The following is a 288,358-nucleotide window of genomic DNA, read 5'->3' as shown; positions in this document are numbered from 1 at the left end:
AACTCGCTCAACTCTGACACATGGACAGCCAATAACTGAGCTCAGCGGCTTTGCCCAACTCAACTGCTCAGTCGCTGAGTTTACGGATTGCCTGCAGTGCTGTTGACGTGACGCCAGCGCTGCAGACAATTAGAGGCCGGGCGCAGCGGCTCCTCACTTGACCAGAGAATGGAGATTAAAGCGTGGTGGGGTTGTTTGCGGCCCTGCACTTAGTAACCCGATGTTTACCCTGGTTACCCGGGGACTTCGGCATCGTTGGTCGCTGGAGAGCGGTCTGTGTGACAGCTCTCCAGCGACGCTGCAGCGATCGGCATCGTTGTCTAGATCGCTGCAGCGTCGCTTAATGTGACGGTACCTTATGTTCTGTGCCCGGGATGTGATATCTCTGCATTTGTCTGCTGGCTTCATTTAACCCTCTGCCGTCTGTTTACTTAGGAATTAAAGCTCCTGTCCTACAAAGGCCAGTCCCCCCAGCTGAACCTAAGACGATACTTTGCGGATCTGATAGCTATCGTCAGTAATCGATTCAAGCTGTGTCCTACTGCCCGCCATCTCGCCGTCTACCTGCTGGACCTCTTCATGGACCGATATGATATCTCCATCCAGCAGCTGCACATCGTGGCACTGTCCTGTCTGCTGTTAGCAAGTAAGTGAACCATTTATTTCTCCAGATTCTTGTCTGTGCTGCCATTTATCTATTTCTTTGTCCGTCTCTGCTCAGACATCTACCATAGATAAACTGTATGTGATCGCAGCTCCAGTCTATGGGAACTCAGTGATATACAGTGGCTTGCAAAAGTATTTACACCCTTTGCATTTTTCATGTCTTGCTACCCCACGACTTGGAATGTCACCCTTTTTTTTTTTTTTCTCTATGGTTATCAGTTCGTTTAAAGAACATGCTTCCAACTGTGAACATTTTAGGTTTCTTTTTATTATGAAGCAAACCGTAAATAGGTCAATGTAACTGAAAACGTCAGTGTGCATAACTATTCACCGCCTAAAGTCAGTACTTTGTAGAGCCTCCTTTTACGGCAATTACAGCTCCAAGTCACTTTTGGTTAAGTTGCTATAAGCTTTCCCCTGGGATTTTTGTCCATTCCTCAAGGTAAAACTGCTTCGGCTCTGTCAAGTTAGATGGTTTCCTCTGGTGAACAGCAATCTTCAAGTCTGACCACAGATTCTCAATCTCATTAAGGTCTGGGCTTTTGACTGGGGTGGAACACCTGTCAAACCGTAATGCAGGTGAGCTTAGGGAGGCCAGAAACATCATGTGAAGCAGTGACACGCTTCCCCTTAAACCACTCAAGTGTTGCTTTAGCAGTGTGCTTTGGGTCATTGTCTTGTTGGAAGGTGAACCGTCCCAGTCTCAAATCAATTACAAACTGAAGCAGGTTTTGTTCATTAATATCCCTGTGTTTGGCACCATCAAGTTTTCCCTGTTCCTCCCACCGAAAAAAAAACATGCTCACACCATGATGCTGCCACCAACATGTTTCACTGTGGGGATGGTGTTCTTGGAGTGATAAGCTATGTTGGTTTGGTGCCAGACATAGCATTTACCTTGGTGGGCAAAAAATTTAATTTTGGTCTCATATGACTACACCACCTTCCTCCATACATTTGGGGAGTCTCCCACCATGTCTTACAATTTTTGTGTGTAATTATAGGCTGTTTTCTACCCACTCTTCCATAAAGACCACCTCTATAGAGTGTACGGCTTATTGTGGTCGTATGGACAGATACTCCAATCTCTGCTTGGCATTTCTGTTGCTCCTTCAGGGTTACCTTTGGCCTCTGTGCTGTGCTGCCTCTCTGATTATTGCCCGAGCTGAGCGTTTTGTTGGCCGGCCCTCTCTTGGCCGGTTTGCTGTGGTACCATGTTATTTCCATTTGATGATAATGGATTTCATGGTGCTTCGGGGGATTAGAGATTAAAATTTATTTATTTTTTTGTTAACCCAACCCTGACTTGTACTTCTCAACAACTTTGTCCCTGACTTGTTTGGAGATCTTTTTTGTCTTCAGGGTGTTTGTAAAAATGTTGCTATTTTAACGCTATTAAAAATACGCTCCATTCACAAGATAGGAAGGATTTTGGTTTCGTACTCATTGTATAGGTGACATGCCACCAATGCAGATTAGCAGTGGTGGCCGAGCATGTGCAGTGGGCACTTACTGGCCCTTTCCAATAACGAATAGATCTAAAGTGGGACAGAGGGCACAATTTGGCCAGTTTTCATGTCCCTGTGCTCCTCTGTTGTCGCTGGTTCTAATCAATCGTCAGGATCACGCCTCAATAAAAAAAATGATAAGAACGTCATTTATGCTCCGAATAGACATGTCTGCTCACTATGAAAAGTACTCGCCCAACTCCAGGGACAAAAAATATATATAGGTTCATTTTCTAATTTGCCTTTTTTTTTGTTCACCAATTTGGAGAAAAAGAAAAACTATACAAGTTTGTTTTTTGCATTAGATTGATCTATGTGGAAATCGCTTTGTTGGAATGAAGTTGGTGTTACTGCTGATTAGGAAGTGAATAACTATAAATTTAATGATTAAATACTCCCTGTTTAGTTCCTGCTGTGCTCTAGTAATGACGAGCTGATTCTCCCATGTTCGCCCCTTTTTACCCATCATCAGCATAAGGGCAACAAGTGTAACTCGAGACATTACAAAGCAACTGGGGACTCTCGGTAGATCGCCAACCTTTCACATGACCATTGACTGCTGTGAAGACTTACACATGTGATTCATTCTCCAGGCGGCGTGGACATCTGATCAGTTGTCGGGGGATGACCACCTATTTTCGTCTTTCCTTTTTTTTTTTTTTTTCTTTTTTGTATTTTTTTTTTCTTCTTCTGTTGGTTGTGTTTTCTCCATCGTCTTCTGCGCTGTGGCCACAGATAATGGCATCCAAGCACATCTCGCACCCATTTTTACATGGCTTTGGTGACAGTGGGGTCACTGTGTGCGCAGAATGGAGGAGGATGTGTGCTCCGGCTGTAAATGCTTTCCATGTTGCGGCTGGATAATGTGATTTTATGTATGAAGTGGATGCATTGTAAGACCCTCCGATCTGTATCATTGATGGAGTGCTGGCTCAGGAATTCGGCCTCATTGACTCTCATTTAGTCTTGTGTTTTTAATGGGTCACTTTGTCGCAGTGGCATTTCAGGCATTCATTAATTCTAGTCTGCCGTCAGCGCCTGTGCTCCATCATAGCAATGAATGAAGGAATGCCCGGGGCTAAAAATGAACCAGAAGGGTGCAGAAGCCCGGACCTGCAGCCATTCCGTGTGCTGTACTTTGCTATATCCAGGTTTGACTGATCCATTCAGATGGGATCCCAGCGCTTAGAGGTTTGTCCATGACTTGTACCGTTGATGGCCTATCCTTAGTCATCAGTGTCTGGTTGGGTTCCGACACCTGGCACCCCCGCCAATCAGCTGTTCTCGGTGCCTGCCGAAACTGCACAGCTCCATCAACAGAATCTTGGCCACGGCCAATCAAATCAATAGGTGAATGTGCAGTACCCGACCGTGGCCACTATACAGTGGATGGAGCTGTGCATTTCCATAACTCATCAGTTCCCGCTGACGCCAATGCCAAGAACGGCTGATCGGTGTGGAGTGCCGGATGTTGCACCTCCACTGATAAGACATTGATGACTTAAGTCTTGGCCTTCAGTGTTAAAGTAGTGGACAACCTCTTTAAGATTTCCATATGTAATATTGCACATATACACTAGAAAAATATGAGATTTGCTTAAAAGGCCACCAATTGTCACGTGAATGTTTGCACTCATTTTCAGCCACACGTCATCGGTCTGATAGGCCGATCTTATCGTATGATGCTGTTATTTCTCATCAATTGACCAGTTACTGCCTGGTACCAGAATACAGGTCCAAATACACCTTTTTGTGAAACTGGCCTTATAGTCAAATCCTAAATGAAGGCTTTCTTGAAGGAGGAATATTCAGCGATGGGTCTTTTGCGCTCCACTATCACTGTCCTGTATAATTGGGGGTAGCGTTTAGAGTTCTGGAGGAACTGGCCCATTTTACAGTCCCTATACAGACCGCAATGGCTGGACTGACTGCAGGTCTCCTAACCCAAACTTGCAGCCTCCTCTCATGTATCTGGAGAATTGCGGTCACTATAGGGCTAAGCGTTCCGTATATGACCCTGAAATTCACCCGTGCGATTAATGTGATATTTTAAGAGGATAACAATTTGACGGAAGGAGGAAGAGGTCTTCTTTTAACGTGTCAATGAGCAATTTGGGAATGGCATATATCGGCACCAATTCTCCTCTAAGAAGTTGTACATTGTCTCATGTTGTTTTTTTGGCGTACAAGAAACTGTCCTATAAAACTTTTTAGCTAATTTGTTTATTTCTTCCACTTTTTAAGGTAAATTTGAAGATAAGGAGGACCGAGTGCCGAAGCTGGACCAGCTGAATAGTCTAGGATGCATGACCAACATGAGCCTGGTACTAACCAAACAGAACCTGCTGCACATGGAGCTTCTGCTGCTGGAAACCTTTGAGTGGAACTTGTGCCTCCCAACTCCTGCCCACTTTATAGAATACTACTTGTCCATTGCTGTCCACGACACTGACCTCCATGACGGCTGGCCCATGGTCTGCCTAGAGAAGACCAAAATCTACATGGCTAAATATGCAGACTACTTCTTAGAAGTGTCTCTACAAGGTGAGACTGGGTTTTTCCTTTCCTTGTCATTTGGACCAATGTTAACATCAAATCTTGGAAGCGAGTCTTAACGTTGCAATTCTTACTTTTTTTTTTTTTATTCCAGATCACGTGTTTTTAAATTACATTCCATCGCTCGTGGCGGCGGCGTGTGTTGCAGCCTCACGCATTATCTTACGTCTTACACCCTCCTGGCCTACAAGGCTTCACCGTCTCGCTGTGTACTCCTGGGAGATCCTTGTGCCTTGCATTGAGAGATTACTGATGTAAGTAGCCTGATCGAGAACTGACGCCTAACGGAGCAGGAAAGATATGAATATGGCAATATCCATTCACAGCCGACTCTGAATAGTAACAAATCTGGTAGATGCTTATTTCTCTTGAAAGCAAAAGGATTGAGCATGTTGAACTTCCACATGCCCAATCCTCCATTATTTATTTATTTTTTCCCCTAACAAATCATGGCCAAAAATTCAATTAACATTAGATAGTTGCAGGGCCGGAACAATGATCTGTCCATATTATGATTTAAATAAGCCTCCTATGGTACCTAACCTCTGCATTGTCTGCCTTAATGATCTACACCCACCACAGTGTCTGACATTATCGGATATAACCACCACACAGTCCGCACTTATGAACCCCGGTCTATACCATGGCTTTCAACTCTAGTTTTCCCTCACACTCAATCTCCACACTGTCCCTCCGCCATGCTAAATTTTTTCATACTTTGCCCACATTTCACGCTGCCCCCTCTTCATATCCATGCTTTGCACTTTTTTTCTCTGCCCTCATACTGCCCACCACGTTGTCATCTCCAACTTGTATCACCTCCCAACAGTTCTACACAGTATGATGGACACCACAGCCGTCCATACAGTATGCTGTCCACAACATCCCCCCCCCCCCAATATACAGTATGATGTCTCCCCACTGCCCCCCAATAATACCATATGATGTCCCCCACATATTCTATATACTATGTTGTCCCCACAGCCCACGTATAATGTTCCCTAGTGTCGGATATAATATGATGTTCCCCACTGCTCCCAGTATAATGTACCCCACGGTCTCGGATATATAATTATGTCCCCCACAACCCCTCTTGTGATGGCTTCCATGGCCTCCGTATACATGTCCCTCATTCATTGGTAAAATATTAAAAAAAGCTTACACTAGCCTAATCCCGGCTCCCTCTACAGCAGTGGACTCTGGATGGCACGATGATGTCAGCATATCATGCTTTCCTACGATGGGTCAAGGGTCAGTGCACCTGACGACAAATTCATCATCATTTACACCACAAATTAGGATGTACGCCAGCCAATGGTTGGAGATGACGCACGGCACTTAAAATATGCATCAAATGCATTAAAAAGGCGCTTCTTGATGAATTGGGCACATCTTACTCCAGCTCGCCCTTCAGTAAGACTGGCATGAAAAACGCCAGTCTCACTGAATCGGGGGCCCATATGATTAAATTATACAATTTTGTCTACGAGGTGTCTGCAGTTTCTAAACTTTGCATTTTCCATCCTTCTAGTGCGCACGACAGCGACGTGAAAGAAGCCAACAAGCACAAATCTCAGCTGAGCCACGCATCGACTCCATGTCTATTTCCGCGGTCACCGACCCCGCCTCAAGCCCACGTCCAGTCGCACGTGCCCCACTTTCTTCATTCCCAACACCAACTGCAGTTTCATCATCCGGTGACTCCTCAGCAGCCCAGCTGTCAGCAGGTTGTGAATACTGCCCATACGTCGACCTTTCCTCTTCAGACCTGCTCCTCTGGCCTGACCGCCAGCGTCCAGCCCCGGGCACACATACAGACTGCTGCCAGCGTCTCTATAGCCGCTGTACCCATAGAGGTGAAACCCTGCTTAGGGGTAGCTTATAACAGAAACTTTCCAGTGAACGGACACTACTCTTGTATCACTCAGTGCTTTGACAGGTGATTAAAGGCTTTTATAACCTTCCTGCCCTACCGGAGCATTACATACTGTGAAATCTGCAGTGCATACTTTAGTTTTTGGGGGGTCCTGCCTCCTCCCCGAGAGATGTAAGACTAAGAGGAAATGTCTGTTACTTGAGAGAGTCTGAAGTTAATTTCAATGGGAGACTCCTTGGCCAAACCACTCAACGGTGCTAGTGAACTGACTGACTGCCTTGGACACCCAGCACTATCTTCAGGGAATCTTCCTTAATTTTTTTTTCTTTTGTTTTTCTCCCGATGGCATTACTACTAATATGTTAAGAAGGAGATGTACAGTATTAATTTGTAGAAATATTGCCTCTACGTGAAGATGCGGCAAACTTGCCTTCACGTGTCGCCGGCATTATGCCCTCTGAAGACTGGTGCTAGTTTATCTTATGAATGGTTACCCTGCTGGTAAACCTTGATGCGTTGCTCTAATATTTCTACTATACCTCAATTTTAATTTTGAAGGCAATCTTTCACACTAACTCAGGGAAATAATACCTAGAACTTACTCTTCTTCATGCTGCTGGTGTTTTAGTAACATAGGGTTAGACCTTGTGTCCTGATGAAGCTGCTCTTCAGCTCCTATGGGATTTGTCTTGGACCGAATCCCCTTCCGGAAGCAGCGTAGTGTAATGTGTACCCACCTATATACTGTGTGCTGTTACAAGAACAAATGTGGAGCTTAGTAGTAAAACCTCTTGTTACTTTTAGATAAGGATTTGACATCGTAGATAGGATTAGATATATTTTTTTGTGTGTAATGTCTTTTACAAGCCAAATGATGACCAAAACTGGTGCCCATTACAGTACCTTTAAGTTAGAAAGAGAATTTTCTCCCAAAATGAGATAAATCTGTCATAATAGTCGCACCCCAGTAGGGGTTTGAAAAAGCCCTATTGACCACCAAAAGAAGTGACCATACATGAATAGTCATTAGTTTACTGTAAACCGATCCAGGGCTCATTTAGTCAAGACTTCAATAGTGCTCCCAATATCTGGACCCTAAAACATGTGACTCGAATTGACATACCACCAAAAAGCCCATGTGGCTCTAATGGCCACACTTTCTGGAATCCATGTTCAGGAGGTTGCTGGTTTTTGGCAAGCAACTTTTTTTTTTCGTGACCATACTCCTGAATGTTAATTTGGACACCGGTTCAGTCTTGATAGAGCTACTTGGTGTCACGTAGAAGAATCAATCCAAATCCAAGAGACTTTCCAATGTTTTTGGGAGTCTAGGAGCTCTCTTCATTTTTCTGGAGCTTCACGGATGTTTCTGATGGATCTCAAGCATCCATCTTGACTTGTCTGACATCCGATCGAAAAGTAACTTTCTTTATCGCCTCTCATTGGGGGACACAGGAACCATGGGTGTATGCTGCTGCCACTAGGAGCAGCATACACCCATGGTTCCTGTGTCCCCCAATGGAGGCTTCAAGAAACAGATTTTACGGTAAGCAACCAAAAATCCTGTTTTGTTGCTAGACATAGTGAAATACTGCCATTGAGCCTTGGGGAAAATTAGGCAAAAATTTAACCATGTTACAAGTAAGACATTACCGCCTCGAGTGATATTTTGAAACTTTTTGCTGTCAGTTTGTCCAAATATTGTAGAGTTATGTGATACTTCTATTTTATTACTGTTATATTTTTCTTAGTGTAGGTAGAAAATCCCATTCAACTTCTTTAATCCTAGTTACGTAGCATTTGTCTCAGAAAACGTGGGCCACGTGTAGAGAAAGCACTGGAGATTTAAGGGGAAAAAAAGGCTTTTTCCATAAAGGCCAAATGGTTTGTTTTTTTGTTTTGCAGGTTGGAAAATGAATGGGTTGACCAGATTAGTCTATAGTAGCATCTGGACCACTTTTCATCCTGGCTCTTTACATTAGGCCCATAATTGTGTTTAATCAATAAGTGCCCAAATACTAAGAAATCCTCATTTTATGAATATAGCATTCCAGCTTGAGGACTTCAAAAGTGTCTTTATTTAACTACCTCATTCTTACAAAGCTCTGCCCTAACTTGAATAACAGCTAACTTGTGAGCCCGACTTTTAGGAAATTTAAATTGTTTTTTTTTTGTTTTTTTCCTTTTTTTACTTTAGAATTTTTTTTTCACCCTCCACTACTATAGAATGTACTAGATAATTACTAACACTGGAGCTGTTCTTTTGGTAAGAAAGGGAACAATTTTTTTTTGAAGGAAAAAAAATAGAATTGAATTGATATCCATTTGTAGATAGTTCATTTTGACTTTTTATTTTAGAGAGCAGCGAGTTTTGATTAAAAAATAATAAAAATATCACTACCTGTTTTTTGTTTTTTTTGTTTTTTTTTCTTCTTTTATTTATTATGTGGTAAAATAGGTTTGTTGTGCAAAAACAAAAAGACAGCCAAAGCTATGCTCACAAAGAGCTGTTCAGTGAGAAGGGACTTGACCACATGTTACATGTTTGAATGCAGAAGCCAAATTGTTGTGGGTTTTTGTTGTTTCATTTTTTTTTAGATTTTTTATTTTTTTTGTGGGAAATGTAGAAATTGTTGGAGTATTAAACCACAACAAAGAATTCTGGGTGAGTGCTATGCACTTTGGATTTTTTAATAAACCTTTTCTTTTGCCTAAACGTTTGTTGGGTTTCATTTAAAATTGCATAGTTAACTGTGTACACTAATGTGTCTGTGTAAGGCCGGCGTCACACACAGCGTAAAACAATACGGTCCGTATATTACGGCCGTAATACGCTGAAAAGTCCCGAAAAAAGTGGTCCGTAGCTCCTCTGTAGGCAGGGTGTGTCAGCGTTTTTTGCGCATGGCATCCTCCGTATGTAATCCGTATGGCATCCGTACTGCGTGGTTTTCTCGCAGGCTAGCAAAACCAACATACCGCTATAGAAGTGATCCATGTGTCCCAAAAAGAAAAGAAAATATATATATACTGTCTATATATATATATATATATATATATATGTATATATATATGTGTCAGTAGACACATATATTAGAGAGAAAAGCCGGTAATTCAGTGCGGTGTACAGTAAAATCACACTGACAGCTTACAGTAGAATAGGTAGAATAAATGTGTACACATAGAATAGGTATATATATATATATATATGTCAGTGAGACACATATATGTATATATATTAATATTTATTCCAGCGCTAGACAGCTTGAAAGCCGGTAATTCAATTACCGGCTTTTTCCTTCTCCTTCCTAAAACCCGACATGATTTGAGACATGGTTTACATACAGTAAACCATGTCTTCTCTCCATTTTTTTTGCAGATTCCACACTACTAATGTCAGTAGTGTGTATCTGCAAAATTTGGCCGTTCTAGCTCTTAAAATAAAGGGTTAAATGGCGGAAAAAATTGGCGTGGGCTCCCGCGCAATTTTCTCCGCCAGAGTAGTAAAGCCAGTGACTGAGGGCAGATATTAATAGCCTGGAGAGGGTCCACGGTTATTGGCCCCCCCCTGGCTAAAAATATCTGCCCCCAGCCACCCCAGAAAAGGCACATCTGGAAGATGCGCCTATTCTGGCACTTGGCCACTCTCTTCCCATTCCCGTGTAGCGGTGGGATATGGGGTAATGAAGGGTTAATGCCACCTTGCTATTGTAAGGTGACATTAAGCCTAATTAATAATGGAGAGGCGTCAATTATGACACCTATCCATTATTAATCCAATACTAGTAAAGGGTTAAATAAAACACAAACACATTTTTTAAAATTATTTTAATGAAATAAAAACAATGGTTGTTGCAGTATTTTATTCAACGCCCAATCCAGTCACTGAAGACCCTCGTTCTGTGAGTAAAAAAACATAATAAACCAACAATATACTTACCCTCCGCAGATCTGTAACGTCCAACGATGTAAATCCTTCTGAAGGGGTTAAAACATTTTGCAGCAAGGAGCTGTGCTAATGCAGGCTGCTCCTCGCTGCAAAACCCCAGGGAATGAGGCTAAAAATAGATCAATGATCTATATTTAGCTTCATTTGCGGTGAGGCGCCCTCTGCTGGCTGTTCATAGATCGTGGGAAATTACCTAGAAAGCCAGGGAGCTTTCTAGGTAATTTCCCACGATCTATGAACAGCCAGCAGAGGGCGCCTCACCGCAAATGAAGCTAAATATAGATCATTGATCTATTTTTAGCCTCATTCCCTGGGGTTTTGCAGCGAGGAGCAGCCTGCATTAGCACAGCTCCTTGCTGCAAAATGTTTTAACCCCTTCAGAAGGATTTACATCGTTGGACGTTACAGATCTGCGGAGGGTAAGTATATTGTTGGTTTATTATGTTTTTTTACTCACAGAACGAGGGTCTTCAGTGACTGGATTGGGCGTTGAATAAAATACTGCAACAACCATTGTTTTTATTTCATTAAAATAATTTTAAAAAATGTTTGTGTTTTATTTAACCCTTTACTAGTATTGGATTAATAATGGATAGGTGTCATAATTGACGCCTCTCCATTATTAATTAGGCTTAATGTCACCTTACAATAGCAAGGTGGCATTAACCCTTCATTACCCCATATCCCACCGCTACACGGGAATGGGAAGAGAGTGGCCAAGTGCCAGAATAGGCGCATCTTCCAGATGTGCCTTTTCTGTGGTGGCTGGGGGCAGATATTTTTAGCCAGGGGGGGGCCAATAACCGTGGACCCTCTCCAGGCTATTAATATCTGCCCTCAGTCACTGGCTTTACTACTCTGGCGGAGAAAATTGCGCGGGAGCCCACGCCAATTTTTTCCGCCATTTAACCCTTTATTTTAAGAGCTAGAACGGCCAAATTTTGCAGATACACACTACTGACATTAGTAGTGTGGAATCTGCAAAAAAAATGGAGAGAAGACATGGTTTACTGTATGTAAACCATGTCTCAAATCATGTCGGGTTTTAGGAAGGAGAAGGAAAAAGCCGGTAATTGAATTACCGGCTTTCAAGCTGTCTAGCGCTGGAATAAATATTAATATATATACATATATGTGTCTCACTGACATATATATATATATATATATATATATATATATATATACCATGTGTACACATTTATTCTACCTATTCTACGGTAAGCTGTCAGTGTGATTTTTACTGTACACCGCACTGAATTACCGGCTTTTCTCTCTAACAGCGCTGCGTATTTCTCGCAAGTCACACTGCTTGTCCGTGTGTAATCCGTATTTTTCACGCTTCCATAGACTTTCATTGGCGTATTTCTTGCGCAGTACGGTGACAAACGCAGCATGCTGCGATTTTGTACGGCCGTAGAAAGCCGTATAATACTGATCAGTAAAATACGGCAAATAGGAGCAGGGGCATAGAGAATAATTGTGCTGTATTTTTTGCGAGTTTTACGGACGTAGATTCTGCGCTCTTACGTCCGTAAAACTCGCATGTGTGACGGCGGCCTAATCATCAGCCTTGAGATCAAATGAAGATTGCCTCCTCCCTTCCTTTCACATTTCATCTTGCTAATAATCATCAAACATCCCGATTGAATAACATCCTCTGCAGAATTTACTTTTTTTTTTTTTTTTTTTTTTTAAGCTCTTTTTCTCAGTCCCCCATGACAGCACCACAGAGAGAGGGGATCCGCCCTTCAGGGACAGGAAACCCATAGGATAAAAGGGTGGTACCTCTCTCCTGCATCAGTTTGGTTTCCTGTCCCTGACGGGGAACCTACTAGGATCGGTACCTTATGAAGAACCCGAAGCCGGCCAGTCGGGTTATGGCAGCGGGGAGGCCCCTGTCACGGCTGGTGCGGTGTCCGATGCTGCCACTGCTGGGACCGATAGGTCTGCAGCGTGCGGGGGAGAAGTGCAGCCGCCACTCCGGATAGGAGGTAGGGGCTTCTGGGACCCGGTGCGCCAGGAGGAATAACGCGCCAGAACAGGCACTTCCGGATTCGGGGCGGGCGCATGCATGCAGTGTGCTTGGGGTGCACCAAGATGGCCGCCACCCCAGATCTAGTGGCTATCCATTTCCGGGTCCCGGGCAGCGCGCGCATACACATAAGGAAAAAGGGGGGAAAAAAATGAAGGAATCTGTGCTTTCCCTGTGACGCAGCCATGCAGGAGGGGGCTTGTATTGGCACCAGGGTTTTTAAACGAGGTGGAAAGCGCAGTTCATTGCTGCACGCAGTCCAAGCCATGGAGGACAGCGACCAGCAGATACAGCCGCAGCAGCAGCACCACCACCAGCGCAAGCCAGATGCACAAAGGAAGAGATCCTCTGCCGACAACCGCAATACTCGGTCCAGCAGCCATTCCACACAGCATAGCAAAGGCTCCAGTGTTGTAAACCAGCAAACACCACTGCCTACGGATCTCATACAGGATCCTACACCTCCAGAACCGGTACCTGTGGCTGCGCAAGAGATCTTCGTGAAAGTTCACTAGTATAATTGGGGTCCCCTCTTCTCCATTTGTTTTAGGCAAGGAAAAGAACGGGGAAAACTAAAAGCTTTACAGCAGTCCTGGGATAAGAAGTTGTGTGATTCCTGTATAGGACAAGTCCTCTGTGAGGAAACCCCAAACTTCGCCTCTGAATTACGATCTGTAATAAAATCAGAGGTAGAGACAGTGTTTAAATCCCGGAAAGGGTTAAGGAGAAAACACCTATACCCTATTCCCACTCCGATTCCTCTAGTTCTGACATTGGAGACTCAGATAGGTAGACGGGATTCCTCCTCCTCTTCCTCGGATAACGAGAGCGGAGGTCACCACTGCTTTCCTCTAGATGAAGTCGATGCAGTTGTGAAGGCAATAAGATCGACCATGGGGGTGCTGGATCCCCGTACTGACAAGACGGTACAGGACGTAATGTTCGGAGGATTAGGTCAAAAAAAGCGCAGTCATCCCTCTTAATGAAAACATCCAAGCTTTAATTAAAAGGGAGTGGGAAAAACCAGAGAGGAAAAACTCGTCGGTACCCTCCCTTAAATGGAAGTATCCCTTCAAGGAAGAGGCTTCTACATCATGGGATAAAGCCCCTAAACTTGACGTAGCAGTAGCTATGGCCTCAAAAAAATTTGCATTGCCCTTTGAGGACATGGGAACTCTGAAGGATCCCCTTGACAAAAGGGCACATAACTTCGTTAAAACATCCTTCTGCCGATTCCCAGCCCCCTTTAAGGCCAGCAATAGCAGCCACATTCACTTCTAGATCCCTAATGATTTGGGTTGATAATTTAGAGAAACAACTAAGGGAGGCTTCCTCAAACCAAAAAGAACTCTGGGCGGTGGGTCACTCTCTATTATCCTTCCTTCACAGCCTACATGGGCATCATGTCCGGGTATTTTCGGACAATGAGGTAGTGATAGCCTACCTGAATCACCACGAGGGGACCAGATCTCAAGATCTAATGAAGGACACTTCCGAAATCTTCAGTTTAGCAGAGAACAACTTCCTATCCCTCTCTGCACTACATATAAGAGGAGTAGAGGATCAGAAAGCAGACTTCTTTAGCCGTACCCATTTAAAACAGGGGGAATGGACACTAACTCAAAGCATCTTCAATCAGATCACAAAGCTTTGGGGGGTCCCTGTAATAGACCTTTTTGCCAATGTAGAAAACAGAAAAGTAAAAGAATTTTGTTCTCTAAACCCCAGGGGGGCCCTCGGGCACTGGATGCATTCGCGATTCCCTGGTCTCAGGGTCTCGCATATGCCTTTCCCCCTCCTTTACTTATCCCGGCAGTTCTGCTGAAAATCAGACAGGGCGAGGCTCATTCTAATAGCCCCCTTCTGGCCCAAAAGGACCTGGTTTTCCTGGCTGAGGATGCTATCGGTCACCGATTCCTGGGTTCTTCCGGACCTTCTATCACAGGGACCGGTGCTCCACCCCCAGTCAGAGAGTCTCCCCTTGACAGCGTGGAAATTGAGAGGTCACTACTAAAGGGAAAGGGCTTTTCAGATAAATTAGTTTCCACACTATTGAAAAGTAGGAAAGCGGTAACCACTAAAATCTACGGCAAAACTTGGAAAAAGTTTGTCCACCTCCGGGGTAAAATTACAAGATGAGGTCCCACTTGCTAAGGTGTTAGAATTTCTACAAAAAGGTTTAGATCTGGGCCTCTCAGTAAACACCATAAAAGTACAAATAGCGGCTTTAGGGACATTGTACAGTGAGAATATAGCTGCTAATCCATGGGTAACATGTTTTATTAAAGCTGCTATAAGATCTAAACCCATAAACATAAAGACTACCAACTTGGGACTTAAACCTAGTCTTGTCAGCTCTAACAGAACCCCCGTTTGAGCCTATAGATTCAATACCCCTTACAACTTTATCACTTAAAACGGCACTTCTCACAGCCTTAACATCTGCCCGTAGAATAAGTGATCTCCAGGCCCTATCTGCGAGGCCTCCCTTTACACAAATCCTGGATGATAGGCAGGGTCTGTTCTTAGGATAACCCTATCTACCCAAGGTTGCGTCCAATTTTCACAGGTCCCAGGAGATAATCCTTCCTTCCTTATGCCCAGACCCTAAAAATAAAAGAAGAAAAATTCCACACATTAGATGTGAGAAGGTGTCTAGCTCAATACTTAGAATCCACCCAGCGGCATAGGAAGGAAGGGTCTCTATCTGTTTTCAGGGACCCAGAAAAGAACTCAAAGCCTCCAAGGGCACTATAGCACACTGGATAACAGATGCTATAGCCTTGGCGTACTGGTCCACAGGAAACACAGTTCCCGAGGGGCTGAAAGCGCATTCTACAAGAGCTATGGCGACCTCCTGGGCCGAAAGGTCGGAGGTATCAATAGACCAAATTTGTTTGGCGGCCACTTGGTCATCACCTTCAACCTTTTTTAGACACTACCGTTTAGACCTAGCCTCTTCATCTGACTTAACCTTCGGAAGAATGGTTCTGCAGGCTGTGGTCCCTCCCTAACCAATAATCTCTGCAATTCTCTCTGTGGTGCTGTCATGGGGGACTGAGAAAAGCGTAGTTACTTACCGATAACGGTATTACTCAGAGCCCATGACAGCACCTGCTTATTCCCTCCCTTATCACGTGTGCGGTGAGCACTTTATTTAAACTAAGTGTGTTTTACTAATATAGACACGGTGTATACCTGATAAGCAATATATTAAAAGTGTATTTTTTTTTTTTTGCTGTCTCTAACCTGGAGGACCTCCAATGCTCTGTAAACCAAACTGATGCAGGAGAGAGGTACCGCCCTTTTATCCTATAGGTTTCCTGTCCCTGAAGGGCGGATCCCCTCTCTCTGTGGTGCTGTCATGGGCTCCGAGAAACACCGTCATGGGTAAGTAATTATGCTTTTTACTTCTGACCTGCTGCTGCTTTTGCATGTGTTGTTGGTTTTTCCCATGTCTGATGCCTTTATTTGCAATACCTGGAAATACATGCTTGCCAAACAGATGCCATCAATAACAGCCAAGCAATGGCTACAGATCAAGGCAGAAATCAATTGTCCATGATTGTTTTTTGTTTTTTTTTGTTTGCTTTTTTTTTTTATGTGTGGGGGGGGCGTTTTTTTTTATGGTGTTCACTGAAGGGGTTAACTAGTGATATAGTTTTATAGGTGGGGTCGTTACAGACGCGACGATACTAAATGTGTGTACTTTTATTTTTTTTTTATTTAGATAAATGTATTTATAGGAACAATATTTTTTTTGGGGGGGGGGGGATTTTTAAAAAAAAAAATTTTTACACATTGGAATATATATTTTTTTTTTTACACTATAACATTGCCCCAGGGGAGGCATCATGTTATAGTGTGAGATCGCTGATCTGACACTTTGCTGTGCACTGTGTCAGACTCAGCGATCTGACATGATCTTTTCTTATGCTTCCCGGCGCCTGTTCTGAGCAGGCGCAGTGAAGCCACCTCCCTCCAGGACCCGGATGCTACGGCCATCTTGGATCCGGGCCTGCAAGGAGGAGGAGGTAAGAGACCCTCGCAGCAACGCGATCACATCGTGTTGCTGCGGGGGTCTCAGGGAAGCCCGCAGGGAGCCCCCTCCCTGCGCGATGCTTCCCTATACCGCCGGCACGCCGCAATCATGTTTAATCGCGGTGTGCCGGGGGCGGTCCGTGACCTCTCCTGGCACATAGTGCCAGATGTCAGCTGCGATAGGCCGTGAGCGCGGCCGATCGCTATGACGTACTATTCTGTCCTTGGGAATTAGGGCCCACCCCACTTGGACGGAATAGTACGTCCAATGTCAGAAATGGGTTAAACTTTTGGTGTTAAGCTGCCTGTACAAGGAGATGGCTATTAGTCAAGCATTCGTTCAGAAAGCTATCCTGACCCCCCTCCTCCGCCTCCATACACTCGAGCGCTTGGCTCAGACCTCAATGGGGAGAGAGGAAAAAGCCGCTTTGAGACTCCTTGCAGCAGCTGAACTCCCCTGTCTGATTTTTTGTCTTTATTTTAAAAACTGATCAGCTGTTGAAATTTCATCAGCTAGATATATATATATATGTATGTATGTATGTGTATATATATATATATATATATATATATATATATATATATACTAGATTGTGGCCCGATTCTAATGCATCGGGTATTCTAGAATATTCGTCGCCATGGCAACCATTATGACATCTACGTCGATACTGTGCCCGTCGCTGAATCAGAAACGTGAGATTTCTACGTCCTTTATGACATCATCGTCGCTGTGCTCGTCGCTGATTGGTCGAGGCATGGCGGCCTCGACCAATCAGAGACGCGGGATTTCTACGTCGATGCTGTGCCCGTCGCTGATTGGTCGAGGCCTGGCGGCCTCGACCAATCAGAGAGGTGGGATTTCCAGGACAGACAGACAGACGGAAAAACCCTTAGACAATTATATATATAGATGTATGTATGTGTGTATATATATATTCACTTGACATGATTGACATCCCCACACTATGGGGGTTCAGGACAGATATCGCACAAACTGAGGCTGCCTGTGTCGTTTTCTGGTCTTTGGTGCCTATTTCTGTATGTGTCCATTTGTGAAGTTTTGTGAGAAAAGTTGAGACTAGGAACTTTATAGGATGAACTTATGATCACTTTAAAGGGTCCTGATCGAGTACATGGTTACAACCATTGCATGGAAGATGTAATAGAATCCATTATTGATGAATATGGAGGAAACATCACAGAAGACAAAGGTGTAGACCACTCCAGAAGATGACCAACTGCAGCACCAGGCAGGAGAAGGACTCAGAAGGAACCTGATGATGACTAGTCCAAGAGTTCTCCCCACCTGCTCTGCTAGTTTGACAGGTCTCTTCTATACGGACACATAAGGAAGACCTGTCATGGAAGGCATGTCAAGGAGACGCTGCCAAGGACTGGTCTTGGGCTTGACAAATGAGGCCAAATTCATTAATGCATTTTTGCCTGTTTATGTAATTTCCTCTAATGGCTGTGTCTGACCGTGTAGGAATGTGGTCTGATCATACCACATCTCCAGGGTAAGTGAGAAAGCACAAAAGTATACAGACATTACAGCACGGGATCACGGATGATTCTTTTTGTGAGGTAAAATAATTCCCTGCCTGTTTGAAACAATATTTTACCTCAAAGAAAGAATAATTTGTGATCCCGTTCTGCCTGAATACTTTCTTTGGCTTCCTCACCTGCCCAGGAGATGTGGTATGATCAGACCATGTCCCTGTACGGTCAGACACAGCCATTACACAGTACACAGCAGGGGCACATTTATAGGATTATCTCAGCACAGGAACATTTTATTTTATCACATCCAATTGTGGAAATTATTATTCCAAGATCTACTGATTAAAATGTACTTTGTGGGAAAACCCACTTAAGGAAAATTACAATTGTCTCTGAAGGTATCCATATCTTTTAAAAAGGATTCTTTTTTTTTGCAAAGTTGTAGTTTTTCTATTTGTTTTTATTTTTAGATGCATAGGGTTAGTAAAATTAATGATAAAATTGTATATAAAGGTATTCAATTAAGGCACGTTATCTTCATACAGCACCTTCTGTAATGTTGAGGATCAGCTGTAGACCTGAGCCCAAGTCCCCTCTAATCTATGACATCCAAATGTCCTAATAAGATATAGGGATGGGGGCGTTGGACCAATGCTTTGACGACTGTCATCAATGGACTAAATCACATGGACACATATTTTCGGTCACTCTATATATTGAGTGCCTGGTTCAGTGTATGGATATTGATTGTAAACTGTATAGGAAATCCTGCCACCTGGAACAACATCTTTATTCATGTGTCCACAGACTCTCGGTGTCACAGTTATGTCTCTGGATTGTTTGCAGCTGAGATCACAGCACAGGAAATCCTATGGGATATACAGTCCGTCACCAGCCTTTTCTTCCTTTTACTGTATAATCGTCCATTTGATTTAAAGGAATGTGGAAAGATTGAAAGTGATGCAGTCATTTCTCTTTAGGTAGAATTCAGAAGACCTTGAAACATGGACTGTGCTTTGACCGCAATACACCGCCCGATCGCCTGGTCTGCTGACGTGGAATTTGAGCCCAGTGCAGCAAAGCAGCAGTGCTAACCACTGAGCCACTCATCTGCCCCCTGAATTGAAATATTAAGCATGTCCTGCTAAAGTATTGGTAGCATTAATGCTGATAACTGGCTAAAGTCTATGGCAGTTTTCAGACTGCAGTAACACAGGAGCATTTTACCGTACATCCTACGGACGCAATATCCCATTATCCCTTGGGGTTCTGTGGTTGAAGGTGTTTGCGCAGACCGGGGTTACAGTAAATGAATTGTGTGTGAGGCACCAGCAAAAAAATGCATATAAGAAAGTAAAACCTCTCCAAAAGATCCCTCGTATCAAGACCAGATTTTCAGTTCTACTGGCCATCTTCTTTGAGAAGAACACTCTTGTAGATCACCACTTTTCATTACAGCTTTGTTTGATCTTCTCGAAGAGAATTCCCTGTAATTTATTTGATGATATGTTTCCCATTTCAGCAGATAAGGCTGTGTTCATGTAAAGAGATGGACATTTAGCCCACGTTCTCCCCTCAAGAACAAATATAATGTTATGTTGTGCAATGTGAATTATAATTTGTGTTAAAGCTGTTAGGATTGTGAATTGCTTGCCAGCAAGGATAGAAACATTTAAAAGTGTTAATAAAGTTTGTTTGAAAAAGAGTTAATGGTTGGGACTAACCCAAAGTGGGAGGGGCTAAGCTTAAGGAAAGGAACAGTTTCCTGTTGAGATATCAGAGAGAGTCCGGAGTGCATAGAGAAGAGACTTAAGGTCTGGTGTCAGCAGTGCCACATTTCTTGTGTGTCTCTAGGAGTGAGAGGAGACCGGTAGAAAGAGCTGGCACGATCCAGACCAGAAACAAAGAAGAGTGACTGAGTGACAGAGTGATATACTAGAGACGGGTCCTGGGAGAGGACGCCTAGCAGTATGGCCCAGAGTTCATAACTCCTAAAGGTAACGGGCCTACTGTAGACAGGACAAAGTGCGTGAGACCAAGAGAGTGCCTTGGGCAGGAGTCGCAGAGCATCAATAAAAGAAAAGTACCGGCCACACTGGCATCATAGTTCCTCATAAGGGAAAGAGGACGCTGAACTGCGGGTTGAGTAAAAACCTCTTGCTAACTAAACTTCAGTGTCCAGCTGGGTTGTGAAGTAGTGAGGAACAGTGAAGATAGAAAACAAGTAAAGAGAGAAAGAGATTGATTTTGTATGTGGATAATGTTGCGCATTATCAAGGAAACATTTGGGAAGATATGTGCACACTATCTACTGTATATAACCCTCCCCAAGTTAATGTTCAGTAAAAAGTTTATTTTTAACTGGTGGTCTCCCTCTTTGAACTGTCAAACATCTGGTCCTGGCCAACCAGCAACATCGGTTACATCCAGCTTGCATGTCGTAGCACCCTCAGATCACAAGTCCACACAACCAGCCAGGACCCCTACCTTCATGTAACGTTCAAGGGGGCAAGAGACAAGTACTTCACCCACGGCTACCACCCCCGTGCCACGTTAGAGTCACATACATTGCACAAAATGTTAAAAATAGGACAGCATATTGCGTTTTTTTGCTCAAGAACCTCACAGCCACCATGATAGACCCTATTATGGCCAATGGGGTTTAATGGGTACCATCGTTTTCCATCATGTGTAGGGTTCCAGCACTGCAATAATATAACAGAATTATGGAATAAAGTAGCACAGATGTGATCGAAGCCTTAAACAGATGTCTAACCTCCTGCTTCAAGTGCTACAGAAACCATCCTTATGCATTAGCTTCCCTTTGGTCACAGAGCAAGATGAGACAGTGTGTGGCAGCCAGCCAGGCTAAGCATGTCCTCCATCATTAGTAACACCTGAACATTGGGAAAAAAAATGGCAAACAGTAAAAATCTTAAAAAAGAAAAGTAGAAACTGCATTTGTGAGGGAACTAACTTGCATAATTCTGCTAAGAAAAATGGCCAACATGACTCCATATGTGGCTGGTCTCCTTAAAGATAGCCAGTCCCTTCCCCCCCAAAGCTGCAACTCCTCTACCAAACATTGTGTTACATTTAGGTACCAGTTGGACCACCCATATTTGTTTGCTTGTCAATCAAATTATGTAAAATATATAAAAAGAGCAGCTAATACCATTCATTTGTAAGTAAATGTCTCAGAATTTTCACAGGATGCAACATATGTCAGATAAAGTGGTGCTCCTGGAGGCAAGGACTTTTTTTAAGACTTCCTGTCAATAACTTCAGAGTCTTTCTAGTCTGAATAGCAGATAAAAGAGAACAATCCATTGTATTCAGTGACACAGCATAGACATACGGCTGGCCGGTCATAAATGGGAACATTTGGCTATGATCCAAACAAGTTTGCAATGCTTTTTTGTTTTTTTTTACAGCCATGATGTTTCCAATGATGGGAAATGGAAATTGGGTAGGTTAAAATTTTCATCTTAAATAATATTCAGGAATAAAACAAATACTATTTAGAAGTGATTTATTGATCTGTACTTTTAGCATTGGCACGGTGTCATTTGTCATATGGTGTCTCCATTCTCCAGTTGCTCCATGTAATGGACATTGCCAGTATTTGTACAGAATATTTCCAGATGACACCCTATATCATCAGATACGCACAGTGTCCATATACACTGAGTGCAAGCTATAGACACCATATTACAGATTATAGACACCACATGGATTTGTAAACTGTCTTTTGTGCTTATGCCTGGGTTCAGATTTACACATAGGGCATCCCACCTGACAACAGCTCTGTATCTGTCATACTTGGCAATATTTCCAGGGGAATATACCATTTACATGAACCCTTATCAGCAGACCATGTCCCATACCTTCCTCATTCCCGCCACTTAAATTTACCTCTAAACACTTTTTTTCCAGGAGATTTTTCAGGCATTATGCACACAGATGAGATTTGCCACCTTCTACAGTAGTTTGAGAGGTCTCCTTAAAGTATCAGGACCTTCTCAGACATTCCCCCAGTCAGTTGGCAAGTAGTATATACACAGTAAAACCTTTTCAAAAGAAAACCTCTTTAAGAAGACCATCTGTATTTTTTGTGAGGGGGGTTTCAGACCAGATTTCATAAGACAGATTTTTAGTTTCATCATATAGTTTGCATACCAGCCATCTTTTTTTGAGAAGTCCATCCTAGATGAAGATTTCTTTCATTCAATTTTGGGTTGTCTCAACGAGAACATTTTTCGATTGTATGGCTTGTGAAAAAATACTTTCAGTTTGCCCATTTGAACCCTTTATTTGCCCATGTACATGTCGTTGTCGGACTACATGGCGACATATTAAATGCACAATCTGGGCTTTCGCATCAAGACCTATGATTTGACTTTAATGGAGTGATGACAATGTGTTGCCCAAGGGTCCATATTCTGTTCTTGCACAGGGCTCCTCCGTTTTCTCTGTCTGTCCCTGTCAGACTGTCTTACACGTTGAGATGAATACCTTATCTATTATTTACGGTGATTGTGTAAGCTACGGCAGAAACGTAATACAATCATGCTCTTCGTGCATTTCACTGGAAAACGACCCTGTCTTCTGTGTGTACAGATGAAGCAGATGTCGTTCCCCTACAGCAAAATAATTTTGGCTGTTGTCCCCATTTCTCAGCACTTAAGTGTCGGCAATATGCGACCAGGCCCATGCATCAGGCTTGAGTGACTTTTCTGTTGACTGATTGGAGTTAATGTTTGTTCTATAGGGTAACAGGGGGGACAAGTGGACAATGGCAGTGGAACAAAAGACTTGGGGGTGTAAGGGTCAGCATTTTAATGGATAGGTAGTCACAGCTATGCCAGAGGGATCAGATAAGAGACAAGGAAGAGGAGGCGTCTATCAAGGTGGCTTTCATCTTCCATTAACTCATTCTGCAGTGAGGAAACTGTATCTCAGTTAATGCCGATTTTGACATTTTCATGCAAAGAATAAGAAACTGGCAATGACTGGGAGACACATTTACATTAGCAGACAGGCCAGACAATGAGTCCAGTGTGAATCGATAAAGTAAAGCTTTTCTTGTAGAAAAACACCCAACTTTAAGAGATCTCGCTGTCGTCATAGCTAAAGTCACCAGCCACTACCCACTCCAAAATAGCTGAGGCTTAAGAAATGGTAATGTATGTTCAGAATATATAGATTATAGTGGATCCTGCAGAAAGAATTCACTTCACAGATAATGTAGTTAAGGCTCCATGTACGATAGAGAAATATTGTCCAAACCCGCCAAGTACGGCAGGATTGTTCGACTCTCTAATGACTCTCGAAAAGTGATGATCTCAGAGCAAGAAAGATCAACAGGAGCATAACTATATTAGCTGCAAGGGTCACAGTCGCAGCCTGGCCCTGAAGCCCAGGTGGGCCCATTGGTCCATATGAGAAGACTAATGTTGGCCAAACCTGTAGATATTGGCAGGCTCGGCCAACAGTCTAATGTGTCTGGGGTCTAAGGGTTTGCCTCTAGAGGAGTCTGACAGCGGCTCTTTCAGCAGAACATGGGTTCTTGTACATGGGACAGCCAGAAGAGCCATCGACTGACAGCTATTTATTGTGTGCCCCTAATTCTATTAAAGACCCGTGATAGTTGTGGGCCCTGTTGGAGATTTTGCATTAGGACCCACTAGCTGTATTTTTCACCTCTATTAGGCATGGTAAATTTCAACTCTTAATCCTTTTGATCTCAGATTGTTCGGCTGGCAGCTATAATTCTTGACTCCTCCATATACAGGAGTGCTCGGCCAAGCATTTCTGTGTTCTCTATGAAAGAGTCATTGCCAGACTCCTCTGACAACGTCTTATCTCCTCACCGAACAAAAGGAGCAGGTGAATTCTTCTCTCCCCCAACTTCATCTGTCTGGGGAGAGTCGGGAGGCCCTTTTACACATGTGGTGGTCCAATTCTGCCAAAATTGGCAGGTTCACCTAATTTTTATCACTTGTATATCTGGGCCTTACCTTTCCCCATTTAGAACACATGCACGCTCAGCCAAACAGAGCATACATGTGTATGGGAACCCTGAGAAATAGGTGAAGAAGCTTGTTTGACTCTGTAATGTTTAAGGGCACAATTATTAGATCATCCAGTGGATGTTGTTTAGTTGGAGCTACGGAGAACAGAGGGATTTTCAATTCTAAAGTTTACAGTTGTTGGAAAAATTACTGGTCACCTCGAAGGTAAAGCTAAACTGTTAAAGGGGTTGTCTGGGAAAAATAAAATTTTGCCCAGGTGGCTGTATATTTACAGTCTTAACCTCTCACTTAGCCAAATCAGAGCTCATACTTTGCACTGATGAGGGGCAACACCCCGAAACACTTTGTCTGCTAATTGGGTTTCCGATCTGGCATTTATCCTAAGTCATATTGCAAGGCTTGTTAAAGGGTTGATATTAACTTGTAGGATCGCTGCTTCCAAAGGGTGGTTGGGTTAGAGGTCAAGTCATCTTCCTCCCTAAAGATACAATTTGCATGTATCTGTAAAAAATAACAAAAGATACATAATAGGGTAAGTGATTTATTTTGTTTATTGAGGCTAACTGCAAAATTGCTTAATTTTTCCTTTTAGATATCTTTGAACAATGAAACAATTTGCTTTCAGTGGTGGACATTGCCTTTAAAGAGTTTGTTCAGGGTAAAATGAAACTTTGCCCAGGGGACTGGACTTGTAATACTCAGTTGTGCCTTGATACATGTATCCAACTATGCCATACGTCAAATGAAAAATATAGAAGAAAAATCAATTAAATAGAATGTCAGAAAATTATCTTTTGTTTAAATTGGGTATTGTGTATTACAAGCATACAATAACCTTTGCACATGCTCATGAGATGCTTCAATACAAAATATATGGTCAGAGTCTGTTCATTGTTAGCCGATTACTTTGGTCCTTTAGATCAGGGGTCCCCAACTCCAGTCCTCAAGGCCCACCAACAGGTCATGTTTTCAGGATTTCCTTTGCATTGCACAGGTGATGCAATTATTACCTGGGCAAGACAAAGGAAATCCTGAAAACATGACATGTTGGTGGGCCTTGAGGACTGGAGTTGGGGACCCCTGCTTTAGATCTAGTATCATATTATACTGTTTAATATAGACTTATTGGTACACTATCTATTATTACTAGTCGATACTTTATTTATGGTGCCAGCTTTTTGGTGTTCATTGCTACTAATGTTCATGTGAGTTACCTGAAAAAGGAAATTAGACTAAAAAAGTCTCCAGTGGCCAAATGGAAAAATGCAAGATTTCTATTTTTTAATAAAGATTGTGATATGTAAAAGATAAAGTTACCAAAAAATAACAGTAAAGTCTTATTTAAATAATGTTTTTTTTTCTGATGATACATCAATATTGGACATTTAGGATTTAGAGATTTTCCCCTCCTCCTACCGTGAGTACATGCATGCTCTGTTGAGCTGAGAGCGCATGTTTATAGAGAGGGGGGAATAGTTGTACAAGCCAACAACCATGGGCAATATCATCTTCCCTCATTATTAATTTATTTTATTGCTTATAACAGAGAGTTGTAAACCTGTTACCGTGGTGAAAATAATTTAAGAACAATATGATGTAACGGAAGCGACTAATAATATTTAGTATATTCTGGTTTAGTACATTGCACAAAGGATTTCACTTCCTCTTTGTGATACAGTTACATGATGCATTTAATGTGTGTTGTACATCCTAATACCACGTTATATAGAAGGCCAGGAAATGAACTTAAAAAATAAATAAAAAAAATGTCTGCACCACAGGAGGTTCTGCAAAGTAGATCGACATAGAGGAAATTGTGAAAGATTTCTGTGCTGAACGCCATTATGTTCACCGCAAGGAGATTAGAAATTGGACAAATAAAAGAACATTTGCAGCTCTTTGTCGTCTACAACCAATGAATCAAAGATGTTTAGGCAGTTCATAAAAGAACACAAATAATAGTTATGCTAACTATAACGGTAAGTTCACACTAGGCGTTTTTCAGCGTTTTCATAAGCAAATTTTCAGCTGCATTTTACAGTACTAGATACAGTTGTGCTCAAAAGTTTACATACCCTGGCAGAATGTTTGCTTTCTTGGCGTTTTTTCAGAGAATATGAATGATAACACCAAAACTTTTTCTCCACTCATGGTTAGTGGTTGGGTGAAGCCATTTATTGTCAAACTACTGTGTTTTCTCTTTTTAAATCATAATGACAACCCAAAACATCCAAATGACCCTGATCAAAAGTTCACATACCCCATTCCTTAATACCGTGTATTGCCCCCTCTAACATCAATGGCAGCTTAAAGTCTTTCGTGGTAGTTGTGGATAAGGTTCTTTAGTTTCTCAGATGGTAAAGCTGCCCACTCTTCTTGGCAAAAAGCCTCCAGTTCCTGTAAATTCCTGGGCTGTCTAGCATGAACTTCACACTTGAGATCTCCCCAGAGTGGCTCAATGATATTGAGGTCAGGAGAATGAGATGGCCACTCTAGAACCTTCACTTTGTTCTGCTGTAGCCAATGACAGGTTGACTCAGCCTTGTGTTTTGGATCGTTTAATGTTGGAACGTCCATGTACGTCCCATGTGCAGCTTCCGGGCTGATGAGTGCAAATTTGCCTCCAGTATTTGCTGATAACGTGCTGCGTTCATCTTTCCTTCAACTTTGACCAAGTTTCCTGTGCCTTTGTAGCTCACACATCCCCAAAACATCAGCGATCCACCTCTGTGCTTTACAGTAGGAATGGTGTTCCTTTCATCCCCAAAACATCAGCGATCCACCTCTGTGCTTTACAGTAGGAATGGTGTTCCTTTCATCATAGGCCGTGTTGACCTCTCTCCAAATGTAACGTTTATGGTTGTGGACAAAAAGTTCAATTTTGGTCTCATCACTCCAAATGACCTTGTTCCAGAAGTTTTGAGGCTTGTCTCTGCGCTGTTTTGCGTATTGTAGGTGAGATACTTTGTGGCATTTGTGCTGTAATGGCTTTCTTCTGGCAACTCGACCATGCAGCCCATTTTTCTTTAAGAGCCTTTTTATTGTGCGTCTTGAAACAGCCACAGTTTTCAGAGAGTCCAGTATTTCATCTGATGTTATTTGTGTGTTTTTCTTTGCATCCCGAACAATTTTCTTTGCAGTTGTGGACAACATTTTTGTTGGTCTAACTGACCATGGTTTTGTTTTTACAGAGCCCCTGATTTTCCATTTGTTAATCACAGTTTGAACGCTTCAAAAAATGTGTAACATGCCTAGGCAAGGCAGCTTTAAACAATAAATGCATCAAAAAAACCAAAACAAAGCTATCGCCATAAAATACAAAATATTTTATTATGATTGATTTAAAATGTAAAAATTTACAGAAAACATACAAAAAAGGTAAAGGAAGGAAAAAATGTGGGGGCACAATGCACAGATAATAAACGGCCCATCCGGTATAAATAATATGCCAAGAGGTACAAAGAAAAAATAACAATAATTGAGAAAATAATCACATAAATAAGGAAGGTGCTTTTGTTATCATTCAAGGGTTAATGTCCAGGTATAACAGAGTAAGAAAGTCTCAAAAACCAATCAAAAAAGGATAACCCAAGGATGCAGATTCAAAATGATAAGTAAATTGCTAATGTAAGTATATACAGGCACAATGCTCTAGGTAGAAACAACTAGTAAAGTGTCTGGTGCTAGTGCAACAAGGCTACATAGCCAAAGTAACTGCAAGGAATTATAAAGCTATAAAGTGACCTCAATCGTGTGGAGCGCCATTGGCGCTGACATATTACCTGTCTGAGCCGGACCGGACCGTCTCCCCGACGCGCGTTTCGCGTGTGGCTTTATCGAGGGGTAGATAGGTCTGTGTGAAATAGGGGGAGCTTTTATATCATGAATGCTAATAGGCATTGGTGGCAGCGGCTGTCTAACGGCGCAGCGATCGGGTACTTCCGCCGACGTCATCAGGGCTCGGCGTCACGTGATCCCGGCGCCCCGCCCAGCTCGACGCGTCAGAGCTGGGAGGTGTACCCGGGCCACTACAGACGCGTCGTCCCGGCAACGCACAGGCAGGAAGCCCGAACGGAGCGCACACCGCTGGAAGTACGCTGCGATTCAGAGTGTGGCTTAAAAAAATAATTAAATAGAATGGCAGTGGGTATGATGGTGAGGAAAAACTAAGCAACAAGAGTGTAATGGAAATGCGTATTGGGAGTGCGGGAGTGTTTGAGAAAAAATGGGGTCAAGTGTCATTGAAAAATTATACAAAGTGCTAAATTAGGCAATTATAAATTATGAATGAAGAAGTGTAAAGGAAGACCAAGGGAGGGATAAGTAAGAACAATGATAAGGGGGATCCACCATGCAGTGGGTTACAATATGGCATCATACATTTGTCTAGCATAGACTGTAATTATAATATTATGAAAAGCAGCAGTACCCCATGAGTTATAGAAACATACAATTGTTGCACTAGCACCAGACACTTTACTAGTTGTTTCTACCTAGAGCATTGTGCCTGTATATACTTACATTAGCAATTTACTTATCATTTTGAATCTGCATCCTTGGGTTATCCTTTTTTGATTGGTTTTTGAGACTTTCTTACTCTGTTATACCTGGACATTAACCCTTGAATGATAACAAAAGCACCTTCCTTATTTATGTGATTATTTTCTCAATTATTGTTATTTTTTCTTTGTACCTCTTGGCATATTATTTATACCGGATGGGCCGTTTATTATCTGTGCATTGTGCCCCCATATTTTTTCCTTCCTTTACCTTTTTTTTATGTTTTCTGTAAATTTTTACATTTTAAATCAATCATAATAAAATATTTTGTATTTTATGGCGATAGCTTTGTTTTGTTTTTTTTGATGCACAGTTTGAACGCTGCTGACTGGCATCAATTCCTTGGATATCTTTTTGCATCCCTTTCCTGTTTTATACAGTTCAACTACCTTTTCCCGTAGATCCGTGGACAATTCTTTTGCTTTCCCAATGACAATTCAGAAACATCAGTGGCTGGATGAAAGATGCAAGAGTCTGTCTGGATCCCAGAAACTCACTCAGCTTTTATGCACACACACTGATTACAAGCAAACAGTTCACAGGCAAACAGGTGAGGATGTTACATTTAGTAGCCATTAAAACCCATTTGTGTCAAGTTCTGTGCAAGTTATCAGGTCAAAATCACCAGGGTATGTGAACTTTTGATCAGGGTCACTTGGATGTTATGGGTTGTCATTATGATTTAAAAAGAGAAAACACAGTAGTTTGACAATAAATTGCTTCACCCAACCACTAACCATGATTGGAGAAAAAGTTTTGGGGTTATAATTCAGGTTTGCTGCGTTTCTTTTGTCAAAACCTGATTCTGCAGAATATGACTTTCTTTTGTCACTAAACTTTATCAGCATGCACAAGAGACAAATCTAGCACGCGAAAAACACAGCTAAAAACGCACAAAAAAGGAAGAAAAAAACGCAAAAAAAATCAAGCAAAAACTGATTTTCTCTGCAGCTTCTTTCCTGCCAAGAGATCAGGTTTTGCTGCAGAAAAAAAAACGCTGAAAAACGTCTAGTGTGAGCTTACCCTAATAAAGAATTGTTTATCACATAATGGCGATATTTATTACAATTCTATATATTTTGAACACAGTATGCTTATAAGAAAAAAGTATACTTCTAACATAGCTACCAGTCCAGCATTTTCCCTCCGAGGCCAGTGTCCTGTGGCGATTTTCTGACACTGTTTATCTTATGTGAGCGCTGCAGCCTATCAGTGAACGCTGATGGGCTGCAGCATTTAAAGGAACTGTTCCATATGGTAAGATCTGTGAAGGCTGCAGCCGCCGCTCATAGGTTGCAGCACTCACGTGACATATACAATGCCATGAGATCGCTTGGAGCAGTGCCAGGTGAAATATACTGGGGTGTTCAAAAGTGGGTGTCAAGTAGTGGACTAAACCTTTAATGCACCAGTATATGGTTTTGGCTACACCATGTACACTATAAATAATAATAATAATAATAATAATAATAATAGAATGTAGATGGCTGTATTGCAGTATTATACTATGTATACATGTCTCTCATATTCAGGTGACATCCTGTAGGCACATTGAAATATGGGTATTTGTACACTATATGATAGGACCCCAAATGAAGTGGGGTACTATAAGAAGGGCACCATCCAATGTAAAGTGAGGCTGTGTAGGCAAATTATGTTAAGAAGTAAGCAAATTTCCATGTGGTGCAGTTTTTCCTGAGAACAAATTCCAAAATCCAGTGAGCTATTTTTCAAGAAAACAATCTTTGAATTAATATGCTAATTAGGTACTCAGGAAATAGCGGGTGGTCCGGAGCACTATCCCTCAGTCAATCTGGCCGCTCCTCCCCCTGCCTCATTGATTGGTATCAGTGGTGTTTTCCCAATTCAGCCATTCATTTTCTATGGGACTGCTAGAAAAAAATCTAATTATCACAAGTTAGCACCTATCCTTAGTGATGGGAGTAACCTTTTAATCCTTTCCTGACATCAGCCAACTGTGCCCAAATAATACAGAAAACCATTGTGCAAAGCATAGAATTGCTGTAAATAACTCTGCCAGACATTTGCCTGGATAGTACTGCCTAATCAATGTTTGTATCCTGTTCTGTTACATTTCCATAGGATCAAGAACTTAGTATGAGAGTAGGGTTACAAACTTCTGGGTGTCCAGGCCAGCAGGGGAATTGGTGACTTCTTTAATAGCAATTATGCAAATTGTCTCTTCAGAGAAAAAGAGGACTTGAACTCTATAGCGCCACCTGTTGGAAGCAGCGATCCTACAAGTCACAATCAACCCTTTAACGAGTCGTTCAATATGACTTAGGATAAAAGCCAAATCAGTATCTCAATTCGCAGAGTGTTTCGGGCTGTTGGCCCTCGTCAGTGCGAAGCATGAGAACTAATTTGGCTAGGTGAGAAGCTCCGGACTGAGGTCTAATAGCAATTAGTGATCCACCCTCCACTTCTGTAGCCAGTGTCAGACTGGCTTGGTAAAGGCCCACAGGAACATCGACTTTTGGGGCCCACTGTTCACCTACATGCAAAAATAAATAACCTGACCCTAGTACACAAATTTATTTTGTTTCTATAAAATATTAATTTTGCTAGCTTGTTTAATGAATGATTAGATACCTTTTTTGTGAATCAAGTGTAATAACACTACTTATTAGCAGTTCTGCACAGGGGCCCACCGGAGGTTTCTCCTCTTCTCTGGTCGGCCAGTCCTAGCTTGTCTGTAGTGATCGCTTGCCCGTAAGGTTAGCCCTAGAAACTGCCACCAGTTTTTTAGACATGAGGGACTATGGGATTGTGTATTGTGCTTGGTTAAAGAGTGAATTAACGTTTAACATTTTTTAGACATTTCATAGAGACAAGTCAGATGTTTTGCTGGTGGGCTGTGTGCTGAGACCCCCACGATAGCTAACATGAAGAGACAAAAGCACTCAGCAAAGTGTTGCTCTCCCTGAAGATTGAAAACAGTCACCATAGAAAGTGTCCATCTTCAGTATTGGAGGAGAGCAGCATTCATCAGAGCACTTCTGCTCTTAAGTTTGACCGATCAGATCTGGTCTTAGTACAATCAAAACTTATGAAAAAAGCTTTCTATAATAACAGTTATGGCGGGTATACACGGCACATACTAGACCATTAAAGGACTGCCAAATTTCGTTTGTTTAGACAGACTAACAGATGTATCATTAATACAATTGTTCAATGTCCATAAACTGTCATGTGATCTTAAAAAATATTTGCACCTCATGAATTAGTGCTCGTTGTGTGCTTCCTGGCCAGTTTTGATGGTCCGCTAGCTGAAGAGATCACTACAGTAGCCTCCAATCGCAACTATTTAGCACCTCCTTCACAAATGCCCCTAAAACTAATTCACAAACTGAACTGAATGCTTTTAATCTATGCCAAATTGATCAACAGGGCATGGTAACTATTTGTATGCGGATCCCTTTAAGGAAATCGAGGACCTCTGAAGCTACAGGGGGTAAAGTCAACAGCTGAACCTGTGCCAGGACAGACTTAAGGTACCGTCACACATAACGATATCGTTAACGACATTGTTGCTTTTTGTGACGTAGCAACGATATCGTTAAGGAAATCGTTATGTGTGACAGCGACCAACGATCAGGCCCCTGCTGGGAGATCGTTGGTCGCTGAGGAAAGTCCAGAACTTTATTTCGTCGCTGGACTCCTTGCTGACATCGCTGGATCGGCGTGTGTGACGCCGATCCAGCGATGTCTTCACTGGTAACCAGGGTAAACATCGGGTAACTAAGCACAGGGCCGCGCTTAGTAACCCGTTGTTTAACCTGGTTACCAGCGTAAACGTTAAAAAAACAAACACTACATACTTACCTTCAGCTGTCTGTCCCCGGCGCTGTGCTTCTCCGCACTCATCCTGCATCCTGTGTCAGCGCCGGCCAGCCGGTAAGCAGAGCGGTGACGTCACCGCTCTGCTTTCCGGCTGACCGGCGCTGACAGTGCAGAGGAAAGCAGAGCGCCGGAGGACAAACAGCTGAAGGTAAGTATGTAGTGTTTGTTTTTTTAACGTTTACGCTGGTAACCAGGGTAAACATCGGGTTACTAAGCGCGGCCCTGCGCTTAGTAACCCGATGTTTACCCTGGTTACCGGGGACCTCTGTTGTGAGTTCTGTTTTTGGGCTCCCTCTGGTGGTTACTGATGGTACTGGGTGATTTGTGTTCTGCTGTCTCTGGTGTCCACCTGTTCTATTAGCATTTGGGAGTTTCCTATTTAACCGGGCTTTCTTGTCATTTCCCCGCCGGCTATCAAGGTTATCTGAGTGTTTTGTTTCCTCAGCTTCGGGCTTCAGTAATCTTCAGGACAAGCTAAGTTTTTGATTTTCTTGTTCCACGTTTTGCTTTATTTTTGTCTTGTCCAGCTTGCATATAATTGTTTCTTTGCTGCTGGTTGCTCTAGTGGGCTGTAATTGCTCCTCATGTTCCATGAGTTGGAACATGAGTTCAAGTAATTACAGGATGGTTTTTTGAAGGGTTTTTTGCTGACCGCGCAGTTTACTTTTGTATCCTCTGCTATCTAGTTTTAGCGGGCCTCATTTTGCTGAATCTGTTTTCATACTGTGTATGTGCCTTCCTCTCATTTCACCGTCATTATATGTGGGGGGCTGCTATTTTTGTGGGGTATTTCTCTGGAGGCAAGAAAGGTCTGTGTTTTTTCTAATAGGGGAAGTTAGATCTTCGGCTGGTGCGAGACGTCTAGGATCAACGTAGGCACGTTCCCCGGCTATTGTTATTTGTGTGTTCAGGTTTAGGGTCGCGGTCAGCTCAGGTTCCATCACCCTAGAGCTCGTTGGTGCTTGTCCTTTTGTGATTCCCTGCCATTGGAATCATGACAGTATAGCCGGACAGAATGTTTGGGCTGAAGTAGGAGGAAAAGTAGTCTGAGGAAGTTTTTTTTTTTTTCTCTCCTCTGAGGTTGCTGCCTAGCCTTAATTGCAGCCTGGCTGATTTTTTTTTTTTCCTCCTCTTAATCCTTGAATGGCTCTGACCTTAGCTGTTTATCATGGACGTCCAGAGTTTAGCTTCCAGCTTGAATAATCTTGCTGCTAAGGTTCAAAATGTACAAGATTTTGTTGTACATGCTCCTATGTCTGAACCTAGAATTCCTATTCCAGAGTTCTTTGCTGGAGATAGATCTCGTTTTCTGAATTTTAGGAACAATTGCAAGCTGTTCCTTTCTTTGAAATCTCGCTCTTCTGGAGACCCTGCTCAGCAGGTTAAGATTATTATATCTTTCCTGCGGGGTGACCCTCAAAATTGGGCATTTGCATTGGCACCAGGGGATCCTGCGTTGCTTAATGTGGATGCGTTTTTTCTGGCATTGGGTTTGCTCTATGAGGAACCTAACCAGGAGATTCAGGCTGAAAAAGCTTTATTAGCTCTCTCTCAGGGGCAAGATGAAGCAGAAATATATTGTCAAAAATTTCGGAAATGGTCAGTGCTTACTCAGTGGAATGAGTGCGCCCTGGCTGCAAAGTTCAGAGATGGCCTTTCTGAGGCCATTAAAGATGTTATGGTGGGGTTCCCTGCGCCTGCGGGTCTGAATGAGTCTATGACTATGGCTATTCAGATTGATCGGCGTTTACGGGAGCGCAAACCTGTGCACCATTTGGCGGTGTCTTCTGAACAGGCACTTGAGACAATGCAATGTGATAGAGTTCAGTCTAGAAGTGAACGGCAAAACTATAGGCGGAAAAATGGGTTGTGCTTTTATTGTGGTGATTCAGCTCATGTTATATCAGCATGCTCTAAACGCACAAAAAAGGTTGATAAGTCTGTTGCCATTAGTACGTTACAGTCTAAGTTCATTCTGTCTGTGACTCTGATTTGCTCATTATCATCCATTTCCGTCGATGCCTATGTAGATTCAGGCGCTGCCCTGAGTCTTATGGATTGGTCATTTGCCAAGCGATGTGGGTTTAGTCTTGAGCCTCTGGAAGTCCCTATTCCTTTGAAAGGAATTGACTCTACACCTTTGGCTATGAATAAACCTCAGTACTGGACACAAGTGACCATGCGTATGACTCCTGTTCATCAGGAGGTGATTCGCTTCCTGGTATTGTATAATTTACATGATGTTCTAGTACTTGGTCTGCCATGGTTACAAACTCATAATCCAGTCCTTGACTGGAAAACAATGTCTGTGTTAAGCTGGGGATGTCAGGGGGTTCATGATGATGCACCTCCGATTTCTATCGCTTCATCTACTCCTTCTGAGGTTCCTGTATTTTTGTCTGATTATCGGGATGTTTTTGAGGAGCCTAAGCTCAGTTCGCTTCCTCCTCACAGGAATTGCGATTGTGCTATAGATTTAATTCCTGGTAGTAAATTTCCTAAAGGTCGTTTGTTCAATCTGTCAGTGCCAGAGCATACTGCTATGCGGGATTATGTTAAGGAGTCCTTGGAAAAGGGACATATCCGTCCATCTTCGTCCCCTTTGGGAGCAGGTTTTTTTTTCGTGGCCAAAAAAGATGGGTCCTTGAGGCCTTGTATAGATTATCGTCTTTTGAATAAGATTACCGTAAAATATCAGTATCCTTTGCCTTTGTTGACTGATTTGTTTGCTCGCATTAAGGGGGCTAAATGGTTCACTAAGATTGATCTTCGGGGTGCGTATAATCTTATACGAATAAAACAAGGTGATGAATGGAAAACCGCATTTAATACGCCTGAGGGCCATTTTGAGTATTTGGTAATGCCTTTCGGACTTTCTAATGCTCCTTCAGTCTTCCAGTCCTTTATGCACGATATTTTCCGTGAATATCTGGATAAATTTATGATTGTGTATTTGGATGATATTTTGTTTTTTTCTGATGACTGGGAGTCTCATGTTCAGCAGGTCAGGAAGGTGTTTCAGGTCCTGCGGGCTAATTCCTTGTTTGTAAAGGGCTCAAAGTGTCTCTTTGGAGTCCAGAAGATTTCTTTCTTGGGGTATATTTTTTCCCCTTCTACTATTGAGATGGATCCCGTCAAGGTTCGGGCTATTTGTGACTGGACGCAGCCTGCATCTCTTAAGAGTCTGCAGAAGTTCTTGGGCTTTGCTAATTTCTATCGTCGTTTTATAACTAATTTTTCTAGTGTTGTTAAGCCTTTGACGGATTTGACTAAGAAGGGTGCTGATGTTGCTGATTGGTCTCCTGCGGCTGTGGAGGCCTTTCAGGAACTTAAACGCCGGTTTTCTTCTGCTCCTGTGTTGCGTCAGCCTGATGTTTCGCTTCCTTTCCAGGTTGAGGTTGATGCTTCCGAGATTGGAGCAGGGGCGGTTTTGTCGCAGAGAGGCTCCGATTGCTCGGTGATGAAGCCATGTGCGTTCTTTTCTAGGAAGTTTTCGCCCGCTGAACGGAATTATGATGTGGGTAATCGGGAACTTTTGGCCATGAAGTGGGCATTTGAGGAGTGGCGTCATTGGCTGGAGGGTGCTAGACATCGTGTGGTGGTCTTAACTGATCACAAAAATCTGATTTACCTTGAGTCTGCCAGGCGTCTGAATCCTAGACAGGCTCGTTGGTCACTGTTTTTCTCTCGTTTCAATTTTGTGGTTTCATACCTGCCAGGTTCAAAGAATGTGAAGGCGGATGCTCTTTCTTGGAGTTTTGTGCCTGACTCCCCTGGAAATTCTGAGCCCACTGGTATCCTTAGGGATGGGGTGATTTTGTCGGCCGTCTTCCCAGACTTGCAACGTGCTTTGCAGGAGTTTCAGGCGGGTAAACCTGATCGTTGTCCGCCTGAGAGACTGTTTGTTCCGGATAGTTGGACCAGTAGAGTCATCTCCGAGGTCCATTCTTCTGCGTTGGCAGGACATCCTGGAATATTTGGTACTAGAGACTTGGTGGCCAGGTCTTTTTGGTGGCCTTCCTTGTCGAGGGATGTGCGTTCTTTTGTGCAGTCTTGCGAGGTTTGTGCTCGGGCTAAGCCTTGCTGTTCTCGAGCCAGTGGATTGTTGTCACCTTTGCCTATCCCGAAGAGGCCTTGGACGCACATTTCCATGGACTTTATTTCGGATCTCCCTGTCTCTCAAAAAATGTCCGTCATCTGGGTTGTGTGTGACCGCTTTTCTAAAATGGTTCATCTTGTACCCTTGCCTAAGTTGCCTTCCTCCTCTGAGTTGGTCCCTCTGTTTTTCCAGAACGTGGTTCGTTTGCATGGGATTCCGGAGAACATTGTTTCTGACAGGGGATCCCAGTTTGTGTCTAGATTTTGGCGGACGTTCTGTGCTAAGATGGGCATTGATTTGTCCTTTTCGTCTGCATTCCACCCTCAGATGAATGGCCAGACGGAGCGAACTAATCAGACCTTGGAAACTTATTTGAGGTGTTTTGTTTCTGCTGATCAGGATGACTGGGTTACCTTTTTGCCACTGGCCGAGTTTGCCCTTAATAATCGGGCTAGTTCTGCTACCTTGGTTTCTCCTTTCTTTTGTAATTCGGGGTTTCATCCTCGTTTTTCCTCTGGTCAGGTGGAGCCTTCTGATTGTCCTGGAGTGGACATGGTGGTGGATAGGTTGCATCAGATTTGGAGTCATGTGGTGGACAATTTGAAGTTGTCCCAGGAGAGGGCTCAGCAGTTTGCTAATCGCCGTCGCCGCGTGGGTCCTCGACTTCGTGTTGGGGACTTGGTGTGGTTGTCTTCTCGTTTTGTTCCTATGAAGGTCTCTTCTCCTAAGTTCAAGCCTCGGTTCATCGGTCCTTATAGGATCTTGGAAATTCTTAACCCTGTGTCGTTTCGTTTGGATCTCCTGGCATCGTTTGCTATTCATAATGTGTTCCATCGGTCGTTGCGGAGGTATGAGGTACCTGTTGTTCCTTCGCTTGAGCCTCCTGCTCCGGTGCTGGTGGAGGGAGAATTGGAGTATGTTGTGGAGAAGATCTTGGATTCTCGTGTTTCCAGACGGAAACTCCAATATTTGGTCAAGTGGAAGGGTTATGGTCAGGAGGATAATTCTTGGGTGGTTGCCTCTGATGTTCATGCTGATGATTTGGTCCGCGCTTTTCATAGGGCTCATCCTGGTCGCCCTGGTGGTTCTCGTGAGGGTTCGGTGACCCCTCCTCAAGGGGGGGTACTGTTGTGAGTTCTGTTTTTGGGCTCCCTCTGGTGGTTACTGATGGTACTGGGTGATTTGTGTTCTGCTGTCTCTGGTGTCCACCTGTTCTATTAGCATTTGGGAGTTTCCTATTTAACCGGGCTTTCTTGTCATTTCCCCGCCGGCTATCAAGGTTATCTGAGTGTTTTGTTTCCTCAGCTTCGGGCTTCAGTAATCTTCAGGACAAGCTAAGTTTTTGATTTTCTTGTTCCACGTTTTGCTTTATTTTTGTCTTGTCCAGCTTGCATATAATTGTTTCTTTGCTGCTGGTTGCTCTAGTGGGCTGTAATTGCTCCTCATGTTCCATGAGTTGGAACATGAGTTCAAGTAATTACAGGATGGTTTTTTGAAGGGTTTTTTGCTGACCGCGCAGTTTACTTTTGTATCCTCTGCTATCTAGTTTTAGCGGGCCTCATTTTGCTGAATCTGTTTTCATACTGTGTATGTGCCTTCCTCTCATTTCACCGTCATTATATGTGGGGGGCTGCTATTTCTGTGGGGTATTTCTCTGGAGGCAAGAAAGGTCTGTGTTTCTTCTAATAGGGGAAGTTAGATCTTCGGCTGGTGCGAGACGTCTAGGATCAACGTAGGCACGTTCCCCGGCTATTGTTATTTGTGTGTTCAGGTTTAGGGTCGCGGTCAGCTCAGGTTCCATCACCCTAGAGCTCGTTGGTGCTTGTCCTTTTGTGATTCCCTGCCATTGGAATCATGACAGACCTCGGGATCGTTGGTCACTGGAGAGCGGTCTGTGTGACTGCTCTCCAGCGACCAAACAGCGACGCTGCAGCGATCGACATCGTTGTCGGTATCGCTGCAGCGTCGCTTAGTGTGAAGGTACCTTTATGAAGCATCTGAGCTGATTTATAGCCACAGGCACCAGGGTGAGAGAAACCAATGTAGTGTGGCCTCAGTCTGGAGTGAGTAAGAGCAGAGCCAGGTCCATGTGAACAGAGGCAGATCGGTGCGAACAGAGGTAGATCCAAGTGAGCAGAGCCAGATCCAAGTGAACAGAGCCGAATCCATGTGAACAGAGCTAGATCCAAGAGAGCAGAGCCAGAACAGTGTGAGTAGACAGACGGGACCCAGACAATCGTGACACCAGATGGAGAAATTAGGACAATAGACTGAATTGTGACCTGAGGTGCACAATACGGTACAGAGGGGACCAGGACCTTGCTACTGATGGGGATGGAGGCGGCCAGCATAATGGATTGCGGATGTCACTCAAAAACAAAAGACTTGCGGCCTAACGGAGCTGCCTCATTGTCTTCCGATATGGCCTGATTTGTGCATATTACTGTAGGCATAGTGACTATGTGGCGACGGTAGGGACCGCAGGTCAGACTCTGATGCATCACAGACCGAGGTGTTAGATCAAGATATTAATACTTATAGCAATTGTAAATCTATTCTCACAGCAGAGTTAAATTGTTAGAAGTTTTAGAAGAATCTCTTTACTCAGAGTTGATCTGTCCATACTGTAAATATTTATTGTATTCTGATCCCTCTGCTAACCCTTTAATATTGGACCCTTTTGGTTCAAATTAGCACCGTGCCTTCATGTTCTGCACCATTGCATCCAGTCACCTGTTTATATGCCGTCCACCTCTAAACTGAAAGAAGCATACAGTGGAGCTCTGTTCTCAAGATAGATGGAGATCCCATCACGGTGCCCCAATATCTACTATACCTTTATGGCATATCCAGTCAATATTCCATACAGTAAGAGATAGAAACATGTTTTTTAATCTTCTCTTGTAATGAAAACCAAACTTGCAAGAAAACATGAAATGAAAGCAGAGCCCAAGTTTCACTTCCATCAAGATTGTGTTCATCATGGATAAAAGTGGTGACATCTCATATATGTTGCCTGCTCACACCTTTGATTTGCAGTTGCATCTGCTACAGACACATGCAGCCAGGACATTCCTCACATTGCTAATATCAAATATTTCTCAAATCTGTTGTCATGGGGAAATCATGACAGAGAGGGGCCAGAAGATCGCGGCTTCTGGTTTAACAAACTCCTGCACTGATTAGAACTGCTTCACCATCTTATTAGATAGTGCAGTTTTTTTCCTTGTTGGAAGTGCAAGGGTTAACAAGTTCAGTTGATCTCCTGGAGCTCTCCAACCTGGATTGTCTCAGCTATTCAGTGTTGGCCACTCCCTTCTGCTATATATGCTCACCACTGGCACTTCGGAATTGATAGTGATAGTTCTTACTGCCTGGTTAGAAGTTGGAGGTGAAGTTCATGTTTGGAGAGTTGTTTAGAATATTGTTGAATGGAGTTTGTGTGTTCATCCTCATCCTTTCCCATTTGGTTTCACCTTCTTATACCTCCCCTGTGTTCCAATTTGTTTGGTGCTTGTATTTTGTGTGATTGTAGTTTTCATTTATCCCTGTTTGTTTTTTCCTGTGGGCAGCATGGTGGCTCAGTGGATAGCTTTGCAGCCTTGCAGTGCTGGAGTCCTGGGTTTTAATCCCACCAAGGACAACATCTGCAAGGAGTTTGTATTTTCTCCCTGTGTTTGCGTGGGTTTCCTCCCAGTACTCTAATGTCCTCCCACATTCCAAAGACATACTGATAGGAAATTTAGATTGGGAGCTCGATTGGGGACAGCAATGATAATGTGTGCAAAAAAAAAACTGTAAAGCGTTGCGGAATATGTTAGCGCTATACAAAAATAATGATTATTATAATAAAGATTCTTGTTTGTCTGGTTAGTGTTATCCTACACAATCTGGCCTCACACCTCCCTTTGTGGGGAAAGGAACAGATAAATGTTTATATAGCAGCATAGCAAGGCACGTGACCCCGGCATCTCCACTTTAAGGAGTAATCCGGGGGACAGGGATGAACTATGGCACCCCTAATTTGAGGGATTGTGTAGGCGCCCACAGTCCCTAGACAATACGTAACACCTGTCATCTGTTTGATTTAACAACCAGCTATTTTGTAGTAATATGCCCTCTACTGGTTACCATATTACTTTCTATCAACACATCTGTAGAACTACCCATTAACACTAATGTATGAGATGCATATCCCTCCTGACTAATTTATGCGATTACTCTTCTTACAGATTGTAGCACATGACAATGCTTTCCCCACTGTAACTGCAGCTGCTAGGCAAAGCATAAAATAGTTTTTTTGCACTAAGGGCAAGTAAGGCCTTCCTTTTTTTGAGCTGGGCATTACAGGTATATAGCTTCTTATTGCTGGGTGTCCACAGTTAGGCCTTAGTCCTGCTCGGCCCTTATTCACATTGAGGTAATTTTTGACACATGGCAAGGTTTTAATACTAGAGGTTAGGAACCTCCCAATTTGGGAACACCTTGACGCTGGTGGGAGTTTCTATGTTCTCCATGTGTTTGCTGGGTTTCCGCCAGGTTTCCTTTCACACTCCAAAGAAATACTGATAGGGAATTTACATTGTGAGCCCCAATGGGGATAGTGCTGATAATGTCTGTAATGAACTATGGAATTAATGGTGCCAAATAGGAAAGCATAATAAACAATACATTCTTCACCCTTGAACTCCAAATAATCCAAGTGCTAGTGTGTAATCATAATAATGGGAGCAGGGGCGTAACTACAACAGATGCAGGGGTTGCAATCGCACCCGGGCGCTGGTGCCCAGGGGGTCCTAAAATTCCCTCTGGCCTATAAAAAAAAGACTATTGCTATTAAAGATTTAAAATATTTGGGGGCCCTGTTGGAGCTTTCGCATCGGGGCCCATGAATTTCAAATTAAGCCACTGAACGGGAGCCATAATCATAAAACAGTAGCAGATTTGTAATCAATGTTGTTTGCAAATTTGCTCTTTTTTAATTACATTTTAGATGAAGAAATGTTTGCAAAGTTGCACATAGCCTGTATGTTCAATCTGATGTTATTTAATTTTAACAGAACAGTTAGCACTTTAACAGGAGAAACAAAAATTTTGAGAAGAAAACTAAATTTAAGAGGTACACAATAAGCCACCAGACATCTGCAGGTCCAGAGTATCTGAAAACCAAAAAGAGAAATTATGCCTCAGCTAGGAATTACCTGGGTACAGCTCAAACCTGGCGGTGTTGAAAAAATTGGGGAGCACAAACAACAGCAACCAGACTATAAGAAATTATGCTTCAATGAATAGTGTACATAGTCTGACGATTGAATGGATATATCATGTTAAGAGGAAAAGTAAAGCGGAGGGAAAGTAAAGCGGAGGGGAAAAAGGGAGAGGGAAGAAAAAAGGCAGGAATGCAAAAGGAAAGATGAAGGAGAAAGAAGCAGAGAAATGCTGGGTAAGGAAGTACCCTGAGCAATGGGCATCAGTTTATTATTTATTGCTGAACAGAAGAAGGTCACATTACAAGGTCAACTCAAAGCAGCTTATATATATCACATCATGTTATAGTCTGCAGAGCTTCATGGTTGGATTTCAGAGATTCTGAGCTGTTTGATTTATTAGAACATATATAACAATATATAATAATTTATTATATATTTATACTATGCAATACATGGTATATTTATTATTGTAAAAAGCAAATAGATTATAAGACATATATTAAAAAACATCATTACATAATTACCGTACAATTTTCTATTAGAACATTAGTGTTGCCCTAATATATATATATATGTATGTAGAAATATATTTATATATTTTCAGGTATATATGCAGGTGCTTCTCACAAAATTAGAATATCATCAAAAAGTTAATTCAAATCAGTTCTTCTATACGAAAAGTGAAACTCATATATTACATAAAGTCTTTACAGAGTGATCTATTTCAAGTGTTTATTTCTGTTAATGTTGATGATTATGGCTTACAGCCAATGAAAACCCAGAAGTCATTTTCTCAGTAAATTAGAATAAATAACAAAAACAAACAAAAAACACCTGCAAAGGCTTCCTAAGTGTTTAAAAAGGTCCCTTAGTCTGTTTCAGTAGGCTCCACAATCACAAATCATCGGAAAACTGCTGACTTGACAGATGTCCAAAAGTCAGTCATTGACACACTCCATAAGGAAAGTAAATTTTGCATTTCATTTGGAAATCAAGGTCCCAGAGTCTGGAGGAAGAGTGGAGACGCCACAATCCAAGCTGCTTGAGGTCTAGTGTGAAGTTTCCACAATCAGTGATGGTTTGGGGAGCCGTGTCATCTGCTGGTGTAGGTCCACTGTCTTTTATCAAGACCAAAGTCAGTGCAGCCGTCTACCAGGAAATTTTAGAGCACTTCATGCTTCCCTCTGCCGACAAGCTTTTTAGAGATGGAAATTTCATTATCCAGTAGGACTTGGCACCTGTTCACACTGCCAAAAGTACCAATACCTGGTTTAAAAGCAACAGTATCACTGTGGTTGATTGGCCAACAAACACGCCTGACGTTAACCTCGTAGAGAATCTATGGATATTGTCAAGAGGAAGATGAGAGACACGAGACCCAACAATGCAGTCGAACTGAAGGCTGCTATCAAAGCAACCTGGGCTTCCATAACACCTCAGCAGTGCCACAGGCTGATTGCCGCCATGCCACGCCACATTGCTGCAGTAATTGATGCCAAAGGAGCCCCGACCAAGTATTGAGTGCATTTACTGAACATACATTTCAGTAGGCCAACATTTCGGATTTTAAAATCATTTTTAAAGCTGGTGTTATAAAATATTCTAATTTACTGAGATAATGACTTTTGGGTTTTCATTGGCTGTAAGCCATAATCATCAACATTAACAAAAATAAACACTTGAAATAGATCACTCTGTTTGTAATGACTCTATATAAGAGTTCCACTTTTTGTATTGAAGAACTGAAATAAATTAACTTTTGAATGATATTCGAATTTTGTGAGAAGCACCTGTATATATATTTATATACATATATATTGGGTGTGTTGCCTCCATTTTTGCTGTATATAGCTATATATATACAGTGTGGGCCATTTATATGGATATACCTAACTAAAGTGGGAATGGTTGGTGATATCAACTTTCTGTTTGTGGCACATTAGTATATGGGAGAGGGAAAACTTTTCAAGATGGGTGGTGACCATTTTGAAGGTGGCCATTTTGGAGCCACACAAAAATAATTATATTTGAAATTAATACTGTTATTAATATTGATATATCATTTATATATATTTATAAACTTAGACATGGACATAAATGGTTTAGAATCTAATTTAATGCACTTTTGTAACAAAATGTTCACAAGATTAAGTATAAAAGTAAATAAAATATCTAGACCCAAAATATTTTAACTAATATTTACTCTTTACCTATTATTATAATAATAATAATAATTATTATTATTATTATTATTATTATTATTATTTCTTTTTCCATGTACATAACTTTTAGTCTGTAAGGAGAAAAACATTATTATTTCATATTACTGTTGATAATAATAACATTATTAATTATTATTATTATTATTACATTATATTGCTGCTGTTCCCAAATTAGGCAATATTTAGCCAAACCCATCTGCTTAAATATTCATTCTGTGGGTGAATAGCATCACCCCCTGTCACACAGGGCAATGATGTCCCAGAAGGAAAGGCGTAGATTCGGTGGGGGCTTACATGGTGCCTCCTCAGAAGAGGCCAGCTGATACCCAGGTTATGTGACTCTCACATTTGCTTGCCATTGATTTTTTTTGCTTAGGCCATCGGGTGTTTACATTTCGACCCTGAGCCATTGTTGCTATAGTAACCGTCTGGGAATTCTGCCAACCTCACTCCCACTTACTGAATGTTTTCTAACAATTCACTGATGCCATGATGCGCGATAGCGAGATCATTTACTGAATTCAGGCAGAGGAAATTTTCATTTGTACCAATTAATAATTTAGATTAATTAAAACAATATTGATACAAAATCCTAAAAATACAAACAATAAACCTATTATAGTTAAGCACCGCAGACGTATATTCATAAAGATGCTGGTCACGTTCACACATTCAGTATTTGCTCATTTTTTTACCTCAGTATCTGTAAGCCAAAATCAGGAGTGGGTGATAAATCCAGAAGTGGTGACGTGTTTCTATTCTACTTTTCTTCTGAGTGTTCCACTCCTGGTTTTGAGTTACAAATACTGAGGTAAAATACCGACCAAATACTCAGTGTGCGCACGTGGCTTTAGGGTACAACAGTCAAATTTTATTTTTTACCTCAAAAATACACTTTGCCTTGCTGCTATTTGTAGAGTACAGAGCACATGTGGGCTATCGTGTCGATGTTCCTACCCGAGTGTAGGGGTATGTGCACACGGCGCCTGAAATCACCCTGAAAAAGCACTTAAAAGAATGTCAAATAGAATTACCATATGCAAAGCAATATCAAAATGACTCGGTTAAAAAAAGTGACCTGACCATTCTTGAGGCTATTTCTGTTTGCTTCTGCGGGTGGCAAAGCCAGTGAGAAAGCGACCAAGACGTTGCCAGAGAAGACACTTCAGGAGCAACACCACCAGCATTTTCACGTGGCAAAAGTCAGCGAGTAAGAGTTTCTATAACCATGAGCACATACAAAACACTGACTGATTTTTGAGGCCAAAACAGAGAAAAAGCTCTCTAAAACCGCGTTCACATGTTGAGTATTTGGTCAGTACTTTACAAGTGAGTAAAAAACACAGAAGTGGTGACGTGCTTCTATTATACTTTCCCTCTGATTTTTCCGCTCCTGATTTTGGCTTCAAAATATTGATGTAATATACTGACCAAATACTGAACGTGTGAACGTGGCCTAAGACCTCCTTACAAACTCCAAACTGCAAATTTTGAGGAGTTTTGACTTTTGAAAATTTGCTGAGTTTCTGTTACGTAAATTACTCAAAAATTAATTGTGAACATACCCTAAGGGTTTGTGCATTCAACAACTTTTTGAAGTAAGAAAATGCCTGAAGAAAGGTCAGGTCACTTTTAACGGCATGGTGTTTTTAGAAACCTGAAGAGGTTAAAAGATGCTCAAACTAATGAACAAGAACATTGCTATGTAAAAAAACGTCTTTCTGTGCACACGTTCCGGCTTTTGAACTTTTTTTAACCACTTCAGGCTTCTAAAAATGACAAAGGTTTAATAGACGTGACCTGGCCATTCTTCAGGCATTTTCCGCTAGCTAGGAAAGATGATCTGTACAAGTCAGTGGGAAAGCTCAAGAGTTTCCAGGAAGATGACTGGATGTGTTTTGGAGCATTAAGTTTTATCTTAAAAAAAACTGAAAGAGGGTTCTTCATTATTCAAGGAAGTGAAGAAAATGACAGTAAAAAAGATGTCACAAAAAAAACCAAGAGAAAATACTCAAAGAAAAAAAAAAGCTGGTAGCCAAACCCTTCAGGAAAATGCTCAGGAAATTAAAAAAAACACAAAAGTCCCTTCAGAAAAGAAAAACAAAGTTTCCTGAAACATTTTCTACACTAAAAACTCATTTAATCAGCGCGCAAAGTTTGTCAAAGCCAAATACAGGGTGGAGCGCGGTAATTTGCTGATTTGGGAATGAAATAAAAAAATTATGATCATTAGAAAAATTTATTTTATATTTTAATTATACTGAACAGTAATGGAATTTTTAAATTACATGGTTTTAAATAGTGTATCTGGCAAATGTCGACCTTCGCTATCCACACACTGCTGCATACGTTTTCTGAAGTTTTCATGAGCTCTAACAAGCATGTCCACTGGTATTCTGCCAATTTCAGCTTCAATATTGTTCCTTAGGTCTTCCAAGGTGTTGGGACAGTTGATATACACCTTAGACTTCAGGTAACCCCAAAGGAAAAAATCGCATGGGGCTAAATCTGGTGAGCGTGCTGGCCAGTTCACATCTCCCCTCAAAGAGATAAGCCGTCCAGGAAACATTTGCCTCAAACAATTCATGGTAACCCTCGCTGTGTGTGCAGTGGCACCATCCTGTTGGAACCATGTATCCTCTAGTTCCATTGCCTCAAGAGCCGGCTGAAAATAATCCTGTATCATAGACAAGTACCGTTCGGAGTTCACAGTTATGGCACGACCATTATCCTGAAAAAAGTAAGGACCAATGATGCCTACTCGTGATATGGCGCACCACACAGTGACGCGGTCCGAATGCAGAGGTCTCTCGTGAACTTCTCTGGGGTTTCACTCCAGTAACGCATATTTTGTTTGTTTACACACCCACTGAGGTGAAAATGTGCCTCATCAGAAAAAAACACAATTGCGTCACGGGGTATCGTTGCTAACATGTCTTCACAAGAGGTCCGCCGTGTCAAATAGTCCCATGCTGACAAATGTTGGACCACGCACATTTTATACGGGTGAAAATTCAGTTCATCATGAAGAATCCGGTGGAGAGCACGTCTTGAAATGCCAAGAGCAAATGATTGCTTCCGAGCAGAGCGTTTCGGAGATTGCAGTACTGCTGCTCTAACTCTCTCGATGTTTTGTGGTGTTGTAATCCTTCTCTCAGGTCCCCTTCGTACACATGACACATTCTCTGCTGTTCTGAATGCATTCACCCAATTTACAATTGATTGCCGTCCAGGAACACGTCCGCGTGGAGGAACAGCGAATTGTAAACGAAAAGCACGCTGCACTGCAATGATCGAGTGGGCATTTGAAAAATACGCTTCAACACAAAATGACCTCTCCTCACGTGTCCACTGCATGATGGCAACTGAAAGGCAGAGGAATACAAATCTCCCATCAGCCACTGTAAGCCACACCCACTCTCCCCTCTCTTCGACCGACAGTGCCGCCACAGCATGCAGTGCAAAAAAGCAAATTACCGCGCTCCACCCTGTATAAGGAAGAATCAAAAACAAAGCAATTTTATTTAAATCACGACACACCAAAAAGGATAAAAAATGCAATGTCAAACACGCGATAAAAACACATAAAAAACCGCAAGTAGCCTAAGTTATTTAATAGGTGCAGAAATACTGCAGAAAATTTTCAACATGAAAAACTCACCAAAAGTTAATTGTGACAACGTAGTCTTACAAGCCCTACATTTGGGCAAAGAAGAAAATTAGGATAAGAAACGTCCAAAATAATAACACACACTGACACTGACAGACACTAACATATAAAACCCAGGAAAGGATGGTTTTGTGGCTCATTTATGGGTTTCCTCCGATTAGACCAATATGTTGTCTTTAGCATATGAGTGACATTTAGATCCTCCATTGTAATGTGGGTGGTCTTGATAAATATGCAGCACTCATTGTTTAAAAAAAGGTTTCCATAGCAGTGGGCCTAATGTTCTGTGGACGCATTTATCACTGAAATCAATGTAAAATGCCCTATCATTGCAGTAGTAGGACATCACTATTGAATATTTTTGAGAGTGGCATTTCCACTTATTGCTGCAGGTTCAGCTGCAGATAGCATTTCTTTCCCCTTCAAGCTACTTATTCTGACTTGTTGTTTAGCTCTGATCTGCGAAACCAGATTATGTGGGATTACTGGGGAGAAACATGGGACGACGGGCACAATCTGAAATTATTAAAACAAAAAAAATCTGAACTTGTAGGCCACGTTCACACGTTAGTGTCCAAATCAAAGGGAAGTTATATCACTAATTCATAGCACAAAATACAGCAACAATCAGCTATGACTGCATAATATGCACAAACAAAAGAATACAGTAGCGTCTGTAAGATGTATGCAAACATTGTATATGACATTCGGACAGTATCTTACATTACGGTTCTCTGAATCCGCCCCCCAGATATACTTATAATGCCCTCTCATTCCCCCTATAAATAGTAATATCTTCTATGGAGTATCCCCATGTATAGTAAAATTGTTGTCCCAGAGATGTGCATATATGATAATAATGCCTCCTAATCTCCACATATACAGTGGGTATGGAAAGTATTCAGACCCCTTTACATTTTCACTCTTTGTTTCATTGCAGCCATTTGGTAAATTCCAAAAAGTTCATTTTTTTCTCATTAATGTACACTCCGCACCACATCTTGACTGAAAAAACCCCTGAAATGTTGAAATTTTTGCATATATAAGAAAAACTGAAATATCACATGGTCATAAATATTCAGCCCCTTTGATCAGTATTGAGTAGAAGCACCTTTTGATCTAGTACAGCCGTGAGTCTTCTTGGGAATGATGCAACAAGTTTTTCACACCTGGATTTGCGGATCCTCTGCCATTCTTCCTTGCAGTTACTCTCCAGTTCCGTCAGGGTGGATGGTGAATACTGGTGGACGGCCATTTTAACCCCTTAATCCCATATGACGTACTATCCCGTCCAGGTGACCTGGGACTTAATTCCCAGTGACGGGATAGTACGTCATATGCGATCGGCCGCGCTCACGGGGGGAGCGCGGCCGATCGCGGCCGGGTGTCAGCTGCCTATCGCAGCTGACATCCGGCACTATGTGCCAGGAGCGGTCACGGACCGCTCCCGGCACATTAACCCCCGGCACACCGCGATCAAAGATGATCGCGGTGTGCCGGCGGTGCAGGGAAGCATCGCGCAGGGAGGGGGCTCCCTGCGGGCTTCCCTGAGACGATCGGTACACGGTGATGTACTCACCGTGTACCGAGCATCTTCTCCCTGCAGTCCCAGGATCCAAAATGGCCGCCGGGCTGCATCCGGGTCCTGCAGGGAGCACTCCCGGGTCAGAATCAGGCTGCAGCTGCAGCTCTAATCCTGCCCGGCTGTATGTCAGATCACCGATCTAACAGAGTGCTGTGCACACTGTCAGATCGGTGATCTGTGATGTCTTCCCCTGGGACAAAGTGAAAAAGTAAAAAAAAAAATTTCCACACTTGTAAAAAAAAAAAAAAAAAAATCCTAAATAAAGCAGAAAAAAAAAAATATTATTCCCATAAATACATTTCTTTACCTAAAAAAAAAACAAAAAAACAATAAAAGTACACATATTTAGTATCGCCGCATCCGTAGCGACCCGACCTATAAAACTGGCCCACTAGTTAACCCCTTCAGTGAACACCGTAAGAAAAAAAAAAAAAACGAGCCAAAAAACAACGCTTTATTATCATAACGCTGAACAAAAAGTGGAATAACACGCGATCAAAAAAACGGATATAAATAACCATGGTACCTCTGAAAACGTCATCTTGTCCCGCAAAAAACGAGCTGCCATATAGCATCATAACCAAAAAAATAAAAAAGTTATAGTCCTCAGAATAAAGCGATGCCAAAATAATTATTTTTTCTATAAAATAGCTTTTATCGTATAAAAGCGCCAAAACATAAAAAAAATGATATAAATGAGGTATCGCTGTAATCGTACTGACCCGAAGAATAAAACTGCTTCATCAATTTTACCAAACGTGGAACGGTATAAACGCCTCCCCCAAAAGAAATTCATGAATAGCTGGTTTTTGGTCATTCTGCCTCACAAAAAATCGGAATAAAAAGCGATCAAAAACTGTCACGTGTCCGAAAATGTAACCGATAAAAACGTCAACTCGTCCCGCAAAAAACAAGACCTCACATGACTCTGTGGACCAAAATATGGAAAAATTATAGGTCTCAAAATGTGGAGACGCAAAAACTTTTTTGCTATAAAAAGCGTCTTTTAGTGTGTGACGGCTGCCAATCATAAAAATCCGATATAAAAAACGCTATAAAAGTAAATCAAACCCCCCTTCATCACCCCCTTAGTTAGGCTAGGTTCACATTGCGTTAATGGGTTAACGCTAACGGACAGCGTTGCACGGCGAAAATGTCACAATTAACGCCGTGCAATGGGTCCGTTAGCACAACCATTGACAGCAATGTGATTTTCAGGTGTAGCGCATCGCTAGAGCGTGCCATTTTCGGCTCGCGCTAGCAAGGTGCCATTCTTTTGTGGCGCGCCTCAGACGCTGCTTGCAGCGTCCGCGGCGCGCCCGAGGTCCGATCCCCGATCTTCCAGAGCGGGGACGTTAACGCGACCACTAAACACGACACCTAAAAAGACATTGCGTTAGCGCAATCCGCTAGTGCTAAACGGATTTCCCTAACGCAATGTGAACCTAGCCTTAGGGAAAAATAATAAAATTAAAAAAAATGTATTTATTTCCATTTTCCCATTAGGGTTAGGGCTAGGGTTAGGGCTAGGGTTAGGGTTTGGCTTACATTTACGGTTGGGATTAGGGTTGGGATTAGAATTAGGGGTGTGTCAGGGTTAGGTGTGTGGTTAGGGTTACAGTTGGGATTAGGGTTAGGGGTGCGTTTGGATTAGGGTTTCATTTATAATTGGGGGGTTTCCACTGTTTAGGCACATCAGGGGCTCTCCAAACGCGACATGGCGTCCGATCTCAATTCCAGCCAATTCTGCATTGAAAAAGTAAAACAGTGCTCCTTCACTTCCGAGCTCTCCCGTGCGCCCAAACAGGGGTTTACCCCAACATATGGGGTATCATCGTACTCGAGACAAATTGGACAACAACTTTTTGGGTCCAAGTTCTCTTGTTATCCTTGGGAAAATAAAAATTTGGGGGGCTAAAAATCATTTTTGTGGGAAAAAAAAGGATTTTTTATTTTCACGGCTCTGCGTTGTAAACTGTAGTGAAACACTTGGGGGTTCAAAGTTTTCACAACACATCTAGATAAGTTCCGTGGGAGGTCTAGTTTCCAATATGAGGTCACTTGTGGGTGGTTTCTACTGTTTGGGTACATCAGGGGCTCTGCAAATGCAACGTGACGCCTGCAGACCAATCCATCTAAGTCTGCATTCCAAATGGCGCTCCTTCCCTTCCGAGCTCTGCCATGCGCCCAAACAGTGGTTCCCCCCCACATATGGGGTATCAGCGTACTCAGGACAAATTGGACAACAACTTTTGGGGTCCAATTTATTCTGTTACCCTTGTAAAAATACAAAGCTGGGGGCTAAAAAATCATTTTTGTGAAAAAAAAAAAGAATTTTTATTTTCACGGCTCTGCGTTATAAACTGTAGTGAAACACTTAGGGGTTCAAAGTTCTCACAACACATCTAGATAAGTTCCTTGGGAGGTCTAGTTTCTAATATGGGGTCACTTGTGGGGGGTTTGTACTGTTTGGGTACATCAGGGGCTCTGCAAATGCAACGTGACTCCTGCAGACCAATCCATCTAAGTCTGCATTCCAAATGGCGCTCCTTCCCTTCCGAGCTCTGCCATGCGCCCAAACAGTGGTTCCCCCCCACATATGGGGTATCAGCGTACTCAGGACAAATTGAACAACAACTTTTGGGGTCCAATTTATTCTGTTACCCTTGTAAAAATACAAAGCTGGGGGCTAAAAAATCATTTTTGTGAAAAAAAAAATAATTTTTATTTTCACGGCTCTGCGTTATAAACTGTAGTGAAACACTTAGGGGTTCAAAGTTCTCACAACACATCTAGATAAGTTCCTTGGGAGGTCTAGTTTCTAATATGGGGTCACTTGTGGGGGGTTTGTACTGTTTGGGTACATCAAGGGCTCTGCAAATGCAACGTGACTCCTGCAGACCAATCCATCTAAGTCTGCATTCCAAATGGCGCTCCTTCCCTTCCGAGCTCTGCCATGCGCCCAAACAGTGGTTCCCCCCCCACACATGGGGTATCAGCGTACTCAGGACAAATTGGACAACAACTTTTGGGGTCCAATTTATTCTGTTACCCTTGTGAAAATACAAAACTGGGGGCTAAAAAATAATTTTTGCGAAAAAAAAAAAAAATATTTTAACGGCTCTGCGTTATAAACTGTAGTGAAACACTTGGGGGTTCAAAGCTCTCAAAACACATCTAGATAAGTTCCTTAGGGGGTCTAGTTTCCAAAATGGTGTCACTTGTGGGGGGTTTCAATGTTTAGGCACATGAGGGGCTCTCCAAACGCAACATGGCGTCCCATCTCAATTCCTGTCAATTTTGCATTGAAAAGTCAAATGGCGCTCCTTTCCTTCCGAGCTCTGCCATGCGCCCAAACTGTGGTTTACCCCCACATATGGGGTATCAGTACAGATTGTACAACAATGTTTGGCATCCATTTTATCCTGTTACCCTTGGTAAAATAAAACAAATTGGAGCTGAAATAAATTTTGTGTGAAAAAAAGTTAAATATTCATTCTTATTTAAACATTCCAAAAATTCCTGTGAAACCCCTGAAGGGTTAATAAATTTCTTGAATGTGGTTTTGAGAACCTTGAGAGGTGCAGTTTTTAGAATGGTGTCACACTTGGGTATTTTCTATCATATAGACCCCTCAAAATGACATCAAATGAGATGTGGTCCCTAAAAAAAAATGGTGTTGTAAAAATGAGAAATTGCTGGTCAACTTTTAACCCTTATAACTCCCTAACAAAAAAAAATTTTGGTTCCAAAATTGTGCTGATGTAAAGTAGACATGTGGGAAATGTTACTTATTAAGTATTTTGCGTGACATATCTCTGTGATTTAAGGGCATAAAAATTTAAAGCTGGAAAATTGCGAAATTTTCTAAATTTTCGCCAAATTTCCGTTTTTTTCACAAATAAACGCAAGTTATATCGAATAAATGTTACCACTAAAATGAAGTACAATATGTCACGAGAAAACAATGTCAGAATCGCCAAGATCCGTTGAAGCGTTCCAGAGTTATAACCTCATAAAGGGACAGTGGTCAGAATTGTAAAAATTGGCCCGGTCATTAACGTGCAAACCACCCTCGGGGCTTAAGGGGTTAAGGTCTCTCCAGAGATGCTCAATTGGGTTTAGATCAGGGCAAAGTTGAGCCTTAAAAATAAAAAAAAGCACATTTTTCCCACAAAAAACAAGGGTAACAGGAGAAAATGGAACCCAAAATTTGTTGTGCAATTTCTCCTGAGTTCTTCAATACCTCATATGTGGTTGAAAACCATTTTTGATGCACAGTGTAAATGGAGGGAAGAAGCGCCATATTACATTGCATATTTTGCTGCTCTGGTTTGAGGGTGACATGTCACATTGGCAGAGCCCCTGACGTTCCCAAACAGCAGAACCCCCCATAATTGACCCCATTTTACAAACCACACTTCTCAATTCATCTAGCGGGCTGTGATCATATTGACACAACATGTATCTCACAGAATTTTATACCATTGTCAGTGAAGAAAAAATAATTAGCATTTTTACCACCAAGATTGTGTGTTAGCTCCAAATTTTACATTTCATTCTGGGAAATGGGTAAAAATAGTACCAAAATTTGTCCCACAATTTCTACTGAATGTAGAAATACCCCATATATGGCTGTACAGTACTACTTAGCCACACAGCGAGACTCGAGAGGAATGGAGCAATATTTGCCTCCTGGAGTGTAGATTCTCCTAGAATAGTTTGCAGACTCCATATACAGAGCCCCTAAGCGCTAGAAAAGCAGAATTCTTCCTCAAGTGGTGACCCCATTTTGTAAATTATACCCCTTTGGAAATTTATCTACAGGTGTAGTGATGATTTTGAATCCATGAGTGTTTTCCAGAAACAGGCAGTAGTGGATGTTGCTGAGTAAAAATTGAAACTGCCGTTGTAGTGACCAGTGCGCTGTAGTGACCAAGCGTTGCAGTGATCAGCACATTATGCCCAGCTCATACTTCTGAAGACACGCACCCATAAATTAGGTGGGCCCTCCTCACTACAGAAATGCCAAAAATGTGGGTGCTAAATGTGGATTAGGCACACTGTGGGACTCAGAAGGGAGGGGGCATTTAGGTTTGGGAGCAGAGAATTTGCTGAACTACTTTTGAGAGGGCGAGTCGCTATAGCGCTTTAGCAGAGCCTTTGTGCTACGAGTAAAGTGGAAACCCCTATATTTCCGTTAGCAGATAACAGACCTGAGTGGGGACTTTTTTTGTGGATTGAGTTGAAGTTTTTATTGGGAACATTTTACGTAACATTTAGGATCACAGTTATCCGGTGCTCTACGCTGAGCACTTACTTTGGGGTTTCCATTTAAATCTCAGAATGATGTGACAGATGAAACCCCTGAGGGATTCATTCACTATAATGAGGCAGCAGAGTTACTCTGGAATCCGTCTGGCCTCTGTTCAGCGTTGTCCTTTTTAGAAGTGCACAAAAATGTGGCCGACTGCACTTTTATGATCACTTAAAAAGACGGACACCGCCGGGTCACAGGTCCTATGACATTTACAGTTCCTGCATCTGCCTCATTATAGGGAATCTTCCGTCGGGGATTCTGTCTGAATCACATACTTCAAAGATTTACACAGAAACCCCGGTGTAAGTAATCAGCGTAGAGTGCAGGATAAATGTGAGCCCAACCTCACTACAAATGAATGAACAAATCAACAGCAGGTGAAGAATTGTTTTTTATTTTTTACGGTGTTCCTCGTGTGGCATAAGTGATTAGGCGACTTTATTCTTTGGGTTGTTGCGATTACAGCGATACCAGATTTATATTGTTTTTTATGTTTGGCTGCTGTCACACTCAAAAACATTTTTTATTGCAAAAACGAGCTTTTGCATCGCCATATTTAGACAGCTATAATTTTTCCATATTTCTGCCGACAGAGTCATGTGAGGGCTTGTGTTTTGAGGGACGAGTTAACAATTTTATTGCTGCCATTTTCGGGCACATGACATTTTTTGATCGCTTTCTATTCCGATTTTTGGGAGGTAGAATTAAAAAAAATATGCAGTTCAGGAATTTATTTGTTATGTTTTATTATACTGCTCTGACTGTGGTAAAATTGATAAAGCAGCCTGATTCTTCGGGTCAGTACGATTACAGCGATAACTCATTATATAATAACTAGATGGTGGCCTGATTCTAACGCATCGGGTATTCTAGAATATGCATGTCCACGTAGTATATTGCCCAGCCACGTAGTATATTGCCCAGCCAAATAGTATATTGCCCAGCCACATAGTATATTGCCCAGCGACGTAGTATATTGCCCAGCCACGTAGTATATTGCCCAGCCACGTAGTATATTGCCCAGCCACGTAGTATATTGCCCAGTCACGTAGTATATTGCCCAGTCACGTAGTATATTGCCCAGCGACGTAGTATATTGCCCAGTCACGTAGTATATTGCCCAGTCACGTAGTATATTGCCCAGCGACGTAGTATATTGCCCAGTCACGTAGTATATTGCCCAGCCACGTAGTATATTGCCCAGCCACGTAGTATATTGCCCAGTGACGTAGTATATTGCCCAGCCACATAGTATATTGCCCAGTCACGTAGTATATTGCCCAGTCACGTAGTATATTACCCAGTCACGTAGTATATTGCCCAGCCACGTAGTATATTGCCCAGTCACGTAGTATATTGCCCAGTCACGTAGTATATTGCCCAGCTACGTAGTATATTGCCCAGTGACGTAGTATATTGCCCAGCCACGTAGTATATTGCCCAGCCACGTAATATATTGCACAGTCATGTAGTATACAGCACAGAGCCACGTAGTATATTGCCCAGCCACGTAGTATATTGCCCAGTCATGTATTGCCCAGCCACATAGTATATAGCACAGCCCACGTAGTACGGTATATTGCCCAGTCACGTAGTATATAGCAGAGCCACTTAGTATATTGCCCAGTCACGTAGTATATTGGCCAGCACAGAGCCACGTAGTATAGAGACTTAAAGAAAAATATAAACATATACTCACCTATAGCCCGTTGGAAGTCCTGCTATACTTACCATCCGCTGCCTTTGCCGCTCCTCGCCACGTTCCTGGGATCGCTCCATTGCAAGCGGCAGCTTGCAGTCCCAGGGCTGGTGTGAGCAGGACCTATCATGACGTCGTGGTCACATGACCGTGACGTCACGGCAGGTCCTTGCCGCACACCAGCCCTGGGACGGGACCGGAAGCTGCCGCTTGCAATGGAGCGGTCCCGGGAGCGTGGAGAGGAGCGAGAAAGGCGGCGGAGGGTGAGTATAGCAGGTTTTTTTTATTATTATTATTTTTAACATGACCTATTTTTACTATTGATGCTGCATAGGCAGCATCAATAGTAAATAGTTGGGGACACACAGGGTTAATAGCAGCGGTAAGGGAGCGCGTTATACCGCGGGCCGTTACCGCTGCCACTAACACTGTGTGTGCGGTGGGGATTATGGAGCGGGCGCCGGGCAGTGAATGCAGGGGAGTAGGGGGGGACTAATCGGACTGTGCCCATCGCTGATTAATAATAATAATCTTTATTTTTATATAGCGCTAACATATTCCGCAGCGCTTTACAGTTTTTGCACACATTATCATCACTGTCCCCGATGGGGCTCACAATCTAGATTCCCTATCAGTATGTCTTTGGAATGTGGGAGGAAACCGGAGTACCCGGAGGAAACCCACGCAAACACGGAGAGAACATACAAACTCTTTGCAGATGTTGTCCTGGGCTGATTGGTCGAGGCAGCCATGACAGGCAGCTGCCGAGACCAATCAGCGAACGAATAACCGTGACAGAAGGACAGACAGACAGACGGAAGTACTCCTTAGACAATTATGTATATAGATATAATAATAATTTTTTTATGTTTTGAGCATTTACACAATAAAAACTATTTTATAGAAAAAATAATTATGTTTGCATCGCTTTATTCCGAGGGCAACAATTTTTTTATTTTTCCGCTGACGGAGCTTTATGGAGGCTTCTTTTTGCTGAACAAGATGACGTTTTCATCTATACCATTTTTATTTACATTGTCTTTCTGATCGCTTTTTTTGCACTTTTTGTTCGGCGGTATGATGATAAAGCATAGTTTTTGGTCTGTTTTTTTTTTTTTTCATGGTGTTCCCTGAAGGGGTTAACTAGTGGGACAGTTTTTATAGGTTGGGTCATTCCGGAAGCCGCGATACTAAATCAAATATGTGTACTCTTTTTTTGCATGAATAAAAGTATATATTAGAATAATATTTTTCTTTTTTGTTCTTTATTTGAGGATTTTTTTTGTATTTTTACACTTTGTAATAACTTTTTAAAAAAAACTTTTTACATTGTCCCAGGATGAGACATCACTGTATAGTAACAAATCGCTGATCTGATACTCTGCAATGCTTCACCACTGCACAGCATCAGATCAGCATCTGACAGGCAGGGGAAGATGAGTGTTAGCACCTGCTCATAGCAGGCAATAACAAGCCACCTTCCCTGAAGGACACCACGGCCATCTTGGAGCTGGGAGTCACCATTGAGACCATCAGCACAACGAGATGGCATTGTGTTTTGTTGATGGGAGCAGACAGAGAGCCCACTCCCTGTGCGATGCTCCTTGATGTCACTGTCACTATAGACAGCGACATCAGAGGGGTTAAACCCCCATGATGGGTGCTAGCACCGATCGTGGGTGTTGCTGCAGGGTATCTAACATAGAGCTGGCACCTAACATGGTTATGCAATTAAACAAACTGACAGAGAGCCTGCCTAAAAATTGGGACTGGAGCTTGTAGCTAAAGATTGTGGCTAAAACACCCTCTATGAGAACAACCCCTTTAATCTGTATCTTCTTTTCGCAGGAAGGTTTGCTCTATAACTTGCCATTAATATGTGTTTCCTATCATGAGCAGCTGGAATCCTTTAAAGTTTTTCATAAGTATCAAAGTCAAATTCTTCCTGCAGCTGCTGCAGTCTAAAAAGACTTTTGGATACGGCTTGTTCCTTGTCCCTTACATACAGCACACAAAACAGACAGCAGATTGCAATCGCTAGCTTCCTGACTGCAATCAGCACGTTAAATAATGACCCTTGGGTCCCAGCAGGGTACAAGCGAGAGGCGCATAAGCTTTTATGGGGAAAGTTTACTGGTCTCCTTGGGGCCATTAGCAATGAAGTCAATCTTCTTCTCTTGATATCATTATTATAAGTATCTGGCTGACATGGAAGAGTAATTATGCTGAACTTTCCAATTAGTTTTTTTGTTGCCAGCAGCTGAATTCTTGAGGATATATATATATGATGAACTTCTTGAGAAATATACACCTCCCATAAGTGCCTATAAGTTCTGACCTCTATTTGTTTTATGCTAAATTACAGAACATGAGGACTTTTGTGGCCGTATACTATACAATTAAAATTTGCCCTTGAACATTTGGTGATAATACGAAATGTTATTCACTGATAAAAGTTACAGGCTTGAAATGTGGGATAGCGGCATCGGACAAGTCAATGGACATGAAAGCATGGCTTGCATTTATAGAAAATAAAAAGTTCAGAGGTCCGAAATATCACACAATGGGGTATATTTCTCAAATTCTGTCTGGAAAGTTAGACTAGACAGTCTTAAAATACTCCAAATTTATCAAAGTAGTTCAATCTGTTTGATAAATCTAAAATTTAAAGACTATCTTGTCTAGGAGATTGATGAATCATTTAAAGGTTTCGGAAGTCACTTTTCTTGTTTTATTGTCTTGTGGTATTGGATAATTTGGTAACTCTTCAAAATGGTACACGTAATTCATGAATTTTGAGCAAAATTGAAAAAGCTCTGTGTTTTAACTTTATCCTTTTTAATACTTTTAGAGCAAAAAGTTGCATATCCCATGAAAATATAATAAAAATTATGTACAATTTTCAAGCATGTATAAAATAACTGTGTGAATGAGAAATGGGGGACTGGAGTACATTTGCCCATACATTTTGCACATTTTTTAAAAAGTTTGAATTGATGAATCAATCGCAAACATCTGGAAAATCCAAACCGCACCCACAATGATGAACATAAAAATATAAAATAGACTTTATAAAATGTGCAAATGAAAAGAAGAATTTGGTGCAAAGCTACAACAAGCTAAAAACACCAAAACCTAGAGAGAAAAAAAGCACAAATACAATAATGAGTTGTGCCCTAAGGTTACTATGTAGTTGCCTTATTTTTTTTTGCCAGAAATGTGAGCCAAAATTTTGGTACATAATGTTGCCTGTGAGGTCATGCCCCTTTTCCTTTAAGAAAGATCACACCCCTAATTTAATATATCATAAAAAGTGTAAGACATAATACATTTTGTTCAAGTCATAAAAGACAGTTTTTTGGTGCAAATCATGGCAGAAATTTAGCTGTATAAGTATGCCCCACTGTATTTTAGCTTTAACTATGCCATGGAGCTTTACTAAAACTCACGTAACCTGGCCTGTATGAAGGCCGGATCATGAGTGCTGCCACCATTCTACTCTTATTAGTGTAGGGACAGGATGTAGCTGGTGTGAGGGACAGAATCTGACTGCGCACTCTGCAAATAGTGTCTGCGTGTACTCTGCAATCTCCCCTGTGGGAGTACTGTGCCAAAAGCCGCTGTGTACTCTGCATCCCATATCTGTGGGAGTACTGTGCCAAAAGCTGCTGTGTGTACTCTGCAACCCATATCTGTGGGAGTACTGTGCCAAAAGCTGCTGTGTGTACTCTGCAACCCATAACAGCAGGAGAGCTGTGCCAAAAGCTGCTGTGTGTACTCTGCAACCCATAACAGCAGGAGAGCTGTCCCAAAAGCTGCTGTGTGTACTCTGCATCCCATATCTGTGGAAGTACTGTGCCAAAAGCTGCTGTGTGTACTCTGCATCCCATATCTGTGGAAGTACTGTGCCAAAAGCTGCTGTGTGTACTCTGAAACCCATATCTGTGGAAGTACTGTGCCAAAAGCTGCTGTCTGTACTCTGCAACCCATAACAGAAGGAGAGCTGTGCCAAAAGCTGCTGTGTGTACTCTGCAACCCATATCTGTGGAAGTACTGTGCCAAAAGCTGCTGTGTGTACTCTGCAACCCATATCTGTGGAAGTACTGTGCCAAAAGCTGCTGTCTGTACTCTGCAACCCATAACAGCAGGAGAGCTGTGCCAAAAGCTGCTGTGTCTACTCTGCAACCCATATCTGTGGAAGTACTGTGCCAAAAGCTGCTGTCTGTACTCTGCAACCCATAACAGCAGGAGAGCTGTGCCAAAAGCTGCTGTGTGTACTCTGAAACCCATATCTGTGGAAGTACTGTGCCAAAAGCTGCTGTGTACACTCTGCAACCCATAACTGCAAGAGTACTGTGTCAAAAGTCGCTGTATGTGCTTGGCAACCCATAACTGCAGGAGTGCTGTGCCAAAAGCAACTGTGTGTGCTGGGCCCTATTACTGATTTTATATATTGTAGACTGATGTCTAAACCATGCAGAAGATCCTTATGCTTCAGAGTTTACTAGCAATTTTAGATATTGTTAGAATATACATGTACAGTCATGGCCAAAAGTGCTGGCACTATTGAAATTGTTCGAGAAAATGAAGTATTTCTCCCAGAAAATAATTGCAATTACATATGTTTTGTTATTCACATGTTTATTTCCTTTGTGTGTATAGGAAAAACACAAAATAAAACAGAAAAAAAGGCAAATAGGGCATAATTTCACACAAAGCTCCAAACACAGGCAGGACAAAATTGTTGGACAACTTAATATTTAGTTGCACGCCCTTTGGGGTAAATAATTGCAAACAATCGCTTCCTATAACCATCAGCCACCTTCAGTTCTTACACCTCTCACTTGGAATTTTGGTCCACTTTTCTTTTGCGAACTGCTCCAGGTCTCTCATATTTGAAGGCGCCTTCTCCCAACAGCAATTTTAAGATCTCTCCACAGGTGTTCAATGGGATTTAGATATGGACTCATTGCTGGCCACTTCAGGACTCTCCAGCGCTTTGTTTCCATCCTTTCTGGGTGCTTCTTGAAGCATGTTTGGGGTCATTGCCCTGCTGGAAGTAACCTTTCTGACACTGGGCACTACATTGTGACCTAAACTCCTTTGGCAATCTTCAGATTTCATTATGCATTGTACACATTTAAAGCACCCAGGCCAGAGGCATCAAAACAATCCCAAAACGTCTTCGAACCTCCACCATATTTGACTGTAGGTATTGTTTTCTTATCTTTGTGGGCCTCATTCCATTTTTTATAAACAGTAGAATGATGTGGTTTACCAAAAAGCTCAATCTTTGTCTCATCTGTGCATAAGACGCTTTCCCAGAAGGAGTTTGGCATACTCACATACATTTTGTCAAATTGCAGTCCAGCTTTTTTATGTCTGTGTCAGCAGTGGGGTCCTCCTGGGACTCCTGCTATAGTGTTTAATTTCATTCAAATGTGGACGGATAGTTTACACTGACACTGATGCACCCTGAACCTGCAGGACAGCTTGAATTTCTTTCGAACATGATTGGGGCTGCTTATCCACCATCCAGACTATCCTGCTTTGCAACTTTTTATTAATTTTTCTCTGCCATCCACGTCCAGGGAGATTGGCTACAGTGCCATAGGTTGTAAACTTCTTGATTATTTTGCACACTGTGGACAAAGGAACAACAAGATCTCTGGAGATGGACTTGTAACCTTGAGATTGTTGATATTTTTCAACAATTCTCTTCTCCTCTTTCTGTTCTCCGTGCTTAGTGTGGCACACACAGACCCAGAATGCAAAGATTGAGTTAACTTCTCCCGTTTTTAGCTGGTTTCAGGTGTGATTTACATATTGCCCACACCTGTTACTTGCGACAGGTGAGTCTGAACGAGCATCAAGTGCTTGAAACAAAGTTGTATACCAACAATTTTGTCTAGCCCATTGTTGAGGTTTTGTGTGAAATTTTGTCCACTTTGTCTTTTTTTCTTAGTTTTTTTTTTGTGTTGCTCCAATACACAAAAAGGAAATAATCATGTGTATAACAAAACATGTGTAACTGCAATCATTTTCTGGGGGAAATACTTAATTTTCTGGAACAATTTTAAGGGTGCCAACACTTTTGGACATGATTGTAGATGATGGGTATGATGGCATCTGTCAGTCACAGTGACTGTCACAATGGCGGCAAGATGCAGGGAAACTTGTCTAAGTATAGGGTGTAAGCGATACCGTCTATTAGTCACATCACAATGGGATACAGCACACCAACAGTTAATTATTTATTAGGATGTAAGAGACCCCATGCAGGATACTTCAGTTACAATTATCTGGCAAATTAGGGTGCTGCTTAGGTAGTCACTATGGACTGATGCACTAGGCCAGTTATTTCATTTTCACAACTTTGTTTTTTTGTTGTAATGCCAAGTATACAATGAATGGACACTTTATTGGAGACATCTGATCTTGAATGGAATTTAGACAAGTGACCCCAGAGTGCAACAGAGAATAAAGAATTTACCAAAATAAAACATATGGTGTCTACTAAAGTCTCATAAAATCATAACTTTTATTGAAATGATACAATTAAAAAAACATACTATAAATACAGTAAGAGAGCAGAGTAACACAGAGTAACAAGCCTCTTAGTGCTTACGTGCACTAAAGAAAATACTCTGGATTACATCACTGAGAGCCGACATCTCTGTGAAACATACCTCCAATTGATTACGTGGCCATTAGCCTCCTTACAAGAGGTAAAGCACTTACATGTTATAATGGGAAAGACTGTTGTAACATGTGGTCCTGGCGCCCCTACGAAGCTAGCACGAAACATGCGTATATTAGACATTAGATATTTTATTGACTTTTATACATGTGGTCCACCATTGTGTTACTCTGCTCTTTTATTTAGAGTATGTTATTTTTATTTTATTATTTCAATAAAAAGGCCTGGTGTCAAGAATCCACTTCACTCCATGAAAAACATCAAAGACAAATTGACTTTCTGCAGGAAGTACAGCAATTGGACTGCAGATGATGGGGCAAAGTTATTTTCACTGATGAAGCTCCTTTAGACTGTTTGAGACAATTGGAAGAATAATTGTCATGCCAACAGTAAAGACCCTGAGACCATTCATATTAGTATACCAAAAAGAGAAAAATTGAGTATTGCAAACAGATCTATTAAAAAATTAAATTTTAATACACAAAATACATCACAAGATAAATCACCAAATTGATAAGTTAAAAAGGACAACCGAAATTCAAATACGTAAATAGGGAAAAGGGCCCTGCTCCGTCTGTAGGGCTGGGACCCTAACTATCCCATCCTTGCTCCCAAAGGTGCCACTAAAGGTGAGGAGGTTTTTGTCACCAACCTTACTGTTCTCCTGTTATACCCTAAGCTGTCCCCTCCCCTTCCCGAGGAGGCGTGGGACAGAAATGCTAGTGTACAGACAAGACAAGTAAGAAAAACAGGGATAGCAAAAAGTAACTAACATACAGAACACTCACCACAGGTAAAGAGGTATAAAGGGGAGGATAGAGATGTACAAACCAAATGGGAAAGCAAACACCCAAAAACAGCATGCAACAATCTCCAGGAGAAACAACAGGAATTAAAAACTTTCACTGGCGAGAAAGAGAAGGTCTAGCCAGATTATTGTCACGAAGTGTCTGTCCTAGCGTGACCCGACCCGACAAATGGACAGTCACCAAACAGCAAAACACACAAGGGTACGCCAGGGAGACAATTGCAACGATGGGCCCTGCGATAGGGAAGGGGGGAATGGACACCTCCTGCACTCTCCTAAGGATGTGCCTTGATCTCCCTGACGTTCCTATACAGTTTTCTTCAATCTGTCGCCGAGCAGGATACCTAAGCCCTCACTTGCCCTGCTCCTATCCCTAAGTAGGGAACTGGCAGGTGAGAGCACTGGTCCCACCGCTGCACTAATACAACGCAGGGGAAGATGCAGACAAAAAAGGGACAAAGAAACAATAACACCACACTTAGCTTTCTATGTTGCAATGCACTGCACGGCAGAGTAAGGCACCAGATAAGAATTCAGCTGAAGAACAACAGTACAGCAAGCTCCTTCTACAGCCAGGTTGGTCTCCAAAAGGACCTGTATCACCAACAGTCAGCTGATGCATCAGGAGACCTTTTAAAGGATGGTGGGAGTGGTCACCACCCGCATCAGCAGACTAGGCAGCAATGCAATTACACTAGCGGCCACCAGGGGGGAAACTGCATTAACCCCTTTTGACCTGAAAGGAAAAGAGGTTTTAATCTGAGGGAAACCGGATCTGCCATAGATCCAAGCATGGATCGTGACAATTATATATAGAGAGGAAATGACCAGATCAAGAACAGCTGTGAGATGGAGCTCTGCAAGTTTCTAACCAGCATAGAAAGGGTTGATAACCTCTTCAGCACCAAAGGAAATGAAATCCTTTTAATGCAATTCACAATACATAGTGATTTTCTAACCCCAGATCTCCCAGGAGGACGTGACACACCCGTGACAACATGGTATGGTGCATACCACAAATAATCACATGGAGGAACAGGATTCATATAGAGAGAGGAAGGGTTAAAGGATATGTCACTTCATATCAAAATTACAGCTCCTAACCCAATTAGCCTATAGTGTTCCAACTTAAAAAATGGTGATAATGAGTTTAGTTACAATGCTTACCCATACTGAGCAGTGTATACTGCCAGGACCCGGCGTCGTCTCTAGAGTGGAACCAATGTTACTTTCTGACACTACTAAACAAATTTTTTTAAAAAATATTAATTGATTGATCTTATATATAATACCTACTATACTGATATACCTTGGGTTCCATTGAGATGATCGGTCATGGTGTTTCGCAAATAATGGATGTTTACCATTTATTGTCCATTGTGACTTTCTACATTTAATTTTTGCATAGTACCGGATGAATTTCGGTTGTCCTTTTTAATTTATCAATTTTGTGATTTAACTTGTGATGTATTTTGTATATTAAAGTTTAATTTTTTAATAAAATTGTTTGTATAGTACTCAGTTTTTCTCTTTTCGGTATACATGTCATAGGAGTTTACCATTATTAATAGTGCATATTTCAGAATAATTATGATTATATGAGGCACCACATGTTTTTGAGAAAAATAAGATCACTGCCATACAGTGTCGGACTAGGGTGCCGAGGGCCCACCAGTAACACTGACTTTGGGGGCTGACTTGCATGCAAATAATACAATACAATTGTTCACAAATGTATCTATATCTCTATATAATAATACATTGGGTAGTTTGATTGATGAACGATAATTATGCCAGGTACTGCCCATACAGTGGGGTTGGGGGCCCAGATCTGCACAGGGGCCCACCGGGGGATTGCCCTGTTACCCTATGGGCCGGTCCGAGCCTGCCTACAGCTGTTTTTCATTACTTTTCCAGCCATTTGTTAACCCCGTTCCCAACTTTTGGCACATACGTTACTGCCCATCATTGTGTTCAACTGAAATGGAAAAATGTCTAATTTTTCACCTTCTGACCTGTGATCTATGTTCTCATAGTCATAGTGACCTGGAGAATCATTTTGCCCGGTCATTTGTTACCACCCAATGGACGTCGTAAACATAAAATCCCCCCAACACAATGTCAGCATTACGGGGGGAGAGGGGGTTTCACCATTTACTGCAGTTGGATTTTTTTTCCTGTTTTTCAGCGCACTATACGGTAAAGTAAATGTAGGTAATGTCAAAACTACAACTCGTCCTGGAGAGAAAGAAAAAGAGTCGTTATACTGCTGTGGGGGATGGAAAAATAAAAAGTTATCATGGGCCCTGGAAAAAGCGGGGGGGGGGGGGGGAAATCGAACGAGCATAAATGGAAAAATGGTCTGGGGGTGGGGTCAGAACAGTTAATAATTTAAGAAATAGAAGTACAGAGAGGAACATAAAGTGCATGTATACTAATGCCAGAAGCCTCGCCAACAAAATGGACGAATTAGAACTAATGTTGTTGGAGCATAATTATGACATGGTGGGGATATCTGAGACATGGCTGGACGAGAGCCATGACTGGGCTGTTAACTTGCAGGGCTATAGCCTGTTCAGAAATGACCGTACAGATAAGCGAGGGGGAGGGGTGTGTCTATATGTAAAATCATCCTTAAAACCCATCCTGCGCGATAATATAGGTGAATTTAATGAAAATGTAGAATCCCTGTGGGTGGAGATAAGGGGAGGGGGAAAAAATAATAAATTACTGATAGGGGTTTGTTATAAATCTCCAAAAATAATGGAAGCAATGGAGAATATCCTCGTAAAGCAAATAGATGAAGCTGCGACTCAAGGAGAAGTCATTATTATGGGGGACTTCAACTACCCTGAAATAGATTGGGGAACAGAAACCTGCAGTTCCAGCAAAGGTAATCGGTTTTTGACAATTATGAGAGACAATTACCTTTCACAACTGGTTCAGGACCCAACAAGAAGGGGGGCACTGCTAGACCTAATATTAACCAACAGGCCAGACCGCATATCAAATATAAGGGTCGGGGGTTACTTGGGAAATAGCGATCACAAAATAATAAGTTTTCATGTATCCTTTAAAAAGATGTGTAGTAGAGGGGTTACAAGGACACTAAACTTCAGGAGGGCAAATTTCCAACGGATGAGAGAGGATCTTGGTGCAATTAACTGGGACGATATCCTGAGACACAAAAATACACAGAGAAAATGGGATACGTTTATTAGCATCCTGGATAGGACCTGTGCACAGTATATACCGTATGGGAATAAACATATTAGAAATAGGAGGAAACCAATATGGCTAAATAGAGCTGTAAGGGACGCAATAAGGGACAAAAAGAAAGCATTTAGAGAATTAAAGGAAGTAGGTAGTGAGGAGGCATTAAATAAATACAGAAAATTAAATAAATTCTGTAAAAAGCAAATCAAGGCAGCAAAGATTGAGACAGAGAGACTCATTGCCAGAGAGAGTAAAAATAATCCTAAAATATTATTTAACTACATAAATAGTAAGAAACTAAAAAATGATAGTGTTGGCCCCCTTAAAAATAGTCTGGGTGAGATGGTGGATGAGGATGAGGAAAAAGCCAATATGCTAAATGACTTTTTTTCATCAGTATTTACACAAGAAAATCCCATGGCAGACAAAATGTCTAGTGATAAAAATTCCCAATTAAATGTCACCTGCTTAACCCAGCAGGAAGTGCGGCGGCGGCTAAAAATCACTAAAATTGACAAATCTCCGGGCCCGGATGGGATACACCCTCGAATACTGCAGGAATTAAGTACAGTCATTGATAGACCATTATTTTTAATCTTTAAAGACTCCATAATAACAGGGTCTGTGCCACAGGACTGGCGTATAGCAAATGTGGTGCCAATATTCAAAAAGGGAACAAAAACTGAACTCGGAAACTATAGGCCAGTAAGCTTAACCTCTACTGTGGGTAAAATCCTGGAGGGCATTCTAAGGGATGTTATACTGGAGTATCTGAAGAGGAATAACCTCATGACCCAGTATCAGCACGGGTTTACTAGGGACCGTTCATGTCAGACTAATTTGATCAGTTTCTATGAAGAGGTAAGTTCCGGATTGGACCAAGGGAACCCAGTGGATGTAGTGTATATGGACTTTTCAAAAGCTTTTGATACGGTGCCACACAAAAGGTTGATACATAAAATGAGAATAATGGGGATAGGGGAAAATATGTGCAAGTGGGTTGAGAGCTGGCTCAGGGATAGGAAACAAAGGGTGGTTATTAATGGAACACACTCGGACTGGGTCGCGGTTAGCAGTGGGGTACCACAGGGGTCAGTATTGGGCCCTCTTCTTTTTAACATATTTATTAATGACCTTGTAGGGGGCATTCAGAGTAGAATTTCAATATTTGCAGATGACACTAAACTCTGCAGGGTAATCAATACAGAGGAGGACAATTTTATATTACAGGATGATTTATGTAAACTAGAAGCTTGGGCTGATAAATGGCAAATGAGCTTTAATGGGGATAAATGTAAGGTCATGCACTTGGGTAGAAGTAATAAGATGTATAATTATGTGCTTAATTCTAAAACTCTGGGCAAAACCGTCAATGAAAAAGACCTGGGTGTATGGGTGGATGACAAACTTAAATTCAGTGGCCAGTGTCAGGCAGCTGCTACAAAGGCAAATAAAATAATGGGATGCATTAAAAGAGGCATAGATGCTCATGAGGAGAATATAATTTTACCTCTATACAAGTCACTAGTTCGACCACACTTAGAATACTGTGCACAGTTCTGGTCTCCGGTGTATAAGAAAGACATAGCTGAACTGGAGCGGGTGCAGAGAAGAGCGACCAAGGTTATTAGAGGACTGGGGGGTCTGGAATACCAAGATAGGTTATTACACTTGGGGCTATTTAGTTTGGAAAAACGAAGACTAAGGGGTGATCTCATTTTAATGTATAAATATATGAGGGGACAGTACAATGACCTTTCTGATGATCTTTTTAATCATAGACCTGAAACAGGGACAAGGGGGCATCCTCTGCGGTTGGAGGAAAAAAGGTTTAAGCATAATAACAGACACGGATTCTTTACTGTAAGAGCAGTGAGACTATGGAACTCTCTGCCGTATGATGTTGTAATGAGTGATTCATTACTTAAATTTAAGAGGGGACTGGATACCTTTCTTGTAAAGTATAATGTTACAGGGTATATACACTAGATTCCTTGATAGGGCGTTGATCCAGGGAACTAGTCTGATTGCCGTATGTGGAGTCGGGAAGGAATTTTTTTCCCCAATGTGGAGCTTACTCTTTGCACATGGGGTTTTTTTGCCTTCCTCTGGATCAACATGTTAGGGCATGTTAGGTTAGGCTATGGGTTGAACTAGATGGACATATAGTCTTCCTTCAACCTTAATAACTATGTAACTATGTAACTATGTAACTATGATGCTGACGGGGTTAACAGAGCGCGTGAACACGATTAATGCAATACTGAACATTAATATTTGTGGCGTCGCTTTTTCTTGACAGTCGCTAATGAACTCCACACCTTCGATATTCATGTTACGTGGTTGAACACTAATATCATCATAAAAATCAGTAAAAGGTCATTTTTTTTTCACAGAACAGCACAATTGCATTGATAAATCTCCTGCAGAAAACACTACGCAATGGGAAAACCAGAGGCGCTTGTTCACTTACGCATGCGCAGTTGATACTCATAAAACAGTAAAACAGCGCAGTGGATTGCTTAAGCTAAACACGTACAATATTTACGTACGCATGCGCAGTTGATACTCGTATTACTTCAGCGCGGTGGTTTGCTGACGATAAACACGTACACTATTTATGTACGCATGCGCAGTTTATACTCGTACGGAGCGCAGTTGTTTACTTACGCTAAACACGTACTATATTTATATACGCATGCGTAGTTTATACTCGCACTATCCCTGCGCAGTGGTTCCCTTACGCTAAACACGCATGTGCGCATGCGTAGATGTAGCTCTTGACGTCACCGGAAGGCCTAGTTCTCTTTCCCCCCGTGCAGCGGCAGGTTGTGGCCGGTCAGTTCGCTCTCGCAGCTGTCGGTCGCCTGTGTTATTTCTATCTAGCACCGGTTTTTCCCCGTGTGACTGACAGCAGGAGGACAATTACCTCTCCCTTATAGCAGAGCCCGAGGAGTCCTGTGTGTGTCGTTAGGGAGCACTTCGCAGTATCGGCGCTGGTTTATGCGCCTTGGCAGGACGTAACTATCGTCCATTGTCGCATCCGATATAAATCGGGAGAGAGGTTGAGTCGCGATCTTTTGTTACCATGGTGAAGAAGAACAGCATCCCGGATAGGTGAGTATGGCCGGTCCGCCATGACGTTACACATTGATCTGCTGGCTCGGCCCCAGGGCTCTCTGCTTTGGGTTGCTGGCTATGTCTTAATGTAAGTGGCCGATCTAGGAGCCTGTAGAACTACAGGTCTCAGCATGCGCTCCACCTGATAAAGGGCAGAGCCATGACATAGGCCCCCACCTGTAAGGTAGGTATCTGTGTGTGGAGGTAAGTATGGCCACGTGCACACGTGACGGCGATGTGGTCAGTATGGAGGATGAGCGCTCGGCTGACGGTCTGTGCGCCCCGGTGATCAGTGGCATCTAACCTCATCCAGGGCTCCCGGCTGCTACCTCTCAGGTTATGGAGGTGCTTGAAGGGGTATTCCTGGCATTAAAGGGTCTGTCCACGCATGGCTTGTGCATTTGGCTTCTCTCAGTTGAGGAAGAGAACCTAATTGTCACGTGACCATAAGTATTGGGTGACGTGACCGTCCACTCACATAATAATAATAATAATAATTTTTATTTATATAGCGCCAACAAATTCCGCAGCACTTTACAATTAAGCGGGGACATGTACAGACAATAAATTCAATACAAGTTAAGACAATTTAAACAGTGACATTAGGGGTGAGGTTCCTGCTCGCAAGCTTACAATCTACATTCTCACATCTGTAACACTGAAATCTCGTGCTTATACCTATCCGCTCTAATGACCAGTCCATGCGTCCCGTAATCATCCGCTTAAAACAGATCCAGTAAGCAAAAAAAAAATAGCGCTTTCCATAGACGTAAATGTTTTAAAACAAAAATAAAAGATCCAGTTTCAATCAATTTTTTGTCCTGCTGAAATAACTTATTTCTACAGGATTTGTTTGAAACAAATGATTACTTCCCATGTGAATTTAGCCTAAATTATCCCTATATAAAGGATCCGTGGTGGTCCCAAAGGCCAGACCTCTACTGACCCGGAAATTGTCATCTATTCTTTGGATTGATAACTTTTAATAGTGGAAACATCCCTTTTATTTAAAAAAAAAAAAAAAAAATTTTTTTGTTCTGACCATAATGAAGAAATGTAAGACATCATGCATTGCAAGTCTAGATTGCATCCCCTTTACTATGGAAGAGCAGGCTTTCCCCTTAAATTGAAGCAAAATCACCAGAAAGTACAAAAACTTTTTCAGCAGGTCATGCACACAGGATAACTCTCGGCTGACTGTTTGTTTGGCTTTTAGCTGTCTTCCGATTTCCCATGAGATCTCCACTGAGCTTTCATTTGTTTTCAATGAGGGGGAAAAAAATTGTCTAGCCGGCCATACACGTTAGATGGTTGTCTGAGGAGCGATGCTTTGCTAATCGTTCAGTGACTGCCATCTCAGGCGACTCTCCCTTACACAGAAGTGCTCATATGGCCAAGTATGTACTGAGAGCCACCAGCAAACTTCGTCCGGCGACAAATATATCCGACATTGGAATTCCAACTGTCCGATACTTCTCATACCTGATGAGACCCCCCTCCCATATACATTAGTGGGTGCAGGCAGCTGACTCTCATCTTGGACAGCTGCTTAACTCTTATGGAAACCAGAGATTTGGCATGATGAAGTCCAACATTACACAGGGGGCTGTAAGTTCGGGTTCAGGAGACCTTCGTTCACTCTGGACCTTACACATAAGACAGTCGTGTGAAACCGGCCTAAAGCACATTTGTCATGAAGCCCATTTAGATTGGCAAACAAGCATTCTCGCATGATCAAACAGCCCAGTGAATGAGAAAAATGCTCGTTAGTACGGTTAATTAAATGATATTCTATGGGCAGGGAACGTTCGATCTAAACAGTCCAGTAAATCGCTCATCAGCTTGTTATAGTCTGTTAGCGGCCAGTTAATGAGCTACATGAGCCTGAGGAAAAGAGCCATTAGCCTATGGTGGTGGAGAAAGCACCCGACACTTTGCCCTGATTCTTGATTCCCAAACAGTGGGCAATATGAATTAGAGCCTGGCTGTACAGGTATGGTAATATAGCCAGAAGATCCGTCTGTGAACCATAGCCGTAGACTTGTCCAGCACCGTCCCCGGGTAGCTATAGGCGATTGATGGGTCTCTTTATTGAAAAGACGTATCGATCATCTGTAGCGGCACTGGGAAGAAGTGGCGCCGGTCTAGTCTATGGTCCCCGGATGGATCTATCTATTTCCTGCAGTCGTGCCAGGCTCTGAGACATGTCGCCCTTGGTTTGAGCAGCGTGAATCATCAGTTTCTCTTTAAGTTCCGAGTTCTCTGATCACCGTGGCCACAGATTATCAGAACAGCTATTAGTTATCGTCCATATTGACCAAATCATCGCAGCATCTCTGGCAAGCTTGCCGTACAGGTTAGTATGGACTGAAACCCTATTCCCCAGCTTTGATTACTTGATGCTCTGCAGATCCATGTGTAACCATGTAGACTGTGTCACATTTTATGGATTTTAAGCCAGTGATATCCCCATAAGTTGAGCTATGGTAAGTGTCTGATCATTGCAGACACTTGCAGTATAGCGATACCTATCGGGGAGGAAGCGGATACCAACTGTATATTACTTACTGAATGTTGACAACTCTCGTGAAGGTATGTAAATCATGCGTGGAAATGGGTTTTAGGTAAGTTTATATATTTTGTAGGGCTCATGTTTAAAGCCAATGGCTTTCGTTGTCCTAACATGGCAGGCATCATCTATGGCCTCTAGGTATATTTCCACAGTTAAAGGGGTGGCTCTGGACTAAACTTTGATCATGTATTTATAGGATAGGTCACAATATGAGTTTGGTGAGGGATTTGCACCGAGACACCTCCATCGATCAGCTGATATCTGCTCCAGCATAGCCAGATGTAAGCAAACTACGGAGCAGTACACAGCAGCCCGGTAAACTGTATAGTGGCCGCTTCCAGGTAGATGGCAATGTACGGGGCCGCTGCGGTCTGCTCGGTGTTGTGCTTACATACGTCTGCTGATGGAGCATTTGTCTACTGATCCTAGGGGGTGTTGTTGAGCTTCAGATCCTCACTAATCTCTGTTGATGACCTTGTTCATCTTAGTTTACAACTCCTTTATCTTTTGGGGGGGGGGAGGGTTTCTTTTCCACACATGGTGTATACTATCACTCTTAGTCCACTACTTCTGCTTCTTATGTTACTGTTGGCCGGTTGGCTTACTGTTACATTACATTTTTAGAACCTTTTTGTTACCATTTGTCCTCTAAGAATAAATCACTGCATTGTCGCAGTGAAGGCCAATCCCGGTTGGCAAGTTTGGATTGAGATATTGTCATGGTTTTCGGCTTATAAATAGTGTAGTGTAGGATGATTTAGTGTACTTGTTGCCTTGATGAGCTTTTAATCTTGCGGCCTTCTTAATATTCTTTAACATCTCGCGTTCATTGCATCTATCGAACAACAGACAGAGCGCCGTCAATTGTAACTTGAAGCCTTTCTTTGTAATGGGCTGTCTGGTGCCTTTGCATACTAGACATTGCTATCTGGATATTTGAAGTGATGGAGTCAAGCGGTCACCTTGGAGAGGACCCCATCTCTGTGCCGAAACAAGAGAGCTGCTCCACTGAACCTACCACGTACATTCGTTGGATAGCTGGTCATTTTTTTTTGGAAAGAATGCCAGGTAACACCACATCAGTAATAGCCGATCATGGAGGGGAGAAGCAGACTCCACTTTTTAAGGATCCAATGAACCTGTGATAGCTGTTAGGCAAATTAGCGGTCGGCCGACAGCTACATCATCCGACTCCACCGTACGACGCATCGATGCTCAGCTTGGCTGAGAATATGGCTTATCTAGCGGGAAAACTAAAGGTTCAGGCACCTCAATTCAAACATTCTGATCCTTCCGTCCCCTAACTGATGATGTCCATACAAGAGACGAGTGATAAATTCGCAGCTAGCAGGTTGATATTCTGTGGCCTCTAGACAGGAGCCCTGCAAACTGTTTCCCACCTGTTGAAATCTCCATCTTTCCTTTTGATTGGCTGGTCTGGCATGACGACATGTGTGCGTCACGATGCAACGGTGACGTTTCGACAGGCTGTCTAATCATGAGGAGCTGGAGGTTCCAGCAGAAAAAAAGGCGGATTGCAAATTTCTTGTCTAGAGATCTTAGAATACTGACCTGACTTCACTCATGTCTTCTCCATACACATTGTTCACCTTCCATCTCATCTGTATGGAGGAGGGCTTCACTCTTAAAGGGAATCTGTCACCCCCCAGGACGTATATGACCTATTAATATGGGCATACAGGTAATAGAAATGTTACACTGGTCCTACCTGTATGACTCATATTAATGGTCTTTTTGCTGAGAAATGTTATATTCTGTCTTTATATTAATGATTTCTTCTGGGGTGTGCGTTGTGTGGAAGAAATCCCTGCCTCCTGTCTTCATTGTAATACTTACCCCCCTCCCATCGGCATCAGCTACGGCCGTGAAATCCTGCTCCCTGCACATCAGTAATACATACATCATCTTCCGTTTTATGGGCTCTGCATTCAGGGATCTTCTGCGCAGGCATCAGCGACTTCCACTCCGGTGTGCGCACTGTAGTGCAGCGGTAGCACCCTATGCAGTGATGAGGCAGTGAACCAGCAAAGTTCAAAGAAAACGTCCCTTTAATGTTCAACTCGCAGCACTACGCAGTACTCTATATTCTTCAGACTGCAGCTAATAAACACGCCAGTCCACCTCCAAGACCAGTTTTTGTGGGCTGCTGTGTTTGTCAGGCCTCTCTGCTCCCTTGGCTGTTTGGCTCCGCTTGCCTGTGTTGCCTCACACAGGTGGAGCTCTGCATAGCCTCTTGCTCTGCACTCCAGCAAACACCAGACAGACAATGAACCTGACACACCCAAACCCTATACTGCAGGGTTTTAACTGGAATCTGTGGCTTTCAGCCACATGGAAAACCCAGGCTGGGAATGAAACTGACTGCACCACTACCATCCTGTAGTCTGTTTCAAAGCACAAAAGCAGAGCAGGTTTTCCCCAAATCTAGCTCGGACAAATAGCTTGTCCAAGACTCATACTCACTTTTATTCTGCGTTGCAATCACAGCTACGCCTGTGACTGCAATTCACTCCCATGGCCTAAATACGCCTCCGTGCGCATCCTCAGCGACCCCCTACATATAACACCGGCCACTGCCTCACAGCACTGATAAGGTGCTCGTCCCACTTCTTCCCTGCATAGTCATCGCCATGTACACATGGTTCCTATCGATGACTGTGCAGGGAGGGCATATTATCAGTGCGCACACCGGAGGTCACAGTGACTCGCCGGTGTCTTTGCAGAAGATCCATGAATGCAGAGCCCACAGAAAGGAGGATGAGGTCTGTATATCTGAGGGAGTGCAGGGCGCAGGATTCCGGGGCCATAGCTGACATACATGGGAGGAGGGTAACTATTACAATGAAGACGGGGCAGGGATTTCTCCCACGCACCGCACGCCCTGTAGCCTGGAAGAAATCATTAGCATAAGGAAAGAATATAACACTTCTCAGAATCAAGACCATTAATATGAGGCATACCGGTAGGACTAGTGTAACATTTCTATTACCTGTATGCCCATATTAATAGGTCATATATGTCCTGGAGGGTGACAGTCCTTTTAAGTTACTTTATAGTAAAGCCATAGACGGCAATCTGTATCTTATACCATAGGAAATATTGTTCTTCTCATAAGGCTGGGTTCACATTGCGTCCCCCCAGTCCGTCAGACAGACTACGTTACACCGCGGTGTAACGTGGTCCGGTAACGCCGCCATTGAATGCAATGTCGGATGCATCACTAGTGCACGCCCACAGTGGGCGTGCACTAGCCATGTGCCGTCATTGAGTGATGGCTGGTCATTTGTCCCAACGCGCTCTGCAGCTTCAGATAACTTTTAGTCTTGCATAGGTGGAATAAGGGCTAGATTCTCATATAATCTGGGCTTTTGGATGGTTACACAAACGTATGTAACCAGTAATCAAAAAAGGAAAAGAACCACCAGAAAATACTTGTCTATTACGTTCAAAGGAATTTAATTGCCGTTTTGTATTTTAGGTCAAATCACAAACATCTCCCCCCTGTACATGTGACCTTTCCTTTCTGAAAGTTAAGGTACCGTCACACTGAACGATATCGCTAGCGATCCGTGACGTTGCAGCGTCCTGGCTAGCGATATCGTTCAGTTTGACAGGCAGCAGCGATCAGGATCCTGCTGTGATGTCGTTGGTCGCTGCAGAAAGTCCAGCACTTTATTTCGTCGCTGGACCTCCTGCAGACATCGCTGAATCGGCGTGTGTGACGCCGATTCAGCGAAGTCTTCACTGGTAACCAGGGTAAACATCGGGTTACTAAGCGCAGGGCCGCGCTTAGTAACCCGATGTTTACCCTGATTACCAGCGTTAAAGTAAAAAACAAACACTACATACTTACCTTCTGCTGTCTGTCCTCGGCGCTGTGCTTCTCTGCACTGGCTGTGAGCGCCGGCCAGCCGTAAAGCACAGCGGTGACATCACCGCTCTGCTTTCCGGCCGCTGTGCTCACAGTCAGTGCAGGAAAGCACAGCGCCGAGGACAGACAGCGAAAGGTAAGTATGTAGTGTTTTTTTTTTTTTTTTTTACTTTTATGCTGGTAACCAGGGTAAACATCGGGTTACTAAGCGCGGCCCTGCGCTTAGTAACCCGATGTTTACCCTGGTTACCGGCATCGTTGGTCGCTGGAGAGCTGTCTGTGTGACAGCTCTCCAGCGACCAAACAGCGACGCTGCAGCGATCGACATCGTTGTCGGTATCGCTGCAGCGTTGCTGAGTGTGAAGGTACCTTTACAGTATGTGCAAGATTTCTGTTGTGGAAGCAAATTCCTCACCTTTTCTGGCTTAAAAAAAAAGTTTGCAACTTTTTGCTCCTTCACAAGTTGTGGCACGTGCACACGATCCGGACTTGCTGCGGGTTGGACACTGCGTCCTTGTGCAGCGTCAAACTCGCAGCGTTCAGATGTTGCACCCGGCCTTAAGGGTGACAGCCAACAGGATCCCTATGACGCGAGAAAGTGGCACAGTTATATCAGAAATCTACTGCAGCTCGTAAGTGTTGTATTAGGAGACATGCATTTTTCTTCAAGACTTCTTTGATAAAATGGTCCCCAGATCTCATTCACATTGCACTATGAATTTTTGTTTGGTGAGCTGTGGAATGCTGCCGAGCTGTCCTCTTGCTTTAGGCATCCAGTGACCCCATGTCATTTGGAGGAATCGGCGCTGCCCTACCTTTTTTTTTTTCTTCTGGTTTTCAGTTAAGCATTTCATAAAGAAAAGTAAACCACACTGTATTTTTTTTTTTCTACTTAAGTTTATATTGGGTGCAGATGTTGGGAGATCTTGACCTATGTTCCCTACATAAGGCGGAATCATTGTGTAAATTTGGCTTAAATGACCCATCCCCGGCTCTCTTGCCTACTTGGCCGCTGTTTTTGGTACTCCGAACTAGTTCATCTGAGCTCAGTATAGGCCTCAGGTCAGTGTATTTTACTGGCTTTGATGGTTTCCGGCATTTTTGCTATTTGGTTTTGTGCAAGTGTCATTATGTTTCATTTTCATTTTTTTCTTGTGTCCTTTTTGTATTTTTCTTTGGCCCCTAGTCGTTTTATAATCTGTAGTTTTCTGTAAAATTAGGCTATGTTCATATGTTGCATTTTTGCAGGGTTTTTTAATGCAAAACTTCAGCTGCGTTTCACAGTACCAGCAAAGTCTGAGATTTCAGAAATCTAATGCACACAGCTTTTTATTTCCTGCATTGTCAGAAAGCTGTGTTTTTGCAAAATGCAGCATGTCACTGTTCAGCGTTTTTGCAGTTTCATTTGTTTTTCATTGAAAGCAATGGGTATTACAAAAATGCAGGTATCGGGGTTTGCTGTGTTTTTGGTACCAAACCTGATGACCTACAATCACATCATTTTTTTTTTTTTATGCACTAAAATTTATCAGCATGCACAAGAGACAAATGTACCAACAAAAATTAAGCAAAACCTGCTTTTTTTGTATGCAGCTTAAACCTTGCATTAAAAAATGCAGCAAAAATGCAATATGTGAACATAGCCTTACGGTGGAGTTTTTCCTTCCCCTTTTCACTGTTCCTTGCAGCAACACGCTATATATACATTTACGGTGTCAAACCTGTTCTACAGCCAGCCCTGCATCTTCTATATTTATTTTTTTCCCGTAAATATTTCTAGCCCTTACAGGAGAGATTTCCACATAAAGTTACAAATGCGTGTTCACCCCTCCATTTGGTCTGCAAAGCAAAAACTCTTGGCTCTCTAGTTAGGAAGGGTATGTCCTACGGCTGTCGGATAGGGATGTTGACAGATGGACATGTCGCGTGTAGGATATGCGCGGCCCTCGACCCGCCTCATTTCCCACAATTTCCCCAATACATTCGTGTCTTAGCAGTGATCTTACAAACCATGTTACAAAAATCTATATAGTTTTGTTAATAAAATACTTAGAAACTTCACTTGTGTGTTTTTGTTCTTGTATGGGACCTGTAAATCTGTCTTGGGGTGCAGTCGGAAAGCCGCATAAAACCGAACACAGTGCTCGGACTGGCTGGCAGCTCTCCTGACCCATGTGTGACAGCTTTGTGTATTTCTATGCAGCTGTCACGCTCAGGTCAGAGAAACACAAACGGACGTATCACTTATGCTCTGCTGAGATGGAATATCCTTAGTATAAAAACATTTATTGGAACAGGTTAAAAGTCTACGCGTTTCGAGGTCACGCAGGACCTCTTCATCAGGACAAACCTGATCTCCCCTTTTTCTTGACATCCCATTGTCATTGGATAAGACCCTATTGTGCTTTTTCTTTCCCAGTTTTTTCACGCTCAGGTCAGGAGAGCCACCGGCCAGTCTGAGCATTGAGTTCCGATTTTGGTCCAATAAATACTTCCTTCTGACTGCGCCTTTAAGGGTATGTGCACACGTCAGGATTTTTTCCTGACAAAATCCTGAGAATTCTGCCAGAAATCCGCGTCCTTTTTTCGCGTGGAATTTGCGCAGATTTTTTTGCGGATTTTTAGCTTTTTTTTTTTTTCTGGAATGACCTTTTTGATAGGAAATCCGCAAAAAATCCGGAAAAAGATAGAGCATGTCCGGATTTTTTGCGGAATGCGTTTTTTTTTGCGGAAAAAAACGCTAACATCCGCACAAAATGCGGAATGCATTCTAAATGATAGGATGCATAATGTTAGCGTTTTTTTTACCGGATTTATAGCGTTTTTATAGCGAAATTCCGCAAAAAAAAACGCTAAAAATCCTGACGTGTGCACATACCCTAAGGGGTGTTTCCAACTGAACAAACCTATATAGCAAGTAAAATGACTTACTACTACTTATCAGTTCTATTAGGCACGGTTCCTGTTTCTCGGCTAGATGTCCCACTGCCAGTTATGGCTAAAGGCCCCGTCACACATAGCGACGCTAAAGCGATCCCGACAACGATACGACCTGTCAGGGAACGTTGCTGCGTCGCTATGTGGTCGCTGGTGAGATGTCAAACTGTGAGATCTCCCCAACGACGCAGCGGCGACCTGTAGCGACCTGTACAACGATATTTCATGACGATTAACAGACCTCAATGAGGGACGTCCTGTCATGAGGTCGTTGGAAAGGTGTCAAAGACACCCAGCGGGACCTCAACGACCAAAAAAAGGTCCAGGCCATTCCGACACGACCAGTGATCTCACAGCAGGGGCCTGGTTGCTGCTACGTGTCACACATAGCGAGATCGCTACTGAGGTCGCTGTTGCGTCACAAAACTTGTGACTCAGCAGCGATCTCGCTAGCGATCTCGCTTTGTGTGACGGGGGCTTAAAGGAGTGTGTGAAGTCTGCTGATTGCGTATTTCAGTAGCTAAGCCAGTCCCCTTCTCTACTATTTCCGAAGAGGGTGCTCATCAGAAAAAAAACTAATACCACTAAAAAAAAATTCTTTATTAGAATTTATTAAAAAAGCGTCAAAAAACAAAACTCGAAAAAAAACAAAAAACTAGGCAGCTTTTTCTAACCTGCAAAGCACCATATATTGGGTAGGCCTAGTAGCCCCTGCCAGAGCCCTGCCTGTCGGTCCTGTCCCACCCTATCCTTATTCCTGGGACTGCTCAGCTGATACAATAACCTTTGTTACTATCAGTAGGCGCTTGGACCATCCGGGCTAATGTAGCCCAATTGGTGTTTTATATAGCCTGTGACCTAATTGGTGTGTGTTACGTGTTTGAGTAGGGATTTCCAGGGATATTAGGGGGAGCCGCCGTAGAGCGGGGGCGCCATTTGCATCTGAGATAGGGGGCCAACCTCCGCTGACAGGCAGGGCTCTGGCAGGGGCTACTAGGGTTTACTAGGCCTTCCCAATATATGGTGCTTTGCAGGTCAGTTAGAAATAGCTGCCCGGTTCTTGTTTATTTTCATGTGGTTGTTTTTGTTTGTTTTTTAACTAATTCTAATAAAGAATAATTTTTTACTGTTATTAGTTTTTTCTGATTAGCACTTGCTATAACTAATCCTGTTTATTTGAGTCAATAATTGATATGTGTGAAGATAGTTAGCTATTGAAATATGCCCACAGCTCCGGTCACATGTCAGCACTGTAGCGGCTGTCCTATGAGCACAGGACTGAAAGCGAGCTGACCAAAACCCATTTAAGAGTGAGGGTCCTAACTTAATAAACCTGTTGGTAAGTTCAAAAACTTACTAATTAAATATTTAGAGGTCTTGAGACCCCCACTGATTCTGAAAGCTAAAAGTCCATAGTGTGAAAGAGCAGTGGTCACACATGCTCACTAACTCAATTAAAGGGCTCGTCTAGGACTTTACTATTGATGGCCTATCGGTGCCCCAGACACCTCACATCCGTCACTCATGGCCTCTGCGCGCCAGGTGCCGCCTCCTCTCCTTCAGTAGCGTCCCTGGCGCCTGCGCTGTGATTTCGACTGCACATGCCCGAAAAAAAAACTGCGCTGGGAACGCTAATGAAGGAAGAGGAGGCGGCGCCCGGTGCGCAGAGGCCATGAGTGACGGATGTGAGGCGTCTTGATTAGGGGGAAAGACCTGCCCCCTGGGACGATTTCACAGGTATGAGGGACAAATTTCAAAAGCGATTATCGCAGCAGTGCCAGGGACCCAAACTAAGAGAGCCACCTTGTCAGAATGCAGCATTAGTGCTGCACAAGGTGGCTCTTTTAGTTACAAACGCCTGGGGGGTGACAGGTTCCCTTTAAACTCTCGGGCAGCCCCTTTAGCTGTGCACAAGTCTTATAGAGCGGTAATGGAGCAGTATTGGCATATACTATTGCTAAATTTGCACATTGCACCCTAGCTCTCATATTTGGAAGGGATCCTGGTGGTTAAATACTTATCGATCGGACATTAATCTCCAATTATGTGTATACAGTGGGTACGGAAAGTATTCAGACACTTTGAATTTTTCACTTTGTTTCATTGCAGCCATTTGGTAAATTCACAAAAGTTTATTTTTTTTCTCTAATGTACACAGCACACCATCTTGACGTAAAAAATCAGAAATGTAGAAATTTTTGCAAATTTAAAAAAGAAAAAAACTGGAATATCACATGGTCATAAGTATTCAGACCCTTTGCTCAGTATTGAGTAGAAGTCTCTTTTGAGCTAGTACAGCCATGAGTCTTCTTGGGAATGATGCAACAAGTTTTACACACCTGGATTTGGGGATCTTCTGCCATTCTTCCAACCAGTCGTCCTGTCCCTGCAGCTGAAAAACACCCCCATAGCATGATTCACTGTTGGGATGGAATTGGGCAGGTGATGACCAGGGCGTGGTTTTCTCCACACATTCCACTTAGAATTATCACCAAAAAGGTCTATCTTCATCTCATCAGACCAGAGAATCTTATTTCTCATAGTCTGGGAGTCCTTCATGTGTTTTTAGCACAGGCCCGACTGGAGGGCTGCAGTGATAGTTGACTTTGTAGAACTTTCTCCCATCTCCCTACAGCATCTCTGGAGCTCAGCCTCCGTGATCTTGGGGTTCTTCTTTACCTCTCTCACCAAGGCTCTTCTCCCACGATTGCTCAGTTTGGCTGGACGGCCAGGTCTAGGAAGACTTCTGGTGGTCCCAAACTTCTTCCATTTAATGATTATTGATGCCACTGTGCTCTTAGGGACCTTGAGTACTGCAGAAATTATTTTGTAACCTTGGCCAGATCTGTGCCTTGCCACAATTCTGCCTCTGAACTCATTGTCCAGTTCCTTTGACCTCATGATTCTCATTTGGTCTGACATGCGCTGTGAGGTCTTATATAGACAGGTGTGTGCCTTTCCTAATCAAGTCCTATCAGTTTAATTAAACACAGCTGGATTCCAATGAAGGAGTAGAACCATCTCAAGGAGGATCACAATGAAATGGACAGGATGTGACTTAAAGGGAACCTGTCACCCCCAAAATCGAGGGTGAGCTAAGCCCACCAGCATCAGGGGCTTATCTACAGCATTCTGTAATGCTGTAGATAAGCCCCCAATGTATCCTAAAAGATAAGAAAAAGAGGTTAGATTATACTCACCCAGGGGCGGTCACGGTCCGATCGACGTCCACAGTCAGGTCTGGCGCCTCCCATCTTCATCAGATGGCGTCCTCTTCTGGTCTTCACGCTCCGGCGCAGGCGTACTTTGTCTGCCCTGTTGAGGACAGAGCAAAGTACTGCAGTGCGCAGGTTCCGGGCCTCTCTGACCTTTCCCGGCGTCTGTACACTGCAGTACTTTGCTCTGCCCTCAACAGGGCAGACAAAGTACGCCGGAGCCGGAGCTTGAAGACCAGAAGAGGAGGTCATTCTATGAAGATGGGAGGCGCCGGACCGCGACGCCCACCAGATCGTACCATGGCACCCACCGGATCAGACCGCCCGCCCAGGTGAGTATAATCTAACCTCTTTTTCTCATCTTTTAGGATACATCGGGGGCTTATCTACAGCATTACAGAATTCTGTAGATAAGCCCCTGATGTCGGTGGGCTTAGCTCACCCTCGATTTTGGGGATGACAGGTTCCTTTTGGGGATGACAGGTTCCTTCTGAGCAAAGGGTCTGAATACTTTCCTTACCCACTATAGGTGATATTTGTTTATAGGACAACCCCTGTGTTATATAACTTGTATGATTTGTGTAGGTGCCCTGATCCTGCTCCATCCCAGGTCCCGGCCACCTCATGTCCAGTCCAGTGCATCTTCTCCTTTTGCGGCCTATGCCCAAAACTGTGTGTGAATGTGATGGGCTGAGTACATATTTCATTATCTAACCCAGCCTGCTTCCCCAATGAAGGGGCCTGGCTTAGAAATACAAATAATCAGCTGTCCCCCGTCACGCACCTTCTCTAGCCAGAGGACCAGTAATGTATGGTTTGAAGACAATTAGCAGGCTTTTTTTGTTTTGTTCAGCTGGAGAATTACTTGCAATGTAAAGCCGGTCTTGTTGCCCCCCCCCCCCCACAAAGAGGCTTTAGTTTCACAAGCTACCGGTGGAAATAAAAAGTTCTGTCCTAGGTTACTAGATTGAGATTCACGTGCTGAGATCGCCATCACCACCAGTTGTTTCAGTAAAGGGTGCAATTTTGTGCTCCTTGGGCTCTTGTCTGACTGGGGCAATGGATAGTATATTTAGTATTTAGCATTTTTAGGTTATGTTCACACGTTGCATTTTTGCTGCTTTTTTATGCAAATTAAAAGCTGTTTTTTTACAGTACCAGCAAAAGCGATGAGATTTCAGAAATCTCATGCATGCTTTTTTTTTTCCCGACTGAATTAGAAAATTCATTTTTGCAAGCTGTCGCGTTTTTGCAGCGTTGTTTCGCACATAGCAATTAGTAAGTGCAAACAAAGCTTTCAACAGATTTTTGCTGGAAAAAAAAGCTACGCAGGTACAGCAGCATGTGAAAACTTTATTTTGTTTAAAGTTTAAACCGTAATGTCATGGTCTCCTCACCTGAATATGGCTGTTAGTATTAGTACAAGTTAAATTAAATAACTGTTAGGCTACGTTCACATTTGCGTTGTTGTGTGTTGCGTCGGCGACGCAACGCACAACGCATGCAAAAACGCATTGTTTTTTGATGCATGCATCCATTTTTGGCTTGATTTTGGACGCCAAAAATTGCAACTTGCTGTGTCCTCTGCGCCCTGACGCTTGCGCCAAAAATGCCGCATGCGTCATAAAACGCAAGACAACGCATGTCCATGCGCCCCCATGTTAAATATAGGGGCGCATGACGCATGCGTCGCCGCGGCTGCGCCTGACGCAACGCTAATGTGAACCTTAAGTGAGCAATGCCTGATCAACTGGATGACCAAGCAATGTGTTAAGTGAACAGTGCCTGACCAACTCAATGCCTGACCAGTGTGTTAAGTAAACCGTGCCCGACCAACTTGTGTATTTTTTTTTCATGAATCCTATAACCTTATTTCAGATACAAAAAAATACTTTTAGAGTATTTGCACACGTTTAGGATTTTCCGCGATAGGATGCATATGTATGCGTTTTTATCATTTAGAATGCATTCTGCAATTTTTGTGCACATGATGCGTTTTTTTCCACGAAAAAATGCATCGTGGTAAAAAAAGCATGTTCAATAATTTTGCGGGTTTTTTTCCGCGTTTTTCACGCTATTTAATGCATTGGGAAGCTCCGGAAAAAAACGAGCAAAAAACGCATACGGATTTCTGGCAGAAATGTCCACTTTTTTTCAGGAAATTTCTGCAGGAAATCCTGAACGTATGCACATACCCTTACCGCTAAATAATTTGATCGAATTGCCCTTTTTTTTTTCTTCCAAAAAATGTTTTATGGTCTTGCATATGTCTTTGCATTGGTGGCCTAACACCTTGTATCGTTTATGCTTGCAAGGTGGAAGCAAAGTTCTTGAAAAATTCTGCAAAACCTGTGTTTTGTCTGTATCTATTTTACTGCCAGAGATCAGGCTTATGCTGCAGCAAAAAAACAGCCTGTTAACATGGCCTAAGAGTAGATAAGCGGAAATGCTGCTGGGGTAGGCCTATTTTGCTTATTTGACCTGCACTGTTGGGTTCTATATTTGGAGTAGATGCCTTATGAAAGGAAAATTGCAGTTCTGCAAGTTCTAAGGAGTACGGAGAAAGTGTGAGAAGTAGGGTTGATCGAATAGCTTATCCGAATAGCTAAAGAACTTACCGAATAGCTGCATCGGCAACCTGGATACCTGGAGCGCTCCCAATAATCAGCTGTTCGGTGCCGCAGCTGCATGTGCATTCAGCTGCCAGGATGAAAACTAAATCTCCGAGCAGTCCTAAATACTCGGAGGTCACCTAAGCGTGCTCGGGAAAACCCAAGCAATGAGTACACTCGCTCATCACTAATGTTTATTTCTGTTAATGTTGATGATTATGGATTGATGTTGATGATTATGGATTGCAGCCAATGAAAACCCAGAAGTGATTATCTCAGTAAATTAGAATACTTTATATTACCAGCTTGAAAAATGATTTTAAAATCCAAAATGTTGGCCTACAGAAATGTTTGTTCAGTAAATGCACTCAATTCTTGGTCGTGGCTCCTTTTTGCATCAATTACCACATCAATGAGGCGTGCCATGGAGGCGATCAGCCTGTGGCACTGCTGAGATGTTATGGAAGCCCAGGTTGCTTTGATAGAAGTCTTCAGCTCATCTGCATTGTTGGGTCTGGTGTCTCTCATCTTCCTCTTAACAATACCCCATAGATTCTCTATGGGGTTAATGTCAGGCGAGTTTTCTGGCCAATCAAGCACATTGATATTGTTGTATTTAAACCAGGTATTGGTATTTTTGGCAGTGTGGACGGGTGCCAAGTCTTGCTTGGAGAAGGATTGTGAGCCTTCGCGGGCAGGGTCCTCACTCCTCCTGTACCAGTTATGACTTGTATTGTTTAAAATTATTGTACTTGTTTTTATTATGTATACCCCTCCTCACATGTAAAGCGCCATGGAATAAATGGCACTCAAACAGTAAATAATAATAATAATCTCCAAAAAGCTTGTCGGCAGAGGGAAGCATGAAGTGCTCTAAAATTTCCTGGTAGATGGCTGCACTGACTTTGGTCTTGATAAAACACAGTGGACCTACACCAGCAGTTGACATGGCTCCCCAAACCATCACTGATTGTGGAAACTTCACACTAGACCTCCAGCAGCTTGGATTGTGGCCTCTACTCTTCCTCCATACTCTGGGTCCTTGATTTCCAAATTAAATGCAAAATTTACTTTCATCTGAAAACACCTTGGACCACTGAGCAACAGTCCAGTTCTTTTTCTCCTTGGCCAGGTAAGGCTACTTTCACACTAGCGTTGTTTTCAATACGTCGCAATGTGGGGAAAAACGCATCCTGCAAAGTTGCCCCATAGAATAACATTAGCGACGCATTGACACACGTTGCAACGGTCGTGCGACGGTTGCACCGTGTTGTGGCGGATCGCCGGGAGCAAAAAAAGTTACATGTAACGTTTTTTGCTGCCGATGGACCGCCTTTCCGACGGCGCATGCGCGGCCGGAACTCCGCCATCACCTCCCCGCACCTCACAATGGGGCAGTGGATGCGATGAAAATCTGCATCCGCTGCACCCGTTGTGCGGCGCTAACAACGCTAGCATCATTGCGTCTGCACGTCGCATCGCGACATGCAGCACACGACGCTAGTGTGAAAGTAGCCTAAGAAGCCTCTAGCGTTGTTTATTGGTCATGAATGGCTTGACACAAGGAATGCGACACTTGTAGCCCATGTCCTGGATACGTCCATGTGTGATGGCTCTTGAAGCAATGACTCCAGCAGCAGTCCACTCCTTGTAAGTCTCCCCCAAATTTTTGAATGGCCTTTTCTTAATCTTTTCAAGGCTGCGGTTATCCCAGTTGCTTGTGCTCCTTATCTACCACACTTTTTCTTTCCACTCAACTTTCCATTAATATGCTTGGATACAACACTCTGTGAACAGCCAGCTTCTTTAGCAATGACCTTTTGTGGCTTACCCTCCTTGTGGAGTGTGTCAATGACTACCTTCTGGATATCTGACAAGTCAGCAGTCTTCCCCATGATTGTGGACCCTACTGAAACAGACTAAGGGACCTTTTTAAATGCTTAGGAAGTCTTTACTGAGATAATCACTTTTGGGTTTTCATTAGCTGTAAGCCATAACCATCAACATTAACAGAAATAAACACTTGAAATAGATCACTCTGTTTGTAATGAGTTTCACTTTTTGTATTGAAGAACTGAAATAAATTACCTTTTTGATATTCTAATTTTGTGAGGTGTAATAAATAATATACACTGCTCAAGAAAATAAAGGGAACACTTAAACAAAATGTAACTCCAAGAAAATCAAAATTCTGTGAAATCAAACTGTCCAATTAGGAAGCAACACTGACAATCAATTTCACATGCTGTTGTGCAAATGGAATAGACAACAGATGGAAATTATTGCCAATTATAAAGACACTCAATAAAGGAGTGATTCTGCAGGTGAGGGAACCACAGACCACATCTCAGTACCAATGCTTTCTGGCTGATGTTTTGGTCACTTTTGAATGTTGGTTGTGCTTTCACAATCGTGGTAGCATGAGATGGACTCTACAACCCACACAAGTAGTTCAGCTCATCCAGTATGGCACATCTATGCGAGCTGTGGCAAGAAGGTTTGCTGTGTCTGTCAGCGTAGTGTCCAGAGGCTGGAGGCGCTACCAGGAGACGTGGAGGGGGCCGTAGGAGGGCAACAACCCAGCAGCAGGACCGCTACCTCAGCCTTTGTGCAAGGAGGAGCACTGCCAGAGCCCAGCAAAATGACCTCCAGCAGGCCACATTGTGCATGTGTCTGCACAAACGGTTACAACCCGACTCCATGAGGATGGTATGAGTGCCCGATGTCCACAGATGGGGGTTGTGCTCACAGCCCAACACCTTGCAGGATGCTTGGCATTTGCCACAGAACACTAGGATTGGCAGATTCACCACTGGCACACTGTGCTCTTCACAGATGAAAGCAGGTTCACACTGTGCACATGTGACAGACGTGACAGTCTGGAGATGCCGTGGAGAGCGATCTGCTGCCTGCAGTATCCTTCAGCATGAGAGGTTTGACAGTGGGTCAGTAATGGTGTGCGGTTGCATTTCTTTGGAGGGCCGCACAGCCCTCCATGTGCTCACCAGAGGTAGTCTGATTGCCATTAGGTACCGAGATGAAATGCCAGACCTCATGTGGCTGGAGTGTGTCAGCAGTTCCTGCAAGATGAAGGCATTGAAGCTATGGACTGGCCCGCCCGTTTCCCAGACCTGAATCCGATTGAACACATCTGGGACGTCATTTCTCGCACCAACGTCACGTTGCACCACAGACTGTGCAGGAGTTGGCGGATGCTTCAGTCCAGGTCTGGGAGGAGATTCCTCAGGATTCCATGCGCCCACCTCATCAGGAGCATGCCCAGGCGTTGTACAGCAGGGAGGTCATACAGGCACGTGGAGGCCACACACACTGCTGAGCATCATTTCCTTGTCTTGAGGCATTTTCACTGAAGTTGGATCAGCCTGTAACTTCATTTTCCACTTTGATCTTGAGCATCATTCTATCTCCAGACCTCCGTGGGATTTTAGTTGTGATTTTCGTTGATCATTTTTAGGTTTTATTGTTCTAAACACATTCCACTATGTAATGAATAAAGATTTACAACTGGAATATTTCATTCGGTGATATCTAGGATGTGGGATTTTAAACAAAGTTTTAGAATCTGGTGATGTCCATAATTAGAGGAGCCATCTTCATTCTTTCATTCTCCTATGTGTATAGACTGGTCAGTAACCTGGAGCAGAGCAGGGGGATATCTAGTTAGTAGTGATGAGCGAGTATGCTCTTTGCTCTGGTTTTCCCGAGCACAGTTGGGTGATCTCCGAGTATTTGTAAGTGCTCAGAGATTAAGTTTACATCACTTCAGCTGAATGATTTACGGCTGCTAGACAGGCTGAACACGTGGAAATTCCCTAGCAACCAGGCAACCCCTACATGTGCTCAGCCTGGCTAGTAGCTGTGAATCATTCAGCTGAGGTGACGAAAACTTAATCTTCGAGCACTTACAAATACTCGGAGATCACACGAGCGTGCTCGGGAAAACCAGAGCAAAGAGTATACTCGCTCATCACTACTAGTCAGTTCTCCTATGCTCCCCGGTCATCTTTGCAAGCTATATTTTTCTCTGAAATGTCGCAGCTTTTTAGAGAAAGACATAGTTTCATGTAAAAGTTTGGACACCCCTGGTAAAAATTACTGTTATTGTGAACAGTTATGCAAGTTGAAGATGATCTGACTCTAAAAGGCCTAAAGTTAAAGATGACACATTTTCTTTTGTTTTTAGGGGGCAAAAAAATAAAATATACAAAAATGATTTCCATCTTTTACATTTTAAAAGTTACAAAACGTAAAACTGGTCAATACAATAGTTTAGGCACCCTTGGAGGTTTGTGTTCTCAGATAACTTTGACCAAGGTTTCAGATATTAATTAACCTGGTTGGGTTATGGCTTCTTCACTATCGTCAAGAAATTCCAGGTGATGCAAATTTCCTAGCTTTCTGAAAATCCAGCCTCCTCTAACCTTGTGCCAAAAATCATCAGCCATGGGTTCTTCTGAGCAGCCGCCTAGCACTCTGAAAATGGTGGAAGACCACAAAGCAGAAGGCTATAAGAAGATGGCAAAGCGGTTTCAAGTTTCCCTTTCATCAGTTCCAAATGTTATAAAGTTAAGGCTACGTTCACATTAGCGTCTTGCGTGTTTGCGTCGGGCGACGCAGCAGCGACGCATGCGTCATGCGCCCCTATATTTAACATGGGGGACGCATGGACATGCGTTGTGCGACGCATGCGTTTTTTTTGCCGCAAGCGTCGGGCGCAGAAAACGCAACAAGTTGCATTTTTCTTGCGTCCAAATTTCGGCAAAAAACGACGCATGCGTCGCAAAACGCAGCGTTTTTGCGTGCGTTTTGGTGCGTTTTTATTTGTCTTGTGCGTTGCGTCGCAAAATGTGAACGTAGCCTAACAGGAACAGTGGAGGTCAAGATAAGGTCTAGAAGACCAAGCAAAATTTCAATGAGATCTCTTGGGAGGATTGCTAAATCAGAAACCCTGCTTGACTACAAAAGACCTTGAGAAAGATTTAGCAGACTCTTGACACCTGCACAAATATGGCATTCATGGAAGAGTAATCAGAAGAAAACCTCCTGCATCCTCACCGTAACCTTCAGTGTCAGAAGTATGTAAAAGAACATCTAAACAAGCTTGATGCATTTTGGAAACCAGTCCTGTGGACCGATGAGGTTAAAATACAACTCTTTGGCCACAATGATCAAAGATATGTGTGGAGAAAAAAGGGCACAGAATTTCAGGAAAAGAACATCTCGTCAACCATTAATCATAGAGGTAGATCAATCCTGCTTTGGGGTTGTGTTGCATCCAAAAATGCTGTTTAGTGGTAATAGCTTTGGCCCTTTAAGAAAGTGGACATTAAGCCAGGGTCTCTGCGGCTTCATTGTGTTGACAGCTGTGAGAAATCCGGTCTCTAAATTGGGAGATACATATGTGTGTGTGGGAGACTAGGGGTTTGCAAGATGTAAGTAGGGGTAATGTTTTTTGTAGTGGAAAGTTTAGAAGCCAAGCCTGGCATGTCGGAGTGAAGAAAACTAAGCCATGTATTTCTCTGCTAAAATAGATTTGGAAATTGTCCCTTCAGGAAGGAAGAGGACTAGAACTCTAGTGCCACCTATTGGAAGCAGCGATTCTAAGAGTCAAGCCTTGCAGCTTTACTGTTAGCTGGAAAATTGGGGCAGTTACTGCTGACAGCACCATTTTCCTACCCTTTTGGGTGGTCTAGTATTCCTGTGGCAGAATGAAGAGTAGCATCACAGGGCAGCGCCATTTTGTGTGTGACTGCCCTGTGATCTGCTATCACCAGCAGTTACTGTCTCTCTCTCTCATCAGTCTCTCTCACCCAGAGTACATGATTCTCTCATCCCCCTCCACAATGTCTGGCCATTCACTGCATTCCTGCAGCTCCTTATCTTATGAAGGGATAAATCACAGCTCCTGCTGACAGCTCCTGTTCCAATAATGCCAATGGTACACTGTTCCTCTTGATGTCTCTGCTATTCTGCACCTACTTTTCTTCTGCATTTTACTCCTCTCAGCATTCAATCTAGGATATGTTCTGCTGGAAGCAGTACTGATTATGTTAGAAGCAGATCCGAGGGCTCCATGAATATGGCAGAACACTCCCACTACTGTGGATTGTGCAGCCCACAGAGGCATGCCCAGTTCACAGCAGTGAGGGTTCTATTACAATAGATAGGGTCGGAGTCCATCTGTTATCTCCTATGACCATGGGGTGCCGTAATATGACACAAAGTGTCGTGCTGCTACTGTGAAAGCAAGATGTCAGCCTCCAGTGCCTTCTTTAAGCTCATAACACACAAAATGTTTCAAATGCAATCAAAACTTGGCTGTAACAGCATGTTATGCTACATTACATTGATTTATTAGTTATCTACAAACGCAGTATCTTCCCTTTAAGTACAAAACCACTACAGGCAGATGTTACATACAACACTACATATATAACATTTCAGTTAAGGTCAGTGGCTTTTATTCTCCCCCAAACACTGCACTAAGTAAGGCATGAGACTTAGGGTACCGTCACACAGTGCCATTTTGATCGCTACGACGGTACGATTCGTGACGTTCCAGCGATATCCATACGATATCGCTGTGTCTGACACGCAGCAGCGATCAGGGATCCTGCTGAGAATCGTACGTCGTAGCAGATCGTTTGGAACATTCTTTCGTCGCTGGATCTCCCGCTGTCATCACTAGATCGGTGTGTGTGACACCGATCTAGCGATGCGTTCGCTTGTAACCAGGGTAAACATCGCAGGGCCGCGCTTAGTAACCCGATGTTTATCCTGGTTACCAGCGTAAATGTAAAAAACAAACAAACAGTACATACTTACATTCCGGTGTCCGTCAGGTCCCTTGCCGTCTGCTTCCCGCACTCACTGACTGCCGACGTCACCGCTGTGCTCTGCTTTCACTTTACGGCCGGCAGTCAGTGAGTGCGGGAAGCAGACGGCAAGGGACAGACACCGGAATGTAAGTATGTACTGTTTTTTTTTTTTTACGCTGGTAACCAGGGTAAACATCGGGTTACTAAGCGCGGTCCTGCGCTTAGTAACCCGATGTTTACCCTGGTTACCCGGGGACTTCGGCATCGTTGGTCGCTGGAGAGCTGTCTGTGACAGCTCTCCAGCGACCACACTACGACTTACCAACGATCACGGCCAGGTCGTATCGCTGGTCATGATAGTTGGTAAATCGTATAGTGTGACGGTACCCTTAGACATGTGAAGTTGGCCATACTTTAATTTAATCAGAGTGAGCACAATAATTTTGAAGTCGATTCACAATTTTCTTAATTAATACTATTGAATTATGCAGCATAGATAAAAGGAGGAAGATGCAGCTGTTTCTAAAAGGCTTATTCTGCATGAGGACAATACTGCTTGTAAAGGCTCAATGTGGAAGAAAATGAATCGGCTGCCTAAAACGTAAGATCCATTTAGGCTACTCTAATGGTCTGACGAGGTCTAATAGCCTTTTCACATAGGCAGATGATGCACACTGAATGATCTCTAATACATAGTTCAGTGCACGTAGGCTGCCTTGTTCTCGGCAGCACAATCATTTCTCCAGACAGACGAGTGTCTTGCTTAGGCTAGGTTCTCATTGCGTTAGGGCAATCCGTTTAGCGCTAAGCGCTAGCAGATTGCGCTAACGCAGTGTCTTTTTAGGGGTCGCGTTAAACGTCCCCGCTAGCACAGATCCCCGATCTGCGAGAGCGGGGAAGGACCTCGGGCGTCCGAGGCGCGCCACAAAAGAACGGCACATTGCTACCGCGTGCCGAAAATGGCATGCGCTAGCGATGCGCTTTAACATTGCTGGCAATGGGAGCGCTAAAGGACGCGTTGCACGGCGTTAATTTCGCCGTGCAACGCTGTCCGTTAGTGCTCATCCTAAAACGCAATGAGAACATAGCCTTACTCATTTGGGTGTTTGGCAGCTTGTTTTCACTTTAACATTGTGAAACAAGCGTTCCTACGATCTCATTTACAATAATCACAGTTTACATGCACTTTTAGGTCTGATTCACACGCGTTTCATGTACCTTTTCTAGCTGTATTTTTAAAAATGGATCCTACACAATGGGTCTGTTCATATGTCAAGTGTCTGCAAAAAATAAAATAAAAATGTAAACTATAATTTTTGCCCTGAGTTTATGGGTCTGTGAAATACTTGGAAAGCACATTGATGCCATCCTATAGTGGTCTGTTTTTCACTGATCGTTCCCTAGAAGAAGCTTGAGAAACCTTTTCTATATATATATATATATATATATATATATATATATATATATATATATTTTTTTTTTTTTTTTTTTTTGCATATAACAAAAACCGGGGAAACACTTTACAGTGAAACCTGACACTGATTAAACACTGATAAAAATCTGATCTCAAACACTTACAGAAAGAATTCAAGAAAAATTTCCAACATCTACATAAACCCTTAATCTGAGCCCCTCCTTCATACTGGACAGGATTCACCTCAGTTACAGTTATATCCTCCTCTTCCTGCTGCTTTATAATACACAGGAATCCATCTTACAGTGCCTCTTTATAATGACAATCAGCATTATGGAAGCAATAATTGTATTTATATGCATGGCTCATAAGTCCCCTCACTCTGACATGCCAGGCTTGGCTTGTCACTCTCCACAAGGAGAAATGTTACCCCATAGACCCCAGTCCAGAGACTCTCACTTGGACAAATCAGATCTCATACTTTGCACTGATGAGGGGCAACACCCAAAAACACCATGTGTGCAAATTGAGATTCTGGCTTGGCTTTTATCCCAAGTCCTATTGCTAAGTCTTACTATTGCTGCTTGAGGTCTAAAATGGAAAATGCTCCCCCTAGTGGAAATTATATATATTCGTAAGAAAACATAGAATATTTTTCATATAGAATTGTTTGCAAACATTGCATTAATACATTTTAATGACTATTTTAAGCTTAATTTCACACAAAAAAAAAACTATAAGAAAACTGGGGGCACCTTCCCTTTAAAAACGTATAGGCAAAATGATGAGAAATTCATATTAGAGGGGTTTGTGTACTATTCGGACCACACCTTCAATATTGTAATTCCCAGTGTAAAATAAAAGTAATGGATAACTCCCACACCAGTGCCATCCCAGTGATGTCAGCGCCGAATGTCACGGCACTTGCGTGGCGCTGGGCCACGTGAGAACTGCAGCCAATCAGCAGCCATTAATAGGCTGCTGCACTCACACATCCCTCAGGCAAAACTTGGGATTTGTGAGAACTGCAGCCGCTGATTGGTTGCCGCTTTCACGTGGCCGTGAGCCCAGCCCTGACATTGCAGGTACGGGAGGTGAGCATCTGTGGTTCTTATTTTAAATTTTACAGTAAGGAGTACAGCTTTTAATAAGGTTTATTCCAAATACTGGACAACCTCTTTCAAGCGTACTATAACTCATCTTGGGAGACGGAGAGGTTTTTAGGGCCTTTTCACACTGTCTTTGTATGTGCAGAGAAAGCCCTTGGCGCTTTTTAACCTGTTTGTCGCCTCCCCGGGCAGAGCTGGAGAGGAAGCTTACATAGGAGGGATCCGTTAACAACTAATTGACTCCGATTCTGTATATACAGTGTGTCCGTAAAGTCATGGTGCACTTTTAACCAGTCACTGGAAAGCAACAAAAAACGATAGAAATGTGAAATCTGCTCCAAATAAAAGAAAACCTCTCCCAGTTTCATACCTATTCAGTGCAGTTCGATGTGGGCTCCATTTGTTGCTCTAAACAATAGCATAAGCTTGTGGTTGCATGATGTCACAGACCTGGCAGTGTATTAATCAGAGTTCAGTTTATCAATGGTTAATCTGACTGGGGGCTCAGCAACAGCTTAAATGAGTTTCTGTTTGATTGGTTCTTATCTCTCCTCAAGAACAGGTCTGATATGATTGGGCCAGAGAAAGGGCGCCAAAATGTAAACTATAAAAGTGCACCATGACTTTACGGACACACTGTATTTTAATGGATTCAGGAGGCAAATAAAAAATCATTTGTAATTAAAAGGTGTTTTGGGGGCTATGTATAAAACTAGGGCAGGAGTCCAGCGTGCTGAATCCCACCAACGTATGATGCACTGTTAAAGATTTTGCTCATCATGCGACGGCTCATTTGCACTTATCTGATCATGTGCGACCGCTTTCCTTCCCACGACTTCTAATAGGCTGAATTGTAAGAGAAGCTGTGCCCCCGAGGAGTCTTGCAAAGTGACGTCCAGCAGGATTCTCTGCCCAAATTGTCAGAAACATCCCACCTGTTTGGGAGAAGACAAGTAGAAAAAGGGGAAAGAAAAAGGGGACGATCAGCAGCAAGTTGGATGAAAAGTCAAAAAATCATGTACATACCTGTAAACAGCCTTAAGATTGAAAATGTTGAAGACTAGTGTTGTTCCCACTTCAATTCTTAGGCCAAAAGACTCTTGATTTTACATTTTATCGAGAAATGTAGAGGTTTTGCCTAAATTGGAGACATTTCCGTCAGATTACAAGGGAATGTTAGTGCCCCAGGGAATCGGTTATCAGTTTGAGTAGTAAATCCGAGATATAGAAGATGGTAATGGGCAATTGTTGGGTTTGTCCCAGTGTATGAGTTGTGCGGATGTAGAAATAGACATGGAGATTTTGATGGTGCTTTTTGAGACCAAGCCAGCAGTGGATCCAGCAGGAAGAAAGCTGATCACTTCAATACCTGATCCATCCTTGCTTTGTGCTGAGCTGCATGTCTAAGGCCGGGTTCACATTGCATTAACAGCAGCCCGTTCAACACATACGCTACAGGCTGCTGTTAACGCAAGTGCCGGTATGGCAGCGCGCTAATGCAGATAGAGCATCTGCCAGCTCTACCTGCGCTAGCGGTGACTGACCCGGAAACGCTGCAGCCCGCGTCTCGAGGTCCGTCACTCAATGACGGCACATCGATAGCACACGCCCATTGTGGGCGTGCGCTAGCAATGCGTCCGACATTGGATTCAATGGCGGCGTTAATGGACTAGGTTCACATTGCGTTAGTGGGTGTCCGCTGACGGAATCCGTTACATAGCGCCACTAACGCAATGTAACGGATCCGTTAGCGCACCCATTGACCGCAATGTATGTAACGCATGCCATTTTTGGCATGCGTTAGCGATGTTCCGTTATTTTCTGACGGACCTCGAACGCTGTCTGCAGCGTTTTTGGGTACGTTCTCGCTAGCGCAGATCGGGCATCTGCGCTAGCGCGATCGCTAAACGCGATCCCTTTTTAGACATTGCGTTAACGCAGTCCGTTAACGTATGCGCTAGACGGACTGCTAGCCTACCGTAGTCCGTCTAACGGACAGGTTTAACGCAATGTGAACCCAGCCTAAGCCTATGTTCACACTGCTCTCTTGGCAATAAAAAAAAAAAGAACCCTCCTGTGTTTGAAATGTTTGTTTTGTCTCGTTTTTCACCACGTTTTTTTGGGGTGGAATACATGCGTGATTTGTCTAAAGTACATGTTTAATAAAGTTAGTTTTATTCAGCAGAAACGCTACAAAAAACATTGCAAAATTTATTTTTATTTTTTATTTATTTTTTTTGCACCATGCTTTCTATGGGGGATAAAAAAAAAAAAAAGAGGAATCGACATCCTGCATATTTAAAAAAACAAACGCTGCAGTTCCCTCTCAGTCAGGAAGAAAGTGCATAAGATTTCTGAAACTTTTGCTGGTACTTATTTGCATAAACGCTGCAAAAACCCTGTATGTGAACAGAGCCTAATGGATTTTATACACAAGACCAGTTTGTAGTGGGGGTCTGTAATTAATACATTTCACTTTTTTTGTCATTATCAAAAATTATGGCAATTGGCAAATACCATATTCGAGCAATAATTTCTACCTTATTTTTCTTTGCGGCACTTCTCTAAACAGTAGGCAGATCTGGGTGGAAGCGGTCTGGAGTCCGGACTACGTCCAGTCCAACGATCATGCTATAATATACACTCAGATGGCGTAGATTAGATTTTTATTTTTTTTGTATACTCTTAGGCTACGTTCACACTAGCGTTGTGCGCCGCTGCGTCGGCGATGCAACGCACGCAAAAACGCGGCAAAACGCACGTAAAAACGCTGCGTTTTGCGACGCATGCGTCGGTTTTTGCCGAAAATCGGACGCAAGAAAAATGCAACTTGTTGCGTTTTCTTGGTCCGACGCTTGTGGCAAAAAAGACGCATGCGTCGCACAACGCACCAAACAAAAACGCATGCGTCCCCCATGTTAAGTATAGGGGCGCATGACGCATGCGTCGCCGCTGCGTCGCCGACGCAAACCCGACGCACATTAGCTTAACGCTAATGTGAACGTAGCCTTAACGAGACACTTTTTACTAAATTGGGCACATTTCATGGTAGCGGTCTGTTTGTTCAACACGCTGGATTTATTCCATTTGACTCTATGGGAATCATTTCTGCAGCTCGCTCCTTTTGGGGGTTTCATTGCTTCTGGATCGGCCGAGCTGCTGATCTCTGTAATGGGTTGGTCGGCACTTGCAGATGAACCCAAACCTTGTGGCTAATGGATCACACAGCACATGGTGATGCAACTTGAAGAATGGGGACAACCCTTTTACATTGTTAATAAATTACGGACAGAAATAACATTGAGAAAAGATATCATGTCCTATCTAATTGATTTAAAAAAAAAAGGAAATTAAGTATTTTCACCTGAAAAAGTAGAATAAATATATGGCTGAAATGCTAAATTCAGTGTTTTTCTTCGACAGATGGCGCTCTTTGAAAGCAATTGGACAGCGGGTGCCAGGGTCTCGATTTATTGCCTTCAAAGTACCATTGAAAGGGGTAAGGAGGAGTGTATGAGGAGCGCCAGTGAATGTATGCTATACCGTGTATCCCACAGCAATAGTGCAATGCTAGGGTCCTGGTGCTGCAGCAATTAAAGGGATGCTGTCACCCCCAAAATCGAAGGTGAGCTAAGCCCACCAGCATCAGGGGCTTATCTACAGCATTCTGTAATGCTGTAGATAAGCCCCCGATGTATCCTGAAAGATAAGAAAAAGAGGTTAGATTATACTCACGCAGGCGGTCTGATCCGATGGGCGTCGCGGTCTGGGGCCTCCCATCTTGTTACGATGACGTCCTCTTCTTGTCTTCACGCTGCGGCTCCGGTACAGGCGTACTTTGTCTGCCCTGTTGAGGGCAGAGCAAAGTACTGCAGTGCACAGGTTCCGGGCCTCTCTGACCTTTCCTGGCTCCTGTGCACTGCAGTACTTTGCTCTGACCTCAACAGGGCAGACAAAGTACGCCTGAGCCGGAGCCGCAGCGTGAAGACAAGAAGGGGACGTCATCGTAAGAAGATGGGAGGCCCCGGACCGCGACGCCCATCGGATCGGACCGCCCCTGGGTGAGTATAATCTAACCTCCTTTTCTCATCTTTCAGGATACATCGAGGGCTTATCCAGAGCATTCCAGAATGCTCAGAGACCCGCCCCTGTACTCCACGTTCTATGTAGGAAACCTCTGTGCTCTGTACGGACTGTAGCAGGATGTGAGGAGCGGAGGTCACATCCCCACATGTGGCCGCTCACAAACAGAGCAGAAATTTGACAGCAAGTAAACTCTGAAATTTCTCTAATACATGAATGCATTAATAATCTGTGCGCCTGGGAAGCAACGTTTAAGGGTGTTTTGTACACAACGTCTTTTTCAAGTTGATTCCACCTGAAATCTGCATGAAAAAGTGCTTGCAATGCTAAAGAGTTAAGACCTGTGCTGGAAGGTGCAAATGACTCGCTGTTCACACGTTCAGTCTTTTTGAGCTTCTTTTAATGGGTTCAGGCTTAGAAAGCGGTGAAGCGGCTGAAAGTGATCGGTCTGCTCTTCAGCCGCTAGTTTATACAATTAAAGGCAAATATTCTCAGCGACCAAAAAGACGCCAAAGCAGAATACCGCCGGCGGTGTCCTGAACTGTCTGCTGCTTCAAAAACGTTGCTGATCTGCCGGCGTCTAGAGGACGTGAGCGCATAACCCTAAGCTTGTGTTCTCTGGGATCGCTCCAATCTGACAACGTCACTCTTACACGAGAAAAGGATGTGCACCCCAGAGCAGGTAAAAGGTAACTGGACTGGCTAATGGTTTTCTGGATTGGACAATTAAGTGCATGTGACAGACCCCACTATTTGCCATTGGGGTGACTTGCTTCTTCACGGTCTGGCCGCCGTCACTGTCCATGGCAGCCCTTCTTTCCATCTCCCTTTGATTGACAGCTCATGGCTATCCTTATATGCATGGTAGCCCTCGCCCCTTCCCCTCCGTAGGATATTTTCTGCAGTCGTTATACTTTTACCCATCATGTATTTTTCCTACATATTGGATTTCTTCTATACACGTCATGTGTCTTCCTTGCAGATCAATAATCAGCGTGTAACACAGACCCAGAAGTTTACACCTAAAGATTTACTTACCTCAATCCGTTCACAAAATGAGGAGCTGGGACTGATCATAGACTTAACGAACACTGAGCGTTACTACACCACTAAGGTAAGAGGAACGATTTCTGTATCGGCGAGACAACCCTTAACCCCTTCACGACCTTCGATGTACCTAAACATCATGGTCGGATAGGGATTCCCAACCTTAGACGTGTGGATGAGTCTTGGCGATCGTGCAGGCGCAGAAGCTGTGACCGTTTCCGAGAGCTCAGCTTACGTGACAGCCGAGACCCAATGCCAGGAGCAAGTGCCGCACTTCCCCCAGCTGTTTAACCCCCTATATGCTGATATTAATATAGATCGTAGCATTTGGGAGGCTAAGAGCGTGAGGGGGCTCCCTTTCCCGCCCGATAGGGGTCATCACGAGGGCCCGATCATTGCCATGGCAACCTGAGGTCATCATGATCACCTCTAGGTCAGCGAGCTACAGCAAATCTGGTAGACCATGCCAGGGGCCCATGGTCTAAGAGGCTTTTGTCAGTGCAGCACTGACGAGTATAATGCATTGCATTATACCAGTGATCAGACTGATACAAGTTAAGGTCCCAAAGAGGGATTAAGTACAAAAGTATTAAAAAAAAAAAGAATTGTGTGTATCATAAATAATAAATGAAAATATTTTACCCAGAAATATATGTATATTTATGTAAAAAAAAAAAAAAAAAAAGAATAGACAAAAGTACACATTTGGTGTCGCCGCTTTCGGAAAAACCCGACCTACAAAACTCCCACTAGTTAACCCCTACAGTGAACACCGTCAAAACAAAAAAATTAAAAACGTGGTGAAAGAAAACTGTGCTTTTACATCTTACTTTTCTGTCGAACAAAAAGTGGAATAAAACGCAATCAAAAGTTGAATGGAAATAAAAATGGTATTGCTGAAAACGCCATCTTGTCCCGCAGAACAAAAACGCCATACAGCTCCATCAGCAGAAACCTAAAAAAACCTTAGTTCTCAGAATAAAGCAATGCAAAAATAATTGCAAAAGTAAAACTTGCAAATTGTGAAAGTGCCAATTTTTTTTTTAAAAGGTATACATTTGGTATTGCTGTAGTCGTACAGAACCTAAGAATAAAGCTGCCTTATCAATTTTACTACAGTGAACTGCTATTTTTTTGTTCATTCTGCCTCTCAAAAGTCAGAATAGAAAACGATCAAAAAATGTTTTGTGCCCTAAAATGGTACCAATAAAAATGTCAACTCATCCCGCAAAAAAACAAGCCCCCACATAACTTCGTCAGCCAAAATATAGAAAAATTATAGCTTTCAAAATTTCGGGGTTTCATCTGAATCACATCACTCAGAGATTTAGATGGAAACCCCAAAGTAAGTGCTCAGCGTAGAGCGCCGCATAAATGTGATCCCAAACATCATGTAAAATGTTCTAAACAAAATCTTAAAATCAATCCACAAAAAATGCAAGTCCTCTCTCAGGTCTGTCACCTGTCAATGGAAATATATGGGGCTCCATATTACTGGGTCGCACAAAGGAGGGTTTCCATTTATGATTTATATTATATCCATGAGATGGGTAGTCCTTGTATGATCACAGGGGTCTACCCCGCTCATTAGGATGGGGGTTGGATTTCCTCCTTACTCCTGTTCTAGTCACTCCTTAGGGCCCAAATCCGTCTGACATTTATCACCTGTTCTATGAATAACTAATAAATGCCCATTGCTGGAAACCTGTGTGAAGAATTGTTCAGCGTCATTAATGAATGTTCTTTCTTATAAAGGATTTGCCAAAAAGCGTGCAGTATGTGAAACTCCACACAGTAGGACTTAAAATCCCAGATGATGCCACCATCCACCAGTTCAAGAGGGTCGTATGGAAATTTTTGGCCGCTAATTCCGATAATGGTAAGAATTGTATGGCTGCTAATTTCCTTGTTTATTGTCATCTCCTTTTTAGAACAATTGATCTGTAGCTGCTCTGTACTGAGATGTCAGGAAATATTATAAGGTGAAACCAGAACACATGAGCTGTGCGCACGTGAACAAGCCCGTAGAGACATGTTCACACCACCAAGAGACTTGAAAACACAAAAAAAGCACAGTAAAACCAAAAACACTCTGTTGCAAAAAAAATCACAGTGGACATATGTACAATACCTGTATGAGCAGGATTCAGAAAAGGAATGTTTATGTGCTGTTCTGTCCAGCGTGTCCACATGGATATTCCTTTTCTGAATCCTGCTCATACAGGTATTGTACATATGACCAGGTTTTAAATACATCATATAGGGATTACATACATTAGTTAGGACTGCTCTGATACGGGTATACCTTGATGTTTGGTAGAGCAGCTTATATACATTTTTTGCAAAAAATGTATCAACCAAATACCCTGTTTTTTCCATCTTTTTACTAGCACTTGCTGTCCACTGTGATTTTTTTGCAACAGAGTGTTTTTTGTTTTACTGTGCTTTTTTGTGTTTTCAAATATTATAAGGTGTAGTTACCATTTCTCCAGAAGCAAGTAAAGAAACAAAGATGTTTTTTTTTTTGTCTTACTAGATAAACTCATCGGTGTTCACTGTACAACTGGAATCAACAGGACCGGATATCTTATATGCAGGTAAGATACATGCCCTGCTCTCAGCACATGTCTGGAGCTTTCTGTTAAAAGAGTTGTCCACTTTCAGAAAAGTTTTTTCTATAAGCTCAATTAGTGTTAAAAATAAAACTGCGCCTAATTCCCCTCCCCAGGTCCTGTGTCGAGTCTCCGCTGCTGCTCCCAGTGACTTCAGCACTGCAGACAACAGAGACATTGGAAGCAGCAGCGGAGACTCGGTGCTGGACCTGGGATGGGGACGTAAACCAGTTTTTTTTTTTGTTTTGTTTTTTACTTATAATTTTACAGGAAGAACTCGTCTGAAAGGGGACAACCCCTTTGAAGGTGAATTTGTCCTGTATGACTTGCCAATGTTAAATGACCCTCGGTAGTAGTCATTTATTAGCCTGGTCGAGCGCAGTTTGAGCACAGAAAGGTTGTGAATGTAATCATTTTGTACGCATAGAATGTCATTGTTCTCGGCAGCACCTGTCTAGAATAATGATTCTGATTCAAGCCAATAAATAATTTCACCCGACGAACGAGCGTGTTGCTTGCTGATTGTCAGCCTGATTACACAGGATGATTATCAGGAAACAAGGGCTCCTAGGAACGCTCGTTCCCTATAATCGGCCAGTGTAGATTCACACTTACTCTCATGCACTCTTTTTGCAACTAGGTACCTGATTGATGTTGATGAATGGGTGCCACTGACTGCGCTATCTGGTGAGTCTACAGATATATCTGTATAGGTTTATGTATTTACTTAGAAACCCCAAGAAAATAACTTATTTGTTCCCCAATTCTTCTAAAGCATTTGGTCAGTCTCGAGGCCACCCAATCGAAGGAACAGTCTACATTGAAGACATTGTGAAAGGACCTCCTCGAAGGTATGGAACCACTGATTGGGGCTATGCTCTGACGTGGTGCATTTTGCTAATTGTTACAATTGGGCTGAAGATAAAATCACAGGATCTATTGCTGCCGTTTATATAAAAGCTGCAGGATTTTTGATGTGAGATGTGGAAAGTATTTCTATGTCAGAAAGGCAAAAAACATTTTAGGGGGTCCGTACTTTGCATATCTGGCAGTGGGAGCTGAAGCAAACCTGCAAAACAGACTTGTGTGGAGGACGGTAATGTAGAATTACCAAGGTGTTAATGGGATGTGTCATGGCAGATGTCAGTTTAGTCTCACATTAGTTCACATCTGCACCATTTTCAAACACTTGATCAGTCATATCGGAGGAGCTGGTAGCCCTCCATCACATGACGGGAAGAAACTACAAATCTCGGGGAGCCTATACCTGTTAGATAAAATTCTATTCAAGTGCTTGATATGGACCATAAAGTCTGATCATCAACTGGTTCGGCAAAAAATAGTTCTTTGTCTTACAAAACATCCATTGGGCCGTTGGATTGTTTTTTCTGACCTATAAGAGCTGGTTGCAACATTCGCCCCAAAAAAATCCAAGAGTAGTGATGAGCGAAGGTGCCCAGATAAGGTGTTATCTGAGCATGCTCGAGTACTAACCGAGTGACTTCGGCATGCTCGAAAAATATGTTCGAGTCCCCGCGGCCGCATGTCTCGCTGCTGTTCGACAGTGTATGGGCACTATTATTGTGCCACATGACAACTGGTCATATTGAGGAATTGTAGCATCTTTGACATCAAGAATATATCAGTAGGTGTTCTTACTCGTTGTAAGAAAATCTGTGTAGAAATCTGCCCACTTCACCACCCCTTTAAAGATTATTTTATATTTAACTTTAGCATTTGCTTTGCAGGATTTTACAGCTTTTTGAGTGTTTGTTTTTTTTTATGTTTATTTTGTGTTTTTTTGTTTTTTCGTTTTGTTTATTTATTTTGTTTTTTGTTTGTTTGTTTTTATAGTAATATTGGCATAGACTTGCCTCCTGCCATTGACGAACCAAGAGAAATGGATAATGACTCGTACGGTGACGATATGCCCAGGTAAGTGTCTGTCCTATAAAGGCGCGGTATTGGTAACTAGTAGCAGTAGTTTCTACTACAATGGCCCAGAAGAACTTTTAATATGGAATCAAGTAACCAATTAGAAGGATTTTTGATACCTGTATTAATTGTGTGAACTGAGGCCTTAAACCAAGAACCACTCGTTTGATTTCTGTTCAATGGTGAAAATGTTCCCAGACAAGGGTGGATAAGGAACATGTGGTTTTTCTTTGCAGTTTTTGTATTACCACTAAAAAAAGAGTAAATTTGGATTTTATTTTTGTAGTTTGTATAGTCTGATCATGACTTTAAAGTTAAATGCTTCCCTTTAATTACAGAGTAAGAAAGCATATATAGGACATAAATGCTTGTATTGCAAACATGACCCAAAACCTGTCAAATGACTTTGTGTCTCACAGTAAATATACGATAATAATTTTTTTGTGGGGAGTACATATCCTTTTGTAAGTGTACACAGTGGAGTACCTTAGTAACTAAGAATTGATTTAAAAAATAAAGTAAAATTCAGTATTTTGTTTGCACATAAATTTGTCATTTTACCTAACTAAGGTGTACACATATCCTTCATGTTATCTTCCTACTTTGGGTAAATGCAATTTTTTTTTTCCGTTTTGTTTAATGGGAATCTGTCAGCAGGTTTTTGCTGTGTAGAGTCTGATTCTAGCAATGCGTCACTTAGGCTACGTTCACATTTGCGTTGTGCGGTGCTGCGTCGACGACGCAACGCAAACCAAAACGCATGCCATTGTTTTGTGACGCATGCGTCCTTTTTTGGCATGATTTTGGACGCAAAAAAAATGCAACTTGCTGCGTCCTCTGCGCTCTGACGCGTGCGCCAAAAAAGACGCATGCGTCACAAAACGCAATGCAACGCAGATTAGCTGGACTGCATGGCACGTGACAGCTAGTCCTGCAGTGATAATCTCCTGCCGATAAAACACTGATTGTATTGAAACTACAGCAAGGGACACATACCTGAAGTCAGGCTCTCTCTCTGCCCCTACATCATGCTACTCTCAGATTAAATGTCAAAAACCTGCTGACAGATTTCCTTTAACAGTTCAAGCAAAGTGGATGGGATGTGATTTCATGATAACTCCTGCCCACTGTGTGTCTAAAGGTGCTGCTGAACTGTGTATTTTGGTGCCTTTTTTTCTATGTAGGCTTCTTGCTTCAAGTGTGCACCAAAAATGCAGCAGAAAACACAATAATGAGAGCAGGTTGCTAGGGCGTAATTTGTTGCGGACACCTGCTGGAAAAAATGCAGCTTTTTTGCACCTAAGGTACCGTCACACTTAGCGACGCTGCAGCGATACCGACAACGATCCGGATCGCTGCAGCGTCGCTGTTTGGTCGCTGGAGAGCTGTCACACAGACCGCTCTCCAGCGACCAACGATCCCGAGGTCCCCGGTAACCAGGGTAAACATCGGGTAACTAAGCGCAGGGCCGCGCTTAGTAACCCGATGTTTACCCTGGTTACCAGCGTAAAAAAACAAACAGTACATACTTACATTCAGCTGTCTGTCCCTTGCCGTCTGCTTCCTGCACTGACTGCTGGCCGTAAAGTGAAAGCACAGCACAGCCACAGCGGTGAGTCACCGCTGTGTGACTCACCGCTGTGCTGTGCTTTCACTTTCACTTTACGGCCAGCAGTCAGTGCAGGAAGCAGACGGCAAGGGACAGACAGCTGAATGTAAGTATGTACTGTTTTTTTTTTTTTTACTTTAACGATGGTAACCAGGGTAAACATCGGGTTACTAAGCGCGGCCCTGCGCTTAGTTACCCGATGTTTACCCTGGTTACCAGCGAAGACATCGCTGAATCGGTGTCACACACGCCGATTCAGCGATGTCTCCGGGGAGTCCAGCGACGAAATAAAGTTCTGGACTTTCTTCCCCGACCAGCGACAGCACAGCAGGGGCCTGATCGCTGCTGCCTGTCACACTGGACGATATCGCTAGCGAGGACGCTGCAACGTCACGGATCGCTAGCGATATCGTCTAGTGTGATGGTACCTTTAGGAACATGGCCTTAGATACAGGTCCTTCTCAAAAAATTAGCATATAGTGTTAAATTTCATTATTTACCATAATGTAATGATTACAATTAAACTTTCATATATTATAGATTCATTATCCACCAACTGAAATTTGTCAGGTCTTTTATTGTTTTAATACTGATGCTAATTTATTGAGACAGGTTTTTTGGGTTATTAGGAGTTGTATGCCAAAATCATCAGTATTAAAACAATAAAAGACCTGACAAATTTCATTTGGTGGATAATGAATCTATAATATATGAAAGTTTAATTGTAATCATTACATTATGGTAAATAATGAAATTTAACACTATATGCTAATTTTTTGAGAAGGACCTGTATGTCAGGAGAATGTGGCTTCTGCTGACAGCTTAACTCTCCTAACCCGCCATGCTTATCGGGCTCAGCCATACGTGTATGTGTTTTCAATGGAGAGCAAGGAGAAAACCAAAGGCTTTAGCTCGTCAGCCGGTTAATGACAGCGATTACTCACAAATCCACGATAGCCACAGTTTCCTGAGCTCAGCCCTTTTATTTTAATGGATATGGTAGAAGTTCCCTAGGGCCGGTTTCACAAGTCCAACATTCACTGTCCCAAGGCTGGACTGTTATGTCCTGACCAGCAGCAGGTCTCCTGACCTCGACAGCCACATATTTGCCTGTGAAGGTGTTGATTTCAGGTCAGGAGGCCCGTGTCCTGTCTGAACTTGGACTGAGAATGTTGGACATGTGGTAATGGCTTTACTTTGAGGGATCTTCATTACATGGTATGTCCAGGTCACAGATGCATTTGCCACTAAAAACGCCATTTTTTTATTTTTTTAAACTCAGTCATTGGATTAATGAAACGTACGCTTATAGATATATTTTAATGTTACCCGTCTTGCAGGGGTCGACGGTCACAACAATATTCCATGAGATCGCTACTTGAGCTTATTCCCAGAAATGAATATGCAGATTTTGATGCCAGAGATCCGAGGCCATTACCACTTATGAGAGCTAGGTCAGATGAATATCAGGATGACAGCAGAGACTTATTCAACCCAAGACCTGAATTTAGGAACAGAAGGCCACCATTTGGCGACATGGATGACGATATTGATCTTCGCATGCCATCGGAACGTCGAGGTATTCCGTCCGGTATGCCAGAACTTCTGAACGCCCCTGAAAGGCTTCGAAGACCAGCTGATTTTAATCCAGATGGCAGATTTATTTCCGGACCAGAAAACAGACGAGACATGTATGGATCCGAACCAAGGCCTCTTATGGATCTTCGAGACGGGCCACATATGATACCACACGAACAGGGCGGGTATAATGAAAGAATGAGAGGCCGGCCGAGCCCAGCGCAAGGCTTTGATGAATATGGCGCTCCTCCTTCCAATCGTGTGCCGTCATTTCCACCGGGAAGAATGAACATTGCTGATGTCCAAGAGGCAGCACGTCGGGGGCGTTCATTAATCAACGAATTAGATTATCTAGACAGATTGCGTCGCCAGGAATTACCAAGCGGGGAAAATGAAAATGACGGGTTTGACCCAAGAGATCATGAAATGATGAGCGGCGGTCCTTATAATGAAAGGGTGCAACCACGAAATGTAAGGACACAAGAAGGTCCTATGAATGATAGAATGAATGCCAGGAGTGCACAGCTTCACAATGAGTCGCTGAATGAACCAAGACCCTTAATGGATAGATGGGACATGGAAGACCCAAGAAATCCAAGGTTTATCGAGGGTCCTGTAAACGAAAGATTTCCCCAAAGAGAAGCCCAAGGTTTTAGAAATCCTGCAGATCAGAGGATGCACCTACAGGATGGAAGGTTAATGAATGGACCGATGACTGAAAGGATGCAGTCCAGAGATGCACAGTTCATGGAAGGCCCAATGAATAATAGGATGTATTCCGGGGATCCACGACAAACTGAGGCTTCGGGAAATAATCAGACCCAGACGAAAATTACAAGACTTATGGACCTTCCTATGAATCAAAGGTTGAACCCTAGGAATGGACAGGCTATGGAAAATTCTATGAATAACAGAATACCACCAAGAGATTCAAGACCATTGACTAGGGGAATGGATACACTGATGACCCCAAGAGATTCAAGACCCATGGAGGGACCCCTGAATACAAGAATGCATCCAAGGATTGACCGAGCAGTAATGGAGGGGACCATGAATAATCAAATGTATTCAAGAGAAGCAAATGAACGTATGCCCCTAAGAGACACCCGACCCATGGAGGGGCACATGAGTGAGCGAATGTTCCAGCGGGATGCACCCACCATGATGCAGCGTCCCATGAATGAACAGATGCACCCACAAAATACTCACACTGCGGAGCGCCCTATGACTGAGAGCATGTATCCACAGAATGAAGAATACCCAATAAACAAGCAAAGAGACTTCATGAATGACACAAGGTAAACGGCATTAATCATTATACATTTCAGCTCCTCTTACTTTGCAATGTTTTCCTTTCGTGAAATGCATGTGTCGTGTGCATCCCCCGATGTATATGTATAAGGGAAATCGGTGGTATCCGTCACTAATAGCAGTGCACTTTAGGAAAACGAATATTGTACAGGATCCATCCCCTACACACACTGATGGCGGTTTCTCTAATTTGCACTTCTCAGAATCTATTTACATACAGAAATATTGGTGAAGCCATTTGTAGAGATCCCATATGCATATCAGGCAGGAAGTGCACTATGGGTGTGTAGATGCACTAGGAAGAAGCTAAGTGCACTGACACACCCTCAGTGCACTTCCATCCTGATTTGCATATGGCTACTATATTTGATTTCGCATTAAGAGACAAGTAGCTATACAGACATAGCAAGTTTTCACGTATGGAAGTAGTGGTGACATGCTCCTTTTAAAAGAATGCCCAGATCCCTTTTTTTTTTTTTTTTTTACTAGTATGTGCCTGGACATGGGTGCAGATTTACCGATCTGGCGATGGGTCGCCCCCTTCGTTGCTCTATACGAGGCCTGTGCTTACTTCTGCTCAGACCCACTTAGAGGACGCTATGTATAAACCATGAAGGGGAGGGAGAATCTACTGGAACGCTGTGGCCCCTGAAATCAACTGGTCCGGGCAGGATCCCAGAGTGGAACCATTGTCAATTTAATATTGATGGTCTATCTTAAATGGCCAAAAACATTTCATGAATCAACAGCTGAACATAAGACTCTTTGGAATATGTATTAGATAAATCTTCTTTCCCCACTTATGAGCCACTTCTACTTCCCCCTCCACCCCTTGAATGCATCGTCCACTCTGAAAAACTGCCAGGTTACCACTGCTATCTTACTCGGGGGAGGAGAAGTCTGTAGCAGTCAGCACAGTGTAGCATCAGGCAACTGTTATACATCCGTACAGTGCTGGATTCACAGCCACACATCTCAGTACTGGTGTACAATGTCCTCCATGAGCTGCAGCTTCTGGACATGTGCTACAAAGAGAAAGGAGAGCAGGAATCCCTCTTGTCTGTGTGTGCTGTGCATCGGGGACATCATAGCAGGTAGTTTGCACCCACTAGATCAGAGAGGACTGGGAAATAGAAATAGAGCCTGCAGAGGGACACAAGGTGAAGATGCAGGATATACGTTATGTAATGGCCAGAAATAGTGTTGATAGATTATATATATATATATATATATATATATATATATATATATATATATATATATATATATATACGGTATACATATATATATATATATATATACGGTATACATATATATATATATATATATATATATATACATATATATATGTATGTGTATATATATATATATATATATATAACAACACTATTTCTGGCCATTATATGTGTGTGTGTATGTGTGTGTGTGTGTGTGTGTATGTATATATATATAATGTATGTATATGTACGTGACGGGTACACTAAAAGGCTAGACTATCATTTTCAAAATACTAGAAATATAGAGATACTCTCAAAAAGAATCCGCCTGAATGTACATCTGATGACCATGGATCCCCTAATTGTCCGCTGTCACCTGGGAAAGCTTTGGATGACCAAAGTAGTATTACAAGCGATCGTGTGAAGTCTGACGGGGTGGGAGCTGCTCTTTTTATGGCTCTGTTCTGGCTAATGGTGGAGCTTCCCCTCTGCGATATCTGTATGATGTTATGACTGTATGATGAATAAATAAGCTTTTTTATATTTTCCCTCCCAAGACCCTTTGAAGGAAGAAAGATGAATCCATCTGAAGATGTATTCAGAGGAACTAACAGATTCGCTCCATATCCTACCCTGATGAAACCTGGACAACCTACAGGACCGCCGAGACTTGACAACAGAGACCCCCATGAGATGTTGCCTCCATCCCGGGATCCCAACCATTTCCCACGAAGAACCCGATTTAACTAGAATCTTGAATATTGTTTTTTAATTTCGGGAGTTGGTAGTTGTAAAGACTTCTTGTACTTCTATTTGTAAAATGTTCTAATGTCATAGACCTAGTAGTAAATATGATCCTCTTTAGTTTTTTTACCAATTGTTCTTTTATTTTTGTTTGTTTGTTCTTTTTTAATATTCCGATACCAGGTATTCTTATATTATAACTAAAGAATTTTCGTCTGATTTTCACTCGCTGTAAAAATCTACTAAGATGCTACAATTATAAAATCATTTTGTCAGTTACCCAATACTCCAATGTGGCCCCACGATGCCTCTGATTTGCAACCAACATACAAAAGACACATTTTGTTTGCTACTTTTGTACCATGGTGTGTTAAGGGCATCACAGTACTAGTTAATAGTTTACCAGTAGTTTGGTGCCATCCGAACCCTCCGTATTATTGTATCATATGCTCGCTAGGACTTTTTGCTTTAGATCAGATTGCGGCCGTATTCCAGAATATGCTAATTCGATGCACTCTTTGCTGTATTATGTTATCAGATATTAAACTGTGTGCCGGTGTTGTGTTTAGTATGTCTTTTTAGTGGGTTTTTTGTGTGTGTGATTCAAGTGGTGGCATCAAATCTATAGGTACTGACTGCGGTGATCCTGAAAATATTGTTTTTGAGGGAGGAGTTTTTAAAAGCCTTCCAAAAAAAAACTAAGGGAAAAATATGTAGTTTTCCAACAACAACAAAAAAACTGAAAAAGCCAAAGAAAACTGGAACGAGGCCCAAACAAACTAACGAATGGGCAGAGAAAAGTGAAATGTTTAGGAAGACACAGATGGACATTGAGTTGAGGAGGTTTGGTGATAAAGTGGGGAGGCTACTAGCAAATTGGGCAAAAGGTAGAAAGGAAAAAAAATTATATATTAAGAATAAAGAGGGTCTAGTAGTGGATAATCCCAAAGAAATAAACTCAATCCTGAGGGATTTTTATGCATACTTAAGAGTCACAGGGGGAGGTCAGAGGTGGAGATTTCTTCAGTAAGCTTACTATACCTAATGTCACAGAAACACATTTGACTATGCTAAATGCCCCTGGAGGAAGAAGTGAAGAGCACACTATTGGTGGTCTACCGGCCGGAGAAGCTCCTGGTCCTGATGGGTTCATGGATGATTTCTTTAAAGTCATGACTAGTGTTGAGCATTCCGATACCGCAAGTATCGGGTATCGGCCGATATTTGCGGTATCGGAATTCCGATACCGAATTCCGATACTTCCCGCGTATCGGATACCGGAATCGGAAGTTCCCAGAATTCAAACAGAACGCAGCAGCCAATGAGGAATGATTGGAAGTGTGGGCACATCCTGTTTAGCATGGTGGGCATGTAAGTACTGGCAAGGCTGTGATTGGCTGCTGAAATGATGTCACTCTGCACTATAAAAAACGCTGCCGCCATTTTGCGCTCACTCTGCTGTGATTTCAGTTAGGGACAGGACGCTGTGTTCTAACTGAGGGCCAGTTGAGCTAGCTAATTGCTTTATTTTCCTTTCCAAAGGCTAATTTAGCAAAACGCTGTGTGTTCTTCACTGTTCACCTTGCTCTTGCCTTGCAGCGCTGTTTTAACAGCGTTCTGCAAGGTCTCTGTGTGTGTGTGTGCAGCTCACTCTGTAGTCTGTGTGCAGCCATATACCCGGTTGTATTCAGCTCAGGGGGGGTTCACACTGCCTCACACAGTTGTCCTTTTTTGCTCATAGTGCAGCCTGCTGCACATTTTTTCTCAAATTTCCTATTAGTGTTTTTCCACCCGTCTCCAGCTAAATTGTTGAAAAACACTACATAGGATAACCTAGAGGGGGGTTTTTGGACCTTGCAGCGCCGTTTACGGCTGTCTGCACGGTCTCCGTGTGAGCCCAGCTCGCCCTGTAGTCTGTGTGCAGCCATAGCCGGTTGGATTCAGCTCAGGGTTCGTTACTGGCTCATACCTTGAGAAAAATTTTCCTTTCTTTCAAATAGTGCAGCCTGTTTAAAAATTAAAAAAAAAAATCCCTATTAGTGTTTTTCCACCCGTCTCCAGCTAAATAATGGAAAAACACTACATAGGATAACCTAGAGGGGGTTTTTGGGGCCTTGCAGCGCCGTTTACGGCTGTCTGCACGATCTCCGTGTGAGCCCAGCTCGCCCTGTAGTCTGTGTGCAGCCATAGCCGGTTGGATTCAGCTCAGGGTGCGTTACTGCCTCATACCTTGAAAAACAATTTCCTTTTTTTCAAATAGTGCAGCCTGTTTAAAATTTTTAAAAAAAAAATCCTATTAGTGTCTTTCCACCCGTCTCCAGCTAAATAGTGGAAAAACACTACATAGGATAACCTAGAGGAGGGTTTTTTGGCCTTGCAGCGCCGTTTACGGCTGTCTGCACGGTCTCCGTGTGATTTAAACTAGCTCTGTAGCCCGATCTGCACAAAAAAAAAAGTAAAGTTCACCAAACACAACTTAACACTTGTGTAGGCCACATTTGAAAAATAATAAAGTTTAGTCCACACTTTACAACATTAGTGTTTCTTACACCTGTTAGAAGGAGCATTTCAGGAATAAGCACGCTAAGGCCTTAGTACTTTTCTGCTTATCTTTATCTGTCAACCAAGATGAAGAGGGCAGGGAGTAAGGCACGTGGGCGCGGAGCAGGGAGAGGAGCAGGGAGAGGACGTGGTGATTCTGTGCCTGCTGCGGGCGCCGGTGACTCGTCGTCACTCAGTTTCAGCAGGGAACAGTCCTTCATGCGCAGCTTTGTCGGAGAGCGCCGTGCACTGCTGCTGCGTGAAGACCAAATTGAAGCCGTTGTCGGGTGGATGGCAGCTAACGCCTCGGCATCGACTTCAGTTAGTGCCACATCCTCTCAGGCACAGAGCACTGGAGAGCAGCCATCTGTCTCTTCACCACCTGCCAAATTGGCCAGGCAGTCAGAGAGCCCAGGACAGGAGCCGTCTCTACTTCTGTTCTCTGAATCTCTTGGCTTGGAAACGGGGCCAGCCAAGCAGCATTGGAGAAATGGAAGAAGAGGCAGTGTGCAGTGATGCCCAACAGCTTTTTCTCTCTGACTCTGAAGAGGCAGGTGGGCCAGTGCCTCCGGTGACCACAGCGCAGTACGCATCTGATGATGAAACTCAGGTGCCGCTTTCTGATGCGTACTGTGCTGCCGAGACTACCCAGGAGGAGCAGTTGGTGGCAGAGGGTAGTGGAGATGATGAGGTCCTTGACCCATCATGGCGTGAGGAACAGGAAGGTGGTGGGAGCAGCTCTGAGGAAGAGCTTCCCCTTACGGGCCAAAGAGGGAGAGGGAGGGGGAAGACTGCGGAGCCTGTAGCCTCCACTTTGGCACCCGTTAGGAGCCTGTCTCTTTCCAAAGCCAAAAAGGGCGCTCCCAAGACTTGCAGTGCCTGGTCCTTTTTTGACACAGTTGCAGATGACATTTGTTTTGTCAAATGCAAGCTGTGTCATCAGAAAGTAAAAAGAGGTAAAAGTGTCAGCAACCTCAATACCACAAATATGTGGAAACATGTGCGGACCAGGCACGCGGTGGAGTTACAGAAACACAGTGAAGACGTAGGCCAACCAACAGCGGCAGCTACCACCTCTTCATCTCGTGTTGCCTCTTCCTCCACTGTTGTCCAGAGACCTAGTGTAATTCCACCCACAGCACCACCTTCCCAGTCATCCTCACACTCCCAGTCTACTCTACAGCCATCGGTAGTACAGGCATGGGAGAAAAGGCGGGCATTCTCGGCCAACCACCCCCGAGCACAGGCTCTGAATGCAGGCATTGCCAAACTGTTGTCCCTGGAAATGCTCTCGTTCAGGCTGGTGGAGACTGACAGCTTCCGTGACTTGATGGCATTGGCAGTCCCACAGTACAAGGTGCCCAGCCGCTTTTACTTCAGCAGGCAGGCTGTCCCTGCCCTGCACAGGCATGTTGAGGCAAACATAAAACATGCGCTACTGAACGCCGTCAGTAGCAAGGTCCACCTCACCACCGATGCGTGGACCAGTCAGCATGGACAGGGGCGATATGTTTCCCTCACTGCCCATTGGGTTAATGTTGTTGAGCCAGGTACAGATCGTGCGAGTGGCGCAGGACGTGTCCTGCCCACTCCAAGGATTGCAGGAATCCAGTCTGTACGCATCGACTCCTCCTCTTACACCAGTTCCTCAGATTCCTTTCTGCAGGATCCGTCACAGTCCACCTCCACATGGACCCGTGAACGTTTACCTATGACCGACATGAGCACAGCCGTGGCCAAACGTCAGCAGGCCGTCTTGAAACTAGTTTCATTGGGGCATCGAAGCCACACAGCGCAGGAGCTCTGGAATGCCATCAAGCAGGAGAGCGATGTGTGGTTACTGCCAGCGAATCTCCAGCCAGGCATGGTAGTGTGTGACAATGGCCGAAATCTGGTGGCAGCTTTGGCCCTTGGCAACCTCACTCACATCCCATGTCTGGCACATGTGCTCAATTTGGTTGTGCAGAGTTTTCTGAGGGACTATCCGGATCTTGATGCCCTGCTGCACAAGGTCCGCCTAGAGTGTGCTCACTTGCGGCGTTCCAGCTTGGCCAGATCCCGCATTGCTGCTCTGCAGCGCCGATTCCGCCTTCCGGAACACCGTATCATATGTGACCTACCTACCCGGTGGAATTCCACGTTACATATGTTGGAGCGGTTGTGTGAGCAGCAGCAAGCAGTTATGGAGTACCAGCTGCATCAGGCGCAAAGAAGTCGCAGTCAGCGCCGATCAGACTTCACAACCACAGAGTGGGCCACTATGAAGGACGTCTGCCAGGTTTTGCGTCCTTTTGATTATTCCACGCGGATGGCAAGTGCAGATGATGCACTAGTCAGCATGACTGTCCCCCTTATCTGCCTGCTTCAGCAAACTTTGCAAGGGTTAAGGGATGATGTTGTGGAAGAGGTGGAGGATGAGGAGTCACCTTTTCCATCAGCTTCTGGAGAGTCAGCGCCACGTGGTTCCTCACAAAGGGGTACGCAGGGGCCAATTTGTGAGGAGGATGAGGAGGAGTCAATGGAGGAGGAAGAGCTCCGTCCAGAGGAGGGAGCGACACAATTGTCCAGTGGTCAGTGTGTACAGCGAGGGTGGGGTGATGACGAGCGGGCAGAGATCATGTCTCAAGCAGGGGACAGCGTTTCTGGGCCAGTTGGCACTCTGCAGCACATGGTGGATTTCATGCTGCAGTGCCTGAGAAACGACCGCCGCATCGACCACATTCTCAACATGCCTGATTATTGGGTGTTCACCCTCCTCGATCCTCGCTACCGGGACAACGTCCAAAACCTCATCCCTGCGTTGACCCGGGAGCGTAAATTGCGGGAGTACCACGACACACTGGTGAATTCCATCATCTTCTCCTGTCCAACTGAGAGGAGTGCTGCTAGTGCTTTACAAAGCAGCTCAGTGCGTCGAGGCAGTGGGGGAGGCTCTGCCCAAAGAGGGAGCAGAAGCAGTGCCTCTGCCCAAGGCAAGCCCAGTATGGCACAACTCTGGCACACTTTTGTGTGCCCGCCCCAAATGTCTACACCATCACCGGCGGCTCCAGTCAGCAGGAGGCAACGGTTCCGTCAGATGGTGACAGACTACATGGCTTGCCCTCTTACTGTACTCCCGTTCAAGTTTTGGGTCTCTAAGCTGGATACATGGCCAGAGCTAAGCCAGTATGCATTGGAGGTGCTGGCTTGCCCTGCGGCTAGTGTCTTATCGGAACGTGTCTTTAGTGCCGCAGGTGGTGTACTAACAGACCGTCGCATGCGACTATCCTCCGATAACGTTGACCGGCTTACTTTCCTGAAAATGAACCAGGCCTGGATCTCGCAGGAATTTGCCACTCCTCTGCCTGATTAAGTAATTGGGTGTCATCCAGGTCTCCTGCTGTGTTCATCTTTCTACCACCTGAACTGCTATTCCTGGGCTCCAACACCGCCAGTTGCGGCTCAGAAGTGCAGGCTGCACAGTAAAAACATACGACCCAGTGTTATTGGGTTTCAGTAACGTCAGCTGATCCCCAGCTATGTAGCCGGCTATGTGTCCTGCGACCGCCACGCTGGCACAACAACCTAAATGTAAGGGAACCTGAACCCCCCCCGTCGTTTGTTACTGAAAGAGCCATCTTGTGCAGCAGTAATGCTGCACAAGGAAAAGGTAGCTCTTTTTTTTTTAGCTCCTTGCACACGCAGAACTTAACACTTATAAAATGTGTTCACTGATACCGTTATACTGTCCCGGAGCTGGGACTTTCCTTCGCAATGTGACGCAGCACAGCCGTCATTCCTACCCCCTTGGCGCCATGCGCTGCCTCCTCAGCGTTGTTTTAAGCTGTCACGGAGCCTGCGCTGTTCTGTTATCCCTTGGGCATGCCCTATTTGCGCTGCCTGTCTTCTGACATAATTTGGTGTCAGGCTGGCTGCGCCTGTGCGGCCGCGCTGCCCGAGATCCCGCCTCGCTGTGTCTTCTGATTGAGTCACACTGCGGGCCTGGGATCCATGGCCATGCGCAGTGCATATCTTCCCCTCGGGCTCTCGCTCATTTCCCTCCGCCTTCTTTAGACTGTGCGCCGTCAGCTCATCCCTAATAGCATGCCACGGCCGTGACACCGCACAGTCTGAAGAAGAGGGAAGGAGGGGAGTGAGAGTCGAGGATATGCACTGTGCATGTCCATGGTTCCAAGGCCCGCAGTGGGATTACGTTGGACGAGACTGCGAGGTGGGATCTGGAGCAGCGTGGACGCACAGGCAGTAACAGCCTGACACCAAATTAAGGTTCCCTTTCAACTTGCTCCAATCAGGCTTCGGCCTACACTCTGTTCCTCTGCTCCTCCTGCTGTCCCTGGGCTCTAACACCGCCAGTTGGTGCCTGGAAGTGTTGTGTGCACAGTCAACAGTCGCTCCTCTGTTATTGGGGTTCAGTAACGTCAGCTGATCCCCAGCTGTGTGTGCGGCAATACCTCCAATCTGCTCCTCCTGCTGTCCCTGGGCTCTAACACCGCCAGTTGGTGCCTGGAAGTGCTGTGTGCACAGTCAACAGTCGCTCCTCTGTTATTGGGGTTCAGTAACGTCAGCTGATCCCCAGCTGTGTGTGCGGCAATACCTCCAATCTGCTCCTCCTGCTGTCCCTGGGCTCTAACACCGCCAGTTGGTGCCTGGAAGTGCTGTGTGCACAGTCAACAGTCGCTCCTCTGTTATTGGGGTTCAGTAACGTCAGCTGATCCCCAGCTGTGTATCCGGCAACGTGTCATGCGACCGCCACGCTGGCACAACTAAAATGTAAGGGGACCTGTCCCCCCCCCCTAGGCGTTTGTTACTGAAAGAGCCACCATGTGCAGCACTAATACTGCACAAGGGAAAGGTCGCTCTTGAAATTATGCTCCTTGCAAACGCTGAACTACACACTCATGTAATGTGTCCCCTCACACCGTCCAACCGTCCCGGAGGTGGGACTTTCCTTTGTAATGTGACGCAGCACAGCCGTCATTGCTACCCCCTTGGCACCGTGCGCTGCCTCCTTAGCGTTGTTTGATTCCGTCATGGACCCTGCGCTGTTATGTTATCCCTTGGCCATGCACAGTTTGCGCTGCCCGTCCTCTGACATCATTTGTTGTCGTCCTGGCTGCGCCTGTGCGTCCACGCTGCCCGAAATCACACCTCGCAGTGTCGTCTAATGTGATCCCACAGTGGGCCTGGTATCCATGGCCATGCGCAGTGCATATACTAGCCTCTCACTCCCCTTCTTCACGCTTCTTCAGACTAGGCGGCGTCAGCTGATCCCTAATAGCATGCCACGGCCGTGACGCCGCACAGTCTGAAGAAGCAGGAAGGAGGTGAGTGAGAGGCGATGATATGCACTGCGCATGCCCATGGATCCCTGGCCCGCAGTGGGACTACATTAGATGACACTGCAAGGTTGGATCTAGGGCAGCTTGGACGCACAGGCACTGCCAGCCTGACACCTACATGATGTCAGAAGACGGGCACCGCTAACTGTGCATGGCCAAGGGATAACATTACAGCGCGGGCTCCGTGACAGAACCAAACAACGTTGAGGAGGTGGCGCCCGGCACCAAGGGGGTTGGAATGACGGCTGTGCTGTGTCACATTACAAAGGAAAGTCCCACTTCCGGGATGGTTTGACGGTGTGAGGGGACACATTATATGAGTGTGTACTTCAGCGTTTGCAAGGAGCATAATTTTCGGAGCCACCATTTTCCATGTGCAGTATTACTGCTGTACAAGATGGCTCTTTCAGCAACAAATGCCTGGGGGGGGGGTTAAAGGTTCCCTTTCAACTTGCTCCACTGCAGGCTTCGGCCTACACTCTGCTCCTCTTTGATTCCCTGGGTTTCAACACTGTCAGTTGCCACCTGGAAGTGTTGTCTACACAGAAAAAACACTAGGTGATGTGTCAGTGGGGTTCAGCACCGCCAGCTGTTCCCCTGCTGTGTAGTCGGCAACGTGTCCAGCACAAGCCACGCTGGCACAACAGAACAAAAGCTGCCACCAGTGCAGGCTTCGGCCTACACTCTGCTCCTCTCCTCCTCCTGCTGACCCTGGGCTCAAACACCGCTAGTTTTTGCCCGGAAGTGCTAGCTGCACAGAGAAAAACACCAGCCAATGTGTTAGTGGGGTTCAGCACCGCCAGCTGTTCCCCTGCTGTGTAGCCGGCAACGTGACCTGCAAACGCCACGCAGGCACATGAACTGAATTTAAAGGGAACCTGGCCCCACCCCCCAGGTGTTTCTATGTATAACAGCCACCTAGTACAGCAGTACTGCTGCATTTGTACAAGGTGGCTGACTTTTTCTCCTTGCCCACGTGGAACTCAACACGTACAAAATGTGTCTCATTGAGACCATTCCACTGTCCCTGAGGTGTGACTTTCCTTTCTAATGATACGCAGCACCCCCCTTGGTAGCGTTTCCCGTCTTTTGTCATCATGGTTAGCTGGCTGCGCCTGTGCATCCGCCCTGCTAGAAACAACGCCCCTCGTCATATTTATTTTGTCAGCGAGGGTATGGTTTATGGGCACGAGCAGTGCATATGTTCGCCTGTCTAAACTCATCTCCTTCCGCCTTCTTCAGACTGTGCGGCCTCCTGGCCGTGGTAGGCGATAAGGGATCAGCTGAGGCCGCCCAGTCTGAAGCAGGTGTAAGGACATGTGTGAGCGGCAAACCTATTTACTGCACAAGGCCACGAATCCCAGCCACGCAGTGTGATTTTTTGAAAACACACTGTGGGTCTGGGATTCATGTCCATCGCTAACCGCAACGGCCGACATGAAATGAGGTCAGAAGACAGGAAGCGCTCACAGCGCATGGCCAAGGGATCACAATAGCGCAGACTCCTGTACAGCAAATAACAACGCTCAGGAATCTGCGCCCAGTACCTAGGTGCAAATTTTGACACCTGTGCTGCGTCTCCTTAAAAAGACAAGTCACGCCTCCACAACTGTTTGACAGTATAATGGGCTAAATAGTGTACGTGTTTTATTCAGCGTGTGCAAGGAGCAAACTAAATAGAGCAACCTTTTACTTGTGCAGCATTAATGCTGCACAAGGTGTGGCTCTTGTACCTTGCAACACCTGAGGGGGGGTTAAAGGTAACCTTTGAAATTGGTTCAACTAGGCTTCGGCCTACACTCTGCTCCTCTCCTCCTCCTGCTGACCCTGGGCTCTAACACCGCCAGTTTTTGCCCGGACATGCGATCTGCACAGAGAAAAACACCAGTCAATGTGTCAGTGGGGTTCAGCAACGCCAGCTGTTCCCCTGCTGTGTAGCTTGCATCGTGTCCAGCACAAGCCACGCTGGCACAACCGACCAAAAGCTGCCAACAGTGCAGGCTTCGGCCTACACATTGCTCCTCTCCTCCTCCTGCTGACCCTGGGCTCTAACACCGCCAGTTTTTGCCCGGACATGCGAGCTGCACAGAGAAAAACACCAGTCAATGTGTCAGTGGGGTTCAGCAACGCCAGCTGTTCCCCTGCTGTGTAGCTTGCATCGTGTCCAGCACAAGCCACGCTGGCACAACCGACCAAAAGCTGCCACCAGTGCAGGCTTCGGCCTACACATTGCTCCTCTCCTCCTCCTGCTGACCCTGGGCTCTAACACCGCCAGTTTTTGCCCGGACATGCGAGCTGCACAGAGAAAAACACCAGTCAATGTGTCAGTGGGGTTCAGGAACGCCAGCTGTTCCCCTGCTGTGTAGCTTGCAACGTGACCTGCAAACGCCACGCAGGCACATGAACTGAAATTGAAGGGAGCCTGCCCCCCACCCCCAGGTGTTTCTATGTATAACAGCCACCTTGTACAGCAGTACTGCTGCATTTGTACAAGGTGGCTGACTTTTTCTCCTTGCCCACATGGAACTCAACACGTACAAAATGTGTCTCATTGAGACCATTCCACTGTCCCTGAGGTGTGACTTTCCTTTCTAATGATACGCAGCACCACCCTTGTTAGCGCTGCCCGTCTTTTGACATCATTGGTTAGCTGGCTGCGCCTGTGCGTCTGCCCTGCTCGAAACAACGCCCCTCGGTGTCTTATTTTTTTGGACAGCGAGGGTGTGATTGATGGGCATGTGTAGTGCATATGTTTGCCTGTGTTCACTCATCTCCTTCCGCCTTCTTCAGACTGGGTGTCCTCATGGCCGCGGCAGGCGATAAGGGATCAGATGAGGTCGCCCAGTCTGAAGCAGGTGTAAGGACATGTGTGAGTGTCAAACATATTTACTGCACAAGGCCACGAATCCCAGCCACGCAGTGTGATTTTTTGAAAACACACTGTGGGTCTGGGATTCATGTCCATCGCTAACCGCAACAGCCGACATGAAATGAGGTCAGAAGACAGGAAGCGCTCACAGCGCATGGCCAAGGGATCACAATAGCGCAGACTCCTGTACAGCAAATAACAACGCTCAGGAATCTGCGCCCAGTACCTAGGTGCAAATTTTGACACCTGTGCTGCGTCTCCTTAAAAAGACAAGTCACGCCTCCACAACTGTTTGACAGTATAATGGGCTAAATAGTGTACGTGTTTTATTCAGCGTGTGCAAGGAGCAAACTAAATAGAGCAACCTTTTACTTGTGCAGCATTAATACTGCACAAGGTGTGGCTCTTGTACCTTGCAACACCTGAGGGGGGGTTAAAGGTAACCTTTGAAATTGGTTCAACTAGGCTTCGGCCTACACTCTGCTCCTCTCCTCCTCCTGCTGACCCTGGGCTCTAACACCGCCAGTTTTTGCCCGGACATGCGATCTGCACAGAGAAAAACACCAGTCAATGTGTCAGTGGGGTTCAGCAACGCCAGCTGTTCCCCTGCTGTGTAGCCGACATCGTGTCCAGCACAAGCCACGCTGGCACAACCGACCAAAGGCTGCCACCAGTGCAGGCTTCGGCCTACACTCTGCTCCTCTCCTCCTCCTGCTGACCCTGGGCTCAAACACCGCCAGTTTCTGCCCGGACATGCTAGCTGCACGGAGAAAAACACCAGCCAATGTGTTAGTGGGGTTCAGCACCGCCAGCTGTTCCCCTGCTGTGTAGCCGACATCGTGTCCAGCACAAGCCACGCTGGCACAACCGACCAAAAGCTGCCACCAGTGCAGGCTTCGGCCTACACTCTGCTCCTCTCCTCCTCCTGCTGACCCTGGGCTCAAACACCTCCAGTTTCTGCCCGGAAGTGCTAGCTGCACAGAGAAAAACACCAGCCAATGTGTCAGTGGGGTTCAGCACCGCCAGCTGTTCCCCTGCTGTGTAGCCGGCAACGTGACCTGCAAACGCCACGCAGGCACATGAACTGAAATTAAAGGGAACCTGGCCCCACCCCCCCAGGTGTTTCTATGTATAACAGCCACCTTGTACAGCAGTACTGCTGCATTTGTACAAGGTGGCTGACTTTTTCTCCTTGCCCACGTGGAACTCAACACGTACAAAATGTGTCTCATTAGAGACCATTCCACTGTCCCTGAGGTGTGACTTTCCTTTCTAATGACACGCAGCACCCCCATTGTTAGCGCTGCCCGTCTTCTGACATCATTGGTTGGCTGGCTGTGCCTGTGCGTCCGCCCTGCCCGACACAACGCCCCTCGTCTCATATATTTTGACTGCGAGGGTGTGATTGATGGGCACGAGCAGTGCATATCTTCGCCTGTCTTAACTCATCTCCTTCCGCCTTCTTCAGACTGTGCAGCCTCATGGTCGCGGCATGCGAGAAGGGATCAGCAGAGGCCGCCCAGTCTGAAGCAGGTGTAAGGACGTGTGTGAGCGGCCAAAATATTTACTGCTCAAGGCCACGAATCCCAGCACCGCAGTGTGACTTTAGGAAAAGGCACTGTGGGTCTGGGATTTATGGCCATCGTTAACCGCACCGGCCAACATGAAATGAGGTCATAAGACGGGCAGCTCTAACAGGGCATTGCCAAGGGATAACACAAGAGTGCTGACTCCTGTACAGCAAATAACAACGCTCAGGAAGCTGCGCCAAGCACCAAGGCGTTATTTGGGACACCTGTGCTGCGTCTCCTTAAAAAGCCAAGTCACGCATCCACTACAGTTTGACTGTAGAATGGGCTAAATTGTGTACGTCTTTCATTCAGCGTGTGCAAGTAGACAAATTAATAGAGCAACCTTTCACTTGTGCAGCATTAATACACAAGGTGTGGCTCTTGTAGTTTGTAACACCTGAGGGGGGGTTAAAGGTTTCCTTTGAAATTGGTTCAACTAGGCTTCGGCCTACACTCTGCTCCTCTCCTCCTCCTCCTGCTTCACCACGGGCTCTAACATCGCAAGTTTTTGCCCGCAAGTGCTAGCTGCACAGAGAAAAACACCCGCCATTATGTTAGTGGGGTTCAGCAACGCCAGCTGTTCCCACACTGTGTAGCCGGCAAAGTGTCCTGCAAACGCAACGCTGACACAAAGCTGCCTCCAGTGCAGGCTTCGGCCTACACTATGCTCCCCCTGCTTACCCTTTGCTCCAGCACCGCTAGTTGGGGCTCTAGGAAGACAATCTTTAATAGGCAACGCATCTGGGTTCCAGCACCGCCAGCTGGTTCTCGGCAGTGTTCTTGTCACAGGTACTCCCTCGTGCCAAGCCTGGTTTCAGCACCGTCAGCTGTTTCCGGGTTGTGTCAAGCTCACTGAGACGCCTATGCTTGCCCCGTCGTGTTGCGGTCGGGTTAGCCAACTCCAGGGTGCCTCCAGTTTTGGAGCTTCCTATGTGGGCTGCGTGAACTGGTAGTCAAGGCTGGTTCTGTAGTGCCAGTAGGCCCAGCTCCCCCTGTAGGACTGTTGGGGTTCGGTAACTGCGGCTGCCTCGCAGCCTAGCTGTTCTCTCCTCTCCTGTGGGCCTTGGGGTCCACCACCTGGTTCCAGCACCGTCAGCTGGTTCCGGGCCGAGCCTTTGGCTTAGGTGCCTCCTCCTGGGTATCCGAGTTCCGCCAACGTCAGGCGGTCCTTGGTAGTGCTTTTAAGCGCGGGCACCTACAGCTTAGTAACCGGGTTCCAGCACCGCCAGCTGGTCCTCGGTCGTGCCATTGGCTCTTGCACACTGGGGCAACGCATCTGGGTTCCAGCAACGCCAGCTGGTTCTCGGCAGTGTTCTTGTCACAGGTACTCCCTCGTGCCAAGCCAGGTTTCAGCACCGTCAGCTGTTTCCGGGTTGTGTCAAGCTCACTGAGACGCCTATGCTTGCCCCGTCGTGTTGCGGTCGGGTTAGCCAACTCCAGGGTGCCTCCAGTTTTGGAGCTTCCTATGTGGGCTGCGTGAACTGGTAGTCAAGGCTGGTTCTGTAGTGCCAGTAGGCCCAGCTCCCCCTGTAGGACTGTTGGGGTTCGGTAACTGCGGCTGCCTCGCGGCCTAGCTGTTCTCTCCTGTGGACCTTCGGGTCCACCACCTGGTTCCAGCACCGTCAGCTGGTTCCAGGCCGAGCCTTTGGCTTAGGTGCCTCCTCCTGGGTATCCGAGTTCCGCTAACGTCAGGCGGTCCTTGGTAGTGCTTTTAAGCGCGGGCACCTACAGCTTAGTAACCGGGTTCCAGCACCGCCAGCTGGTCCTCGGTCGTGCCATTGGCTCTTGCACACTGGGGCAACGCATCTGGGTTCCAGCAACGCCAGCTGGTTCTCGGCAGTGTTTTTGACACAGGTACTCCCTCGTGCCAAGCCTGGTTTCAGCACCGTCAGCTGTTTCCGGGTTGTGTCAAGCTCACTGAGACGCCTATGCTTGCCCCGTCGTGGTGCTGTCGGGTTAGCCAACTCCAGGGTGCCTCCAGTTTAGGAGCTTCCTATGTGGGCTGCGTGAACTGGTAGTCAAGGCTGGTTCTGTAGTGCCAGTAGGCCCAGCTCGCCCTGTAGGACTGTTGGGGTTCGGTAACTGCGGCTGCCTCGCGGCCTAGCTGTTCTCTCCTCTCCTGTGGACCGTCGGGTCCACCACCTGGTTCCAGCACCGTCAGCTGGTTCCAGGCCGAGCCTTTGGCTTAGGTGCCTCCTCCTGGGTATCCGAGTTCCGCCAACGTCAGGCGGTCCTTGGTAGTGCTTTTAAGCGCGGGCACCTACAGCTTAGTAACCGGGTTCCAGCACCGCCAGCTGGTCCTCGGTCGTGCCATTGGCTCTTGCACACTGGGGCAACGCATCTGGGTTCCAGCAACGCCAGCTGGTTCTCGGCAGTGTTTTTGACACAGGTACTCCCTCGTGCCAAGCCTGGTTTCAGCACCGTCAGCTGTTTCCGGGTTGTGTCAAGCTCACTGAGACGCCTATGCTTGCCCCGTCGTGGTGCTGTCGGGTTAGCCAACTCCAGGGTGCCTCCAGTTTAGGAGCTTCCTATGTGGGCAGCGTGAACTGGTAGTCAAGGCTGGTTCTGTAGTGCCAGTAGGCCCAGCTCCCCCTGTAGGACTGTTGGGGTTCGGTAACTGCGGCTGCCTCGCGGCCTAGCTGTTCTCTCCTCTCCTGTGGACCTTCGGGTCCACCACCTGGTTCCAGCACCGTCAGCTGGTTCCAGGCCGAGCCTTTGGCTTAGGTGCCTCCTCCTGGGTATCCGAGTTCCGCCAACGTCAGGCGGTCCTTGGTAGTGCTTTTAAGCGCGGGCACCTACAGCTTAGTAACCGGGTTCCAGCACCGCCAGCTGGTCCTCGGTCGTGCCATTGGCTCTTGCACACTGGGGCAACTCATCTGGGTTCCAGCAACGCCAGCTGGTTCTCGGCAGTGTTTTTGACACAGGTACTCCCTCGTGCCAAGCCTGGTTTCAGCACCGTCAGCTGTTTCCGGGTTGTGTCAAGCTCACTGAGACGCCTATGCTTGCCCCGTCGTGGTGCTGTCGGGTTAGCCAACTCCAGGGTGCCTCCAGTTTAGGAGCTTCCTATGTGGGCTGCGTGAACTGGTAGTCAAGGCTGGTTCTGTAGTGCCAGTAGGCCCAGCTCCCCCTGTAGGACTGTTGGGGTTCGGTAACTGCGGCTGCTTCGCGGCCTAGCTGTTCTCTCCTCTCCTGTGGACCTTCGGGTCCACCACCTGGTTCCAGCACCGTCAGCTGGTTCCAGGCCGAGCCTTTGGCTTAGGTGCCTCCTCCTGGGTATCCGAGTTCCGCCAACGTCAGGCGGTCCTTGGTAGTGCTTTTAGGCGCGGGCACCTACAGCTTAGTAACCGGGTTCCAGCACCGCCAGCTGGTCCTCGGTCGTGCCATTGGCTCTTGCACACTGGGGCAACGCATCTGGGTTCCAGCAACGCCAGCTGGTTCTCGGCAGTGTTTTTGACACAGGTACTCCCTCGTGCCAAGCCTGGTTTCAGCACCGTCAGCTGTTTCCGGGTTGTGTCAAACTCACTGAGACGCCTATGCTTGCCCCGTCGTGGTGCTGTCGGGTTAGCCAACTCCAGGGTGCCTCCAGTTTAGGAGCTTCCTATGTGGGCTGCGTGAACTGGTAGTCAAGGCTGGTTCTGTAGTGCCAGTAGGCCCAGCTCCCCCTGTAGGACTGTTGGGGTTCGGTAACTGCGGCTGCCTCGCGGCCTAGCTGTTCTCTCCTCTCCTGTGGACCTTCGGGTCCACCACCTGGTTCCAGCACCGTCAGCTGGTTCCAGGCCGAGCCTTTGGCTTAGGTGCCTCCTCCTGGGTATCCGAGTTCCGCCAACGTCAGGCGGTCCTTGGTAGTGCTTTTAAGCGCGGGCACCTACAGCTTAGTAACCGGGTTCCAGCACCGCCAGCTGGTCCTCGGTCGTGCCATTGGCTCTTGCACACTGGGGCAACGCATCTGGGTTCCAGCAACGCCAGCTGGTTCTCGGCAGTGTTTTTGACACAGGTACTCCCTCGTGCCAAGCCTGGTTTCAGCACCGTCAGCTGTTTCCGGGTTGTGTCAAGCTCACTGAGACGCCTATGCTTGCCCCGTCGTGGTGCTGTCGGGTTAGCCAACTCCAGGGTGCCTCCAGTTTAGGAGCTTCCTATGTGGGCTGCGTGAACTGGTAGTCAAGGCTGGTTCTGTAGTGCCAGTAGGCCCAGCTCCCCCTGTAGGACTGTTGGGGTTCGGTAACTGCGGCTGCCTCGCGGCCTAGCTGTTCTCTCCTCTCCTGTGGACCTTCGGGTCCACCACCTGGTTCCAGCACCGTCAGCTGGTTCCAGGCCGAGCCTTTGGCTTAGGTGCCTCCTCCTGGGTATCCGAGTTCCGCCAACGCCAGGCGGTCCTTGGTAGTGCTTTTAAGCGCGGGCACCTACAGCTTAGTAACCGGGTTCCAGCACCGCCAGCTGGTCCTCGGTGCCATTGGCTCTTGCACACTGGGGCAACGCATCTGGGTTCCAGCACCGCCAGCTGGTTCTCGGCAGTGTTCTTGTCACAGGTACTCCCTCGTGCCAAGCCTGGTTTCAGCACCGTCAGCTGTTTCCGGGTTGTGTCAAGCTCACTGAGACGCCTATGCTTGCCCCGTCGTGGTGCTGTCGGGTTAGCCAACTCCAGGGTGCCTCCAGTTTAGGAGCTTCCTATGTGGGCTGCGTGAACTGGTAGTCAAGGCTGGTTCTGTAGTGCCAGTAGGCCCAGCTCCCCCTGTAGGACTGTTGGGGTTCGGTAACTGCGGCTGCCTCGCGGCCTAGCTGTTCCCTCCTCTCCTGTGGACCTTCGGGTCCACCACCTGGTTCCAGCACCGTCAGCTGGTTCCAGGCCGAGCCTTTGGCTTAGGTGCCTCCTCCTGGGTATCCGAGTTCCGCCAACGCCAGGCGGTCCTTGGTAGTGCTTTTAAGCGCGGGCACCTACAGCTTAGTAACCGGGTTCCAGCACCGCCAGCTGGTCCTCGGTGCCATTGGCTCTTGCACACTGGGGCAACGCATCTGGGTTCCAGCACCGCCAGCTGGTTCTCGGCAGTGTTCTTGTCACAGGTACTCCCTCGTGCCAAGCCTGGTTTCAGCACCGTCAGCTGTTTCTGGGTTGTGTCAAGCTCACTGAGACGCCTATGCTTGCCCCGTCGTGGTGCTGTCGGGTTAGCCAACTCCAGGGTGCCTCCAGTTTAGGAGCTTCCTATGTGGGCTGCGTGAACTGGTAGTAAAGGCTGGTTCTGTAGTGCCAGTAGGCCCAGCTCCCCCTGTAGGACTGTTGGGGTTCGGTAACTGCGGCTGCCTCGCGGCCTAGCTGTTCTCTCCTCTCCTGTGGACCTTCGGGTCCACCACCTGGTTCCAGCACCGTCAGCTGGTTCCAGGCCGAGCCTTTGGCTTAGGTGCCTCCTCCTGGGTATCCGAGTTCCGCCAACGTCAGGTGGTCCTTGGTAGTGCTTTTAAGCGCGGGCACCTACAGCTTAGTAACTGGGTTCCAGCACCGCCAGCTGGTCCTCGGTGCCATTGGCTCTTGCACACTGGGGCAACGCATCTGGGTTCCAGCACCGCCAGCTGGTTCTCGGCAGTGTTCTTGTCACAGGTACTCCCTCGTGCCAAGCCTGGTTTCAGCACCGTCAGCTGTTTCCGGGTTGTGTCAAGCTCACTGAGACGCCTATGCTTGCCCCGTCGTGTTGCGGTCGGGTTAGCCAACTCCAGGGTGCCTCCAGTTTTGGAGCTTCCTATGTGGGCTGCGTGAACTGGTAGTCAAGGCTGGTTCTGTAGTGCCAGTAGGCCCAGCTCCCCCTGTAGGACTGTTGGGGTTCGGTAACTGCGGCTGCCTCGCGGCCTAGCTGTTCTCTCCTCTCCTGTGGACCTTCGGGTCCACCACCTGGTTCCAGCACCGTCAGCTGGTTCCAGGCCGAGCCTTTGGCTTAGGTGCCTCCTCCTGGGTATCCGAGTTCCGCCAACGTCAGGCGGTCCTTGGTAGTGCTTTTAAGCGCGGGCACCTACAGCTTAGTAACCGGGTTCCAGCACCGCCAGCTGGTCCTCGGTCGTGCCATTGGCTCTTGCACACTGGGGCAACGCATCTGGGTTCCAGCAACGCCAGCTGGTTCTCGGCAGTGTTTTTGACACAGGTACTCCCTCGTGCCAAGCCTGGTTTCAGCACCGTCAGCTGTTTCCGGGTTGTGTCAAGCTCACTGAGACGCCTATGCTTGCCCCGTCGTGGTGCTGTCGGGTTAGCCAACTCCAGGGTGCCTCCAGTTTAGGAGCTTCCTATGTGGGCTGCGTGAACTGGTAGTCAAGGCTGGTTCTGTAGTGCCAGTAGGCCCAGCTCCCCCTGTAGGACTGTTGGGGTTCGGTAACTGCGGCTGCCTTGCGGCCTAGCTGTTCTCTCCTCTCCTGTGGGCCTTCAGGTCCACCACCTGGTTCCAGCACCGTCAGCTGGTTCTCGGCAGTGTCTTTTGCTCTTGTACCTTCTGCTCCCCATCCTGGTTCCAGTAACGTCAGCTGGTTCCGGGCAGAGCCTTTGGCTTAGGTGCCTCCTTCTGGGTATCCAAGTTCCACCAACGTCAGGTGGTCCTTGGTAGTGCTTTCGGGCACGGGTACCTCCTGCTTAGTAACCGGGTTCCAGTAACGTCAGCTGGTCCTCGGTAGTTCCATTGGCTCTTGGACCTTCGGCTACCCATCCGGGTTCCAGTACCGTCAGCTGGTTCTCGGCAGTGTCTTTTGCTCTTGTACCTTCTGCTCCCCATCCTGGTTCCAGTACCGTCAGCTGGTTCCGGGCAGAGCCTTTGGCTTAGGTGCCTCCTTCTGGGTATCCGAGTTCCGCCAACGTCAGGCGGTCCTTGGTAGTGCTTTTTAGCACGGGTACCTCCTGCTTAGTAACCGGGTTCCAGTAACGTCAGCTGGTCCTCGGTAGTTCCATAGGCTCTTGAACCTTCGGGTAGCCATCCGAGTTCCAGTTCCATCAGCTGGTTCTTGGCATTTTCTCAGCTTTCTTGTACCTTCTGCTACATTTCCAAGTTGAAGACCCTAAAGTCGACGACCCGGAAGACCACCCCGATGACGACGACGACGACCCGGAAGACCACCCCGATGACGACGACGACGACGGCGGAGACGACGGCGGCGGAGACGACGACGGCGGAGACGACGACGGCTGAGACGACGACGGCGGAGATGATGACACTGGAGACGACGACCCTGGAGACGACGACATGGAAGACCGAGAAGCAGAAGAACAAGAGGCTGCATAACAAAGAGCAGAAGAACATTAAGCATAAGACTTAATATCAGAGCAAAAGATATTATCTAAATTATATGCAGAAGAAGACTAAGCAGTGTATGGGGGTGAGTCCGTTCCTCCTCGTGGTGCCCCTGGATAAAGCCTGATGCTGCAGGCCAAACTGAACGCGGACAAATGTAACTTTTGTGACTGGCAGAACGGAAGGTGTAATCTTCCAACTTTTATAGATAACAACTACGGGAATGCCTGTCACAAATGAGAATATGATAAAGAAGTAGAATAGGAAGAATAATAACAGTGGAATAAAAAGAATATGTAGAATAGGAAGAATAATAATAGTTGAATAAAATGAATATGAAGAATGTAATATAAAAATAAAAAAGGTAAAGGATGAAGAAGAAGATGAATAAGGTGAAGAAGAAGTTGATGTCAAAGATGCTGATGATGATTAAGATGAAAGTGTGGGAAAAGAAAAAAAAAAAGAAAAAAAAGAAGGGGAAGGGCGTGGAATAGTGAAACATCAATATCTGACAAAATAAAAAAAAAAATGTACATAGTCAATATCTTTGTCACTCCGAACGTCTTAAAAAAAAACAAAAAAACATGCTATTCTATTTGATTGGGATAAACCTCTATGACTTTAATGTCTCCGCCACCTCCCCAAATACATCCGGCATTATTCTTAGTTGTTTTCCTTCATGTAGAATGAACCTACAAGGCAAGAAAGGGTTTATTTTAATTCCGATATTTTGGTCCCATTGACTTGCATTGGGATCGGGTATCGGTATCGGCGATATCCGATATTTTTTGAATATCGGCCGATCCTATCCGATACCGATACTTTCCGATATCGGAAGGTATCGCTCAACACTAGTCATGACCTAACAAATGGCTCCTATTCTAATTAAATGGTATAATAAGATACTATGAGGTTGAGACTTGTTGAGGGGCACGAATATGGCTCATGTAAGATAAGCTTGATAACAAGATGGGGAATAACACGATGGATCCAGCATCCTAGAAACCTATCTCTCTCATAAACCAGGATTTCAAAATAATTTCCAAACAGATTGGCAGACATACTCCCAGCTCTATTGTCATCAGCTCAGGAGGGCTTTGGCAAGGGTTGAAGTGCGGTCACAAATGTTAGACAGACATTATCAGCCTTAGGCTACTTTCACACTAGCGTCGGGCCGACGTACCGACGCATCCTGTGACAACGCAGCACAACCGGGGCAGCGGATGCATTATTATAACGCATCCGCTGCCCCATTGTGAGTTGCGGGGAGGAGGGGGTGGAGTTCCGGCCACGCATGCGCGGTCGTAAATGGCGGACACGACGCACACAAAAACGTTGCAAGCAACGTTTTCTTGTTCCGAAGGTCCGCCACAACACGATGCAACCGTCGCACGACGGTTGCGACGTGTGGCAATGCGTCGCTAATGTTAGTCTATGGGGGAAAAACGCATCCTGCAGACAACTTTGCAGGATGCGTTTTTTTCTCCAAAACGACGCATTGCGATGTGCGTCATACGACGCTAGTGTGAAAGTAGCCTTAGACGCAATAAACAGTGGAGAGAATAGGAGTGATAGACCGGCGTTGGTTACATTAGACGCAGAGAAGGCGGATGGTTAGGTAAAGTGGAAATGGGTAAGACTGGCACTAGACAAAGAAAGGATGACGGGTAATTTCAGAAACTTTGTAAAAGTCTTGTATACAAATCCTGCAGCAAAAATTCAAACCCCTGGACATCTCTCATTAAGCTTTCCGCTCGCTAAAGGGACGCACCAGGGGTGTCCTTTGTCACAGCTTATATTTGATTTAGCACCTGAACCTTTGGCATGCTACTTGGAACAACATGAGGTATTTGAAGCGCTAAGAGTAGAGGGCATATGGATCAAAGCCTCATATTTCGCGGAATACATAATACTTTATATGGCAGATGTGGAGAGAGATTTTCCAGAATTATTAGATCTCTTAGAAATTTTTCATACAATTTGAGGCTTCACCTTAAATAAAAGTAAATGTGGAATTCTACAATTGTCAGAAAAAGATAGAAATGATGCAGGGAAAAAAGACATATGTGGCTCTCCGGTAGCTGGAATGCATATCATATATTTGGGTATCAAGTTAGGAAAAACAACGGACTCGATCTATAATTTTAAATTTCCCCCAGTTCTATCTAAAATACATCAGGAACTGGAAATTTGGTAAAATCTTCCTTATTGGGAGGGATACATCTTTTGAAAAATGGTGAGTATTTCAAAATTCAGGATGCATCTTGTAAAATAGTGAGTATTTCAAAACTCGTGTATCCACTACAGATAGTACCGGTTACCTAACACATGTAGATGTGGAGAGGATAAATTATTATTATACATTTTTATAGCGCCATTTATTCCATGGTGCTTTACATGTGAAAAAGTGGGCAAATATAGACAAATACAATTAAACATGAGCAAAAAATAAGGCATACGGGTACATAAGGATGGAGGACCTTGCCCTCGAGGGCTCACAGTCTGCAGGGGATGGGTGAGGATACACTAGGAGAGGGTAGAGCTGGTTGTGCGGCTGTTCAGTAGGTTGAGGATCACTGTACGCTTGTCGGAAGAGGTGGGTCTTCAGGTTCTTTTTGAAGGGTTCCATGGTAGGCGAGAGGCTGATGTGTTGGGGTAGAGAGTTCCTGAGTATGGGGGAAGCACGGGAGAAGTCTTAGATGCGGTTGTGGATAGGAGAGGGGAGTAGAGGAGGAGATCTTGAGAGGATCGGAGATTGCGTGTAGGTAGGTACCGATAGACCATGTCACAGATGTATGGAGGAGACAGGTTGTGGATGGCTTTGTATGTCATTGTGAGGGTTTTCAGCTATCGGGAAATTCATGTGGAAGGGTCGAAAGCCCCATATAAAATTTAAAAACAAAGTTAAAAGGGGGAGAAAATCTACCAGACATGAGATAGAACCTGGCGTGTATCACCCGGCATATAATAGACTGGTTGAAAGATACTAATATTCTCTGACACGGTCCTGGAAAAATCCTATGCAGATCCATGGAATCTAGTTGCAGTATTGCACACACCACAAAATCTAATGCCTAGCAAAATTAAAAGCTCTATAGTATACCGGGACACAATAGCAACATGGAAAGAAATAAAAAAAAGACTAAAGTTATCATGGAGAAATTCAAGAGATTGGCCCTTGCGGGGGGAATCCAGCGTTACAGCAATTAGAGGAGAACAAATTATGAAGAGGATGCTCAAAATAGCAAATTTATTGCACAAAGAAGAGAGTAGGTGGTTGACGACAAAAGAGTTTGTGTCAAAGTTTTAAGTTAAGTAAACAACAATTTCTCCAATTCGAACAAATCAGAGGAATGATTAGGGCACATCTGATAAATGAAAGGGCAGAAACACAATGGATACTATTAGACCGAGAAGGCACACAGTATATCTATGCTATACAGAGGTTTCAAAGAATTTCTGGGGAAATTAGAAATAGTGCAAGTATTTAGGTAATGAGATAGTCAAATATAGGGAGAGGAAATTGGGGAAAAATTCCTCATAGGATGGAAGGTAGTACGGAAGAACATTTTGAGCATAGAGCAATCTTGGCCTTTATTATACCCCCAAAAAATTATTATCCAAAAAATATGAGAAATTGTCTGCCACATTGTCCAAAATGCAAACTTAAAGATTCAGACTTACTCCATGGGTTGTGGAGTTGCCCTAAAGTACAAAAATTCTTGAAAGACAAAATATATATTGGAAAATACCGGTGTTCAGAGTGTTCCCCTATATCCGTTACCATTTCTTTTTCGTTACTGGAGGAGTGAGGAAGGTGTACAACAAGAAGAGAAGGAAAAACATCCCAATATTCCATACAATCTGTTTAATATCCAAAAGAAGCTTGTTAAAACATTGGCTACCTGAATCGATCCCAAATTGGAAAGAGATAATAGACCAAGTGAAGGCCATATTCCATGGTGAAAGGATGGAAGCAGAATGTGATAAGGAAAGATACAGTGAGGGAAATAAGTATTTGATCCCTTGCTGATTTTGTAAGTTTTCCCACTGACAAAGACATGAACAGTCTTATGATTTTAAGGGTAGGTTAATTTTAACGTTGAGAGATAGAATATCAAAAATAAAATCCAGAAAATCACATTGTATAAATTACATTGATCGACATCGATCTGGGGCACCTTGCAAAATCTCACCTTGTAGGGTATCCTTGATCATGAGGAAGGTGAGAGATCAGCCTAGAACTACCCGGGGGAACTTGTTAATGATCTCAAGGCAGCTGGGACCACAGTCACCAAGAAAACCATAGGTAGCACATTACGCCGTAAAGGTTTATAATCCTGCAGTGCTCGCAAGGTCCCCCTACTCAAGAAGGCACATGTACAGGCCCATCTGAAGTTTGCCCATAAACACCTGGATGCGTCTGAGTGATTGGGAGAAGGTGTTGTGGTTAGATGAGACAAAAATGTAGGTCTTTGGCATTAACTCAAGAGAAAAAGAAATGCTGCCTATGACCCAAAGAACACCGTCTCTACTGTCAAGCATGGAGGTGGAAACTTTATGTTTCGAGGTGTTTCTCTGCTAAGGGCACAGGACTACTTCACCGCATCAATGGGAGACTGGATGGAGCCATGTACCATAAAATCCTGAGTGACAACCTCCTTCCCTCCGCAGGACATTAAAAATGGGTTGTGGCTGGGTCTTACAGCGAGACAATGACCCAATACATACAGCCAAGGCAACAAAGGAGTGGCTAAAAAAGAAGCACATTAAGATCATGGAGTGGCCTAGCCAGTCTCCAGACCTTAATCCCATAGAAAACTTATGGAGGGAGTTGAAGCTCCGAGTTGCCAAGCGACAGCCTCAAATCTTAATGATTTAGAGATGATCTGCAAAGAGCAGTGGACCAAAATTCCTCTGACATGTGCGCAAACATCATCATCAACTACAAAAAGCATCTGCTGTGCTTGCCAACAAGGGTTTTGCCACCAAGAATTAAGTCTTGTTTGCCAGAGGGATTAAATACTTATTTTTCACTGCAAATTGCAAATAAAATTCATATAATTTATACAATGTGATTGTCTGCATTTTATTTTTGATAGTTTATTTCTGAGTGTTAAAATTAACCTACCCTTAAAATTATAAACTATTCATGTCTTTGTCAGTGGGCAAACTTACAAAATCAGCAAAGGATCAAATACTTATTTCCCCCACTGTAGCAATTTTCAAACTTTTAATTCTCATGCCCTTAAACCAGAGAGTTATGTCACACAAAATAGTTAATAAATAACATTTGCCACATGTCTACTTTACATCTGCATAATTTTTGAAGCATAATTTTTTTTTGTTATGAAGTTAGAAGGGTTAAAAGTTGACCAGCGATTTCTCATTTTTCCAACAAAATTTACAATTTTTTAGGGACCTCATCAAATTTGAAGTGACTTTGAGGAGCTTATATGACAGAAAATACCCAAGAGTGACACCATTCTAAAAACTGCATTCAAGAAGTTTATTAACCTATCAGATGATTCACAGGAATTAATGCAATGTGGAAGGAAAAAAATAACATTTAACTTTTTTTCACAAAAATTGTACTTAAGCCCCAAATTTTTTATTTTTAGAAGGGTAACAGTAGAAATTGTACAACACATTTTGGGGTCCAATTTCTCCTGAGTACATCAATATCTCATGTGGCGTAAAAATGCTGAATAGACTTATGATAGGGCTCGAAAGTGGAGGAGTGCCATTTGACTATTTGAATGCAAAAATTACTGGAATTGAGAGCGGATGCCATGTCCATTTAGAGAGACCTTGATTTGCTTAAACAGTGGAAACCCCTCACTAGTGACCCCATTTTGGAAACTAGAGCCCTCAATTAATGTATTTAGATGTGTGGTGAACACCTTGAACCCCCAGGTTCTTCACAGAAGTTTATAATGTTGAGCTGTGAAAATAGAAAATAAAATTTTCCCACAAAAATGTTTTTAGCTTCAAGCTTTTTATTTTCACAATGGTAGCAGGAGAAAGTGCACCATAAATTTTGTTGTGTAATTTATCATGGATACCCTGATGCCCCATATGTGGGGGAAAACTACTGGCAAGGGGCTCCATTTGATTTTTTTTAATGCAAAATTGGCTGGAATAGTTAGTGAACACCTTGTCCCATTTGGAGAGCTCCTGAAGTGCCTAAACAGTGGGAACCCCCCATAAGTAATGTCATTTTGGAAACTACACCCCTCAAGGAGTATATCTAGACGTGTGGCGAGCATCTTGAACCTCCAGATGCTTCACAGTAGTTTATTATGTTGAACTGTGAAAATTAAAAAATAAATTTGTCCCACAAAAATGTTGGTTTCGCCCCAAATTTTCATTTTCACAAGGATAACAGGAGCAAAATGAACCATACAATTTGTTGTATAATTTCTCCTGAGTACACTAATACGCCATATGTGGTCGAAAACTGCTTTTGAGGCACAGTGTAAAGCTCAGAAGAAAGGAGGGGACTTGCTATTTTTACATAACATTTGGAATCACATAAATCTGGCTCTTTACGCTGAGTATTTTCTTATTTCGGGGCTTCCATCTAAATCTATGAGTGACATGATTCAGTTGAAACCCCTGAGGGATTTATTGACTATATTGAGGCAGGAAGTTACTCTGGACTCCGCCTGGCCTCTATTCAGCATTGTATTTCTTTCCACAGGTGCACAAAATTGTGCCTGACCACGCTTTTATGCGCGCCTAAAAATTTGTTCACCATCGGATCACAGATCCTATGGTGTCCACAGAGTCTCCATCTGCCTCATTATAGGGAATCTTCAGTCGGAGGTTCCATCTGAATCACATATTTCAGAGATTTACACGGAAACCACAGTGTAAGCACTCAGCGCAGAGCGCAGGGTAAATGTGAGCCTTACTGTGATCTTTGGGAGGCAGAATGAACAAATAATCAGCAGGTGAAAAATTGGTTTTAATTATTTTTTACTTAGTTTCTGGTGGCTGTATAAGTGATTAGATGACTTTATTCTTCAGGTTGGTGTGATTACAGCAATACCGGATTTATATCATTTTTTTTTCTTGCCTCCTTTCACACAGTAAAAGACATTTTTGTTGTTGCAAAAACTGCATCGCCATTGTCCTGCCCTAGTACTGGACAACCCCATTATGCATTTATGGCAAAACCAGTAACCTTAGTTAGGTTAGTGGACAACCTGTTTTAGGCTGAGCTGCAAGCCATGAAAGCAACACTGTCTTTACCTTTTCATCAGATGTGAATCTTCATCCTCGTAGGGCTAATTTTCCAGATAATCCACTGGCACTCATTTAGCCAACAGAATCGGTTCACGTGTCATCATTATCTGATTCATTCTTTATGGCTGACACTTGTATGACCTTCCTTGTATGACCGCAGTGGCAAATGAATTGATTTGACATGTTCAAGCCTGCACTGGGTTGACAGCAACCTCATACGGAAAGCGCTGATAAGTCTGGGCGGCCAACAGAAGTTTTAAAGGGGTTGTCCAATCCTGCACTCTCTTCTTTGAAGCTGTTCGCTATAATTTCCTTCGGCTGAAGCTGGCACCCAGAATAAGTGAGAGCCTCCATTCATTTTTTTTATTATCATCTGAGAAAAAAATATCTGAAAATTCAGACAGGATTTTTGCGTACATGAAAAATAACTGATGTGTGAATGAAGCCTTAGGCTGAATTCATACAGTCTGTGCTGTGTCTCCTGACCTGAGCTGTCTCATGGGCTAATATTAGACAGTTAGCCCCAGTCAGGAGACCCTGCAGTCGGCATCAGATATTCCAATCCCGCACAGACTTTTAGAAACCAGACTTGATTTCCTTTTTTCAGATACACTGGCATTAATTAACCAATGTTCCTTGTTTCGTTTTATCATGAAAACCACATGTAAACTGCACAAAAGGGAAAGGGGAACATATATAAAGTATACAGTTGTGTGAGAAAGTGTTTGCACCTTCCTCATTTCTTATTCTTTTGTATGTTTGTCAAACTTAACTGTTTCAAATTGCCAACAAATGTAAATATTAGAAAAAATAATACAAGTAAACACAAAATGCAGTTTTTAAATGAAGAAATCCAAACCTACAGAGCCCTGTTTTTTTCCATTAAAATTGCTGCTGTAATCCTTATAAAAAAAAAAGCACTTTATATAGTTATATCTTACCTGCTTGTTTAGTCATAGGGGTCTGCTTTATTGCATTCAATCAATCAGGGTTGTTCCCACCCATGCAATTTAAATTATGTTCCCGGGGTTGTGCGTGCCGATGTCACTGTAAATCCCGTGCTTATGCAATGTTTATTGTTTTGCAGCGCTTGTGCAATATGTAACTGTTGACCTGCACTTGCGCAGTCCATCGGTGATCCGCGCATGCGCTGTGATGAACGGCTCCCAGTACGTACTCACTGAAGCTGGTTTTAGTTCCCAGCTTCACTGACTGCGCACATCACAGTCTATCAGTGATTGTGAGAGGTGCATGCAATTATGAGCGTGCACAATAAATTTCACTCCACATTCCACCATCCTTTTCCGGAAACAGTATCTGCTTCTCAGCGCTGCCAGCATTAAAATTAATGGTAAGAGTCCCAGTAAGCCAATGGTCCTACTCTTCCTCCAGTTCTAATAAAATAACCCCATATGAGAATTTGTGTGTGTGAGTTTATGTATGTGTACATATATATATATATATATATATATATACATATACATATATATATATATATATATATATATATATATATATATATACATACAGTGGGGCAAAAAAGTATTTAGTCAGTCAGCAATAGTGCAAGTTCCACCACTTAAAAAGATGAGAGGCGTCTGTAATTTACATCATAGGTAGACCTCAACTATGGGAGACAAACTGAGAAAAAAAAATCCAGAAAATCACATTGTCTGTTTTTTTAACATTTTATTGGAAAATATTATGGTGGAAAATAAGTATTTGGTCAGAAACAAAATTTCATCTCAATACTTTGTAATATATCCTTTGTTGGCAATGACAGAGGTCAAACGTTTTCTGTAAGTCTTCACAAGGTTGCCACACACTGTTGTTGGTATGTTGGCCCATTCCTCCATGCAGATCTCCTCTAGAGCAGTGATGTTTTTGGCTTTTCGCTTGGCAACACGGACTTTCAACTCCCTCCAAAGGTTTTCTATAGGGTTGAGATCTGGAGACTGGCTAGGCCACTCCAGGACCTTGAAATGCTTCTTACGAAGCCACTCCTTCATTGCCCTGGCGGTGTGCTTTGGATCATTGTCATGTTGAAAGACCCAGCCACGTTTCATCTTCAATGCCCTTGCTGATGGAAGGAGGTTTGCACTCAAAATCTCACGATACATGGCCCCATTCATTCTTTCATGTACCTGGATCAGTCGTCCTGGCCCCTTTGCAGAGAAACAGCCCCAAAGCATGATGTTTCCACCACCATGCTTTACAGTAGGTATGGTGTTTGATGGATGCAACTCAGTATTCTTTTTCCTCCAAACACGACAAGTTGTGTTTCTACCAAACAGTTCCAGTTTGGTTTCATCAGACCATAGGACATTCTCCCAAAACTCCTCTGGATCATCCAAATGCTCTCTAGCAAACTTCAGACGGGCCCGGACATGTACTGGCTTAAGCAGTGGGACACGTCTGGCACTGCAGGATCTGAGTCCATGGTGGCGTAGTGTGTTACTTATGGTAGGCCTTGTTACATTGGTCCCAGCTCTCTGCAGTTCATTCACTAGGTCCCCCCGCGTGGTTCTGGGATTTTTGCTCACCGTTCTTGTGATCATTCTGACCCCACGGGGTGGGATTTTTCGTGGAGCCCCAGATCGAGGGAGATTATCAGTGGTCTTGTATGTCTTCCATTTTCTAATTATTGCTTCCACTGTTGATTTCTTCACTCCAAGCTGGTTGGCTATTGCAGATTCAGTCTTCCCAGCCTGGTGCAGGGCTACAATTTTGTTTCTGGTGTCCTTTGACAGCTCTTTGGTCTTCACCATAGTGGAGTTTGGAGTCAGACTGTTTGAGGGTGTGCACAGGTGTCTTTTTATACTGATAACAAGTTTAAACAGGTGCCATTACTACAGGTAATGAGTGGAGGAAAGAGGAGACTCTTAAAGAAGAAGTTACAGGTCTGTGAGAGCCAGAAATCTTGATTGTTTGTTTCTGACCAAATACTTATTTTCCACCATAATATGCAAAAAAATTATAAAAAAAACAGACAATGTGATTTTCTGGATTTTTTTTTCTCAGTTTGTCTCCCATAGTTGAGGTCTACCTATGATGTAAATTACAGACGCCTCTCATCTTTTTAAGTGGTGGAACTTGCACTATTGCTGACTGACTAAATACTTTTTTGCCCCAATGTATATATATACACACACACAAAAATAAAGGGAACACTTAAACAACAGAATCTAACTTCAAGTAAATCAAACTTCTGTGAAATCAAACTGTCCACTTAGGAAGCAACACTGTTTGACAATCCATTTAACATGCTGTTGTGCAAATGGAATAGACAACATATGGAAATTATTGGCAATTATCAAGACACACTCAATAAAGGAGTGGTTCTTCAGGTGGGGACCACAGGCCACATCTCAGTACCAATGCTTTCTGGCTGATGTTTTGGTCACTTTTGAATGTTGGTTGTACTTTCACACTCGTGGTAGCATGAGACGGACTCTACAACCCACACAAGTGGCTCAGGTAGTGCAGCTCATCCAGGATGGCACATCAATGCGAGCTGTGGCAATAAGGTTTGCTGTGTCTGTCAGCCATTTCATTTTCCCAAAGCCGAGTTTGCATCTCGGCTTCAGGAAAATGGCCGCCGCGATCTCCATCTGCGCACGCGCGGCATCCCGTGGCCATTTTCCTGAAGCCCCGTGCAGCAGAGCACTCCATCTGCGCACGCGCGGCCCCAGGAAGATGGCCGCCCCACCGATGACAAGGGTAATAGCGCAGATCGCGCGCTGTTTCTTCACGTGCGCGCAGTGGATTCGGCACTTGGACATGCGCACACCACTACGCCACCAACGGAAAGCTGGGGAAGAAACAGCGATGTCACCACGCCCACCTGACCTGACAAGCCTGATTGACAGGCGAAAACGGCGACTTTGGTAATGTATTTCGCAGCATAGGTGGGGAATCAGGGTACACTACATACACTATTGTAACGCACAGCGCAGGCCCTATTTAACAGTATTTTTATCTCAATCTGAAAAAACGGGGTGACAGGTTCCCTTTAAATGGAAGACTGCGATTAACAGTACCTAATGATCGTGACAAAATATCTTGGAAAAATGGCGCTCATAAATCAAAAGACGCATGTATTCTTGAGTTTTCTTGCTTTTATTTTCATGTGTCTTATTAGATAACAAATGACATACGTTTCTTAAATAACTTGCTGTGATCCAAATTTTTATTTGCTGTGATTTACTTCTGTTGGAAATATGTTTAATAAAAACTAATTAAAAAAAAAGATGAGTGACCAAAATTCCTCCAGAGAGCTGTAAAAGACTCCTTGCCAGTTATAGCAAATGCTTGATTGCAGTTGCTCCTAAGGGTGGATCGACCAGTTATTAGGTTTAGGGGGCAATCACTTTTTCCCACAGCGCCTTGTAGGTTTGGATTTCCAAACATTCAAAAGAATTGTATATACAACTATGAAACCACTTTTGCCAATATTTGATCATTCAGGAATTCTAATAATCCAGCACTTGTAAAATGGTCAGTCTACTGGACTAAACAGGATTGGGTAGAGATAGCCACTTACGAGATTACTTTAAATAACATTGACTGGATTTAGACATAAATCCGGACAAAATCCACAGAGTGTGAACAAGGTCTAGCGAGTACATATGCTTCTGTAACTGTTCAATAATCCAGAGTATCTCCTAAACCAACCCATAACAAGTGTGAATAATGGTGTATTTTTAGGTTTTCTGGCTTCACATTCCCAAGTCATTGTTGGTATGAATAGTAAATGACTAGGATCTTAGAGGTCAGTGTTACACCACGCTATACTTACCTGTCCGGCCGGCGCGCTCCCGATGCTCCTCCTCGCTCCTCTCTCTGGATTTCCTGGTGTTCGTCCCTTCGGCGGCCCGCGCATGCGCAGACGCGCTCCTCTCACTGCCAGGACTTCTGGGAGGTCGTGACCCGCTGGCTCCGCCCCCAATATGGCGGCGCCCATCAGGTATTTCTTCCCTGCACTGCACCGGGTAAGACGCCTTTGCGTCTATTGCGTTTGCTGGTCTGCTGCCAGCATTCCTTTAGGTTCCCTGGCTCTGTTCCCTGCTATCTTTGCTGAGTCTCTTTTCTCCTTTGTTCCTGCCGTGTCCTGCCAGTCCTGTGATCCTGCCGTGTCCCGCCAGTCCTGTGATCCTGCCGTGTCCTGCCTGTCCTGTGATCCTGCCGTGTTCTGCCAGTCCTGTGAGCCTGCCGTGTTCTGCCAGTCCTGTGATCCCTCCGTGTCCTGCCAGTCCTGTGATCCTGCCGTGTCCTGCCAGTCCTGTGATCCCGCCGTGTCTTGCCAGTCCTGTGATCCTGCCGTGTCCTGCCAGTCCTGTGTTCCAGTCATGTCCTGCCAGTTTTATGTTCCTGCATCCCGACTGTGTCCTGCCAGTCCAGCGTTCCTGTCTCCATCGTTCCTGCTGAATCCAGTCGGCTCCGCGTTCCTGTCCTACCTAGCCGCTCCTTTTGGGTCTGCCGTATTCCGCTAGTCCAGAGTCTCCGTGGTCTCCTTCTGTCAAATACTAGCATCCTACCGGTTAGCGCCACTCCTTGCTTTCTCCGTCTGTCCACAGTACCGCCGCCATCCTAGCTTCTTCTGTTCTTCCTCTGTGCTTTCTCAGTCGTCCCTTTGGCTCCGGCTGTCGCGGCTTCACCCTCCTTGGGCCTGTCCCTAACACTCCCTGTACAGGGGGTGGTGCCATCTGGTCCACTCGCCCTCGGGGGCTCTGAAGTCGTGACCCAGAGGGTCCACTTCCTAATCTTAATAGTCAGATACCATAATCAGCACAGAGTGATTTATTCTGCACAGCACGTCAGGTTTCTTCTGCAGAGCTGCGGTCACCTCCAGCCTCGTTTGCATGTGCTTAATTATTACAGTGTGGTGCTTTATCTATTCAACTGACTGCTGCTTCCATAACAATGTGAACTTTTTTTTTATTTTTCATATCCTACAGATTTTTTTAATTTTTTTTCAGAGCCCCATGGAAAAACAAAGACAATTAGCAAATTGGGGACTTCCCTTTTGCTATGCATCGGTTGTAAAATGGATTCGCACTGCACATTTCCTCTGCAGATGGTGAAGCGAAAATGTTGTGGTTAAAGGGGTTGTGCACTACTTGGACAAGGACAACCCCTTCTGAATTCCTATGTTTACCCCAGTGTCAGCGCTGTTCCAGCGATTTTGGCACTGGCTCTCCCAGGGATTGCATGACATTATTATGTCAAGCGATCCCTGTGATCAATTGGCGCTGGCTTCATTCTCTCATCCTTCTGACAAATCAAGACATCTGGAGGAAGCAAGAAAGCAGTCTCAGCTCTAACTTCCTCCAGATGTCAATTACGTCCGTAGAAGAAGAGAATGAAGCCAGTGTTGATTAGCCGCAGGGATCACATGACATAGTCTCACGGGAGCTCCAGGAGAGTCAATGCTAACACTGCTGATACAGCACCAGCACTGGAGGTGAGTATAAGTGTTATTATTTTACTGGGGGAAAACATAGGAATTCAGAAGGTGTTCTGACTTACGTATTGTAGATTTGAAATACATAGGGTGAAATGTGAGGCATAGGGTGCTGTTAGACGGCCATACTAGTCACGTGAGGATTGCATCACAGTGCTCGGACTGGCCGGCAGGTCTCCTGAACTGAGCATGACAGCTGTCACCCTCAGGTTAGGAGAGCCGACAGCCAGTCCGAGGATTGCTACGCAATTTTCAGGCGAGTAATACGGCAGACTGACTGCACCCTAAGCCTCACATTTCACCTTACGGTCAATTTACAATTAAAGGTAACGACTTTACACAAAGTTGATAACACAGGACCCACCATTCACAATAGGCGAAGTCACAGCTCACCTCCTCCCCCTTCCTTAACATTGACTTATGCCCAGATTAAAGCATGCCAAGAAAAAAAACTATAGAAGCCGACTATTTCTTGGGTCGCTGCTCAAAATAACAGAATAGATTACCCTGATTCATCAAGCAGTTTTTTTCTCGAATTCTGGTCAAGATTGTTTGAAAAGTCTCGGAAATTTCGAGACTTTTTTAAGGAAAGTCCGAGCCAGCAACACCAACTTTTTGAAAGGTTGGCAGAGCTCAGACGGAAAGTAGCCAAGCACAATATGTGAACGCCTCTTAATGAATTTGGTGCATCTTACTCCAGTGCTGCCTTCTTTAAGACTGGTGTACAAAATGCCTGTCTAGGCCTATGAGTCTAGTGGGAAAATTGCATTTTTCTTCTATATATAGTGATATAAATTATTTAATACATTTAACAAAGAAACCTGATTTAAACAATCGGTCATTTGCTGATGACACATAAAATGCTTATTTTGCCTCTATTTTATACAACTGAATGTAAACTATTGGAGGGGCTCCAAGGCAGGATATCCTGTACATGTATATCTAAAAAAGAAATCACTTCCCTGCTCTGTTCCCTGTGCAGGTTTCTGTATGACTCTGGACCTCTGATAATATTACATGTTATAGTTTATGAATAATGATATTTTCTTTTGAAACAATAATTCTACTCATAGAGTTAAGAAAAATTGTGACGCTTACAGTATAACCACATACTCAGTCATGAACAGCTTAGCCACCATAACGTGCGTTATGTAGGATGTGCGGGTAGGAAGACGCAGCTCTGGAGACACTAGACACGTGCTGGAGTTGTACTAGCAAAGAGCTGTAAGAAACACCAATGTCCAAAAATGTATCTGCTGCCACTGGTTATGTAGTATGTTTCTCTAAGAGCTTTCCTAATACCCCCATCCCCCCATACAGATTAGACTAACGTTAGCAGACCCGCCAATATTGACAGGTTAGGCCAGTCTAATATGTATGACGGCCTCCAGCAGGTGATGGGGAGATGAAGGTTCGGCATGTCTAATTTAGTACTTCTGATCCTTTTTTTTCCCTAAGACATAAGCCAAATGAGTTTGGAAGAGACTCTCTCATAGAAAACACAGGAGCACTCTGCTGAATGAGTGCTCCTGTGTATGGAAGAGTCAGGCGGGATAGCTGCCAACCGAACAATAGCGCCTGTGTACAGGAGAGTCAGGTGAGATAGCTGCTGACAGAACGAGTGCTCCTATGTACAGGAGAGTCAGGTGAGATAGCTGCTGACTGAAGGAGTGCTCCTGTGTATGGGAGAGTCAGGCGAGCTAGCTGCTGACTGAAGGAGTGCTCCTGTGTATGGGAGAGTCAGGCGAGCTAGCTGCTGACTGAAGGAGTGCTCCTGTGTATGGAAGAGTCAGGCGGGATAGCTGCCAACCGAACAATAGCGCCTGTGTACAGGAGAGTCAGGTGAGATAGCTGCTGACAGAACGAGTGCTCCTATGTACAGGAGAGTCAGGTGAGATAGCTGCTGACTGAAGGAGTGCTCCTGTGTATGGGAGAGTCAGGCGAGCTAGCTGCTGACTGAAGGAGTGCTCCTGTGTATGGGAGAGTCAGGCGAGCTAGCTGCTGACTGAAGGAGTGCTCCTGTGTATGGGAGAGTCAGGCGAGCTAGCTGCCAACCGAAGAAGCGCTCCTGTATATGGGTAAGTCAGCCGAGATAGCTGCTGACCACAGAGCCCTCCTATGTATAGGAAAGCCAGGGGAGATATCTGCCAGCCAAATGAGTGCTCCTGTGTATGGAAGAGTCAGTTGAGATAGTTGCCGGCTAAACAAGTGCTCCTGTGTATGGGAGAGTAAGGGGAGATACCGGAAAAAACGAGTGCTCCTTTATACGGGAGAGTCAGGCCAGATAGCTGCTGACTGAACAAAAACTCCTGTGTATAGGAGATTCAGGCAAGATAACTGCTGTACAAATGAGTGCTTCTGTATATAGGAGAGTCAAGCCAGCTACCTGCTGACTGAATGAGTGCTCCTGTAGAAGAGTCAGACAAGATAGCTGCTGACTACTGGGAACAAGCTCTACTGGGTATGGGAGAGTCAGGTGAGATAGCTACCGGCCAAACGAGTGCTCATGTATATGGGAGAGTCAGTGTCACGAGTGTGTCTCGTCCTCCTGGAAGATCTGGGGTTAGGCAATCTTTACATGCTGGGAATCGCAAGTCTTACATTTAGAATGTGTGTTTTGTTCCTCATTAAATGAACTTTGTTTCCTTTGTTGGTGAAGAGGTTCATGACTCTTTGTATGCTGGTTAGAGACATGCACCTCCATCTCACAGCTACTCCTGACCTGCTCATTTTCTCACTCATTAATACCTGGTCAGACCTTCTCATCCCTGCCTGTGAAAGTTTACTTCCTGGCTTGCTGGAGTTGGTGTGCTAAAGTTGGAGTTCGTAGTTACTGCTGGAGATTGTTGTTTTGTTGTTTCCTGTTTTTGGGTGTATGCTTTCTCCATTATCCTATTCCCATTTCGTTTCTACATTCCTATCCTTCCCTTTATTCCTCTGTACCCTTGGTGAGTATTTTTTTATGTAGATTGCTTTTTGTTATCCCTGTTAGTCTTACGTGTTTACACACTTTACAAATCTGTCCCAGGCCTCCTGGGGGAGGGTAGAGCTTAGGACATTAACAGGAGCATAGTAAGGTCGGAGGCTCAGGCCTCTCTACCTTCAAGAGTACCACCCAGACAGGAATAGTTAGGTCTCCAGTTCCAGGCATTGTTTGAGGTCCCCCTTCATTCCCGAAGACTGTCACAGCATGACAATGACAATCAGGCAAAATAGCGGCCGACTGAGCTAGGGTTCTTGTGTATATGGGAGAGTCTGGCGAGATAGCTGCCAGCTGAACGATCGGCTGAACCATAGTTTGACCAACAGCTGCCTAAAGTGTATGGGGTGCTTCAGGGTGCAAGTCAAGACCTCTATAACAATGCTTTAAATACACTGGACTTTAGAGGAACTTTTAGATTTTAATACCCAATTTAATTACAGTGCTGCAACCTACATCTTCACAAGAACAAACCAGATGTGTAATTCCAAGTTGGACGGATATTTTTTTTACTGGACTTCAGCTAAGATCTATTCTGAATTCTGGAGTACGGGGTACAATAGATCAGGCAACAGTAACCCCAAACACAAGAAGATCTGCTGCCAAAAAGAAGCTCACCTCATGTGACATGCTCCGGCTAGACTCTCTACGGAAATGCCTTACACATCAAAGTAAAAAAATGTAATGAAGAGCTGTGTGATAAATTCCTTGAGTATTCTGTAAGAGTTCAAGAGTTTATCATAACTTCAAAAGGATGTGGTAGAAGTGGCGGCAGCTCAACTATATATAGTTTTAGGACACAAAGCTGCTGGGTCAAAACAGCATGTAAGCCCCCTACATCAACGTACCTGCAACTTTCATCTTCTCGTGAAGATATTACTGTAAGAAAAAAATACACACTAGTCCGTCACTGAATGAGATGGGAGTGACCCTATAGAACCCATTGGAAACAAAGACAGGCTTCCTCAGGGGTTTGGGGATATAATGTTTACGATCAATATAATTAATATGATTATAGCCCAACCCCCTGAGGAAGCCTGTCTAGACAAAGCTTGTTGGTGAGGCTATGAGTTACTTTTCATTAACTTTTGTGACTCTTGTGTATATTACTAACCACACTTACCCTGATAGTGCTATAAAAATCCATGGACTGCAGCCATGGTTTTAGGTAGGACAGCATAGCTCTAACAATGTGTTTAGGATAATTAGCCGAATTAGTAGGGTCCTCTAATTTAGGAATCCTACTTAATATAGAAATAATACAAGTTCATTTTAGTATTTTTAAATAGTGTAGATCACTTTTTAATTAAAATTAAATAAAAATCCTGTTTTTGAAGTTGGACCCCAACTATCAGACATTTATGGCATAGCCGGAGGATAGGCTATTAATAGAGTCAATTAAAGGTAATATGTAAGACATCTATATGAGCATGTAGGTCACGGGAAGCTGAATAAAATTATACTTTAATATCTGAGATCTGATGTCTTATTCTAGAGGAGGCCACATTTTTCTTATATGTAAATGAGCTGTTAAGATCTCTGGGCCAGACATAGATCTCCCTGAGAATCTGCCTCCAGAGATTATTGTAAATGAAAGGGGATGTTACCAATGTGAGACATGTAATGACTGACAGTCTGCTCTCCTGATCCACATGTCTTACACTGGTAAAGCCCCCTTTCATTTAGAATACGCTTTGGAGGCAGATTCTTCGGGAGATCTATATCAGGCAAATAGATCTTAACAGCTCATTTACATATAAAAAAATAGAATTATTCTTACCGTTAATTCGGTTTCTAGAAGCCTTCCACGACAGCCACAGGAGGTTGTCTCCATACCCTAATGGGGGACAGGAAGCACAAGAGGTTAAAAAACCCTCCCACCTCCCATTAACCAGTGACTTTCAACTGAACCCATAGCACCGGTTACCTTTAGGTTCTCAGAACAAATATCCAAGAACATTGGGAGGGAATTAATGCTGTCGTGGAAGGCTTCTAGAAACCGAATTAACGGTAAGAATAATTCTATTTTCTCTAGCAGCCTTCCACGACAGCCACAGGAGGAATGCCAACCAATTCTGTATTTAGGGAGGGACCACAGCCTGAAGAACCTTTCGGCCAAAGGCAAGATCCCGGTTGGACCAGAAGTCCAATCTATAATGCTTAGTAAATGTGTGTAGAGAAGACCATGTTGCAGCCCTGCAAATCTGCTCTGTTGAAGCACCAGCCCTTTCAGCCCAGGAGACGGAAGTAGATCTGGTGGAATGAGCCTTTAGGCCCGCAGGAATCGCAATATTCTGAGCTAGATATGCTTCAGTAATGGCCTTCTTTATCCAGTTGGCAATGGTACTCTTCGCTACCTTCCTGCCCTTGTTTTGGCCAGATAGATGAACGAAGAGATTTTTGTCGATTCTGAAGGATTTAGTTTGTTCCAAGTAGAATAGCACTATACGCCGTACATCCAATGTATGAAATCTGTGTTCTTCCGGATTTGAAGGATTGTGACAGAACGATGGGAGGATTATATCCTGTGATCGATGAATTTCTGACACTACTTTCGGAAGAAAACATGGATCTGGTCGGAACACAATGGAATCATCTCTTATGGTAAGATAAGGTTCTCTAATTGAAAGGGCTTGTATTTCCCCCACTCGTCTTGCAGTAGAAATTGCAACTAAAAAGGCAGTCTTGTAGGACAGAAGCTGAGAGGAACAAGATGATAATGGCTCAAATGGAGGAGCCATAAGACCCTTTAGAACTATGTTTAAGTCCCATGACGGTACAAAGATTTGTTTTCTTGGACAATGTCTTGATGCTGAGACCATAAACCGTTTTATCCAACGGTGACCTGCAAGGTCTTGGTCGAAGACAGAACTCAAAGCTGACACTTGGACCTTTAAGGTACTTGGCTTCAGCCCCAACTCCAATCCTTTTTGTAGAAAATCTAATATTTGTGAGATATTAGGATGGAAAGGGTCAGGATTATGAGGATGACACCACAAGGAGAATCTCTTCCAAATTTTGCTATATATAGCATTGCTGACAGGTTTTCTAGATTTCTGTAAAGTAGAGATTACTGACTCTGAAAGACCTTTAGCTCTTAGTACCTGGGCTTCAATAGCCAGGCTGCCAGCTTGAATTTTTGCGGTTCCGGATGATAAAAGGGACCCTGGCAGAGTAGATCCTCTGATGTTTGAAGAAAGACTGGACCATCCACCTTCAGTTCTCTGATGAGGTGATACCAGCTCCTCTTTGGCCATGCCAGAGCTACTAGAATAGTTGGGACCTGATCGTCTCAGATCTTCCTGAGGGTCTTTGCAAGCAAAGGTATTGGAGGAAACACGTACGCTAGATGGAACCTCCATGTATGAGCAAAGGCGTCTACTCCTTGAGACCTGTCTTTGGGATCTAGAGAGAAGTAGTTCTCGACCTGTGCATTCTGGCTTGACGCTAGAAGATCTATGTCGGGGAGTCCCCATCTGTCTGTCAACATTCTGAAAACGTCTGTCTTCAGGCTCCATTCTCCTGGATGTAAATCGTGACGACTTAGGAGATCCGCATGAATGTTTACTGACCCTTTGAGATGTATTGCTGATAGTGAGAGGAGATGTTTCTCTGCCCAGCAAAAAATTCTGTTTGATATTGCTCTCAAATGGTTGAACTTCGGACTCCCCTGGTGTTTTAGATGCGCTACAGTCGTCATATTGTCTGAGTAGACTCTGACATGTTGACCTATGATGAGACTGCTGGCTGCCAGAAGGGCCTTCTCCACTGCCATCAATTCTCTGAAGTTGGAGGAATTGGAGCTTTCTTTCCGATTCCAGTGACCCTGGAATGGGATTTGCGAAACCACTGCTCCCCAACCTTTTTGACTGGCATCTGTTGTCACTGTTACCAGCGGATCTTGTATCCAGTCCACTCCTTTTAGCAGGTTTGATTGGATCGCCCACCAGGTTAACGAGGCCTTTACCTTCCCTGGAGTGTAGACTCTTCTGTTCAGGAAATTTGGATTTCCGTTCCAATTTACTAGGATGTGTGCCTGCAGAACTCTGGAGTGGCTTTGAGCCCACTAGACTGATTGTATACAGGCCGTCATCGACCCCAGAAGAGACATTGCAGTCCGCAGAGTCGGAGACCGTTGTTTCTTGAAGTCTAGGACCTTGGATATCAGGTTCCTCTGGTGTTCCTCTGGTAGAAAAGATTTTTGATTTTCTGTGTCCAAAAGGACTCCGAGGAATTTTATCACTTTTGATGGTAATAGTTGAGACTTCTTTAGATTGGGTATCCAACCCAAAAGTTGCAAGATATTCAGAGTTTTGGAAATTCTCTGATTGAGAATTTCGGCGGAAGGACCAATTATTAAAAGGTCGTCCAAGTACGGCACTATAGCGACGTCTTGGTTCCTGATATGAGCTACCGCTTCCGCCATGACTCTGGAAAAAACCCTTGGGGCCGAGGAGATCCCGAAGGGGAGAACGTTGTACTGGAAATGTAAGATTTTTTGATTGAATCGGACCGCAAATCTTAGGTATTTCCTGTGGCGAGGATGCATTGGAATATGGAAATAGGCATCCTTGAGGTCTATTGTTGCCATATAGGAATGAGGAGCTATCAGAGGGATGGCTGTTTTTACTGACTCCATTTTGAACTTGCGGTAAGTAATGTGTTTGTTGAGAGCTTTTAGATTTATTATGATCCGAGCCTGCCCGGAAGGCTTTTTTACCATGAAGATACGGGAATAGTGTCCCTTCCCTTGCTCGTTTACCGGGACCACAGAAATAGCTCTCGAGTCTAGTAAGTCCTGTATTCCTGCCATCATCAGTTTTTGAGTCTCCCGAGATGACGGGGAGGTGACTCTTACGATCCTGGGAGGAGGCGCATCGAACTCTATCAGAAGACCCTGATGGATGACACTCACCACCCAAGGGCTGTTGGAGATATTCTGCCAACTGTGAACAAAGTTCGAAAGCCTCCTCCCCACCGGATCGGAGTCGTTGTTTTTCTTGTTGTGTTTGTTGGGGAATAAGGATGTTTTTAGGTTTCCCCTTGGCATAACTCCACCTCCCAGATTTCCCTGTTCCTTTACCCTGGGAGGGCTGGGGCTGGGAGGGTCGAAAAAAACGCTTCCTGGGAGGTCTTTGTTCAGGAAGAGTTTTCTTTCTGTCCGTGGCTTTTTACAGTATGTCATCTAATGAGGGCCCAAACACATAGTCACCCTTAAAAGGAATGGAACAAAGCTTTATCTTTGAAGTGACATCCCCACTCCACACTTTTAGCCAGAGAGCTCTTCTGGCTGAATTTGTCTGGACTAGAGATCTGGCGGCCACACGAATGGATTCTAGTGAGGCGTCTGCAAGGAACCCAGTTGCTCGATGCAAAATAGGCAAGGAGTCCAATACTTCTTCTCTGGGGGTACCCGGAGAGATGTGGTTTTCTAGCTCTTCTATCCAGCGGAAGAGAGAGCGGGCCACACAGGTGGATGCAATGTTGAATCTGAGGGCCGAGGTAGAAGTTTCCCAGGATTTTTTGAGAAGGCTCTCAATCTTCCTATCTAAGGGGTCCTTTAACTGGGAAGAATCCTCGAACGGCAGAGCCGTCTTCTTAGCCACTCTTGCCACCTGAACATCTATTTTGGGGATGCTCCATTTGATTGAATCCTCATCTAGAGGAAACCGATGTTTAAAGTCTGAAGGAGTAGTTAGCCATTTCTCAGGCAGTTCCCACTCATTATTGATCATGTCTATGATGCTTTTATGTACGGGAAACCCAGGTTGTTTTTCGGTATGTATACCGAATAATTCATCTTGTATAGACAGAGGAACTGGTTCCTCTTTTAGCCCCATAGTATTCCTCACTGCAGACACCAATTCCTCAATGTATTCAGAGGAGAAAATATATTTTCTAATTTCCGCAGATTTATGGGGTAACACATCTTCCCATTTGACTGAAGATGACGTACAGTATAAGACTCTTCAGACTCTGACCCGGAATATTCCTGGATTTTCCTCTTTTTGGGAAGTGATGGACCAGGTGAGGACGGTGGTGGTGGTGGAGGGGGGGCGAGTGTGGCTAAAGAGGTTTGGACCTCTTGCCTAACCAGGGAACGAATTTCTTCAATTAAAGAAGGGTGTTCCGCCCGGACTACTTTATCCGTACAAGGTTGGCACAACTTTTTCTCCCAATCAAAGGGCATTTTCACATTACAGGTAGCGCATTTACGTTTAGTAACGGTTCTAGGGCCAGGCTTGACTCCCTGAAATGAGAGAGAAAGCGGTGTAAGAAGATATATTTAAAACTACCTTAAAACGGGACCCATCTCTGCCGCACTTACTGGGGCTTGAGGAGCCCTGGGCTCTGCAGCTGCAAGGCAAGACGAATCCATGCTTTACAGCAGGCTTACCTGAGACGTCTTCGCAGCTTATATAAGACTGCACCAGCGCATGGCACTTAGCTGCCCCTCCCCCTCTGCGGTCCCAGGCAGGCGTGCGAGGGTGCAGCGTGCCTCACACGCCGTTCAGTAGTCCATACGCTGGACAGGATATGCAGGAGCGCCGACCCGGATGTAGAAACACCACGTAACTTCCGGGACGCCGAACAGCGTGCACAGGAGGGGGAGACGCTGGAGAGCTCAGGGAGGCCTCCAGGAAGGGCTCACCGGTCCGCTTTACCCCGCAAGGGGAGCGCAGGAGGACCGGGAATGTGGTCCCGAATCCGGAAGAAACAGAGAGCACAACGGAGGAGGAAGCCCCAGGGCCCGACCACCAATGCCCGGCACAAGAAAAAAAAAATGAAAGGTACACTGCAGAGCCGGCCGCGCAGCGCACCAGGAACCTCTCCATGCCCCATGGGGAACAGGAAAGACACTGGTTAATGGGAGGTAGGAGGGGTTTTTAACCTCTTGTGCTTCCTGTCCCCCATTAGGGTATGGAGACAACCTCCTGTGGCTGTCGTGGAAGGCTGCTAGAGAAATGTACATTTCTCAGTAACTATTCATCAGATCACAGATATCACAGTATAATTTTATACAAGTTCCTATGACTTACATGTCCATATGAACGGCTTAGGAGGGTTCATTCTACTGACAGATTCCCTTTAAAGCTAGCGTGTTGAATGCCAGTCTTAATAAAATGTTGAAGGGTCTATATATATAGGTATATATCTAATTTTTTTTTCTGTTCTGTAAAGTCATTTCGTTGAGTTGCCCTTGTGGCCTCCTTACTTGGGTGGACTTGATTATATTTCTTTTAGTCATAACTAGAATTTTTGGTTATTATAACCTAGAAATTCTTAATAAAGAATTTAAAAAAAATGTTCAGTAAGAGAAAACAATAACAAATATAGAACGTTTTTATTCATTGTCTAAAAACATGGTAGCTTTCTTTTAAAAAAAAAAAACAAAACAAAACAACTACACTGGCTGAACTGCAATACCTGGCACCGCACATGGACAGGTGTGGCGCAATATTTGGGGAAAAAAAAATAGTCATCAAAATCTTTTAATTCTGAATAACGTCTGTAAGGTGGATAGTTCATAGGTCAATGACATTATTTAAATTGGGTTCTTATAAAAAGTATTTAAAAAATAATCATGTTTTCTTTAACCCCTTATTGGCCTCGCCAATTTTGTCCTTAATGACCAAGCCACATTTTGCAATTCTGACCACTGTCACTTTATGTGATTATAGCTCTGGAATGCTTCAACGGATCCCACTGATTCTGAAACTGTTTTTTCATGACATATTGTACTTCATGATGTGATAAAATTTCTTCGATATAATTTGCATTTATTAATAAAAACAATGGAAATTTGTCAAAAATGTAGAAAATTTTGCAATTTTCAAACTTTTAATTTTTATGCCCTTAAATCAGTTAGTTATGTCACACAAAATAGTTAATAAATCACATTTTCCACATGTCTACTTTACATCAGCACAATTTTGGAAACAGTTTCTCATTTTTTCTAACAAAATATTCAAAACCATTTTTTTTAGGGACCACATGACATTTGAAGTCACTTTGAGGGGCCTATAAGTCAGAAAATACCAAAAAGTGACACCATTCTAAAAACTGCACCCCTCAAGGTGCTCAAAACCACATTCATGAAGCTAATTAACCCTTCAGGTGCTTCACAGGAATTAATGGACTATGGAAGGAGAAAATAAACATTGAACTTTTTTTCAAATTTTACTTTAGCTCCAAATTGTTTTATTTTCACAAGGGTAACAGGAGAAAATGGACCCAAAAATTTGTTGTGCAATTTCTCCTGAGTATACAGATACCCCATATGTGGGGGTAAACCACTGTTTGGGTGCACGGCAGGGCTCAGAAGGGAAGGAGCACCGTTTGACTTTTTGAACACAAAATTGGCTGGAATCGAAAGCGGATGCCATGTCATGTTTGTAGAACCCCCGATGTGACTAAGCAGTGGAAACCCCCCACAAGTGACACCATTTTGGAAGCCACACCCCTCAAGGATTTTATCCATGGGTATAGTAAGTATTTTGAACCCACAGTTACTACACAGAGTTTGATAACATTAGGTTGTCATATTGAATATATCGCCATAAGTGTTGAGCACGAGTGCTCGCTAATCCAGTTTGCATCGGGTGCTCGGGTATGCACCGAATATCGCGGGTGCTCGAGTGACATGCTCAAGTCTCAGCCCTGCATATCTTGCAGCCGTTAGACACTCAAAAATACATGCAGGGATCCGCAATACTCTGTGCATACCCCAGCACCCGATGCAAACTCAATTAGCACTTGCACTCAACACTAGTCGTCATATCGTCATCATTTTTTTTTACTTTTGAAAAACACCCAATTCCAACTCCAACCTCAACACAACCCTAACCCTAACATAATCCTACCCCAATCCTAACTGCAAAAAATGGAAAAAAAAAGTATTTTATAATTTTTGTCTAACTAAAAGGGTGACAAAGGGTGCATTTGATTTACTATGTGTTTTTTTTAATCACTGTGATAGGGTCTATCACAGTGATTAAAAGGAACCAATAGGAAAAATTCCATATTATTGCCAGCTACTGACCGGCAGATCTCAGGGTGTCCACTTGCGCCTGCCATTTTTTTCCAGGAAGATGACACAGAGGGCCGGGGGGCTAGAGCAGGAGGACCCGGGGATGGCAGAGGTATCGGGGAGAGCTCGGTGGACCCCATTTCTTAGTGCCGAGGAATGAGTACCCTTAACTGACGCAGTTAAAAGATGTATTGGCATTCGTTAAGGAGTTAATATACTCAATTTTCACACTAGGCAATACTTCTATTTTTCTTTGGAAAGGTAACTTGCTACTGAGATTTCCAAGGGGTTGCTTTAAAGAGAGTCTTTTAGCACAAAACGATTGTTCACACCATGCACAGGCGCTTGGTGCACCTTCCCACCTACTTGTTTCCATCAATTTTTGCCGTTCTCTGGTTCCTGTAAAGCTCAAAATGTCAATCATGGAATAGGAGGTGGAAATGGATGCAGTCAAGTAGGTGGAAAGGTGCACTAAATTTTTTGTGCATGTCAAGGAAACATTGAGCAACTGTGCTAGGTTTGAAAAGTCGTTTTGTGCTAGCAGGTTCCCTTTAAAGGGAACCTGTCAGCAGGATTGTGCTCAGTAAACTACAGACACTGTCAGGTCAGCGCCGTTATACTGATTAAAATGATACCTGGTGATGAAATCCGTCTTGTGGATGTTGTTTAATCTGTATTTGTTGTTTTCAGTTAATGAGATTCTTGCACCCCCTCTAGGGTAACCAAGGCACTACAATGTTTCTACATAGTCGATAAGCAGCCTTTGTAATGGACAGATGTGCCACATTTGCCCACAGAGACTTCCTCTGCAATCACTATTTCCTCTAAATAATAGATGAGTGAAAATTAACTCACAATTATATATCTTTATATGAAAATGGGTTTTCTAAACCAGACAGTCCTGCAAGAAAAACAGTTAATGAGAAATAAATTGTCAATGTAAGCACCCGATAGTGAATTGCTTCTCATGCTTCTCCGTATAATGAGCACTCTGTACTCTAATGCCAGGGAAATTAGGTAATGTCTCTGCAAATTGTCAGCCTTTCTTCTACTCAACAGCCCTCTTGTAAAAAATCTTTCTATAAAAATTATCCTTTCTTAACTTTTCAGTAGCCATATTTATCCAGCTTTTATAGCTGATATATCTACAGCCATGGCCAAATGTTTTGAGACTAACACAATTTTGGGTTTTCGCGCAGTTTTCTGCTTCAGTGTTTTTATGTCCTTTTTGTCAGATGTTTCTCTGGTTACTGTAGTACAATTACAAACATTTCAGATGTTTTTAAAATATTATTGATAAACTAGATGGTGGCCCGATTCTAACGTATCGGGTATTCTACATTATGTAGGTAGTATATAGCACAGGCTACGTACTATATTGCACAGTGACGTAGTATATAACACAACCGACGTAGTATATAGCAGAGCTACGTAGTATATAACACAGCCACGTAGTATATAACATAGCCACGTAGTGTATTGCACAGCTACCTAGTGTATTGCACAGGTACGTAGTATATTGGTCAGCCACGTAGTATATAGCAGAGCAACGTACTGTATATATTGTAGAGCCACGTAGTATATTGGACAGTCACGTTGTATATTGCACAGTCACATAGTCTATAGCACAGAGATGTAGTATATAACAGAGCACACGCAGTGGTTAAAAAAGACTTAAAATAAAAAATAAACATATACTCACCTTCCAAAGGCCTCTTGAAGTCCTGGCGCCTGTGTGCGGTGCACGCGGCAGCTTCCGGTCCCAGGGTTGGTATGAGCGCAGGACCTGTGATGACGTTGCAGTCACATGACCGTGACATCATGGCAGGTCCTTCTCGCATAGCATCCTTGGCACCGGAACCTGCCGCTTGCACTGCCGAGGACAGCGCGCGACCTCGGAGGGTGAGAATAACCTTTTTTTTTAAATTATTATTATTTGTAACATTAGATCTTTTTACTATTGATGCTTCATACGCAGCATCCATAGTAAAAAGTTGGTCACACAGGGTTAAAGCTGCGTTAATGGAGTGCGTTACACCGCGGCATAATGCGGTCCGTTAACACTGCCATTAACCCTGTGTGAGGGCTGACTGGAGGGGAGTATGGAGCGGGCACTGAGTGCGGGAAGGAAGGAGCAGCCATTTTGTCGCTGGACTGTGCCCGTCGCTGATTGGTCGTGGCAATGGTCATGGGCGTTTTGCCACGACCAATCAGCGACTTGGATATCCATGACAGACATAGGCTGCGACCAATGAATATCGGTGACAGACGGACGGAAGTGACCCTTAGACAATTATATAGTAGATACAACAAGTTTAGGCAAAGACTCATTATTTAGAGTGTTGACTCTAATTTTTCAGGACTTCCACCCTTTGCCAGATATCACCTTCTGGGCCAAATCCTGACTGATTACAACTTATTTGCCATAGGTTTACCGCAACAGAAAGGGGTCAGAAGACTGCAGCTTCTAATTTCTCATACTCCTGCACTGATCAGCACTTCTCCTTCATATTAAATGGTGCATGTTTCTATTAGCAGTGCAAAAGTTAATCTGTTTAGATTGGGGCATCCGAAGCCTCCCAACTTGGATGATCTCAGCTGTTCACTACTGAAAACTCCCCTCTCCTATTCACTCATATTCACCTCTGACAATCTGGATTGCCAGTGTTAGGTCTTCTACTGCCTGGTGAGGAGTGGAGGAGTTGGTTGTTGGTAGAGGTGTTTGGAGTGTTTATCGTTAACTGTTGCTAGGTGTTTCAGATGTGTGCAATCCCTCATCTTCTCCTATTTAGTTTCTCTGCCTTTTCTACCCAGTGTTCCCCTCTGTTGTCTGTGAGTGCATATTTGTATGACTGGTTTATTAATTCATACCTGTACGTCCTGCCTTGTTTGTGTATATACATACACTATTACTCTCCACTTCCCTGGGTGGGGGAGGGGGACAGATATAGGTCTGATTCAGGAGTTCATCAAGATACGTGGCCCCGGCATCTTCACCATCAGAAGTAATCTGGGGAGCAGGGATAGCTAGGGCGCCCCTAGCAGTAAGAGCAGGAAAGGAGCCCCTGGCCCTGGTTAATCTGACAACAGAATCGTGACATTATTCTTGCCCAATAAGCGACTGAACTTTATCACAATTTCTGTGTTGTTTGTTCGTCCCACTTTTTGAGGATTGACCACAGGTTCGCAATGAGATTGAGATCTGTGAAGTTTCCTGGCCATAGACCCAAAATTTAAATATCATGTCGACAGTAAAACATCCTGAGATCATTTATGTGTGGGGGTTTTCATCCATGGAGGGGGCCCACTCACTAATTTGCTTAAGAACACTGCCATGAACAAAGAACAGTATCTAAACATCCTCCAAGAGGATCCTTGTGAACCCCACAATGTAATTGAGCTCGGGGTTGCCCTTCCTTACCCCCTCCCCCAACCCCAAGAGTAACTAAGCTACTGGGACCATAGAGTGCTACGTATTGGATAAATCAGTTGTACAGTCATGCAGTGAACAAAAAGTGACACTTAGAGGTCCACTTCCTTGCTGCTCCAGAACTTCAGCAGGCACATGGCCTTATTTTATGAGTGGGCATCATAAAGTAATGTTACAATGCAAGAATTGCTCAAAATACACTAGAGGAATAAGGGGTACCACATTTGCAGAAGTTACTGTATGTGGATGCAAGTTACAGCCTGTAAGTACTGCACGCCGAGATAAAGGAGCTTCCCGTCTATAGTTACAAATGCTATAATAAGAACAAAAATAAAAGGGAAACGGGACTCACTGATTTACTGACACCTTACCCATGAGTTCTTAATAATAGTGCTGGCAGATTAGTGTAGTAATTGAAATGTTGTACAATACAGTATAGGACACAGACTGGAGCATTGGTGACAAAAGGAATTAACCACAGCAAATAATTAGATGATTGTGTGCCAATATGATAAAGGGCTTCACAGAAAACAATGCCTGTCAGCCCGCCGCAAGACCCCCCCCATGCACAATATATAGACGTCCGCCAAATGATGGTTCATACAATCACCCGACAGCTATCTCTCCTTAAGGTACCGTCACACTAGACGATATCGCTAGCGATCCGTGACGTTGCAGCGTCCTCGCTAGCGATATCGTCCAGTGTGACAGGCAGCAGCGATCAGGCCCCTGCTGTGCTGTCGCTGGTCGGGGAAGAAAGTCCAGAACTTTATTTGGTCGCTGGACTCCCCGTAGACATCGCTGAATCGGCGTGTGTGACACCGATTCAGCGATGTCTTCACTGGTAACCAGGGTAAACATCGGGTAACTAAGCGCAGGGCCGCGCTTAGTAACCCGATGTTTACCCTGGTTACCATCCTAAAAGTAAAAAAAAACAAACACTACATACTTACCTACAGCCGTCTGTCCTCCAGCGCTGTGCTCTGCACTCCTCCTGTACTGGCTGTGAGCGCCGGGCAGCCGGAAAGCAGAGCGGTGACGTCACCGCTCTGCTTTCCGGCCGCTGTGCTCACAGCCAGAGCAGAGAAGCAGAGCGCCGGGGACAGATAGCGGTAGGTAAGTATGTAGTGTTTTTTTTTTTTTACTTTAACGATGGTAACCAGGGTAAACATCGGGTTACTAAGCGCGGCCCTGCGCTTAGTTACCCGATGTTTACCCTGGTTACCGGGGACCTCGGGATCGTTGGTCGCTGGAGAGCTGTCTGTGTGACAGCTCTCCAGCGATCAAACAGCGACGCTGCAGCGATCCGGATCGTTGTCGGTATCGCTGCAGCGTCGCTATGTGTGACGGGGCCTTTACTCCTGAACGGATAGGAGTGTTCGGCTCTACAAAGCGCTCCTGTGTTCTCTACAAAAGAAAAAAAGGGTTTGGTATCAGGTTAGCCAGTTGAAAATAGTCACTGCAGCTGTAGATGAATTCACTGAGTGGTGTACTTTCTACAATGGAGTCAGTTTGGGTGTTTTTCTGCTGTTCTGGCACCTTTGGGGCTCCGCAAATGTCGACCGTAAATTACTAGGAAAATCTGTACTCCAAAAGCCAAATAGTGCTCCTTCCCTCTCAGCCCTATCATATTTCCATATTTCAAATTCTTTTATTCCATATTTCATCCACATACGTTAGTCACATATCAGATAGGAATTATTTAAAGGGAGGGAATGTAAATGGTGCTGTCAAGATGTACTCCTGGAAAACCTATTATCGGTAGGGTAGGTCTAATGCCTACTTTCCAGGACGTCCCTCCTGACAGCACCTGGAGGATCTTGCTCCCGAAAGCCATCTTTTGGCCTGCTAAAAAGTCCAGTTTATAATGCCTACAAAAGGTACTGAGATTTGCCCATGTTGCGGCCCTGCAGATTTGGTGTATCGATGCACCGGCTTGCTCTGCCCAGGATGTGGCTACTGCTCTAATTTTAGTAGGAGATTTTCCCTCCTATGCGTAGGTCAGGCTGATTACCGATCTAACCCATCGCGCCAAAGTTGCTTTTGATGTCCATTTTCCTTTGTTTTTCCCCCAGAACTAAATGAACAGATTGGAATCTATTCGCCAGTCTTTTGTGGTGTCTAAATATTGGAGGACTGTTCTCCTAACATCTAGGAAATGAAAGGACCGTTCTAGACTATTTTTGTGGTTCTGACAGAAAGAGGGCAGGATTATCTCTTGACTCATGTGGAAAGGGGTCACTACCTTGGGCAAAAACGCAGGGTCTAATCTAAGTACAATGCAGTCATCTAGAATCCTAAGGTATGGACTTTTATTGGAGAATGCCTGTATTTCCCCCATTCACCTAGCCGTTGTTATGGCCACCAAGAATGCCGCCTTAAAGGAGAGTGACTTAATATCCAAGACTTCAAGCGGTTCGTATAGTTGTTTGCATAGTTTTTTTAAGACCGTGTTGAGGTCCCATGGTGGAATGCAGGGTCTAACTGCAAGTCTTAATCTGCCTGTGGCCTTTATGAAACGTTCAATCCAAGGATGAGACGCCAAAGAATAGTCCATAAAAACACTCAGAGCTGAGATCTGTACTTTGCGAGTACTAGGTCTTAGGCCTTTATCAAACCCAGCTTGTAGGAGCTCTAATATCCTGTGAATGTCCGGTTTAGATCTGACTCCCGTTGTTTCAGGATATTGTGAGCAGAACTTTTTCCATATTTTCATATACAGTGGGGCAAAAAAGTATTTAGTCAGTCAGCAATAGTGCAAGTTCCACCACTTAAAAAGATGAGAGGCGTCTGTAATTTACATCATAGGTAGACCTCAACTATGGGAGACAAACTGAGAAAAAAAAATCCAGAAAATCACATTGTCTGTTTTTTTAACATTTTATTTGCATATTATGGTGGAAAATAAGTATTTGGTCAGAAACAAAATTTCATCTCAATACTTTGTAATATATCCTTTGTTGGCAATGACAGAGGTCAAACGTTTTCTGTAAGTCTTCACAAGGTTGCCACACACTGTTGTTGGTGTGTTGGCCCATTCCTCCATGCAGATCTCCTCTAGAGCAGTGATGTTTTGGGCTTTTCGCTTGGCAACACGGACTTTCAACTCCCTCCAAAGGTTTTCTATAGGGTTGAGATCTGGAGACTGGCTAGGCCACTCCAGGACCTTGAAATGCTTCTTACGAAGCCACTCCTTCGTTGCCCTGGCGGTGTGCTTTGGATCATTGTCATGTTGAAAGACCCAGCCACATTTCATCTTCAATGCCCTTGATGGAAGGAGGTTTGCACTCAAAATCTCACGATACATGGCCCCATTCATTCTTTCATGTACCCGGATCAGTCATCCTGGCCCCTTTGCAGAGAAACAGCCCCAAAGCATGATGTTTCCACCACCATGCTTTACAGTAGGTATGGTGTTTGATGGATGCAACTCAGTATTCTTTTTCCTCCAAACACGACAAGTTGTGTTTCTACCAAACAGTTCCAGTTTGGTTTCATCAGACCATTGGACATTCTCCCCAAACTCCTCTGGATCATCCAAATGCTCTCTAACAAACTTCAGACGGGCCCGGACATGCACTGGCTTAAGCAGTGGGACACGTCTGGCACTGCAGGATCTGAGTCCATGGTGGCGTAGTGTGTTACTTATGGTAGGCCTTGTTACATTGGTCCCAGCTCTCTGCAGTTCATTCATTAGGTCCCCCCGCGTGGTTCTGGGATTTTTGCTCACCGTTCTTGTGATCATTCTGACCCCACGGGGTGGCATTTTGCGTGGAGCCCCAGATCGAGGGAGATTATCAGTGGTCTTGTATGTCTTCCATTTTCTAATTATTGCTCCCACTGTTGATTTCTTCACTCCAAGCTGGTTGGCTATTGCAGATTCAGTCTTCCCAGCCTGGTGCAGGGCTACAATTTTGTTTCTGGTGTCCTTTGACAGCTCTTTGGTCTTCACCATAGTGGAGTTTGGAGTCAGACTGTTTGAGGGTGTGCACAGGTGTCTTTTTATACTGATAACAAGTTTAAACAGGTGCCATTACTACAGGTAATGAGTGGAGGAAAGAGGAGACTCTTAAAGAAGAAGTTACAGGTCTGTGAGAGCCAGAAATCTTGATTGTTTGTTTGTGACCAAATACTTATTTTCCACCATAATATGCAAAAAAATTGTTAAAAAAACAGACAATGTGATTTTCTGGATTTTTATTTCTCAGTTTGTCTCCCATAGTTGAGGTCTACCTATGATGTAAATTAAAGACGCCTCTCATCTTTTTAAGTGGTGGAACTTGCACTATTGCTGACTGACTAAATACTTTTTTGCCCCACTGTATATTGCAGAGGTTACTGGTTTCCTGCTACTCTACATAGTTGTTATGACTGCGTCCGAGAGACCCCTTAATCTCAAAATTTGCCGCTCAGGACCCATGCAGACAACTGTAGGCGTATGATTTGATGGCATACTTCCCAGTTTAGCAGTTCCCATTCGGACTGCTGAATTGTCTCTTGACTTAGAAAATCTGACTTAGAATCTTGACTTAGAAAAAGTGAACTGCGGTCACTGAAAGCACCGTTCTTTCTGCTCAAAGGAAGATCTTTTGTGCTACTGATTGCAAAAGGTGGTGTCTTGGATCCCTTGATGTTTGAGGAAGGCCACCGTAGTAATATTGTCTGATAGTATCTGGATGTGCCTGTTTTTTAGACTTGATCTGGTTTGCTTTAACGTTTCCTAAACCGCTTGAAGTTCTCGAAGGTTGGATATCCTGGGAGGATCCGAATTTTGCCAGGTACCCTGTATATATTGATCCTGAACCTGAGCCCCCAGCCTCTGCCGCTTGCGTCCGTGGTGATCAATGTGAACGGGGATTGTTTCCACATAACCCCCTTTTTCAAGATGTTCCTGGGCGTCCACCAGACTAAGGACTTCTTCGTCGGCATTGACAATCTCTGCTTCTTGTCTAGACCCTCGGTCCTCCTGTTCCAAGTTGACAAGACCTGATGTTGCAGTTGCCTTGAGTGGAATTGGCACCACCGTACTCCTGGGATGGAAGCAGTCATCAGTTCTAAGATTCTCATAGCCTCTCTGACGGACACCTGAGATTTCCCTTTGAAGGCTAAGACCTTGTACCAGAGTGCTTCCTGTTTCTCCTCTGGTAGAGAGGACTTGGTTGTTTGAAATCCAAGAGAATCCCTAGGAAAACCTTCTGTCTTCCCGGTACTATGTGTGACTTTTCCCAATTTATAATCCATCCTAAGATGTGTAGGAGTAGGACGGTTGACGTTAAATTGGCATTTGGCTGCTGGGGGGATTCTGCCATCAACAGGAAGTCATCTAGATACTGGACAATCAATATTGCCTGTTCTCTGAGATAGGCCATTACTTTGGAAAATATGCGTGGTGCCGAGGAAAGACCAAACGGGCTGCATCTGAATTGGTAGTGATGAATTTCCTTTCCCTCCGTCACCGAACCTGAGATATCGCTCGCTGTGGAGGTGAATAGGCACGTGAAAATATGCTTATTTTAAGTCCAATGAGCTCATCACCACGTTTTCCTTGATTAGTGGAGATATGGATCTTATAGACTCCATCTTGAATTTTTTGTACGACACCCATTTGTTCAGTGCTCTCAGATTTATTATAGTGCAACAATCTCCGCCTGGCTTCTTGATCGAGAATAGGCCTGAATAGTAGCTGAGACTTCTTTCTGCCTCTGGAACTGGGATCATTGCTCCTGAGCGTACTAGATTTATTACGTCTGTTTGGAGTCTTTTTGTGACCTGAGGGAATTGAACAGGTGTCAGGTGGAATCTTCCCTGGGGTAACTGTAAGAATTGAATCTTGTAGCCATCTGCTATCGTCGGCAGTATCCCTGGATTTTTGGATACCTTTCCCCATGCTGGAAGAAAATATTGAAGTCTTCCCCCTACTTCCCTGGCGTCATTGTTTCCTAGAACTGCTTCTCTGACCGGAAAAGGAACTTTTTCCCTTACCACCCTTTGAGTAACTCCATCTACCAGTTTTCCCTTTACCTTTGTATTCTGGTTTCTGATGGATATAGGGCTTCCGGGAATCCTTTTTTGTCATCTGACGCCTTTTCCAGCATATCGTCCAGTACTGGGCCAAACATTTGTAGGCCAGACAAGGGGATGGAACGCAATTTATTCTTAGAGTGAGGGTATGTGCACAAGTTGCGGATTCTCTGCGGATCCGCAGCGTTTTTTGCAGTGCAGAAACGCTGCAGATCCGCAATTGATTTACAGTACAATGTAAATCAATGAGAAAAAAAAAAATGCTGTGCACACTTTGCGGAAAATCCGCTGCGGAAACGCTGCGGTTTAAAAGAAGTAGCATGTCACTTTTTTTTTGTGAATCTGCAGCGTTTTTTTGTACCCATTCCATTATAAAAACCGCAGGGGTAAAAAACGCAGCAAATCCGCAAGAAAACCGCAGCAAAACGCACAAAAAACACTACGGAACCGCACAAAAAATGCGACAAATCCGCAGGTGCGTTTTCTGCCAGGAGAGGCAGAATCCGCACCAGAAATTCCTAAGCCTAATCCGCAACGTGTGCACATAGCCTTACTCTCCCTTGACCAAGTCTTTAACCATATTGCTCTTCTTGCCGTGTTTGCAAGAGCCTCATTTCTTGCAGCGAATCTAATGGATTCTGCCGAGGCATCTGTCATAAATGTTGTTGCCATTTTGAGCAGCGGAATAGACTCCAAGATATCCTCTCGGGGTGTTTTATTCCTTAAGTGGGTCTCCAATCATCTAACCATATATTCATAGACAGGGCTGCCACTAGAAATTTCGGGGCCCCATACTGGCAAAATTTTCGGGGCCCCCTTGAAACTCCGCCCAGGCTCCACCCCAGCCCCGCCTCCAGGCTCCACCCCACGAACTGTCCACAGTCCCACCGCTCTCTCTTGGAAAATCTCCACTTCTCACCTATCACACATTAACAGTTCCCATCACCAGATCACACATATAGCCGGCAGCTTTTGTTTTGGCCAAAAGATTTTTTAAGCCGCCACCATAACAAGGTAGACACTTTTGGCCGGGCCCTACTGTACTGTAACCTACTAAATATTTGTTAAAATATGCAATACAATTAAGGTATATTTTTATTTATTTTTCAATTTTTAAAATGACCTATAATACTACATACAAGGAACAAATACCACAGCACTATGACCAGATGACATATTACCACCACAGTGATCGAATAATATAAAATACAAGGAACAAATACCGCTACACCATGACCAGACCGCATATTACCACCAATGACTGAATACTACAATACTGATCAGTAATAAAAAAAAACCCACAATACTATCAACATCAGTCCCATTATGCACAGGAGATCTGTAATTAGTAAGCAGTGTCTGTGTACAGGTAATACAGTGATCACCGGTGACATTACACACAGGAGCTCTGTATATAATGTATAGGTAATACAGTGATCACTGGTGACATTGTACACAGGACCTCTGTATATAGTATACAGTGTATAGTGTCAGTGTATAGGTAACACTGACTCACCAGTGACGTCTCTAGGTGAAGTCCTTCATCTTTCATCCAGCACAGACCGCCATCACTTCATCCAGCCAGGACTCGTCTCTGCAGGAAATAACACAGTTATCTCGAGTTCCGCTTGTAGAACACATTACTTAATTTTCCCAACTTCTACATTACACCACATGAAGAAGGCAACATAGTATCACTCTACACAGTAACAGGACCGCCCCCCCATTTAAAACAGTATACTCAAAAAATAAAATAAATACATCACTGCAATAATAATATCCCTTAATTAGCCCCTATGGTAATATTCGCCATCCTAGCCCCCGTGTGTCTCATTCCAGGCTCCAGCCATATGTTCTCCCATCCTGCCCTCATGAGTATCCATTCTGCCCCATATGATCTCCCCATCCTGCCCCATCTGTCTCCATCGTATCCATCCTGCCCCATCTGTCTCCAATCTTGCCCCATCTGTCTCCATTCTGCCCCATCTGTTTCCAATCCTGCCCCATCTGTGTCCAGCACTCTGCCCCATCTCTGTCCAGCACTCTGCCCCATCTCTGTCCAGCACTCTGCCCCATCTCTGTCCAGCACTCTGCCCCATCTCTGTCCAGCACTCTGCCCCATCTCTTTCCAGCACTCTGCCCCATCTCTGTCCAGCACTCTGCCCCATCTCTGTCCAGCACTCTGCCCCATCTCTGTCCAGCACTCTGCCCCATCTCTGTCCAGCACTCTGCCCCATCTCTGTCCAGCACTCTGCCCCATCTCTGTCCAGCACTCTGCCCCATCTCTGTCCAGCACTCTGCCCCATCTGTGTCCAATCCTGCCCCATCTCTGTCCAGCACTCTGCCCCATCTCTGTCCAGCACTCTGCCCCATCTCTGTCCAGCACTCTGCCCCATCTCTGTCCAGCACTCTGCCCCCCATGTGTCAAGCTTTACTGCCCCCTCTGTGTCCAGCTTTACTGCCCCCTCTGTGTCCAGCTTTACTGCCCCCTCTGTGTCCAGCTTTCTGCCCCCCCCTGTGTCCAGCTTTCTGCCCCCCCTGTGTCCAGCTTTCTGCCCCCCCTGTGTCCAGCTTTCTGCCCCCCACGTGTCCAGCTTTACTGCCCCCTCTGTGTCCAGCTTTCTGCCCCCTGTGTCCAGCTTTCTGCCCCCTCTGTGTCCAGCTTTACTGCCCACTCTGTGTCCAGCTTTCTGCCCCCCCGTGTCCAGCTTTACTGCCCCCTCTGTGTCCAGCTTTCTGCCCCCTCTGTGTCCAGCTTTACTGCCCCCCTGTGTCCAGCTTTCTGCCCCCTCTGTGTCCAGCTTTCTGCCCCCTGTGTCCAGCTTTCTGCCCCCCCGTGTCCAGCTTTCTGCCCCCTCTGTGTCCAGCTTTCTGCCCCCTCTGTGTCCAGCTTTACTGCCCCCCCTGTGTCCAGCTTTCTGCCCCCTCTGTGTCCAGCTTTACTGCCCCCCCTGTGTCCAGCTTTCTGCCCCCTCTGTGTTCAGCTTTCTGCCCCCTCTGTGTCCAGCTTTACTGCCCCCTCTGTGTCCAGCTTTCTGCCCCCTCTGTGTCCAACTTTACTGCCCCCTCTGTGTCCAGCTTTACTGCCCTGGGCCCCCCCCCAACCCCCCTCCCCCCCTTCCCCGCTATCAATAAAAAAAAAAAAAAAAAAGTTCTGCTTACCTGCCGCGCTCCTGATCTCTCCACGCAGCTGCACCGTGTACTCGCCGGCGACTGACAATGATGTCAGACGCCGGCGACCTGCACGCTGCGGCTGGCGGCTGTTAACTATTGACGTGCGGGCGCGGGCCTGCATGTCAATAGCGTACAGCTGTAGCGCCGGCCGCCGCTAAGGGCCCGGTTCAGCCTGCGGCTGCCAGTAGGGGCCCGGTGAGCAGGTAAGAGGGGGCCCGATGCTCACCGGGCCCCATACGCCAGTCACGGCTGTAATGCCCTGATGGCGGCCCAGTTCATAGACCTGGCTACTGAGGTAGAAGCGATATTTGTTTTAATTACCGCAGCCGAGGTTTCCCACGTCTTTTTGAGGAGTCCGTCAGCCATTCTATCCATAGGATCCTTGAGGCATGAAGAGTCCTCAAAGGGGATAGCCCTTTTCTTTGCAACCCTTGCTATGGGGACATCTACCTTGGGGATTTCTTCCCATAACTTAATATCCTCAGTCTCAACAGTCTCAAAGGATAGACGTAACCTAAAACTTCTTGGGATTGTGAGTCTTTTTTCCACCGCTTCCCACTCTTCTAGAATCATGGCTCTAATATGGATATTGACCGGGAACACTTTATTCATATGCCTCATCAATCCCCCGAACATTTCGCCCTGTATTGAGGAAGGAGGCTGGTGGGTATCTCCTACCCCCATAGTATTCATCACAGCTGTTAGCAGAGTATCTGTGTCTTCCAAAGAGAATAAGTATTTTTTATTTTCCTCTGGGAGGGCTATCATTATCCTCTCGCCTTCCTCCTGTTCCTGGTCGGAGGTATTAGTTACAGTAAATTCTCTGAACTGGATTCCATCTCCCACTGAGGTCTCTTTTGTCTGGAGCCATTAATCTAGATTAAAAAAATCTTAGAAAATACCCCTACGGACAATAATACCATTGCCTTCATATGTGAAGGCCTGTCCTTTATCCTTGAACATAACGCATTTCAATTTGATAATAAATGGTATAAACAAATTGAGGGAGTGGCTATGGGCACTCCAGTAGCTTGCACTCTAGCGAATCTTTTTCCCCTATGGGAGGTGGAGCCGCATATTCATGACTGTAATCGGCGGCCCCACGTGACCGCTCATACAGTAGAAGATGCGGCCAGGACAGGAAGCAGCGCCAGCGAGGGAGCCGGATGAGTATTTTAAGAACAGCGGGCGGGCGCACAGGGGGTGGGAGGGGGATGGGGACATGGATCTTTATTTTAAACACGAGAAACAAACAAAAAAAAGGAATATTCATATCTTCTCTACAACAAACGCTGCTGCAGAGAAGATATGAATGGCGACTTCAGTACCAGTGGGTGGACAGCGCTTACTGTAGCGCTGTCTCCTGCACGGCACACGGACTGCACACGGACAACGTCCGTGTGCGGTACGTGTTTTACATGGACCCATTGACTTTAATGGGTCCGTGTAATCCGTGCGCTCCCATGAACACTGACATGTCTCCGTGTTTGGCACACAAAGACACGGTCCGCAAAAAATCAATGAAATCTGCACAGATGCATTGATTTCAATGTGTCTACATGTGTCAGTGGCTCCTGTACGTGAGGAAACTGTCACCTCACGTACCGGAGCCACTGACGTGTGAAACCGGCCTAAAACTGTGTTACGCAATTTCTCCTGAGTACGTCGATACCCCAAATGTGGGGGAAATCCACTGTTTGGGTGCACAGCAGGTCTTGGAATGGAAGTAGCACTGTTTTTGAAAACAAAAATGGCTGGAATTGAGAACAGATGCCATGTTACGTTAGAGAGCCTCTGATGTGCCTAAAACAGTGGAAATCCCTGACAAGTGACCCCATTTTAGAAACTAGACCCCTTAAGTAATATATCTAGATGTGTGGTGAGCACCTTGAACCCCCAGGTGCTTCACAGAAGTTTATAATGTATATCTGTGAAAATAAAAAAAAATCACATTCTACCCACGAAAATTTACTTTTTTTCCTTCCACATTGGTTTAGTCACTGTGAAGCACAGTAAGGGTTAATAAACTTCTTGAATGTGGTTTTAAGTACTTTGAAGGGTGCAGTTTTTAGAATGGTGTCACTTTTGGCTATTTTTGTCATATAGGCCCCTCAGAGTCACTTCAAATGGGATGTTGTCTCAAAAAAAATTATTTTGTAAATTTTGTTGGAAAAATTAGAAATTGCGGATCAACTTTTAACCCTTCTAACTTCTTAATTTTTTTATCATGCTTCAAAAATGATGCAGATGTAGACATGTAGGAAATGTTGTTCATTAACTATTTTGTGTGACATAACTCTCTCTTTTAAAGGCATATGAATTAAAAGTTTGAAAATTGCAAAATGTACACTTTTTTGGGCAAATTTCCGATATTTTCACAAATAAACACAAGTCATAGCGAACAATATTTACCACTGTTATGAAGTACAATACGCCACGAAAAAAAAACATTCTTAGGAACAGTTCGGTCTGTTCAAGCGTTCTAGACGTATGACCACATAAAGTGAATAACCTGAATTTGGCTAATCCTTTTTTGGGTCATATGGGTGGTGTTTTCGGGTCTTTTATTAACCCCTTTTTTTCCCACTGGCCGCACGCTGGTCGCAAAATTGACTTGCTGTTGATTCGCTTTCCTCCCTAGTTCACGCGTGCGCAAAGCAATCCTGCCTTGCGCACGCGCAGTATGCTTTGCCGAACTACGGGCAAAGCCGAAAACAATTAGTGCGCATGCGCCGGCGCACTATGTCCCGGAACACAGCAAAATACTTCCGGGACATAGTGCGCCGGCGCATGCGCACAAATGGTTTTAGGCTTTGCCCGCAGTTTGCTTTGCGCACGCGTTAACTAGGGAGGAAAGTGAATCAACAGCAAGTCAATTTTGCGACCAGCGTGCGGCCAGTGGGAAAAAAGGGGTTAATAAAAGACCCGAAAACACTGCCCATATGACCCAAAAAAGGACCTGCCAAATTCAGGTGACAGGTTCCCTTTAAAAAATTTGGCCCGGTCATTACGGTCAAAATTTGCTTGGTCACTAAGGGGTTAAAAAAAAGTGTTACTAGCCCTATGGAACAAGGAAGGCTATGTTCACATGCGTTATAATCAGGTAGGACAGATACAGCTGCAATGTGTTGACAAAAGTTGTACAGACAATATTTTTGTCAGTCTAAAAAAAAATGATTTCAACTGGATCCATTTTTATTTTTAACATTGAAGTCTATGGAAAACGAATCCAGTAAATAGCCATCCATTTTTCTTCTATTTGATACAGTATTTTTAACATATACTGATTGATATCTAAACTTTATAGTAATCGTTCATTTGAAACAGATCCTTTTCAAATGGGAGACAAACGGATGGCTAGTTAATGGAAACGTTTTCCATAGACTTTAATGTTAAAAAAAACAAAAAACAAAACCGTTTCAGTTGGAATCAATTTTTTTAGTCAGGTGAAAAAAAAAGTTACCGTATGTCTGCACAACTATTTTGTCAACGGATTGCAGCTTCGTACGTTCTAAGGTTCTAAGGCCATGTTCACACCTTCAGTGTTTTACATCAGTATTTGTAAGCCAAAAAATCCAGAAGTGGTGACGTGTTTCTATTATACTTTTCCTCTGATTGTTTCACCTCCTGGTTTTGGCTTACAAGTACTGAAGGTGTGAACATGGCCTAAACCTGAATGCAGGACGTGAAGGGTTTATATCATCTGCCCCTGATTAATGCCAGGTGAGGACGAGCTGCAGCCAAACCACATTTATCTGTTTATTTTTTTGCTTATTTCTCATCTATGATTTAGTTGTTTTTTTTTTTTTTTTATTTGTGTAAATATTGACAGCTCCATTGTACTTTAGCAGGAGATAGCACTGGTTTATTATTATTAATAATATTTAAAATGTAAATTTTGTATCATGTGAATCTAAGTGTATATGCCTTTAAGACTGTGATTCTGGGTAATGGAACATTGTGTGTTTAAGGGCACATGGGAAACGTTTGTTGGATTGGTTCAGTTCATTGTGTCAGGTGAACACTGAGAGCTGCTTGAGAGAAAACTCGTTGTAGCTTTATACCATTTCCAAAATTCCTGGACTATTGATTTTTTTATGGTATATTTTGCTCAGCAGAAATATGAGCTTTGATTTAAAAATCCCAAGTGCTGATACTATGTGACGGTAAGGATCAGTTCACGGTAGGTGTTTTTTTTTTTTCTGCAGCAAAACTTAATCACTTGGCAGGGAAGAAGCTGTATAAAAAGCATGCTTTGTGGAGTAGAGAGAGAGGTACCATGCTACACATTTGGTGGGGATCAGTAGTGTAGCTCCCGGGGGGCAGAGGGGGCCATCGGCCCGATGCTCAGAGGGGGCCCACCTGGAGCTCCGCTACTGTAACTGTATCAGTGTACGCAGATAGCTACGTTCTGTGGCAGAGCAGGGAGAATAGATCTCCCTGTTGTGCTGCCCGGGCCGCTGTAGGGCCCTGAGCAGGTGGGGGGCCGGTGCCAGCAGTGGGCCCCCTGCATGTCAACGCATGGTCAGCTGTATTGGCATTTAGCTGATGCAGCTGACTGCATTGATGAGGGAAGGAGCGCTACGCTCCTCCAATCATCCCCCTGTCAGCGTCTGACGTCACTGACAGCGGGCGTGATGATGGCACTGCCCGGCGTCCACGGTCCGGAGGTAAGTGTGATCAGGGAGCAGCGCAGGAACCAGGAAGAAAAGTGAGATTTTTTTTTTTTGTTTATGGGGGGCTGCCTTATGCTATAGAGTTTGCCTATGGGGAGTGTATTGCACATTATAGTCAGCCTATGGGGAGTGCATTATACTATATGGAGTCCTATGGGGAGTGCATTATACTATATGTGCAGCGCCCCAGGGTCCTGGTCATTGCAGTAATGTCATTCTTCCACCAGGGGGAGTGATGTTACGTCTGATGGCAATAAAGGAGATCACCTTACCAGGTATCACAAACCACACTTCACACTCCAGTCCATCAGGGGGAGCTATGCTCCTATTTAGTAGGGCACTCCTCACAATTAGGTAAAACTGGTGGCTTGGATAGGAAGTTAGGCAGAATCTGACTGGGCTTCACCCAGGCAGCACCTGTCAGGCAGACAGGGGAAAGGAGGAACATCGAACAGCTGCAGAGAGGTCCCTGACAGGGGTGGGATCCTGTCAGAGGCCTAGCCAGAGGATTACGGAGCTGCGCCTGCCCCGACGTGCGGCAGCATCCTAAGGCCGGTTTCACACGTCAGTGCAGTAATAGGGACCCATACGGCAGCAGTGGCTCAGTATTGGGGTATCAGGTGCAGTAATAAGGACACGTACGGCAGCAGCTCAGTATTGGGGTATCAGGTGCAGTAATAGGGACACATACGGCAGCAGCGGCTCAGTATTGGGGTATCAGGTGCAGTAATAGGGACACATACGGCAGCAGGGGCTCATTATTGGGGTATCGGGGCAGTAATAGGGACACATACGGCAGCAGCGGCTCAGTATTGTGGTATCAGGGGCAGTAATAGGGACCTATATGGAGAAGCCGCTCAGTATTGTGGTATCAGGGGCAGTAATAGGGTCACATTCGGCAGCAGCGGCTCAGTATTGTGGTATCAGGGGCAGTAATAAAGACACATTCGGCAGCAGCGGGTCAGTATTGGGGTATCAGGTGCAGTAATAGGGACACATACGGCAGCAGCGGCTCAGTATTGGGGTATCGGGGCAGTAATAGGGACACATATGGCAGCAGCGGCTCAGTATTGGGATATCAGGGGCAGTAATAGGGACACATACGGCAGCAGCAGCTCAGTATTGGGGTATCGGGGCAGTAATAGGGACACATACGGCAGCAGTGGCTCAGTATTGGGGTATCAGGTGCAGTAATAAGGACACGTACGGCAGCAGCTCAGTATTGGGGTATCAGGTGCAGTAATAGGGACACATACGGCAGCAGCGGCTCAGTATTGGGGTATCAGGTGCAGTAATAGGGACACATACGGCAGCAGGGGCTCATTATTGGGGTATCGGGGCAGTAATAGGGACACATACGGCAGCAGCGGCTCAGTATTGTGGTATCAGGGGCAGTAATAGGGACCTATATGGAGAAGCCGCTCAGTATTGTGGTATCAGGGGCAGTAATAGGGTCACATTCGGCAGCAGCGGCTCAGTATTGTGGTATCAGGGGCAGTAATAAAGACACATTCGGCAGCAGCGGGTCAGTATTGGGGTATCAGGTGCAGTAATAGGGACACATACGGCAGCAGCGGCTCAGTATTGGGGTATCGGGGCAGTAATAGGGACACATATGGCAGCAGCGGCTCAGTATTGGGATATCAGGGGCAGTAATAGGGACACATACGGCAGCAGCAGCTCAGTATTGGGGTATCGGGGCAGTAATAGAGACCCATTCGGCAGCAGCGGGTCAGTATTGGGGTATCGGGGCAGTAATAGGGACACATATGGCAGCAGCGGCTCAGTATTGGGGTATCGGGGCAGTAATAGGGACACATACGCCAGCAGCAGCTCAGTATTGGGGTATCAGGGGCAGTAATAGGGACACATACGGCAGCAGCGGCTCAGTATTGGAGTATCAGCAGGATGAGGAGTTTGTGCAGGTTGGGAATAGATGGTGATTCCTGGAATGTGAGAAGTGAAATGTGTCTTTGTTGTATTCTCTGCAGACGAGTCCTGGCTGGAAGAAGTTGTCATGTCGGTCTGGGCCAGATGGAAAAGATGGAAAAAGTGATGACTCCATCAGAAAGAAAGTCAGCAGTAAGTCATTATCTGTAACTGTACTGTGATATTTTATATGTTCTGTAGCACTGGTATCTATCACTGACCATATGGCGGTAATATCCATTTTTGTCTTTATATAGAGATTATCTTCAGTAACAGCGCGGTCATCTGCTGAGGTTCTCCTCCACAGCCCTCCGCACATCAGGGAAACGCTAGTGTGAAACTAGCCAAAATGGGTTAAGGGGATGGCCAGCCTTCAAGGTATGGAGGAATTGTCCGCTGAGGTTAATGGTTCAGTGGAGAAATACCTGCAGGTTTGAAGTCCTTGGATTTTGTACTTGGACTCTCTAGATTTTCAATCCCTCTTTTCTAAGCCATAAGGAAGATAGGTTGAACAATACGAGTTAGATGGACGTCATTATAGGGGTACAAGTTGCCCCCTCTTATATCAGACTCCATGGTCCCTCCCCCTCTTCTCTTTCTCTTGCCCCCACCCATTTCTCGTCTCATTATTCCTTTTGTGTCTATACCATTATTACTTGGACTGACCTCCTCTTGTTTGAGTTGCTCTTTCAGCGGATACTTCATATGTATTACCAAAGGTCATACAGTCTCCCTGGATAGGGGATACCTACATCTGCCATGGATATATATAAATATATATAATTTTCCTTTCAGATTTTGTTGGACTTGATTGAAAATGACTTTTAAAATGAAAGTTCTATTATTTCTGGACTTGTTGGCTGCAGGCCTTGATATAGAGTTGTAAGTGAGATTTCTTTTTGTACTCAGTACAACTTATGTTGCTGAATCCTTTATCGCTTGATTGTTCTGAATTTTTTTTCAATAAAAAAACAGATTAAACATAAGAAATAAGCATTCTTTCTTGTGTGTTTTTTTTTTTTTTTTTTTTTTGTGCAGCGGTTTTGGCATGCTCGAATTGACTGTTGTGCACGATGATAAAAGTTTAGTATTGAAGGGGGAGGGGGGAAACTATTCTGAAGGATGAGGGTTTGCTGCAAAAAAATGATACTGGTGTTTGTTCTTCACCACCCATTCAAGTCAATGGGTGAAAAAAATGCTGAAAATGACATGCTCGGTCTAAAGAGAAAAAAAAAAACTTTTTGTTTTCCAAAATTCAATGGGTGTGCATGAGATTTCTGAAGCCTCATGGGCTTTGCTGGTACTATAAAACGCAGCTGAAAAAAAAAAAAAAAAATTATATATATATATATAATCAATAAAAAAACACCCACTACCTGCACCCCTCCACTTACATTCTAGGTGCAGAGTTGTGATATAAACTCTCATTTTGTTTTTATATATTTTAATAGTAAAAAATTGGACTATTTCTATAGTTTTATTTTTCACATATTCTAAGAGTCCTTTTTAGGGGGACGTTGATTGCTTGTCCAATACTGTAAAATGAATGATCACTGCGTAGGTGTAAGGGGACTTCCTGAACGCTGCGACCAGTGATTGGCTGCAGCCTGTTTGTATGGCCAGAACAGGAGCTATAGAGAAGGGTTCTGTACAGACATGTGACCGCTGCAGCCAATCAGTGGATCCAATCATAGGACAACGCTGCAGCCATTAATGCTCACATACCCGTCCGCCAGAAGAGGGAACAGGGAGACCGTCGTGTTACTTTGGGCAGCACTGGAAGAGAAACATCAATGAATTGGTAAGGAAGGTATACTGGGCCTCACGACCAAATCTGTCTTAAAGCGAAATCTAGGTGGACTAAAAAACAACCGTAATAAGAAAAATAAATAAATAAAATCCACTCTCACCCCACAACCTGGTCCGATCCATGAAAATATTAAATTAACCCATACAGTAAAGAGAAAAAAAATCAAAACACCTGAACTTCTGTCCCCATTGGGGCTCACAATGTAAATACCCGATCAGTATGGCTGTGGGGGGAAACCCGCAAACACGGGGGGGACACGAACTCCTGCAGATGGTGTCACTTAATAGCATTCTTTCCAGGATGGAGATTTGCTCGGTCTAATATTTTACAGGTTTTTAGCTTGTGGAGGTAGAAGAGCAATGACAGGGTGTAACGAATCTGCGGCACCACTGTGTAATGAGTACTTGCTGCCTGGCAGCTTCTCCCGGGATTGACGTGTGTGAGCACATTGTGCCGTTCATCCTTTCTGAGCCGGCCTCCCTCCCGCCTCCTCTCCGGCCTCCCTCCCGCCTCCTCTCCGGCCTCCCTCCATGTAACCACTCCTCCTCCTCAGCCCCGACTCCTTCCTCACACGCCACGCCCACACGTTTTCTGGTGACCACACCCCTATCCGGCCCCGCCCCCTCTCACGCCGCCAGCCTAATCGTGGAATCCCTGTCAATCCGCACCGAGAGCCCTCCTGTAACGCCGTCTCCGATTGGCCGCCCGCTGGCCATGTAGCCAATCAGGCCGCGGCTACCATGGTGGAAGGAATAAATACAAGATGGCTCCTCATATAAAGCCAGGCATCTGGCTTCTCCGCTGCCACGATAAAATAACGTCTTTAATTCGGTTTAACCGGCAAAGCCGCTTCCGCTGCGGCCCCGAGGGGTGATTAGCGTCCCTTAGTGACGGGGACTGAGGACATTAGAGCCGGCTGGGTGTGGCAGTTGGAGAGGCGGGCGGCCATGCACTAGACGCAGCTGCCGTCACGGAGGCTGAGGCGAGGCTCAGCCGAAAATTTAGGCCTCGGCTGTGTCCCGGCCCCGGACGGCCTCGCGTGCCTGCAGCGCTGCGGAGCGGGGGTTTGTGCGGCTCTCCAGTGCCGTCATGGCCGTGTCCAGGTTGGTATCTCCCGGCCGCCGCAGAGGGGGCAGGCCGGATGGGGGTCACACAAAGCCTGCGCCCCCCATGTGGTCTGCGGGGGTCTCCTGGCAGGGGTGACCCCTTATCTGGCGATCTCCCCTCCATCACAGCCCTGACCTCGTCCTCTCGGCTCCATTTCTTCAGATTAGTGTTCTGCTCTGGGACAAGCTGGGTGACCCCTATTATTGGGGGCATTGTAGTAAATGTTTGTCATTAAGGAGCATTAGTCAAGGACTTGCTGGACATCTGACATTTGGCTCCTTTTAATGATTATTTTCCAGCCTCAACACATGAGAAGTGCACTAGGACCCTCCCAGATCTGGAGAATGGGGGTCCCATGTAACCCCCGCCTCACCCCTCTGCATCGGTGGAGCATGCATGCTGCTGCTTGTCTCTGGTGCTCTGTCCTCAGCTGCTTACATGGCTCTGAGCTGCTTTGCTGATCCTATAACCATGGCCTGGGGTGCAACCTCCACCACTGCTTGTCATATGGTGCGTTTAAAGGGAATCCATCAGGTTTTTACCTCATTTGAGAGCAGCATGATGTAGGGGCAGATAACCTGATTCCAGTGATGTGACTTACTGGGCTGCTTGTTTTGATAAAACATGTTATTAGCAGGATATTAACCCTAGAGGACTAGTAATCCTGCTGTCATGTAGCCTAGATATTTATGAGCTCCCACCAATGATTTGAAGCTTTCTGTGTATAGGCAGAAAGTGGCCAGTCAGTGTTGTGGGTGGGGTTGTACACAGCTCACTTGAGGGCAGATAAGTGGTATCAAAACTGCAGCAAGCAACCCGATTCCAGTGATGTCACTTACTGTGCTTTCTGCCCCTACATCTTGCTGCTCTCAAATAGGGAAGCAAAAAGATTTCCTTTAAAAGCACCATATGGCTCCATCAGGGTTTTGCTTCCCCAATTGAGAGCAAAATGATATAGAGGCAGAGACTCTGATTCCAGTGATGTCACTTACTGGTGGTGCTTGCTACACTTAGGATAAAACCACTTTTATCTGCTGAGGCCTGTATAACCCACACACACCATTGATTGGCAGCTTTCTGTAGACACTGCATGGGCAGAAAGCTGCCAATCATTTGTAGGGTCGGGGTTATACAGAGCATGAAAATGGAGGACTAGTCCTCTACTGATCTCCTGCTAAAATGTGATTTTTATCAAAACTACAGCAAGCAGCCCAGTGACCTAATGCTGGAATCGGGGTGTCTGTCTACATTATGCTGCCCTCAGATTAGGTGGCAAAAATCTGACAGTTTACTTTTAAGGCTATGCGCACATGTTGCGGATTCTCTACGGATCCGCAGCATTTTTTGCGGTGCAGATCCGCAATTGATTTACAGTACAATGTAAATCAATGAGAAAAAAAAATGCTGTGCTGATGGTGCGGAAATGCTGCGGTTTAAAAGTAGCATGTCACTACTTTTTGTGAATCTGCAGTGTTTTTGTACCCATTCCATTATAGAAAACCGCAGGGGTAAAAAACGCAGCAAATCCGCAGAAAAACGCTGCGGAACCGCACAACAAACGCAACAAATCCGCAGGTGCGTTTTCTGCCAGGAGAGGCAGAATCTGCACCAGAAATTCCTAAGGCTAATCTGCAATGTGTGCACATAGCCTCAGCGTGACTATTTTGACTGTCGCTGCAGCCTCATGAGTTATTCGTGTTCAAAACTTGTTAAAGTTGCACAGTTCTTGTTAAAACAAGCAATTCTTCAACTAGTTAAGAATCCTCCTATCTCAAGAACAGAGACATTTTTAACTGTTATCGTTTAGTTGTGTCCAGCTTGTTGCCTAGGTTACTGGCTGCCACTGCAGCTGATTATGTGCAGTTTTTACAAGGACTTTTCCATACAAGGTGTGAGCTATTCTGAAGCTGTTACTTCCCAAACTGGCTGCTCCAATGCTGTAGATTCAGAGCTGCCCCCTGTGCGTGCAGCAATGGAGAGCGTGAAGTTCAGGACAGCGATTCTGCTGGTCCAAACTCAATCATGCAGCAGCGCTCTGCCCAGCAACATGGAGACTATAGCAGTTCGCTTACTGGATGGCACAGGCTGGTGACACTGGGGACAGAGCTAGTGACAATACAAGCTGGCTGTCTCCATACAGTGTTGTAGGAAGCACATTCCGTGAATTGTGATGATGTGCTGCCGATGGCTTTTTTTTTTTTTTGTTGTTGTTTGTTTGAACTATCTGATCACCCAATGAGTGATCGTGCAATTCTATATAAACGTTCTGATCACCGAGCGAACGGTTTTGATCCTTTTAGGGCATATTCACACATACATATTTTTCACACGTAGTTTATATACAGTGTATTACATAATAAATCTGTGCACTCAACAGTTTACTACAAATACGGACACCTGGTTCGTTTCTAGTTACACATCAGATTTTCACTCCTGGCATTTTGAAGATTGTTAAATTCTTGCATTCAACAAAGTCAAATGGACATGTTATGTTTAAGGGAGGGGATAAGCATCTGCAAGACACCTCTGGAGAATGATAGGGTGATGCAGGTAAACACCAATCTGTCATTAACAGAAGGCTATGCTATTGTCTTATCGCCAGGCCTACATATCCCACTGCTTCCTTTCAGGAAGTTGAGCTTTGAGGAGCTATTTGTTAGTGTCCAACCAGTAAAGCTGCTTTAGCTTAGCTGTGTGTCATAAAGGGAGGTGTGGACCGGCTGAACATCTGAGTATTAAAGGGAACCTGGCACTACGTTTCTACCACCTAATCTGAGAGCAGCATAATGTACAGACAGACATTGGTTCCAGCAATGTCACTTGCTGGGGTGCTTGCTGCAATTTTGGTAAAATCCCTGTTTTATCTGCAGCGGATCTGCCAGTTCTAGTAATTCTGAACTCTGTATAATCTCACCCACACCACTGATAGGCTGCTTCCTATGTACACAGTGCATAGGCAGAAGCAGCCTATCGGTGATGTGGTCAGGGTTATGCAGAGCTCAGCATTAGAGCACTGCTAGATCTACTGCAGATAGCCATTTTATTAAAACTGCTGCACATGTAGTTGGAATTGGGGTCTCTGCCCCAATATCATGTTGATCCTCCCAGTTCGGGTGGCAATAACTTGGTGAAAGATTACCTTTTAAGGTGTCCTGACTGTTCCTTCCTCCTTGACAGATGTCAGTAAAAATAAATCAGGAATATTGAATTCCAGCATGTGTGATCCCTTTTACTAACTGTAGCTAAGGTGTTTGGTGGCCTATTCCCGGGTTGGAGCATGCGAAGTTTGGTTGGGAGAGATGTGTGGTTAGAATCTGCTGGTGGCTAAATCACTGGTGACCAACACTTACAAGCTACTAGATCTCTTCTTTCTCCATGCCTTTGATACGTTGGAAACAAAGGACACTTTTAGTTGGAGACATGGCAACATTGTTGCTATTGGTTGGGAATCTCTTAGGGTATGTTCACACGTTCAGGATTTCCATCCTTTTTTTTTTCAGGACAGTTTTTTTAAAAAACTGCAGCTCTTGGCAGAAAATGCAGGTCCTTTTTTTTGTCCTTTTTTTGATGCGTTTTTTGATGCGTTTTTTGATGCGTTTTTTTATCCTTTTTTTACTGTGTGTTTCCTAGGAAGCTTTTTAGGGCTAAAATGGCTGAAAATACCCTAACCCTACCCCTAACCCTACCCCTAACCCTACCCCTAACCCTACCCCTAACCCTACCCCTAACCCTACCCCTAACCCTACCCCTAACCCTACCCCTAACCCTACCCCTAACCCTACCCCTAACCCTACCCCTAACCCTACCCCTAACCCTACCCCTAACCCTACCCCTAACCCTATTCTAACCTTAGTGAAAAAAAAAAAAAAAAAATTCTTAATTTTTTTATTGTCCCTACCAATGGGGGTGACAAAGTGGGGGGGGGTGTCATTTACTATTTTTTTTATTTTGATCACTGAGATAGGTTATATCTCAGTGATCAAAATGCACTTTGGAGCGAATCTGCCGGCCGGCAGATTCGGCGGGCGCACTGCGCATGCGCCCGCCATTTTGCAAGATGGCGGCGCCCAGGGAGAAGACGGCCGGACGGACACCGGGACGCCGGGTAAGTATAAGGGGGGGAGATTAGGGCACGGGGGGGGCATCGGAGCACGGGGGGGCGGGATCGGAGCACGGGGGGGCAGCCACACTCCGCCCACGCACTTCCGCCCGCTCCCCCGCACTTCCTGCTGCAGCGGTTCTGCACATCAAATCGCAGTAAAACCCGCAGATATATTTTTGATCTGCGGGTTTTACTGCGATTTTGACCTCACAATGGAGGTCTATGGGTGCAGAACCGCTGCGGTTCAGGAAGAAGAATTGACATGCTCCTTCTTTTTTCCGGGAGCTATTCAGCGCGGCTTTTTTTTTACAATTTCCGGACCATGTGCACAGTGTGTCCTGTTTTCCATAGGGTACAGTGTACTGTACCCTGCATGGAAAACAGCTGCGGAACCGCAGCGGCAAAACCGCCGCGGTTCCGCGGTAAAAAACGCACTGTGTGAACATGGCCTTAGGATGTTTTCACATATCAGTTTTTTGCCGTCAGTCATAATCCGGAATATGAATATTTGCCCAATTCAGAAGAATGATATATTAATCATAGGTTTGCATCATGCTTTCAGCTCTTGGGCGTTAAGAAAATTAGGACTGGCATTTTTACTGTCTTAAAGGGGTTGTCCACTTCTTGGACAACCCCCTTCTTCTAAGTTGCTATATTCCCCCTTATCAAGTGAAAACTGCCTGTACTCTCCTGGCGCTGTTTGGCTGAAGGGCTCGATGGAACGGCACCATGGGTGAGTTTTTTTTTTTTTTTTCTTTCCTCCCTCCTATGCTGGAGAATTTGGTAATTGAGAAGGTTTGTCTGAGTAGTGGGTAATGTAGGAAACGCAGGATTGAGATGTGTCAAATTCAGTATGTGTGCTGCCTCAAAATGACCTTGGCGCATCTTACATGTGCCATGCGCCTCCGCTAGAACTGACTCCAGCCAGGGGCTTTGGTGGAACTGGCTGGAACGTGTGCTGTATTTAAAATAAAATAAAAAAAGAAAAAAAAATTTTGGTCAGAATTCTACTGAACACTCATTGATTTGGGGCTTTAATGTGGTCTTTGAATGTTTTTCTATGGACAATGACCTCCCGATGTATGCTAGTTGCCCTACCCAGCTCTGTACGTTTGATGTCCTCTGCCTTTACCTACCATGTAAGACAATTGTTCTCTTGGTGTAGGTGCTTTTATTTGTGCACTAATATTGGCATTTTCAAAGGGGAATCAACCCGTCAGGCTAACAATTTTCATGTTGTGGGGATATCTTTTATGGTAAACCCCTTATTACTATGATTTGGGCATTTCTCTCGCCTCTTCTGATACTTTCTGTTGGGAATTTTTTTTTTTTTTTAATCTAGGCACTTAGGAGCTGCCAATAATGCCATGCTTCTAATTATAATGGGCTAAACACTTACGAGAATGCATGTTCCTGCCAATTCTCTTGCTGCGGTCTGCAGTTTTCTGTAGAAGTGACTCTTCTGTTCCTGTCTGACTGTTTTTGATACATTATCAGTCACTGTTGAGCATGTACATAAAGTGCAGCACAGCTTCATCTCAACTAACAGCCAAGATCCTTAGCTCAGGAACAGAACAGACTTGTATAGGACACTTCATAATGTTCCCAAATCCTTTATGAAAACATTTACAGCACATCCTGCATTGTACTACCGTACCCAATTATATGTTTTAGGAGACCGAATCGGTGCATTTTATACTGATTCCACAACCCTGGTTTTATGCAAAGTCATTTTCTGCAGAAATTTTAAGGGATGTAGTAGGAAGAATATGAAATTGCAAAGGGAGACAAATAGTGTGTGATGCCTGCAGTTCAGGGAACATAGTGCCTTTCCTTTCTGACACAGGGCTGGAGGGCAAGCTTGGTATATCTGTTACTTCTCTGCACAACAAGCCTGATTGTTAGCTGAAACAGCACACCCTGTTCATGGGACTGGGGACTGCCCCTGTTGGTTCTCTTTAACCACGCAAGTTCTGGTTTTGAAGTAATGTCTATACAATGTACATGGCAAAATGACTAAGTTACTCTCCATAAGCTGGGTTCATTGCCTCTGTCTACTCATCAGTTTGTAACTTTTGTCCCAATCTTAAAAGGGCAGACGGGTGAAATAGAGGCCACACAAGATAGCGCTCTACTTCATTAAAGTGGGCCACCTGTCAAGGGTTCTACCCAAATCCACTTATTGAGGGCTTCAGATGGGGCCACTGATGTATGGCCAAACGCGATGTGTACCGTCTGCTGCTCTGTAGTAACGAGCAACAAGACAGCTATTTAGTCTTATCCTATGGATATGCCATGAATTTGTCCTTAAGTAAACCTTCAGTCAACCACCATCATGATGCTCCTTAAATAACAATTCTGCGTGTCAAATCCAGTTGTTTTTTTTTCTTGTTTAAAGAGACTTGTCACCTGAATTTGGCGGACTATGTACGGTAAATGCCCTGTTTTCGGTCCGATGGGCGGTGTTTCTTCTTTTTTCCTCCACCCCATCCTTCCTTGCTGTCCGCAATATTTTCCGGAGTTGGAGTAAATGTCCTCCATAGTTTGCGCTTGCGCAATGAAATCGTGTCTCGCGCAGTATGCTTTGCCCATCTGCGGGCAAAGCTGAAAAGCTCCTGGAGCACAGAGAAATACTTCCAGAACATAGTGCACCGGCGCATGCACAGTAATGCTTTTCAGCTTTGCCCGCAGATGGGCAAAGCATACTGCGCGTGCGTGAGACACGATTGCGTTGCGCACGCGCGAACTATGGAGGACACCTACTCCAATTCCAGAAAATATTGCGGACAGCGGGGAAGGATGGAGTGGAGGAAAAAAACACCGCCCATCGGACTGAAAACAGGGCATTTACATAAGCCGCCAAATTCAGGTGACAGTCCCTTTTTAAAGGGAACCTGTCACCCCCAAAATCGAAGGTGAGCTAAGCCCAGCAGCATCAGGGGCTTATCTACAGCATTCTGGAATGCTGTAGCTAAGCCCCCGATGTAACCTGAATGATAAGAAAAAGAGGTTAGATTATACTCACCCAGGGGCGGCGTCAACGGTCCAGTCCGGGGCCTCCCATCTTCTTACGATGACGTCCTCTTCTTGTAGTCATGCTCTGGCGCAGGCGTACTTTGTCTGCCCTGTTGAGGGCAGCGCAAAGTACTACAGTGCGCAGGCGCCGAGAAAGCTCAGAGAGGCAGACAAAGTATGCGTAAGAAGATGGAAGGTGCTGGACCGCGATGCCCATCGCACCGGGACCGCCCCTGGGTGAGTATAATCTAACCTGTTTTTCTCCAGTCACCTTCCACGACAGCGGTACTGGAGGATGTCTCCCCGCCCTAATAGGGGACAGGAAACACAAAGAGGTTAAATACCCTCCCCTTCCTGCCACCTCCAGTGTTTTTCCTGTCCCCTTTTGGGGCATGAAGAGGTCCTGCGGTAGTGCTGCCGAGGCCGGCGATCGGAGCACTCGCATCTTACCTAGCCGGGCAGCCTGGGTCGGGATGTATCTCCTCCCTGTAGCGCTGCTTCCGTCTCCCCACATGGTGCGGACTCGGGACTTTTCTCCGCTCCTCCCGCGCTCCTTCGGGAGTAAAGCGGAGCGGTGTGGTGCAGCCGGGGTCCCCGGCATTTTCCTCCTCGCTTCTTGGCCGGAAGCAGTGAACGCGCGAACCGGAAGTACCCGAACTTCCGGTTCTCGGCATGTGCGTTCCAGCGGTGGAACGCACGCGCATCAGGCTGCAGTTTCTGTTGGCGGCATAGCGGTCTTTCCCCTACGCCTGGGACCGGGAGGAGGAGCACAACATCGGACGCAACTGCCACGGTATTTAACCCTGGTAGTCACCTCCAGGTAAGGCCCCCTGTCTGACTGACTGGACTTCAGTACTGACTGACCATGGAAGGTGACAGGTCTATCTCTGCTTCTGCCGAGCCCTGCGTCCTCCCTCCTACCGTGAGTAGTGGGTTAAGGTCCCTCTATCCTTGTATTCCTTAGGGTGCCATATACTTAGTCCCCCTTCTCTCTCTTTTCTAGGGAGACAAGGCCTCTGCCCCTAGGAAGGACAGATCTTCCAAGACAAAAACGGAAGATCGTAAATGCGGTGTTTGTGCATCAAAGCTACCTTCTTCTTACAAGAAGAGACTGTGCCAGCCCTGCACCGATGAAATAATTCGCTCAGAACAGCCATCCTTGTTTGAGAGCATTAAATCCCTCATTAAACAGGAAGTGCAATCCTCGGTATCGGCCCTTTCCCAGTCTCTGTTACCTCCGCCTCCTCCTCCTAAAAAATGGAAGACGGCGCCGGTTTTCTCTGACTCAGATTCTGGTGAAGTTCATTCCTCCGGTTCAGAGGATTTGTGGGAGAATGAGGGCTCCACTTCCACCCCCAGAGAGGAGAGTAAAAAATATTATTTTTCCTCAGAAGACATACAGGAGTTAATCAGTATGGTCAGGGGGACAATGGGTGTTGAGGAGGAGGAGGAGAAGCCATCGGCGCAGGATGAGATGTTCGGTGGGTTGAAACCTAAAAAATTAAAGGGGTTCCCCATACATGAGAATGTACAGAGTCTCATCCTTCATGAATGGGAATCTCCTGAAAAAGGTCTTTCTGTTCCTTCTGAGCTAAAAAATCGCTTTTCCCTAGATGGAGATGTCTCTCTGTGGGATACACCTAAAGTAGACGTGCAGGTCTCTAGAGTGTCCAAAAAGACAACCCTCCCTTTCGAGGATTCGTCCCAACTCAGAGACCCTATGGACCGCAAAATGGAGAGTTTGCTAAGAAGATCGTGGGAGACTTCTACCAATCTCCTGAAAACAAACATTGCGTCCACCTGCGTGGCTAGATCCCTATTTCGTTGGCTCCGCACGCTGGAAGACCACCTTACCCAGGGAACATCTAGGGAGATAATATTAGATTCTCTTCCGCTTCTCCAGAAAGCTACGGGCTTCCTGGCCGATGCTTCGGCAGAGTCCGTAAGAGTGGCTGCCAAATCAGCAGTGCTCTCTAACTCAGCCAGGAGAGCTCTATGGCTCAAGTCCTGGAGTGGGGATATAACGTCTAAAACAAAACTATGTGCCATTCCCTTTCAGGGCCGCTATCTATTCGGGCAGGCCCTGGATGATATTCTGGATAAGGCAACGGACAAAAAGAAAGCGCTTCCGGAACAGAGAAATCCGAAGAAACGTTTTTTTCGTCCCTCAAAGGAGCAACCCTTCCAACGGGAATTCAAAGGGAAAGGCAAAACAGGACGCTGGAGCTATCCTAAAGGAGGGAAAGGTAGGAACATCCTGGTTCCCCAGTCCCAGCAGACCCCGGACAAACAGTGACTACGCCCAGGGCGTCGGGGGGCGTCTCTCGAGCTTCATCAACCAGTGGAGGTCCATTTCGTCGAACCAGTGGGTACTCGACACTATCCAAAATGGACTGAAATTAGAGTTCGAGAGCCCTCCCCCTCATCACTTAAGGATAACCTCGTTACAGAGTCTCAGTCCTCAGGGCGCATTCCTTTCCGGCCTCCAGAACTTACTCCAGGAGGGAGTAATTTCCCCAGTACCTCAGCAAGAAATTGGCAGAGGACATTATTCCCACCTGTTTCTGATCAAGAAACATTCGGGGAAGCACCGAATTATAATCAACCTGAAACCCCTGAATCAAGTAATAACTTACAGGAGGTTCAAGATGGAGTCGGTCAAAACAGCGATCCCTCTGATAGGACAGGACTGGGAGATGGCTACAGTGGATCTGAGGGACGCTTATTATCACGTCCCAATCCATCCAGAGTTCCGAAAGTACCTAAGATTCGCAATATCTCAGGATCGGGAGATAGTACACTACCAGTTCAACTCCCTTCGGAATCGCCTCAGCTCCCAGAGTCTTTACAAAGATCATGACAGAAGCCATTATATTCATCCGTCTCCAAGGGATCTGCATAGTACCCTATCTGGACGATCTACTCATTGTCGCTCCCTCAGTTTCCCGCCTCAGAGCCGACTTAACAAGATCTCTGGAAATCCTAAAATCATTGGGTTGGATCCCAAATCTAGAGAAGTCGGACCTTCGTCCCTCCAGGAGGAAGAAGTTCCTAGGAGTCCTTCTGGACTCAGTCGAGGAGTTCCTTTCTGCCCAGAGAACGTCAACTCGATCTGGTACAGAAGATTTCGGCATTCAAAACCCTGAAGGCTCCTACTCTACGACATTCTATGTCGGTGCTGGGATCTCTAACATCTTGTATCCAGATGGTACCTTGGGCACAAGCCCACTCGAGAGCTCTCCAGACTCATGTCCTATCATCCTGGAACGGTCAGCAGAGTTCTCTCTCCAAGAGAGTTTGCCTTCCCAATCATGTCAAGATATCCCTGACATGGTGGCTACAGGTTCGAAACCTAAAAAAGGGGGTCAGTTGGGATCAGATCCCACTAAAGACACTAACATCGGATGCCAGTCAAAGGGGATGGGGAGCTATAGTCGAGGGATCCCATTTTCAGGGCACCTGGGGCCCAGACATCAGAGCAAGCTCCTCAAACTTCAGAGAACTGAAAGCGGTAGAAGAAGCATTAAGAGCTGCATCCTCCCTTGTTCAAGGACACCATGTCAGAATATATTCCGACAACATGACCACGGTAGCATACCTGCGTCATCAAGGAGGCACAAGATTCAAGAAACTAAAGATTGTAGCCTCAAACATTTTTTTTCTGGGCGGAGAGAAATGTTCTCTCTATCTCAGCAATTCACCTGAAGGGGTCAGCCAATACCCAAGCAGATTTTTTGAGCAGAAGGGATGTGCATCCAGGAGAATGGTGTCTGGACCAGGAGGTCTTTCTCTCCCTGATTTCCAGATGGGGGATCCCAGAGGTGGACCTTTTTGCCAACGGTCAGCATGCCAAGCTAAGATCTTATTTCTCGGTAAATATGACAGACAGAGCACTGGGCATGGATGCGTTCTCTCACCCGTGGAGGTTCAACCTTGTTTATGCATTCCCTCCGATCCCATTGATATCGAAGACTCTACAGAAGATCAGATCGGAACGAGTTACGGCAATTTTGATTGCGCCAACATGGCCAGGAAGGAGTTGGTACAGCGCCCTGTTAGACATGGCTCAGGAAGATCCAGTGTATCTACCCCAGAAGGAAAATCTTCTTCGTCAGGGTCCATTGCTGCATCCAAACCTTCACAGATTGAATCTTTCGGCATGGCTTCTGAGGCCGAGATACTAAAGGCAAGAGGTCTCTCGGATGGAGTAATTCATACTCTCCAGAACAGTAGAAAACCCATAACAAATGCTATTTATGCCAAAATCTGGAAGAGGTTTTCATCTTGGTATCTTCCAGATATTCCTGACCCTTTTCATCCAAACATTGCCAAAATTCTGGACTTTTTGCAAAAGGGTCTGGAGTTGGGTCTTAAGCCTAACACTTTAAAGGTACAAATTTCTGCACTTGGCTCCTATTTCGATCAGGATCTAGCCAAACATCGGTGGATCAGGCGCTTTGTTACTTCAGCAACTAGAATCCTTCCCAGAGTTCTCAACAATACTCCTCCTTGGGACCTTAATCTGGTCCTTAAAAGTCTAACTCAAGATCCTTTTGAACCTTTATCTCAGATTTCATTAAAGGTTCTTACCCTAAAAACGGTCTTTTTAGTGGCTATTACTTCTGCCAGACGGATAGGGGAACTACATGCTCTATCCATACAAGAGCCTTATTTGAGGGTAACATCTGATAGTATTATCCTGCGTCTAGACCCTACTTTCCTACCTAAAGTTACATCAGACTTTCATAGAGGTCAGGACATAGTGTTGCCCTCATTCTACCCGGATCCTTCTAATGTGAAGGAGGAGTCCTTCCACACTCTGGATGTCCGCAGAGTGGTTTTACATTATCTCTCACAAACAGAGAGTTGGAGGATTGACCAAAATCTCTTTATTCAACTCTCCGGGAAGAACAAAGGCAAAAAGGCTACGAAAAATACTATCGCCAACTGGATTAAACAAGCCATATCTCTGGCATACTCATCCCAGAATCTACCACCTCCTCCATCACTGAAGGCCCATTCTACACGGTCGGTGTCAACATCATGGGCAGAGAGAGGTGACGCTTCTACGGAGCATATTTGCAGAGCTGCCACCTGGTCATCAGTACATACGTTCACCAGGCACTACAGGCTTGATTTCAACCGGGATTTAACTTTCGGCAGAACAGTTCTGCAGGCGGTTGTCCCCCCCCTAGAAATTATTTGTTGGTACTACTCCAGTACCGCTGTCGTGGAAGGTGACTGGAGAAAATAGAATTATTCTTACCGTTAATTCGGTTTCTAGGAACCTTCCACGACAGCACTAATTTCCCTCCCTATCTGATGATTTATTGGATGATTCCTGCACTTAAGTGGTAACTATACATACTACTGTGTCCAGAAAAAACACTGGAGGTGGCAGGAAGGGGAGGGTATTTAACCTCTTTGTGTTTCCTGTCCCCTATTAGGGCGGGGAGACATCCTCCAGTACCGCTGTCGTGGAAGGTTCCTAGAAACCGAATTAACGGTAATAATAATTCTATTTTCTCATCTTTCAGGATACATTGGGGGCTTATCTACAGCATTACAGAATGCTGTAGATAAGCCCCTGATGCTGGTGGGCTTAGCTCGCCTTCGATTTTGTGTGTGACCGGTTCCCTTTAAGGATAAGTTTGTAAGTGTGTTCCCAGGATCAGATCTGCACATGTGGGTCTGACATGGCGCCGCCCAGTTGGTTGTCTTGTACTGCAGCTTCCTTTACCTTCAGGTGCTGATCCAGTAGTATAAGGCTTTATGTATTTGGTCTAAAGATTATATACTTAGCTTGGAACAAAGGCAGGAAGGGTGGAGTGATGAGCTCAAAGGTTTTATCGCTGGGTAATAGCTTTCTAGTGGAGCTAAGTGTTTGTGCTGATGTTCGGTAGCTTGATGATGAGCCATTACCTGTGATCTGCTATGGTTCATACTTGGCTTCTGTGTGAGAAATATTACTTTGCGATATTTCCGTTTTCATTTTCCATCTGAGGTGTATAGATAATGTTCTTCTGTAATGTTCCTATACAAAACTCTGGGGGGAGTCACTGATCCTAAGTGAAGGGGCCACATTGGTAAAGCTGCAGCCACTCATTTCCTGCATGGCGGCTCCTTGCTTGGTGATGTGATCAGTGCACCACTGAGAAGGGAAAATTCAGAAAGGGTCACGGCGCCAAATCTGCGCTCTGGTCCAGTCATTCCCAGAGGTTTGACCGCCCCTCCCAGAAATATGGACTGCACATTCTGGAAATATGGCATCACTTTAAGAGAACATGTTTCAAGCTTTTTAAAAATCTTTTTTTTACTTTCTCGCTTCATTGGGGGCACAGGTTACCATGACTTTTTTTCCTGCAGCAAAACCTACCGTAAGTGCTTTTCAGGAAATAAGCTGCGGCAAAAACTGGTTTTTTTTGTGCGTGTCTTATTTATTTATTTTTTTCTTGAGTGGGTGAAAAACCCTAAAAGTGACATGCTCTATGTCCAAAAAACATGCAAAGCACAAAATACTGATTGAAAAAAAAAAAAAAAAAAAGCAATGTATGCATGAGACTTCTGAATCCCATAGGCTTTTTGATGGTGCTGTGAAAGCAGCTGAAAATTAGCATAAAAAAGCAGCGAAAACTCCCAGTGTGAATATGGCCTTGAAAGTTGTTTTTTTTTTTTTTTTCTTTCAGAATACACCTATACCCAGGCACAGATGTTTTTATTCACACTGGAAATGTTGGATTTTCACTAACTTTCCAAGCTTTGTTTAAAAGTACATATTTAATCAAGTTTTTAGTTTTTTGTTTTTTTTCTCCTCTTCCCACTTTCTCATTGCTTTTTATGGTGAGAGAACTGCAGAAATACTGAGAATTGGCATCTTGCAGTTTTTCATTTGTCAGAAAGAAAGCGTGCATGACAGACAGCCCTGGCACACCAGCCTGACCAAAGAACTGAGGCGAGCTTCCATTGCTGCAGAGCGGAGATGGAAAAGATCCCACTCCAACGAGCACTTTATCGCATTCAAACAGTGCCTCACTACTTTCAAGACCACATTCGCCACAGCTAAACAAACCTACTTCTCATCTCTCTCATCCTCCCTGTCTCACAACCCTAAACAGTGTCTCACAACCCTAAACAGTTATTCAACACCTTCAACTCTCTCCTCCGTCCCCCAGCACCTCCTCCCTCCCCACTCATCTCAGCTGAAGACCTTGCCTCATTTTTCAAGCAGAAGATTGAGAACATCAGAGACAGTTTTAGTCGACAACCCCCAGAGCCCTTCCTCCCAACTACCCAGCCCTCCACCTCCAAAACCAACTTCTCCACTATTACAGAAGATCAACTCTCCACTCAACTCTCAAGATCGCATCTCACCACCTGTGCACTTGACCCGATCCCATCCCACTTCATCCCAAAACTCACCACAGTCTTCATCACAACCCTAACCCATTTCTTCAACCTATCACTAACAACTGGTGTTTTCCCCTCAAGCTTAAAACATGCCTCAATCACGCCTATCCTCAAAAAGCCCTCACTTGACCCATCCTCTGTATCTAGCTATCGCCCAATATCACTTCTCCCCTATGCCTCAAAACTACTGGAACACTACGTCCATCTTGAGCTGTCCTCCCATCTCTCTTCCTGTTCCCTTTTCGACCGCTTAGGCTTCTTTCACACTAGCGTCGGAATCTCCCCGTCGCAATGCGTCGGGGAGAGATTCCGACGCTAGCGTTTAACGCTTTGCACAATGGGTGCAGCGGATGCATTTTTCCGGCGCATCCGCTGCCCCATTGTAAGGTGCGGGGAGGCGGGGGCGGAGTTCCGGCCGCGCATGCGCGGGTGGAAAAAGCGGTCCGTCGGGAGAAAAAAAGTTACATGTAGGGTTTTTTTTTCCCGACGGTCCGCCAAAGCACGACGCATTCGTCGCAAGACGGATGCGAAGTGTGCAAATCCGTCGCAAATGCGTCGCCAATAGAAGTCTATGGGGAAAAAACTTTTGCAGGATGCGTTTTTTCTGCAAAACGACGCATTGTGACGGATTTACAAAAAACGCTAGTGTGAAAGTACCCTTACAGTCTGGCTTCCGGTCACACCACTCCACTGAAACTGCCCTAAGGTCACCAATGACCTATTAACCGCCAAGAGCAAGCGACACTACTCTATCCTCCTCCTCCTGGACCTGTTGGCTGCCTTTGACACAGTGGAACATTCCCTATTACTACAGACCCTCTCATCCCTTGGCATCACAGACTTGGCCCTATCCTGGATTTCGTCATACCTGACCGAACATTCAGCGTCTCCCATTCACACACCACCTCCTCACCTCGCCCCCTATCTGTCGGAGTCCCGCAAGGTTCAGTTCTAGGGCCCCTGCTCTTCTCCATTTACACTTTTGGCCTGGGACAGCTCATAGAATCTGAGTTTTCAGTATCATCTCTATGCTAACGACACACAGATCTACAGCTCTGGACCAGATCTCGCCCCCCTACTAACCAGAATCCCTCAATGTCTGTCCGCTATTTCATCCTTCTCCGCTAGATTTCTAAAACTTAACATGGACAAAACAGAATTCATTCTTTCCCCCCCATCTCACGCGACTCCCCAACGTACCTATCCATTACAGTAAACGGCTGCCCACTCTCCTCAGTCCCACAAGCTCGCTGCCTCGGGGTAATCCTTGACACCGATCTCCCCTTCAAACCACATATCCAAACCCTTTCCACTTCCTGCCACATTCAACTCAAAAATATTTCACGGATCTGTAAATTCCTAAACCAAGAATCTGCAAAAACTCTAGTCCATGCCCTCATCATCTCCCGCCTCGACTACTGTAACCTCCTGCTCTGTGGCCTCCCCTCTAACACTCTTGTACCCCTCCAATCTATTCTAAACTCTGCTGCCCGACTAATCCACCTGTCCCCCCGCTATTCCCCGGCCTCTCCCCTCTGTCAATCCCTTCACTGGCTCCCCATTGCCCAGAGACTCCACTACAAAACCCTAACCATGACGTACAAAGCCATCCACAACCTGTCTCCTCCATACATCTGTGACCTCGTCTCCCGGTACTTTCCTGCACGCAACCTCCGATCCTCACAAGATCTCCTTCTCTACTCCCCTCTTATCTCCTCTTCCCACAATCGCATACAAGATCTCTCCCGCGCATCACCTCTACTCTGGAATTCTCTACCCCAACAAATCAGACTCTCACCTACCATCGAAACCTTCAAAAAGAACCTGAAGACCCACCTCTTCCGACAAGCCTACAACCTGCAGTAACCACCGATCGACCAAACCACTGCACGACCAGCTCTATCCTCACCTACTGTATTCTCACCCATCCCTTGTAGATTAGTATAGAAAAATAGTAGACAAAAAAAGCGCAAATAGGGTCTTATCCCCAGGATTGCTACTAATCAATTGAGAGAACTGCTCACCTGGTGGTACACAGTACAGGCGTGTAGTTTGTCAGCTGCTGCAGATCCACAGGTCGGCGCTGCGACCTCTCAGAACCGTTAAAATAGATCGTGTGGAAACTTCCTGAAGAAGAAGCCATGAGCTTCGAAACGTGTTGAATAAACCACCCGAACACCTTACAATTATATCTGGATCGATTATTTGTCGCAGCAGCGCGGATTTAATCCACATTTTATCTATTTTAACGATCCCTTGTAGATTGTGAGCCCTCGTGGGCAGGGTCCTTTCTCCTCCTGTACCAGTTGTGACTTGTATTGTTCAAGATTACTGTACTTGTTTTTATTATGTATTATGTATACCCCTCCTTACATGTAAAGCGCCATGGAACAAATGGCGCTATAATAATTTATGAAATCTTACAGCTTTTGTTGCTACTATAGAAAATAAAAAATCTTTTTGGTTTGCCTAAAAAAGGCAGCAAAAAACACGTGAACAGTCTTGGTCGCTATCCCTGGCTCCAGTGCTTTGACTTCCATCACGGCTTCTGTATCATTGCCAGCAGAGCTGCTGTGATGTCGCTGACTTTGTATCCAATAATTGCGCTCAGTGGGTCTGTATAGGCTGAAGGCCTGCTCAGACTCCCTGAGCTCACTCTTTTTTTTTTTTTTTTTTCATTTGCCCCATCTTAGTGGGATACAGTAGGGACAGAGTACCTGATTCTAGAACTGGAGATAGATATAGATATATATAGTAAAACAATGATCAAAAAAAAAAAAAATATATATATATATATATATATATATATATATATATATATATATATATATATATATATATATATATATATATATATATATATATATATATAATTTTTTTTTTTTTTGATCATTGTTTTACTTGCTGTAGTTCTCTAAATGATCTTCTGCCTTTTTATAGTCCTTTAAATCAATGAACCATGGCTGAACCTGCCACAATCTCCATTTGGTTACTGCAGATCCACTCCTATTCTTATATTTTGTACAGCCTTAAGATGGAGCAGTAAAAACCTGCTGACATTTTCCCTTTTTAAGTGGGTTATTTCAAACATCAGGCGTGCAGCACTCTTCTTCCTTGTGGCTTGGTGCGTGATGGGGCGGCGGTGCGCTCCTGATTGACAGCTTGGTTGGGCGGCATAGCTCAGTCACCGGCCAGAACTGCGCTACGGTGCTGCTAACAGGCACAAGAGCGCTGAAGCTGACCGCATCCTGGGGTTCAGTGTGTGCCTCTTCCCCAGGAAACTGGCCACCTCCTGAGGTGGCAGGTAACCATGGCAATGTGCTGTAAACGTTATTAAATTGACTGCCGAGGTAAATTGCAAAGTTGCTAGTTTTGACAAGTACTCTACAACTTTACCAATTAAGACGCGACAACTCCTTTATTAAATGCTGCTTATTTTGTATGTATTTTTTTTACCTCTTACATCTTGTAGCGTCTTGTTTTATGGCTTGGAACCTCATGTGGCAGTGTGTACTGTGCTGCATGAAGCAATCCTTATGCTCATCATGAGCTCCCTTTTTATTGTTTCTTAAAGTACATTTTTCCATGGAATGAGTGCTGACGTCGCCCATAATCGGACACCTGGCAGTCGGCTGCAGTCTGTTCTCTCATTCCTGATATCTACACATTACAGCTCTTCTATTGTGTACATGCAACGGAAAAAAATCATCCTAATTGCCATAAAACCGAAACAGATGCAATAGATAGAAAGGGGAAAAAATGAAATTCCCATAATCCAGGAGGTTGGCCGAGAGATGACTACACCTGACTTATACGCAGAGAGATCTTCTCAGTCTCTTGCCTGTAATTAAACCTTAGCTTATATATTAGAGAAAATGAGGAAGCCCTTCAGTTAAAAAAACAAAAAACCCTTCTTTCATGTAGTTGGGTCTATTTTGATATTTAACAAGTATTATGGCTAAAACTGACTGTAGCTACACGCACATGAGTCTAAGGAGGAATGGGGGATATCACACGGTCTGCTGTATGGACACCCCTGCCCCTTCTGAAGCAATCTATCCATCTTGACAGTAGCTTTCACTACGATTCAGTGACAATGACGCACCTTGCATTTCCCTTTTCAGATTAGACCGTCTTTTTATATTACTGGACACCGGGACGACCCCAGTAACGAGAAAAGCAGCAGCCCAGCAGCTCGGAGAAGTGGTCAAACTGCATCCACATGAGCTCAACAACCTATTGAATAAGGTGACACTCTTTCCCATAAATATATGTAATATTTTTCTTTTATTTGTTTGGGTTTTTTTATTGTTATCCAGTAATTTTCCTATCTAATATCCACTTTCCTTCATTTTTCAGGTCCTGATCTATCTGCGCAGTCCAAACTGGGATACACGTATAGCTGCTGGTCAAGCCGTCGAAGCCATTGTGAAAAATGTGCCAGACTGGAGCCCAACCACTAGAATAAAAAAAGGTAAACTTGGTTTGATAACGCCGTCCAGAAGCGATTAATTTCTACTCAACCAGCCGACTATCTGATGTGATATCTCAGATGTCAGGAGAAAGAAGGATAGGGCATGTTGAATATCAACATGCCTGATCCTTGCTCACAAAATATAAGGTACTGCTGGAGGTGTAGCATTTTATTACACCCCCGCTGTTAGAAATACATGCCTATGTATAGGGAAGAAGAGTGTTTTACTGATATCTGGTGTATGGTCACCTTTTGTAAATGGTTGTTTGAAAACTAGATTCATTAAATTTTTTTTTTTCTTTTCACTAGTCTAACTAGGTACAGTTAAGAGTGTTCAAGTCTCTCGGATGCTCTTAGTTGCCATGGAGTTATCATATTTTAATTGCTTTTCTGTAAGACAATCCTCCTACAGCTTTCTTGCAAAAAGATCACAGATCAAACAGATTTGTTTTGATCTCTTGCCCCTCATAAATATGAATAATTTAAAGGGTGAAAGAAATTGCCAAAAATAAAGCAACCCACTTTCGTGTTCTGCTCTACTGTGGGGGTCAGGACCCCCACTAATCACACGGAATACCACTTCGAAGTGTGCAGCTCCCGCCTGAGCTGTGCGCAGCATTGTGTGGGCAGAATAATAAGTGTAAGGGTCCGTTATCCACTCTGTGACCCAGACCCCACTGATTAGCAGCCCCTGGGATAAATATATTACATATATATTTCTAAATCATAGTCCCATTTTAAAGTCTGCATTAATAGAATTACGGGTGCTTTTTTTTTTTTTTTTATTTCATCAATTTTTTTTTTTTTTCTTTTGTTCCTAGAGGCCGGGTCAGAGTGTTCGAATGAAGAGTCGTCTGCATCAGACAGGCTGAGCTTTGAAAGATTTGATATATCGAAGTTATTAAAACATGGAGCTTCCCTCCTCGGCTCTGCAGGGGTTGAGTTTGAAGTGCAAGATGACAAGACAGGTACGTTTCGTATTGAATTAAGAGAAAATCCTAAAAAAAAAAAAAAAAAAAAATCTATAAGCCCAGGATTAATTCTGGGTTTGGGCAGGATCTGGCAGGAGGCATTAATGCAGTAAGATGACAGCTAGTCATGAGGTGCTTGCTTGTCGTGGTGAGAAGTATATAAACATGTAATATCCCAATCCTTCTGGGAGATGCAGTGAGCAGCTGTCTCTTACATTGATCTCTAGTCTTTTGACACAACTTGGAAAAGCTGCTAATGTTTTGACATTGATCCCTATCCGTTCTCCTTGTGTGTCATCTGCTTCTTTGCATTCCTTAGAATGGCACCAAGGTTTTCCTTCTGCATAAGACTGCCTATAAAGCACTTTATATATTCTCCAGTCTGCCATACTGGGGATTGGGCTTTAACATTTTGCTCTCACAGGCCTGTGGCTGGGGAAATGGAAATCTGATGCTTAGCTGGCAACATTAACCCCTTCACTACCTTGTGATTTTTCCAATTTCGCTTTCGTTCTTTGCTGCCTTTCTTCCCAGAGCTATAACTTTTTTTTTTTCTTTCTTAATTTCCATTTATATAGCCATGTGAGGGTTACCGTATATACTCGAATATAAGCTGACATTTTCAGCCCATTTTTTGGGGCTGAAAGTCCCCCTCTCGGCTTATACTCGAGTCATACCTGGGGGTCGGCAGGTGAGGGGGGGGGGGGTGTAATTATACTTACCTGCTCCGGGCGCGGTCCCTGGACATCCCTGCTTCTTCCAGTGCTGCAGCGTCTTCCAGTACTGAGCGGTCACATGGTACCGCTCATTACAGAAATGAATATGCGGCTCCACCTCCCATAGAGTTGGAGACGCATATTCATTAATGTATGAGCGGTAACGCTGCCCGCTCAATACAGGAAGAAGATGCAGCGCTGGGGAAGAAGCAAGGGACACAGTGCCAGGAGCAGGTAAGTATACGGGGAGGGGGAGCGCATCGCTGCGAGATATTTACCCCTCCTCGTTCCAGTGCGGCTCTGTCTTCATCGTCCTCTGGCTGTGACGCTCAGGTCAGAAAGCGCGGTGACTTAGTTAGTGCGCGCCCTCTGCTGGACGTCAGTGCCGAAGATGGAGCCGCACGAGGAGCAGGTAAAAGTGCCGGGGTCCTGAGCGACGGAGAGGTGAGTATGTGTTTTTTTTTTTTTTTTTTTTTTTCTTATGGCAGTAAAAGCAAATGGGGCAAGTGGCTCTGCGGAGCATCTGTATGGGGCCATAACACTTGTGCAGCATTATATGGGGCAAGTGACTGTACGGATCATCTTATGGGGCTATAACGCTTGTGCAACACTATATGGGGCAAATATCTCTATGGAGCATCTTATGGGGCCCTTATTACCCTTTATGCAGCATTATATGGGGCATATTTTAATATGGAGCATCTAATGGGGCCCATCAAACTTTATGGAGCATTATATGGGGCTCCTGATTCAATATGGATATTCAAAAACACTTAACCTACTGATGTGTCAATTCATTTTACTTTTTGGTATCTATTTTTACTTTTGACATTTACCAGTAGCTGCTGCATTTTTCACCCTAGGCTTATACTTGAGTCATAAAGATTTCCCAGGTTTTTGTGGCAAAATTAGGGGGGTCGGCTTATACTCGGGTCGGCTTATAATCGAGTATATACGGTAGTTTATTTGAACGTGCTGTACTTTGAATGACACCATTGATTTTTATCATGTAGCGTACTGGAAAATTAGGGGGAAAAAAATTCCAAATGCGGTAAAATGGCAAAAGTGCAATTCCCCCCCCCCCCCCCTTTTTTTTTTTTTTTTTTATGGGGGGGGGGGGGGGGGGTATTATTTACCATGTTCACAAAGTGCTAAAACTAACCTGGTAGTATGATTCCCCCATGTCAGTGTGAGTATGCAGATACCAAACATGTATAGGTTTGTTTTTAATTTGGTAGTGAAAAATCCGATATTTGTAGGGGAAAATCATTTGTTGGGATCTGGGGTTGGGTGAGGGCTTTTCTGCGCCCTGAGCTGATGGTTTTTATTCATACAATTTTGGAATGGATGCAATCTTTTGATCGTCTGTTATATTATTGCAATGTTGCAGTGCCACTGCATCCCTGTGTGTGTGTGTGTGGTGTGTGTGTTTTTTTTTTTTTTTTTTTTTTGTGGGGATCCCTTTTCAGGGGCTCTCATGCAATTGTGGTATATCATTGGGCTATATTATACGTCTTAAAAAATGTATTACCGCACTTTTATAAAGGGATGAATAATAATAATAATGTCATTCCATGTCAAGTGAACCAATGATTTTTACCACTATATTTTTAATTCTTTTGAGATTTTATTTGGTAAGTGTCAGAGAATGCAAAATGTGAAGAAAAAAAAATTCTAGATTTTTCTTTTTAAACATTTTTTGATTTTCAAAGTTTGGAAAATGTGCGAATTTCGGTGTTGCCTGCCTTTACATTTCTCCCTATAACTCAAGCTAGAAAAAAGATAGAGAAACAAAATAAACACCATTCTACTCAGAACTGTACAGGCTTTCAGCACATATGTCACAAGAGTATCTTTGATAATTTACCTATGCGAACGCAAGCGCAAACTTTAAAACGCATTTCCGAAAAAAAAACGTTTAATTTAAAATTTTTCAAAAACTGCACATTTGCCTGCTATGCTCCTATCGACATCTGTACCAAAATACAAGCTGGGATCATATTTTAAAAAATAAATTGGTGTCAATTCCAAAATCTCGCATTCAGATCTGTTCAGCCTGTGGTGTAACAGTGAGGGGTCTGTATTTACCAAATCCATGATTTTTCGATATTACTGTGTTTTATGTTACAGCTTAGAAGCAGGAGAGGATAGAGGAGAAAGCTTTGTTAGGGCTGAGAATGAGCAGGGGTAGACGGTGAGTGCAGAGCAGATGACCGGCCGGCAGCTCGCGCCTCCACAGACCGTATTCACACCAAATCTTACCACCCATGCAACTCCCCAAATGGAGGGAGAAAAATATTCTTAACATCCAGTCCATGTATTGTACAAACCAGGACTACGAAGAGGAGGAGAGTTTGTGAAAACCTCGGTTACAGGAAGCAGGAAGGGGACTCTGCAATACCGGACTGTCATCCCATGTAGTGACACAGGAATAAAAACAAGGGTTTTTTCATTCAGCAAAGAGAGTGACGTCCATGATGTGGTAGAAGGCGGCACAAAATCTGCAATGGATGGCATAACTGGTGATGTGACCTGTGAATGATTGGCGCTGGTGGCGACTACTGGACTCTCCAAAGATTGTGAAAATGAAGGAAGTAGAAGTGAGTTTTCTGCAGCTTTTGGCCAGCGTCGTCCTTGGTGTATCCAAGAAAGCCAGACATTGTTAAAGTTAACAAAAATCAGATATTGACTCAGGTGGAGCCGAGCACCATGACAGCCGCACATACTGACACAAAAGGAAATGGCCACTGCTAGTAAGCGTTGATGGACAAGATGACATTTCACCCACTAGACGGGACACATTGATGATAAAAGGCCAGTGTACAAACCTACTATTAGTTGATTAGTTCATATTTTATAAAATGAGGTTTTAACTACTGTACTATTCTTAAACACTTCATCAATGACATGTTTAGTGATATAATAGAAAAAAAATAGTTACATGTATAAATAGGTGGTAAAAATATTGGTTCTTTTAATCTCGTTTTTAACATATAATTAGGATGAGACTGTATTTGGAAAATCGCACTTGAGGATATGATCATCTTTTTTTCTTTTGGCTTGTTCAATGAATTGAGGTTGAAAATGCTGAGCAAGTTGTGTTATGATGATTAAGGTGTGTTTATTCTGGCACTTCGGTATTTTTTTTTTTTTTGTTTCTTATAAATGTTGAATTCAATAAGTTTTAATTTGAAAAGAAAAAGGGAAGAAACTCGCAAACATAAAATCAGATGATTCAAGGCTTAAAAAAAATAAATTGACAAGTCCCAAGTTGAATCCCTGTACAAATATAAAAAAGAACACAAGTAACACACATGCATGTTTTCACAATTTTAAATCATACGTTTTTTTTTTCACAATTGCGCATCAAAATTTTGAATTTGATTTCTCCAAAACAAAATATCAAACAGTCTTGTGACATATCAAATGAAAGCTGGGACCGTTCTGAGAACAATGATGCCTCTGCTACCTTTTTATCTTAATTCTAGCCCAAGATATGATAAATGTAAAGCCATACCAGGCCAAAATCCGCACTTTTTCAAAACTTTAAAGATCTGTAAAAAATTACCGTATTTTTCTGACCATAAGGCGCACTTTTTTCCTCCAAATTTGAGAGGAAAGTGTGGGTGCGTCTTACGGTAGGGATGTAATGTGGGGAGGGGGCAGCAGCGAGTGGGATTGCACTAGGAGGCAGAAAAATGTCCCTGCCTGGCTTTAGGAATCAGCCCTGGGGAAACCACATGGTCCTGATCATTAAAGTGCAGTGAATATTCATTAGCTGCTTCCCCGCCCACCTGTCAGCTGAGCAATGAGTCCCTAGCAGCAAATGAATACTCCTTCACAGGGACACACATGGTTTCCCCAGTGCTGAATTCCTGCAGCAGCTGAGGAGATCTGTGTGTCTGGTGGAGGAGGCAGCAGCAGGGGCCAGAGGGGACAAGATCGCTGCATACCTGGCTGCCTGGCTGTACGGGATGCTGAGTGCTCCAGCACAAGGACCTGTGTGATGTCATCAAGAGGGCGGGCTGGAGCATCACATGGCAGTACAGAGCCCTCCCTCTTCTGATGTCATCACAGGTCTTGCAGACACCACACTACAATCTGCTGGCTTACTCCTGTGCTGTGGAGAGGCAACAAGAGGGAGCGCTCTGTGGTGTCATGGGATGCTCCAGCATTTTACCTCACCACAGTGAGGCTGGCTGCCACAATTAAAAGGTTAGTCACTACAACACACAATAAAGCACTCTGCCATCCCTCCACTCCAGTGATATTTTTCAGTGCTGGAGTGGTGCATTTAATATAAGCCCTGTGCCCCCATTCTTATACTCACCCTTCAGCATCTTCATACAGTACTTTACAGACACCACACTGGTCCCGTAGCTCCATCTTCTACCCGCAGCTTCCAACATAATAACATACTATTATATGTGGTGTTATTATATATAATAGTATGTTTGTTATTAAATATTTTACCACCTTTTTTGCTTCAAATTTTTTTCCCTATTTTCCACCTCTAAAACCTGGGTGCGTCTTATAGTCTGAAAAATACGGTAACTGATGAAGAAAATTCTAAACTTTTAATTTGTAATTAACTAAAGTTGTACTTCATAAAAACAAAAAATAAAAAAAATCTAAAGGCGTCAGGTAAAAAAAATATTCATATTTGAATCACTTGATATGGAATGAGCGAATATACTCGTTACTCGAGACTTCTTGAGCACGCTCGGGTGACCTCCGAGTATTGTGGGGGTTGCCTGGTTGCTAGGGAATCCCCACATGTACTTATGTTGGCTAACAGATGTAAGTCATTCAGCTGCGGCAAGAAAAACTAAATCTCAGAGCACTAAAAAATACTCAGAGGACCCCCGAGCGTGCTCGAGTAACGAGTATATTCGCTCATCACTAATAATAATGGTAATAATAATCTTTATATCGCGCCAACATATTCCGCAGCGCTTTACAGTTTCAAACACAACAGTCATAACAAACAACATTAACAATACAATAATTAAAGCAAAATAAGACTACCCTGCTCGTGAGAGCTTACAATCTACAATGAGGTGGGGGAGATACAAAGTACAGGTGTGTATTTACAATGATGCATTTACAATGATGGTTCAGCCATCTTCAGGGGGTGGGGGATAGATGGAGATACTGAATGGGCTACACACACACAAACATAAAATGACTTTGATTAGTGAACGTGATAGGCCGCTCTGAACAAATGTGTTTTGAGCGAGCGCCTAAAACTATGCAAATTGTGGATGGTCCTAATATCTTGGGGTAGAGCATTCCAGAGGATTGGCGAAGCGCGGGAGAAGTCTTGGAGTCGGGAGGTACGGATTAGTGCAGAGGTTAGTCGAAAGTCATTTGCAGAGCGCAGTGGTCGATTAGGCCGATAGACAGAAATGAGGGAGGAGATGTAAGGGGGTGCCGCACTGTGGAGAGCTTTGTGGGTGAGAACAAGTACTTTGAATTGTATCCTGTAATGAATGGGCAGCCAATGTAACGACTGCCGAAGAGCGGACGCGTCCCAGTAACGATTAGCTAGATGGACAAACCTGGCTGCCGCATTAAAGATGGACTGGAGAGGGGAAAGTCGAGTGAGGGGGGACGCCAATTAATAGAGCATTGCAGTAGTCCAGGCGGGAGTGGATCAGGGCGACCGTGAGGGTTTTTGATGTTTCCATGGTGAGAAAAGGGCGGATTCTAGAGATGTTCTTTAGGTGTAAGCGGCAAGAGCGGGCAAGAGATTGTATATGGGAGGTGAAGGAGAGATTGGTGTCAAACATAACACCCAGACATCGCGCCTGCTGCCGGGACGTTAATATAGTGCCACCCAAGGAGAGGGAAATGTCAGATTTCGGGAGGTTAGTAAACGTCGGGAGCAGAAGTAGTTCAGTTTTGGAGAGGTTGAGTTTCAGAGAGCGGACATGATTTTGATTTAAATAAACTTAACTTATCTAGAGGTCATGAGCTTAGAGGGAATGGGGATCTTACAAGGATCAATAAATTGCTGCCATTTAGAAGTGCTATAACCTGAAGACTCGGGGTTGGGAGTATATTGTCAGATGTAATTTAATCCATTGTCTTTACCATAGCCAGTGATGGCAGTCTAAGTACCCAGTACTATGAAAGGCCTTCTAAGCTTTCAAGCCATTTGTTACCTTTCCCAGTTGGCATCCAGAAGTTGTCTTACTAAAGGGGACTGTGCATCATATTTTTCATGTTGAGCTGGACACATGATAGAAGGCTGCAGAGCGTAATATATACACTGCTCAAACACAAGGAACACTTAAACAGAATATAACTCCAAGTAAATCAAACTTCTGTGATATCAAACTGTCCACTTAGGAAGCAACACTGATTAACAATCAATTTCATATTCTGTTGTGCAAATGGAATAAACAACAGATGGAAATTATTGGCAATTATCAAGACACCCTCAAAGGAGTGGTTCTGCAGGTGGGGACCACAGACCACATCTCAGTACAAATGCTTTCTGGCTGTTTTGGTCAGGCTTCCACACTCATGGTAGCATGAGACTGACTTCACAACTCACACAAGTGGCTCAGGTAGTGCAGCTCATCCAGGATGGCACATCAATGCGAGCTGTGGCAAGAACGTTTGCTGTGTCTGTCAGCGTAGTGTCCAGAGGCTGGAGGCGCTACCAGGAGATGTGGAGGGGGCCGTAGGAGGGCAAGAACCCAGCAGCAGGTCTGCTACCTCAGCCTTTGTGCAAGGAGTAACAGGAGGAGCACTGCCAGAGCCCTGCAAATTGACCTCCTGCAGGCCACAAATGTGAATGTGTCTGCACAAATGGTTAGAAACCAACTCCATGAGGATGGTTTGAGTGCCCAATATCCACAGATGGGGGTTGTGCTTGCAGTCCAACACTGTGCAGGATGCTTGGCATTTGCCACAGAACACCAGGATTGGTAAATTCGCCACTGGTGCCCTGTGCCCTTCACAAATGAAAGTAGGTTCACACTGAGCACATATGACAGACGCGACAAAGTTTGGAGACGCCGTGTAGAGCGATCTTCTGCTTGCAACATCCTTCAGCATGACAATTTTGGCAGTGGGTCAGTAATGGTGTGTGGGGTGGCATTTCTTTGGAGGGCCGCACAGCCCTCCATGTGCTCACCAGAGGCAGCCTGACTGCCATTAGGTACCGAGATGAGATCCTCAGACCCCTTGTGAGACCATATGCTGGTGCGGTTGGCCTTCGGTTCCTCCTAATGCAGGACAATGCCAGATCTCATATGGCTGGAGTGTCAGCAGTTCCTGCAAGATGAAGGCATTGAAGCTATGGACTGGCCCGCCCGTTTCCCAGACCTGAATCCGATTGAACACATCTGGGACATCATGTCTCACTCCATCCACCGTCACATTGCACCACAGACTTCAAAGTAGAAGGAACAGCATCCAGTCCAGGTGATAAAAGAATCCAATATCTTTATTCTGCCATAATGCATTATGGCAGAATAAAGATATTGGATTCTTCTATCACCTGGACTGGATGCTGTTCCTTTTACTTTGAAGACTGTTTATTTCCAATTGGGTCGTTGGACTGGAGCGTGCATCCTACTATTGATGTGCTGTCGGCTGCCTTCCTTTATCATTGGATTGCACCACAAACTGTCCAGGAATTGGCGGATGCTTTAGTCCAGGTCTGGGAGGAGATCCCTCAGGAGACCATCCGCCGCCTCATCAGGAGCATGCCCAGGCGTTGTAGGGAGGTCATACAGGCACGTGGAGGCCACACACACACACACACACACACACACACACACACACACACACACACACACACACACACACACACACACACACACACACACACACACCATACCGTATAAGCCAAATTCCCCCGCCCTAATTTTGCCACAAAAAACTGTGAAAACTTAATGACTCGAGTATAAGCCTAGGGTGGAAAATGCAGCAGCTACCCGTAAATGTCAAAAAATAAAATAGATACCAATAAAAGTAAAATTAATTGAGACATCAGTAGGTTAAGTGTTTTTGAATATCCATATTGAATCAGGAGCCCCATATAATGCTCCATACAGTTCATGATGGGCCCAATAAGATGCTCCATCAAAATATAACCCATATAATGTTGCACAAATGCTGATTATGGCCCCATAAGATGCTCCATACAGTCATTTGCCCCATGTAATGCTCCATAAATGCTGATTATGGCCCCATAAGATGCTCCATACAGTCATTTGCCACATGTAATGCTCCATAAATGCTGATTATGGCCCCATAAGATAATCTATACAGTCATTTGCTCCATATACTGTGGCTGCGATTAAAAAAAAAAAAATCATACTTGCCTCTCAGGCCCCCTGCACTTTCTATATTCACCTGCTCCGCGTTCCGCCGCTATGTTCCCTGTCCACTGCACTGACTGCTCAGGCAGAGAGCGGCGCGCACTAATCGCTTCACCGCGCCCTCTGACCTGAGCGTCAGTGCAGAGGATGCAGCGGCGGCTGGCGACAGTGGAACGGGGAGCAGGTGAATATAGCGCACTGCTTATACTCACCTGCTCCTGGCGCGGTCCCTGCTTCCCCAGTGCTGGCAGCTTCTTCCTGTAGTGAGCAGTCACATGGTACCGCTCATTACAGTAATGAATATGCGGCTCCAGCCCTATGGGAGTGGAGTCAGGTCCATATTCATTACTGTAATGAGCAGTACCCTGTGACCGCTCACTACAGGAAGAAGCTGTCAGTGCCGGGGAAGCAGGGACCGCGCCAGGAGCAGGTGAGTATGCTTAGGCTAGGTTCACATTGCGTTAGTGGGTGTCCGCTAACGGACTCTGTTACATGGTGCAATTGTCGCAATTAACGCTATGTAACGGATCCGTTAGCGCACCCATTGACTGCAATGTGCTAAGGCATCGCAAACGTATGCCATTTTTTGCATGAGTCTGCGATGTGCCGTTAGTTTCGGATGGACCTCGAACGCTGCTTGCAGCGTTCAGGGTCCGTTCCTCGCTAGCGCAGATCGGGCATCTGCGCTAGCAGGATTGCCGAACGCAATCCCTTTTTGGACATTGCGTTAGTGCAATCCGTTAGCGTATCCACTAAGCAGATTGCACTGATTGCGCACACACAACGGAATGTGAACCTAGCCTTAGACAGCTGCCACTCCACCTCCCCTGCCGACCCCTGGGTATGACTCAAGTATAAGCCGAGGGGGGCAATTTCAGCCTAAAAAAATGGGCTGAAATTCTCGGCTTATACTCGAGTATATACGGTATTTTCCTTATCTTGAGGCATTTCCACTGAAGTTGGACCAGCCTGGGATTTAATTTTCCACTTTGATTTTGAGTTTCATTTCAAATCCAGGCCTCCATGGGATATTAATTTTTAATTGACATTGCTCATTTTTGTTTTATTGTTCTCAACACCGTCTACTATGTAATGAATAAAGATTTGCAACTGAAGTATTTCATCCTGTGATATTTAGGATGTGGTATTTTAGTGTTCCCTTTATTTTTTTTGAGTAGTGTATGTATTTTTTTTCCATGTAATGTTGCCAAGATATTAGTTTTCAAATTATTTTGCACCTAATTAGTAAACTCTTATATTAAAACTCTTCACCACCAATTTTTTTTTTTTTTTTTATCAGACAGTTTTCATTGGGGCTGTGTACTTCTCCTTGTATGATGACCAGTCGTAAGCAGGCAGCAACATTCTAAGGCTCCTTTCACACATCAGTCTTTCTCTATCGCCTCATTGGGGGACACAGGAACCATGGGTGTATGCTGCTGCCACTAGGAGGCTGACACTATGAAAATAAGTTAGCTCCTCCTCTGCAGTATACACCCTACCGACAGGAAGTAGGATATTCAGTTTAGCTTAGTGTCAGTAGGAGATGGACAGCGGGTCTTTCATTAGACCCATATCTACCTCAGTTATAGGGGTTTTTAGAGTAGCCTTTCCTGTCATGACGATGGAAGTGGGGGCACTGGGCATTCCACCGCGGCGGTGTGAGGCCTGCGCGCTGCCCCCCCCCCCCCCCCCCCCCACCATTCTTCGGCGGTCACTTGATGAAAATCTAGGTTCCCGGCTTCTCTTGGGCCTAGTTACAGCGTTGACACCGCCCCCCCTTCCCGCCCTTCACTCCCTCTGCCTCTTCCTGCACAGGGCGCTAGCTCTGCCCTTTACTCCCAGCCTTCTCAGTCGCCCTGGGATCACCGCCATCTTGCTCCTCAGGACCCAGTCCTAACATGCCCCCCCCCCCCCCTCCAAGACAAGGGGTCCTTCTCTCCAGCACACGCTTTCACCGGCTGGGTCCCCTGCATCCTCTTATGTCGCCGTCTCCCTACTGGTGCCCTGCACCTGTGCCCTGATGTCGGTCGCAGCTACAGCCCGGGAGCAGACTACAGGACTATACTTCGGCTGTGAGTAGCTCTGCTTTGTAGCCTATTACTCACCTCTGCATCTCACCTGTTCCCCTAACCTTCAGGCATCATTTAGTAGGTCTGCTCACCAGGCCTAATCCTAAAGGAGAACGTTCTCGTTCTCCTGCTTCCTCTTATCAGCTGCAGCAACTCCACTGTACCCATCGTCCAGGAGTCCCTACCCCGGGTGGGACCGAGACCCCTATCTCTGGGTGGGCTTTCCTTCTGCCTCAGTCTGTGGCGGACTTCACCAGGATGTCACAGATCCTGGTGTCCGTGCTTGACATATTGTCCCTCCCAGCCCCCCGCAGTTGCCAGTGGGTCACAGGATTCTCCGTCCGGCATTTTCAACACAGGCCACAAGAGATCCAGACAGGAGCGAAATCCTCCTCTCCCGAGTCAGACGGGCATCTTCGGTCATGTTTGCAGAGGAAGTTTCAGACTTGGTTTCACCACAGGCCTCTAGCATGAGTGATAGGGTACAAAGCCTTATTGTTGCGATCAACCAGACCTTAGGCATCATGGATACCTCTACGGAACCCGCAGAATTGGCGGTTTTGTTTACTGTCAAAACCAACTTCCAAGGCCTTTGCCTCACACACTGAATTTGTGGTGGTACTTGCCAGGGGAAAGGTGAACCATACCAGATGCTTTCAGACAGGGAAGCATCTCGTCATCCTATATCCGTTCTCCCTTGAGCTCATCGCTAACTGGACTGATTCCTCGGCAGTGGACTCGTCAGTCCCCAGACTGTCTACAACATGGTCTTTCCACTTTTCAATGCAGCATCCCTCATGGATTCCAAGGATACAATTATAGAATCGCTGGATAAATCAGCCTTTGAAGCGGCTGCTTTTGCTTTGTGCCTCGGCCATTGCCTCTACCTGGGTCTCAAGGACCATAGCTAGATGGACCAAACAGCCTTGTAAGGGCACCCCGGCTGGAGCTCCTCCAGGGGAGCTAGCCGACCTGACGGACCAGATTTCCTATGCAGGGAAATATTTGGTATCTGCCTCCCTAGATGCACGGCTTGTGCAGCTCAGGCGTCCAGCAATATGGTGGCCATCCGGCGGAACATTCGGCTCTACACTTGGCAGGCGGACTTGTCTTCAAAGAAGTTCCTTACCAGCCTCCCCTTCCAGGGGGCCTGTCTCTTTGGCTACATGCTGGAACAAATTATTAAGGGTGCCACGGGAGGCACGAGTTCCCTCCAAGCCTCGCCGGCCACCCCTGAAATGGCAGTTAAGCTCCCTTTTGTCCTTTTGCTATTTCGCGGCGTCGGAAGATTCCTCTAGCTAGCACACAGCGGTCTCGTCTGGCTAGAGAAAAGGCTTCCTTCAAGCCTACCCCTTCCCGTCTTTCCTGCAACTCCCATGGTAGGTCCACCAGGCCCAGACCTGGCAGATCTTCCTCGGCATAACTCGTGCTAAGGGCCCAGCGTTCCTCCCAGTTTGGGCGGGCGTCTCCTGTGTTTTTTTTTTTTTTTTTTTTCAGGGATGTTTGGCTGGCCTCGGTGGAGGACGCTTAGATGAGGGAGGTGGTATCCACTGGATACTAGATAGGGTTCGCTTTGTGGCCCCAGAATCGCTTCTTCAAATCCCGCCCTCTAAAAAATCCTCCTCTGATCCCAGGTTTCTTTGCGTCCATTACCTTCCTTCTTTGTTCGGAGGTTGTTTCCTTCCCACAGCAGGAACGCTTCACAGGTTTATATTCAAACCTGCTTGTAGTGCCGAAGAAGAGCGGCGCAGTTTGACCCTTCCTGGCTCTGAAGTTAGTGAGCAGAAGGTTCCGCCTACGGCATTTCAGGATGAAGTTCCTCTGTTCAGTTCTGGCTTCCATGGATCCACAGGAATTCCTGTGCTCCATGGATCTCCAAAATGCCTAGCTCCATCTTCTGATTTTTTCCCAGCACACCTGAGTTTCCTGCGTTTCGTGGCGCAGAAGAGTCATTTCCAGTTTGTCGCCCTGCCGCTCAGTCTTGCGACCGCTCCCAGTGTCTTCATAAAGCTCATGGCTACATTTATGGCCATTTTGAGGATCAGGGGCCTAGTGCTCATTCCATACCTCGAAGTCATCCTCATCAAGGCTCTGCCACTCTCTCAGGCCCAGGAGAGTCTCACCATCGTCCTCGACTCCGTCCTGTTTCTGGTGGCTGGCCAACAGAACAGTCTTGTCTTGTTCAGAGTCAGCGCCTCGTCTTCTTATGCATGCTGTTCGACACCCGTCAGTCAGGGTTTTTTCTTCTCGAGGAGAAGCGGGCAATTCTCCAGGACGGAGTTCGTTCTCTGCAAGGCCCTCAGCTGCCTTCCTTCCGTTCAGCAATGAAGGTCCTGTGTCGCATGGTTCGCATGCGCTGTTCCACTTAAGACCACTTCAGCAGGCCATCCTTTCCCAGTGGGACAGGTCTGTGCTGTTTCTGGATCGTCCGATTCGGCTTTCCGTCCGATTTCTAATTCTCTCAACTGGTGGCTGTCATCCCCTCTCATTCCCCAGGTTCGGTCCTCCCTTCTCGCCCATGGCAGGTGGTGACGACGGTCACCAGCCATCCCTGCTGGGGCGTGGTTTCTCGCCATCCGTCAGATGGGAGCAAGAGTCCTCTCTGCCGATCGACACCCTTGAGATAGGGGCCATTCCTCTGTCACTGAGAGGTTTCTCAGAGGTCTGCCAGTCAGAATCCAGACGTCCAATGCCTCGGCTGTGGCATGTCAATCACCAGGGAGAGAATCGGTCTCTTGGCAATGGCGGAGGTATCAAAGATCCTCCTCTGGGCAGAGGCGACTGTTTCGGCACTGTCGGCAGTGCATATCCTCGGCGTGGAAAGCCGAAGAAAGCCCAAGAGGTGGCAGGGTTCTGGAAGGAGGACAATGGATTACGGGGCAGTTTAAACTCTTTTTTTTTTTTTTCTTCCCCCTTGTCTTCTCTGATTAGCCTTAACAAAAATCCTAATTTAAGATATTGACCCAATGTTTACTGCTGCAGGTTTTGTATTCTGTTGGTAGGTTTTTTTTTGCTATTCTGGTAGATTAATGCAATATTCATTTTCTCCTCCAGGAGATGTGGACCCAAAAGAAAGGATAGCGCGCCAAAGGAAACTGTTACAACGAAAGCTGGGACTTGACATGGGCGCTGCCATAGGCATGAATACTGAAGAGCTATTTAATGATGAAGATTTAGATTATTTACCCACCAACGCGGTTGTAAATAAACATGTAGGTAAAAGTTTTGTGGCTCATAGGAAATAATTTCTACATATGCACGTGATTATAGAGCCTCTCAAAATGTTTGATGTGTTTTTATTCTACAGACCCTTCAAGCAGCAGAATTTATCGACGCAGAGTTTCTTCCAGGTATGAGTAACAGGCAGAAAAATAAAGCAAAGCGAATGGCAAAGCTGATTGCTAAGCAGAGATCTCGGGACATGGCGGACACCAATGAAAAGAGGTGACTTTTTTTTGTGTGTCTTCCCACTTTGGCTTTTATCTGATCAATTAAATGGTCTACCATCCTTTTAAAATAATACAAAGACTTTTTTTTTTTTCTTATAGGTAAATGGGTTTAACCATTTCATTTACCGTAAATGTTTTTTTCTAATTTTCACTTAGCAGTGACAGTACAGATGGGGAGCCGGAAGAAAAGAGAAGGAAAGTGACCAATGTTGTTATTCCCCAACCTGCTACAGAGACCAAGGTGTTGATTGATAATATACCCGACAACTCTTCTTCTTTATTTGACGAGGTTTGTGTTTCTCTATCTTCATCTTTTTGCTAAAATGGAATCGCGAGATTCTGTTGTGTACATAAATTGTGCGCAGGTCTATGTAAAGACAGTTTAACCGTTTAAGGGGCTGTTGCATCAAGGCTACACTTTTAAAATACACTGGAATGGTTAATTAAAAAAACAAACTTGGGATTGAAAAATCATTTTATAATAAAATAAACACTTTTTTTTTCCTTTTGATTTAAGGTAAGTTTCCTTTTTTGTTTAGAAAAATAAAATAATTTATATTGTAATGTTCTCCAGTAAAACTGGCTTGATGTGTGTGTTTTTTTTTATTTTTTTTTTTATAGTGTGCATGAATTGGACCTTCGTATAATTTTCTAGAAAATTTCATGGCATCTTTGACTTTTGCAGAGCAAAGCATATTGAGATGTTTCTTGCATTTTTAATGTATGGTTGATTTAATGTGGCTTCTGTAACTGCGTTTCCTGCAGATGTTATTACTAGATTAGATGTTTTTATTCTCCCCCCATTTCTCTAAAAGAGTGATCTTTGCAGCTGATATCTGCATGTATTTGAGAAATGGTGACAAGTGTAACATTAAGACTTTTTTGATCTTTCTTAGTCAAGTGAGTGGCCTCTGGAGAGCTTCTGTGATGAGCTTTGTAATGAGCTGTTTAATCCATCTTGGGAGGTGAGTTGTAGTTCTTTTTAGAAATGTGAAAAATCAGTTGTCAGGGATTTTGAGCAATGTTGTATTTTTTTTTTTTTTTCCCCCCCTTAATTCTACACTTCTAAATTGTATCTTCAGATCCGTCATGGTGCCGGCACTGGTCTCAGGGAAATACTTAAAGCCCATGGCAAAAGTGGTGGCAAGATTGCCCACAGTACATGTGAAGAGGTAAAGTGCTAAGGCTGATATTTAATTTATTTCTCAGAAGTAAATGAAGCTGATAGGATTTCATTTTTTTTTTTTTTTTGTTCCTGTGTTTCTTATAGATGGAACAACAACATCAAGAATGGCTTGAAGATGTTGCTATCCGTCTTCTGTGTGTCTTCGCTCTAGACCGCTTTGGGGATTTTGTCTCCGATGAAGTAAGCTGATTACAGATAAGTCTTGTTTAAAGGGCTGTGTTTTGTATTGTCCAAAATTGAACAAATCCTACATTTTAAATATATATATATATATATATATATATATATATATATATATATATATATATATATATATATATATATATATATATAATTTTTTTTTATTTATTATTTTTGCATTTTGTACACTAATAAAAGCTTCATCAATATTATGAGTGTTGATTTACTGGCTGGCCACTTCTACAGGCGCAAGAGTCAAAGGTGTGTTATCCGGGATTACAGTATAATGGTATGTGCAGATGATCAGGAATTGGCAGTGCATGTCTGCTGTATCCAAAGCACTGCCGTATGTTGAACGCAGGTGAATCCGCATGTGTGGATTCACTGCATCCAATACATTGTATAGCTGAAATTTCTCATGCGGAGACTCCCAAAGAAAATTTATTTTTTTACTTGTAGTTTATTACATAGTAGTTTAAGAAGTACCGGCACACCTAAAAGTTGTTCTTCGATTTTGCTCTTCATGGGTTTGTTCCCACAGATTTTCTGCAACATAATTCTGAACCAGCATTGTCGATGAGCTTCCATCGAAATCCCCTCCACACTCCTCAAATATTGACCCACAGCCTGGATTTTCGGTCCAGAACATGTCAATTTATACTGTGCTTTTTCACCCTGGATGTGGCTGCAAACCCACTATTTCTACACTGAAATCTTCAACAAAAGCTACTTTATTTCGGTGTGGATTTTCCGCTGTGAAAAGCCTCCAGTTTATCACTTCTGTGTACGACTTTCATATGCGGGCTGCGCACAGATTTCTACTGCATTTAAAGCCTTGTAATGCCAAACAAGCATTATGCGCTCATTCATTGCTCTTTCCGCCTTCTTAAAACCACATCCTTTTTTTTTTTTTTTTTTTTTTATGCTTAGGTGGTTGCACCAGTTCGGGAAGCGTGTGCTCAGACGCTGGGAGTAGTCCTAAAACACATGAATGAAAGTGGAGTTCACAATACAGTCAAAATCCTTCTGCGCTTACTGACTCAAGAACAGTGGGAAGTTAGACACGGGGGCCTGCTGGGAATAAAGTATGCCCTAGCTATTCGTCAGGTAATGTCCAGCTATTACTAGATTTTGATCTTTGTTGCATGAATTAGTCCTGTCTATCAGTGTGCCTCAGTGTTTTCACTCTCAATTACCTTTAAATTACCTTGAATTTCATTGTGGTTGCTTTACAGGATTTAATTAAGACTTTATTACCTAAAGCACTACCAGCAATAATTGAGGGTCTTCAAGACCTTGATGATGATGTGAGAGCTGTAGCAGCAGCATCTTTAGTGCCTGTTGTGGACAGTCTAGTGAAGATACAGTTCAAGCAGGTTCGTTTTGTTGGTTTTGCTTCTTCATTGTTCATGGCTGAAAACTTGATATTTCCCTGAAATCCTGCAAGCAATATCTAGGTTTCTTGTTACATGCATGCTGATGTATACGTAAAATGGGTAATGTAAACTTCTATGTTTTAGGTTCCCTTTATTCTTAGCACTTTATGGGATGCTCTTCTGGAGTTAGATGACTTAACCGCTTCTACCAACAGTATCATGACCCTCCTTTCCTCTCTCTTAACATATCCTCAGGTTCAGCAGTGCAAGTAAGTTTGTCCAAATGCATCTAAAATGAAAAAATGTAAACAACCTTGCAATAAGTCTTAAAGAGTAACCATCATTTTTTTTCCCAATAAATCATTATTACACATGAATAGAAGACTTTGTATCAGAGAAATTTGCCCTTTTTTTTTTTTTTTTACTAACCATTAACTTTCGAAATTCTTAATTCTAATCTCTGGTAAAAGTCTGTTTGGCATACACCGATTTTCTAGTTACTGAGAGAGATGACAGTTGGTGCTTATAAAGTTCTATGGAGATCTAACTGCTTTCAGGAGAACTTGCAGCAGAATGTCTGTCTGCCCCTAGCTCCTCCCATCTTCAAAGAATTGTGAAAGGAAGATTTTAGGTACCTACCCTAAAATCCTTCTTGGAGCCCTTCATTGGGGGACACAGGAAACAATGGCTGAATGCTGCTGCCACTGAGGCTGACACTATGCAAAAAGTTATCTCCTCCCCAGCTGTATATACCACTAACTGGCTGACGCAAAGCTAATCAGTTAGTGAGAAAGCTGTAGGAGAAGCAGCAAGAATACAACAATAATAACCGAACCAACAATAAACGAGGGTGGGTGGCTGTGTCCCCAATGAAGGCTCCCAGAAATATTTTACAGTAGGTACCCAAAATCATAATTTCTCTTCATTACGTGCACACAGGAAACCATGTGATGTTCATAAGCCGTCCCAAGGGTGGGTAAAGGTGCAGTACCCTCAAGTTAGAGCTCGGTCCACTGCAGCTTGCATAACCTTTCTACCAAGGTTCACATCAGATGAAGTGCAGCTGTGAAGCCTGCAGAACTTGGCAAAGGTATTAATGGAAGACCATGTAGCAGCCTTTCAATCTGTGAGGCTGATGCCTGGTGGTGGATGAACAGGAGGCCCCCCTCCTGCACGAGTGGAGCGCGCAGTGACCCTAAGTGGTCTGTCCCTTAGTCGGTAGGCTTTCAGAATGACAGAACGAACCCAGCGGTAAACTTGGAAGCAGCCAAGCCCTTTCTAGGACCTTTGGGAATTATGAGCCGTGAGTCCGCATGTCTGATGGGTGCTGTCCTGGAAAGGTAGAGACAGAGGGCCTTTACCCGATCCAGCTTGTTTAGTAACCGCTCTTGAGGATAAGAAGGGGACTGACAAAAAGAAGGAAGAACAATGTCGTCATTGAGGTAAAATTCAGAAACCGCCTGAGGAAGAATGCATAGGATTGGATGGAACACTACCATGCCTGGTGGAAAGACGGGAGGGCTACGAATTTGGAAACTTGTCTGATAGAAGTGATTACGACCAGGAAATCATCTTTCCGGGAAAAGAAAATTCTCAGAGGTTCGAATGGTGACTCTTGAAGAACTTAGAGTACAAGATTGGCTTCCCAAGGTTCTACCATAAGCCTGTATGGGGGAATTGAGTTCGTGACTTCTTGCAGGATGGTCTTGATCTGTAGGCAAGACGCTAGATTCTTTTGAAAGAAAGGCGGAAAAAGGCTTTTTGTGTACAGTGGTAAATGTGAGAGAGAGAAATTTACTAACTATCCCTGATCGTGTTCTGATCAGAGAAGCCAGCATATTTCAGAAATGTGGCCTCAATAGCCAATGCCGTTAAAATGAGTGACTGAGATTTCTGGTGGAAGAGAGGACCCTACAAAAGGGGGTCTGGAAGGTTCGAGAGTTTCCACGGAGTGTCTGCAAGGAGGTTGATTACTACTGCGTGCCAGGGTCTTCTGGGCCAGTACGGAGAACGACTGGCACTCCCTTTGTCTTGATCTTTTTGACCATTTTTTGAGGATGAGTAGCAAGGGAGGGAGAACTGGGACCAATGTATTACCAGGGCATCGATGCCAATTGCTAGCGGGTCACGTAATCTGGAGACTACCTGAGGAACCTTGTGGTTCAATCTGGACGCAATCAGGTCAGTCAGGAATCCCCCATCAAACAAAGATTGTGGAAGACTGGCTTTTTCAGGGACCACTCGCCGGAGGCGAGACCTTCTCGGCTGAGATCGGCAGCCCAGTTGCCCACTCCTGGAATGTGTACTGCTGAGATTATTGCTACATTCTGCTAGGCCCATACCAGAATCTGTTACTTTTTTTTTTTACAATACCACTCTACTTGGGTTCCTCCTTGATGTTGTTTGTTTTGTTTTTTTTTGGTTTTTTTTTTTTTCTTCTATATGCCACCACCATGGTATTGTTGGTTTGGACTCAAACTGGATGGTTAAGGAGAAGATTCTGTTAGTAAAGTAGAGCAAGAAAGATTGCCTTGAGTTCTAGAATGTTGATGGCAAGAGACGATCACTTGGCAGTCAATCAGCCCTAGACTTTTAAGTTCTGAAAACTGTTCCACAACAAAGTATATTGACATGCATTGTCGTGAGATTCCAACATGGTGGTAGAAGAGATCTGCGATGGAGGAGAGATCCACCATTCTAGGGACTTCTTTATCGAGGAGGGACGTGTGAGCAGTTGATCCAGGGAGCGAGTTGACCGGTCCCATCTTGAGAGAAGAAAAAATTGAAGAGGTGTATGAAAGTGAGCGAATGGAGCTGCTTCCATTGAATCAACCATCCTGTCTTGGATGCACATACAGAAGCAGAGCGAATGAGAAGATGTGCCTCTGAGGGAGTGAATCCTGTGTGAAAAAACTCTTGATCGCGGGGTGTCAAACAGCATTCCATGAAAACAACAATACTTTGGACCAGGATCAGAGACTACTTCGGGATGTTGATAATCCTGCCTAGAAGGGTGTCCAGAGTGATCTGTAGACTCTTGTGATGTGCTGAGGAAGACGCAACCTTGAGAAGGTCCTCTAAAGCAGTGACGAGTGCCTCTGCTCCGAAGAATGGCCATAAGTCTCCATTATTTTCATGAAATCCCTGGGTTCTGTGGATAGGACGAAACGCAGCGCCTTGAATTGAAAGTGGGATTGCTGTACTGTGAACCAAAGAAATCGCTCGTGAGGAGGAAAAATGGGAATGTGTAGGTAGTCCTCTTGAATGTCCATTGAGCATAGGAATTCCTCTGGTTCTATGAAAGCCATCACCGACCGAAGGTACTCCATTCTGCAGTGGCGTAGCTTAACATGTATGTTCAATAGCTTGAGATCCAGAATGCAGCCATCCTTCTTTGGAACTACGAAAAGGTTTGAATAGAAAACTGAAAGGCGTTTTGCCGATTGCCTTGAAAATCCTCGGAATGAGGGAAGGGTCCTTTCGTGGACTCGCAAAAACAAAAAATGAGTTAGAAAATTCTCTGGTAACCATGAGAAGCAACGTCTTGGACCAAGGCATTGTCGATCACTGACACACACGTTCCAGGTATGAAGATGTCTGCCAACCCAGAGAGGCTTTCCAGATGGGGGGCTGGTTTGAAGGAAGGAATCTTTCAGTCTTGCCCGGCTGGAGATTAGTCCTGTCAGTTACTAGTCTGGACTGGGAATCTCCTCCAAAAGGAACCAAACTGCATTGTGCAACGTTAAGGAGGCGGGAGTTTAGGACTCTGAGGGAGTGAAGTACTGGAGGTCTGACTCCTGTGCAGCTTGGGGTATCAGAGTGAGAGATGGGATTCTAGAGGATGATGAGCTAGTTTGGACACTTTTTAGAACCTCTGGAACACTTGCGTGGTGTAACCTTCTGGGATTGAGGGGCTGCTTGGTCTGGAGCACAGAGGGGAGTGATTGGGGCTCCCAAGGCATAGGCAGAGCCTGGGCAGTCATTCTAAGACTGAAACCAAACTCTGAATACACTTTATGTATTAGGGGGGATAGGGTCCTGCCAGATGGACATGGGAGACAACAGTAGTGAAGCAATCCCACAATGTACTCTGTCACTGAAGGGAAGAACAGTGACACAATTTCACTTGGTCTCCAGTAGTCAAAAGTTGAACGTGCAAAATATTTGTTAAAAAAAAACAAAAAAACAAAAAAAACCTAAGGTAGAAATGGGGCTAAAGTGCAGCTATCTGCATCCTATGGACACTAAAAACTGATTTAGCTTTGTGCCAGTTGAGGGTGTTATACTGCTGGGGAGGAGCTAACTTTTTTTATTTTTTTTTTATTTGCATAGTGTCAGCCTCCTAGTGTCACGCATGGTGTAGGAAAGACTAAAGTGCAACATGAAAGGGACCCCAACACTAGGGAAGTGGGGAAAGGAGTCCCCCCTAGGCAGATTTAAAGCCATCCTGTCTGCCCTAAACGTAACTCCGAGCAGGAACCTAATCCCTGCCTTACCCTGGCAATAAGCCCTGCATAGGGAAGGACGGGACACCACTAGTCAAACCTTACTACCACTAAAGACAGCTGGGGTAGACAGATGAGCACTTATCTAAAGAAAACTCAGAGATGTAACGGACATCCTCCATCAACACCAAAGAGGAAGATAACTGGCTCCAAGTCTCAACAGGGGGAAATGGAAAACATCACTGGCAACTCCGGGCAGCAGGCTGGGAGTCTATAAACACCCTGATCAGGGCAGCACGGTGGCTCAGTGGATAGCACTGCAGCCTTGCAGCGCTGGAGTCCTGGGTTCTAATCCCACCTTGGACAACATCTGCAAGAAGTTTGTATGTTCTCCCTGTATTTGCATGGGTTTCGTCCGGGTTCTCCGGTTTCCTCCCACATTCCAAAGACTACTGATAAGGAATTTAGATTGTGAGCCCCATCGGGGACAGTGATGATGATGTGTGCAAATCTGTAAAGCGCTGCGGAATATGTTAGTGCTATATAAAAAAATTATTTATTATTATTATTATTATTATTATTTAGAGAGAGAGAGGGGTTACCACTTGGTCAAAGTCATAATAGTTAAGGTGTCTGCAAAGCCAAAAGCAGAGACCATCTGCAGCTAGATGAAGTGCGACTGCAGCTTCTGACATACCCATGACACCTAGTGGCAGTAGCAAACACCCCCTAAAGAAGTGATTTAGAGAAGGGTGCCAACTATCATGTTTTTCTAATAGGACATTGTCCTCACTGAATCCAGATTCATGAAGCGATAGAGAAAGATCAGTCCAGGAGGAGAAAGCAGCAGGTTTCACTGATAAGATATATTGCCAGGTTGCCCATTTTTTAGTGCCCAATTGATGTAAAAATTAACTGTTACTCTTTTTAATTAAAGAAACAAAACAAAAACTCTACCACCTTTGTCTCTACAGCTCCTATGCAAACAGTGTCTCCAATGTAACAGAAAACAAATTCTGTGTCTCTGCAGTCTCCTGGGATATTCCGTTTGTCCATTTAGTAGTTTTTCCAGAAGAGGATGGGTAGAAAAGACTGCTGGAGCTGCGTATACAGAATTTGGTTGCTGTCTTGCCGTGGAGATGCATAGCTCTGCATATAAGCTGTGAAGGAAATGTTGTAGAATATCTCCCATCGATTGCAAGGTTAGTTTATTTTATATACATTGAGAATAAGTTTGTATATCATTAGCACAACCTTTTTTAAAGCTATTCTTAAAACCTAAAATCTGCCTTCACAGTATTCAGCAATCGCTCACGACATTGGTGCCGCGGGTGTGGCCTTTCCTGCGTCATACCATTTCATCTGTTCGAAAGGCCGCTCTGGAAACCTTATGTACTTTGTTATCCACACAGGATCAGGTTGGTAATAAATACTTTATCTATTTTATTTTTTTATTTTGGTATGGAAGGTTAAGGGATTTCTGTTTCTTAACTCTTTGGGTGGATGGTAACTGGTAATGAAGCTTTGTACCGACTGTTCGAAAGCGCAAGACCACTAATGGGAGGGTTCTTACAGATTTGGTGAGACTCTAATATAGAAAGTCAGATGGATAACTGCTCTGTCTACAGCACATGCCAAATCTGGCTTGCAGGGTGAGTATATTTGATCCAAGATGCCGGGTGACTCCCGCCCGGCATCGCACTTTTCAACTGTAATTGTCATCCTGAAAATGAAGGAGAAAGGAGCGTTAGATCTCTGGAAATGAAGTTATCTTCCAGGCAACCTCTGCCCAGGGGATGCAATTATCACCTCTGCAATACTAGGGAAATCCCAAAAACATGACCTGTTGGGAGCCATGAGTCTTGGAGTAACTACTTGAGCTCATTATTTTATGCGTAATAAAAAAAAAAAATAAAGATTTATTCTTTTCCAGAACTGTTCAGGTTGGCTGACCCCTATCCTGCAGGACATGCTGCGGCATATATTCCAGATCTGTATTTTAGAGAGTACCCAAGAAATTCTTGACCTTATCCACAAGGTGGGATCTGTTTTAATGTTCCTGCCCGATGGTTATTTATTTATTTTTTTTCTCCATTTAGATTTTTTTTTTATACTGAATTTTGCTTTTCTGTTCCCCAGGTGTGGCAGGAGCTAATACACAAGGCTTCGGTGCAGTATGTTGTGGCCGCGGCTTGTCCCTGGATGGGAGCCTGGCTCTGTCTAATGATGCAGCCCGCTCATCTACCTATTGATTTAAACATGCTGATAGAGGTGAAGCCTAAATCAAAGGTGAGCAATAACGTATTGATTTTTTTTTTTCCATGTGGAAGTAAGGTATTATCTATGCAAGTAAATTTTGTTTGCCCATTTGCTTTCTAATCTTCGGCTTACTCAGTATCTAGGAGTTACTGTAGTCAAACTATTATGCGCTAAATCACTGTTCCACCTGCTACAACCCCCTGTAGGCCAGAAAAGGGTGTGGATCATAATGTATAGTGCCTCAGTGAAAATGCACACCACCCATTACTAGATCAGTAGTGATGATTGTGCTGTGTCTTCCTGGGTTAGCTGTATGTTTTTTTTTATTTCTTTTGTTTTTTTTTTTACTTTTCATTTTATGAAAGATTTTACGATGAGTACCAAAAATCCTCGTAGCCCTCATTGTGGGGGACACAGGAAATCATGGGGTGTACACCTGCCTACTGGCATAAAGCTACTTGGTGAGAAAGTAGTATGGGCAAAATGGATGTCCAGTGGAGACTGGGTGGCTTGTTGTGCACGGTCCTCCTTTGGAGCGGACATGACGGGAGTCAGAGAGGGAATGAGACGGGGGAGAGAAAGCAATGCCATGAGCAGGCGACCACTGCAGTGGTATGGACGTATCCGTCTTCTGAGGCAGACTGGCTACCTGATGCAGAAGGTGGCTGGTCTGAGTGGTCTGACCGTGCCAAAATCAATGGTACACAGGAGCTGCATATTCCAAGCGGCAGCGGACACAGCAAAGATGGCGGAGTCTAGGGACAGAAGAAGGGGTGGGCAACTGCTGAGGCGCAGAAATTTTGTGAGTGGCGGCATCAGCGTACACCCGTTATTTCCGGTGTTCCCCCCCCCCCCCAATGAAGTGACCAAGAAAGAAGATAGCCAGTCCACATATACTTCTAAATGGCGATGTCCAGATATCACTGCCTTTATTTTTCTCCACACAACACATTATTGTGTTTTTTTTTTGTTTTTGTTTTTTTTTTTTTAATCCTTGAGGAAAGGTGGTTACTAACTTTAATTTTGCTTTAATCTAGGAAAAAGCTGCTGGAAAACTCCGTCAAGGCCAATGCCAAACAAAAGAGATTGCACAGGAATATATTGCCGGCTCGGACAGCATGACTGAAGATTCTGCCACCAGAGATTACTTGGTGACCCGCGCTCGTATGGCTGCTGCAAAGTCAGTATAGCACTTTGCATTGTTATATATGTGGGGGTAACATTTAGTCCTACTACAGTTTAGGGGTGGGCTAATTTTTAACTCCATTATATCTTTATGGCATTTTTATTGTTCTTGGCAAACAAGTTTCTCTCTTGCTTCTTTGGGGGACACAGGAAAATAAGGGTTTATGCTGCTGACACTATACACAAAAGTTAGCTCCTCCTCTGCAGTGTACACCCCAACGACTGGCACTAGGTTAATCCGTTTTAGATTACTCTCAGTAGGAGGTGGACACAGGTCTTTTACTAGACCCATATCTACCTCGGTTTTCGTCTTTTTCCAGTAAAGTCTTTTTCAGATGGATCTTCTCCTTGCCTCTGGAGCAATGCAGTGTGAAAAGTCACAACGGTACTGCCACATAGAGACTGAGTACGGTGTATACTGCCACTCCGTATCCTCATAGGTCTACTCGTCAGGACCCCAGCCCCTAACACATGTAGAGTGTTTAGGTGATCCGAACATCGGTTCCGGCCCCGTCCCGGCCCCGTCTCCTGCCCACTCGCCCACCAGAGCCTGTCTGTGTCAGGAGTCATTGACATCCCACATCCCAAGGATGAAAGGTTTCATGCGTGGAGAGGTACATCTTCTTTCTTCTCTCCATCAGGTCTCCAGCAGTGATGAGGAGAAGACTCAGGAAAGATTCAGACAACAAAGATGATAGGATTCGACAGGCACAGACAGCACATCAGGGTCCTCTGATTCCCTCACTAAAGGCTTCAGCAATCCTCATATCAACAGCGGGCTATATATATAAAAAATTTTTTTTTTTTTTTGGGCCTCCCATGCCTTTTCAGTCACTGTTCTAAATGTAGCCCCCAGCTTCTCCCCTGTCTAGCTCCGGCGTTTGGCCCCGCCACCTTCTCAGGATCTTCGGGCGGGCTTTTTTACTCCTGCCCGTTGTCACACCACCTCTTCCTAGCTTCGGTGGCCAGCTCCGCTCCCGCCTTCATCACACGGTTTTCTTCTGCCTCTTTGCTCTGGCGGTTAGCTCCGGCCTGCTTTCTGGCCTCAGTGAGCAGGCTTTTTCAGTCTACACTCTCTCCCTCTGCTCTGGCATGGCGGTCCTGGGAAGGATGGTGTTAGCGTCGAAAGCGATTCCTTTTGCGCAATCCATTCAAGAACGCTTCAGCAGGCCATCCTATCTCAGTGGAACAAGTCTGTTCTTTCTGGATCGTCCGGTTTGGCTCTCCTCCAGAGTTGAACAATCTCTCACTTGGTGGCTGTCATCCCCTCTCCTCTTCCAGGGTCGGTCCTTCCTTGCTGTTCACTAGCAGGTGGTGATGACTGATGCAAGCCTTCTCGGCTGGGGTGCGGTCATTCGCCACCTGACTGTCCAGGGTCATTGGTGGGCAATGGAATCTTTTCTGCTGATCAACATCCTCGAGATAAGGGCCACTTTTCTGTCCCTTCAACACTGGGAAAGGCTTCTCGGGCCTGCCAATCAGAGTTCAGTTGGACGGCGGTGGCATATGTCCATCACCAGGGAGGAATGGAGTCCTGTGGCGATGGCCGAAGTATCCAAGATTCTCTTCTGGGCAGAGGCGACTGTTCTGGTGATATCTGCAGTACATGTCCGGTGCGGACAATTGGGCCACCGACTTTCTCGGCCGCGAGGGTCTCGCGACGAGAGGGTGGTATCTGCATCACAAAGTCTTCCATCAGATTTGCGTTTGGGGTACTCCGGATGTGGATCTCATGGCATCCCAGCTGAACAGGAAGGTTCCACTGTTAGTTTCCAGGTCCCGCGACTCTCTCGCGGTGGGCACCAACGCTCTGGCAATACCCTCGTCAGTTTGTTCTTCCCAATCTTTCTTCCCCTCCCCCTTTTTCCAAGGCTGTTAAAGAAGATAAAGGTGGAAGGGGTGCCGGTCATTCTGATTGCATCAGATTGGCCAAGAAGGTCTTGGTTCGCAGAGATTGTCAATCTTCTCTCGGACGCCTCCTGGATGCTTCCAGACAGACCGGACCTTCTGTCCCAAGGACCGATCTGCCACCAGAATTCTTGGTCGCTCGATTTAACGGCGTGGCTGTTGAAACTGCGGTTCTCAAGGCATCCTGGTTTTCAGATCTGGTGATTCAGACCATGATCCAGGCTAGAAAGCAGTCGTTGTCCCGAGTCTATTATCAGACTTGGAGAGCCTATTTCAGCTGGTGAGAGTCTAATCACATACTGCCTATGTCCTTTGCTCTCCCTTCCATTCTGTTGTTTTCTCTAGGCGGAACTTGACGCTGGTCTGGCTCTTAGTTTGCTAAAGGGACAGGTATCCTCCTGTTCTCAGTTCAGAACTTTTCTCCAAGGGGTATTACATGCTGCGCCCTCGTACCGGATACTTGTGGACCCCTGGGACCTCAATCTAGTCCTGGAGGCCCTTTATGAGTTCTCCCTTTGAGCCTCTCGGAGGTTTCTGTCTTGGAAGGTGGTGTTTCTTGTGGCCATCACCTCCATTAGGCGCATCTTGGAATTGGTGTCGTCTAGTCCTGTCGTCTCCCTTTCCTAGTTCTCCACCAGGACAAGGTGGTTTTGCGGCCTCTACCTTCTTTCCTTCCCAAGGTGATGTCTGCCTTTCACCTAAATGAGGATATTGTCCTCCTTTCCTTTTGCCTGGCTCCAGCTCATCCTCTGGAGCGTTCACTGAACAGGCTGGACCTGGTTAGCACGGTGCGGGTCTATTTGGCTAGGACTGCCCCCTTTAGGAAGACGGACTCTTTGTCATTCCTGAGGGTGCGTGTAGAGGCCTGCCGGCCTCCAAGGCTATGATTGCTTGCTGGATCCGGACGGCAATCTTGGAGGCATAACAGGTTAAGAACAGAACACCTCCTGAGATTAAGGCACATTCTCTACCTGGGCAGTGGCCACCATCCACACGTTCACCAAATTTTACAGGTTCCGTACCTACACTTCGGTGGATGCCAGCCTAAGTACAAGCATCGTGCAGGTGGCAGCGGTGAGTTCTCCTACCTGAATGGAGTTTCTGGTGTTCCCTCCCCAGGGACTGCTTTGGGACGTCCCATGGTTTCTTGTGTCCTCTAATGAAGCGATGGAGAAAACAGGATTTTTTTGTTACTCACCGTAAAATGTTTCTCGGAGCCTTCATTGGGGGTCACGACACCCTCCCAAGTTTATTAGATTTGTTTACTGTGTTCTCGTTAGTTTGTTTTATTTTACTTGTTGCTTCTCCTACTAACTGATTAACCTAGTGCCAGTCGGTGGGATGTATACTGCATAGGAGCTAATTTTTTATTGTGCAGTGTCAGCCTCCTAGAGGCAGCAGCATACACGCATAGTTTTCTGTATCCCCCAATGAAGGCTCCGAGAAACTGATCTACTGATTTTTACGGTGAGTAACCAAAAATCCTGTTTTTTTGGGGGGTTAAAACAAACACAAAAATCCATCCAGCTCCAAATTAATGAGGTTAAGTACATGGTCTAACCTGACACTTTAAAACTTGTATGATTTACCTGGCAAACTATTAATCATTTTGGATGAGAACATTTTTAACAAAGCATTGATTCTCCATGGTATGAATACTGTGTTTCAGCTGTTGTCCATATCAATAAGCCGCTTTTTTCAATCTCCCCCCTTTCAGGTTGCTGGGATCATTATGCTGCTGTATTTGTGATCTCTGTGTCAATACCGCCACTCAGGAAATAAAGCCCGCTGAATCATTAGCTCAGTTGCTCCTTTTTCATCTAAACTCCAAGTCTGCCTTACAAAGGATCAGCGTGGCCCTTGTTATCTGTGAGTGGGCTGCCTTGCAGAAGGTAATGAGCTGGTTTATTTTTGTTATAATTAGTGCCTATCAATGGGATTGTTGCAAAATCTACATGCCAGACTGTGAATATGTGTGCATGCATTTTTTTTAAGGTAACTAATTTCTCCCATTTTATTATTTATTTAATTTTTAAATAGGAATGTAAAACAGTGTCCCTTGCGGTGCAGCCACGTCTGCTTGCGGTCTTATCCGAACACTTATATTATGATGAAATAGCGATTCCTTTCACGCGGATGCAGAATGAGTGCAAGCAGCTGATTTCCTTCCTTGCCGATGCAAATGTAGACATTCGGAGCAAAGTAAACTGCAGTGTATTCACAATAGACCAAGCTAATGACCTGGTGAGTTTTTTAGCGGATGACAAAATGGGATGAGGACCTTAATCTATTCAAGCAAATGTGCCTGGTTAGTAAATCTATGTTCCCCAACCTACAGTATACAACTCCTGCTGTACCCTGATATCGCTCTGCATCCATCTCCAATTCTTCAGAACAACTTCTATTTTATAGCTTGTGCATTGTGTACAGACCTGGCCCATAAACCCATGTTTGCTGCATTCCTAGGTGACTGCAGTGTTCAGTGAAGCAACCGCTCCTCTTCGGGCCAATACTAAAGTTTACCAGCAACTAGATGGAAAAAGGCAACAAGTACAGATGACTGTAATAGAAACCAACCAGGAATGGCAAGTCCTGCAGCTGAGAGTGCACACGTGTGCTGCCTGTGCAATAGTCAATCTCATGCAGCTACCGGAGAAACTTAATCCAATAATCAAGCCGTTAATGGAGTCTGTGAAAAAGGAAGAGAACACAGTGGTGCAGAACTACGCAGCTTCTTGTATTGCTAAACTGCTTCAGCAATGTACCTCAAGGACTCCCAGTCCAAACTCCAAAATTATTAAAAATCTGTGTAGTTCAGTGTGTGTGGATTCCAGTATCACCCCATCCGTGACGTGTCCTGCCCCAGCCTTCAACAACGTGGACCATCTGAGAGGTACAGTGACGGAGTGACAGACAATATTAGCAATTAATAAGTGAACAGATGCTTTAATACAGATGTGTATAATGGGCGTAATAAATATGGGAGTCCGCCAATTGCAGAATTACACCATTAGCAAATCTACTTCTGTGTCAAACCTAATAGTGAGACATCCCCAACCCTCTTTTAATACACCAATTTTTTTTTTTAATTCCTAATTTCCAGTGCAGTTCTCTTCCCAATGCCTATCAAACTACAGTTGGAGGGTCACTCTGACACAGTATACAAAGACCCAGGTCTGCCTCTCCCTTCTCTGCACTTTATCCGCTTCCCCTGCCATCCTTTTTGTTAGGTTCCATTTATCCCATTCAGAGTGAATCGAAGCGTTTTGGTGTAGGGAGGATTCAGTGCCATAATCCTACCTAGATGTTGAGCAGCGCACCAAAAGGCTATCACAATAGGTGCAAAGACTCTGGGAATCATACTGTTTGGTCTATAGGCCCGTTTACAATGTCTGACCTGGCGGCACCATGAGACCGTCAGTAATTCTTTACTCATCAGCGGTAGTTTAATGTCCTCTTTCCACAGGCAGACCAAAGTAAATCACACGGTAACAGATTGTTCTACAAGCGCCTATGTGCACTGAGCAATCTTTAGCCATGCATAAAGGATTTTCACCTGATGAACGATTCTTCGACTGATCAGCAGCCGGTTTAACCTCCAACTTATTTGTAAAACGAGTGTTTTCAAGAACTCGTTTCACAAAACTACATTTTTACTGAGTCACAGTTGCTATTGGACTTCATTAGAAATGTTGTATTGTTTGCCTTCTATTGCTGGTGTATTGCACTATATATTGCTGGCTGTAGTAAGGGTCATCTGAGAATCTGTTAGGGAACTCTCCTGGCAGTTTATAGCTCTTATCGTCCTTTCTCTCTGCTTCTCAGCTGATTTATGACCGACCACAAAGTCCATTTTCACTTTCATATGGTCATAAATCACATGATGGCTCAAAAAGAAAGATGAGGGTACTAAACTCCCCCAATCAGAATAAGCTCATGGATTCTCAGATCTCCTTCTGCAGCCTACCATACAGTGCAAAATAGAAGCACGATTGCAAAAATGTTGTGTAAAAGCAAAAAAACAAACATTAATTTGTCACTCATACCTGGACAACTTTGATAAAGGCCCTAATTTCTATGACATCCGTCCATCTCGCCATGGACACGTTTGCTTCACAAATGTTAAAGTGAAGATATGATCGTTTATATATAGTTAGATCTTTTTCTGCAATCCATGAATGCTTTCAAAGATCTCTGCTTGTTATCCCTGAAAAAAAAAACAAAAAAAACAAACGCTTGTTTACCCCAACTTAAAATCTGTCCTGATTATGTCTAATTGACTGGTACCATACAGTTTATCAGGACTAGATAAGAGGTTTCCTCCACTCGGGTGTAATTAAAGGGAATTTGTAACCCCAAAATTGTCCTATAAACTAAGGCCACCAGCATCAAGGGCTTATCTACAGTATTCTATAATGCTGTAGATAAGCCCCCTGATGTAACCTGAAACATAAGAAAAACAGGTTTGATGATTCTCACCCTGGGGCGGTCCTGGTTCTGTTCGGCGCCTCCCATATTCATACGATGACGTCCTCCTCTTCCTGGCACGGCTCCGGCGCAGGCGTACTTTATCTGCCCTGTTGAGGGCAGAGCAAAGTTCTGCAGTGCGCAGGCACCAGGAAAGGTCAGAGGCCCGGCGCCTGCGCACTGCAGTACTTTGCTCTGCCCTCAACAGGGCAGACAAAGTACGCCTACGCCGGCCCCGCGGCAGGAAGACAAGTAGAGGACATCTTCCTATGAAGATGGGAGGTGCTGGACCCGGACCGCGACGCCTATCGGACCCAAACAGAACCAGGACCGCCCCAGGGTGAGTATAATCTACCGTAACCTGTTTTTCCTTATCTTTCAGGTTACATCGGGGGCTTAGCTACATCATTACAGAATTCTGAAAATAAGCCCCTGATGCCGGTGGGCTTAGTTTATAGGCCAATTTTGGGGTGACAGATTCCCTTTAAGACTTTTTCTAGCTACTGATTGGAAGCAGTGATCTTGAAATGATGAAAGCTTGGAAATGTTCGTACCCAAGATGAATACACTTGGTCATGGAAATTAGTAAATTGTTTGCTCCAGGTTATAACACTTTATTTTCTAATGAAGGATCAAATTCTGACAAAGATGGCGCCTGCCTCACAGTCACGAAACACAGAGGAATAGTCACCCTCTACCGACATCAGCAAGCTGCTTTTGCAGTCACCAGCAGACGAGGCCCTGTTCCTAAAGCTGCGAAGTCCCAGGTGGCAGACTTGCCCACAGGAAGCGGAGTCAGCCCTCCTGCAGAGTGTGAAGAGGTATCTGTAATCCTTCATATTACCTCACAATTTCTAACTGGAGGGTGGGTAAAGATCCATACAATCCAGGAGCAGAAGGTGTGCCAAGGAATAGTGAATGATCATTAGTGAAGAATGACATTTAAAGGGAACCTGATTCATGCTGCCCACACTGCAGGCTGCATGATCTGGAGCTGGGCTGCATGATTGTAACCAGGTATATCTTTCTCTGAAATGCTCTGGGGTTGCAAACTCTACTCTGGCAATGTCTCGGGCTGGATTCTCCCTGCACATCTGATTGGCAAGTTTCTCCAATAGAGCTAGGGAGACCTGTCAATCACCTGCAGCAGTGCTGGGGAAAGCAGCAGGACGTGGAGCCAAACTAGTGTAATCTATGGCCGAACATGCCTGACCATTTCAGAGGGAAAAAAATGCCAGGCTTTAATTGTGCAATTTGGCTCAGATTCATTCTGTCTGTTGTGGGCAACATGAATAGAGTTCCTTCTAACCCCTTCCCAGCATAAGGCTTAACCACCTTGAGCATGTTGGATTTCAGTCTTTTTGTTCTCGTTGGCCATAAGCTGCTGTTGCTGTTTTCCAGTAGTATATCCCCTTCCTCTCCCTACGGATGACAACTGGGCACTTGGCCACTCGTGTACGAGGCAGGGTGGTTTACAGGAATAGCTATGCAAGGCATGTGATCAGATTTATAGAGGTTCTCCGAGGCTGTCCCGAGATAAAACCTGTTAAAATGAGGTGCGCTATACCGCGCTACAATGACTATGTACATCACCCCATGACAAGAGAGCTGCATACGGAGACTTGTCTGTACCGTTTATAATCTTGCTATCCTGCTTCGAGCAGTACAATGGCGATGTCCTTCAATGAGATCACTCTGCTTATACGGTCTCAGTATATACAGCAAAGGTGACAATTGAAAGACACAAAACAGGAAGTCGCACTATTGTGACTGCTCTATTGGCCAGTGTGGAAGGGTTTTTGTTGATGGCCTCCAAATGTTTATATTAGAAACCAGCTATGCATGTCGTTTTTTTTTTTGTTTTTTTTTTAACCAAATCTGCTTTAAAAGAGAAATTGGGTTAAAACGTTTTTTGGTTTTGTTTAGTTTTTTTTTACCCCAGTTGTTGGGTACAACGTTCCCTATAAATGAATAATAATTAATATTTTCAGTCATTTGTAATTGCCTCCCCTCCCTGTGGGTGTGCAGCATAGTTAGGGCCAGAAATATTTGGACAGTGACACAAGTTTTGTTATTTTAGCTGTTTACAAAAACATGTTCAGAAATACAATTATATATATAATATGGGCTGAAAGTGCACACTCCCAGCTGCAATATGATAGTTTCCACATCCAAATCGGAGAAAGGGTTTAGGAATCATAGCTCTGTAGTGCATAGCGTCTTCTTTTTCAAGGGACCAAAAGTAATTGGACAATGGACTCTAAGGGCTGCAATTAACTCTGAAGGCGTCTCCCTCGTTAACCTGTAATCAATGAAGTAGTTAAAAGGTCAGGGGTGGATTCCAGGTGTGTGGTTTTGAATTTGGAAGCTGTTGCTGTGAGCAGACAACATGTGGTCAAAGGAACTCTCAATTGAGGTGAAGCAGAACATCCTGAGGCTGAAAAAAAAAAAAAAATCCATCAGAGAGATAGCAGACATGCTTGGAGTAGCAAAATCAACAGTTGGGTACATTCTGAGAAAAAAGGAATTGACTGGTGAGCTTGGGAACTCAAAAAGGCCTGGGCGTCCACGGATGACAACAGTGGTGGATGATCGCCGCATACTTAATTTGGTGAAGAAGAACCCGTTCACAACATCAACTGAAGTCCAGAACACTCTCAGTGAAGTAGGTGTATCTGTCTCTAAGTCAACAGTAAAGAGAAGACTCCATGACCGTAAATACAAAGGGTTCACATCTAGATGCAAACCATTCATCAATACCAAAAATAGACAGGCCAGAGTTAAATTTGCAGAAAAACACCTCAAGAAGCCAGCTCAGTTCTGGAAAAGTATTCTATGGACAGATGAGACAAAGATCAACCTGTACCAGAATGATGGGAAGAAAAAAGTTTGGAGAAGAAAGGGAACGGCACATGATCCAAGGCACACCACATCCTCTGTAAAACATGGTGGAGGCAACGTGATGGCATGGGCATGCATGGCTTTCAATGGCACTGGGTCACTTGTGTTTATTGATGACATAAGAGCAGACAAGAGTAGCCGGATGAATTCTGAAGTGTACCGGGACATACTTTCAGCCCAGATTCAGCCAAATGCTGCAAAGTTGATTGGACGGCGCTTCATAGTACAGATGGACAATGACCCCAAGCATACATCCAAAGCTACCCAGGAGTTCATGAGTGCCAAAAAGTGGAACATTCTGCAATGGCCAAGTCAATCTCCAGATCTAAACCCAATTGAGCATGCATTTCACTTGCTCAAATCCAGACTTAAACGGAAAGACCCACAAACAAGCAAGACCTGAAGGCTGCGGCTGTAAAGGCCTGGCAAAGCATTAAGAAGGAGGAAACCCAGCGTTTGGTGATGTCCATGGGTTCCAGACTTAAGGCAGTGATTGCCTCCAAAGGATTTGCAACAAAATATTGAAAATAAAAATATTTTGTTTGGGTTATGTTTATTTGTCCAATTACTTTTGACCTCCTAAAATGTGGAGTGTTTGTAAAGAAATGTGTACAATTCCTACATTTTCTATCAGATATTTTTGTTCAACCCTTCAAATTAAACGTTACAATCTGCACTTGAATTCTGTTGTAGAGGTTTCATTTCAAATCCAATGTGGTGGCATGCAGAGCCCAACTCGCGAAAATTGTGTCACTGTCCAAATATTTCTGGCCCTAACTGTATATGTACTGGTTGCATCAAATGATGGACTTTCATTTCCCTAATCCACCTGAAACTTCAGGCACAGTGTAATAGCAGATAATTGTATATTAGATGTTTTGTTTTTTTCCCCTTCACATATGAAGTTTGTAATTCCGAATCGTGCAAACCATGTACTTCTCACTACACTCCTCAGAATTCAAAAGGGTCATATGATCCTACATACGTAAAAAAGCGAGCCATCGTGAACTTGTATGTTTTGCATCCCTCTGTAGAGAATACAATTTTAAGTACCGTACATTCCATAATTTGTGCTGCGTATTTTACTGTCTTTGGACTTATTCTGACACAATCTGCACTGAAAAGCTGTAATGAAGCTTTACAAAATACTGTTCACATGATGGGAAAAATAATCCATATGTCTGCTAGTACTGTAATGTTAGGGTTTTTTTTTTTAACATTTTTAGTTAATGAGCACTGAATTTGTTCCTGGACTTTATTAAATCACTAAATACGAATTTTGTAATTTTGACACAGAAAAGGATTCTTGGTACTTGCCATAAAACCCTTTTCTCGTAACCTACAATGGGGGGAAAGAGGGGTGGAAAAAGAAAACCATGAGTGTATGCTGCTGAAACCAGGATTTACACTAATAATTTCACTTGGTCTGCTCCTCCATTGCAGACTACACCCAACTGCAGACATCGGACTCAACCAGTAAGTTGTATCGCTTCTCCTACTGCGTACTCGTGAAGAATGGTACAGTAGAACATCACAAGAAGGCATAGGCCAGCATGGAAACAAAACATCCCAAAGGGCCATAACTGTGGATGCTGTGTTGCCAATGAGAAAGCGATTTCACAAAAAAAAAGGGATGTCTCAAGTGTGGGAAAGATAAGATTGCCAATACAGCAAGGTAAAAGGATAGTAGGGTGCATCCCTTAGGCCGTAAGTGGGGTAGTCGTCTCTTGCAGCACCCCTCCAGTCTTGCCTCAGCCGATATAGTGGATGAGCTCTGTAACATTTTGAGAATGTCTGGATGGAGGACCGAGTTGCAGCCTTATTGAAGTGCAGAGCAGAATCCTGATGCCGAATGGTCCATGGCGCCACCACCATACTGGTAGAGTGGAACACTTCCAGGATAGCAGAATGTATTTCACATCATGGGCCTTAAAGCCAGATGCTTCTGTAAGGGACTAGGCAGAGTAGACCCTTTTAACCCTGAGGGAACTGAAAGCCAGGCCATCCTCGAGACCTAGCTACAAAAACGTAAGAAGACCCAGGAGTGAGAAAGTCAGAGGCGACATAGTTGGTTACACCCCAACGACCAAAGTCCTTCCAAGTACATGATGGGCAGGTGACCAGGAGGGCATCCATACTATCAGTTTACTCTGATCATTCTGACTGAAGATTTCTGAATTGTGACTTCAACAGCCATGCTGTAAAATTGAGACCCCTCCCACCTAGATGAGGGGACCCTGAAAAGGAGATTTGGATGGTCTGGCAGTCTCCTCCCATTGAGCATCTCCAAGAAGATAGTTTGCTTCTGGGCCACCAGGTTGACTGAAACCCCTTCTGACTTGATCTGGTGTAGCTATACCTTTTTTTTTTAAAGGGACTCTGTCACCTGAATTTGGAGGGAACAATTTTCAGCCATAGGGGTGGGGTTTTCGGGTGTTTGTTTCAACCTTTCCTTACCCGCTGGCTGCATGCTGGCCGTAATATTGGATTGAAGTTCATTCTCTGTCCTCCGTAGTACATGCCTGCACAAGGCATGCCTGCACAAAACCTGATGACGCCCATGTTGGAAATAAATATCACATACTTAATCATAAGAATGCTTCTTTGACTGCAAGTCAAAGGGGAATCAAAACAAGGCTCTAACTGGAGGGTGGGCTCATCAAATTTTTCAGGACTGTCTATTTTTATATACCACCCTCTCATAGCTAGCTGCAGTATGTACCATATGTACACACTGTGAAATTCATGGAGGTCTTCTATCCATCTCATGCTGATGTTCTTGCCAGCCAAAAACAAGATTTCCCTGAGAAGGGTTCAAGGGTAGTGAAGCCAGGTCTCCTCCTCAAGGATTACTAATACACCCCTTAGAGCAGAGTTGTACAGGGGATTGTAGGATTGTATGATCTTGATCAGGATAGTTAAGACCGCTTTCCAAAAGTCTGCATTAGAAGGGCCATACCACGCTTGGTGTGTAAAATCTGCACTAAACATGACAATCTACAGTGGTGGGTCTAGCAATTTTATATAACACGCTAGGTGTCAGGTAGCATTGGTGGACTATACACATATGGACTAACTTGTTGTTGATTGCTGGTGAAACAGTATGGAGGTTAAGGCCTTTCTCCAATTCTCCTGATAGGGAGGGAATTGCTTTACTCCATTTGGACTCCACCAACAATGGTGTGGTGATGAGGCGTGTCTCCCGCTTAGTAACTGGGTGTATAAAAAGGTCAACCCCATGGGGCCCTGACTCCTTATGTGTGTAACTAGGTTTAACCTGAATGGAATCGGGTAAATTTCTGGAGTGGCCCATCGGAGACTAATCTGAAAGATAATGTCCAAGTGAAGAGGCAGTCTTCCCTTGGATAGCACTTTGTGGCTTAGGAAATTCCTGGCCCAGTTGTCCACTGCGATCTCCTGAAATTGATGGAAAACAATGTTCTGTCGAGACAAGAAGCAGAGATCTCTCCTATGGCTGGACTACTTCACATTCTGCACTTATGGTTGATGTAATGTCATCTGTGTCATTGTGGACCTGAATCCAATGTAGAAGGGACAGATGAATGACCTCAGCTCCAGAACGTTGAGTACTTTGATTCAAGTGTTGTTCATATACAGTGGATTTCTGGAAGACTTTCACAGAGCAGACTGGCTGAGACTTCATGATCTGCCAATGAATTGGAAGAAAAGAGCAACCTAGGCAAAGGAGAGAAGACAATGGTTCAGTGACTGCCTGATGCTGGGCAGGAGACGAGCTGGACAATCCAGGGAGAACAGTCTGAGTGTGAAGAGGACAATTTGCGGGGTCATAGTATGGAAACTGAACAAGAAAGTTGTCCTGATGGCGGTAACAATCTTGCCCATGACGCTATGCTGAAGCAGGGAAATTGGCGAGGGACACCTCAGGAAATTCACATCTGAAGGGAAGATATCTTGTACTTAGAGTAAAACCTCACTTCAACCGTGAATTAAGAATGTCATCCAAGTAGGGGATGACCACTTTCACAAGGGCCATGATTGCAGCCTTGATCTTTGGGTCGCTACAGACCAATGGTGTCCACGAAGTGGAGAGCTATGATTGGGAGAGACAGGTGTCGATTTTTGTCCAGAGGACAAATTGTCTAGGCTACAGCAAAAAGAGATCCATGTGGAATCTGTGTAGTCAGGGTCTTTTGCTCTACCTTATCAAGTCCAGTATTGACCGAATAGAGCCATCCCTCATGGGAAGATGTTTGAGTAAAAACCTGTAAAGTGCTCTTGTTCTGGAGTTGGAACAATAAGCCCGATTATAAGTGAAGAGAAGGCCTGCAGAAAACCAGAAGCCAAGGAAGGAGACTACAGAGGGCAAGATTGGGGGGAAAAATTGTGTGGAAAGACTGGGAATTCTGTCATGTATCCCAACATACAGGTCAGCACTTGGATACATCCTCTGCATCCTTTCTCTGGCTGGGAGATTAGCGTAGATCTGCTTATGTGCATGGAGCCTACAACCGCTCAGATCCAGCGTAAGGACTGGGAGCTGCATGACCCCTGAAGGGTTCCCAGGTGGGTGTGCTTTCTAATATTGCGGAAATCTTGTTGCCTCTGTAACTAGAGGAATTGTTTGGCTTTGTGGATGCTGGAGGACTTTCTTTTGTAGGGAGGTCTTTTCATGTTTTGAGGGACAGAGGCCTCTCTTGGTGAATGAATGGAAGGTAACAGGCAAAAAGAAACAAACTGATGCAATCTTTATCTGCTACCAGCACATCTGAAGTAGCCTGTGGCAGCAGGGGCACCATGGTGATGTCCAAGATGATCTTAGTCCATCTTGTTGCTGAAACAGGTGGATGCCCTGAAAGGGTAGGTAATAGACCAAAGAATACATGTTTTGTTGTTGCTTATGTTGCTTATGAAAAATCGCCGCATTGTTGAATGAGACGTGAACAGTCGGCAGCTATAAGCGGGACAAAACGGATACTTACTCACATGGGCATGAGCTCCAGAAGGATGCTTTTGTGCAGGATTACTTGCCAAGCATTACGTTTTGGTGACCCTGGCACAATAAGAGCTTGCTGTCTCAAGCACAGACCTGTCCAAGGAACCACATGTCTAGCTATGGGGTCCTTGAGGAAAACTCTGTTTTGAGAGAGAGGAGGACTGGACAACTACTAGAAAAGGACACAAATTTTACATATGACCTTGTTTGTTTAAACTTCCATCTGTCGTGTCCATACCTTGTTAAGCACCTCGCACAGCTTTTTGTGGTTCTAGAAGGTTCTTACGGTGGGCCTGATCTCTGCCGGAAAAAGACCTTTTACCTTACGTTCAGGGACTGGATCATTGTCCTAATGGGTGTCAATTGTATCTCTAGATGAGCACCTAGTTGAAGTTCCAGATATGATTCCAGGTTCTAATCCTGGTCTGGTTACTGTTGTAAGAGCAGACATGAAGAAAGATGGGGACTGAGATGATAAAATTGGTCCAGATCATTTTGACTACTGCCCCTATCTGCAGTGTAGATGCGGAGGAGCTGGTGGGTCTGACTCGCTCACTCTGGCTAGTGGACAGAGTACCCGGGTGCAACCAGTGGTGGTAGTCTCCTTAACGTGTCTTAAGGTCTCGGATACCTAGTCCATTTGGACACAGATTGGGAGAGAGTAATGGCCCATACAAGGTAGGGTCACAGGATTATCTCAAGGAGCTCAGTGGTTTACCTAACCGGAATTATGGCTGCATTGGCACAAGCAAAAAGGTGAGAAGAGCTGATGCCAGGAAAGAGGATAACTGATGCTGCTGCGTACCAGAAGGGTGGACAGCCTACCTTGTCCTAGGATGAAGTGCACGTGGTTGAAGATGATCCATAGGATCCCCCTCATCCAGGAGGATAGCGAGGCTGCAGTAACTGGTGCAGAGGGAGATGTCTATGCTGAGGCTACAAGAATCAAGCATACAGAGGGAAGGTGCTAGCACGGGAAGAGAGCCCATCTCAGCTAGCCTTATCGGCTGTGAGAACAGGCTAAGCAGACACCTAAATTATAACCCATGCTCCAGTATGAATGCTGAAGGGTCACACAGGTGGATGTGAGCCTGTAAGGCTGCAGTAGTAGCCAGATCCTAGAGGCTCTACACCAGCATAGGATCACAGGAGATGTGAAGCAGCCTGATGGCCTACTGCAGGAACCAGGGCTTGGGTAAAGATCTGGCTCCAGCATGGACAGTAGAGGCTGTGTGATGGAGCCTAAAAAAAGACTAGGATCAGTGAGGCAGGGAAGCTGAGGGACTGGAATATTCAGAGGCAGGGGGTGCCCTGGGGGGGATTAAAGACCTGAATGGGATGAAAAACGTCGGCACTTAAGACTGCGGTGTGCACAGGCAAAAAATGTGTAGACAATTAAACGCTGCAAGGAAGGGGTTATGCTTCTGTCCTGAAGAGGCCTGTTTCTGAAACACAAAATCTTCTGATCTGAAGTCTAAACACAATATAATATCAGCACAAGTCACCCTGGATTCTCTTCACTCTGTGCAGCACTCCATGCTCTGTGGGTCGAGCAGGCAGGAGAAAAATGGTCCTGCCATCCAGACGAGAGGGAATCCAGCCTGACCCCTTGCAGACTGTACCCTACGTCTTGTTTGTCTGGACCACAGTGAGGCCATTCCTCTACCTAATAAAGAAAAGAATGTTCGTAAAAAAAAACGCCATAGGGAAAAGACTCTGCCTTAGGGCTGTCTGCCTCCTACATGATGCTAAAACATATATACCAAGCGAATACCCACAGGCAATACCACTAACCAGAGGATCAGTGTATATACAGGTCCTTCTCAAAAAATTAGCATATAGTGTTAAATTTCATTATTTACCATAATGTAATGATTACAATTAAACTTTCATATATTATAGATTCATTATCCACCAACTGAAATTTGTCAGGTCTTTTATTGTTTTAATACTGATGATTTTGGCATACAACTCCTGATAACCCAAAAAACCTGTCTCAATAAATTAGCATATTTCACCCATCCAATCAAATAAAAGTGTTTTTTAATAACAAACAAAAAAACCAACAAATAATAATGTTCAGTTATGCACTCAATACTTGGTCGGGAATCCTTTGGCAGAAATGACTGCTTCAATGCGGCGTGGCATGGAGGCAATCAGCCTGTGACACTGCTGAGATGTTATGGAGGCCCAGGATGCTTCAATAGCGGCTTTAAGCTCATCCAGAGTGTTGGGTCTTGCGTCTCTCAACTTTCTCTTCACAATATCCCACAGATTCTCTATGGGGTTCAGGTCAGGAGAGTTGGCAGGCCAATTGAGCACAGTAATACCATGGTCAGTAAACCATTTACCAGTGGTTTTGGCACTGTGAGCAGGTGCCAGGTCGTGCTGAAAAATGAAATCTTCATCTCCATAAAGCATTTCAGCCGATGGAAGCATGAAGTGCTCCAAAATCTCCTGATGGCTAGCTGCATTGACCCTGCCCTTGATGAAACACAGTGGACCAACACCAGCAGCTGACATGGCACCTCACACCATCACTGACTGTGGGTACTTGACACTGGACTTCAGGCATTTTGGCATTTCCTTCTCCCCAGTCTTCCTCCAGACTCTGGCACCTTGATTTCCGAATGACATGCAAAATTTGCTTTCATCAGAAAAAAGTACTTGGGACCACTTAGCAACAGTCCAGTGCTGCTTCTCTGTAGCTCAAAAGTGGCTTTACCTGGGGAATGCGGCACCTGTAGCCCATTTCCTGCACACGCCTGTGCACGGTGGCTCTGGATGTTTCCACACCAGACTCAGTCCACTGCTTCCTCAGGTTCCCCAAGGTCTGGAATCGGTCCTTCTCCACAATCTTCCTCAGGGTCCGGTCTCCTCTTCTCGTTGTACAGCGTTTTCTGCCACATTGTTTCCTTCCAACAGACTTACCATTGAGGTGCCTTGATACAGCACTCTGGGAACAGCCTATTTGTTGAGAAATTTCTTTCTGGGTCTTACCCTCTTGCTTGAGGGTGTCAATGATGGCCTTCTTGACATCTGTCAGGTCGCTAGTCTTACCCATGATGGGGGTTTTGAGTAATGAACCAGGCAGGGAGTTTATAAAAGCCTCAGGTATCTTTTGCATGTGTTTAGAGTTAATTAGTTGATTCAGAAGATTAGGGTAATAGGTCGTTTAGAGAACCTTTTCTTGATATGCTAATTTATTGAGACAGGTTTTTTGGGTTATCAGGAGTTGTATGCCAAAATCATCAGTATTAAAACAATAAAAGACCTGACAAATTTCAGTTGGTGGATAATGAATCTATAATATATGAAAGTTTAATTGTAATCATTACATTATGGTAAATAATGAAATTTAACACTATATGCTAATTTTTTGAGAAGGACCTGTATAGGGGTGCAAGGATGTGTGCAACAAAGGTTCAGTGCAAGAACACGAGAAATGTTATCAGGAAAAAAAAAACACCAACAGAACCAGAATGCTAGAAATGCAAAACTTTATTGATGTTACAATAAAAACACATAATGTAAAACTTTGAAAAAGTGACAGGGAAATGATAATGATACACCAGAACTGCAACCAGTTACACCTCAGTGATAAAAGGGACAATCTAATTATAAGTGTCGTGAGTGTACCTTTAATCTGGGTACATTCCTTATTTACATTTACTTTCATGGCTGAGTATTTTGTTGCGCCGTGCCCTTGCACTTTGTTGCGCCGTGCCCTTGCACTTTGTTGCGCTGTGCCCTTGCACACCTATGTCTCTAATTGTTTCCTCTGCCTGTGTTTTGGTTTGCCTGATTTACTATCGTGGTTCCACCCCTGTTCTGGTGTATCATTAGTATTCTGGTTCTGTTGGTGCTTTTTTTTTTTTTTTCTTTTTTCTGATATTTCTTATAACACTAGGCTAGCCTGGTTTAATCTGGTATATGCAGGTGGGTGTGGTGGCAAGGAAATCAACTGAGTTTTTCGTTGGCTGTAACTCTTGGTGTAAGCCTCCTGGTGGCATCAACATACACCCCATGGTGTTCTGTGTTCCCAATAAAGCGAATAAGAAATTATTTTTATAATTGGTGGAGCTTCTAAATGAACATGAGCCAGAAATCTGCCCATGGCCTCTCAGTCTGCAGGATTTTCTGCTTTTCCGATTCAAAAAGTCTTAAAGGGGTTATCTAAGTTGATGCAAAAGCTGCTGTCAAAATTCAATCCCATTGCATCATCCCCCGATGTTCCCTGCTCTTCAGTTTAGCGTGGCTGCAGATATCACAGCTGGTTTACTTCACTTGGGTAAACGGAAGACTAGTGGGGAGCGCTGAGGTTTCAGCGCCAGATACTATATAATTGTCTAAGGGGTACTTCCGTCTGTCTGTCTGTCCCAGAAATCCCGCGTTGCTGATTCGTCTCACAAGCTGCCTGTCCTGGCTACCGCAACCAATCAGCGACGGCCACAGCCCGGCCAAGGATTAGTCCCTCCCTACTTCCATCCAGTCAGTGCCTGGCGCCCGCTGCATACTCCACTCAGCGCTCACACAGGGTTAATGCCAGCGTTAACAGACCGCGTTATGCCGCGAGTAACACACTCCGTTACCGCTGTTATTAACCCTGTGTGTCCCCAACTTTTTACTATTGATGCTGCCTATGCAGCATCAATAGTAAAAAAATGTAATGTTAAAAATAATAAAAATACAACAAACCTGCTATTCTCACCTTCCGTAGTCCGCCGCGCGCACCTGCCACCATCTTCTGTTCCCAGAGATGAATTGCGAAATTACCCAGAAGACTTGGCGGTCTCACGAGACCGCTAAGTTATCTGGGTAATTTCGCAATGCATCCTGGGAACAGAATATGGCGGCAGCCGCGCGCGCATCGACAGCTTCGCTGGAGGGTGAGTATAGAACTATTTTTTTTATTTTCATTATTTTTTTTTTAACAGGGATATGGTGTCCACACTGCTATATACTACGTGGGCTGTTATATACCGCGTTGCTGCTATATACTACCTAGCCAGTGTTAGATACTATGTGGGCTGTTATATACTGTATGGGCTGTGCTATATATTACGTGGCCAGTGTTATATACTGCGTGGCCTGTTATATACTACGTCGCCTGTGTTATATACTACGTGGCTGCTATATACTGCGTGGGCTGTATTATATATTACGTGGCCAGTGTTATATACTGTTTGGGCTGTGTTATATACTACGTCGCCTGTTATATACTGCGTGGCTGCTATATACTGCGTGGGCTGTTATATACTGTTTGGGCTGTTACATACTGCGTGGCCTGTATTAACGCATCGGGTATTCTACAATATGTATGTATATAGCAGCCACATAGTATATAGCACAGGCCACGTAGTATGGCTCCTATATACTACGTGTCCTGTGCGCTATACTATATACTATGTGGCTGCTATATACATACATATTGTACAATACCCGATGCGTTAGAATTGGGATATATAATATATATATTTTTTTTATGAAACTGGAAGAACTTGTCTGTTTCATCCCTGACCCTTTCATTTGCAGAGGAAAATTGGGCATAGAGGATCTAACCTCCTGATACAGTCCTTGGCAGCAAGGGTCCATATCTGTTCTGGAGCACTATGGGAATGTACAGTAAAACATTAAAAAAAATATATATTTTTTTTCACTCCAGAATCCCAAGCAACACATAGTCCAGAGAAGAGGTGCAGAATATACTCTTGCAACTATAGCAAAACATTTTGCATGTAATTTAGCTACAGGCCTACCACATCTTTGGGAAGCAACTGTTGGACCTTTAAGAAACAACATCAATGTTGATGATTTTGGTAAGTTTTTGATTTTACATATGTGATTGTATAAGTATGGTTCGTTCCAAAAGGAATAAGGTAATACTTTTGAAATATTGTGGAAACCCTGGGTGGAGAGAGTCTGTTATATTAATGTATATTACTGTTAACCCCTTTCTGACCTCGCATGGGATAGTACGTCTGATGTCAGAACCCCTTATCTGCACTAAAGTGGTATCATTAAAAACGTCAGCTTGGCATGCAAAAAATAAGTCCTCACCCAACCCCAGATCATGAAAAATGGAGACGCTATGGGTATCGGAAAATTGCGCAATTTTTTATTTTTTTTTTTTACCACTTAAACATGTCTAGGTTGTTTTTTATCTATGAACTTGTAATGACCTGGAGAATCATAATGGCAGGTCAGTTTTAGCATTTGGTGAACCTAGCAAAAAAGCCAAACAAAAAACAAGTGTGGGATTGCACTTTTTTTTGCAATTTATTATACATTTTTATAGCGCCATTTATTCCATGGCGCTTTACATGTGAAAAGGGGGCAAATATAAATAAATACATTTAACATGAGCAAAAAACAAGGCACACGGGTACATAAGGAGGGAGGATTTCACAGCACTTGGATTTTTTTTCCCCGTTTTCTAGTACATGACATGCAAAAACCAAGGGCATTCAAAAGTACAACTTGTCTCACACGAAATAAGCCCTCACATGGCCATATTGACGGAAAAATAAGTTATGGCTTTGGGAAGGAGGGGAGCGAAAAGCGAAAACTAAAAAAGCTGGGGTCATGAAGGGGTTCAAATGCTGTTTGTGTACATTAATAGGGGGTGGGATAGGGAGATATTTTGTAATATCTGTACTTGTTCACTTTTGACAAATTGACTTTGTATGATGCTTTATATTTTAATTAATAAAAATGTATCTGAGATCTATATATATATCTATAATCTATCCAAGAAAACATTTTATTTGAAAAGTGATGTGACCTAGTCCTACTGCAGCAATGACCTCCTAGCACAGAGATTTCACTGGGCGTGTGTACATCTTCCTCTGATGCTGACTAGTGATGAGCGAATATACTCGTTACTCGAGATTTCTCGAGCACGCTCGGGGGTCCTCAGAGTATTTTTTTTTTGTGCTCGAAGTTTTAGTTTTTCTTGCCGCAGCTGAATGATTTACATCTGTTAGCCAACATAAGTACATGTGGGGATTCCCTAACAACCAGGCAACTCCCACATGTACTTATGCTGGCTAACAGATGTAAATCATTCAGCTGCGGCAAGAAAAACTAAAACTTCGAGCACTAAAAAATACTCGGTCACCCGAGCATGCTCGAGAAATCTCGAGTAACGAGTATATTAGCTTATCACTAAATGTGACTAGTGATGAGTGAGCGTGCTCTGGTAAGGTGTTTTCCGAGCATGCTCAGGTGCTAACAGAGTGACTTCGACATGCTCAAAATATGTTCAAGTTCCCGCAGCTGCATGGCTCGCGGCTGTTAGGCAGCCTGAATACCAGCTGAACACCAGCAGGGATTGGTTAACAAACCTTATCCGAGAACGCTCTCTCTTTACCAATGCTGACAAATCGTAAGCCGGCATCAGTACACTGAACCCAACAGCAGCTTGGATCTGGCTGAGTGCGAGACATGTAATGGCCGTCTGCTCTTTGCATTGCAGTGATATGTGCTGGAGCACAGCAGACTAGCGTGTGATTATCTCACAGCTTTCACTTCCAGCAGTCGGTGTGGGGGGAGGGGCAGTACACGGTTGGCGGCACTACACTTGCTTTTGGTAAATGCTAAAATGTATTTGTCTCACACTGAGCCTGTTCTGAGCCGTTGTGGGGGTCAGGTCCTTTTTTTCCCACTGTGTTGCTGCCTGTTTGATTGGTCAGGGGGAGAGGAAGTACACGCCCCCAGTGAAATCTCTCTGGTAACTTGGCCTTTAAATTATTTTTAACTGCTTAAGTGCCATATACTTTGATCACGATATTCAAAGGTGAGGAGAAATAAAAATAAATTTTGTTTTGTTCCGCACTGAAGCCACTATAGCATCTTGTGTCCAGCTCAACATCAGAAAACTTGTTGAAAGGATTTGAAGTGTAGACTTTTCATTTTTTGCTTTTCTGTCAGTAATAGAAGTTCTCGCCATTTTTCTTTTGCTTACCGTGGTATAACAAAATGTATTGATGATGTAGATGCCAAGCTTCTTTTGGAAAAAGGAGATGATCACGCCCAGGAACTAGTCAGCAGCCTCCAAGTGTTTGAGGTCACGGCCTCTTCGATGGATCCCAGTCTTCACCCTGTGGTAAGTAGTACCAAGTAAGACATGAAGGCAGAGGTGGTTGTTCATTAGAATTAACCCCTTCACGTCCTATGACGTATAGGTACGTCAGGGCCGGTCCCGGCATGTGATGCTGGCTCGTGATCCACTTGTGGCCGTTAACATGTTAAATGCCACCGTCAATCTCTGATGGCGGCATTTAACTCTTGCACGGCGGATGCACGTCCAGCTCCGCCCACCAGTGTTCCCATCACATGATCGCAGGGCGCATATGGGTTGGCGTGACAACCCAAGGTCTGCAGGAGACCCCTGTGATTGTCATTGCTGATCTGCTATCAGCGCCACCCAGTGGCCGGCGTTCATAGCAGATAATGAATTCTGCTACACATAGCAGATCTGCAGCGCTGCTATCTGTAGCACAAGTGATCAGAAGATCAAAGCTTCAAGTCTCCTAAGGGACTATTACAGCAAGTGGGGAAAAAAAATTAAAAAATCCAATAGTTGAATTCTCCCCCTTTTGCCCCATTCATAATCCAACCATAAATACACATTTGGTATTGCTGCTTTCAGAAACACCCGATCTATCAAAATCTAAAAAGAATTAATCCAATCTGTAAACGGTGTAATGAGAAAAAAATTAAAACGTCAGAATAACATTTTCTGATATACCATATGGTACAACTCGTCCCCCAAAAAACAAGCCCATACATGGCCATATTGACGGAAAAAATAAAAAATGGTTCATGAAGGGTTCAGAATCGGCAGTGGGATAATGGAGAAATGTCCGTCATTAGAAGTAATGAACAGATTCCTAAGAGAACCGAATTGTTGCACTTCTTACAGTATCTGACGCCTGTAATTTGGCCCATAAGATGGTGGCGTACTTGTGTAAAACTCGCTCTTGCATTTTAAGTGATTTGTGTTTTTTGTTTTTGTTTTTTCCCCCAGCTACTTCAACATCTTCCTCATCTATTCACAAGTCTGCAGCATCCGTACACATCAGTGAGGCATATGGCTTCCCGTTGTGTAGGAGTTATGAGCCGCATCACTACCATGGCAACCATGAATGGATTTTTGGAGAAAGTTTTGCCGTGGCTTAGTGCTATTGATGATAACACAAAACAGGAGGGAGCCATTGAAGCGCTGGCTTGTATCCTTCATTTTCTAATTGTGTGGTGTTCCTAAAGGTTGGGCACAAATGCACTAATAAAGAAAGATATATAACGAGTGGGTGGTGGGATTATGTAAGCTAGAAAGCTAAATATAGTAGGAGTTTGTCCAATCACTTCTATTTAGCACAATCTAACCGTGACTGATCAATGGTCTGTTTTCCGGGCCCTTGGGAGTCAGCTGTTACTTGTGTAAAACAATATTACATAGGTATATATTCTACTGTTTTAAAGTGAACCTGACAGCAGGATTGTGCATAGTAACCTACAGACAGTGTCCGATCGGCGCCGTTATACTGACTACAATGATACCTGGGTTTATGAAATCTGCTTGTGGTTGTTGTTTACTCTGTATTTGTAGTTTTCAGTTAGAGATTCTTGTGCTCTGGGGCGGCCTGTGGGCGGGGCTCTGGGAGGCCTGTGGGCGGGGCTCGGATGCCTGTGGGCGGGACTCGGAGGCCTGTGGGTGGGCCTTTGTGCTGCTCTGCTTACATATACATGTTTATGGGCTTATGACGGGTCACTGATCCCTCACTGACCTGCCCCCAATTTTACAATATTCCATGCAGTATGTAAATTAGGGGGCAGGTCGGTGAAGGATCAGTGACCTGTCATAAGTGTGAAATGCAGAAGTAGTGTTAACTGCTGTTGCTTCAAAAGCATCCAGCAACTAGAGGGATACTAGAGGGGTTAACACAGTCACCGGAGACAGGGAGTAGTTAGCAGAGCCCCAGGGGATTGTGGGAAACTTGTTGACTGTTCTGGCAGCAGCCAATGGGATTAGTGGTGTGTTTCTGTGATCTGTCTCAAAGGTTCAGCTAAGTGAACCATAGGGACACAGGATTCATGTACAGAGTGGAGTTGGGCTTAACCCCCTGTACTGCTAGTTGAGAAAGTCTAACAGGAGCAGGAAGATAAGGACTGGAAGAACTTGTTACAGGGATAATCTCCCTCAGCAAACCCCCCCCACTCCCTCCTCCATTACACTGTGCTAGAAGGAATGCTGTGTACTACTGTGCTTTTGTAAAGAGTCTTGATCTGTGCTATCAAGAGTTAGTCAATGTGCCTCTAAGGCTAGTTCCACACTAGCGTTTAGCTGGGCTGCGGAGGGATGCGAACTTCCTCCATGAAGCCCCGCCCACTGCCACGCCTCTTCATTCAGCTCCGCCTACAGCTGCATGCAGCGTGCGCACCCAATCTTTAACATTGGGTACGCACAAGCCAATATCTCATGTGACCATGAAGCGGTGGTGGTTTCAAGTGGCACTGTGGTGCTCAACCAAAAAGTAATCCATAATGAGAAATATGAAGAAAAAGAAAGTGGCACTCGCCAAGCGATGCGTTTACTAGTCCTTTTATTCTCCCACTTAGTTGGGTGAGGACATACCTCTAGGGCGGCGGGTGTACACGAAGGTGCAAGGAGCAAACAGGACGACGGCAGTTTCGCGCCGACTGCGCTTCAGCGGGTCCAGGTGTGACACTAGTTTTATTTTTTTTCTTCATATTTCTCATACAGATATATATGTAAGCAGAGCACCACATAGACCCCCTCCCACAGCCCCACCCCAAAGCAAGAATTTTGTTAACTGAAAACTGCAACTAAAGATTAAACAACCACAAGATGGATTTCATCACCACCTATCATTGTAATCAGTATAACGGCGCCGAGCTGACACTGTCTGTAGTTTACTGAGCACAATTGTGCTGACAGGTTCACTTTAAATATTTTGGGAGATGATTGGGGTTTCCGCATGTATTTGACACCTAGGTGCTGATATTGAATTTTTTAAAAAATTTAAATTAAAAAACCAAGTGAATAACTTGCGTTAAAAAGTATGTTATATTCACATATTTTGGTTTGGACTTTCATATTATGGGCCGACTTGAGCCTCTTCGTACAGCACTCTTTATTCTTTGTCTTTGGTTTGGGTGTATGGCATGATGCCTCTTTTCAGTTCTATTATCTAGCGTGGTTCTGTAGCACTGGACAGACATTAGATTGTAGGCACCGATGGGGAATTTATCAGTGTCCCCAATCAGTATGTCCAGCGCTGCAGAACAGTGCTAAAAAACGAACCGTGTACAGTGCTTTATGTGCAGCCTCCTGGGGCCATGAAGGAATGGCCAAACCTACATGTAACGGGAGGTCTTAAATTGTAACCATGCACAATTCTGTATTTTCTTGGCATTTCTGTAGATTACCTGGAATCTGCTTTATTTATTTTCATTAAGGGATAACTATTTTTACATGTATATTTTACATGTAGTCAGACCCTTCACCATTTACCCCTTAACATTAAAACACTGAAGGTGTGATGGAGCAGCTGGATGTTGGAATCATCCCGTACATCGTCCTCCTGGTGGTGCCAGTGCTGGGCAGAATGAGCGACCAGACGGACAGCGTGCGCTTTATGGCCACACAGTGCTTTGCAACACTCATCAGGCTCATGCCTTTGGAGGCAAGTTGAATTACTTTACAAAACACATGAACTGTAGCCAAATTCTAGTGATCTGTGGAGGTCTCTGCCCAATTCTGCTCTTGTACCAGTCAATGTAAAAAAAAATGGGCTGAAAATCTCGGCTTATACTCGGGTATATACGGCATATCTCCTAGTCTGTTATCCAACTTTTGTTTTTGTTATTTTCTTTTATATTGCATTACTCTTTGGATCACTTTTTTTAATTTTTTTTTTTTTTTTTAATTTCTAGGCCGGGATCCCAGATCCTCCCAATATGTCAGAAGAGTTAATTAAACTAAAAGCCAGGGAGCGCAACTTCTTGGAACAACTGCTGGACGGAAAGAAATTGGAAAATTATACAATTCCTGTTCCAATAAAAGCAGAGCTGAGGAAATATCAGCAGGTATTTCATTACATTATTTTTTTTGGCTCTGGGCTGCCACCTCCAGGAGTACAGTATGGAGTATAGCTCCATATGTTCTATAGCCCATCGAGGCGAGTTTAATATCGGTCTTATATCTTTAGGATGTTACCTGACTTGTGTTTTTTAGGACGGTGTGAACTGGCTGGCCTTCCTGAATAAATACAAGCTCCATGGGATCCTATGTGATGATATGGGTCTGGGGAAGACCCTGCAGTCTATATGTATTCTTGCAGGGGACCATTGTCTTAGGTAGAAATATACGTTTTGTATGTTCTGTGTTTTATATTTTAAAATGAACATATTTTAATGATTGCTCTATACACTACAGGTCTCAAGAGTATAACAGGAGTAAGTCCGCAGACTGCTTGCCTCTCCCCTCACTGGTCGTATGTCCTCCCACCTTAACTGGGCACTGGGTGGATGAAGTTGGCAAGTTCTGCTCTAAAGAATATCTCAACCCATTACATTACACAGGTCCTCCGACCGAGCGAGCCAGGCAAGTTGTCATACAGTACACTTATAACACCTGCCTGAGAAAAGTTGTCATTACAATCAACATAGTTCTGTTCGTCGGTCCAAAATTCAGAGACGAATTCCATTTGTTGGAGCTCTGTTTTTATCTAGAAAGCTTCAAATGTATGTTAAGCAAAAAGACTTGGAGGACCCTGGTCCAGTGGTGATGTCCGTGCCTGCCGGACTGGAGCTGTAAACCTCTGACCTGTTGGCAGTACCGGACGCCTCTTCTGGTTAGTGGCACAACTTCGTTCCATGCCTATTAATCAGAAGAGGCATCAGCGAATCCGGCAAGTAGATTTGCTGGGCTCTGGTACTTTTTTTAAACACTAGCTCTGTGGTTATATAGTAAAGTTTTCTTACAGAATCAGCCACTATGGGGAGCTCACCAACTTGGAGTTAAATCACACTTATTTTAATTTCCCCATCACCCCTGTCATGTTTTCATTGGACAGGGGTGCTCGGCGGCTTTCTTCTTTATACCCATAGATCAGATAGACTTCTTTTGTAGGGAGAGAGTGGTAATAGTTCCTAATGTAGAGCTGTGTAGTTGGTCCGACTCTTCAATTTCCCTAACTCCACGACTCTGACCCCACAGCACTGCCTCACTACCGAGCATGTACATAAAGCACAGCACAGCTTCATCCCCGCTAAAAGCCAACATCCTTAGCTCAGGAACAGAACAGACATTTTATAGGACATTTCATAATTTTCCCATTTTCTTATGAATAAAATGTACATCCTGCCTTGTACTTCTGTACCCAATGTATTATATATTTTCTGAGTCAGTCCACCTTATGCTGGCTCCACAGCCCTGGTTCCTAGTATCCAGTGCATGAAATGCATTCTAGTAATAATACTTTTCCCATTTTCCAGGTTGCAGCACCAAGTGAAGAAACACAATCTGATTGTAGCTTCATATGACGTTGTTAGGAATGATATTGACTTCTTCAGGTATGTCTTATATATTGTACTGGTTCAGGTCATACATTACCAGCTGCTACATTACTATATTTCTAGTTGTACTCGTTCTCCAGAAGCTGAGGGTGATTCTGGACTCTTGTGAATTGACCCTTCTCTACCTACCTTACCGCCATATAATGTACTCGCTTATTCTCTCCCTATACACACAGTTGGCTCGTACCTTTTCTATACAATGATGATCGACACGTATCGTCTCCGTATATGTACTTAATTTCTGTAAACATTGCAGTAACACCACAACACTTCCTTTTAGTCTGATCGTTTCTATTCCAGGAACATGAAGTTTAATTACTGTATTCTAGACGAGGGTCACGTCATTAAGAATGGGAAGACAAAATTGTCAAAAGCTGTTAAGCAAATATCGGCAAATTATAGAATTATCCTGTCTGGAACACCAATTCAGGTAAGTGAGGGTGCGCCTGTAGTGTGCTCTAGGTGTACAGCATGTGCATTAGACGCTTTCCCACCTCATAACCTGCATATATCCATAGACCCCCATGTGTCCAGCTTATGCAGTGTGCTTTTGTTATTCCTTTTTATAGTAGTACATTGCAGATGTTGACCCCTTTATGCTCGTACTGGGGATTACGTTGCAGCCTTGTATCTGAGGGGGGGGATACTGCCTGCATCCAACCATACTCGCCTGCTGCCATTTACTGCTGATAGCCAATGTTGACCCGTTTCTCTTGTTTCCCTAGAACAATGTGTTGGAGCTCTGGTCGTTGTTTGACTTCCTCATGCCTGGCTTTTTAGGCACAGAGCGCCAGTTTGCGGCAAGATATGGAAAACCCATTTTAGCAAGTAGAGACGCCAGAAGCTCGTCTCGTGAGCAGGAAGCAGGTAATGAGTGTACAATCTTAGTTTTGCACAAGCTTCAGCTATTTCTGTCCATTTATCACGGCTTCATATTTACAGGTGTTCTTGCAATGGAAGCGTTACATCGGCAGGTTCTGCCATTCCTGCTCCGCCGAATGAAGGAGGATGTATTGCAGGATCTTCCTCCTAAGATTATTCAGGATTACTACTGCTCATTGAGTCCTTTGCAGGTAATAAACTTTCACAGACCCTTATGTCTTTGGAGGAAGAAAAAACCACAATGCAGACGTCTTGACCTATGATTTCATGGGAGCTAGTTAAAGGTTATTCTTCTTGCTAAACAAAGACGAAAGCTCCCCTTATGCTTGGAGATGAAAAAGTAACAAAGTGATACTCTACCAGCCCCCTGGATGACTGTTAGGCTATGTTCACACTTTGCAGATTCCACTGCGGATTTTTCCGCAGCAGAATTCCAAAATCCGCAGTGAAAACCCGTCGCGGTTTTTACTGCGGATTTATCGCGGTTTTTACTGCGGTTTCTTCTGCGGATTTTCATCTGCAGTTTCCTATTGGAGCAGGTGAAAATCCGCAGAAAAGAAGTGACATGCTGCGGAATGTAATCCGCTGCGTTTCCGCACGTTTTTTTCCACAGCATGTGCACAGCGGTTTTTGTTTCCCATAGGTTTACATTGTACTGTCAAATCCGCTGCGGATCCGCAGCAAAATCCGCAAAGTGTGAACATAGCCTTACACAGGAAGAGATGCCACCATTTCACCAGCAGCTGGACCGCTGCAGCCTGTGATTGACTGCAGCAGTCAGGTGACTTGAACAGCCAATCACAGGCCGCAGTGGTCCTGCTGCTGGTGGAATGATGTGTCCTTTTCCTCTGGTCTTTGCTGGATCCAGGTGAGAGCCGATGATGTGTTTTTACAGCTCTTAGACCCTGTTAAACCTTTTACTTTTTCATCCCATTTACCTATCCAACAGCTGTTTATTTCCAGATACGGAGACCTCTATACATCCCTTGTGTTCCCTGTACCTCTAATTGGTTTATCGATTTTCAGGTTCAGTTATATGAAGATTTTGCAAAGTCTCGTGCAAAAACTGATGTCGACGAAACAGTCTCTGCATCTTCAGTGACAGACGAGGGTGAGAAGCCAAAGCTGAAAGCCACAGGGCACGTCTTTCAGGTGATTACATGCATGTATTGGAGACTGTGTAGGATGGTTTGTAGACTGCCTTCCTATGTAAAGCAATCGTATGATATCTCTGTAGGCTCTGCAGTACTTGCGAAAACTATGCAACCATCCTGGGCTGGTTTTAACCCCTCAACATCCTGAGCACAAGAAGGTCACTGATCAACTAGCGACTCAAAACTCGACTCTACGGGATATTCAGCATGCACCCAAACTATCGGCATTAAAACAAGTACGTGCGAGAAGGGAGGACACATTTTAGTGTTTCTTTGCAGTGACATTCAGCCTTGCCAATTGCATTTGAGCCCTTTTGCCAGAAGTATAGAATGATTAAATTGATCAAATATTTGGTCATGTAGTAGCCTATGTTGTCTGTGGACACTAATTGTTAGTGTCTCTACACAGCGCTGTGCATAAGTTTGTCGGGAGAAGAAAAAATATTTTTTTTAATTATGGTTTAAAATGAATAATAATGTTGTAATTTTCACTTTCTTTCAGTTGCTATTAGACTGTGGTTTGGGTAATGCCAGCACTCCTGAGAGTGGCACAGAAGCCGTGGTAGCCCAGCACAGAGTATTGATCTTCTGTCAGCTAAAGAGCATGTTGGATATAGTGGAACACGACCTCCTGAAGCCTCATCTGCCCTCCGTTACATATTTACGGCTGGACGGTAGTATACCTGCCGGACAGAGACATTCCATAGTGTCCAGGTGAGTTATAGACCTGTTTTGTGCATACTCGGTTGTTAGTCTTTTGGGTAACTTAAGCCTTCATGAATTCTTAACCAGTAAGTACTTTGTCTTCCTTTTTTACATCTTTCTTTTCCCTCAGGTTTAATAATGACCCCTCTATAGATGTCTTGCTGCTGACCACCCATGTTGGAGGCCTGGGACTCAACCTGACTGGTGCGGACACTGTAGTGTTTGTGGAACATGACTGGAATCCAATGAGGGATCTTCAGGCCATGGACAGGGCGCACCGTATAGGTCAGGTAAGATCATGACACCATCATGGCTGTGGGCATTTAACCGTTTGACTGTGCAAGCAATGTAAGAATTTCTGCTGACTTCAGGAGATTGTGATATGGTTGGTTTCTGGTATTATTGCTGCAGAATTGTTAGTTCCAGTAGAGTAATTTCTTCTTACACTTTTTTCCTTTGCAGAAACGGGTTGTAAATGTGTATCGGCTGATTACTAGAGGAACTCTGGAGGAGAAGATTATGGGTCTGCAGAAATTCAAAATGAGTATTGCAAATACTGTAATTAGCCAGGAAAATGCCAGCTTACAGAGTATGGGCACTGACCAGCTGCTGGACCTGTTCACACTTGACAAGGTGAGCCGCGATCATTACAATATTCTTCAGTACAAGACTGCACAGATCACTAAATGCTGCACTGCATACGTGCAGGTTGTGGTCAGAGGTTGTCTTGTACTAACTGAGGACCATTTCACCTGGATTGGGCATAACTGCAGTGCTACACTGCTCATGCACAGTTATGGTTCTGGGTGGGATGTTTTTTATTACTAACAAAAAATACTATTATTCAGACCTTTTTTAAAGTCTGAGATGTTAGGAAAATCCCTTTAAATCTAGAAACTATCTTATGAAGTGATGGTGTATTGCTAGAATGTGCAGCCACTTGGTAATGGTTTGCTGCATCATACCTGGTAGATGCGGGTTATATTAGAGCCAGCATCTGCCAAACAGCAGCGAGGGGTGCTGAGCTCTTGTAGCTGCCAAGTCCTTTAACTGCTGCTATGAATCTGACTACAGCAATTAAAGGGCACGGGATCAAACCCTTTGTAACACTATCGTGGGGTGCTGATGGTTTGCCATGGCAGCCCAAGTCCTGATGTAAACAGCGTTTTTTTTTTTTTTTTTTTCCCTTGTTTTTTGTTTCCTAAATGAACATGATAATCACCCAAAAAACAATGGTGGAATTACCGTATATACTCAAGTATAAGCCGAGATTTTCAGCCCACTTTTTTGGGGCTGAAAGTTCCCCTCTCGGCTTATACTCGAGTCATACCCAGGGGTCGGCAGGTGAGGGGGAGCGGAGGCTGTCTAATTATACTCACCTACTCCTGGCGCGGTCCCTGCACGTTCCTGCTTCTTCCAGCGCCGCATTTTCTTCCTGTAGCGAGCGGTCACATGGTACCTCTCATTACAGTAATGAATATGCGGCTCCACCTCCCATAGAGGTGGAGCCGCATATTCATTACTGTAATGAGCGGTAACGGTGACCGCTCAATACAGGAAGAAAATGAGGCGCCGGGGAACAGAGGTGCAGCGACGGCGCCAGGAGCAGGTAAGTATGACGGGGGCAGTGCACGATACTCGCCTGCTCCTCATTCCACCATCGGCGCCGCTGCATCTTCCGCGTCCTCTGCAGTAACGCTCAGGTCAGAGGGCGCAGTGACGCGATTAGTGCGCGCCACCCTCTTCCTGAACGTCGGTGCAGAGGATGGGAAGACACAGCGGCGGTCAGCGGTGGAACGGGAAAGGTGAGTATAGCGAGTGCCGGGGGCCTGAGAGGTGAGTGTATAATTTTTTTTTAATCGCAGCAACAGCATATGGGGGGAGAAATATCTGTATGGAGCATCTTATGTGGCCATGTGCAGCATTATATGGGGGCAAATATCTGTATGGGGCCATGTGCAGCATGTCATGTCACTCCCTTTGAAAAAGCGATAGTGCGAAACGCGCGTCAGGGGTGCAGGGAAGGCCACACATGCACTTTGATTCACCATGGGTAAGTTCTACGTGACTCTTGGGTATATATAACTTTGAGACATTATGTCACATTACAGGCTTTGAAATGCCAGTTTTTCTGAGATGTCTCCTCATTGTAGGAACATGGACTACTAGTTATATGCTTGAGACTTACCCAGATCATAATATCTATCTATGCTCCCTTTTTCCGCTAGTATAGCATTATATGGGGGCAAATATCTGTATGGGGCATCTTATTTGGCCATGTGCAGCATTATATGGGGGCAAATATCTGTATGGGGCATCTGTATGGGGCCATGTGCAGCATTATATGGGGGCAAATATCTGTATGGGGTATCTAATGGGGTCATAATCAACATTTGTGGAGCATTATATGGGGCAAATATCTGTATGGAGCCTCTTATGTGGCCATGTGTAGCATTATATGGGGGCAAATATCTGTATGGAGCCTCTTATGTGGCCATGTGGAGCATTATATGGCGCAATTATCTGTATGGAGCATTTTATGGGGCCATAATCCACATTTGTGCAGCATTATATGAGGCATATTTTAATATGGAGCATCTTATGGGGCCCATCATAATCTTTATGGAGCATTATATGGGGCTCCTGATTCAATATGGATATTCAAAAATACTTAACCTACTGATGTCTCAATTAATTTTACTTTTATTGGTATCTATTTTTTATTTTTGAAATTTACCAGTAGCTGCTGCATTTTCCACCCGAGGCTTATACTCGAGTCATTAAGTTTTCCCAGTTTTTTGTGGCAAAATTAGGGGGGGTCGGCTTATACTCGAGTAGTTCACCGCACTTTAAAGTTTTGATTTACACAGTGTTCTGAGAAATAGTAAAAATAAAAACACACTTGTAAAACAATATCAACAGAAACATAATTTAGAATTCTGGGACTCATTGGGTCAAAAAAATAAAAATGGAAGTTTCCCCAGTTAGAAAGCTGTGGAGTACTTGAGTAGTTCCCTGCGCAGTCAGGTTGCTTCAAGTGCTGCTGTGCAGGGGAGACTTAGACGGGGATGCAGATATAAACCAACGGTGAGGCCCATTTGTTCCATGGGAGTCATAGAGGTTTGATCTAAAAGTGTATTGCCCGTCTAAAGAGAAAGATGACTTGAGAAGGCTAGCATTAGGTCTTCGGGCTAAATATATCTATATCTATATATATATATATCTATATATATATCTATATATATATGAATATATATATATGAATATATGAATCTGTCAGCAGGTTTTGCTGTATGTAAGCCGGCAACAGCATGATGATTCCAGCGATGTGTCACTTACTGGGCTGCTTGATGCAGTTTTGCTTTAATCCCTGTTTACTCTGCCGCAGATTTAGCAGTTATCAGAATGCTGAGCTGTATGGCTGTGCCCACATTACTGATTGACAGCTTCCAGGGTACAAACTGCCCATAATATGCATGTCTGTGTTACACAGACTAGCTGGACTGCCTGGCACTTGAAACCTAGTCCTTCACTGATCTCCAGCAGATGCAATGTGTTTTATTAAAACTCCAGCAAGCTGGTGGGAAAGTGACGCATCCCTGGAATTTGACTTTCTGCCCCTAGATTATGCTGCTCTCAATGTGGTGTTTTGTTTTTTTTTTTTTAACCACAATATCTGTAATACATTACTCTTTGTTTCGTAGGATGGAAAGAGTGAGAAAATGAAGACCTCTGAACCAGGTGAAAAGAATTCCATGAAGTCCATCCTTGACAACCTAGGAGAACTGTGGAACCAGGAGCAGTACGAGTCCGAGTTCAGTCTTGACAATTTCATGCATTCTCTGTAGTAAGACCCCCCACTACTGCGGCTGCCACATCTCCCTGGTGTTGCTGATATTCAGCAAGGGCCTGAGATGGTACAGTGGGCACGGTGTTGGGGTTTTTACCAAGCTGGTTCATTTCAAGAAAGAATTGGATAAGAAAAGAAATGGGAGCGAATGTGTCACGTGAATTATGCAGTCTTAAAAGTTCGGGTCCCCCGAGGCTTGGTCCCACGCTATACTTTTTGCTTTATAGCTGTGGACTTCATGCGCTGCCAGCTGTTATTCCAACCGTGTAATATTCTCCTGTATGGAGAAGTTTTTATTTCACCGGTTACTCCCTGGGTCAGTAGATTAATTGTCCTCCCTCTTCATAGAACGGCTATGCTGCACTCATTAGATCTATGGCAGTGAACATGAGCCACATTTTAAACATTGCGTTTTATGCCTTCAGCTGCTGGCATGAATGTGGCTTTCTAAATCTTTTTTTTTTTTTTTTTTTTTTTTTCAAGGTTGTACATTTTAACTAATTTCTGATTTACTCTATTTTTTGGTTCGGGATTAATAGTCCAAAAATTCAATAAGAACGTTGGTTTTTGAGAGTTTTTTCCTGCGCTATGCACGTGTTCTGCTGATCTAGGATTATATCTGGAAGAGGACAACACATGCGCTTCTCCTGTTTTTAATAGACGACCTGTCCCGTACACATCTAGGTTTCCTATTTGTACCATCAGGCAGAATGGATTCTTACCCTCTGTATATGTAGTTTGTTGTATACATCAGACATTGCTCCTCCTTTACTATTTGTCCATGCCGTGAGTGACTGGACTCGAGTGTTTGCTGAGAAAAGAATGACTCCGTCTCACATGTTGGTGGGAAAGCAATGATCTCCCCTTATGTAATATATAGAAAACGCAAACCTAATGGAAACGTGTCACAACTTTTATCCCGTGGCGTGCCGTAATTATCATTCCATGTAAACTGAAAATAAAAAATAACTTGTCTTTATCTTTAGTTTCCTTTTTGATTTATTTATTTATTTTTTAATACTGCCCTTTTTAAGAAGTCTGCCTTATGGCGTGGTTTTATGCTTTTATGCCTTGTGTAAATTTCCATCTTATTATGCCTCTTATTTTGGGACATCACAACAGAGCACATTACAAACACTGAAGGCATCAGGGACGCTCGCACCAATGATGGTGAGCAACAATCCCTACTGTACCACTAGTTACAAAGCCGATCTGAGCAAAGCTCACACAGGGGAGTGGAAGTATAACTAGGCAGCTAAAACATCACTTTCATCATGTCCTTAACTACCTTATTCACTTCATAACTTCAGTATAATGGCTGATCCAGGTGTATCAGTGCTCCAGGCATATCGGTGTTTAGCTGCTCTAGAAAGAATAACTCTTATGATCAAATGATGATTTCCCCCCCCCCCCCCCCCCCCACACACACACTAAATAGTTTAAGGCTGGGGTCACACATGTGAAGGCAATGCGATAAACTCTGTTAACAATACCCAGCACAGCTGCCGGCACTTGGGACCTGAGCGTGCGGCTGCATGTATTTTTATGCAGTCCTGAGTGTCGGCGGCAGTGCCGGGTATTGATGCCAGAGTTTCTCGCATTGCACTTGCAAGTGTGACCCTAGCCTAATAGTGTTTGAACTGCGGCTCTACCAAGAAATCCTACTCAAAACCGCTTCTAAAGGTGCATGAACTAGGCAGTTAAAACAGCAGTTTCAGCATAGTCTTTGCAAAGTTATGAATCTTTGTAATACACTAAATTACCTTACTTTGCCTCCTTTCCCAAAGACTTGATTAGTAACTTTTTCTACTTCGCCACATTGGGGGACACAGGACCAAGGGTGTTATGCTGCTGTCACTAGGAGGCTGACACTAAGTTGAGACAAAAAGAGTTAGCTCCTCCCCTGCAGTATAAACCCTCGTGCTGGCTTCCAGAGACCCAGTTCAAGCTTCGTGTCCGTAGGAGGCACACTGGATTTAAACCTTCTTTTCTGGACGAAGCGGCGACTGATTCTTTCATATTCCGATCTCCACGAACCAACAGGCGAGCACGGGAGTTTTACCTCTCAGTATCCTCTCCTACGATGTGGGATGACACTGCCTAAGCTAACTTTTGGGGCGACTGGCCCCTGCAAGGGCACCGATCTCCCCCCTGTTTTACAGACGAGCACTGGCGTGTCACCTCCAGTATCCTCTTCTGCAGCCAGGCCTTTTGCCGGACATCTGCCCTGCCCACCAGGTTTCACCCTCGGCTGGTCAGAGGTACTCTTCCACCGTGGTGTCCGTGTAGCCTCCCACTGCATCACCACTGAAAAAGCGGATGATGGAAGGAGGCGGACGGTTCCTCTCCACCCCCCTTTTAAGGGGATGGTGGATGGAGGCTCCCCTAACCCTGCACCGTCCGATCTACCTTGAATCCTACAGGCTGGTACAGGAGATCCGAGGTTTTCAGCCCCCCCCCCTCCCCTCCATAGGGGTAAGTGCAGATAAGGGGTCGTGTTTTCTGGCATTTTGGGAGGGCTCCATGGCGGTAAGGGCTCCGCGGCGTCTTTCCGGAGGTCCACGGGTGTATGCCGGCTGAAGCCGAAAACTTAGTCCCCGGCTTTGGCCTAGTACAGGACGCGTCCCGGTAAGCCCCGCCCACGCTCACGTCATTCTTGCGGCTCTGCCTCTGGTCCTGGCACTTCTCGCTCCCTGCAAGACTACCCCACAAACTCTCGGCAGCCTTCTTCCCTCTGCACAGCAGCGCCGGCCGGCTTCTTCCACACGCCAGCAGCTCTGGAGGTTCTTTTCCACACCACCTATCTGACTTGCGGAGCACAGGACCTGGGTAAGGAGAAGGCACTAAGTGCTTCCCTGCAGCGTTACCCCTCAGCTTCCACTAGCAGCCTTTTTTTTTCTCATATTGGGGTACATGATGTTGCAGTCAAGGGTTAAAAAGACCACTAAGGTACATGCCACCTTTATTACTGCGTGTACCACCTGCCAGGCTCCTCTCCCTCGGCCTCAAAGCTCCCCTCTCTGCCCTGCCTGTGATGCCCAATGTGCCCAAGAGCCCTCCGCCGCCATTAACCCCAGTGTATCTAGCCCCCCTGAGTGGACCGCGTCACTGTCACAATCCATGGCTTTGCTAGCCAAAGGGATTGAATCCCTTCATGACCCCTCTAGGGAGCGGGGCGTTCATTTTCCTGGGTTAAGAGACCCCTCTATAACAGGGGAATCATCGGCCAGCAGGGGCCGCTCTCACCCAAAAGAGGTACGACCATCCAAAAAACGGATCCGCACTACCTCTCCTGAGCATTCACCACGCCATTCAGCCTCTGGTAGCTCCACTTCTCGCTCACTCTCTCCAGGAGTTCGAAGCGATCACGACTCTGAGTATGAGTCTGAGGCCTCCTTGGACCCGGATTCTCCGAAGTTCCGATCAACTGTTGACTCCCTCATTGAGGCTGTCAGTCATGCGCTAAAGGTTAATCATGACCCTAATTCAGCTCCGGATCACGGTTTCCTTTACGAGAACCAAGCGATTTCATGAGGTGTTCGCCTCCCATCCAGACTTCCTAGAGATAGTTCGGCGGCACAGGGTGCGACCGGATAAACGCTTTACAGGTAAAAAGGCCCTGGAATCAAAGTATCCCTTTTCCGCAGATTTGTTCAAAGATTGGACGGAACCACCGCTGGTAGATCCTCCAGTATCGCGTTTGGCTACCAAAACGCTTTTATCAGTACCTGACGGGGCTTCAATCAAAAATCCCACAGAACGCCAGTTAGATTCTCTGGCACGCTCAGTGTATGAAGCCTCAGGTTCCTCCCTATCTCCCTCCTTCGCTGTGGCATGGGTTGCCAAAGCAATGGTTTTCTGGGCAGATGCCCTTGCCAAATCCATTCAGGACCAGGCTCTTCCATCTGAGGCGGCGGATCTCGCCAAATTAATTGCTATGGCTGCAGATTGTGATGTACGCGTCATTAGACGCAGTGGACTGTGCGGCAACCGCGGCTTCAAACGCCATCACCATCAGGAGAGCTATTTGGCTTAGAGTGGCGTGCGGATTCCTCCTCAAAAAAGTCTGATTTCCCTTTCAGAGCGGACTTCTGTTTGGAGAAAAATTGGACCAGCTTATTTCCAATGTTACAGGTGGGAAAAGCAAGTTCCTCCCTCCACACAGGCCTAAAGTTGCCTTTCAGTGCCAACAACATTTTCGTTTTTGCCCCTTTCGCAGTAGCCCTTTCTGGTCCAACTCCACAGCATCGTCCAGATCTGATCGATCTACATGCACAGACAGATTCTCGGCCTTCTTACAGACCGAATCAGTCCTGGCGAGGAAAACCTAGACAAACCAGAACCAGAGGTTCCAGGCCTTCCAGATTTCCTTCACAATGACTCGGGGGGGCATTCCAGTCGACACCACCGAGGTAGGCGGACGCCTGCTTTTTCGACACGTCTGGCTTTCCGTCATCCACGATGAATGGGTCAGAGACCTGGTGTCTTCTGGTTACAAAATAGAATTCTCCACCTCCCCTCCAGCATGGTTTTTTCCCTCTAGTCTCCCAGGTTTGGGAGCTCAGTCTTGCGCGCTTCACTGCGCCATCGAATCCCTCTGCCAAAACGGGGTCATCGTTCCAGTTCCGGAACATGAGATTCAGAGGTTTTTGCTCAAACCTCTTCGTCGTGCCAAAAAAGGACGGGACGGTGCGCCCCATTTTGGACCTGAAGCTCCTAAACAAGTGCATAAAATACGGCCGGTCGGTCATCTCCTTGATGGAGAGAGGTGAGTTCCTAGCATCAATAGACATCAAAAATGCTTATCTTCATAACCCAATCTTTCCGCCACATCAAAGGTTCCTCCGTTTTGCCATCCTAGAGGACCATTTTCAATTCACGGCCTTACCCTTCGGTCTTGCCACTGCGCCCAGGGTATTCACAAAGGTCATGGTGGCTGTCATGGCCATTCTACACTCCTGGGGAGTGGTCGTGTTGCCATACTTAGACGACCTTCTGATCAAAGGTCTGTCTTATCATGCTTGCGAAGCAATCGTCTGCATTACGTTGGATTCCCTTTTGCGCCTGGGCTGGTTAATCAACTTGGACAAGTCCTCCCCCGTTCCAGCTCGATGGATCTCTTTCCTAGGCATGATCCTGGACACGTCCAAGGGGCTGGTTTTACTTGCTCGGTCCAAGGCCCAAGCACCTCAGCAGGGAGCCCAGACGCTCTGTCCCCTTGTCCACAGTGTATTCGGTTTGCCATGAAGATCCTGGGGAAGATGGTGGCCGCAATGGAAGCGGTCGCCTTCGCTCAACTGCATCTCCGTCCCCTCCAACAGGCCCTGCTAGACAATTGGGACACGAGTCGCTTAACTCTCGACCGGCCATGTCCCCTGCCCCCGCGGATCAGGCAAGCGCTCAAATGGTGGGCTTTGGAATCATCTGTCAACCAGGGGAGGTCTTTCCTCCATTGGCTGGTGGTGACTACCGATGCCAGTCTCCTCGGTTGGGGAGCGGTGTTTCGCCACCACACTGCCCAAGGGTGTTGGACGATTCGGGAGTCGAAACTTCCCATAAACATCTTGGAGATCCGAGCTATCAGATTTGCCCTGAGACGCCTTCATTTCCTGCTCGCGGGTCACCCAATCTGAATTCAATCGGACAGTGTCACAGCGGTGGCGTACATAAACCATCAGGGGGGTACCCGTGTCGGGGTCGTCACGACAAATACCCTTCATCCACCAGTCATTCCAAATCAGATTTAAAGCAGTGGTACCGGAGTGAAGAATGAGTCAGACACAATGCTGGTTCAAACTCAGTGTCTGCTTATGCTTCCACACGTAGTGGTAACCTCACAGCAACTGAACTCTTTATTTCATATACACAACATTATATGGTCCATTGGGGGAAGGTGTGCAGAGGGCAGGTTTAGGCGGGGTTTAAGCAATGTATCTAGTATTCAGTCCCTCTGGTTGGCCTGACGTTATATGATAGATCCTCCTTCATCCACGTCACTTTAAGTTTCCATTTCTCCAGGGACGATACTTCAGCTTCAGAAACGAAAGTAGATTCTTGGCAAGTACAAAAAGTAGGGCAAAGGTGAATACTGGCAGCCATCTTAAATACAGTTAAATTTGCATTTGGCAAGCAAAGGGAAAAACTTATTGTTTCACAGCATAAGAATATATAAAAGTACAAAAGTGTATAAAGACATATATTTTCACCTTGACAATCCCCCCTAAACACTAAGTTTTTCCCTAAAAAGAAAGATCCTTCGAGACTGTCCATGTGATGGGGAAAGGGGAGGTGGATTTCTTCATCCAGACACCTCAGAAGCTCTCCCCTTGCGAGAGGCCTCCAGGCAGCTGAACCCTTCACTAGTCTCACATGGAGTTCTCCCGCTGTCCCTAAACTAAATCTTAGCGTCATCTGAGAGTAAAGGGTATTGTCTATCTTCTTGAGGGGGACGTACTTGGGGATCTCCCCTGGATCAGTGCCATCGTACTCTGGTGAGTCTACTTCTTGGTTAAGGAAGGTGCCAGTCGGAGTTGCCTTAGTGATCACCTTTTTATAAAGGGGAATAACACAACAGAGGATTATCGATCCAAGTACAAGAAGGGCAATCAGTACTAGACAAGCTTGTTGAAGGAATCCTTTGAGCCCACCCAACCAACCGGAAAAGAAAGATATATCTACTCCAGCATTAGATTTTAATTCTGCTGCTAACCCATTTATCTTTTTAAGGGCTATCATGGTCTTTCCATTTACCCCAGAGTTCTGAGGGATATAGGTACAACATTCCTCTCCCACTATCTCACAGACTCCTCCTTTTTCAGCTAAGATCATATCAAGGGCTAGTCGGTTTTGGAGGGTCATTCTAGTGTTAGGGCCTAACTCCTCAACTATACCCTGGAAAGCATCACAGGTGAAATTGACAAACCTTTGTTCACTGTAATATATATAATTGATCCAAGCAACATTTTTATTAATCTGCACCTGTGGGATTATAGAAACAAAGCCAGCATAGATCTGGTTCTGGGCTTTAAATTGGTCAGGCACCCCCCTTGGCACTCCAATGCCATCGACATATACCAATGGATCTTCTTCATAACTCATGTGGAGCTGATCGAGACTTCTCCTCTTTCTGGTATATTCATCAGGTGTCTCTGGATCCCAAGGTAAAATCTTGAACTGCATAGCTAGTTTAACAGGGGTGCATTGACCTATCCAGGCATTAGGCAACCTAGGACGGAGCTTACCATCTCCACATAACCAATAAATGTCGTACATATACTGTGTATGATTAGCTAGCAAATCAGTATCTAGGGAACTGTTCTCTTTGCAGAACCCTGTCTCGAAGACCCCTACTGGTGTACCTGTAGTGTCGTGGGAATTATAGCAGGTATAATTATCAGCTAATACGGTTATCCCTCCTGGGACCTTTAGTTTAGGTGCTTCATGAATTAGTGGGACATAATCTGAGCAATCAGTGGGCTTTAGACCCCTCAACAGATTCATAACACAGGCAGTGGTATTGTCATCAGGAAAAAACAATGCATGTGTATTCGCTGCAGCACAAGCAATACATCCTACAGAGATACTCTGGACTCTTACATTGTATCTTACCCATTCTAACCATAAATTTGTCCTTGGGGCTGTTTGTGTTTCTATGGAGAAGACTTCTTGCCAACTAAGACCTGGAATGGGGATTACTTCGTTAACTATATTTTGCAAACGTTCACCTGGGCCTGGTTTAGCTGTACTGGTAACGGGGGCCTTGGTTGGTCTGAAGCTAATATCCTGGAGCTGTATATGGCCTAAATTCCCATAGTATCCACTATTAAACACATTATGAAAATATCTTCCCAGCACAATTGTTATCTCTGGTAACACATATATAAAACTGGATAATTCCCTCTACCACCCGCTGAGTCTCGGGGCACTTGACTACATTGCAGAAATCAAATCACCAGATATTTACCGGGGCCGTTAGATTTACCCAGAGAATAGTGGCACCGAATTCTTATTTACAATAGGGGCCGGGGAGGTAGGGGCGAAGATGGCCCCCAGCCTCAGGACCAAAAACAACAGCAACATTTTCCTTCGATCATCACTGTGAGTAAGCGCTGGTCCGGTCTCTTTTACAGTGTGAAGCGTGGATTCAGGTCCTCTTCAAGTTTTACTGACATAGCTTTTCACGACCATAAGACCACCAGACTTCAAATTGTGACCAATATCGGTTTCTGCTGAATCTGGAACGAAAGAAGAAACTAAAACATGGGTGTTAGCAACATTTTTACTAAGCTGAATAACATATTGAACAGCATGGTCAGTTTCCTCTGACAACTACTGAGACTGAAAATTTGCAACTGAGAACCTAGCACCAAACAATATCTCCTATGGGGACAGGCTATGTTTTGAAATAGGGGTAGTACGAATATATAAGAGCCCTGGCCATGGAGCCGTAGTCTCCTGCATCATTTTGGTCAATTGTCCCTTCAGTGTGCCGTTCAGCCTCTTAACTTTCCCACTGGATTGTGGAGAGTATGGAGGGCTACAGTGGATCCAAGCATTGTCAGAACCTCCTGACACACATGAGAAGAAAAGTCCGGGCCTTGGTCACTTTCAGCAACTTCTGGAACACCATATCTGCATATAACTTCCATCACCAGTTTCTTTGCTGTGGTCTTTGCAGTCACGTTGGTAACGGGGAATGCTTCTGGCCAACTGGAGAACATGTCGACAACCACCAGACAATATTCATACCTTCCAGACTTCGGCAACGTGATGAGGTCCACCTGGAGCCTTTGGAAAGGATAGTCGGGCTTAGCAAGGTGCTTCGGGGGTACACGTTGAAGTTGACCGGGATTGCAGGTCTGACAGATACCTCGATGTGTGGGCCCATGTGCCCACGTGGCAATAGCAGGGTACATCTGCTTAGGGAGACACACAAGTTGGTCCTTTTTTCAACGGCCATTGTCCATACGTGCTCCATCAGCTTTCCACTGCTTCACTTCTTCCTTTGGAGACATTCTCTGCATCGTCATTAAGCGGTCTTGCGGGGTCCGGCAGAAAACCTCAGTCTGGCATAGATCATCAGGTTCCTGTAGAGTCAGTGTTTCTTGTAACTGTTTACGCTGAGAGCGTGTGGTCACCATAGCTGATATGGTCTGTTCAACGGGTAGAAGAGCAGCGGCTTTTGCTTGCATATCCGCACAGGCGTTACCACCAGTCTGTGGACTGTTCCATAGTACCATGCTCCTTAACTTTGATAATGGCCACCTGGGTAGGTAATTCGATTGAGTCCATGAGGGTTTTAATAGCTTCAGCATTCTTCACTGAGTCCCGGCAGTAGTAACAAGTCCTCGATTAGCCCATAGGGCTCCGAAATCATGAGCAATACCAAATGCATACTGTGAGTCCGTGTATATATTAGCCCGTCTGTCCTTGGCCAAAGTACATGTAGTAGGCAGATCCTGACATTCTGCTTCTTGTGCTGACAGTGAGGGAGGGAGTGCAGCTCCGTGCACTACAGTGTCTTCCATAGTAACAGCGTATCCTGTGTGGAGTCTATCAAAATCATCAGCATATCTTGAACAGTCTTTCAGGGCCTTGTAGAGAAATTGCATTATGCGGGATGCGTCCGGTATCCACTAACAACAATAAGTACATAGTCCAAGAAAACGCTGGAGCTCAGTCTCATCCTTTGTAGCTGACGGCTATTTTTCTTTCTTCTGTGAGGTGTCTGGCACCCTGAAGGAGACAGTGATCCAAAAATATCACTTGACCAAGGCAGTACCGACGTTTCGAGGCCGAAAACCTGACAGTTCAGATCTGCCAGATACTTGCGAAAACTAACAGTGGCAACAATGGCTTCCTGCTCTGTCTGTACACACAACAAAAAACTAAAAAATTACCCACATACTGAAGCAACGTGACATAGGGATATTCTAACTGCCAGGGTTAGAGACACTATCCCCCCTATTTTTTTTTTTTTAAACTGATTGGGAAAGGACATGTAAGATACACATCTCATTATACTCATCTACATAGGGGTTATATAACGTAAGGACCATCTGACAATCATCTTGGCTCACCAACTCTCTAGGTCTGCTCAGGTGCACTTATACGTCCATCATATTGTCTTTGTATAATGGGAAAGGTTTGTTCTCAGGGTCAGCCAATTATTTTAGCGTAGCTAGCTAGTCAGTGGGCTTCCAGGGATAATACTCCTGTATCTGTCTTACACCACCTGATGTGGTTGGTTCTCTGGTGGTGGGGGTGACTAGATGACCGGTTGGGGGTGACATGACATGCTGGTCTACAGCTCCTTCCCAAAAGGATTACTGTCAGCCTACTCCCAAAATTAATGTCCCCACTACCCACTATCCTGTGTCAGCTTCTTATGTCACTACATGTGATCTTATCTGGACAGGAATCAGTGTAATTCACTTAGATTGGGTTGCAACACAGATTATACAAGTATTTCTCCAGTCTGGGTTTGTCTGACCGCAATATTTACAAATCCATCTGTCTTGTCTTGGTCTGAGAATTAACATGGCGAGGGAGATTTCCAGACACAGGGTTAAAATGAATATTGGAATATGAGACTGGATTTGTGTAAGGGAGGGGGGCTGGAGCTGAAGCCCAGGCCACTGATAAGGAACCGAGCTGCGTGCCGTGTCCTTGAAGCTGCGGCAGGGGGGAGGGGGACTAGAGAGCGAGTAAAGATCGCTGCAGCTGCTGATACAGAATAGGTTAAGTTCTTCTGAAAACTTTGGCCTCCCTTTCTCTGGCCCGCAGCACAAAGAGGAGAAATCAAAAAAACAATTCACGCAGGGGTTCACCCCTCCCATCGGCTACAAACAGATAAGAATTTACAGCATTCCTCAACACAAAAGAAGAAAAACAACGCAGCTATTTGACTCCCCCCTCCCATGGGGTGTTTTGGAAAACCACAGTAACGGAATACAGCAATTCTCAGACTCAATTAATTTCTACAAAACCTTCACACAATTCATATACCAAAACACCTTAGAAAAACCAATGATTGAGGTATTTTATAACCAAACATGGGCTCTGCATCCTTTCATCTTTCCTCTCCATCAACCTTTTTCCATTCCTCGTTCTTTAAACCTCGCGCAACTCGCAGATGAGCTTGCGCTTGTTCTAACAGTCCTTCATCTTTCAATATTCTTGACTGCCTTCTTGCCCTCCCGTGACTCTACTATTGTCTTGACTTCCACAGCATCCTCACCTAACCTGTGGGGCACGGACTTCTTCTTTAAGAGACGTAACATGACTCACAGAATACTACGCTCTTCTGCAGTAGGCCGCTGACAGCGATAGCAACACTTGTGTCCTAACACGGAGCCTCGCGCTCCACGTGTTATGAATAAAGAGCCTCGCGCTCAATATTTTTCCCTAACCTGAACACCAGTGATTACAGTCTGCCCTGTCACGATATTCTAAACGTTGGGAGGCTGTCTCCTAGTGAGACCCCTCCACTGTGTTTCTGGTGGTCCCCCTCTTGGGACGTCTTAATTACCGATATGTGCAAGTGAGTGCAAGTGTTTCTGGTGGTCCCCCTCTTGGGACGTCTTAATTACCGATGTATGTGCGTGCAATATCACAGAGGCCACGTCTCCTATCCCTTCCTCTAAGCCGCCCCCAATCCACAAACTTCTCAATCTTTCACTCTATCACTACTAGGCAACAGTCACGGGTAGGGTGGTTGAATGGAGTACAATGACCGGTGGAGGAGGTGTGTACATGAGGACGTGCAGAGTGCGACGTCTCTCAGTTGCTGGTTCGAAGCGTGGCACGGGATCGCGCTCGGTCTCACCACTCGACCGGTCACTCCCCAGACCCAAGGAGACCACAGACTAACCAATAACGGCTGAAACACTAGCAAGTGTGACACATACAGAATGTATGATCTCCACTTACCGTGTTTGGAGGGTGATCAGTCCTCGAGGTCAGCCACTACGGGTGTCGTCCACGGACGTCCAGGTATGGGTCCAGGGGGTCTCGGATCGCGGGCCACACCCCACGTTGGTTGCGCCAAATTGTCGGGGTCGTCACGGCAATACCCTTCATCCACCAGTCATTCCAAATCAGATTTAAAGCAGTGGTACCGGAGTGAAGAATGAGTCAGACACAATGCTGGTTCAAACTCAGTGTCTGCTTATGCTTCCACACGTAGTGGTAACCTCACAGCAACTGAACTCTTTATTTCATATACACAACATTATATGGTCCATTGGGGGAAGGTGTGCAGAGGGCAGGTTTAGGCGGGGTTTAAGCAATGTATCTAGTATTCAGTCCCTCTGGTTGGCCTGACGTTATATGATAGATCCTCCTTCATCCACGTCACTTTAAGTTTCCATTTCTCCAGGGACGATACTTCAGCTTCAGAAACGAAAGTAGATTCTTGGCAAGTACAAAAAGTAGGGCAAAGGTGAATACTGGCAGCCATCTTAAATACAGTTAAATTTGCATTTGGCAAGCAAAGGGAAAAACTTATTGTTTCACAGCATAAGAATATAAAAAAGTACAAAAGTGTATAAAGACATATATTTTCACCTTGACACCCGCAGCAGGGCGGCGATGCAGGAAGTCTCCCACATTCTCCATTGGGCCGAGACCAACCACTCCACCCTTTCTGCAGTGCACATTCCAGGCGTCGAGAAATGGGCGGCAGACTTTCTCAGCCGTCAGGGTCTCGCCTCAGGGGAGTGGGAACTCCATCCAGAGGTTTTTCAACAAATCTGCCTTTGCTGGGGAACTCCGGACGTGGACCTGATGGCGTCCAGACTGAACGCCAAGGTCCCCAACTTCATAGCACGTTCTCGGGATCCCCGGGCCATCGGGTGGATGCACTGATATCCCCATGGTACCGGTTTCAATTCCCGTACGTGTTCTCTCCACTTCCTTTGTTGCCGAAAGTGATCTGAAAAATCAAGATTGAGGGGGTTCCAGTGATTCTTATCGCCCCGGATTGGCCACGTCGCGCATGGTATACGGAGCTCGTTCATCTCGTATCCGACGTCCTCTGGCGGTTACCAGATCACCCAGATCTGCTTCGCCAAGGACCGATCTACCACCAGAGCTCAGGGGCCCTACGTTTAACGGCGTGGCTGTTGAAACCTGTATCCTAACTCAAGCAGGTTTCTCCCAGCAGGTCATCGCCACCATGATCCGTGCTCACAAGACGTCTTCCGCTCGCATGTATAACCGCACCTGGAAAGCCGCCTTCTCATGGTGCAGGCCCCGCGGTTGCCCTCCTCGTTTTCTTCATTCCCTCCATTCTGGAATTTCCCCAGTCCGGCTTGGATTCCGGCCTGGCGCTCAGTTCCCTCAAGGGTCAGATCTCAGCGTTATCAGTGTTGTTCCAGTGTAAGATTGCTGCTAACTTGCAAGTCAGGACCTTTATTCAAGGGGTTTCCCACGTGGTACCACCCTACAGAATGCCGTTAGAGACCTGGGATCTCAATTTGGTCGTGAGCGTCCTTCAGGAATCTCTGTTTGAACCTCTGCAGGATGTCTCGCTGACCATCCTCTCCTGGAAGGTTGCCTTCCTTGTGGCAGTAACATCTATCAGGCGTGTCTCGGAGTTGGCCGCACTATCCTGCCGGGTACCCTTCCTTTCCTTCCACCAGGACAAAGTAGTCCTACGCCCATCTCCGGCTTTTCTCCCTAAGGTGGTTTCATCCTTCCACCTTAATGAAGATATCATTCTTCCCTCCTGCTGCCCACAGCCGATACATAGGGTCAAAAAGGCCCTTCGCACCTTGGACGTGGTATGGGCCCTCAGGAGGTGCATTTCTAGGACTGCTCCCTTCCGCAAGGCGGATTCCCTCTTTGTCCTCCCGGAGGGTCACAGAAAGGGTTCAGCCACGTCTAAGGCCACAATAGCCAGATGGATCCGATCGGCTATCAAAGAATCTTATCGGGTCAGGGGCAAACCTATCCCGGCGGGGGTTAGGGCACACTCAGTCGATGGGTGCTTCCTCGGCCATTCGGCATCAGGCAACGGCGGAGCAGGTTTGCAAGGCCGCAACATGGTCTAGCCTGCATACTTTCACAAAGCACTACAATGTCCACACTCAATCTTCCGCGGATGCGGCTCTTGGCAGACGTTTTCTGCAGGCGGCCGTTGTGTGTTTATAGTCAGATGGTACATGGTCCTATGCCATGGACTATAGCCCCCACAATGGATCTGCCCCATCCACCTCCCCTATGCCATGGACTATAGCCCCCACAATGGATCTGCCCCATCCACCTCCCCCATGCCATGGACTATAGCCCCCACAATGGATGTGCCCCATCCACCTCCCCTATGCCATGGACTATAATGCCCACAATGGATCTGCCCCCATCCACCTTCCCTACAGCTCCTACCCAACATCCCCACAGTCCCTATCCCTATTGCCTTTATACACTTGCTTTGGCAAAACTGATGTGTATTTGGTCCTGCCAATAAAGCTTCTTTGAATCTTGAATCTACACAGTTATTTGGTTGTATTGTTCCCCACCCAGGGACTGTTTTGGGACGTCCCATGGTCCTGTGTCCCCCAATGTGGCGAAGGAGAAATAGGGATTTTTGTGTACTCACCGTAAAATCCTTTTCTCCGAGCCACTCATTGGGGGACACAGCACCCACCCTGTTAACCTTATGGCTCATTACCTTTTTGGTCCTTGACTTTCTCTGACATGTTATACTCTAATGTTATGTAATATATTATTAATCTCCTACTGCTTTTGCACTGAACTGGGTCTCTGGAAGCCAGCATGAGGGTCTATACTGCAAGGGAGGAGCGAACTCTTTTTGTCTCAACTTGGTGTCAGCCTCCTAGTGACAGCAGCATAACACCCATGGTCCTGTGTCCCCCAATGAGTGGCTCGGAGAAAAGGATTTTACGGTGAGTACACAAAAATCCTATTTTTAATTTATTGCTTTTGTCAAACTGTTCTTAAAGCAGATTGGTCTTTCACAATTTTATTCCAGTCTATAGGATTCCATATACCATATGTGTAGTTCTTATGTTGTACAGTATAGTCTGGGGATCATTTAGTGTAGTTCAAAAGAACCTGTCAGCAAGATTTAGCCCTATAAACTAAAGGCATGGCCAAAATGGCGCTATGCTGATTAATCTGATACCTGATGTACGGGGATCCGCTCAGTGGCTGCTCAATACTCAACTTGAAGTTTTCATAAAATGGTGTCTTGTGTGTTGTGGGATGTGGTAGCAGGGTCTTCTGGTTCTCTGCCCCCCACCAGCCTCTTCTGCTTCTTGTACAGGTCACTGAGAATGAAAGACCCTCCTCGAAGCACACAAGATGTCACTTTCTGAAAACTTCACAAGTTAATTATTCAGCAGCCACTGAGCAGATCCCTGTACATCAGGTATCAGATTAATCCGCATCACAGCGCCATTATGGCCATGCATTTAGTTTTATAGAGCTAAATCCTGCAGACAGGTTCTCTTTAAATCTAAGGTATTCCTATAGGGGTACTGGGCTTACAACTGATGTAATACTTCTGTATGCATGCAGTACAAATATCAGGCAAGATGCTGTCACCTATTGGTAAGTTAGTTTTACTTCCCAAGTCGGTGGTTTTAGATCATCGTAACTTACTGCAATATCCATCAGTATATAGAATGTTAAGATTATTAACTAAATGGCAAGAGCCTAGTAATTGACTCATGTCTACACCGCGTTACAAATTATGCAGATAGGATTAGTATAGCGGCAGGGCAGCACCACACCTACAAGGCATAGGAGGGCAGCTCATGAGAGGTGACTAGTTTTTGAGACCCAGTAGTTGAAGGTCCCAGAGTAATTGGGGAGTATGCTGGATTTGTTGGCCAGGTATTGTGCAACCATCTTTAAAAACATTTCCCTCCTTGTCAAAAATACCTGGTAATCAGGACATAGATACTGGGAGGGTGTCATGAAATTGGCCCAGGCCTTTGACAGTGTACCCGCCCCTCTGCTGTACCTGCTGTGTCTCCCTTGCCTCTCCTCCTTGATTGAGCAAGGAAGCTTGCCCTTTGCCACTAGCGTTGTCTGATGGGAATTTTTTTTAACATTTTCCACTATGGCCTTCTGGTATAGCACCATTTTAGTAGACCTCTCCTCCTTGAAGGAGAGATGCAAGGTTCTCCTTGTAGTGTGGGTCTAGCAGGGCGAACAACCAGTACTTCTCGGTGTCTACAACCCTAAACGGCAACATTTCCACATTAAGCAGCCTGGAAATGTCTGTTTAGCATTTGGGACTTTTGGTGGGTGGCTGGGAACTTTAATTTTCGTTCCAAGGCCTGGGGTAGGGACAGCTGAACGCTGTGCTTAGATAAATTTTGTCAGGGCCTGTTGGTGCCTTAGAATGTACCAGGCGGGAGGCATCTGTGCCAGTGTCATAGGGTATTGGGAAGCTCCTAGCTCTGGGGAAGAGGCAGTGGTCTCACCTGCTGGCACCAATCGTGGACCCAGGCGTTTGGCCCACAGAGTTGGGTGCTTGGATAACGTGCCTGTTCATGCTGATCTTTGCATTGCACAGATTGTAAATATTTTTTTTTTCTTCTCTCCAATCTCTTTAAAGAAAAAAGTCACAGACTGGGGAACACCCAACTCTTTGAGAAATTCACAAGTGTCTGTGCTCTGCAGAACAGTTTCCTGCCTTCTCCCTCTGGTCATCCCACTGCCTCTTCCTGCCTGTTTTGGTGCTGCTGATATCGCCCCCTGAGCACTGCTGACCTCGCTCTGCGTGCCAGAATCCCAACCTGACCTATTAGCAACTGTCTTGTCACCATTCACCTCGTTAAACAAAATTTGCCATTATCCACAGTCATCTTCTTGTGGCTGCTCTAAGTTTGTGCATCACTTAACAGCATTTCTTCCTGTTCCTCTTGGAACCTATGAGTAATGGATGGGCATGTTTCTTGTGCTCCAGCAACAGGCGTAGTTGTACCTGCCCCACATACTCTGCGTCTGCGTTCACCATCATCATTTCTATTTCCCCATCCCTTACCACCCACATTATGCATTTTCTAATTGCTAGGTCTCTGAAAACAGTTTATTTTTGTTTTAAAAAAGTCACCTGCAACAGGCACAGGATTTTTTGGAGTTTAACCACTTTCTGACATCGGGCTCAATAGTACGCTGATGTCGGACACCCTCCCTTTGATGTGGGCTCACAGCAGGCCGGCATCGGTAACCATAGAGGAGACGACCTCAGGTTGTCATGCTGACGAATCGCTGACCCCCGATCATGTGACGGGGGTCGGCGATGCAAGCATTTCTGGCCGGAAGCGGTAGTTAAATGCCACTGTCAGCGTTTGACTGTGACATTTAACTAGTTAATAGCGGGTGGATCACGATTCCACCCGCTGCTATTGCGCACACATGTCAGCTGTACCAAACAGCTGACATGTCGTGACTGATGTGGGCTCAGCGCCGGAGCCCACATCAAAGGGGGAGACAAGACATGCGCATGTACTAGTACAGTGCATGTCGTGAAGGGGTTAAGAGAGCAGCTGCTAAAATACCATTACAAAGCAACAAACATATTTGAAGCTGCAGGTGGGTCTAGAGTCCAGCAAACCACAAGGTGTAGGATTTTCCTGGGGCTTGCAGTTCTGCATAAACCTACTATTCAGCTAGCCCCTAAACAGTGCGGAAACTGTTGAAGTGGGCCGCATTCTTTATTGGTGAGTGCTGTGCAACCCTGGATGGTCCAGAAGGCTGTGATGTCAGTAATGAGATGGTGGAATCATGGAAGAGAGCTGGTAGGTCATGGCCGGTGTGAAAATGACCTCGGCAAAGTATATAGCGTTTCTGACTGACCCCTTTCTTCCACTGTACAAAGAGAACAGTGACCATGCCATCATCCAAAAATGATCTTTGAGCGTGAGAATGGACCAGAATATCTTCAAGCAAAAGATCTATAAGTGTGGGAGGCAGTTCACATAAAAACATCAGCTCTGGGAGGCTATCCTGACATCCGGCAAAGAAACTCAAGCAGAAACTATCAAAAAGCTCACAAGTTCAATGAGTGCAAGAGCTGTGAAGGGGATACCAAAAAATGGGTCCTATGTGTAACTAGCATGATCAATTTTTCCAGTAGATTCTTCTTTAAAATATTTTGAAAAAACCCTTATTCCAGATCGTAAAAAAAAAAAATGAACACAAATCCAATCATGATAATGTTTCCAAACTTTTGGCCTGTTTTAAGATGCTTTTGATTTCTGTAAATGTGACCTCTTAACTGAAAATGGTCATCTGTTGAATTTGCAGCATTCTATACAACCTATAAAATGTAATTTGGAACGGTGTATTTGAGGTTAGCTTTTTTTTTGTCAAAACTTTTAATCAAATTTTATTAGGCAAACTTCCCACTAACATATACATATATATATATATATATATATATATATATATATATATATATATATATATATATATACTCAAAGGTTGCTCATTTGTACTGACGCATTTGCATCTACCATTTAGGAAAATCAGAGAAAAATATCATTTGGAACACTATGTATTTGAAGCCTTGGTGTGCAAAGTACACTAATGCCTTAACACTTGCTGGTTCTGGAGTCGTTGATTCACAAATTTAATGTGGGTGCAGTCTCTAAAGAAAAAAAAAAGTAGAAGCCAAAAGGTTACTTATTAATCATAAGCAATAAGTTTGATCTATGATTCTATTGAATGGTTGAGTGAACCCTGCATTGAGCAGGAGGTTGGACACGATGACCCCAGAGGTCCCTTCCAGCTCTAACATTCTATGATTCTGTTTTCAAGTTTAATAATTATCATAAAAGTCTGATCAATCTAGGAAGAAAAAGCCATCGTTCTCAGTTGACTGTTATACTCTGTCTCAGCAAGCACAGACTTTCCCATTACTGGGAGAATTTTTAACCACCATCTATCTCCTCCTCTGCACAGGAGATGAGACAGACACATTCTGCTGCAAGTTCTCTTGAAATGACTGAAATTTGAGCACTCCCTGTCATTTCAGGAGAACTTGCAGCAGAATGCCTGTCTGCCAAACATCTCCATCACTGTACTCCATGTCATTTCTAGGGTAAAATATTAATTTACAATTGCTCATCTCTGTGCAGTGAAAATGCAGAATGGTATAATAAAGACTGGCATCTATATTAAGGAAAAAATGTTCATAGTAGTAGGAATAAGCGGAACCGGGGAAGTTCGGCTTCGACCAAACTCTATCCCAAAGTTTCCTTTGGGTACCAGTAGTGATAAGCTAACGTGCTTGTGTGCTATCTGATAGTTTGCTAGCACTCTGAAGCCAATGTTAGAGTCCCTATGGCAGCATGTCTCGCTGCTGTTAGGCAATGCCTGTATGTGTTGCGGCTGTCTAACGGCAGCGAGACATGCAGCTGTGGGGACTTGAACATCGTCTTTGGCGTGCTCGAAAATGGTCTTTGCACACGAGCATGCTCTGATAACGCCTTGTCCGTGCACTTTCGCTCATCACTAGGTACCAGAACTGAATTCAAACTTGATCCTATGGAAATCAATGAGGACTAGTGATGAGCAAGTATACTTGTTGCTCAGGTTTTCAGGGTGATCTCCGAGTGTTTGTTAGTGTTCGGAGATTTAGTTTTCATCTGAATGATTTACAGCTACTAGCCAGGCCGAATACATATGGGGGTTGCCTGGTTGCTAGGGAATCTCCACATGTAATCAAGCAGGCTAGTAGCTGTAAATCATTCAGCTGCGGTGATGAAAACTAAATCTCTGAGCACTAACCAATACTCGGAGGTCACCCGAGCAACACGTACACTCGCTCATCACTAATGAGGACCTGAACTCTGGAGCTGGAAAACTTCTCACTATACGAACCCCGAACTTTAGCACTTTAGTTTGTTGATCTCTACGTAGTAGATGTATAAGGGTTTGACTGCACTTTGAATGAATGTCATCTTATGCTGGGATATGTATGCACACAGTCAGCAGAATCTTCACTCCCCTGAAAAAACTAGAAGGAAGGCAGCATAAATACGGTAAATACACTTGGGTGCTTTCCCCAATCTTCCCTTGTTTCTTACTCTGAATAATGTATGCACTTTAAAAAAAAAAAATCACTTTCCAACTATTTGCATAATACAGAAAAGTTAGTGGAATACGCAGTAGCTTTAATTTCGGATATTGAAGGCTCATACAGTCCAGCTGCAGTGGTCTCCTTCATCCATACATTGTTATACAAGGTACCAGTCAGTTCTAGTGTTAAAGAAAAACTAAAATTACTGACACAATGGTCTTTTGTAAATCACGTGTACATGTATGATAACAGCGCAAATTGGTAGACTTATTTCACACCCAAACCCTTGTAATGACAAGTCCAGTGCCATGGCCAGTCTATTGATCTGTTACTGAGAAATCAGCATTTGCATTAATATGCAAATAAAGCAGTAGATTTGAAGCCTGTGTCACTCCATCTCTATTCCCTGCCCAGCACCAACTACTTCTCCTTGGCTTACAGCGTCTGTACTGTGTAACTTCAGGCGAATAAGTAATCAGTCCAGCAGGAGCAGATTAGAGCTGGAGTGACAGAGGTTTTCAGCGTCCTTTGCATATTAATTCAAATGCTGGTTTCTCAGTAAATGAGGAATGGACTAGACAAGTCCAACAATACAGCGGAGTTTAGCAGGTCCCATTACAAACCTTTCTATCAGTAATTACACTAATGCCTGCTGTGCTCAGACATGTAACTGCTTTGCAGTGAAATCAGTGCGGTCACTACATAGAAGCAGCCTGGCTGTTCTGGAATAATCCTGTGAGAGCTGTAATGATACCCTGCTCTGATTTGACTGCAGAGATGTATAAGTTAACCACAACAGATATAAGTGTGTGACACTATGTTCCTTCATCTCTTGCTGTACTGTCCCTCCCACACACCAACACTGCAATGAGAGGAGATCTGATAGAAGGGTTTGTAATGACACCGCTAAACTCCGCTGCACTGCCCCTCTCTCCACAGTGACTCCAGCAGGAGGAAAGGCGAGGAGCTGTCTGTCGTACATCTCACACATTGACAATTCTGAGCTATGGTGGGGGCATGTACTTTTGGCATGGGCAAATTCATCTGTGGAACAAAAGGATCAGGCATGTTGTAATTCATCTGCTAAATCTTTCTTCCCAGTCATCTGCCATTGGGGTCAACATACACATTAGATGTTTGTCAGGTTTGACCAACATTAATTTGTGAAGATTAAAAGATCATTCTGGCACAGCTCAACCCTTGATGCGGCTACTCTACAGCTACCTGGCAGAACGGGTGCAGATATCAAGCACATGTGCACTATTAAAACTGGAAATCTGCATTACATGTTAATAGTTACCTGTCGGGACATGTATGACATCATTAGCAACACTCATCTGCCGATCCCACCACTGCTGACTTCCGTATAACCATCTGGCCACATGCTCACGTTCAGTATTTGGTCAGTATTTTACATCAGTATTTGTGAGCCAAAACCAGGAGCGGGTGATAAATACAAAAGTGGTGACGTGTTTCTATTCTACTTTTCCTCTGATTGTTCCTCTCCTGGTTTTGGCTTACAAATACTGATGGTGTGAACGTGGCCTTTAACTGAAACTTTCCAAATTTGATTTTATTAGACCTTGTTCTTTTTAAATAAATTATCAATTTCATGCATTCCTAACATCCCATTGAACTCAATTGTTCAACCATCATTGCAAAATAGATTAGCAGAACTTTTGCCTGTTTACAAATAAACTAAACTAGAACAATATAAATAGCTCAACAGAACTAATAGAATGAGTGATTTCCCCAAATGCAACATCATGAGAAAAATAAATAACCACATCCACAGGCTAGGGTGGTTGTTGACTATGATGTTTGAGGGAGGTTGTTGACTATGATGTTTGATTGCATGTTAAAAATATGGCGAAGTTAAGCGAGTGGTCCAAAAAGTTAAGAGTTTATTTCCTTGCACAAACCAGGACGACTGTACAAAGATATGGAAGGTTGCTAGAGATGCAGCTGGATGCAGAGTGCAAAGTTATAGAAACACAGGCTACACTACCTGGACGTGAAGAAAAAAAAAAACAAAAACATGTCATCGATTTCCAACAGATTCCTTAGTCATGTGGTCGAAACTCCTCAAATGACTGAAAAAAAAAACCTACAAGAAGATTTGGTAGCAGGCAATGAGGTTTCAGTTTGCACACTAAGGGCAGGCGCAGGCAACCATATTAATGGTCCCAGTACAATCCACCAAAAATCAGATCGCATCCGGACCAATGTTATGCTATCTTTAATCCGATATTCAGATCACTCTGCCATGCAAATCATCGAGTCCATGGAACACACCGGACTGCTCTAGGATGACATCTGAGTGTAGTACCATTTCCACGGACTGACGACAAGGATGTTCATTCAGTTGAAACAGATCACAGACATGGCACAAAACTAAAGTCATTTCAAATGGCAACTTTCTGGCTTTTACCCCTTCAAGACGCGGCCCGTTTTCGTTATTGCATTTTCGTTTTTCACTCCCCTCCTTCCCAGAGCCATGACTTTTTTCTATTTTTCCGTCAATATGGCCATGTGAGGGCTTATTTTTTGCGGGACGAGTTGTACTTTTGAACGACACCATTGGTTTTACCATGTCTTGAACTAGAAAATGGGTAAAAAAAAAAAAAAAAAAACAAGTGTGAAATTGCAAAAAAATAAGTGCAATTTCACACTTGTTTTTTGTTTGGCTTTTTTGCTAGGTTCACTAAATGCCAAAACTGACCTGATATTATGATTCTCCAGGTCATTATGAGTTCATTGACACCAAACATGTCTAGGTTATTTTTTATCGAAGTGGTGAAAAAAATTACAAACTTTGCTAAAAAAAAATCTAAATAAAATTGCGCCATTTTCCGTTACCCGTAGCGTCTCCATTTTTCGGGATCTCGGATCAGTCGAGGGCTTATATTTTGCGTGCTGAGCTGGCGTTTTTAATGATACGTTTGTGCAGATACGTTCTTTTGATCACCTGTTTTTGCGCCGACAAAAAAACATAATTCTGGCATTTTAAATTTTTTTCTCACTACACCGTTTAGTGATGAGGTTAATGCTTTTTTTTTTTTTTTAATTGATAGATCGGGCGATTCTGAACGCGACAATACCAAATATGTGTAGGTTTGATTTTTTTTTATTGTTTGATTTTGAATGGGGCGAAAGGGGGGTGATTTAAACAAATTTTTTTTATTTTTTTCATATTTTTAAGATTTTTTTTTTTTTTTTTTTACTTTTGACGTGCTTCAATAGCCTCCATGAGAGGGTAGAAGCTGGCATAGCCTGACTGGCACAGCTCCATAGCAGCGATCATCAGATCGCTCCTATGCAGCTGAATTACAGGCTTGCTATGAGCGCCGACCACAGGGTGGCGCTCACAGCAGGCCGGCATCAGTAACCATAGAGGTCTCAAGGAGGCCTCTGGTTGTTATGCCGACGCATCGCTAACCTCCGATCACATGACAGGGGTCGGCGATGCGCGCATTTCCGGCCCGATGGCATCGGCATTTGACCCCTTATCGACCTCCGCCATACTATTACTGCAGAGGTCGGTACTCCCTGCTTTGATGCGGGCTGCGGCGGAGGTCCCTGTGGTCGGCACTCATAGCAAGCCTGTAATTCAGCTACATAGCAGAGATCTGATGATCGCTCCTATGTAGCAGAGCCGATCAGGCTATGCCAGCTTCTAGCCTCCCATGGAGGCTATTGAAGCATGGCAAAAGTAAAAAAAAAAAAACTTTAAAAAAAATATGAAAAAAATAAAAAAAAATATAAAAGTTTAAATCACCCGCGCACTATGTCCCGGAACACAGCGTAATGCTTTTCGGCTTTGCCCGCAGTTGGGCAAAGCGTACTGCGCGTGCAAAGATTGCATTGCGCACGCGTGAACTACGGAGGACAATTACTCTAATTCTCGAACATATTGCGGACAACAGGGACGGAATGGGGTGGAGAAATGAAGACGAAACGCCGCCTATCGGACTGGAAAAAAGGCATTTACATATCCCGCCAATTTGAGGTGACAGGGTCCCTTTAACAACATTCCCATTATGTTTGTATTTGGTCCAGATTTTAGACACAGCTGACTGAACATCCAACATCTTTTGGAATATTCTGTGATGATTTACCCTCTTTGAAGAGTTTGATAATCCTCTCCTTTGTTTCAAATGACATCTGTCGTGTTGGAGCCATGATTTATGTCAGTCCACTTGGTGCAACAGCTCTCCAAGGTGTGATCGCCCCTTTTTAGATGCAGAATAATGAGCAGATCTAATTTGATGCAGGTGTTATTTTTGGGAATTGAAATTTAGAGGGTCATTCCATAGTTTTTTCCCACATAATTGAGTGAGTCCATAATTTTTTCCCCTCTGCTTGTTCTAAAAAAGTAACCATTACTGACTACCATATTTTTGTTCTTGATTTCTTTTAGTGTTTATTAAAGCCAGAAAGTTGCCATTTGAAATGACTGTAGTTTTGTGCCATGTCTGTTGCCATTTGAAATGACTAAGTTTGTAAAAAAAAAAAAAAAAAAAAAAACATATGACAGACATGGCACAAAATCAAACAACTAAATGAACATCCTCCAAGGCCAGTGATTCCATAATTACAACCCCTGGCAAAAATGGAGTGTGATTATACCATGATCCGATTCTCCATTTTGAGTGTGATTTACATAATTGACCAGATTCTATCGGATGAGAGAATACAAGGTCATCTGTACCTGCCCCAAAGCGCAGGCTAAACACTGAAGGTTTAGATGCCTGGATTATAAGACGTACACCACAACTGACCCAAATGGACAAGAAAAGTGGGCTCAGATATATTCAGAACTATAAAATAAGTCACAGAAGTTTGGGATTCTGTGATAAAACAAAGTTTTCAGGCCTAATGGTCAGCGGTATGTCTGGAGGAGGAAAAGTAAAATATATGTTGAAAAGAACCCCCTGCCCACAATGATTCATTTTGGTGGTTTGGCGATACCTACAGTCAAGCATGGCAGTAGCTCAGTGACACTATGGGGCTGCTTTACTTTCTCTAAGGCCGGGATCACACTTGCAAGTTTAATGCAAGAAACTCGCACGAGTCTCTCGCATCAAGTCCCAGCACTTGGGAACAGAGCGTTCAACTGTATAGAAATATATGCAGCCGCACACTCCGGTCCCGAGTGCTAGGACTTGATGCGAGAGACTCACGAGAGTTTCTCGCATTGAACATGCAGCAAGAAAACGGAAAGACGGAGAAAACTTCTTGCCTGCCGTGAAGAAGCTAAAGCATGAGCATCATTGGATCTTCGAAAAAGACAAGGATCCCATACGTACCTCAAAGGTCCACCAGGGATTGGATTCAGAAGTAGTCCAAGAAGATTTTGTAATGGCTGCCTCAATTGCCTGACTTGAAACCCATAGAAAATCTTTGGTGGGATTTTGAAGGCTTTAGCAGCATATCAATCCACGAATATTAGTGAGCCAGAGACCATCGCCCATAAGTAATGGACTAAGATTCCTCAAGAACACTGCCAGTGATACATTTGCAGCAGGTCGTAACAGCCAGAGGGGCTCTACAAAGTACAGAAGACGCTTGTCATAAAGGAGGTTGAATCATTCGTTCGTTATATTAGTTGTGTTGAACTATTTATATTCTTGTTTCGACTGGTTTATTGCAAGCAGAAGAGAGTTGGTACATTTTGTTTAATCAATTTCTTAATTGGTATCTCATTCTCTCGTTCGCTGATAAACTGCTACTAAGGGGCATTTGGAATCCCAGTAAGGAATTAACAGAAAAAAAAATCTAAGCACGTGCCCACAATTTCTTTATTTCAAAACATATAATAAAAAGGAAATTCTGCTCAACAATAAAATATTTTTCTGCTTCATTTTTTTTTATTGCCCAATTGTTTGTTACATTGTGTCAATCACTTTACATAACCAACCATTTTCGTCACTGCCACACTATTGTAAACCACATCAGCAAGGTAATACATAAAGCTTTGCTTTTAAAAAAAAAAAAAAAAAATAGTCACTTTAGTAACAATATTACAAAGGGGTTTTTTTTAAGCGTCAAAAATAAGTGAAATGAAAAAAATAAAACTTTTTTTTTAAAGAATTAGCATAATAAAATTAATTTATTCCAAGTAAAAATACAAAATAATATTTATGACATTGACCAGATCTGAAAGTACCTCCAAGAAACAAACAGTTATTAATGGTTGAAGAAAGCACTCTAAGGAAATACAAAATAAAAAAATGAAAATATGTAAAATATGTTTTAATTTTTGTTTTCTTAGCAAAAAATCTTTCTAAAAATAACAATGAAAATTTGTCTCAGTACAAAGGCTACATTACTATTGAAAAAATACTAGCATGAAGAAAAAGGTACATATTTGACAGTAGAAAATGATCTTACGGAATCCACAATGTTTGCAATGAAAATAAATCTGCAATAAAGATTTATGCCTTTTTTTTCCATTTTTTTTTTACACTTTTTTATATAAACAGTACAAACAGTATTGCACATAACAAATAAGATTAAATCTGCCTTCAAAATAGTGACTAATTCAAGTCTAACACCAAGGAAAAAGGCAACCAACCGAACTGATACATCCAACAATTTAGTCAAGTCGCAATTCAAAACACATTTAAAAAATATTATTATTTTTCTTTATTTGCCTAAAGGACCCTGCTAAACCACTCAGTTGTAAGAGGGTCATGCAAAAAACTAAAGGCGGATTCCTCTTACAGCAAATACATTGATGTGACATATTGAAATCTACTGGGGAAAATAGACTTACAAATTGAGGAAGAAAGGTGAAAGTAAAAAGAAAAAACTATTTACCAAAGTAAAAAAAAAAAATCTTAAAAAAAAAAAAAAAGACGACTTCTTTCACAATTCTGGTCAGTCATGCATAATCAACACTTGATTATAAAACATACAAATTAAGAAAAACTAGATTTATTTTCAATTTTCCAACCTAGCTTTGAGCATTTATTAATATAATATGGTTATAGACACGGCTGTGTGCATCAGGAATTTAGTACTTAAAGAGAACTTGTCACTTGTGTAAAAAAAAAAAAATGTAAAATTAAATTCCTTGTAAAAATCCCCGAGCTCCCCAGATTCTGCTGCTCTTTTCCATTTTGCTCTGCGTCGCTCCATTGCAGAGATATTCATATGTTTCTTCTGGAGTGCAGTATGTGAAATCTCTGCTTGTAGACCAACTCCAGAGTTTTCTCAGGGAATGTGCTTTCATCCCTCCATTTCAGAAGCTGCCAATCACAGCTCGGCAACATCTGAAAAGGAGAGCTCACAACCCCAGCCAGACAAGACTAAATAAAAAGCCCAGTTGGGACTGAAAATCAGAGATTTCACATAGTGTTCTCCTGAAGATACAAATGTGAATAACTTTGCAATGGAGCGACGCATCGCAAAACAGAAAAAAGCATCAGAATCAGTTGCGCACAGGGATTTTTACAAATTTATTTAACTCAATTTTTTTCAGGTAAGTCCTCTTTAAAGGGTATGTTCACACTTGCAATCATATGCATTTAACATAGAAAATGAAGCAAATTTGAAACTAGCCTTTATTAAAAATCTATTGTGTCTACAGTTCTTGCACAAATTGGTGTCAGTCTGATCCTGTAGTCATGGGGTCTAGTTTGTCCCCTACATCTTAGTAATTTACCAAGAATTATGGGACAGATGAAAGAAAGCATTTTGGTTATTTGCCTATATAACATATGTCATCAAAGGAGACACAGAATATAAGATTCAGATTTTTAACGTTGCTTCATATTTTATTATAGATGCATTAGATGAAAATAAAAAGAAGGTGGACACAACCTTTCCAATCTATTTATTATGATGTCATAGGGGCCTGAATTTTTCACAAAAAATATTAATAGGTAGATTTTTGTTTCAGAATATTGTCATATAAAGTTACAAAGCTCTAAATCTCCAACTCAGACACACGTAAAAAAGAAAGCAAATAAGCATGAAAACAAAATGAAAAATAGCAATATTAAATCATTTTTCTAAAAAAAAAAATAAATTAATATATATATTTTTTTCTGAATAAACTTACTTAGAAAATATTTCTTTCCTATATTCAAAATTTGAGGTATTGCAAAAGATCATGTCAAAAGATTCTCCTAAAAATAATAGAAGCGGACTGTGAAAAATTGCCCAGATACAAAGAGTAGTGCATAACAAAAATACATTTTACAGATGACAAAAAAGGTAAGGAGACAAAATAGCCTTTTCTTCAACAAAGTTACCATAGCTTCAATTAGCTTTAAAAGGATACGTAAATATGAATTATAAAGGGGGCGCATTTACTATGCAAGCCCGGCATATTTCTTAGAATAGAATAATCAAAAAGCAAAAAAAAAAAAAAAAAATATATAGATATATAAAAAAATATTTTTTCTTTTCCTTATCTAACATTCGCAACTGAACATATAAACAAATATGAGAAAATAAAAATAAATTATTTTAAACCCGTAAAGGATTTATAAAGATGCAGAAAATCCTATCCGGGTCACGATAGAAGATGATGCTCTCTGTGCATAGACGTGCCATCTTTTGCAGAGGAGTGTGAACTCTTCTGGGGGGGTGGAAGGCGGGAATACTTTTTTTTTTTTTTTACTATCTGCAGAACATACCAGCCTTGTGCTAAGTAAAATGCCCTTAGCAGGACTCAAATCTTCAAGCTTCACAGGATATGTCTAGGATAATGGTTTTGTTTGAGAAAATTAAAAAAAAAAAAAAAACCTAATCATTACCCTTATTTATTCTATATTTTCAAGACGGACATTTCTTTTAGCATCACTTGTGCCTAGCATGTAAGCCCTACAGATAATTTTTTTTATTAATTTTTTTTTTTTTGGGGGGGGGGGGGGGTAGTGTTTGAAAAATTGGGAAATAATTAGTGTGTAAAACCAGCTAGAAAAAATAAAATATAAAAAGTAAAAAAATAATAAAAAGTGATAAAAAAAAATAAAAGAAAAGAAAAAGAGAGATTTGGAAGTAACGAGCTGTCCGGTATACACAGAGGCTTTAAGTTACATCTGATCACAGTACATGACATAAATCACTTTACTACATAAAATAAATTGCACGATAGAACAGAGCACCGCATTTTTTTTTTTTATGACTACCATATAGATTTTTTATTATTATTCTACATGTAAATTTTTAATTTTCATTATTGGTAGTTAATGGAAAAAAAAAAAAAAATCAAATCTGTAATTAGCTGACCCTATTTATTTGGATGCATTATTAGACAGACATGCCTTCCTCCAGTCTTCATTTTGATACTTCTGATGTATTTCGCATTACTGTAGTAAGTTGATGCCACTTTCTTATTATTATAATTTTTTTTTTTTACTGTGTTGTGGTCAGGTTGTATATGATGTGCTATAGTATTGCATGCAATAATCTGAATTATCAACCATGCATCGAAAAAACAAAACAAAAAAAAGACCTTCCTCGGAAGTTCTTTATATCATTTTTTATCATTTTTCCAGCAGCTTTTTTTTTCTTTTATCTTCAATTATACATTATTTATATAGGTTTTGTGTCTTTTTTTAATGTTTTAAATCACAGATACCCTAGCCTGAATAGAGTATTCTGGTATTGTCAATACCATTTTTTTTTTTTTTTTTTTTTTTAATAGCAGCAAAAGCTATTGCAGCATACATTTACATAACACTAAAAAGGTCTACCCTTTCACACCCATCCTGTTCAATAAAAAAATACTAAAAATAATTAAAAAAAAAAAAAAAAGAAAATCCGATTCACTTGTATAGAAGATATCATTTCTCTAACATAAGCTTATTACAAAAGACATGGTTCTTAAATACCAATTAAATTGCACTGGATGTGGAGTGGGATTTTTTTTTTCTTTTTTGCTACATTTTCCACGTATAACTCATGAGACCTTTGGTAAGTCGTCTTCTATGGGTGAGAATATGATTCGTGAATCAGATACGTAAGTGCATGCTCCAGTTTATATGAGAAATTCTTCACCGCACCCACAACAGCCTGGAAGGGAAGAGGAACTTGTACCGGACTAATGAGATGTCTCTACTGACAACATGTCTCTGAAGGTACCAAACAGATGGTTTTTGTTGTGTTTTTTTCTCTTTTTTTCCCCCCCCCATGTATATAGATATATAAATCAAAGTGCAAAAAATTGAGAACAGTTACACTCTGCAGGTTTGCATTATACTGGACACTACGTTCAGTAAGGAGGCTGTAAATAATTACATTTATAAGAAAACC

At 44.4% G+C, this 288,358-nt stretch overlaps 4 protein-coding genes across 9 annotated transcripts in view; 3 read left to right on the top strand and 1 right to left on the bottom strand.

The window, feature by feature from the left end:
• The window catches only part of CCNJ (cyclin J), an 11,234-nt gene extending 3,209 nt beyond the window's left edge, over nucleotides 1-8,025 (top strand). Inside the window, exons 3-6 of the mRNA XM_069753805.1 lie at nucleotides 436-646; nucleotides 4,419-4,718; nucleotides 4,825-4,984; nucleotides 6,262-8,025. Coding sequence (XP_069609906.1) covers nucleotides 436-646; nucleotides 4,419-4,718; nucleotides 4,825-4,984; nucleotides 6,262-6,673 — 1,083 coding nt within the window. The 3' untranslated portion in view covers nucleotides 6,674-8,025. The remainder of the gene's footprint in view (nucleotides 1-435; nucleotides 647-4,418; nucleotides 4,719-4,824; nucleotides 4,985-6,261) is intronic.
• A 61,879-nt stretch (nucleotides 8,026-69,904) lies between these two features.
• Nucleotides 69,905-111,527, top strand: LOC138665877 (uncharacterized). The gene is made up of 10 exons (XM_069753804.1): nucleotides 69,905-70,230; nucleotides 98,247-98,322; nucleotides 99,889-100,020; nucleotides 101,709-101,832; nucleotides 102,490-102,550; nucleotides 103,206-103,252; nucleotides 103,341-103,416; nucleotides 104,420-104,500; nucleotides 107,450-108,985; nucleotides 110,773-111,527. Exons 1-10 carry the CDS (start codon nucleotides 70,202-70,204, stop codon nucleotides 110,963-110,965), a joined length of 2,355 nt encoding a protein of 784 aa, XP_069609905.1. The 5' UTR covers nucleotides 69,905-70,201; the 3' UTR covers nucleotides 110,966-111,527.
• Nucleotides 111,528-178,103: 66,576 nt separating this feature from the next.
• Nucleotides 178,104-259,009, top strand: BTAF1 (B-TFIID TATA-box binding protein associated factor 1). 2 transcript variants are annotated; one of them, XM_069753802.1, is made up of 38 exons: nucleotides 178,104-178,403; nucleotides 197,056-197,179; nucleotides 197,291-197,405; nucleotides 198,227-198,373; nucleotides 212,558-212,715; nucleotides 212,811-212,947; nucleotides 213,109-213,241; nucleotides 213,849-213,917; nucleotides 214,035-214,124; nucleotides 214,223-214,318; nucleotides 215,249-215,425; nucleotides 215,554-215,694; nucleotides 215,839-215,963; nucleotides 221,437-221,557; nucleotides 222,073-222,177; nucleotides 222,279-222,428; nucleotides 223,436-223,578; nucleotides 227,209-227,383; nucleotides 227,532-227,735; nucleotides 227,958-228,384; nucleotides 230,589-230,779; nucleotides 243,500-243,653; nucleotides 245,832-245,941; nucleotides 246,866-247,067; nucleotides 249,397-249,545; nucleotides 249,796-249,948; nucleotides 250,097-250,218; nucleotides 250,298-250,465; nucleotides 251,359-251,436; nucleotides 251,740-251,869; nucleotides 252,165-252,306; nucleotides 252,382-252,512; nucleotides 253,348-253,473; nucleotides 253,559-253,711; nucleotides 253,978-254,189; nucleotides 254,311-254,470; nucleotides 254,643-254,813; nucleotides 257,885-259,009. In XM_069753802.1, exons 1-38 carry the CDS (start codon nucleotides 178,390-178,392, stop codon nucleotides 258,026-258,028), a joined length of 5,547 nt encoding a protein of 1,848 aa, XP_069609903.1. In that variant the 5' UTR covers nucleotides 178,104-178,389; the 3' UTR covers nucleotides 258,029-259,009. The 2 variants fall into 2 exon arrangements, with proteins under 2 accessions (XP_069609903.1, XP_069609904.1); XM_069753803.1 differs by having other exon boundaries at nucleotides 178,247-178,403; nucleotides 213,112-213,241.
• Nucleotides 259,010-287,722: 28,713 nt separating this feature from the next.
• Nucleotides 287,723-288,358, bottom strand: part of CPEB3 (cytoplasmic polyadenylation element binding protein 3) — a 136,891-nt gene continuing 136,255 nt past the window's right edge. For all 5 annotated transcript variants that reach the window (XM_069753796.1, XM_069753801.1, XM_069753800.1 and 2 more), the window contains one exon: nucleotides 287,723-288,358. This exon is cut by the window's right edge and continues 324 nt beyond it. The gene's annotated coding sequence lies outside the window, so the exon portion shown is untranslated.

This window comes from Ranitomeya imitator, chromosome 2 (assembly GCF_032444005.1).
Source record: "Ranitomeya imitator isolate aRanImi1 chromosome 2, aRanImi1.pri, whole genome shotgun sequence".
In the NCBI taxonomy this organism is placed as follows: Eukaryota; Metazoa; Chordata; class Amphibia; order Anura; family Dendrobatidae; genus Ranitomeya; species Ranitomeya imitator.
The sequence above is the reverse complement of the archived record's forward strand: the minus strand, read 5'-3'. Positions and strand labels throughout refer to the sequence as shown.

Excerpts from the sequence above, each read along its gene's own strand:
- LOC138665877 (XM_069753804.1), top strand. The coding sequence starts at position 70,202 with ATGGTGAAGAAGAACAGCATCCCGGATAG. Across the intron at positions 70,231-98,246 it reads AAGAACAGCATCCCGGATAG|ATGGCGCTCTTTGAAAGCAA; the intron begins GTGAGTATGGCC and ends TTTCTTCGACAG. Across the intron at positions 102,551-103,205 it reads ACCGGATATCTTATATGCAG|GTACCTGATTGATGTTGATG; the intron begins GTAAGATACATG and ends TTTTGCAACTAG.
- BTAF1 (XM_069753802.1), top strand. Across the intron at positions 213,918-214,034 it reads TGTTTAATCCATCTTGGGAG|ATCCGTCATGGTGCCGGCAC; the intron begins GTGAGTTGTAGT and ends TTGTATCTTCAG. Across the intron at positions 223,579-227,208 it reads GCTCGTATGGCTGCTGCAAA|GTTGCTGGGATCATTATGCT; the intron begins GTCAGTATAGCA and ends CCCCCCTTTCAG.